Source organism: Schistocerca piceifrons, chromosome 1, assembly GCF_021461385.2.
Source record: "Schistocerca piceifrons isolate TAMUIC-IGC-003096 chromosome 1, iqSchPice1.1, whole genome shotgun sequence".
Taxonomy (NCBI): domain Eukaryota; kingdom Metazoa; phylum Arthropoda; class Insecta; order Orthoptera; family Acrididae; genus Schistocerca; species Schistocerca piceifrons.
The window spans coordinates 637,013,050-637,255,713 of record NC_060138.1 but is presented as its reverse complement, the minus strand read 5'-3'; the positions used below and the strand labels follow the sequence as shown (position 1 = coordinate 637,255,713).

Here is a 242,664-nt window from a genome sequence, read left to right as displayed (position 1 = left end):
TGTTTATGCTGTTTTGTGGCTAAATAAAGGCAACCTTGCAAAATTTCCGTTTGCTGCTTTAATGTTGGACACCAGCGTACTTTAGAGAAGTGTTGCATATCCTTACGTCATCTTACCAACGTATGATACTCGCAACCAAATGTTATTTATGTGCATGTGCAGATATTTTTCGTTGATTTTATTTTTTATGTGGTGAGCTATATCGAAGGACGACTTGAGTCTTCAGTAGGGGACGCCAATCACGGAAATTTTGAGAGAGAAAATACCAACTCGAAGCGTGATTAAGCATTTCATGAATCACCTACCTTCCCTGGAGATGCGCAGATTTCCAAAGAACAATTATATTAACAACAGTCACATGTTGTAAGAGTTGAAAAAAGAAGTTTGAGAAGATTACTCTCTCTTCTATAAGAACAACTGAAGGTGGTGGTTTAATGTGCTTAATTTATCTAAAAATGAAGAGTACATATGGTTTGTTAACTCAAAAGAAATATGAATAATTATTTGTAAAAATGTGGTGTTGCAAAGATATCAGTTCTGAATATTAAAGTATTAGGTTGATGCATAATTTCGAGTGTCTTCATTTTGCATGTCGGTATCCTGTAGCTAGGATTTATTTATCGATTGTCATTTTATTTGTAGTTCAATGTTGCTATTTGACTTTACATATTGTCATTTTGTCATTTGGAGATAGTGAGTGGTGCCGTGAATGCTAGAAAATGAAGTACCAAGTGGAAAAATCGGAACATTTCCGACATGCTCTTTTGTTTGAGTTCAATAGAGGGGTAATAGCAGTGGAGGCAACCAGCATCTGGTCCGTGTATGTGGATAATGCCACTGGAGAGAGCACGACAAGAAAACAAATTTCTCGTTTTTAGGAGGATTGTTACATTAGTGACTCACCACATTCAGGAAGACCTTTGAGGTTTGCTAAACATCATTTAAACACATTAATCCAAAATGATACTTGCCAATGTACTCAAGAACTGGCAAATGTAATGAACTGTTATCGTTCCACCATCGTGTCACATTTGCAAGCAATGGAGAACGTTCAAAAATCGGGTCTATGCTCTAACCCATAATCACAAAAATCAGTGGATCGATGTATGTGCATCTCTGCTCGCTCATGATCAATTGACTCGTGAACGACACCGCCAGTGTCTATCCTGTATCGTACCTGATGGCGATCAATTGTCTATTTATTCGAACATGAGGAAGAAAAGGAATGGTTGAGCCCAAACAAAGCAGCAACTCCCTTTATAAACACCTATGTGTAGCCACAAAAGATAATTTTATGCGTCTAGTGGCTCAAATGGCTCTGAGCACTATGGGACTTGACTTCTAAGGTCATCAGTCCCCTAGAACTTAGAACCACTTAAACCTAACTGACCTAAGGACATCACACACATCCATGCCCGAGGCAGGATACGAACCTGCGACCTTAGCGGTCGCACGGTTCCAGACTGTAGCGCCTAGAACCTCTCGTATGCGGCAAGTGGAACAGCGACGGTGTGGTGTACTAAGAATTGCTTCCTCAAGGTTAACCATCGCTGCTGACTTTTGTTGTCAACAACTGAGTCACCTTTCACACGCAATCAAAGAACAACGACCAGGAAGACAACATGAAGTGATGCTCCTCCATCATAGCTCCATGTCAGTCTAAATATTTTTCTGTCTAATATTCTGATAGACTGACAAAAAACACTAGCCAGAAGTTGGGTTGGGAATTCAATGTGCACCCACGTTATTACCTGATCTTGTGGCTTCCGATTTTCACCTTTTCCACACTCAATCGCACAATCTTCAGGGAACTTCCTCTTGGAATGAAAATGCGCTCTGAACATGACTCGACGATTTTTTAGCCTCAAAAACACATTATTTCTGCAGTTGCGGAATCGAAAAGTTACCCTAGCGTTGGCAGATTGTTGAAAATAGTGAAGGAGGACATATTACTGCAGACTAAAGTCTCTGTTACATGTACCTGTTGTGTTTATTAAACTTATGGAAAAACGCAACAACTTAATAATTATGACAGACGAAATATTGATTAGGTGAACATTTTCAACTGAGGAACATGTTTTTAGAATAAAAAAGTGTTTCAGTTGTTAGTAAGTTTGTTAATTTATTTCACGACCAGTTTCGAAGCTTAAAGCTTCTTCTTCAGGTGCTACTATCTGTGATCAAGAAGAGCCACCATTCTAGAAAGTGGTGTACTCACATAATTATGTAAACATGAATGCATGGCGCCCAAGCCAGCCACTCATTGGGGATCAAAACAAACACATGGCAGTGGAACAAAAGCGCTAACTTTGAGGAGGGTCCCAGATAGGAATGAACTCAATAATGTTGTAAATAAATAAGTAATTGAATTCCCACATAGGACCAGCAACCACAGAGCCTACCTAGACAGCCCAAAATGGAAGTGTCTAGTGCACACGGCCCAAAAGCCAGATGATCATGGAGACGAAAGCGACTGCCATAGGAACCAATCAAGTGGGGAACCGAACTAAATAGCTGCAAAAGAGGAGGAAACTGGGGTTGACTGATTTGTACATTTACATAAGTGTGATTCACAACATCAGTACAAACTAGGATTACAAATATAAGAATATTAAAATAATATACTAATGTGGGGAATCGTCAAAAATGCCTGAAAGCCAACTAAGACAGTGGATACAGATGGTATGTGAAAAAATATCTGGAAATTGATCAATAAGACAACGAGAGGTTAGGTGTGTTAGGAGAGTGACGTAAATCGTTAGGATCATTACCCATGTATAGACTCGTCCTTACACAGCAAAAATGTGTTTTTTCTCTGTAAGGATGAGTGTAAATACTGAACTATAAAAATAATAGAAAGTACACCAGTGGTCAGATTTTGAAGATAGTAGCAGTTGAAGTCCATCTTTTAGATATTTATACGTTCAAATAAATAAAAGTTTGTTTTAATTTAATAGACCTGGTTCATATGTATTGGAGTTCCTCAGATTGTAGCTGCGGTTGGTCTGGCACATGTTCCAGGATTGTGAAGAATTGGACGAATTTATTGTATTGCTTCATCTTCAGTCATGATGAGATGAATGAATGAAATTTGTGGATGATTATTGTATAGGGCAACTTTAATCAAAATGAAAATCTGATGACTTGATTTCTGTCGATGATTACAACCTGCAACTCTATCACTTCTTCCTCCATTTTTTTAAAGTTATAGCTTACCTGTAAAAACTGCACGTATTCTTGACGATTCAAAGCTATAGTTTGCAGTACAGCAGGTGTTTCAGTAGCGGCTATTCTGAGTTTCTTGGGGGCAGGTGGAAGAGCTCCAGACGATTTATAGAGGTGATCAAATTGAATTCAGAATCCGTACATCGACCTCAATGGAAAACAGTGAGGCAGCCATCAGAATACGGGAACAACCATGAATTCACGATTCCGGGCTACCACTGGCACAAACAAGCTATCTACCAGGAAAACAATGCGTAAAAAGAATAGATCAAACCGACTAGAAAATAATGGGAGTTCAATGATATAGGCAAATGATCATATTGCTTACCGCAAATGCATCGATGAACTGATGTTTGACTGCTTGCAGAACCAGACTCCAGCTAATTTGTTGGTACAGCGATCGCCAAAATAGAGCACATCTTCTAACTGCTTGCAGTAAAAGAGACAAGTGCATGTTATTACAGCGATCACCAAAATAGCGCGCATCTAGCAGAGATGCAAACGAATTCGTATCTTCAGTACAAGGTAATGAGTTCTGCACATGTTGGAACTGAATGGCAGTAGACAAGCTTCCCAAGCTGCACAATGTAAACGTACGCCACTCACAGATTAGGACTTAGGCCTGTTTCGATTGGCTAACTGCTACATACAAAGCAGTAAAAGGAGCGTTCCATGATAGTGGAACAAAGATCAGCATGTCAACCACCAGTCCCTCCAGCCATTATTGCAAGCAGATGACTCTTGATTGTCTATTGAAGCAGCTCGTCATTTGACGACCAAGGTTGTCTGAATACCTTTCCAGACCTCCCTACCTCAGAAAAATCTGAGGAAGTACTGGGAATCTAACCTTGGTTCTTCTGCGCCAAAGGCATAGAGACAAAGGTCAACCAAATAGATGATGAATATAAATTTTGTGAAGATGGGGCAGGTCAATGCCTAATCCTTGTATGTAAGGTGAAGCTGACACTTATAAGAAAACCACAATATTATCAAGATCTGGTTTAATATTGCTGCAGCTTTTCCAGACAGCACTTCATTACAGATGCCTGCATCATTTTCAAAATACTTGAACTTATCACTGAGCGAAACCAGACATCAGAACCCCAAGTCCAGCAAAACCCACAGCTAATGACAGATTTTAATCTGACAGAGAAGGAAGTTAAACAGAAATCTGTCTATTTGGCTGAATGCTAAGGCACATCATTCGACAATTGTATTGTACCAAGCAAAAGTAGTTCATGATCACACAGGAAAGAAGAATTTCTCCTGAAATCACACAGGGTCAGTTAGACGACTGTCTAATCTGGTTGGATTGAAAAGAGAATCAAAGGCCTGGGCATCATGACAGTCTCCTTATTACAAAATGAAAGACAGTCTTACACAATCGAACACTTAGTTTCAATCTTCTTGGTACAGGTAGGAGACATGTCTAAGCTAATAGGAATTGTGCCTTCTGAGTGCTACAGTATTCCAATGCTGAGGCTTGAAGCTAAAAAGATAAAAACAATTTAGAAGTGAGTGGCGGTTGTATATTTGCAACCTGTGTCTGTATTTTGATGATTCTTCTGCTGATAGACTAGTCTTCGCCGTGTGCAGATAGGGACAGTGAAACGAAATGTAAAAGAATGTTGTCTGTTTTGCACGCTCTGAAGCCAATTGTTAGTTAATGAGCAAAAAGTTGTCCCCAACATTCTCTATGCCGTGAGGAAATGGCTAGGCACTTCCCAGCACCCCTCTATGTGGATGCGGTGCCAGCCCAGCATTGTCAAAACGGTCCCTGCTGTAAACTAATTACTCTGAACCTGTAAGACCAGCGCCTGTGCTCGGTCAGTCCTTTGTGAAGATTGTATGCCTTGTCCTTTACTGCTCAGCTCTTACAAGAGCCTCCTACACTTATAAGCTAACCCCAAGTACACTGTGATGGCAATTGTATACAAATTAAAAAAGAAGTTACATATATAAAGAAGGAAATACATGCACACCCATTGTTTATACATTATTGAGTCATTGCAGATCTGTATATCACATCATTTATGTGATCTAACGAGCTATAAAAAAGGGAATTAAAAATGAATTAAACATGAGAAACGTCACTTTAAATCCATGACCTTTTTCAATAATATGGAGCTTAATTGCCAACAGACTTTGTCTATACATTTTCTCTGTTGTCCATTTTGTTTCCAAAAAATTGCAGAGTTAACATCATCTACTCTTGTTTCATCGATGAATATGCCTATGTGATCTTCTTTTTCTCTATTCATGAACAACATGAATACTATCGTATTCAGATTTATAATTAAATCATTCTGCTTGAGTCACAGTACTGTGTTACTTGTCAACATAAATGTACTTCTCTCCAGTGTTTCCATATTTTCTTTTACACTCACTAATGCCATGTTATCAACATACAGTATTTTTTGATCCTTCTCACTATTTCAATATTTTTACGAAGAGTTTGATGAGAAGGGGGTCAAGTGCAGATCCTTGAGATACACCTTAATGAATATCTCAGATTTCAGATCTGCATCCAGATACTGTTGTCACCTTGTGTCTTCTGTTATTTGCATATGATTTTATCTATTGCACTGTCTGTCCACATATGCCATTGTTTTCAAGTTTTTCAATTAGTGCTGTATGAGTTATTATTCAAAACCTTAAGACAAATCCAGAAATATAGAGGATACAGAGTTTCTTTTGTACAATAATGTACAACATTTTCTGTTACGATTGAGATAACAGTTTCTTTAGGTTTCCCTATTTGGAAGCCGTATTGTGCCGGGTTCAAAATCCTATGTTTCACTAGGAATGTGGTCACTCTGCTATTCTAGAGATTAAAGATTCTAGTCTGCAGTTACTCTGGTCATCTGTGTTATCTTTCTTATATATTGGCACTACTTTGTTTATTTATAATTTTTCTGGAAATACTCCTTCCATGTATGAGTTGTTTGCTATACCCAAAAGATATTCAGTTATTTCTTCATTCGCACGGTTTATTAGGTACTCTGATATTTCATTATCTCCTACAGACATCTTGGATTTCAATTTCCCAATTACTTTTATGAGTTCTGTTTTTGTTACTGGAGCCAGGAACATTGAATGGGATGGTTGCCCAACTGTTCTAGGATGCTTTAACCTATGATGACTTTCCCCCCTTTATATTTTGCATAACATCTATAAAACTTGTTAAGTATATTAGCAATTTTTGTTCCAGGTGTTACTAAATTGCTCTCAATTTTCATTTACTTAATCAAATTTCTGTTATTTACTCTGTTTTGACTACATCTTTCATGGTTGATTACGCTGCATGGTGTTTCACTTTTATGATTTGAATTTGAAATGGCTCTGTTAGTTTGAACTGGCTTTTTCTTCTCTTACTGGCTCCCTGTATTCCTTTTGATACTGTTTTATATGGTTCCATGCTTCCTGTTTGTCTAAATTCCTTAACTCTAGTTCTGAAGTCAAAATGGTTCAAATGGCTCTGAGCACTATGGGACTTAATATCTATGGTCATCAGTCCCCTAGAACTTAGAACTACTTAAACCTAACTAACCTAAGGACATCACACAACCACCAGTCATCACGAGGCAGGGAAAATCCCTGACCCCGCCGGGAATCGAACCCGGGAACCCAGGCGTGGGAATCGAGAACGCTACCGCACGACCACGAGCTGCGGACTTCTGAAGTCAATTATGTCTTTGGTGATCGATTTGCTACTGTGACCATGCTTTTCTGACTGATCCTTTTTGCGGAAGACTGCATGAAAATGTTGCATTAGTATGTTTCGAACTGTATCATACTTCTCATTTTTGCTTTGTGTCGAAGACAATGATGGACAGCATTCCACAAGAATCTATGATCACTTTAAAGGCACATCTGCAGGAAGAGCATATACAAAATATTTGACACATAATAAGTAAATAAAGTATCAACTACGAATTAAGTACTATGAAAGGTTGTATCGACTATAGGATACAACTGCAGAAACAAATGTAGAATTACGTCGCTTAGTTGTTTTCATGAAGGGGAGGGCACATTTTTCTTTTGTAAGTGAGCCAAGACGAACGCTTTTCTATGATTACAGGTGATTATATTTTGCAGATTCGCAATGATACTACACACACATACACACACACACACACACACACACACACACACACACACACACACATACTGTTGCATACAGCAACTAAATTAATTCATTCTCAGCTAGACCGTGTCTTCACAAGATGAAAGGCACTGTGTGCATTAAATATACATTAACAGTCCAGTGAAAACCAATTCTTCAGTGAATAAATGTTTTTGAAGTCTGATAAAAGAGGTTTTCATTTGAAAATATCCACAGTCAAGTAAAAGAATCGGAACGACCTTACACACAAAGCCATCATAAAGATTAAATAAATGAACTAATTATTATAATAAGTGTAGCTCACTTCCTAGCATTTATCCATGCACAAACCTGTCAGATTTAAGAATAAAAATAAAATTTAAACTAGCGACTTTAAGTCTGAACCAATTATTGTATACACAATATAGTATATACAATAATTGGTTCATCAACAATGCCAACAAGCATGAGGAGCCATTACCGTTGAAAAAATTGTTTCTATCAAATTGGAGAGAAATTTAATGGAAATTATGATGAAACATGGAATCTGCATTGAAAAATAGGATCCAAGTAAGATACCAAATTTACAGTTTAGCGCACTAGTTCCAGCACATTCCATGTTTGTAGTTTGCTTCATAGATTTCATAAAAAATTTTCGAAATTGTAGCCATCACTATTGCTCAAAATCGTGAATTTCAATTTATTTTACCAAACAGTCGACTACAACAATATAGACCACATTATTTCGTCTTGTACAATGCAAAATGGCGAGTAGCCACTACAACAAAATATTTTGCGATCGACTGCTATTCTTGGTCAGTAAAACCATAATTGTTGCTATACTTATTTTGACAAGATTAACTCTCACAGATTTAATTTCTCACAAGCTTAAAGATTTTATTCTTTCCACAACATATTATGTAAAGCATGCCAAAAAATGCAAACACTTTACAAAAATAGAGCATGATAGAAAGAAAACACAAAAAGATTCTGACATGGACACTGATCGAATATTGCCAACAGCTCTAATGTTGGAACAAACGTTAATGATCAATCAATAGTTGAAATTCCTAATGACGTTAATTCTGTTGACATGCTGACCACTAGTCCACTATTTAAAGCCAGCTGTGAACCAACTCTTGACTGTGACATCTTGTGAAAAGGAGTGGCGGTGGCAGAGCAGTACCAGTCGGCAAATATTGCTAATACGCTTAATATTATAATACAGCAAATGACCGGTAATAAAAAAAACAGTGACACTCATTTGACATCAATGCAAAATCATATGACCATAAATATATAAAATCATATGACCAAGAATACAAGTGACACTGATGTGCGTGTTGATATACAATTAGTACAATACAAAAGGATATGACAGCGCTAAAAACGGGACATGACGAGATTAAGACCGATTTGTTAACATTAAAAACCAGTAACGACATTTTATGTGAAAGATTAGATGAAATAAATGCAAGTCTGAGCAGAAAGGTGCCTGAACTTGATAAAAAAATTTCCGAACTAAATTTACAACAGGAAAAAATCTATCTCGGACGTTGGAAACATTCAGAGTGAAGTCAAACAGTTAAATACCATTTGCGATGTTGTTGTGACTCAAGTGAAGTGTTGCCTGTCAGTACATGAATTAATAACTAAGCTGGTTACACAAACTGAAGACAAGGTAAACACGTTGACCAATAATTAACAAACATGCTTCATATAGACACAGACAACCATTTCACAAATATAAATGAAGAATTTCAGCAGTTGATTGATGGGAAGAACAAATATTTGGATCAATGCAATGGTAAAAAATTACCGACAGTTGTGCATGACACGGTGACTGAATTTGTTAAAGATAATAAACACATCATAGCTTGTGGAGCACAAAGTAGTGCAGCACATAAAAAGCAATTTAATGACTATATGCAGCTAGACTGTACTGTCAGTTAGAGTCAGAATGTTCAATATGAAAATGGAAATCGATACTGGTAAGACATTTATCCCATGTACACCACACTACATTGTCAACACACAAGTATACAAATCAGCAAATCACAATCGTGATATCAATGAACAATATGTTCCCTTTCATTCAGCAGGTGAGCACAACAATAATTACAGTGAAGGAAACAGGCATTACAGTTCTAAAGATGAAGAAAGCCTAATCAAACATCGACAATTTTAACTGTTTATTCCTGAAAAACGTTGTGTACACCCTGTGATTTTTCTCAAAGAAGAAACCGTTCCCCAGATCATGGAGTGGGTTTGGGTTGGGTTATTTGGGGTAGGAGACCAGACAGCGAGGTCATCGGTCTCATCGGATTAGGGAAGGATGGGAAAGGAAGTCGGCCATGCCCTTTCAAAGGAACCATCCCAGCATTTACCTGGAGCGATTTAGGGAAATCATGGGAAACCTAAATCAGGATGGCCGGACGCAGGATTGAACTGTCGTCCTCCCGAATGCGAGTCCAGTGTGCTAGCCACTGCGCCACCTTGCTCGGTCATGGAGTGGCCAGAACGGAATTTCATATTTGGGAGGTTACATCCAGGGAGACGCAGCTGTTCGAGCATACAATGAAGACAACAGGTGTGCAACATACAAACCATTCGAAAGAGCATTCTTGGCCAAAATTTGGTCTCAAATTGTTCAAGAGCGTCACACACAATAGATCACAGAAACAGAATGTTTCAATGCCAGATGTAGTAAATTTCGAAGGTAGTTTGAAAATATCTAAATATGACACTATCTGTAGACAAACCCATTGCTATCCGTGATATGCTCGATGCACCAAAACCTACACTATGATTCTATATCAAAGAGAAGCTACCGCACATTCCCAACAACGATGAGGAATATTTTGTCAATGCTGAATTCAGTTGATTTTCTGTTTGAAGGTGAACAGCGTGAAGGGACAAAACAGTAACCACAATGTTTACATGAATTGTATGTAGGGCACGCAGGTTAGTCAACATGTTCCTGGCGCGCCAGCTGCGTTGGGTTACACAGCGCAGCAGAATCCTTTGCCTGCTTCTGCAAACCAGTTTACTTACCAAAATCAGCAGATACGTTCTAACATGAATGGTAATCGTAATATCACATACACAACAGGTGGTAACCCAAACAAGAGATACTGGTAACAATAGGGAACAGAAACAACTGGAACTGGAATATGAACAAAAACAACTATCAGCCAAGACACAGTTAACAGCAAAACTGGAACACTAATTATGGGAATGTGTACTAAAACACTGCTCCACCACCACTATACAACAATGCATGTCTGTGAGAAGTGCCATCACAATCAATGCAGACCTCAGCATGACTTTGCTTATTAATGAGCAAGTAAGTCACTATGTTCCACCACAAAAACAGGATCAGATTGGAGAGTGGAATCGGCAGAAGCCGAACGTGAATACAATTGAAGTATCAGGTGAAGCTCCATCTTCACCTGCACCGAATACGACGTCGACAAAATAATGACAGTTCCCCAGGTCGTAGCTGATGAAGTTTGGGGGCCGACTTCGGTATTGAATCATTCTTTAATACACCCACAAAAGAACAACACTATGACGACATTGTAAATAATTTTAATTAACAACTACTATTGTTGATACGCTATAATCACAATGAGAGTTTATCGAATGAACTATAGGAGGAAAACACACAAAGCCATTTGCTGGCCAATGAAATAGTTTTAGCTGCAGCTACTGTATAGCAGGAGGTATTCCAAACAGTATTGCCTTAGATACAGGAGCTGGTATGAGTGTTTTATTGTACAAATTTGATAAGAAAATGATAGAATTTGGAGCAGTGCCTGAGTACCCTGAACAAAAATGTAAGGTTTTGACTGCCATAGGAAGTAAGTCAAGTAAGTTACAAAACAAATTTTTGTGACCATTAAGGTAAGCTATGGAACAGTAGTCCAAAATCTAGTTATTAATTGTATACTAGGTTTAGATATGCTATGTGAGAAGGAGAGTATCATGGACTTGTCGAAATGTGTTTCATTATACATGGGGGCAGTGAAATCACTATTAATATAGATACCAGGACGCTAAAACACGACAAGTATTGCACTGACTACAAAACCCAATTAATAAAATAAGGCTACAAAACAAACACGCAGACATTTGTATCAGATGAAGAGTGTCATGATTTAAGAAGATTGATTAATCATAAGTTGGAAGAAACAACTGTTCTTACTTGCTGTAACGAAACCTAACGGAAACATGAGACTGGTGCTAGATGCTCGACCTGTAAATGAGATCATATTACCAGTGTGCAAAAAGCCTGAGAACTTAGAAGAACGAAAGCAAAAATTTTTAGATGCTAAATATTTTCCTTCATTGGGATTACAAACTAGCTTTGGCAAGTGGCAATTACTCCTCATTCCAGGAAATGTATTGCTTTTATATTTGGGGAGTGAACATATCAATTCTTCATCCTATGTTTCAGACTGAATGTCAGTTCTGTAAGGAACTGCTTTGGATACAGTGCTTGGAGACGAATTAGTACAAAAGTGTAACATATTACGTAGATGGCATTCTGATCATCACAAAGACGTGGAAAGAACATCATAAAATACTTGAAAAGATTCTCTACAAATCTGTACAAGCTGGTGTAACAGCAAGCGTTAAGAAATCTAAGTTCGCATGTAGTGAGATAAGAAATCTAGGGCACATAATAAATGCACAAGGTACACACCTGATCTGCATAAGTTAGATGGTATTAAAATTTTCCTAGTCCATACACTAAAAAGCAATTGCAATCGTTTCTAGGACTCTGTTCTTTCTTCCCACATTTCCTGTTACAATAACTATTAAACAATAAACACCTTTTACTGTTCCTTAAGAAAACTCATGCATGGATCAAAACATAAAACATGTATTAGTCAATTGAAACATTTTAAACCACCCAGATTTTGTCTAGATTTTTGTATGTCACATGACGCATCATGCAGTTGCTTAGGATCATGCCTATTTCAGGTGGTTAAGAACGGAGAACAGAAACAGGTTAGGATCACTGGATTTGTAAGCTGAACCTGAAGCAATTGTGAATAAACATATTCAACAACTGAATTAGAAACTCTTTCGATTGACAAGGCTTTTAAAAAGTTTAATTATTAAGTGTATGCCAAACATGCTAAAATCTACTTGATCATCAAGCTCTCAGATTTTTATTTACCTGTAAGTTAGTTTATTCCAGATTATCATGTTGGGCTTTGTCATTGCAGAATTACTCATTTGAGATTGTTTGTATTTAGAGAAAGGACACTACCATTGCTGACACTTTGTATCACCACCATTGCTGACACTTTGTATCGTCTTCCACGAGGTCTGAATGATAGTAACACTCATCTAGAAAATGAGAACGACTATAGAATACTCTAAATGCAGGATAAACAATAATACCAGTACTACACTGGTTTATGTAAGAACACAGCAGATTTACAAAAGTCAGATCTGCACTGGAACAAGATGAGGACCTTACTGAATAATCAACCTAACCATCCTCTGTCTAGCAATTATAGTATACATCAATATGTGTTATTCTATCAACATCATCTAGACGGTTCTAACTGAAATGTATGTATTACCAAAAGCTCAAAACACAACTTAATTAGACACACACACTTAGTTTGGGGACATTGTGAGACGAAGAAGTTCTAGCTAAACTCAGCGCATATTGTTATTCTGCCAACATGAGGAGAAAGGTTCACAACATGCTCAAAACTTCTATATGTTGTTAGAAAGATAAACCACAGACTTCATCATCGAATGCTACCTAGTGAACCTATGGAAATCATTATTACAGACATAAGTGGACCCCATCCTGTAAGTAGCAGTGGTGTAAAATATGTATTAGCCTTTTTATGAGATACGTCATAAAATATGCAACAGCATACACTATCATAAGACAACTTGCGTCTGATTACTTTCCCCACATGGGAAAACCAAAGACAATTTTATCTGACAATGCCACATATTATGCTGGTTACAAATGGCGCAAATTCTTAATAGATAATGACATTAAGAGCATTTTTATATCGAAACGTAGTACTCAGTCTAATCCCACACAACGGATTTTCAGGGAACTGAACAGGTTCATGAAGAAATACATACCTACACAGCATTCTAATTGGGCAAACTAATTAACTCTTTTTGAAGGTGTGCATAATAATCTCAACATATGTGATACTAAGTATACTCCTAATGAACTAATGTATGACTGCAAGGAATCTGTTGAATAGTGCAATCTGTTGCCGAAATTTCCAAATGAACTGGTGTCATGTAATGAAAAGATTAAAGAAGTTCTAATGAGGCTGAGACAGAATGCTGATGACAGAGATTTTACGCTAATTCAATAAAGAGAAGGCAAGAATTCAGAGTTGGCATGCAGGTATTATTGCATACTCACCACAGATTTCTGCACTGAAGCAGCACAATGCAAAGTGGCGCCTGCTGTACTTAGGCCCGTGTGTAATCGTTAATATACCGCATCCTGGAGTATACCTATTACAAAACCAGAAAACAAGCAAAATTATTGGACTTCACACCCAGAGAGATTTGAGAGTATTTCATTCCAAGCGATAAGCGTATGTTTATCTGTAATGGGCAAGTAAACAGAATACCAGCGAGTTATAGGTACTGCACACCTCTTCAATAAGAAATATAGATAGTGTAAGAAATTTTATTTTCAGCAGATCCAGCCTGCAGCAGCTAGAGGAAAAAGTAGGAAAGAAGGGAGTTGAACTTCGCCTTATATATATGTACATGACTATTATCAGAATGGAATATTAGCAAAAATGTTATAACGATATTTATGCATAAGTAAAGCAAAAAATGAGAAAGTGAAATTGACAAACTATACCGTTGATCTATACCAGTCCATGACTGATAGACATGTACATTAAACGAGATGACAACCAACACTTCAACTTGAAGCAGATTAGGTACACGCCATGTAGAATAAATTATGATCATGTGAAGCCAAGGTCATATACATGAACTGCACTTAACCGAAACGCCGGCCGGAATGGCCGTGCGGTTCTATGCGCTACAGTCTGAAACTGCGAGACTGCTATGGTCGCAGGTTCGAATCCTGCCTCAGGCATGGATGTGTGTGATATCCTTAGGTTAGTTAGGTTTAAGTAGTTCTAAGCTCTAGGGGACTGATGACCTCAGTAGTTAAGTCCCATAGTGCTCAGAGCCATTACCCGAAACGCTAAATATGTTTAGTTTTGAACTAAAATTTGTTTCGTAAGATATTTGTCTATTAATATGTGTGCGATTGAGCTTGTTTGCTCATCTTAAGAAAATAATGTGTCTAATCTTTCTTGCTTCAGATGACATCATTTGCTAATACAAAGCTTGGTTGAGAAAACTATAAAATCTGTAAAATTTGTAAATATTTGTAAATGTATGTAAAGTAAAATGTAATATTATTACATGTAACACATCAAAAATCAGAATTTGTAATATGTAACAAATGTGGGAAAGCACAAGATTAGCGTAAAAAGGTGGGTGAAGGAACATTATTGTACATGGCAATGAGTGTAATCGCTATGAAACATTTATGTGAAACTGCTAAAAACAGTTCTTTGTACATCGCAAAGCAGACTGTAATCACAATGGAATAGTATGTGTGAAAGTTAAATGACATTTTTCGTGCATTGCCTACCACGATGGAACAGTACGCAAATTATAAACGCCTAAACTACTCAACATATGGTGGCAACGCATAAGCACTGCAGACAGCTCTTCGTGTGGAAGTCTTTTGGATGAGATTTCAGGGAATAAAACGTTCTCGGAATGCGACGGCCTCTCACCTGGATTAAGCGGGGATCCATGCCAGAATACTGCCATCTGAAGTCCTTTATCCATGCCTTCATGGAACAGGATACTGTGGAATGGTTATGCACTGGTCCTCATCCACGCGATACGTGACCTAGGAAAGCAGTGAAGATAAAAGTAAATAAACAGTGCAAAGTGTGAACAAAGTCACGTATCTGATATCAAACAGTGAACAATAACGTCGATGTGCAACAATGATCACATAATAAAAAATTCTAGAAACAATGCTTACCTCTGTATTATTATTGTATATATTGTTTGTATGAACACTGAACGACGACTCGTCCTACAAAGATTGGAAACCTGTAATCAAAAGACATTCTAAAAGCAATAAACTTTGTTCAATGAGACAATCAATAAATAAGAACTTTATTTTTTAAACAAATGTAATCACTTTAAGATTATTTTACCTATTATAGATGTAAGTGCATATTTTCTTCTGAATACTCCATGTAGTGTTCTGTCGCGCTGACGATTTACGGACATGCACAAACAAAACTGCTTATAAACTGTCAACATCGTGTTGGAGATGGACTAGTAGCGTAGTGGCTCTTAGCCAAACTTGCATTGTACACGAACATGACTTGTAAATATAGAAGAAGACGTGGTTTAGGGTGAATTGCTCGTTTGCAGGTGTGTCCTTTGTCCTGTCCATTTATAACACCAGCTTCATTATACGTCACTCTTCCCTTAACTACCAAACATTTAGTCCTGTCACCGGAAAAGCAACATATAACACTAGCCTACCGTGACATAAGCTAAATGTTCGGTAGTTAAGGGAAGAGTGACGTATAACAAAGCTAGTGTTATACATAGCGACCGTGACAAGCCTTAATGTTCGATAGTTAGGGAAGAGTAATGTATAATGACAAGCAAGTGCTATACGTGGCTCTGCATGATAGGACATTCGTAAGTTTTATTCATAAAAATACGGTTCAGAACCTAAATATTGGGCATAAAACAGTTGTAAGACGAGTATTGAATTTCCAGCGGCGAGAACTTTCAATAGATCAGGCAAAATAAGGTCCTAAAAAGATAAAACATAAAGTATCAACAAAATTTAGAATGGATACAAAGGCGATAGTAGGTCAGGACGAGTGGGACAAAAGAGTACCTAGTGTACTAGGTGGCAGTAGTTCACTATATAGGAACACAGATGACGCCACATAACAGCAATAGGCTGACATGGAGTACCATATGCACGTCAACGATAAATTGCAAATGATGAGCTCCACACATACAATACAAGGCAGGAAAAGCGACGCCACCGAAGACAGTGGTTATGTTAACGACCTGATGGATATATTCAATTCATCAAAAGTCGAAAGTGAACAGAGCGAAACACGAGAAGAATATGAGGGCACATTAGAACAAGAAAGTGAAAAACCACTGAGCATGAACGATTTGTTAAAAATGTTATCTGCATAAATTGTAGCACAAGGTAGCAATATCAACAACCAAATTAAAACACAAATTGTAGCACAAGGTAGTTATATTAACAACCAGCTTAAAACACTTGAGGTCATCAAATTGAATTGCAAGGTGTTAAAATCAGTAAACAGATCGAAGAAGTAGACTCAAAAGTAAGTGTCGTGAAGAATGAAATTGAGGACTTAAAAATTGACATAAATACTATCAATAACACTGTTGCTACTATGCAAGGACAGATTAATGAGATTAACAATAGGTTCGATACTGAAATAATGAAAATCCGGGACACTGTAGAACCTTTGGTGATAACAAAAGTTGATGAAAAACTTTTCGGCTTCAAAACCGAATTAATAAACAAATGTAACACCACAGTTTCTCAGTTGAGACAAATGAAGAATGATTCTGATAAAGAACTGAGCAAACAAGTGGCAACTTCCGAAAAGATGCGTGAACAGAACATTTCCCAGATTCAAAGTAAAGTGAGCGACCTTGAACGAAAATAAGGGAAAACCCGAATTATGTTACTGATAAAATAATTTGTAGCAAATTTCTGGAGGGCGAAGAGTGATTTGATCTGGCAAAACGACATAATGGATGGCACCCCATAGATTTTTTCAAAAACTGTGGAAGGAATTTGACTGATTATTTAACAGATCAGGAAAAGATCAATGTAGTCATTAGCACCTTGGCAGGTATGCGAAAAGATAGGTATTAAATTTGGATATGTAATAAATCTCATTCAACGGATTTAAAAAAAAATTGTAGAGGAATACTGGTCAGAGCAAAAAGAGGATTGTCTATGGCGGGAATTTATCATGGCCACATAGTATGACAACAGGAGCAATGAAAGAATTTTGCGAAATGTGGTATCTAAAATTGACACACTTGAGAAACAGACGAACAGAATCCGAAGTAGTGCAGGAACTACAGAAAAAGCTCCCAGAGGATTCGAAACGTTACGTGGGAAGCAATCACAAAAGCTTCTCGTCGTTTTTGGACAGAGTTTCTGTGGGGAATATCACCGAAATGAAAAGAGAATCGGACACGTCGTTGAATAAAAGCGAAAACACAGAACATTTATTCAAAATGGAGTCTTTAGGGATCACAGAAGGGCGTGACGATTTGTTTTAGAGTATAAAGCAATATTAGCGAGAAAACTTTAAAAAGGATTATATGACCAGAGATCTAACAAAAGGGGAACGGCAGTAAGAGGGCATTGTCCGAAAATGAAAGGGAGGTAGAAGTAGTTAACGCCGCGCAAAATGCGTGAGCAGCAATTTTAGAGGAAGAGGTTGGTAAGAGAAAGGAAAGTGCCACGCAAAGCATGCTAGCTGCCGATGTTAGTGAAATTGGTGCTAAAAATATAAAAATGGTTGATATAAATAGGGTGCAGGAGGAAGATGAAATACCCAGTAGTGTGGATGCGGCGATACTGGCTGACGATAAACTCGTTCAAGCAAAGATTGTTGATGGTCATGAAAATATAGATTTAGATGAATATATGCAAACCACTGAAATCCAAGACGGTTATACGAAATATGAAGTTAAAGTTGGGCATCATCCAAAGTGATACTGAAGAAACGCCTGTGACTGAAAATTAGATACAAATATTAGGAAAGGGTCGGAAAATTGAAAATAATGAAAGTAATGAAAGATCAAATGAAGAGCTGGCTCGTTGTCTTAGAGTAGCGTTCATGCCAGAATCTGACAGTGAATGCGAAATAAGTGATAGTTCAGGTGAAGAAAATGTAGAAATAGGGGAAAGAGAACCAGTCATAACGGAAAATATATCTGAAAAGCAAAATGAGGTCTTTTCTAAACAAAAACCGGCGGTAGATACCGAGCCGAAAAAGAAAGAGCCACCAGACGATACTATGCGATAGCAAGAGTTAACAAGGATTGTGAAAGACATAGATAACAGGAAACTGAAGAAGCCACCAGACATAGGTGATTGGCCAGTAAATAACAACTTACTGCCACCACAATTATAAGACATGGGGCAGGTTTATGCAGGCTTTAAAATTGTAATGAATACCTTCCACCATGAAACTACAGGATTTACACCTAAGGAAAATCTACATAATTGTAAGAGCAAAAGTATAACTGAAGAAACTTTACATTTTCCACCCTACATAGAACTAGATGTGAAGGAGAAAAAAGACTTAGTAAGGAAAGAAAAAGCGGAAGCCACATGTAAAAGCCACGATAAGGACCTTAAAGTGACCAATTTCAAAACTGGTGATTTTGTTCTCGTAAAGACTCACGAGAAATCTAGTGAAACAGACCAGGAGATCTCTAAGTTCAAATATATTTATAATGGTCCCTTTGAGGTGCAAGGAACTCCGCACACTTATGCCTATTATCCTGTTTATCGTAGTCAAAGACGCCATTGGGTGTTCTTAACATTGTAGATTTAAAACCTTACATCCACAGAAATGAGTAATAAGGGACAAATTGAAAAAGTGTATATTTTTTTAATCAAATAGTATTTTACTCCATATGTTCTTGTTCTTGATGTTGTATTGCTAAGTTTTGCCATGTTGGAAATTTTTTTGTTATCAGAATACCGATGCATGTCTATAAGTTTCAGATTCGATATAACATAATTGGATATACAAATCACATGTAAACTCCTGGCTGTGAATTATAGGAGGACTGCATTGGACGAATATAGCAGCATGATCAGAAGGAACGCCAAAAGTGTTGATGATGAAAATAACAAAAGACTGTCATACCTCAGTAAAAGCAGTGATCGATACTGAAGTCCTTTTGAGTGTTTAATGTGTTTTAATTTGTCAGAAATGAACTGCCATAAAATTCAAAGTGGGCAGTGAAATGTCTAATGTATAATGAATATACATTGTTTAAATATGTGCAAACATGGATTGCTAAATGCTATTGCAGGCAGCAAAATCTTTTGGTTATTATCTTGATTAATGTTGTATGCATTTTGCTATGGTTTTCAAAAATGGACTGTCTGTTTCAAGTAAGGACAGTATGAAAATAATACTAGGTTCAATTTAAATATGTTTATATGTCTATGTAAATATGAAAGAATGGGCTGCTATTATTAGAAGCAGCATCGAAATTTTCTCACTTAATGATTTAAAAATTATAATACAGTATGTATAACATGTACAGTGTTAAAGTTTCGTGTGATATTGTTGGGTGTATACTTGTATATGTATACCTAGAATTTTGAATGTTTCCAACGTACTACTCAACATTTTTTTTATTTCTACTTAACTTATTGTTTCACAAAATGAGAATCAATTACGATAGGTGTAGATAGTTGAATATTGATGCTAAGTCTTGTTTTGCTAAGGATGTATATAAAGTATATTCTGCTTTAGTGTATTTTGCGACATTCTTTTTCATTCCCAACTGTGGGGAGATCGATTTTACTTTTTTAAATGCTCAACTCTGTTTAGGTGTTATTGATGTTTCATTGATGTGTCCCTGACAGGAAACCTCAATGAAACATGCTGCATGTGTAACACTTATATCGGTTAGTGGCAGGTTTATGTAATTATGAAGTGCGTGTTCTTTGTTATTTAAGGTCATTGATTTGTAAGAGGAAATATAGAGTTCTGTGATATATATAGGGGAGAAGCTAAATGATGTTTAAAATAATGAAATTTTATAATAGCTTTGTATATTGGGAACTGGTTCATGCTAAGGACACTTGTATTGTAAAATGTAAAAGACGTAGGGAAGTCTCTCCACAACAGAAGTGGGTCATCGCGATGTAAAAGGTGGTTTTGGTGGTCGAACTGGGTGGCTACTAGGTGGTAACGGTACGCAGAGTCAGTGGCTGACCATTGCATGGAATACATCGGCGGTGCCAAGGGAGGCAATTGGAAGCTGCTTTGCCCCAGATGTGGATTGGGTTGTTGCATGGTACTCTCAGCAATAAGGAATGGCTCTAACACATTAAAAATGTATACAAGAAGAAATTGTATAGAATATTCAAACATCAAGAGCCATGAGTACAGTTAGCTGCCACGTCACTTGCCACCACTACTTCGCCACTGCTGCACCAACTTCATGCACACTGATATGTATCAGAGCATGGACCAGTTAATTTATGTGAGTGATTTAATATTAATCCAAGTGCTGTAAACCTGTGTTTAGAAGCATATCTTTTCTCCTAATCATGAACCTATGCAAAATCATCTCCTAAAAGTTCAGAAAACCGAATATCCTATTTCAAATGAACAAGTGATTTATTTATGTTGTTAAATTTGTGAGGATTAGCAAGAGTTGAAGTTAGTTAAAATGTTGCTAAAGTGATCTCAGTTTATTGCAAAGTATCGTTTCGCAAAAATGCAGTGCCAGACTATGTAAATGTTACTGTCTAAAATACCTGCTTCATAGGTAATGAAAAAGGCACATAAGTTAAATTTATTTGAAACATAATTGAACCTTGATTACGATTTTTTGAAGTTAATTGAGCTCAGTGTTGAATAATTTGCCTTGAAAAAATAAAAACATAAATTATTCCAAGTGAAACTAAGAATTAAATTTAGTTGAACTGAATTTTGCAGCTGAAATAATCATAGAGTTTGACTAGTGATACAATATTAGTTTATGGGTCCCCACCTATTCTTCTCATATTAGAAAAGTAATTGGAATATTGTTGCTACTAAGGGAATCTGATACATTTCTATAAATGGGAGCATAGACAATGTAATTGTGGTATTATTTAATTTTATTTGTGATTGTTAGACTTCACTTGAGTTAGAAGCTCCTCCATGTCCAACTTTAATTCGGTACTTCCTGCAGTAACATCTCAGTACTGAGTCATGTAATGATCATGAATGTAGCTGTTATTATTATGAGTTGGGTAGAATTCTGCTTTCTGATTACTGGTTTGTGCAATATTGGTAACTACTGCTACCAACAGCTTATATTGCCCTGTGCCCATTTGTATCCTGTGTGCTATTCAAAGGGAATCTTAATGAAAGTCACTTCAACATCTAACATTCAATTTTCATAAACATATATTTTCAAATTAATGTGCCTAATTGGCCTGGCGACTGCTCCATTTTTCATTCATATATGAATTTTATTACTTTTATTCCCCCAAAGTTAAAACTTGTTTAGCTTTTCTATTATTTGCACTGTATTCAAAATTACAGTCTGATACTTTCATTCAATAGGCAAACATGCGGTCAAAATTTCCCAAATCCTCTCAGAGAGTAACATTAGCTTTTGTCATGGCTTTTCCCACGATAGGACTTAATTTTCAGTAGTTAGGGAAGCATGACATATAACGACAAGCAATTGTTATAAATTCAGGGGGCAATTTAAAGGCACATTTGCGGGAAGATCGAATTTTACATACAAAATATTTGAAACATAATAAATAACTAAATAAATAAGGTATCAATTAAAAATTAAGTACTATGAACGGGTTGTATCGATTGTAGGATACAATTGTAGAAACAAATGTAGAATTGTGTCCCTCAGTTGTTTTCGTGAAGGGAATGGCACATTTCATTTAGAAGCGAGCCAAGATGGACGCTCTTCTGTGATTACAACAGATTTATATGGCACAACACCATTATAAAAAAAAAGTAATGTGACTGGGGCCTCCCGTCGGGTAGACTATTCGCCTGGTGCAAGTCTTTCGATTTGACACCACTTTGGCGACTTGCGCGTCGATGGGGATGAAATGATGATGATTAGGACAAGACAACACCCAGTCCCTGAGCGGAGAAAATCTCCGACCCAGCCGGGAATCTAACCCAGGCCCTTAGAATTGACATTCTGTCGGGGTGACCACTCAGCTACCGAGAGCGAACACCACCATTATCGATTATATTTTGCAGAGGCGTAATCATACTAGGCGCACATGCATGTTGCTGCGTACAGAAACTGTAGTAATTCATCCTCAGCTCCACTGTGTCTTGACGTTCCATGAATATTAAATGCAAGTAAACATACCAGTATAAACCAATTCTTCGATGAGTAAATGTTTTCAAAGTCCTATTAAAAAAGTTTTCATTTGAAGAGATATCCACAGTCGAGTAAAAGAATCAGAACGGACCTTACACACTAAGCCATTGTCAGGAGTAAATTATTTACAAACATTATTTATTTACTAAATTACTTAATTGTTTTAATACATATGGCTCCCTCCCTATCATTTATCCACACACGAACCTGTCAGAATTAATAATTAAAAAAATTAATTCATGCATGAAAATTTTTTCCTTGGACAAAAATAAAATTGTCTGTTTTATTTATGAAAATACGTAGAAATTTCTTCTGTAATAGTGCAAGAAACGTCCAGGTCGGCTACTGGCTATACTGATTTCACTTATGTTCAAAGTGCAGTTGCTGAGGACGATACTTAGATTTTTGTACTGCACTTAAAATAAACCAAAAATTTTCTACATTATGAAGGGCTTTCAGTAGGTAATGCAATATATATATATATACTTTTTTTTGGCCAGTTTCGATTGAAAAAATACGGAATTCGCTGTCGGACATTGTGGAATATTCCCGCTTCAGCCACTATAGTTTCGTGAAATTTTATAGTTGCCAGCACGAAAATAGGGCTTCAATGTTACCTCACCGTCTTACAGCATTTCCAGTTTCTTTATAGTGGTAATTTCAAATGTTCATAAAAAATTAAATGTGTGTGAAATCTTATGGGACTTAACTGCTAAGGTCATCAGTCCCTAAACTTACACACTACTTAACCTAAATTATCCTAGGGACAAACACATACATCCATGCCCGAGGGAGGACTCGAACCTCCACCAGGACCTATTCATAAAAATTAAAAAAAATAGTGGGCAACTTTATTTTTAGTATAGAATATGATGGAGTACTTTACGAAAGAAAATTCTCACCAGCTGCTAGGAAAAAAAATGAAAATTAACGTTACAAGAAATTTTGGAGGAAAATAATTTTCTAATTCAACTTGTGGTAGTAACAGAATCACTAATGTAATTTGACTGAAAAAAATATGAACATCCTCAAAGTTTACAGATGCATATGGTGCGTCTTTCATTTCGAAAACATAAAATTATTCTGAGATAAAAAATAAAATATTATAAGAGGTGTGAAACTGTTCCGACTGTGTAGCTTAAAATGTAGTCGCTGATGAATTTTCGTTCTGTAGGACTGTGAAGAAACTTCCAGCGAGAGAGTTGTTAAGAAAACTACAAGATTATTTTTGGTAACATTTCAGACATCATTATTTTATCGTATCACGTACAGAGGCAAATTACTCGTACTTTGCGATATTCCGCACGCAGCAGCGCGCGAGTTGTTGTAGGTCGTCGCCAAGAGTTTTGTTCGGATGGCTCGCTTTAATATGAGCGAGAATATTCTCTACTTCCCTAAAATATTTTACTGGCTGCTAATATATATCCTTCGTCATTGCATCCATCTCTCAAAACGCCAATATACTATAAGCAAAAGTAATTGTAGTTATTTTGAAGCCAGTATTTTCACTGATGTTGAGCAAAATACTTGTTCGTAATGTTTAGTGTAAACCAAGTTCTATCTAAATTTGCTGTATGCTTATTACTCTCAGCACGCAATACGTGCTTGGTACACAAAAACCTCGTTCTTACTACTGCAATGTCCCTGTCTTGCGTTACAAATTTCGTCTATCATTACAGTTTCTGAATTAAAAACCAAGTAGGCGGAGAAGACAGTGCACTGAAGTGATTGGCCAGAATAATCAATTTTATCACAGACTTTACCCTGTATTTCTCTAGCCATGAGATACTATCCTCTGTCATACTAAAGTAATACAATTCTACGTTCTAGCTTTTTGTAAAAGTCGTCAAGTATCATAGATTTCTAGGCTCTTCTCGGAGAATCAGAATAGGTGCTGGGACTGTTCAGATGTTATTGCACTGTTTATATGTACAGTCGGTATAGAAGCATCACAACGTTTTGTCATTTTATGTACTGCATTTCCCTTACTATGAAACAGTCAGTAAATCCTTATATTAAAAAAAAAAGAAGTTAAATTTCGAATGTAAAAGTAAACCAAAAGTAGTAAGATTATATCCGAATGTAAAGACATTCGATATTGTTTCTAGGAAAAACTGTTGTTAATTACTGCAGAATTGAAAATCTTATTTTAATTGACAGTTGCTGTCGAGTAACCTAATCGCCACCACTTGTGATAAATTTATCAGATGTCTACTGTAATAAAAAAAACATTCGCAGTATGTCCTCTATAAATGAAAAGAATAGACAAACATTTAAATCAAGTCAGCTTTTTACATAGACAGCACTTACCTAAATTGGAGGCTCCATGTCTTCAGATTCACTGTCGCTTGTTTCAGCCAGGTGTATCATCAAAGATTGCATTATGGTGTCTCTTAAAAATGGTTCAAGAAATCAGTTTCTTGCAATGCTTCTGTGTGTTTTATGCACCTCTCCCGGTCCTACTGAGTAACATTGTCAAGAGCTTCGTGTGTTAGCTTCTCGACATCATCAAGTTAGAAAGTAATATTTCTTTTCGCTACTTCTCCCTTTACTTGGGCTCATATCAGTTCAATGGGATTACACTGATACGGTGGTAGACGCACCATTTCGTGTCTCATTTCGTTTGCCAGTTGATCTTATTCTTAAGTCTTTTTGGCACCTACGATTTCTTCGTTAGACAGAAGTTGAGCCTTCGTTTCATCGACCGAAAATGAAACATTCTTTCTCTTTAACCACTCCATAATATCTGCCTTGCGCCAATTTGAACGTGGCAGGTTTTCTATCTGAGTGCAGTGGTAGCTGGCGTTATCCATCATGATAATTGACTCTTCTTTCAGCCTAAACAACAACAGTTGAATAAACTGATTCTTAAAAACTTCTCCATTCACGCATTAGCGCAAAATTTAAGTTATTCCTCGCTTCTTCATTGTCGGCCAGATCAGTAAAAAACTGGAGTACATTCGATATGATAACTTTCGATTGTTTACAAATGTCTTTCCGCCCTTCATACACACCGACCGGAGGAGTATTACAAGTAGGCCGTTGCTCCTGCATTGTTGTTCACCACCGAACACACGTCAAAGCACCTTTCTAAAGATAGTAAGACACTGAGATCAGAAATGAACACTCGATATAGCACGGTAACATTGAGCTTTCAGCTACTCTGACTTACTGCATCGCTAACGGTACCAACATGGCAACAAAGACGAGAGGCGGGCGAATCACAGCCAGCAGTCCCTGCTGGCGGCAGGCAGCGGCCGTCACCTTGAGGACTACCTTCGTGGTGGCCACTATTGTAGGTCATGGGACTGTATTTAGAGTTCATAATGGCTTCTGTAACAGAGAAATGTTCCGTTTCGCAGAAACACACATATTCATAGGCGCTTGAAGAAGTCTATTGAGACCTGGCAGTCAACGAAAGCACATTGGCGAGCTGTCCATAGTTATCACAATAATATCTCGCAAACCTGTCAGATCTCCCATATGCTGGCGGGCCACAAACAGCTGTGACTCTTGCGATGGTACAACATGTGGACACACTGAATTGAGGTGATCGACAGATCATAATCGAATACCTCTCTGTACAACAGGCCTCACACAAGTCTGCGCATCTGATAGGAGCTCACAACACTTCATTGCACTTCCTTATCCACCCTACAGCCCTGATCTATCTCCTTTCGATTTCCATCTATTTGACTCTTTGAGGACGCAGTATGTTGGTAATGGGGAGGTAAATGTTGCAGCAAGATGTTGGGTCTCACCAATAGAGTGGTACCATGTGATCATACAGGTCCACTCAGTAAGGTGACCTAAGGCTGTCACATTGAACAGAGATTACTCTGAAAAATAGCGTGGTGTAGCCAATAGAATGGGGAATGAAATGGTCTATTGGAATACCGAATAAAACCAACCTGTTTTCAGAATAAAAATTGTTTTTTGCTTATGGAACACCCCTTATATTTATTAGAATATGTCAACATTTGTTATGTAGCACACACCGCTGTACTGGTCTAACTTAGAGGTAAAGTGCATTAGTCTATGAGGATAGTTCGGTTTTTGCCCCACAACTTAGAGAAATCAAAAACTGCCTGTATTATTTGTCAAAATACGTAAAAATTTGTTCTATAACAGTTCAAACAAGTTGCTCACTTTTTGGCACCACTGATCTAACTTGGAAGTATATGTACATTTGGCGAGGATTGACTTATGCTCTCACAGACTGAATACTACATTACACATAAAAGAACTGGCAAACTGAACAGTAATTTCAACATCTGAATGTAATACACATTCATATAGGTAAAAAACAAGGTTTGTTTTCAACAACCTACTTTCATGTACTTTTAGAAGTCACCCAACCTTATAGCGACTCCATGATATTATATGGTTGCCATGCTTTCAACTACCCATTTGAAGCCAATTTTCAAAGGCAGCCAAATATTTTAACGACGCTGGACGTTTCGTTGTTACTCTGATGAATATAATTCCCTGGCTGAGCCAGATTAATTGGGAGCTGAAGTTTGTGAAGCATAGAATGGAGTAGTTTCTCCATAAATGAACCTGGCTCACAGCTAACGAAAAAAAACCAGACATTAGGTGTTGGGTTTCCTGTTCTGTCTGCAACTCATAAAGTACTTCATCGTTACAATTTCCTGCTAGAGATATCAGTGTTCTTTTATTTGCTCTCTTAGATGCAAACTATTTGAGAATGAAAGTGGCTTGTAAAGGAACTAGAACGGACTTGGCAAATCAAGGGCTCAACAATCAGTCTTCTTCTTCAACATATATTTATCAGAACTAAAAACGAATGTTTTTTATTTTACTTAGGTTTTTCTGTGTTGATTTTATGCCGTTAGGAATTCTACACAGTTAATTAGTTTCATTCTACCAAAGCACTAACGTGAAAGCAAATTTGAAAAATTGAATCTTTTATCAAATAAATGCTCTAAGACAAAGCCCCAAACAGAGAGAGTGGCAGACAGGCACACGGCTGTTATACATGTCAACTACCTGAGATGGGGACACTTGTGTGGCAATGCTCGCAAGCCCATTGTGGCGGTTTTTGTATATCATCAACATGGACAAGTGCAATGAATATGGATGATACGATACTCTATGGTATTCTGCAGTTTGAATTCACTCTTTTTATTTTTTTTTAGCAGTTGCATTGATTTGATTTTGTAAATGATACTGACAATATTATACACATGAAAAATGCATTATTCAAACTACAACTTCTCGCGGATAATCATTTTGTTCAAATTGCACAAGAATTCCACCTGACATAGTGTAATAATGTTGACTGTAAGCTGTGTTCATATTACTAAAATTACAGATCGTACATCAGAGCTTTTATAATTTTTTGTCTTTGATGGTTTTAATTATTCTTAGCAAATCGACCATGAAAAGGACCCACAGAATACCACCCGCAGACAACATTGACGTGTCATTATCATCATCATCATCATCATCATCATTTAAGACTGATTATGCCTTTCAGCGTTCAGTTTGGAGCATAGCCCCCCTTATAAAATTCCTCCATGATCCCCTCTTCAGTGCTAACATTGGTGCCTCTTCTGATGTTAAACCTATTACTTCAAAATCATTCTTAACCGAATCCAGGTACCTTCTCCTTGGTCTGCCCCGACTCCTCCTACCCTCTACTGCTGAACCCATGAGTCTCTTGGGTAACCTTGCTTCTCCCATGCGTGTAACATGACCCCACCATCTAAGCCTGTTCGCCCTGACTGCTACATCTATAGAGTTCATTCCCAGTTTTTCTTTGATTTCCTCAATGTGGACACCCTCCTGCCATTGTTCCCACCTACTAGTACCTGCAATCATCCTAGCTACTTTCAAATCTGTAACCTCAACCTTGTTGATAAGGTAACCTGAGTCCACCCAGCTTTCGCTCACATACAACGAAGTTGGTCGAAAGATTGAACGACGCACAGATAACTTAGTTTTGGTACTGACTTCGTTCTTGCAGAAGAGAGTAGATCGTAGCTGAGCACTCACTGCATTAGCTTTGCTACACCTCGCTTCCAGTTCTTTCACTATGTTGCCATCCTGTGAGAATATGCATCCTAAGTACTTGAAACTGTCCACCTGTTCGAACTTTGTTCCTCCTATTTGGCACTCAATCCGTTTATATTTCTTTCCCAATGACATTACTTTCGTTTTGGAGATGCTAATCTTCATACCATAGTCCTTACATTTCTGATCTAGCTCTGAAATATTACTTTGCAAACTTTCAATCGAATCTGCCATCACAACTAAGTCATCTGAATATGCAAAACTGCTTATTTTGTGTTCACATATCTTAATCTCACTCAGCCAGTCTATTGTTTTCAACATATGATCCATAGATAATATGAACAACAGTGGAGACAGGTTGCAGCCTTGTCTTACCCCTGAAACTACTCTGAACCATGAACTCAATTTACCGTCAACTCTAACTGCTGCCTGACTATCCATGTAAAGACCTTTAATTGCTTGCAAAAGTTTGCCTCCTATTCCATAATCTCGTAGAACAGACAATAACTTCCTCCTAGGAACCCGGTCATATGCCTTTTTTAGATCTATAAAGCGTAGATACAATTCCCTGTTCCACTCATAACACTTCTCCATTATTTGCCGTAAGCTAAAGATCTGGTCCTGACAACCTCTAAGAGGCCTAAACCCACAGTGATTTTCATCCAATTGGTCCTCAACTAATACTCGCACTTTCCTTTCAACAATACCTGAGAAGATTTTACCCACAACGCTGATTAAAGAGATACCTCTGTAGTTGTTTCAATCTTTTCTGTTTCCATGTTTAAAGATTGGTGTGATTACTGCTTTTGTCCAGTCTGATGGAACCTGTCCCGACTCCCAGGCCATTTCAATTATCCTGTGTAGCCATTTAAGACCTGCCATTCCACTGTATTTGATGAGTTCCGACTTAATTTCATCCACCCCAGCTGCTTTATTGCACTGTAATCTATTGACCATTTTCCCCACTTCCTCAAATGTGGTCCTATTTCCATCATCATTCCTATCCCATTCTACCTCGAAATCTGAAACATTACTGATCGTATTTTCACCTACATTGAGCAACTCTTCAAAAAAGATTGGTGTGATTACTGCTTTTGTCCAGTCTGATGGAACCTGTCCCGACTCCCAGGCCATTTCAATTATCCTGTGTAGCCATTTAAGACCTGCCATTTCACTGTATTTGATGAGTTCCGACTTAATTTCATCCACCCCAGCTGCTTTATTGCACTGTAATCTATTGACCATTTTCTCCACTTCCTCAAATGTGATCCTATTTCCATCATCATTTCTATCCCATTCTACCTCGAAATCTGAAACATTACTGATCGTATTTTCACCTACATTGAGCAACTCTTCAAAATATACCCTCTATCTGCCCAAGGCATCCACAGGATTCACCAGCAGTTTTCCTGACCTGTCCAAAATACTTGTCATTTCCTTCTTACCTCCTTTTCGAAGACTGCTAAATACACTCCAGATTGGTTTTCCAGCAGCTTGACCCATAGTCTCCAACCTGTTTCCAAAGTCTTCCCAAGATTTCTTCTTGGATGCTGCAATTATCTGTTTATCTTTGTTTCTTTCTTCAACATAACTTTCTCTGTCTACCTGAGTTCTAGTATGTAGCCGTTTTTGATACGCCTTCTTTTTCCTTTTTCAGGCTGCCTTGACTGTGTCATTCTACCAAGCTGTTTGCTTCATCCTGCTTTTACACACTACTGTTCCAAGACATTCTTTAGCCACTTCTAGTACTGTGTCCCTGTACCTAGTCCATTCCTTTTCCAATGACTGTAATTGACTACATTCAACTAACTGGTACCTTTCTGAGATCGCTGTTATGTACTTGTGCCTGATTTCCGTATCCTGAAGTTTCTCCACTCTTATTCTCCTACATATGGACATGACCTCCTGCACTTTCGGCCTCACAATCCCAATTTCACTGCAGATTAAATAATGATCAGTGTCATCAAAGAATCCCCTGAATACACGTGTGTCCCTCACAGCCTTCCTGAATTCCTGATCTGTTATTATATAGTCAATGACAGATCTGGTTCCCCTGCCTTCGCAAGTATACTGGTGAATGTTCTTATGTTTAAAAAATGAGTTTGTGATTACTAAGCCCATACTGGCACAGAAATCCAAGAGTTGTTTCCCATTCCTGTTGGCCTCCATATCCTCTCCAAATCCTTACTTGGCCACTCATACGTTGCCCATGGTTCATGAACTAGGACATGACTACAGGAACCCACACCATGAACCACACACTGATGTATGCCAGCAAAAAATATTTTTCTCCATGATTCGTCCGTAGTAATTTTGGCCTCATACATCAGCAATGAAATCTTGTTCAACAATAAATACCATCAGCACTATTCTTAGAAAATGCAGTCTGATTCGATTAATAGAGTTCAGTACCACCGGTGCACATTTATTTCTTACACATCGGAGTATTGTTTGCAGTTTCAAGTAATTTAAATTTGTCATTGTAATAAAAGTTAAGATGGGGTCCAACAAAAGCTAGAGGATTTCTTTTTTAATCAAGATTTTCCTTTTCCCAATAAATAGTTAATCATTTAAATTGATGCCACCAATAAAAAAATTATTAAATTGTTTTGCAAATTAGTTTAACACAAACCCATGCTATTTTCAACTAGAAGTACAGATGAAGTTGCTATATAATCGCAACTAACAATGGCTGCACTTCTTGCAGCTATGATAAAATAATTAATACAAAATTATAATTAAAAGAGGAAGTGAATTTTCAATAATTAATCATAAATAGTTTTAACGCATTTGGCTCTATTTGTTTTTACCAGCAAATGAACATAAAAGTACAATAATTTTATATTAAATGTTTTTCATTTAACAGACCTCAAATCGATTCGCGTCTTGCATCGGTGATGTACATCAGAAGAAGACGACAAAAGGGTACAAAACAAAAGAAAAGAATGACATAGATTAACAAAAAATGTGAGACAAATATTGTCTCTGTTTTACATAATTATCATCTGTTTAAGAAATAATTACATAATTGAATGACTATTATCCACACGTTCATATCCCACTTGTAATATATATATATATATATATATATATATATATATATATATATATATATATTGTGGATATTATCCCATGCACACGAATCTGAAGCATGTGTGACTTTGGACCAGCGTGTGTGCCTTATTGATCTTCAAGCAAAGGTTGCATGCACCTAGTGCCTAAGAAAGTTGTACAGGTGTACATGAACCTTTAACCTGCTAAGAATAACCAACCCAAAAATATCCAGGAAGAGACAATGTATCACTGAGCCTTTTACATCTAGTTATGGGACCAATGTGGTGCATTACTTTACTTATGCAAGTAATTCTCTTCTCTTGTAAGTGTCAAATTGTAATAACATATTTTAATACAAGTTCCCAACTTCATTATATGGCATTGGAAAAAGCATTTGAAGAGGACTTCAGTGGTATAAAATTTGTGGTACTTTATCAAACAGTGAAATATAATAGTGTCACAAACCACAGTCCTGCTGTTAGGAGGAAATGTGAGCCGCTGTACCAGACATAAGTAAATACATGAGTCATATACTCATTTTAATGGTATAAGCCTCTACACCATTTTCATCACATTAATCATTATTTGATCTTCATAACTAGTTTCATTTATCGACTTTATATATAATACTAACTTTGTTTTACAATATTTGCTCAAAATGATACAAAGTTTATCACTGCTAGAAAACGAAAGTTACCATGGACTTTTAAAATAAGTTTTATCATTACTAGCCAATGATCTCTATTCAGATAAGATTGCTGTTGCTAGTACGGAGTCATGCACAACAAATTTTACGCAAGCCACAGTCATGACAAGTGGCAACGCTGTGAAAATGGCCTACAACCAATACAGAACTGAATGCATAATTAGTGATTATTTTGACTTCAGTTGTTGTAAGGTCTACAGGTCTGGTAAAATGTTTTCTATAGATGTTCAAAGACCACTGACGTGTCAACAAAAAGAACTTTCTTACAAATTTTTAATTATAGAAATGATATTAAAAGATACTGTGAGATTGTGAAGGCACATATTGAACTGCACGGATGTAACATGTTTGTAAAGAGTTGTTTGTCGCAAGTAGTAAATGTGTCTTATTATTAGTTAAACATTTTCGAAAGTTATACAAATACTTTGTCCCGGATGTGCAAACAGTTCTCACAGTGACGATAAGAGCTATGCCGTGATATCCTTTTTCTCAACAGATGAGGACTTGCACAGAACTCAGAGGAAAACCCACATAACAATTTCCAAAAAAACTGTGGCCTCTGCGAAACATCTCGAAGAAGAGTTTAATAACAATGAATACTTTTCAAGATTTGCAAGTAAATGAGCAGAAGTACCCAAGAAGTCGATGATAATTACATGAAGGTGCTATTCCAAAAATTTCCCCAATCTACAACGTTATTTAAGTAAACCACCTTACATCTGAGTTTGGGATATTTATATTTATTCATTTATTTAAATTCTGCTGGAAGAAGACTGAAGCAAGAGCATCATAAGAGAAAGGAAGATAAACTTGTAGAAAATGTGATTAAAAGTTTCACCGACGTACATGAAAACGAACATAATACTGTAAAAAATGACAAGTTGTACCATTTGTAATAAATGAGTCATTGTGCTTCTACAGGTAACCATTAGAGGACATTTAAAAAATTCAAACTACTGTAAAGATTAACAGTTGTCAAATTACTGCTTACAGAGTTCACTGAAAAATATGTCAACCTATATTCAAGTAATCTCAAACCTTGTTCTCATATACATAATTTTAATTTGTACTTGTTGTGTTTTCTGATTAAGAAACTGTGACGATAAAACAACCTAAAGTGAAGTATATGCTAACTTCATCTAACACCACACAAAACCTCATCCTATCACAGAATGTTGAAAACAATTACTTTAGTGGAAGTTATATTTATGTTCACTGGAATGACTCTAAGGAAATTGTTGGAACTGTGTGAACAATATATTTCATGTGAGATGGCGACAAAGTACATCATGTGAAATACAATAAACTTCACTGGTGCTATTGTACACTCTGAGTTTTATGTGTGTAGTATAATGTACCTTGTTCGTCATGTTCGATGTATTTTACCTGGAAGTGCAAATGTAGTTACTGACGCTACATGTCTTTTACTCACTACTAATTATTTAATTGTGTCGACTCTAACAGGTTATGGGCCCAGCGATGCATTTGGAATGAGTATATCCATAATATAGTAGAGATGCATGAAGTACGAGTTATCCGTACAAGACGAACCCAACTCTTTTGTATTATTCTTCAGTATTATTCTTTACGTCAAGACAAATCAAAATTACCGTAAAAATGAGTGTGGCACAAATTCCATAGACTGAAAGACTTATGGGTCGCGTAAAACAGATCAGAATTATTCAAGTAAGGATAGGAAAGCAAAATCAGAGTTGATATTACTGGCTGATTCAGTGAATTATGTTCACGTTGAAAAAGCTGCAACAGTGAAAGAAGTCTAGGACAAATTACGAAGTGCATTTCAGAATGGAAGTTTTACAAGGAAAGTAGGGTTATTATGTGAGTTAATTACCACTGAGCTGGACAAATGCAAGAGTGTAGACAAATACACCAACAAAATATCGTCGAACTGACTGGGAAACAATGGGTTTGAGATCGCTGACCAGTGGATAGGGACACTATTGTTGTCAGGACTGCCCGAAAGGTATGCTCCTATGATTATGGGGCTGGAAAGCTCAGGTATACCGATCATGGGCGACAGTGTTAAAGTGAAAATCCTACATTATGTAAAGAGTACTTCAAGCTGTCATGTACTGGAGAAGGAAAATTTATTCAAAAAACAAAAGGAAGAAATCAGTGAGGTGCTATAGACGTCGGAAGAAGGGGCATATTGGTTCTCAGTGCAGAGAAAAAGTGAACCCAAGGTCAGATATGCAGCAAAGGAGGTATGTTGCTGATACCCCAGAGAGAGGAACCAATACTAAAGGTAAGGCACTCTCATGTTTTTATTCTTTTGGACATGCAGTAACTGTCAGCTGGAATGGATTTTAGACTCAGGTGCATCTGGGCATATTGTTAAAGACGAATCTCTTCTTTATGATATTAAAGATAAGACTCAGATGGGAATATCAACTGTTAATGGCAGCAAGCATTTTTGACATGCATAGAGCAAGAGTAATGAACGAAGATGGTGACATTGTAACTACAGGAAGTAACGAAAGGGGTATTTTTAAGCTGGATACCATTGACAGTAAACATAGAAATGTTAGTCATTCAGTGTACTCAGCAGACAGATTTTATGGCATCACAGATTTGGGACACCTAAATAGGAAGAGTATGTCTTTAATAAGGGATATAGTAAAGGGAATGCAGAATTATAGTGTATACAAGGACCCTTGTGAGGTATGTAGAAAAGGAAAACAAGCGAAGCTACCTTTTAAGACTAGTAAAAGCAAGTCTACAGAGGTCTAACAGTTAATCCATACAGATGTATGTGGCCCAATGGAGAGCAAATCCATAGGTTGGACTTATTATTTACTTACGTTTATTGATGATTATTCGCGATATGCTCATGCTTATTTCTAAGATTTCAAAGACCAAGTGAGTGATACTTTTGAGGAATATCGTAATATGGTCGAAAGGTGGACGGGAAAGAAGATTAAGATTTTCAGGTCTGTTAATGGGAGAGAAATTGAAGACACTACTGGCAAAAATGGGAATCAGGCATCAAACTATCATAATGTACAGCCCATCTCATAATAGAGTTGCTGAGGGGGCTAATAGGACCATTGTCAAAAGAGCAAGGAGCATGATAACTGATGCTGGATTATCAAAAGGATTTTGGGCAGAGGGGGTGTAAATGGCTGTATATTTGAACAATAGATCACCTACAAAAGCATTAAGGAATAGAAGCCCCTACGAGATATGAGTAGGAAGGAAGCCTGACATAAGCAATATAAGGTTTTTTGGGTGTGGTGCATTGGTGCACACTCCAAAACAACTGAGACGAAAATGGGACCCAAAAGCTAAAAAGTATATTTTTGTAGGCTATTGTGATAATTCAAAGGGCTACTGATTAATGGATCCATTGGATAGAAGGATAGTTACAAGCAGAGATGTAGTATTCTTTGTAAATAGAAAGGGGTCTGAAGAGGGCAACACCACTAAGTTAACAGCACCTAGTACTGAGAATGAAATCTTATGTGAAGAAGGAGAAATTGAAGAACAGGAAGAGAAAAGTCAAAGGCAAATGGAGACTATTTATAATGACATTGAGTTTGAGGATGAACAAAATGAAAAGAACAATGTAAGCCATTCTTCTCGCATACCAAAACCGAAAGAATATCGCGATTTTGAGATGTATGCAGCCCAATCTTTTAATGATGAGACAGCAACAGCAGAAGAAGCAAAGAACGGCCCAAACTCTCAAGAATGGAAAGAAGGAGTGAAGAGAGTATTGGCATCTTTATCTCAGAATGAAAGCCCTGAATGGGTAAATATGCCAGCAGATAAGAAACCATTACAGGAAATATGGGTATTCACTTTGAGGAGTCCGAAAAATAAGGTATTAAGCACGACTTGTAATAAAAGGATATTCGCAAAAAAGGGGTAGATTACGAAGAAACTTTTCCATCTGTTGTCAAGTATGCCTCATTGAGATATCTTTTACCCTTGGCAGCAAAACGAAATTTAACAATTCATGGATTAGATTTAAGAACAGCATACTTAAATGGGAAATTGGAATGGGAGATGTCATTCCACCAAGAGAAGTCATAAAACCAGATCGGAAAGGGAAAAGATTTGGCATTTGCGAAAAAGTATTTATGGATGTAAACAGAGTGGACATTGCTGGAATCGAAGTCTATATAAAACTCCAATAAATATGAATATGAAGCAATCTAAGACAGATTCTAGTAGAGAAGGGATAGTAATAATGGCAATATCGGTGGACGACTTCTTTATCCTGACTGAAAACAAAAGCAAAATGAGAATTTTTAAGAAACAGTTGCAAACCAAGTTTAAGGAGCTTGATTTGGCAGAAGTTAAACGTTATTTAGGTATGCAAATCACTAAGGATGAAAACAGACAAGAATTGAGCATAAATCAGTCATCAAGTACAGAAAAAATCTCAAAGAAATTTTGCATAACTGCTCCAGTGGAAGTAGGAGTGAAGTTAGATATAAATAAGACATGTGGAATGTGATAAGAATAATCCATATTTAGGAGCATTAGGGAGCCTGTTATGTTTGTATAAAACCTCATTGCTTTTGCTACCAACACAGTGAGCAGATACTGCAGAGACCCAAAGGAAAAGCACTGGAAAACTGTGGAAAGGATAGTCCGATATCTAAGAGGAACTTCAAACCACAAATTAAGATACCATAGAGAAGATAATGAAAAACTAGAAGGCTACAGTGATGAGGACTGGGAGAGTGAATTGGGTGAGAGGCACTCCACTACTGGCTGCTGCTTTAAATTAATGGGAGCCTCATTTCATGGTCCTGTCAAAAGCAAAAAACATGACTTGAGTACCGTAGAGGCGGAGTATATGGCGCTATCTTACATCACACAGGAAGCATTGTGGCTAAGAGCATTAATATGTGTAATAGAACCCAATTTAATCCCGGAACCTATAACGATCTTGTGTGATAGTAAAGGAGCCATTAACCTAGCTAAAAATGACGCCACTAGTGATAGGACACAACATATTGATATAAGGCACCATTTCATTCAGGACCACATAGAGCGACAGAACATTGCCACAGGCTACCTGCACACAGAAGACATGTTGGCTGACCTTCTGCCACAACCCTTGAACAAAGAGAAGTTTGAAAAGATTGGGGGGCTATTTGGTTCATCTTGTGAAGGCAAACCACAAAATATATGTTCAAAGTGGGGTTTTGGAATTGTGTGTCACAATATATTTCGTGTGAGACGGCGGCAGGATGCATCATGTGAAATACACTCCTGGAAATTGAAATAAGAACACCGTGAATTCATTGTCCCAGGAAGGGGAAACTTTATTGACACATTCCTGGGGTCAGATACATCACATGATCACACTGACAGAACCACAGGCACATAGACACAGGCAACAGAGCATGTACAATGTCGGCACTAGTACAGTGTATATCCACCTTTCGCAGCAATGCAGGCTGCTATTCTCCCATGGAGACGATCGTAGAGATGCTGGATGTAGTCCTGTGGAATGGCTTGCCATGCCATTTCCACCTGGTGCCTCAGTTGGACCAGCGTTCGTGCTGGACGTGCAGACCGCGTGAGACGACGCTTCATCCAGTCCCAAACATGCTCAATGGGGGACAGATCCGGAGATCTTGCTGGCCAGGGTAGTTGATTTACACCTTCTAGAGCACGTTGGGTGGCACGGGATACATGCGGACGTGCATTGTCCTGTTGGAACAGCAAGTTCCCTTGCCGGTCTAGGAATGGTAGAACGATGGGTTCGATGACGGTTTGGATGTACCGTGCACTATTCAGTGTCCCCTCGACGATCACCAGTGGTGTACGGCCAGTGTAGGAGATCGCTCCCCACACCATGATGCCGGGTGTTGGCCCTGTGTGCCTCGGTCGTATGCAGTCCTGATTGTGGCGCTCACCTGCACGGCGCCAAACATGCATACGACCATCATTGGCACCAAGGCAGAAGCGACTCTCATCGCTGAAGACGACACGTCTCCATTCGTCCCTCCATTCACGCCTGTCGCGACACCACTGGAGGTGGGCTGCACGATGTTGGGGCGTGAGCGGAAGACGGCCTAACGGTGTGCGGGACCGTAGCCCAGCTTCATGGAGACGGTTGCGAATGGTCCTCGTCGATACCCCAGGAGCAACAGTGTCCCTAATTTGCTGGGAAGTGGCGGTGCGGTCCCCTACGGCACTGCGTAGGATCCTACGGTCTTGGCGTGCATCCGTGCGTCGCTGCGGTCCGGTCCCAGGTCGACGGGCACGTGCACCTTCCGCCGACCACTGGCGACAACATCGATGTACTGTGGAGACCTCACGCCCCACGTGTTGAGCAATTCAGCGGTACGTCCACCCGGCCTCCCACATGCCCACTATATGCCCTCGCTCAAAGTCCGTCAACTGCACATACGGTTCATGTCCACGCTGTCGCGGCATGCTACCAGTGTTAAAGACTGCGATGGAGCTCCGTATGCCACGGCAAACTGGCTGACACTGACGGCGGCGGTGCACAAATGCTGCGCAGCTAGCGCCATTCGACGGCCAACACCGCGGTTCCTGGTGTGTCCGCTGTGCCGTGCGTGTGATCATTGCTTGTACAGCCCTCTCACAGTGTCCGGAGCAAGTATGGAGGGTCTGACACACTGGTGTCAATGTGTTCTTTTTTCCATTTCCAGGAGTGTATAATAGACATCTCTAGTGCTATTGTACACTCTGAGTTTTATGTGTGTAATATATTGTTCCTTGGTTGTTGTGTTTGATGTATTTTACCTGGAAGTGTAAATCTAGTTACTGGCACTAAATGTCTTTTACTCACCATTACTTATTCAACTGTGTCGACTCGAATAGAAATAGCTCACCAGAAGAGTCTTGTTTGTCAAACCAAACATCTTGCTATGCGTTACTGTACGAGGAAACACGTAATAAAATTCCTTTGAATTAAACAGTTGTATAACAACATTACAAGTCACTTTTTGCTTCATGCGTCTTGCACTTAATATGTGATGGAAATTTGTCATTTTGTACACTTTTTTTGAAAAATTGTTTTGTTAGTGGCATTCTTACATTCCACAGTATACTTGACAGCTGCACTATGTTTAGTTTCATTGCATTACAACTCTGCTCATTTGTTAAAATTCCATTCCTGCCCATTTAACTGGAATAGTATTACTCATTTGTGCCTGTGCATATGTCTTAATCGTAGCACTGTGTTTGAGTACATGACACTTCCTGTCAAATGTGGTACTTTATTTCTGCATTGTGCACAATGTTGGCTTTTCGTGTTTCATAATTTTTGACTGTCATAAAAATTAATTTTGTGCACATTTAAATTGATCAATAAAAATAGTTTTTTGGAAAGGATGTATTAAACGCACAAATGGATGTATTAGAGAGTAAAATATATTTGATTTTAATGTAGAAGGATACATCAAATCTCTGTGTCTGGTCATCTGTTTGACAGCTGGATGGTGTTGTCCTATTGAAAACTCCAGTTCGTGTAGAGTAGGCTGTTCTCCATGTTTGGAGGTTAGAAAAGACAGAGTGTGTTACACATAGACCGCTACCAGATTGTTAGTCTTCTCTTCTCACGACTTCTCCCAGCACTGAAAAAACTTCCAGCTGGTCTTGATTGAGTTTATATGTCAAACAGAAAGTCATTCCTGTTGCAGATCTGCTTGTAATAGCACGATACACCAGTTCTTGTTGTTGAGTACCCCAGAAACGTTCCCCCAGAAGATTCTTTTTAATGTTTAGATTAGGTTAGATTAATACTAGTTCCATGGATGATGAATACGATATTTCGTAATGATGTGGAACGAGTCAAATTTTCCAATACATGATATAATTAAGTTAATTTAACAACATAATTAAGTTAATATACCAACTTTTTTATTTTTAGTTTTTTAAAAATTTTTTTCTTAATTTATATCTAAAAATTCCTCTATGGAGTAGAAGGAGTTGTCATTCAGAAATTCTTTTAATTTCTTCTTAAATACTTGTTGGTTATCTGTCAGACTTTTGATACTATTTGGTAAGTGACCAAAGACTTTAGTGGCAGTATAAGTCACCCCTTTCTGTGCCAAAGTTAGATTTAATCTTGAATAGTGAAGATCATCCTTTCTCCTAGTATTGTAGTTATGCACACTGCTATTACTTTTGAATTGGGTTTCGTTGTTAATAACAAATTTCATAAGAGAGTATATATACTGAGAAGCTACTGTGAATATCCCTAGATCCTTAAATAAATGTCTGCAGGATGATCTTGGGTGGACTCCAGCTATTATTCTGATTACACGCTTTTGTGCAATAAATACTTTATTTCGCAGTAACGAATTACCCCAAAATATGATGCCATATGCAAGCAATGAGTGAAAATAGGCGTAGTAAGCTAATTTACTAAGATGTTTATCACCAAAATTTGCAATGACCGTTATAGCATAAGTAGCTGAACTGAAACGTTTCAGCAGATCATCATTGTGTTTCTTCCAATTTAATCTCTCATCAATGGACACACGTAAATATTTTGAATATTGTACCTTAGCCGTATGCTTCTGATTAAGGTTGCATGGGGGCTTAATTAAATACGATTGAAAATATTTTTAGTTTTAGTAGCTGTCTGTCCGATTACGCTATGTCTCGTAATCGGTTGGCCCTGACTAGTATTATTACGCTATCTGACTGCAAAGAACAACAACAAAGAATGAAATGAAGATTTTCGTTAACACAATTAATTAATTAAGTCCCCAGCAACTATAAAACCTACAAAACCAATAAGCACAAGAGTAACTGTTCTGTGTGTGGGAGTGTGACTCAACGTACACATCTGGCACGGTTCTTCTTCAACAAGACAAGAAATTTTAAATACCATTTATACTGAAGTAACTAAGGGAAATAAAAATACCATAATTACTCAAGAAAACCAGAATTACACTCTAATACAAGAACACAAGCCAGATGCTTTGTTGACTGAACCTGTAATGACGCATTATTTAAAACATGGAAATAATGAAAAAACACGCAATATTTTACCTTCATATATATTGACGAAAAGCACTCTAATCGTTACAGTATTTCCATTCGAACCATCTGCTGTCTATCCCATCAAACAACTGCATAAAACATGGAACAAGCACTCCTTACTACAACATCTCGACAAGCCTTGCCCACCAGCACATCTCAACACGAACTGACTACTACGAGTCCTCGACAAGCACTGACTTCTACGAGTTCTTAACAGGCACTGACTTCCACGAGCTCTCGACAAGCACTGTGGAGGCGGCTTAATAATACTCTTTGGCGCAATCTCTGGCGCAGTGGCTCAGTGTAGCCACCTTTCATATGCCCCTCCTCCACAGGCCAGAATTTGATGGTATTTTTGCCAGCATTGGTGGTGAAAATACCACCAAATTCGTCCAGAAAAATACAGACAAAAATAAAAGATAATATTAATACCTAAATATCACATAATTAGTTAAAATTTTGGCTTTGCACTGACATTTCAATAACCTAATATATAAAATACAGTAGGCAATACAAATTCTTTTCATACATGTGACTTTACATAAGAGTTCACCCAATACACAAAAAATCAGTTTATACAAATGTTCACATAAAATGCTTTCAATGATTTGTTTATACGAAAAAAAGACACCAACATGTGACATCTTCTCAGTAGAAGCAGTCCATCAGTGGCACCCAGTAAAGTTTAGCAGGTACACCCAGCAACAAGTCACATTAGTTCAGTAGAAGCAATCCATCAGAGGCACCCAGCAATGTTGAGTAGGTGCAGACAGCAACAAGTGACATCATTTCAGTAGAAGCAGTTCCATTAGTTGCACCCAGCAATGTTGAGTAGGTGCAGACACCAACAAGTGACATCATTTCAGTAGAAGTAGTCCATCAGTTGCACCCAGCAATGTTGAGAGCAGGTGCAGACACCAACAAGTGACATCATTTCAGTAGAAGCAGTTCCATCAGTTGCACCCAGCAATGTTGAGCAGGTGCAGACACCAACAAGTGACATCATTTCAGTAGAAGCGGTCCATCTGTGGCACCCAGTAAAGTTGAAGAGGTACACACAGCAACAAGTGACTTCATTTCAGTAGAACAGTTCCAACAGTGGCACCCAGCAATGTTGAGTAGGTGCAGACAGCAAGAAGTAACAGTTCATAATATTCACTATCACTAATCACACTGTTCATCAGCAGAAATTAAACATGTCCTAGTGGCACCAGTCATGTAGAAAAGGTACAAGTAACAGTCCATAATATTCACTATCACTGATCACACAGTTCATCAGCAGAAATTAATCATTCCTAAGTGTCACACATTACGTTGAAAAGTGCAGGTAACAGTCCATAATATTCACCATCACTAATCAGACAGTTCAAGCATGAACAATAGTTTGAATACACATACAAATGCTTTTACAATGCTCTTACACTAAACATACAAATTCTAATAAACACACAAATGATGTCAGATAATTGTCATATTAAATATTACAAATACTCAAATATCAGTAAGCCTATAATATTTATGGGTGTCAGTGCAAGCCACTACAAACAAATAAAATAATATTTGCGAGATAGGTGGGTAGGATTAGGAAAGGAAAACACACAAAACACACTCATTCATCTTTCATCCACATTAAGTACTACTGTGTACCTGAATAGTGTTAACTGTGTAAATGCAATTCTGTCATAATTTGATGTTCATCATGTGTATCAAATAGTAGTGGCAGCAATGTATAACAGTCAATAATAGTTAAGTCAACGTCATAGTCATCATGTCAAGACCAATGTTTGCCAAGCCAGATCAAATGTACTGTTGTTGAACAACTGTCAGTGAACCAAGATATGCAAATACTTCCTCTCTTCAAAAAAAAGTATATACTGCTTAGTGATTTAACAAAGTGTGTATAGACTATCTTCCTTCTACTTTAGTGTTCTAGTCTGCTATCTTCATCCTTCTTGTTCCATAAGACCAACAAAAGAAATATGCATCTCACTTACTTTACCTCTTATCCACCAAAACTCCAATAATCATCAACTTCACACAATCTCAATAATACCTCAATAATACCTCTTCAATACGTCGATACATATAAACCTTATTGCCAATATATGCTCCTCACTTACTTTACCTCTTATCCACCAAAACTCCAATAATCATCAACTTCACACAATCTCAATAATACCTCAATAATACCTCTTCAATGTGTCGATACAAATTTAACATATTCACAAGTACCTTTACCTTTAATCCATATAAAAACAGTTTCATTAACAGATATCTTACGTCTATTACGTGTATACAAGGAAAAGGGTGAGGGTGACATATATGTAGATTTTCCAAAATCTTTATTTGCATTTTCAGTAACATGATATGTTCGATAGGCTATGATGTCCCGATCAACGAAGCTTTCGAGTCCGGATACATTGGGTACTCCTGTTCCTCCACGTACAACAGCGACTGTTAGCCATCCATTCCCGTGGGTAAAGGAATCATTGATGTCAATGCTGAAGTTCAGTCTGCATCCACAAAAGACTGCAGGTCCATCCAGTAGAGAGTGTGCAGAAACAGATTTGATTGTATTCTTTTTCTTGTCGGCGGAAGATGTGGTCATTTCAACGTCTTCAATTGTTTTATATATACACTCCTGGAAATTGAAATAAGAACACCGTGAATTCATTGTCCCAGGAAGGGGAAACTTTATTGACACATTCCTGGGGTCAGATACATCACATGATCACACTGACAGAACCGCAGGCACATAGACACAGGCAACAGAGCATGCACAATGTCGGCACTAGTACAGTGTATATCCACCTTTCGCAGCAATGCAGGCTGCTATTCTCCCATGGAGACGATCGTAGAGATGCTGGATGTAGTCCTGTGGAACGGCTTGCCATGCCATTTCCACCTGGAGCCTCAGTTGGACCAGCGTTCGTGCTGGACGTGCAGACCACGTGAGACGACGCTTCATCCAGTCCCAAACATGCTCAATGGGGGACAGATCCGGAGATCTTGCTGGCCAGGGTAGTTGACTTACACCTTCTAGAGCACGTTGGGTGGCACGGGATGCATGCGGACGTGCATTGTCCTGTTGGAACAGCAAGTTCCCTTGCATGTCTAGGAATGGTAGAACGATGGGTTCGATGACGGTTTGGATGTACCGTGCACTATTCAGTGTCCCCTCGACGATCACCAGTGGTTTACGGCCAGTGTAGGAGATCGCTCCCCACACCATGATGCCGGGTGTTGGCCCTGTGTGCCTCGGTCGTATGCAGTCCTGATTGTGGCGCTCACCTGCACGGCGCCAAACACGCATACAACCATCATTGGCACCAAGGCAGAAGCGACTCTCATCGCTGAAGACGACACGTCTCCATTCGTCCCTCCATTCACGCCTGTCGCGACACCACTGGAGGCGGGCTGCACGATGTTGGGGCGTGAGCCGAAGACGGCCTAACGGTGTGCGGGACCGTAGCCCAGCTTCATGGAGACGGTTGCGAATGGTCCTCGCCGATACCCCAGGAGCAACAGTGTCCCTAATTTGCTGGGAAGTGGCGGTGCGGTCCCCTACGGCACTGCGTAGGATCCTACGGTCTTGGCGTGCATCCGTGCGTCGCTGCGGTCCGGTCCCAGGTCGACGGGCACGTGCACCTTCCGCCGACCACTGGCGACAACATCGATGTACTGTGGAGACCTAACGCCCCACGTGTTGAGCAATTCGGCGGTACGTCCACCCGGCCTCCCGCATGCCCAATATATGCCCTCGCTCAAGTCCGTCAACTGCACATACGGTTCACGTCCACGCTGTCGCGTCATGCTACCAGTGTTAAAGACTGCGATGGAGCTCCGTATGCCACGGCAAACTGGCTGACACTGACGGCGGCGGTGCACAAATGCTGCGCAGCTAGCGCCATTCGACGGCCAACACCGCGGTTCCTGGTGTGTCCGCTGTGCCGTGCGTGTGATCATTGCTTGTACAGCCCTCTCGCAGTGTCCGGAGCAAGTATGGTGGGTCTGACACACCGGTGTCAATGTGTTCTTTTTTCCATTTCCAGGAGTGTAGTCTGTCTTGCACGACGACGGCGACTGTATCTTCTGTATGGCGTATACACGTAATAGACGTAAGATATCTGTTAATGAAACTGTTTTTATATGGATTAAAGGTAAAGCTTTCGAGTCCGGATACATTGGGTACTCCTGTTCCTCCACGTACAACAGCGACTGTTAGCCATCCATTCCCGTGGGTAAAGGAATCATTGATGTCAATGCTGAAGTTCAGTCTGCATCCACAAAAGACTGCAGGTCCATCCAGTAGAGAGTGTGCAGAAACAGATTTGATTGTATTCTTTTTCTTGTCGGCGGAAGATGTGGTCATTTCAACGTCTTCAATTGTTTTATATATAGTCTGTCTTGCACGACGACGGCACCTAGTCGCCGTCGTCGTGCAAGACAGACTATATATAAAACAATTGAAGACGTTGAAATGACCACATCTTCCGCCGACAAGAAAAAGAATACAATCAAATCTGTTTCTGCACACTCTCTACTGGATGGACCTGCAGTCTTTTGTGGATGCAGACTGAACTTCAGCATTGACATCAATGATTCCTTTACCCACGGGAATGGATGGCTAACAGTCGCTGTTGTACGTGGAGGAACAGGAGTACCCAATGTATCCGGACTCGAAAGCTTCGTACAATCTGAATTGTAGCGTAGCCCTGAATTCTGTAGCGTAGCTGAAAACCTGTAAGCGTACATCTAGGATCTGTAGGCCATAGAGTATGCAACAGCATGTTACGTCAGCTCTCTGAGCGCGTGACCTTTGACCCCGCCGATAAGGCGGTTGAAGTTCATCTTGGCAGCGCGCCAGCCGCCGAAGACTGACAAACAGCAGACGCGGGCACCTAGTGCACATCATGATTACTGGATGGACCTGCAGTCTTTTGTGGATGCAGACTGAACTTCAGCATTGACATCAATGATTCCTTTACCCACGGGAATGGATGGCTAACAGTCGCTGTTGTACGTGGAGGAACAGGAGCACCCAATGTATCCGGACTCGAAAGCTTCGTTCATCGGGACATCATAGCCTATCGAACATATCATGTACATTGTATTTTCACAAATAAATTGAATTGTAGCGTAGCCCTGAATTCTGTAGCGTAGCTGAAAACCTGTAAGCGTACATCTAGGATCTGTAGGCCATAGAGTATGCAACAGCATGTTACGTCAGCTCTCTGAGCGCGTGACCTTTGACCCCGCCGATAAGGCGGTTGAAGTTCATCTTGGCAGCGCGCCAGCCGCCGAAGACTGACAAACAGCGGACGCGGGCACCTAGTAAGACTAGTGCCCGCGTCCGGGATAACGCTCTGCTGGCTCTGTGAAATATTCTAAGTCCCTTATCTGTGACGCGCAACTGCGCGGCTACAAATGCGAGCGCTGACCGCGGAGCGGATCATTCGCGCTGCTGCTGCTGCACAGGCAACTGCATTGAACGCTGCCAAGATGCCATACAGAAGATACAGTCGCCGTCGTCGTGCGAGGTACAGATATCTTACGTCTATTACGTGTATACAAGGAAAAGGGTGAGGGTGACATATATGTAGATTTTCCAAAATCTTTATTTGCATTTTCAGTAACATGATATGTTCGATAGGCTATGATGTCCCGATCAACGAAGCTTTCGAGTCCGGATACATTGGGTACTCCTGTTCCTCCACGTACAACAGCGACTGTTAGCCATCCATTCCCGTGGGTAAAGGAATCATTGATGTCAATGCTGAAGTTCAGTCTGCATCCACAAAAGACTGCAGGTCCATCCAGTAGAGAGTGTGCAGAAACAGATTTGATTGTATTCTTTTTCTTGTCGGCGGAAGATGTGGTCATTTCAACGTCTTCAATTGTTTTATATATAGTCTGTCTTGCACGACGACGGCGACTGTATGTTCTGTATGGCATCTTGGCAGCGTTCAATGCAGTTGCCTGTGCAGCAGCAGCAGCGCGAATGATCCGCTCCGCGGTCAGCGCTCGCATTTGTAGCCGCGCAGTTGCGCGTCACAGATAAGGGACTTAGAATATTTCACAGAGCCAGCAGAGCGTTATCCCGGACGCGGGCACTAGTCTTACTAGGTGCCCGCGTCCGCTGTTTGTCAGTCTTCGGCGGCTGGCGCGCTGCCAAGATCTGTTAATGAAACTGTTTTTATATGGATTAAAGGTAAAGGTACCTGTGAATATGTTAAATTTGTAGGAGATTGTACATTGTATTTTCACAAATAAATTGAATTGTAGCGTAGCCCTGAATTCTGTAGCGTAGCTGAAAACCTGTAAGCGTACATCTAGGATCTGTAGGCCATAGAGTATGCAACAGCATGTTACGTCAGCTCTCTGAGCGCGTGACCTTTGACCCCGCCGATAAGGCGGTTGAAGTTCATCTTGGCAGCGTGCCAGCCGCCGAAGACTGACAAACAGCGGACGCGGGCACCTAGTAAGACTAGTGCCCGCGTCCGGGATAACGCTCTGCTGGCTCTGTGAAATATTCTAAGTCCCTTATCTGTGACGCGCAACTGCGCGGCTACAAATGCGAGCGCTGACCGCGGAGCGGATCATTCGCGCTGCTGCTGCTGCACAGGCAACTGCATTGAACGCTGCCAAGATGCCATACAGAAGATACAGTCGCCGTCGTCGTGCAAGACAGACTATATATAAAACAATTGAAGACGTTGAAATGACCACATCTGTTACTGAAAATGCAAATAAAGATTTTGGAAAATCTACATATATGTCACCCTCACCCTTTTCCTTGTATACACGTAATAGACGTAAGATATCTGTTAATGAAACTGTTTCTGCACACTCTCTACTGGATGGACCTGCAGTCTTTTGTGGATGCAGACTGAACTTCAGCATTGACATCAATGATTCCTTTACCCACGGGAATGGATGGCTAACAGTCGCTGTTGTACGTGGAGGAACAGGAGTACCCAATGTATCCGGACTCGAAAGCTTCGTTGATCGGGACATCATAGCCTATCGAACATATCATGTTACTGAAAATGCAAATAAAGATTTTGGAAAATCTACATATATGTCACCCTCACCCTTTTCCTTGTATACACGTAATAGACGTAAGATATCTGTTAATGAAACTGTTTTTATATGGATTAAAGGTAAAGGTACTTGTGAATATGTTAAATTTGTGGGAGATTGTACATTGTATTTTCACAAATAATACCTCTTCAATGCGTCGATACATATAAACCTTATTACCAATATCATTTCACTTCCATAACAACTCTTTCCTCTAGTCAGTCTCCTCGAACAAGTACAGATAAAATCCTAGTGCAAACTTCAGTTCATCATCCCATACAATCTGGAGACACATTGTCAACACACAACCTCTGTGTAATCCGTCTGACCCAAATCTTCTACTCATTATGAATTATAAACAAAAGAAATGCATACATGACCTCTAACAGACTTAGTTCGAATAATTCTCAGTGATTAAGTACGATTACGGAATGTGAATGATCATAATATTTCACAGTGTGTACACCACTTCAAGAATTATGGCAGACAGAAGCAAACATGTGGAGTATTTCTTGTGTCAAGTGTCACTTCCTATTTCAATTGCTCACGAAAAATGCAGTGTAATAACTGTCAATGGTCTAAACCTAGTTTCGGTATGTCATGTCGTTAGCTTCCTTCCTATTAGCATACATTTATACAGCTTCCATAAAACCTCAGCTCATGTGACTTCTATGAAGTTTCTTGTACCAATGTCGTTCGTCGAATTATAGCAGTTCATTTTCTTATCTTAAAAGTATAAGGCACTGAGCGTAAGCAAAACAAGCAATAGCGAGTAAATATACCAGTAGAGAACAGAATGACAACAAGTGGATGCAGCACAATTCTTACAACGAGGCTCTGCCAAGCAAACAATCTACAATTAACACCATACTGTAACCTAAACTCTATGTTCGTACACTGTACATCAGCATTGCTATATACCAAATTAAAGAGTAGTTGTGACAACAACAGAAATGTATAAATATGCAATCCATACGCATAGCAGCAAACAGGTCATTAGCATCATATCAGCATAAGCAAATAAATGTTCATATGTCCTCTTAATAAGTAAACATGAAGGCGCAAGCAGATAAATCACAAAGTATAACTTACATACCTAACCACATCAGCACAATTAATCAGGTTACAATTATAATTTAAATAAATAAGCACAGCAGACACACAATAAAAAAATATGACATCAGTGAAAAAGCAGTGCAGCCAAGCGATGCATAATATACACAAATAACAATCCTGTTCATTAATAAAACATTGACAAAAATCAGCAAATGTACGCAAGCACGTCGCTTCACACGTAAATTCATAGAACATGAAATTAGCACAAAGTATGAATCACATAATCGCGAGCAGCAAATTATGTCCAAAGTACGTACCTAAGTGGAAATATGTTACCTGAAAAATGAACTCAATTAATAGCTACCTTTTTTTTTAGTTTATTAGTTTCTTCTAGGAAATTACATTCTTTCTTAAATTTTCTCGATAGCACGTCCTCTTAACGTCGGAGACACACAGAATTTACCTGAAGTTCTTAAATATTTTACACAACCGTATCCTGAAAAATACTGAACGTTAATAACATAATTCATCAACTCACTATAGCTTTATACTGAATTTAATCTGAGAAATTAAACTGTGTATTTGTTTACGGCTGTCAGTGCATTCGCACTGAGCGCTCGATCAGCTGTAGGCGCGTGACGTAGGAAGCAATTGTTCGCGGTCAACGACTGCCTTGTGCGGCGCGCAGACTTGACTGTTGCTTTGAGTATGTGCCGCCGCCAGAACACAGCGCGGTATCCTTGTACTCTCTGCGTGTTTACATGTAGCTGTTGGTTTCTCAAAAGTATGTCATTCCACAAAAATTTTTACGTTAGATATATGATGTATTCCCTTAGAGCGTCGAGATTTAAGAGTTTCTACTTCGACAGTGTTATCATGAATAATTTTACGAATTCTATATGGACCGTTATAAAGCAGAAAAAATTTGCGACACAAGCCTTTTCCTTTGTGAGATAAACGATGAGACTTAATTAACACTTTTTGACCAACTGACAAGATTTTTGAACGACCAGGACGTTTAGCTGATTTCTCTCTTCTAGCAGCCGCAGATGCAATATTTTGCAGAGCCAGGTTGACAACTTCAGAATGCCGCAGTTTCCGTGAAGGCGCAAAAGGAACGATTTCAGATATGCGATTTGTCGGTGCTTTGCTTTTTAATGTCAGTATAGGCGGTAAAGAAGTTGAGTCCTTAGGAAGTTCATTCAGAATGTTTTGAAAAATATGAAGATACTGATCCCACGTTCTGTGATTCTGATGACAATAAAGACGACACAATTTATTGATTTCCTTCATCCATCTCTCTGAAGCGTTAGATTGAGGGTGAAAAAGTGAAATGAAAATTGGTTTAATTTTACGACGCTGTAGAGTACGAAGCCAAATTTTGGAACGAAACTGTGATTCATTATCTGATATAACCTTATCAACATGACCAACTTCTTTAAGAAAATGTTTGATGAAAGCGTTAGATACTGAACGAGCTGTTGCTTTGCGTAAAGGTGTAAAACACACATATTTTGATGTCAACTCCACTGCTACGAAAATGTACGCAAAACCATTAGTAGAACGAACCACTGGACCGAACAAATCAACTGCAGCCATCTCCTTTAATTTCGCTGGAATGATAGGAAACAACGGTGCTCTGTGAGAAACTGTTGGCGGCTTAGCCTTTTGACATAATTTGCATTTGGCAAGAACAGATCGAATACGTTTTTCCATATTACTGAAGTAGCAATTTTCTCGTAATTTATGAAAGCATTTTCTGGGACCAAAGTGTGCGTAACTGAAATGCGTATATTAAATCAATTTATTGAGCCACTCATCAGGAATACAAACTAACCAAACGGAGTTGTCGACCGATTTTCGTTTAAAAAGAACTTTCCAGATAGATCGCAAAAACGAGGTGTGGCCAAATCGTCCAATCTAACAAAGCGTCTAAGAAAATTACAGACACCAAGGAAACTACGAACATCACGTTTTGTAGTAGGAACAGCATAATTACGAATAGCGTCTAATTTTTCTGGATCAGGAAGAATACCTTCTGTAGAAATAATGTGACCGAGAAATTTCACCTGAGAACGACCAAATTCAGATTTTTCCAAGTTCACTGTAATGCCAACTCGTGCAAAGATACGTAATAATGAATCCAAAATTTTGTTGTGCTCACTCCAATAATGTTTAGCAATAAGAATATCGTCAACATATGAAATAATTTTGTCACGAAGATAAACGGGTAACATTTCGTTTAGACGACGAATGAATGCTGCAGAAGATACAGTAAGCCCAAACGGTAATTTCCGAAGTCACTTTTGGGTAACATAGTCATATCCGGTTAATGTTTACTTACTCACTAGATAGATTGATAGTCGAAGAGTTGGTTGACAGATGCAAAGAATAGTAAAAGAGTAGGCAGCGGTACAGAAAACTAAAAGGGAAATAGCACCACTACAGCTCAGGGCCCTATACTCGCTACGGCACATATTCACTTAGAGTAGTGAATCCCCTGAGGACTAATATCCGGTTACTGTTTATCTACTGTCTAGATAGATTGATAGTCGAAGAGTTGTTTTGACAGATGCAAAGAATAGTAAAAGAGTAGACAGCGGTACAGAAAACTAAAAGAGAAATAGCACCACTACAGCTCGGGGCCTTATGCTCGCTATGGCACATATTCACTTAGAGTAGTGAATCCCCTGAGGACCTTAATAGCTGCACATAATTTCCAGTTTGTGTCTTAGTGGCCAATTCGGTGGGAGTGCGTACGTAAATTGATCTAACCATGCACATGGATGTATGTCATTCTTAGAATTGCGGAAGATCTTAAATTTCCGAACAGTCAAAAAGTGTTTATAGTCAAAGTTTTCGCCTCGTGGCGACAAAGACCTACCGCGTCTGTCCTAGTCCCAATGACGATTATTGTCAAGTTCGCGCGCCTGGCGCTCTCTTGTCGCATCCCGTAAATGAAACAAATTATTTTCTTCAAACCCCTCTGATATCTGTGATTCCAAATTTCTTTTGCTGTCTTTTCCTACAATTTCGCCTTCGATCTGTTTGACTTGCTTTCGTAATGCCTCAACTTCCCTTTTAACGCGTTCATTAAATTTTCCCTGATTTTCAACATGTTTATTTATGTTCTGGTACTTTTCGGTTTCTGTGAATGGTAATGGAGCTGTATCATCCGAATCTCTGCCCCCATGTAAACTAAGATTTGTCAATTTATCCGAAATTTCCTCAACTCTTTCCGATAAGTCACCTAATTGTTCTTTCTGTTTATTTACGTCTTCCGTAAGTGTCGCGACTCGGGTTTCAGTATTAACACATTTGGTAGTTAACTGTTCATATTGTTGTGTTCATTTGGTACGGATTCCTCGATTTTCTCAAATATTTCTTCCTTATCGTGTGCGTGTTGTAAATTTAACTCTGAAAATTTCTGTACTATCACGCGATCTCTTTCCCCCTGTTCTCTATCCTGTTCCTTTTGTCTGATTTCTACTGCAATTAATCTATTATTGTGAGCATTCAAAATCGGTTGTACTTCTTCTCTGATTTCTTTCTTTAATTCATCTTTCATATTTTTGAAACACGTTCCTATTCGTGAATCTAACCGTGTTTCCATTGTTCCCATGTCAGTTTTTAATTCAGATCCCAAAGTTCTCATCCGTGTTTCCATTCATGTTTCCATTGTTCCCATGTCATTTTTTAATTCAGATCCCAAAGTTCCCATCCGTGTTTCCATTCGTGTTTCCATTGTTCCCATGTCATTTTTTAATTCAGATCCCAAAGTTTCCATTCGTGTTTCCATTGTTCCTATTCGTGAGTCTAACCGTGTTTCCATACGTGCTCCCAAATTTAATATAGCACTCATCAGCTGCTCCATATTAAATAGTTCAGAATTCTTTTCGCCCCCAACATTTCCCGCAAAACTAACTTCCTTCTGCATAGCCATAAGGCTATCTGTGTTTGATACTATTCCAGAATCTTCTGTCGTTAATCTCGGATTCTGTGAATTTTCTGATTGAGAAAAATTTTGAAATGGTTCCGGACTATTTTCCCGACTTATTACATTGTTTTCCACTTCATTATCCATCATACTGTTTTCCTCTGTTGGCGTGTTCACCATGTTAACAATTTCGTCATTCTCACTATCCATCATTTTTGCCTTTTTCATCGATCGCGTAATCATTTACAAAATATACAAAACTCGTCACTCTATGAAAATTGCACACAATGACACTTTATCTCCAACAATACCATTCACACGAAATGTTTCCTTCAAACACGATTAATCGAACAATTGAAATAATTGCACTAAATTGTCAAACGCGTATACAAGACAACAAATCAAATTCTGAGAAAAAAAAATACCATTAGAAGAATGACAATTACCAAATCTACACATGCAAAATAGACTACAATTACTAAACTACAAATTACTACAACAATACTACTATCTACTATTTTTACAATCAGAAGATTCCAAGGGACGATCCTGGCAGGGTCGCCACGTGCATGGGGGCTTAATTCAATACGATTGAAAATATTTTTAGTTTTAGTAGCTGTCTGTCCGATTACGCTATGTCTCGTAATCGGTTGGCCCTGACTAGTATTATTACGCTATCTGACTGCAAAGAACAACAACAAAGAATGAAATGAAAATTTTCGTTAACACAATTAATTAATTAAGTCCCCAGCAACTATAAAACCTACGAAACCAATAAGCACAAGAGTAACTGTTCTGTGTGTGGGAGTGTGACTCAACGTACACATCTGGCACGGTTCTTCTTCAACAAGACAAGAAATTTTAAATACCATTTATACTGAAGTAACTAAAGGAAATAAAAATACCATAATTACTCAAGAAAACCAGAATTACACTCTAATACAAGAACACAAGCCAGATGCTTTGTTGACTGAACCTGTAATGACGCATTATTTAAAACATGGAAATAATGAAAAAACACGCAATATTTTACCTTCATATATATTGACGAAAAGCACTCTAATCGTTACAGTATTTCCATTCGAACCATCTGCTGTCTATCCCATCAAACAACTGCATAAAACATGGATCAAGCACTCCTTACTACAACATCTCGACAAGCCTTGCCCACCAGCACATCTCAACACGAACTGACTACTACGAGTCCTCGACAAGCACTGACTTCTACGAGTTCTTAACAGGCACTGACTTCCACGAGCTCTCGACAAGCACTGTGGAGGCGGCTTAATAATACTCTTTGGCGCAATCTCTGGCGCAGTGGCTCAGTGTAGCCACCTTTCAAGGTCTATATTTATTAATGGTGTCATACCATTTACTGTACAGAACTGTATGTACTGTCTCTTATCAAAATTCAGTGGGAGTCCATTTACAAGGAACCACTTAGTTATTTTCTGAAAGACATTATTGACAATTTCATCAGTTAATTCTCGTTTGTCAGGTGTGATTACTATACTTGTATCCTCAGCAAAGAGAACTAAATTTGCCTCTTGATGAATATAGAATGGCAAGTCATTAATATATATTAAGAACAACAAAGGACCCAAGACCGACCCTTGTGGAACCCCATTCTTGATAGTTCCCCAGTTTGAGGAATGTGCTGATCTTTGCATATTATGAAAACTGTTTATTTCAACTTTCTGCACTCATCCAGTTAGGTACAAATTAAACCATTTGTTCACTGTCTCACTCATGCCGCAATACTTGAGCTTGTCTATCAGAATTTCATGATTTACAAAATCAAAAGCCTTTGAGAGATCACAAAAAATCCCAATTGGTGGTGTTCGGTTATTCAGATCATTCAAAATTTGATTGGTAAAAGCATATATGGCATTTTCTGTTGAAAACCAACTGGAAACCAAACTGACATTTTGTTAGTACTTCATTTTTTCAGATATGTGAAGCTACTCTTGAATACATTACTTTCTCAAAAATTTTGGATAAAGCTGTTAGAAGGGAGATTGGACGGTAATTGTTGACATCAGATCTACCCCACTTTTTATGCAAAGGTATAACAATAGCATATTTCAGCCTATCAGCGAAAATGCTCTGTTCCAGAGAGCTATTACATGGGTGGCTGAGAATCTTACTTATCTGTTGAGAACAAGCTTTTAGTATTTTGCTAGAAATGCCATCAATTCCATGTGAGTTTTTGCTTTTAAGCAAGTTTATTATTTTCCTAATTTCAGAGGGAGAAGTGGGTGAGATTTCAATTGTATCAAATTGCATAGGTATGGCCTCTTCCATTAACAGCCTAGCATTTTCTAATGAACGCCTGGATCCTACTATATCCACAACATTTAGAAAATGATTATTAAAAATATTTTCAACTTCTGACTTTTTGTTCATAAAGTTTTCATTCAATTTGACGGTAATACTGTCTTCCTGTGCTCTTGGTTGACCTGTTTCTCTTTTAATAATATTCCAAATTGTTTTAATTTTATTATTGGAGTTGCTGCTTTCAGACATGATACACATACTTCTGGATTTTTTAATAACTTTTCTTAATATAGTACAGTAGTTTTTACGATGTTTGATAGTTTCTGGGTCACTACTCTTTCTTGCTGTCAGATACATTTCCCTTTTCCGGTTACAAGATATTTTTATACCCTTAGTAAGCCATGGTTTGTTACATTGTTTCTTACGAATATATTTAACTATTTTCTTGGGGAAGCAGTTTTCAAATGCGTTTACAAAAATGTCATGAAATAAATTATATTTTAAATTGGCATCAGGTTCACAGTACACCTCATCTCAGTCTAACTGCTGTGGGCTTTCCCTGAAATTTGCAATTGTTAAATTGTTGACTGAATGTACTACTTTGGAGAGCTGTTTAGTACTGCTGAATGGAGCTATGTCATATATTGTAACTAGCTGTGCACCATGATCAGAAAGACCATTCTCAACAGGCAGAGCATTTATCTGGTTAAACTTATCTTGGTCTGTAAAGAAGTTATCTATCAGTGAGCTGCTATCCTTTAGCACCCGAGTAGGAATATCAATAACGGGTGTCAAATTGAAAGAACCAAGTAATACTTCAAGGTCATTTTTCCTATTACCCTCTTTCAGAGAATCTACATTGAAGTCCCCACAAATAATAATTTGCTTCCCCCTGTCTGACAGATAGCACAACAAGGAGTCCAAACTTTTCAGAAATAGATGAAAATTTCCCGATAGGGACCTATATACAGTTACAATTATAAATGTGCCTTTATTTAATTTAAGCTCACAGGCACATGCTTGTATATGTTTCTCTACACAAAACTTTTTTGTTTCTATACTTTTTGCACAATGATAACTTTTGACATATATGGCAACTCCTCCTTTCTCCATATTTTCTCTCATTACATGTGCAGAGAGCTTATATCCACTTACATTTACCTTATCCATATCAGTAACAATGTGATGCTCAGACAGGCATAGTATATCTGTTTCATCCTCAGCTTCTAAATCTTCTTAACAAACCAGAAGCTCATCTATTTTATTCTTTAAACTCCCAATATTTTGATGAAATATACTTACATTATTCTTAATTATACTTTTATGAGAACCTTTCCTTATTCTAACATTTGCAGTACTCTCCTGTCTGAGTTTCTCATTGTGCTTAGGCCTAGTTCCTATACCAGTGGTCACATGGTGTTCAGAGAGGCAGATTATGTCAACTGGGTTGGGTGACTTCAATTCATCAATGCAATTACCTAGGACTGAGATACAACTTGGTGGAGATAAAATTTCTGGTGATTGGTGAAAATTTATAATTGACAGCTGTGATTGGTGATCCAATGTGCTAGAATTGTGCTGTTTAATTTCTTTCCTAAACTGAAGATTTGTTTCAATCCTGGCCTCTCGTAGAGCTTGAGATCTTTCTGTCTTACCTATTCTAAAAAAGGTGCTGCTCCAACACGTGTAACCACTGGTATTTTACAATTCATGGCAGTGCCTCCCCCGATTAAATTTCCTGCTATTCATCTAGACATTTTATCTTTCCCTTCCCTGTTGAGATGTAGGCCGTGCCTGGTATAGTCCCACCTACTGAGAGAATCAACAGGAACCACACCAATATGAGCCCCCGCACCCGACCCAAGCAGCTGTTCCATCTCCAAATTAACTCTGCAAACAGAAGAGTTCAAATGAGGCCGGTCATGGCGTCTCAGGACAGATACAAATTCAACATTGGTGTGTCTCGATGCCGACGCAATCTTTACCAGGTCACACTCTATACTGTACCCAGGATCTCTGTCGATACTGTTCCCTGGCCCTCCCACAATAACCACGGTGTCTTCCCTGGTAGTTTCTTTACAGAGTGAACCTAAATCCTCTGTCACCTGATCTGGACTAGCACTTGGTTTAAAAAAATTTGTGACCTGGTATTCTGGTCCTAATTCCTCCTGCAAATGTTGGCCTACACCTCTGTCATGAGAACTGCCTAACAACAAAACTTTCTTCCTTTTCGATGACTTTCCTACATTCTTTTTGAATTTCCTATTGAAAATTTGTTGTGTCCTGTCTACACCTACCTCTGCTTGAGGCTCATCAGTTTCTAACTGAAGCAACAGGTCAAACTTATTTTTGACATTCACCACAAAACTGTCAGACTTAGTCCTAGGCCTGTTCCTTCTGTTACCTGTTGCCACTTCCCACCTCTCTTTGCCCTTCTCCCTCCATAACCTGTCCAGATCTTCGCAGCCAATCTTTTACATCAGTCCCAGTGTGATTGTAGGTGGCAAAAGTCGTGAAATATAAACGCCCTATTTTGTTTAAAAATGGGACATTATGAATATCAATTGATTTCATTTAAACAGTAATAAAATGTTTCATGTATATTCTCGAGAAATCATCAGAAAACTGGTACTGCCTGCCAAACTGATATTTTGTCCTCTGTTCCTTTGGATGTGATGAACTAAAAGATTTTCAGAAAAAAAAGAGTTATTCACTGTGGATCTGTATATGTAGATATCTGTGTAAATGTCTGTGCATGCAGTAATTCACTGCAAATGTGGGGTGTTCAGATTCATATGACACAAACTCCAATCTAATGCTCACTGACTATTTTCTCAAAAGCCCAAAGTTCATTTCATTTGTTCAGAAATTCGTAAAGCCGGAAATTTTTTATGGTCTGTGTTCACAACTTGTGTTGCAAAAACAAAAAAAAAATTGCAAGAAACAGAAAGACCAGCAGAGTGGTTTAGACCATTGTATCATAAGTAGTGGCAACTTTCAAACAAAAATTTACTTCATGACTATTGCCGACTATCGTAATTATTTGTCGATCGCTTTGTTACATATAATTATTTTTGACAATCATGACTTCTTGTATAATAGGAAAATACCTGTATGAGGAGAGCAGCAGCCGATGATGATATTATAGCTGGCTTCAAACATGCAACTAATGTAATGTCCAGTAGTGGCACTGTGAGCTATTGTTCACACAGGACGCCAAAAATTCTATGTAGTTGCGCAACTCTCAATTTGGCAGCAACTAAAAACAAATGGGTGGGTATTATGTTGTAGTACAGGTTATTGCATTAGAGCTGTGACATTGAGTTCAGTACAAGGAATATTGTGGCCAACATGTAATTAGAAACAAGACAATGTACACATTTCATAAAATGGTGATTAGATATATTTTAATTAGCACATATCTTATGAGTTTTAATTTAAAATATATTGGTATTCCAAACTGGAAGAACAAAAGAAGACAGACGTAAGATTTGATCCAGCGATCCATAGACATTAAGATACGATTCTCCAATGCTACTGATTAACTGAAATGTCTTTACTTCATTTTTCAAGTTTGCAAAAAACTTGTAAGGCGATTTTTTCTGTAAAATTATGAAAAAGATTGTGAACAATTTGTTTCTCGTCATTTTTGAAGGCGGTTCACGCACTTTTTCGCTATGGAGCAGGAAGCAGCTTCAACCATTTCCACACTACATATTAATAGAGCGACAGTCAGAGCACAACAGTACGAAGATTCGACTGTACACGATTTTTGTAAGGAACACGACATACCTAAAATATGATTAAGGAGAATGTTGATGGCTGTTAACACGTTAGAATATCTTAAAGTTTCCATTACTATAACATAGTAACAAGCTATCTAATACAAAATTAGGGTCTACTTTCAAAAGTGTAATAAAATTAATGTATGTGTGGTATGTCTGCAGACCGATCATAGTGTTTGTGTATTTTTGCATCTGGTTTATTTTTATCAAGAACAAAGTATAGTGTAGAATTGTATGCTCCTAACTTTGCATATTGCTGCAACGAATCGAATGACAATAAAAATCTATTATTATTTATATAACTTTCTACATCTACATCTACATCCATACTCCGCAAGCCACCTGACGGTGTGTGGCGGAGGGTACCTTGAGTACCTCTATCGGTTCTCCCTTCTATTCCAGTCTCGTATTGTTCATGGAAAGAAGGATTGTCGGTATGTCTCTGTGTGGCTCTAATCTCTCTGATTTTGTCCTCATGGTCTCTTCGCGAGATATACGTAGAAGGGAGTAATATACTGCTTCACTCTTCAGTGAAAGTATGTTCTCGAAACTTTAACAAAAGCCCGTACCGAGCTACTGAGCGTCTCTCCTGCAGAGTCTTCCACTGGAGTTTATCTATCATCTCCGTAACGCTTTCGCGATTACTAAATGATCCTGTAACGAAGCGCGCTGCTCTCCATTGGATCTTCTCTATCTCTTCTATCAACCCTATCTGGTACGGATCCCACACTGCTGAGCAGTATTCAAGCAGTGAGCGAACAAGTGTTCATGTTATTTCTGTTCCAGAAGCTTCAAAGTTTTCCTGCCAACCACTGTTTTGACTTTTTCAGTAATAAATGAAGAAACACTGAAATCGACTGGAGCACAGCAGAAATTACTCCATGATACCTGCATCAGAATGCTCGGTTTATTATTTTTTTTTAATACGGTCACCATGGAACATTGCTGGAAGGAAAATGATAAAACAAAATAGGATCAAGTGGAACTTACTGTGGCATGCCAAAAATAGGCATCTCTTAAGCTGCGTCACTGAAAAGTGCGAGTTCACCCATGTACCATCACCGCATTGCAACAGCATTATGCCACAAGAGGTGCCGACACTTTTTCTGTGTGTGTGAATCTGGCTTAAAGTACAAGACTTCCGAAAGCAAAACATGGGAGGTGACATAGTTAATAAAAGTCAGCACATCCAGTTGAAGGAGTTGTGAGTATTGTGTCGGAAGGCAAAATTTTTGACAGGTACCAAAGTCTGTGTCTGTTATTGTTTATAACTAGATTCCAGCGTGCTACGCCGAACTGTTTAGTAACTCAGCAAAAAGAAACTGAGTATTATGATTTCTTAGGAGACGAAAATCTATGTTTGTGACCGTTTCCGTCAAGGTTTCAGCGTGCTGTGCCGAACTGTAGTAGTAACTCAGCAAAAATGTACCAAGTTATTCTGATTTCTAAGTGACGAAAATCGGAGCTCCAAATCGTTGCAAAAATATTGGAGATTGAAACAGAAATGCACCTTGGCAACAGGAAGAAGCTATAACAAGCTAGGACTCTCTTGCAATTTCGAAACAACTATTGAGTAAAATCATACCCAACAAATATAAAGCTAATTTTGCTGACATTGAGGAAGATTTCGCGAAGGCAAATAAAGTTTTATGTTTGTATCTTGGATTAGATTTATTTATTATGCATATTTAAGCATTAAAATGCAATCAATGTCGTCTTTGAATATGTTTACATATTCATTTGCACTTACATGAATAATTATGTGGTGTAACTACATCAGTGCTTATGGTCATCTATAGGGTACGTTTTGAACTCTTCTATTGTATAACATGCTTTTTCTCTAAGCGATTTCTGTGTGAACTTTTAAAAATACTCATTGCCACATTGTGTGCATGTACTGGCAACATGTTAAATAGTTTTACCCCTTGTACCTGTAACTATGTCTTGATTGTTCTTAAGTCTAGCAACTTTGATGTAAATATTTTGTTTTAAATATGTGTTACATTGATGAAAAGATTTGTCATAGTTTGTGACTGTTCTTTTGTATATATTAGAAGATACATGTACAGAGGGATGTAACTGTGGGTATTTTCAGATTTTTGAAACATGATGGACAGGACTCATTTTGGACTCCACACAGGCATGTGATTGCCTACTTTTGCCAAATGAGCACTTTTTGCCTTAGGGAATTCCCCATAATAAAATGACATGTGTCAAGTTTATGTGGAAAAAGGTATAGTATATATTGAGCAATAACTTATTACTAATGGAAGACGTTAGTTGACCTAACAGATATGTCACACATTCTAACTTAGTACAAATATAATCGATATGACTCTTCCATGTTAATTTTGAGTTAAGATGGAGCCCAAGTAATTTAGCTGAAGCAAAGTCATTACTGTCTTCTTCAGTATGTGAGCTAAAGATGTTGTTCACAGTTTTTTCATGATTAATATGCAATTCATTAATTTGGAACCACTTAATGGCTGCTCTTAATGATCCATACACTCCTGCTTTAATGTTCCTACTCTTTCCCAACTGTAACAGAAGTGATTTCAGCTGCATAGACCTTGGAGGTTTGCTCCTTAATTTGGTCCTACGCCACTTGACGTGTAAATAAATTAAAAAAGGAATAAAGTGTGGATTTACACAACATAGTGCTGCACAAGTCAAGTATAAATATTATGAAGAGTAAAGCTCCAAACACAGAATTTTGTTTGCACACTTTGGGTGACATTCAAGACATTTGACTTCATATTTTTGACTATCCAATTTGTTTTCTGTCACTCAGGTAGGATCTGATAAGAGACAGTTCTGGGCCTTTACAACTGTAGCAGTAGATTTTCCTAGAAGTGTTCTGTGGCTGACTTGCTGAGATCCTCAAAGATAGCATTGAAGAATAATACTGAATCAAATGAAGATAGTATAAATGGAACAATATGATCAACTGCTTTTACTGTTAACAAGCTGGACCTGAAGCCTTACTGAGAGTGATTGAGAATATTATTCACCCAGAGATGTTGACTGATTTGGAGCAGTATTCTGTATTCCACTATTTTTGGGGTGATGGGTACAAGAGCAATTCAGTGGTAATCATTAGGACAAGATTTGTCACCTTTTTTGTGCAGAGGGGTAACAACTATCATTTTTAAGGTTCAAGGGAAAGAGCCACTGCCAAACATCAGGTTTATGAGAGACTATGTGCTGTTACATCCACAATTTTTTGAGTGTAGAACTGGAGAAATCATAAGAAGAAGGAATAAATCTAAGTGTATAAAATCAAATTTTTGAAGAAGAGAATAGAAGAGAAGATCCAAAAGAAAAAAGAATCTGAATAAAGAAGAGTGGAACCAGAAGAAGAAAGAAGAGACGAAAAAAGAAAGAAAGAAGCTAAATTCCAGAAGAAGATAAAAATATAACAGAAATTAAGACCTCAAATTCATTTGGCAAATACATATTATGATTATATCATGTTCACATACAAGGAATGTATTGAAGGTGAAGACAGGGAAAATTGAACAAATGCTATAAATTAAGAGAAAGACTCATTGAAGGAAAATGAAACATGGGCTCTCCTGGCTAAAGAAGATTCCCATGGGAAAAAAAATAATTTTGTAGGAAAATGGATTTTCAATGAAGAGGATAATGGAAAGTACATAGCTAGCCTTGTGGCAAGAATATGTCAACAGGATCAAGCAAAACTGGATTTTAAACATATTTTTGGTTGTGTTGTACAAATTAATTCCGTGAGATCCTTATTTGCACTTGCTGCACAAGAAGATTTGATATTATGACAGTTGATGTCAAAACAGCCTTTCTCAATGGTGATCTAAAAGAAGAAGTTCCCATGAAAGTTCCAGTGAGATACAAAGCACCTGGGAAAATATGCCTGCTCCAAAAGGTGCACATGGTTTGAAACAACCTCCTACATCCATATCTGTACGGATATTCTGCAATTCACACTGAAGTGCCTGGTAGAGAGTTCATCACATCACCTTCACAATAATTCTCTATTATTCTGATCTTGAACAGTGCGTGGAAAAAACGAACACCTATATGTTTCCGTGTGAACTCTGTTTTCCCTTATTTTATGATGACGATCGTTTCTCTCCATGTAGATCGACGTCAACGAAATAATTTTTCATTCAGAGGAGGATGTTGCTGATTGAAATTTCATGAGAAGATATCGCCACAACGAAAAAAGCCTTTGTTTAAATAATGCCCACTCCAAATCCTTTATCATGTCAGTGACACTCTCTCCCCTATTTCCGGATAATGTAAAACGTGCTGCTCATCTTTAAACTTTGTTGATGTACTTTGTTAATCCTACCTGGTAAGGATCGCACATGATGCAGCAGTACTACAAAAGAGAACGGACAAGTATAGTTTAGGCAGTCTCTTTAGTAGATCTGTTGCACCTTCCAACTATTCTACCAATAAAACGCAGTCTTTGGTTCGCCTTCCCTACAACAGATTCTGTATGTTCTTTTCACTTTAAGTTGTCCGTAACTGTGGTTCCTAGGTATTTAGTTGAATTTAAGGCCTTTAGATTTGACTGATTTATTGTGTAACCGAAGTTTAACGAATTCCTTTTAGCACTCTTGTGGATAACCTCACGCTTTTCAATATTTAGGGTGAATTGCCATTTTTGCACAGTACAGATATCTTTTCTAAATCGTTTTGCAATTTGTTTTGATCTTCTGATGACTTTATTCGATGATAAACTGCAGTGTCATCTGCATACATCCTTAGATGGGTGTTCAGATCGCAACTGAATAAGAAACTGAATGGGTTTCTTGAGAGTGAAAAATCTGACCTATTTGTTTACAAATCATCTAGAGTAGAAAATGTATCTCGATGTAGGCGTTGATGATGGGATTCTATTTTCAGAAGATACCTGTCAAATGAAAAATCTTCTGCAAAAACTGAAGAAAAATTTTGAAGTTACAGTTGATGAAGAACGAACATTGTATTTTAGACTTGTAATCAAAATAACAAAGGAAGATATTCATGTTCACCAAAAAATATGCCAAATAAGATGCTGAAAAGGTACTGGATGGAAATATGAAAAACTATAACAATTCCAATTTCACCACAAAGGGAAACTGAAGGAATCAAAGCAGCAAAGTCAAACTTTTCATATAGTAATGAGATAGGTAGTTTGTTGTATTTAACATGTAATACTTGATTGGACTTGGCATATGCAGTGAACTATGAAAGAAGATCAATGAATAATCGAAATCATTCAGATGTCTAAGCTCTGAAGAGAACCTTAAGACACCTGAATTCAAGGACAACAAGTCGAATATTATACTCATCAGAAGAACTAGATAAGGAACAGTGGCTTACTGTGACACATAATCTGCAGGCGACAGGAAAGATAGAAAAATTAAATCAGGTTACATATTTCTGTAAAATGAAGCTCCAATCACTTGGTGCCACAAGAAGCAGTGTATTTGTTGCACTACCTACTACTGAAGCAGAGTACATATTTGTAGCTCAATGTTGTCAAGAGATGGAAGTTTTGAGGAGTTTCATAGAAGAATTGCTGAATAAAAACGTGAAAACTACACTTTGTGAGGACAACCAAAGTGGGGTAGCAGTGATCAAATCTGGTTAAATGTCAAGAATAAGGAAGCACATTGATGTGAAGTATTATTTCAACAGTGGTGGATTAAATCATGGCTAGTTCAACATATGATTCTATCAAACTCAAGAACAACTTACTGACATTCTACCTAAAGCTCTCCAAAGTGTTGTTTTTAGAAGGCTGAAAGAAAAGTTGACATGTCATCGAAATTAAAATCTTTTGTTTGCTTTTATTCGTTCAGAGACTGTGATCAAAACTGTTTTGTGAAATATCATATTGTTTTGTTTAATGGAGTGTGTTGAAATGTACATAGGTCATAATAAGCAAAATAACTTGTATGCATGAATGTAAGATCTCTTTTGGTTGCTGTTTATAATAACAGATGAAGATTCTCGTTCTTTTTTAGTCTTGTGGGTTTGTGTGCTCTCTTAAAATACAAATAAAGAACAATCTTCAGAATTTTCCGAGTTATCTAGACAGATAGTTCATAAAAAATTTAGCTTTGCTACTATTCCACACACAAGCCTTAACAATGCTTTTATTTTTAATGAACATGTTTACATCTGCCACAAATGTTTCTGCTCTCTTTCTAATAATATGGTCTTCTTCAATCTCTTTGTGTGCAATTACCATAGTAATATGCATGCACAAAATATTATGTTCTACTTTGAAGCCACTGATAGAACGCAAAGATGCATTAAAATTGTCCAGTGCAACTGCCCTAGAAGCTACCGGAGCCCACATTTGAATATGCCAGTAGTGGACTACTGATTCATAGTCTTTGGCTTTGTCAAACTAAGCCATTATTTTACAGCCATCAGTTTTGATGTTTTATTTTCCTTGAGGTGGCCTGGGTCTTATGTTTTATATGTCACATAATCTAAAATTATCTTGTAGTTGGATTTCAAATGGATGCAGCTATAACAGTTCATAAGTTTTCTGTAAGAATAGTAACCATGGTTAAAATAATCCTCATAAATATTGTCCTATGTTTGACTACCAATCGTTATTGCACACTAGGTGATAATGTTTTTGGGTGTGATGGTGCATATTCACTGTGTCTTGCAGATACTTCATTTGCTGGCAAGGATGCTTCAGAACTTTTGTAACTCTCATACCCATGTAGAGTTTCTTCTCTACTGTCAACCTCACAATCACTATCCATATTCAGAGTGTATGTATATATTTCTGTTAAGTCCCCATAGTATTCTTGCATTATGATGCCGCAACATGCATGCAAATGGCTCATTCTCCACTCCAAATATATCCTCATTATATGGTATGGACATTCGATGAATTCTTATGCATAGCAGCTACACAACATTTACAGGATTAATTGACTTCAGCCTTGCTTATGTTTTACTTGCACTTCACCGTCATACACTACGAAAGTCACGTTTGTACTGTCTGCACAGCTACAGTGCTATGTGGGGTAGTATGCTGACGTTCAGGTGGCGTTAGAAGCTGCAGACGTAGTTTTACAAATGAGTGACGTTGACAGCTATTCTAGCATGTACAACATTGTACAGGATGTATCAAAAAGAATCATCCGATTTCAAAAAAATCATGACTATTATGTTATTTGAGATATGTGTGTGAGCAACATACAGTTGCAAAGTGCAAACTCTCGAGTTTTACATGGTTCCTGCTAGGTGGCAGCAGCGTGCACCCACTTCAGTTCTAGTAAAAATGATGTTAGGACAACAGAAAGTGTTTAGTGTTCTACGTTTTGTGCCGTGCTGGTCAGTAATAACTGTTCCGTGTCACTTTCGTACTAGGTATGGTGTGGATCCTACTACAATACAGATCGTTGGACGATTGCATGAATAATTCCCAGAAACAAGTTGTTTGTGTAAATTCATATCGTTTGGCTGTCCCCAAGTGTCTGATACAGACATCGAACGCGTCCGCCATAGTTTCACAAGGTGTCTGCAGAAATCCGTTCGTCACGCAGATCGACAGCACAACATGCCCCTGATGTCCATCTGGGGTGTGTTGCGTCTACGTTTACATATGAAACGATACAAAATTCGGCTGCTAAAGCTCTTCATGAAAGTGACAAACAACAAAGTATAGAGTTCTGTAATTTCGCCCATGGCAAGATGGGTGATGAGAAACTTCTTCCACACTTAGTGTTTAGTGATGAGGCAACATTCTATTTAAATGGAAAGGTGAATTGTCATAATGTGAGAATATGGGGCATGGATCAACCACATGAAGTTGTACAACATGAAAGGGACTTGCAAAATTTAAAGTGTTTTGTGCAGTTTCACGGGAATAGGTGTATGGTCAATTTGTGTTTGCCGAGAACACTGTTACAGGAAGCACATATCTCGATATGCTTAAGAACTTTCTTTCCCCACAGTTGGAGACTGATTCGAATGACTTAATTTATCAACAGGATGGGGCACTGCCACACTGGCACCTGGAAGTGCAGGAATTTTTAAATAAAAGGATTACAAAACGATGGGTCATTTGCAATGGACAAAATGATTCAGCCTTACATTTTTCTGGCTTCCAAGGTAACTGGACCTGGAAGTATGTGATTATTCCTTGTGGGGTGTTATAAAAGACTCTGTTTATGTGCCTACATTACCAACAACAATCAATGAACTGAGATATCGAATAACAGCAGCTGTGGAAGCTGTAACTCAAAACATGCTCGCTGCAGTGTGGGAACAACTTGATTACTGCATTGACATATGCCTTGCTTCTCAAGTTGGGCATAGTGAACATTTATGAAAAGATATGAAGAAAAACGTTTTGAGTTTCCCATTCATTAAAACATAATATTCATTGTAAATGTTTATTAGTTTTAGAAATATAGATGTGCCAAATTCGATGATTGTTTTTGATACATCCTGTATTTTAAACGCATTTTCAGCCTTTCGAGCTGGGATACTTCTCTTGTAAGTGCAAAGCAAGCAGAACTGAGAAATTTGGTCAAGTTATCCACATACTATAGCCTCATCAGTTCGATGAAATGATTTCTTTCTGTAGGCTTAGCATCTAAAAGGTTAAATAGCTATAAACTTCTGTGTTCATATCTGCAGCCATCTCCCTCAGTTGTCACTTGTATGTCTTTTGTCTCATAGATAAGTGAATAGGGCTGCAAAACACGTATAATAGTTACTGTTATCTACGAGATAAGCCTTAAAGATTGTTTCATGTGATCTATCTTCGTTGGAATCACCCAAAAATTCCACTAAATTGACTTCTAAATTTCATTGTCGCCAGAGCCAGATAGAACAAATTTCGTTACTTTGCTTAGATCTTTCTGGTAAAAAGTCTACGATGACATTTTTACTACCAGTTCTCTATTTGCTCGTTAAAGAAATGTAAGAAGTTACCTGCTTACCCCAATCGCTATATTCCTTGCTCTTGATTTTCCATAAACGTGTGTGATCCTTATAGATTACAATGAGTTAAGCAATGAACTCTCTAAAACACTAATGTATATCTGCCATTTTAAAATTCAATGTACATGCACAGACGAGACGCTAGGATGAACAAACTGCTGACTCATATATATTTTGCACGCTGTATTTGCGGCGATCTTACATTCACAGTCTTCGATTTGTATGTATAAGTGTGGTGGGTACCTATAAATTTGACAAGTTTTGCGCAAACCTCCAATTTCTACTTCCAGATTTGTACACATCTTATATCTGAGCAACTATTCTGTTCACATACAACATTCCATCTCCATAGGAGTGATGTGTGCATACTTTAGTGCAGACAGGAGTTTCGTGTGGATATGCCTTAATTCTTCTACTTGTAAACAAACTATCAAAAGGCTGTGTTTCACCTGGTCATGTGTAAAAATGATAACTATGACATTAATATTAGCAACTTTGTAGAAATTAGATTAACTGTACTAATACATTTTAACAGCAGCATGACAAGTCTTTTTATTGTGAAAGGGACATGTATGTGAATAAATGTAAAAAAAATTCTTTTTTTAAAATTTTGCCTTAAAAACTTCTCTGTAGTTTTCTGAATGAGAAAAAGGTTACCTCCAGGAAAATGGACCACAGAAAATACCAAAAATAGAGGAATTTAAAAGTGGCTGCATGCACCATGACACCTCCATAGCAAACAATAAGCTCTATTAAAAATAAAGTTTTGCTCTCATTTATTTCATTTTTATGACGTTTTAGTCCATTAACTTGGCTAAGCTATGAAAGCTTCACAGTTGCTTAGCTTTGTTTATACAGAATGTTTAGTCATTGTTTACTTTCGTTTTGGCACGAATATTTTGTTTACACTGAAGTAACTGTATGTGTGAATTTCTTATTCCACTTGAAAAAAATGGGAAGAATTAAGAAGTTCAGTGTCAAACAAAGTAAATTTTATGGAAATCGGTTCACCAAAGTGATTAACTCTGCTGATACTGAAATACAATGTGATATAACTCTTGAATCAGCTTCAACTACTCTAAGTGCTCCAAAGATAAAATTGAAATATTTTGACAATGGGCTTGTTAGTATTAGTGCTGATAATATAGAGAGGCCAATTATTGATTCAGTTTGTGTTATTGTTGTACTCTCTGCTCGGTCTGAAGTAATAAATAAAGCTTTGCAGTGTAAGAAATGTGACAATAGTGGTGTGAAGGTAGTTGAGGAGGTATATGCTAGAAGAGGTTTCGTATCAAAATTAAGAATTGTTTATATCTTGTGATATAAGCAAATGTGGCTATATTTGTGGCGCAACTAAACAGAGAGTGTATAACACAAATATTAAACTTTCTTATGCTATGAGGTGTATAGGCAAAGGGTACAGAAGTGCTCAAATTTTCTGTGTTCATATTTACTTACTTCCCCCTACAAGGTTTGACAGGTAAGAAGAAGTAGCAAATGATAGTATGAGTAATGCTGTTAAGGAAAGTGTAGACATGAATGACAGCAATACATGTTTGTCTGAAGCCCTGGATACATCCTTGCAACGAAGACGCCATAGTTCCCTGAATGTTGGGATGACAGCTACCTCCTTGGACAATGGTACACTCATTGATGTGGAATATATTACCAAGTACTGCCACAGCTGTACTAGTGGAACTGAAAATCGTAAATGTTTAATTAATTTTAGTGGTTATAGTGGAGGGATGGAATCTGAAGGTGACGTGAAAATATTTCACAGGTCAGTGGAGATATGGTGTGATGTATACATCTTACCTTGGAGATGGAGACTCAAAAGGGTACCAAAAAGTTAGTGAATCCAAACCTTATGCTGATATAAAAATTGAAAAAATGGAATATGTTGGACATGCCCAGAAAAGGGTAGGCACAAGACTGAGGAACTTGAAGAGAAATTTGAAGGAAAGAAATTAGCTGATGTTAAGTTCATTAGTGGATGTGAACTGCTTACAGACAAAGAAATAGCAGGTTGCAGTATTGTTATGGACAAACCACAAGACAAAATAAATATGACAATGAGGTAATGGAAAAGGCAGTGTGGGCTACCTTCTTTCATAAATCCTCCACAGATTACATCCCATGTCATGCACTCTGCCCATCTGGCAGTGATTCATGGTGTAGCTACCAGAGGGTTGTTACACAAGGTGAGACCTACAACGACAAACATTGTTTGCCATTTGCTATATGGAAGTTATAAATCTGTATACGGGGATCTTAGTGACACACGACTATTAGAGAAATCTTTACATGGCAGGACTCAAAATCCAAATGAAAGTTTTAACAACTCTATTTCGGAACAGATACCAAAAACTGTTCCAGTAGGACTAAATGCTAAGAAAATAGGTGTGCTAGATGCTGTCCTATGTTTCAATGATGGTGCAGTGTCATGGATTAATGTTATGGAACTGACAGGAATGCCTTGTGGACTAAATATGCGTAGAGCTCTAACAGTCATTGACCAAAGGAGACTCTTCAAAGCAGAAAAATCAGTGTTGGAATCCACCAAAGAAGCAAGAATAAGAAGAAGTGTGTGAAAAAGAGAAGGGAGGAAGAACAATACAGGAAAGAAGATGAATATGGATCTGAGATGCATTAGTGCCATGCAAGTTTAATAGAAAAAGCAAGTTGTAACTTTAACCTGAATTTCCCAAAAGTTAAATTATTTCGTGTTCTGGTTCACTTTGGCAAAAAACTATTACAAATAGTGTGTTAAAATTTTGTATACTGCCTTAAAACGTGCTTAACTAAAAAGTAAGCTACTCTTCTGACTTAACTTTCAAAATAAAATGCTTTTTGAAGAAAAACCATGAATTCATTTCCAAAATTTTTGATAGTCACAATTACAATTTTTTCGCACAACAGTTTAAGACAGTACCATCTTTTCAATAGCCTGCTTTAAAGATAATAATGTAAAGAACTTACAGGAAAAAATAAATCTTCTACTTTGTTTGTATTTTGAGTAATGTGTACCTATGATGTACATAAACAATTAACATGGTTTGTTTTGCTTGCAACAAAAAATATAATTTAAAAAAGTACGAGAGCTAAAGCTGTGGTTCATGAATGAAAATGTTCCTAATAGATGTCTTAAAAACTGTAAGCATTATATGGGTTTACACATTTTTTTTTAGTTACACTGTTTAGAAAACTGACAATTTTTTCAAGGTTTCCCCTCGTACCTTATGGACCAGAGCCCTTAAAGTCAATGCTTAATTTCAGCTATAAATGAGAATAATTGTCTATCTGTGAACTGGGTGCTGAGAACCAAGCAGGAGTGCCTCGTGCCAGTAAAACATCTGTCTGCATTGACATTTTGCATCACGTGCCTAGCTGCTGTACACACCTGGCTGCAATGACAGGTGAAGAGCTGATGCAGAACCCTATGATCAAGTGAAATATGATTTTACATTCATAGCTATAAAATTAGTGTGCTTTTACTCATTTTGATCCCTCCATTATCTGTATACACAAAACAAATTAACAATTATACAAAAATGGCTAACTTTTATTAAAGGGAAAAATATGGTACTAATTACGTTTCAGTTGGTCTTAAGAACTTTCGCCTGACAGAAACAAACCATATGATTGCTATTTTTGTAACACATGTGTTTGACTCCATTGTATAATTAGAGTGAGAATTATACAGTAGTCAGCATTTTTGTAATATACTTCATCAAGTTAATTATCACTGTGCATTAAATATTCAGAAATGTAATACAGTACTGAAGCTTTTCTCATATTCGGAGTACAAGGTCACACCATTCACTGGCTTATTGGGGATTAAATACACTTATACAAATTTTTAAATGTAATTGTTATTTTATAGCCATTAATGTTGTATAATTGGTTGCCTAAGCCAAGCAAACAGCCTTCAGATTTCATAAACACTTCTGTTAACCCTTGGAGTATGACATGAAACTCTCATATTTTTCTAGGCATCTGTATCACTGATAGAGATAGTTCATTGACATCTTCATCCGAGCAAAGGTAAAACTATTAAGACTGATTCAGTCTAAAAGTGAGGTCTAGGTTACTACATATGTAGGGTCATCTTTGTGTAGTTGGAGACCTAGAGAAAGCTTTTGACAATGTTCAATGGAACACACTCTTTCAAGTTCTGAATGTATCAAGGGTAAAACACAAGGAGCCAAAGGCTATGAACGAGTGGTTAAGGAAATGAAAGAAAAATTCTGAAAAGGAACTGAAATTCAGGCACAAGAAATAAAAACTTTGAAGTTTGCCAATGACACTGTAATACTGTCAGAGACAACAAATGACTTGGAAGAGCAACTGGACAGAATGGACAGTGTCTTGAAAAGTGGGTATAAGATGAACATCAACAAAAGCAAAACAAGGGTAACGAAATGTAATCGAAGTAAATCAACTGAAGCTGAGAGAGAATTAGAGTAGAAAACGAGACACTTTCAGTAGTAGATGAGTTTCGTTATTTGAGCAGCAAAATAACTGATGATGGCTGAAGTAGAGAGGTTATAAAATGTAGACTGACAATGGCATGAAAATCGTTTATGAAGAAAGGAAATTTGTTAACGTCGTTTATAGAGTTAGTGCCAGGAAGTCTTTTCTGAAAGTATTTGTGTGGAAGTGGAAAATGGACGATAAACAGTTTAACAAGAAAAGAACAGAAGCTTTTGAAATGTGGTACTACAGAATAATGTTGAAGATTAGATGGATAGTGCATGTAACTAACAATGAAGTAGTAAGCAGAATTGGGGAGGACAGAAATTTGTGGCAAAACCTGACTAGAAGAAGGGACACATTCTGAGAGATCAAAGGATCACCAGTTTAGTAAAAATAGTTCAAGGAGACCAAGAGATGAATACAGTAAGCAGATTGATATGGTTGTAAGTTGCCATAGTTATTAGGAGATGAAGAGGCTTTACACAGATAGAGTAGCATGGAAAGGTGCATCAAACCAGACTTCAGGCCAAAGACCACAACAGCAACAATGGGAGTAGGCAAATGTAACGCATATCTTATTACGTATGTTCAGAATGGTGGAACACGCACAGCCAGTTGTTCTCTGAAGCCGGGTGGCTAGAGTCACATGACTTCAAATTTTGGTCCGAAAAGTCAACCCAGCCAGACGTTTTACCACAGCGTAATAAATATAGTTGCGACGCTCTCTGGTGGGAAAGTGTTACTGTTTAACAGTGGGAGCAACAACAGTGTTCCAAGAGAAAGCAGACAGTGACATGTGTCGAAAGATAATCTATGTTTTATTTATTTTCCTGATTAAGTAACGAAATAAATGTTATATTTTTGCGTTCCCTACTTTACTAAATAACCAAGGGAAGTGAATTATCGTGAAATAAATGAAAAAACAGCCGAATTTCAGTCATTCAGTGAGGTAAGCTACAACTTGAAGAAATACTTTTGAATTTGTGAATAATTGCAGCTTACTTCACTGACAATAAGAGAATATAAATATATATTTCATGCCAAACAAGCATATATTTCTGTTACTGTCTGATCTTATTGCAATAGGCACTCTCCTTGACACATAAAAATTCTTTATGGAAACTACTGATTCGTTCATTCTTAGACTTTATTCAACTTTCTGATACACCAATATTTTTGTCAATATAATTACTTCTGCTTATTTGGTACATTAAATAATGCAAGTATTGCCTTTCATACCCATTTACTACATTCCACATTCGCTGATTTGGCTGGGTGTGTAGTGAACAAAATTTCATGTTTTTGGGGAAACCTATGAAGTCTTTCTGTAAAAGGTCAGATCTTCTGGTGTTTACTGGAAAGTTTTTTTTATTAAAGGAGACTGACATTCTTTCATAAATATCCGTACGTTACAAGAGAATTGTAAGGAAACAGTCTTCTAAAGTATAGTTTCATACCTCTCAGGGTCCTTAAGTAACTGAAGAATGACAGATGTACTGTCACTTATTGGTAATTGTCGATTTTTATAGCACTAAATACGTTCTCTACTGAAAAAACTATGCTAAGCCGCGTCCTATGTGAGTGACAGAGGCGACCGACAGCAAGCGACTTCTGGATATGCGACACTCCAGCGACAGGCAGCAGCATCAGGCGAAAAGCTCAGATGTCCTGCGTGCAAGAGCCAATCAGCTGTTTCAATAAAACGGCGTCCCTAAACTGCAGAACACTGTAGCTGGAGAGTAAGGCTACAAAATTGGGTTTACTTAAGAAAATAAAGTGAAAAGGAATGCTGTGCACGAAATTTACAAAAGGAGGGATCTCCATGGAGAATTTCATAAATATCATCATCTACGAAGATTACCAGACAAATTCTTCGAATACACAAGAATGAGCAGAAGATCATTAGACTGTCTTATCAATAAACTAAATACGAATGTTTTTTACATGGTCAAGAACTTTTGACAGCCAATAAATGCGGAAAAATGACTGACTACCTGACTAACTCGCCTAAATGCAGACGTAAATACACAGATTGATAATTGTAAATGATAGCTAGATGGTTTTTTTATTTACATGTCAAGTTCTGTAGGACCAAATTGAGGAGAAAATCTCCAAGGCCATGTAACGTGTCAGTACATGAAATCACAACATAAAAGTAATATCAGATAAAAATAAAATGTTTATGAACCCAAAAAAAGACAGTACATAAGTTTAAGTAAACACAATTAACAATGCAACAAGAATCAGCTCAATTTTTCAAGAAGCTCCTCGACAGAATAGAAGGAGTGAGCCATGAGAAACTCCTCAGTTTAGATTCGAAAGGGCGTGGATTACTGCTAAGATTTTTGAATTCGAGTGGTAGCTTACTGAAAATTTATGCAGCAGTATACTGCACATCATTCTGCACAAGAGTTAAGGAAGTCCAATCCAAATGAGGTTTGATTTCTGCCAAGTATTAACTGAGTGAAAGTTGCTTATTCTTAGGAATAAGCTAATATGATTAACAAGAAGTGACAGTAAGAAATATATATATTGAGAGGCCAATGTCAAAATACACAGACTTGTGAATGGGGGTCAACAAGAGATTTGTGAACTTACACCACTTATTGCCCGAAGAGCCCATTTGTGAGCCAAAAATATCCTTTTAGAATGGAAAGAGCTACCCCAAAATATAATACCATACAACATAAGCGAATGAAAATAAGCAAAGTAGACTAAGTTTCGTGTCGAACGATCACTTACTTCAGATTCCATTCGAATAGTAAAAATGACAGCAGTAAGTCTTTGAACAAAATCCTGAATGTGGGCTTTCCATGACAGTTTACTATCCATTTGAACACCTAGAAATTTGAACTATTCAGTTTCACTGATAATATGCCCATTCTGTGAGATAAAATGTCAGGTTTTGTTGAATTGTGTGTTGTAAATTATAAAAACTGAGTCTTACTCTGATTTAGCGTAAGTTTATTTTCTACAAGCCATGAATTTAGATCATGAACTGCACTATTTGAAACTGAGCCAATGCTGCACAGTGAAATTTATAAATAGTGAATTGTGAATAGTGAATTGTTTATAAACAATAGAATCATACCTTACATATGTCTGATTGGCAATGCATATATTCCTTCCTGTTAGTTAAACTGTACAGACAAAGAGGAGTTTTAGGGTATTATTATTCGTTTTAAGACAATTTTAGTACTGTTTTATACCTATATTATTATCTCTAAGTGTAATAGCATGTCACCTAGACTTATATATACCCCCATTTCTGTTCTAATGTCTGGTATTGAAGTATAACTGATATAAATATTTATTATTTATAGAACTAACAATAGTGGTCTGGAAATTCTCTGTCTACTAAGAAAGCAACTACTTGCATTAATACTACTACACCACAGCTAATACCAATACCAGTGAAACATCACAAAATTATTAGCTAAAACCAAAAATTCAAGTGGCCACTGGAACACTCAACAAAGTTAAAACACCGAATGAAAATTTTACTGAAATATTTCACTAGAAACAATAAGAAACATCAGGTGAAAAGTGAAGCATGAAATTTACTAAACAACCTCAACACACAGAAAACTCTAAAAAACACAGCGAGCGAACGTGTCCAAAAGTTTATTAAATCGTTAAATGTAGCGGTAGCGTTACAGTTGGTGGTTAAGACCTTCGAAAAGGTCGTTTCCTTAATTTTAACTGACTCAGTTACAATTATGTATACAAAGTTTTATGTATACTGTTTACACTTATCGCAAAGTATATTTTTGAGGTCTTGCCAAAAAACTTGATGTTTAAGTGTATACACACCTATCCCAGCATATCATACACATTAAATTCCTAATAAATTACAATGAACCATGAAATTTTACAGATATTTGATGTGAATGTAGTTCATCAGCAGTTAGTGTTAAGGACAAGCGTTTCAATTAATCTAAATAGTCTATAAAAGTAAAGCATACAAAATTTTTGAAAAGAAAGTCAAACTTTTTGTGTGACAATTTGTCTAAAAGTATGAAATAAAAAATATTAGAGAAACATTTGGTGTACCTCATTTTCTGTTCATGATTTTGAGTGTCATTCAGAGCCACACAGAATGCTTCACTGATCTTTTTATTTCTTTTACACAAATCATTTCGTAAAATATTTTACGGATTTCTTTCATTTTTTATTTTTAAGTTTTATTCAGAAAGCATGATCTTACTGACTCATAGTTTGCCTTCCTAACGTACTTGATTCAAAGGAAGCCTTTCTGACATTTAAATGCCGCACCAACATATCTTATTATGTGCAAAAAGCTAGGCCTTCAACAGATGAAACTTTTGACACTTCATATATGTAGCTTGGTAGCAGCTTTTCCTGAAACATTTCAAAGTTTTCTGAATTCATTAATAAAGGTTTCGTTAATTATCCTGATTACTTTCAAGCAGTTAAATATTTTCTTGCAAAACTAGACCGCACGCTGGTCAGTTTGGTACCCCATTTACCTGTTCCTCTCTCTTTGTTTGGCTATGAAAATTCGGACAAAACTCACAGTGTAATTTATAGGGAGTCTTGTTTTCGCTCTGCTCACGCGTATCGAGTGATACTCATACGATAAAATAGTCCTTTCTGCGTGCTGTAATTTCCAAAAATCGTCGTTTCGATATCTTCAACCGTTTATGAGATACGACGGTTTTTACGACCACTTGATTCCCGAAACACAGAAAAGGTACGGACGCGCCGCGAACGGCCCGTCCGCGGAGTTTGTGTAATATCAGAAGAAACACGTGCTTCTGAAAAATGATTCTAAAATAAGTGCAACTAGATTAGATTAGATTAGATTAATACTAGTCCCATGGAAATATGATATTTCGTAATGATGTGGAACGAGTCAAATTTTCCAATACATGACATAATTAAGTTAATTTAACAACATACTTAAGTTAATATAACAACTTTTATTATTTTTAAAATATTTTTTTTTTCCTAATTTATATCTAAAAATTCCTCCATGGGGTAGAAGGAGATGTCAATTAGAAATTCTTTTAATTTCTTCTTAAATACTTGTTGGTTATCTGCCAGACTTTTGATACTATTTGGTAAGTGACCAAAGACTTTAGTGGCAGTATAATTCACCCCTTTCTGTGCCAAAGTTAGATTTAATCTTGAATATTGAAGATCAACCTTTCTCCTAGTATTGTAGTTATGCACACTGCTATTACTTTTGAATTGGGTTTCGTTGTTAATAACAAATTTCATAAGAGAGTATATATACTGAGAAGCTACTGTGAATATCCCTAGATCCTTAAATAAATGTCTGCAGGATGATTTTGGGTGGACTCCAGCTATTATTCTGATTACACGCTTTTGTGCAATAAATACTTTATTCTTCAGTAACGAATTACCCCAAAATATGATGCCATATGAAAGCAATGAGTGAGTAGGCGTAGTAAGCTAATTTACTAAGATGTTTATTACCAAAATTTGCAATGACCCTTGTTGCATATGTAGCTGAACTCAAACGTTTCAGCAGATCATCATTGTGTTTCTTCCAATTTAATCTCTCAGCAATGGACACACCTAAAAATTTGGAATATTCTACCTTAACTATATGCTTCTGATTAAGGTCTATATTTATAAATGGTGTCATACCATTTACTGTACAGAACTGTATGTACTGTGTCTTTTCAAAATTCAGTGAGAGTCCGTTTACAAGGAACACTTAGTAATTTTATGAAAGACATTATAGACAATTTCATCAGTTAATTCTTGTTTGTCAGGTGTGATTACTATACTTGTATCATCAGCAAAGAGAACTAACTTTGCCTCTTGATGAATATAGAATGGCAAGTCATTAATATATATTAAGAACAACAAAGGACCCAAGACTGACCCTTGTGGAACCCCATTCTTGATAGTTCCCCAGTTTGAGGAATGTGCTGATCTTTGCATATTATGAGAATTGCTTATTTCAACTTTCTGCGCTCGTCCAGTTAGGTACGAATTGAACCATTTGTGCACTGTCCCACTCATGCCACAATATTTGAGATTGTCTAGCAGAATTTCATGATTTACAAAATCAAAAGCCTTTGAGAGATCACAAAAAATCCAAATGGGTGGTGCTCGGTTATTCAGATCATTCAAAATTTGATTGGTGAAAGCATATATGGCATTGTCTGTTGAAAAACCTTCCTGGAAACCAAACTGACATTTTGTTAGTACTTCATTTTTACATATATGTGAAGCTACTCTTGAATACATTACTTTCTCAAAAATTTTGGATGAAGCTGTTAGAAGGGAGATTGGACGGTAATTGTTGACATCAGATCTATCCCCCTTTTTATGCAAAGGTATAACAATAGCATATTTCAGTCTATCAGGGAAAATGCCCTGTTCCAGAGAGCTATTACACAGGTGGCTGAGAATCTTACTTATCTGTTGAGAACAAGCTTTTAGTATTTTGCTGGAAATGCCATCAATTCCATGTGAGTTTTTGCTTTTAAGCAAGTTTATTATTTTCCTAATTTCAGAGGGAGAAGTGGGTGAGATTTCAATTGTATCAAATTGCATAGGTATGGCCTCTTCCATTAACAGCCTAGCATCTTCTAATGAACACCTGGATCCTACTATATCCACAACATTTAGAAAATGATTATTAAAAATATTTTCAACTTCTGACTTTTTGTTCATAAAGTTTTCATTCAATTTGACAGTAATACTGTCTTCCTGTGCTCTTGGTTGACCTGTTTCTCTTTTAATAATATTCCAAATTGTTTTAATTTTATTATTGGAGTTGCTGCTTTCAGACATGATACACATACTTCTGGATTTTTTAATAACTTTTCTTAATATAGTACAGTAGTTTCTACAATGTTTGATAGTTTCTGGGTCACTACTCTATCTTGCTGTCAGATACATTTCCCTTTTCCGGTTACAAGATATTTTTATTCCCTTAGTAAGCCATGATTTGTTACATTGTTTCTTACGAGTATATTTAACTGTTTTCTTGGGGAAGCAGTTTACAAATGCATTTACAAAAATGTCATGAAATAAATTATATTTTAAATTGGCATCATGTTCACGGTACACCTCATCTCAGTCTAACTGCTGTGGGCTTTCCCTGAAATTTGCAATTGTTAAATCATTGACTGAACGTACTACTTTTGAAGACTGTTTAGTATTGCTGAATGGAGCTATGTCATATTTTGTAACTAGCTGTGCACCATGATCAGAAAGACCATTCTCAACAGGCTGAGCATTTATCTGGTTAAACTTATCTTGGTCTATAAAGAAGTTATCTATCTACATCTACATCTACACTGATACTCCGCAAGCCACCCAACGGTGTGTGGCGGAGGGCACTTTACGTGCCACTGTCATTACCTCCCTTTCCTGTTCCAGTCGCGTATGGTTCGCGGGAAGAACGACTGTATGAAAGCCTCCGTGCGCGCTCTAATCTCTCTAATTTTACATTCGTGATCTCCTCGGGAGGTATAAGTAGGGGGAAGCAATATATTCGATACCTCATCCAGAAACGGACCCTCTCGAAACCTGGCGAGCAAGCTACACCGCGATGCAGAACGCCTCTCTTGCAGAGTCTGCCACTTGAGTTTGTTAAACATCTCCGTAACGCTATCACGGTTACCAAATAACCCTGTGACGAAACGCGCCGCTCTTCTTTGGATCTTCTCTATCTCCTCCGTCAGACCGTTCTGGTACGGATCCCACACTGATGAGCAATACTCAAGTATAGGTCGAACGAGTGTTTTGTAAGCCACCACCTTTGTTGATGGACTACATTTTCTAAGCACTCTCCCAATGAATCTCAACCTGGTACCCGCCTTACCAACAATTAATTTTATATGATCATTCCACTTCAAATCGTTCCGCACACATACTCCCAGATATTTTACAGAAGTAACTGCTACCAGTGTATGTTCCGCTATCATATAATCATACAATAAAGGATCCTTCTTTCTATGTATTCCCAATACATTACATTTGTCTATGTTAAGGGTCAGTTGCCACTCCCTGCACCAAGTGCCTATCCGCTGCAGATCTTCCTGCATCTCGCTGCAATTTTCTAATGCTGCAACTTCTCTGTATACTACAGCATCATCCGCGAAAAGCTGCATGGAACTTCCGACACTATCTGTTTAGCATTAACACGTCTTCTATTCCTTGTATACAATGAAAAAGGTTTATCACTATGAACAACATCTGTTCCATAATTCCGATCACCTTGAACACCAATTGCAAAGATGCGATAAGAAATAATGTCTCTGTCGTAGTAGGCCTCCAATCCTTCTAATGGCTTATCACTACCTCGTACAACAGCAAGTGTTAACCATGAATTGCCTGGAACAGTTTCTGTAGTTGTAGATGAAAAGTTAGTCTTGCACCCAACAAAAGTGATGGGTCCAGTAAGTAGCTCCTCTTGAGATACATTGTTAGGAACGAAACTGAAGCTGTCAACTGTCTTGTAGACTGGTAATCTGCTCCTTCTTCTATATCCTCTCCTGCGGTACGGCATGGCTGTGTGCTCGGTGCGGCTGCCTCGAGTCGAATGAGCCTGCAGCTGCCTCGGGAGCGGAAGCGCTGATAAGACGTCACGCGCGCCTTATCGTGACGTCACTTCCGCTGATAAGTTTGATTTTCAAGCAACACGGCCCTAGTAAAACTAGGGGCCATGTTCCGTGTGCCTCGCTTGGCGCACTGGTCAGCCCTGCCGTAGCGGCCACTGTACAGCCCTGGTCACGTGACTTCAGCATGGCGCAGCAGGCTAAGTCACACACTATGAACAACAGCTGTTCCATAATTCCGATCACCTTGAACACCAATTACAAAGGTGCGATAAGAAATAATGTCTCTGTCGTAGTAGGCCTCCAATCCTTCTAATGGCTTATCACTACCTCATACAACAGCAAGTGTTAACCATGAATTGCCTGGAACAGTTTCTGTAGTTGTACATGAAAAGTTAATCTTGCATCCAACAAAAGTGATGGGTCCAGTAAGTAGCTCCTCTTGAGATACATTGTTAGGAACGAAACTGAAGCTGTCAACTAGTTTTACTAGGGCCGTGTTGCTTGAAAATCAAACTTATCAGCGGAAGTGACGTCACGATAAGGCGCGCGTGACGTCTTATCAGCGCTTCCGCTCCCAAGGCAGCTGCAGGCTCATTCGACTCGAGGCAGCCGCACCGAGCACACAGCTGCTATCCTTTACCACCCGAGTAGGAATATCAATAATGGGTGTCAAATTGAAAGAACCGAGTAATACTTCAAGGTCATTTTTCCTATTACCCTCTTTCAGAGAATCTACATTGAAGTGCCCACAAATAATACTTTGCTTTCCCCTGTCTGACAGATAGCACAACAAGGAGTCCAAATGTGCCTTTATTTAATTTAAGCTCACAGGCACATGCTTGTATATGTTTCTCTACACAAAACTTTTTTGTTTCTATACTTTTTGCACAATGATAACTTTTGACATATATGGCAACTCCTCCTTTCTCCATATTTTCTCTCATTACATGTGCAGAGAGCTTATATCCACTTACATTTACCTTATGCATATCAGTAACAATATGATGCTCAGACAGGCATAGTATATCTATTTCATCCTCAGCTTCTAAATCTTCTTAACAAACCAGAAGCTCATCTATTTTATTCTTTAAACTCCCAATATTTTGATGAAATATACTTACATTATTCTTAATTATACTTTTATGAGAACCTTTCCTTATTCTAACATTTGCAGTACTCTCCTGTCTGAGTTTCTCATTGTGCTTAGGCCTAGTTCCTATACCAGTGGTCACATGATGTTCAGAGAGGCAGATTATGTCAACTGGATTGGGTGACTTTAATTCATCAATGCAATTACCTAGGACTGAGATACAACTTGGTGGAGATAAAATTTCTGGTGATTGGTGAAAATTTATAATTGACAGCTGTGATTGGTGATCCAATCTGCTAGAATTGTGCTGTTTAATTTCTTTCCTAAACTGAAGATTTGTTTCAATCCTGACCTCTCGTAGAACTTGACATCTTTTTGTCTTACCTATCCTAAAAAAGGTCCTGCTCCAACACCTGTAACAACTGGTATTTTACCATTCATGGCAGTGCCTCCCCCCCTTAAATTTCCTGCTATTCCCCCAGACAGTTTACCCTTCCCTTTCCTGTTGAGATGTAGGCCATGCCTGGTATAGTCCCACCTACTGAGAGAATCAACAGGAACCAAACCAATATGAGCCCCCGCACCCAACCCAAGCAGCCGTTCCAACTCCAAATTAACTCTCCCAACAGCAGATTTCAAATGCGGCTGGTCATGGCGTCTCAGGACAGATACAAATTCAACATTGGCGTGTCTCGATGCAGACGCAATCTTTACCAGGTCACACTCTATACTGTACCCAGGATCTCTGTCGATACTGTTCCCTGGCCTTCCCACAATAACCACGGTGTCATCCCTGGTAAATCCTTTACAGAGTGAACCTAAATCCTCTGTCACCTGATCCTGACTAGCACTTGGTTTGAAAAAATTTGTGACCTGGTATTCTGGTCCTAATTCCTCCTGCAGAAGTTGGCCTACACCTCTGGCATGAGAGCTGCCTAACAACAAAACTTTCTTCCTTTTCGATGACTTTCCTACATTCTTTTTCAGTTTCCTATTGAAAGTTTGTTGTGTCCTATCTAAACCTACCTCTGCTAGGGATACAAATCATGAATGCAGTGGCAAGCTACGACACATTCGTTAAGAAACACTTGTGAAGTTGGCTAGAACTGCAGCTTACCATGTTGATATAAAAAAAATTTAAATGCACAGATGAAGTACAGTCACATACCTCTACTTGCAAAAGGGATCGATGCCCCATTTATTGTTCTGTAGGCCTACTGTGTTTTCGTCATTGTCACTTGTTGCCACATTATATAATTATAATTAGGAAAACCAACTGTCAAATAGTGGGAGAAATATGCTTGTAAACCCCAATTCCTTAAAGCCAACAACACTGTCAGAAGTGCTGTCATAAGTTAAATTTGCAATTAGAGACATTTTATCTAATGACATATTCACTGGTTTATCTATATCAGAGAAATGCTGTACCGTCTGCTTTAAAAGATGGAATATATTATGACTTACCACACATTTTATTGGCATGTCTTGCATATACCTCTGTAATGTATGCAGTGGTGGAAGCATAAAACGTTTTGACAAAACGTGTATGCCTGAGTGCTGTAATATAATAAATTTAGAGCAAACGCCTTATTTTCGTCTTTCCACCTTGCAGCACTTTTCTGATTCAGTGGCATCCTAATCCAGCTTAACAACAAGTCAAGGGTATCTTCTTTTAAATATTGGGATCGTATAGTCTTCAAAATTTGTTTGTCCTTCTTCAGTTGATCCTTCTGGTACAGTTTCTGTTGCTGTCTGTATTTGAAATGATAGGCACTTTCCTTGTACTGCAATAGTTCTGCACAAAGTCTAGGGATATGCCCATTATGACACTTCACACGCTTTTGCAGACATGAATAACTGCACTTAATTTAACCACTTCATCGTCAAAGGAGATCTGTGTTGACGATTCATATGAATCTGGCACTGATATACTGAGAGTTGAAGCGGCTGCTTCTGTGCCATACGACTGTCTTACAGATTTAGACGGATTGTCGAACCTTTGTGGCAGTTTCTCTTCATCGTCAGTTGAGGTGACTTATTTGGGGTGTCAAACAGTGACGGTACTGCATTCCACACGATTTATTTGTTGTCTGCATTCATGATCTGGTTTGGTTCTAAGTATATCGAACAAAACTTAATATTATTGTAAAGATAAATAGAGACTTATTTCATAAGATCTTCTTGTCTGCTAATCACTAGCCATTTTCTGCTCCTAAACCGAAACATTAAGAATTAATGTACATGTTATTTGCAAGCTAATCCTGATGATATAGTTTAGTTACATGGTAGTATATACTTCGCAGGGTCCTTGGGAAACCTAAAAAAGACAGATGTGGTGTCTTCTTACTGTTGTTGCTGCAGTTTATTGCACTACAGATACTCCCGTTTGTAAAAACCAGTGTACACACCAAAATAAAATACTACTATTCGCTTTCGATTTCACGAGCGCGCCAAACTCAACAGTTTTACAAGCTGCGGTATAGTCGCGAATTGAACAGTGAGCCGAAAATAGAATAAATTTGCTTTACTTCACATCTGTGGTCACAAATTCTTATGTCATCAGACTACCAATTTCACTCTATAATGACTTCTTCAGACCTGCAGCAAAATATGGGAAAAACACAAATACAATTAAAATATTGTCGATAGCTTAAAACAATAAAATAGATCATGAAGAAAAATATTACTGACATCCATGTCCTTTTGTGTTCTTAAAATATGACGAGGCATACCTGCTTTATAAAAACATTCTAAACACACAATCAACTCTTGTATCATCAAACATAACAAGAGTCATCTTGTCCGCTGCACTACTGTTCAAAACAAACTGCAGTACAGTAGTACAGCTGCAAAATGTTTGAATTGCAAGTTCATCAGATGTCATTACTGATTACTGTAGGTGTACACATAGTCTTCAATGATAATTATATGATTACATTACATTTATCGTTTTCCATGGATCCCTTGCAGAGAGTCTCTGGGATGTGGAAAGGATCGAAGTTTTTTTTTTTACTCAGATACATGGATAGTGTACAACTTTAATACAGACAGAGTTATGAGCTATAATCCTTGTGAAGATATTCATTGATGGAGTAGAAGGAGTTGGCCAACTGGGGGTTCTTTAATTCACTCTGAAACCGATCTTTATCACTTACAAGACCTTTGATACACCTTTGATACACTCTCGTAAGTTATTGAATATATGAGTACCCACGTATTTGACTCCCTTTTGTACTAATGTTAAGCTTTTATACTCCTTATACAGATAGTTTTTGGTTCTGGTATCGTAATCATGTTTTGCACTATTTTGTGTAAAAAGAGACATGTTGGAAATGACAAAGGACATCAATGAGTATATGTACTGAGAAGTAGTAGATAGAATACAAAGTTTCTTAAAGAGGTTTCTGCGTGATGATCTAGGACTGACACCAGATATAATTCTAATGACTTGTTTCTGTAGTTTCAAAATGTTCTCTTTGTGAGAGGAATTTCCGCAAAAGATGATTCCATAACTCATTAGTGAATAGAAGTAGACCAAATAAACTAACTTCTTCATTTTTAAATCACCTATTTCCGCTATCATGCGTACTGCAAATGTAACTGTACTAAGGCGTTTCATTAAGTCTAGAGTGTGAGTTTTCCAATTTAGGTTGTTGTCAATTTGTAGCCCTAACAATTTTACCTTGTCCACAGCTTTAATTTCATTGTTTGAATACATTATACTTATAGGGTCAGGTATTCTTTGTGAGGTACTAAACTGTATGTACTGGGTCTTGTCAAAATTCAGTGACGACTCATTTGGTGTGATCCACTCATTCCCATTGGTACTAACAAATATTTCATTAGCTGATTGCTCAGTGAGATCATGGGTACTGTTTTGTATACCAATACTTGTATCATCTGCAAATACGACAAAATTAGCATATTGTGACACTGCATATGGAAGGTCATTAATATATAATAGGAACAATAAGGGACCTATAATGGAGCCCTGGGGCAACCCTTGTCTGTGGTTTCGTATTTTGAATGACTATTGTTATGTGGTGAGCCTGATACAGACACACACGGTTTTCTATTAAAAAGATAGGATGAGAATCATGAGCCTGCTACTCCTGTTGTCCCATAATACTGTAACTTTCGTATAAGGATATCACTCTTAACACAATCAAAAGCTTTAGGCAGATCACACAATATTCCAAGTGGTAATAACTTTTGATATATTGATTCTAATATATCATCTATAAAAGTGAATATAGCTTGATCAGTTGACAATTATTTCCGAAATCCAATCAGATTGTGAATGAGAATATTTTTCTGCACTAATTGTTTATGAAGTCTATTGTACATAACCCTTTCAAACACTTTTGAAAATATTGCCAATAATGAAATGGGACAGAAGTTTTCCACTGATGATTTGTCCCCTTTTTTGTGTAATGTTTTGACAATAGCATATTTAAGCCCATCTGGAAAAGTACCACTGTGGAGGGATTCATTACAAAAGTAACCCAGTATGTCACAAAGTTCTGAGGAGCAACATTTAATTGTGGTAGTGTTTATTTCATCATATCCACTGGAACATTTGATTTTAAGAGAGCTAATAACATTAGAAATCTCTTCCAGTGAGGTAGGATGTAGTTGAATTTTGTCAAACTTCTCCAGAAATGCATTTTTTAAATATTTTAAGCTGTCTTCTGAGGAACTATGCAAACCTAAGTTGTCTGCTAGTGAAAGGAAAAAGATGTTGAAAGTGTCTGCAATTTTGGAGGTATCTCTAATCAAGTCAATGTTTACATTTAACATAATTTCCTCATTTGTCTGATTAGTTTTTCCTGTTTCACTTTTTCTATGTTCCATATATTTTTATCTTGTTATTAGAGACATTTATTTTTTCTTGAAAATACATACATTTTGAGGTTCTGATTACTTTGTTTAGAATTTTACAATATAATTTGTAATGTGATTTAGCTCTGTAGGTATCGTTTTCCCTTGACCTTAAGTACAGTCTTCTTTTTGTTTTGCAAGATACTTTTATTCCATTTGTAATCGAAGGTTTTGAAACATTTTATCTATTTGCTTTGATTACTTTCATTGGGCAGAAAATTTCAATGTGACCTATGACCGTATTAGACAAACAGTTATATTTTTCATTTATCCTGGGTCTGTATTCCTCAAACAGTTTTTTATACCTTCAATTCCTGTTTCATTTATTATTTGTATAGTTTTCCATTTCCTGTTATTAGTCGAATCAGACCAAACTATATTAAATGTAAGCAACTGGGCATCATGACCTGAAAGGCCAGTAAATATTGGATTTGTACTATGATTTGCTAGTTTGGTAGTATCCACGAAAATGTTATCAATAGCAGTGCTGCTGGTACCCATAATCCTGGTTGGAAACTGTACTTAGGAATGAGATTATAAGAAGTGGAAGGGACTCTAGTATGGATCTTGAGTGACTATCTTCCAGAAAATTTAAATTAAAATCTCCACTTAGTATGAGTTCATTATTTTTAGAAGTTAAGAAATTTAATACTGCATAAAGCTGTTTAATGAATAGCTGGAAAATACCAGTTGGAGCCAGGTATATTGTGACTATAATTATTTTTCTTTTGTGTGTTTCTACTTGTGTGGCACATGCTTCGAAATGCTGATCACTACAGCATGTCAATGTTTTTATAATTATAAGTGACAACTCCTTTCTCCATCTCTTTTCTACAATACTTTGAAGCTAAGGTATACCCTTTCATATTAAGTATTTCAATTTTATACTTAAATGATGTTCAGAAATATAAATAATATCAACAGGATTTGTAGACTGCAGCTCATCTAAACAGATGTGAAATACACTCCTGGAAATTGAAATAAGAACACCGTGAATTCATTGTCCCAGGAAGGGGAAACTTTATTGACACATTCCTGGGGTCAGATACATCACATGATCACACTGACAGAACCATAGGCACATAGACACAGGCAACAGAGCATGCACAATGTCGGCACTAGTACAGTGTATATCCACCTTTCACAGCAATGCAGGCTGCTATTCTCCCATGGAGACGATCGTAGAGATGCTGGATGTAGTCCTGTGGAATGGCTTGCCATGCCATTTCCACCTGGCGCCTCAGTTGGACCAGCGTTCGTGCTGGACGTGCAGACCGCGTGAGACGACGCTTCATCCAGTCCCAAACATGCTCAATGGGGGACAGATCCGGAGATCTTGCTGGCCAGGGTAGTTGACTTACACCTTCTAGAGCACGTTGGGTGGCACGGGATACATGCGGACGTGCATTGTCCTGTTGGAACAGCAAGTTCCCTTGCCGGTCTAGGAATGGTAGAACGATGGGTTCGATGACGGTTTGGATGTACCGTGCACTATTCAGTGTCCCCTCGACGATCACCAGTGGTGTACGGCCAGTGTAGGAGATCGCTCCCCACACCATGATGCCGGGTGTTGGCCCTGTGTGCCTCGGTCGTATGCAGTCCTGATTGCGGCGCTCACCTGCACGGCGCCAAACATGCATACGACCATCATTGGCACCAAGGCAGAAGCGACTCTCATCGCTGAAGACGACACGTCTCCATTCGTCCCTCCATTCACGCCTGTCGCGACACCACTGGAAGCGGGCTGCACGATGTTGGGGCGTGAGCGGAAGACGGCCTAACGGTGTGCGGGACCGTAGCCCAGCTTCATGGAGACGGTTGCGAATGGTCCTCGCCGATACCCCAGGAGCAACAGTGTCCCTAATTTGCTGGGAAGTGGCGGTGCGGTCCCCTACGGCACTGCGTAGGATCCTACGGTCTTGGCGTGCATCCGTGCGTCGCTGCGGTCCGGTCCCAGGTCGACGGGCACGTGCACCTTCCGCCGACCACTGGCGACAACATCGATGTACTGTGGAGACCTCACGCCCCACGTGTTGAGCAATTCGGCGGTACGTCCACCCGGCCTCCCGCATGCCCACTATACACCCTCGCTCAAAGTCCGTCAACTGCACATACGGTTCACGTCCACGCTGTCGCGGCATGCTACCAGTGTTAAAGACTGCGATGGAGCTCCGTATGCCACGGCAAACTGGCTGACACTGACGGCGGCGGTGCACAAATGCTGCGCAGCTAGCGCCATTCGACGGCCAACACCGCGGTTCCTGGTGTGTCCGCTGTGCCGTGCGTGTGATCATTGCTTGTACAGCCCTCTCGCAGTGTCCGGAGCAAGTATGGTGGGTCTGACACACCGGTGTCAATGTGTTCTTTTTTCCATTTCCAGGAGTGTACATTAATTTTTTTTAAACCTCTTATATTTTGATATAGTAAATTTACTGTTACTTTTTTTGTCTTCACAAGTATTATGCTTAACATTTTCAGATACATATTGTTTCAATATTGAATGTGTAGAGCTTGGTTCATAGCTAAACTTTGATAGCTTAGCATCTCCCCATAAACTCGGACTGTTTGGTAAATTATTACACCTCGGATTATCACCAGTCTTAACCATTGAGGTAGATCATGATGATGCAGGATGTTGAGAACAACAACATTAATATGAGTTAAGTGACTCAAACATTCCTTTACTTCCTGACAGACGTTTGATGTTTCCTTATTAAAGATATCGTTCGCTCCTCTAATTAGCACAACGTAATCATTTGTGGATAACTTACCGACTTCTACCGAGTTTTGCATGTTTCCTCAATTCAGTTAAACCTGCACCTGGTTTCATGAATCCTGTAGCAGCAATCCTTGTAGATGCCTCATTTAGTATATGAGAGGCTATTCCGCGCCAATGGCTGTCGGCAATAAGCATCAGTTTTCTTCTTGATTTATCTTCCTTGGAGCTTTGAGATTGTGGCTGATGGTGTTGGGAAGTAGCAGCATGTTGATCGGACTGATTATCTTCAGAGCTGTTATTTACCTTAGCACGGGTTTCGTCACTGTAATCTTTAGAACTATTTTTCACTTGTGTGACTGGCGAGCACGTATTTGCGATGTTTATATCAGAAGACTCTGAGACATCTGGACTGTTGTTCTTATTGAGTAGCATAATTCCCACTTCCACACTTGTACGTAAAGTACATTATTTTTTAGTGAGGGGTCTAATTTGGCACATCGATAATGAAATGTACTTTTGCAGCACACGCATACAACACCATTCTTTGTCATTTTGGAACACTTTTTGCAAAGATTTGCACAAACATTTTCGTTTTCATCCGATGTTCTTTGAGTTTTACCGTTATTGAGTTCTTCGAATGCACTAAATGCAGTATTACTTTTTGTTTTAAGTGAGACATTTCCCGAAGTAGCACTGAAATAATTTCGGTAGTGGATCTGTATTCACTTGGCTTTAGACCTAATTCTTTGCTTTCACATTTCGAGCAGAAACAGATTTTCTGACTTAGATAGCTTTGACATTCTGATATGATACATAGTCTTACAGTATAACACATCATACCTTTGTTTGTTCTCTTTTCGCAGGAGCATTGTTCCGAGTTGTACTCATGTGAAGATGTGCTTGGATCACACGAGTGATTCGCTTTGCTGTTTCGTTCTTCCTCAATATTTTCAGTAACTTTTGATACAATGAAGCATGAAATACACTTATCATCACAATATATAGCAAAATTAACGCATTTTGCACACTTTATTTTTCGATTTACTTTCAGTGGTACATAGTTCACTACCTACACACGGCTCCATATTTATTTAAAATAAATGAGGGGACAATCAGTGAAGTCTTTAGTTGCCTTATAAGGTGTAAGAGGCACTGCAGTTATAAAAGGAAGTGAAATAGAACACGACAAAAGTTTCATTGTTACAAAGGAAAAAGTGAAGAGAGAGTAATTGATTTGCGCTCAAGTGGCGATATTATAGTCTGATGACATAAAAATTTGTGACCATAGATGTGAAGTAAAGGAAATTGTTTGAGTAGTTTTACTTACTGACCGGTTGACGCGATGCCGGCGCAGTAGGCAACAAATTGAGATGATGTGTCGTGACTGTGATGTTAAGCCCAGTCCGCACACAACGATCTGTCTGCGCAGACATCGGCGCAGATTTCTGTACATGCAAAAGATCGCTGCAAATGTGGTGTGTTCACACGACACAAAACCCCAATCTACTACTCGCCCGCCATCTGTCGGTGTAGAAAAGAAATATCAGTGGCAAGCGACTACGCTCTTCGTAAACGTCAAAAATTTAATTCAGTTATTTTGAAATATAGAAATGGAGGAAGTTTTGTTGTGGTCTGTGTTCGCAACTTGTGTTGCAAAAAACATTCAGACCAACCGCAGGAAACAGAGAAAGCGGTAAAAAAGGTATAGACAGTGGCTGCTAAAGCGAAAGCAGTTTTCTCACGTAAATTTACTGCGAGAGTTGCAGGGCGAACCTAACGACTGTCGAAATTATTTGCGGATGGATGTCGAAACTTATAATTATCTCATAAAGCTTGTAACCCCTCATATTACGAGAAAAAATACTTCATGAGAATGGCAATTTCTCCTCATGAACGGCTGGCAGTAACGTTAAGATTTCTAACAACAGGAAGGAGCTACAAGGATTTGGAATTTTCAACTGCAATATCGAAACAAGCGTTGAGTGAAATAATACCCAACAAATGTGAAGCTATTTACGCTGTCCCGTAGGATGAGTTCATGAAGGCAAGTCAAGTAAATTAAGTCTGCCAAGTTACAGATAATATTTTTGATGTTGTAGACGTGTTTGAAACACAGTAGGCCTATATTATTAGAGATTATATATCTACATGACCAATGAGCTATGGTTTACTTTGTTTCTGAGTAGGCATTTTCAATTCGCTACTGTGTAGAAGCAACCTGTTACAAACTTTTGTTACGGGATGCAAAACTCCACTCTGAATTCTAGACAGAGTTCGCAACGAATTTTTTTATTTTTTTATTACTGTTTCTCTGTTTGCCGAGGCGTCAACTGCCGGCAATTTTTCAATTACAGCATTGTATGCTGCTGTCTTTTTGTCTCCGTCACTATATTCTTTACTTTTAATCTTCCACAAACATGGGTGGTTTATATATATTTCAATGAATTCACTTACAAACTCTCGAGAACACCGACGAGTATCAGCCATTTTAATGCCCTGTGCGCACAAATACAAACACTAGACTGAGCAAACAGCTGTTTCGCAGCAGATTTGCGGCGATTTGCTGTCCACACGCTCCAACTTGTCTGCGCAGATGTGGTTTGAACCCACAGATTTGAGAGGTTTCGCTCAAACCTCCAACTCCAACTTCGAGGTTTGCACACACCTCAGGTTGGTGCAAAACTCTTGTCCACACGCAACGATCTGTCTGCGCAGATGTGATGTGCGCAGACATTCGCGCAGACAGATCGTTGCGTGTGGACCTTCGACCATAGATACTAATAGACTGGGCAAGCAGTGCAGCGGCTATACGTCTGGCGTGGCTGCAACATAGAATCACGTGACTGTTGGCAGAACGTCGGCGGGAGTTCAAGGCAGCATTCTGATTCCTGATTTCACTTCCAGTACTTCTCAGCGGATTTCCTCCTAACTTCACCACGTTAAATGTAGCTTATGTAAACACAGCTAGAAGTGATAGATTATTGCGTAACCACTGTACAAATTTAGTTTTACAGCCATTACTTCACAATGAACTTTGTGAACTGCTGAAACACTTTCGATGTTCGGCAATATATTCGCCGCGAATATTTCAGTGTTACCAATTATGAGATGCATTCTCTACTCTCAATACGCGTTATACACTGCATAAAATGTATATATTGCGTGTGTGTCTTTTAGTGCCTTGGTTGTAGAAAGTGTTATAGACTTCATAAATCGGCATAAACAACAAAACCTGTAACGTAAACACACGTGTTCACATCTAATGTAACGAACTCAATTGTGTCGTTCACCCACAAAACGTAAAGCAGTTTCATTTGAAAGCTCTTTTTTGGTTTAAACAGTTTGTTTCGAAGATGTATCAAATAAGATATCTACAAAATCAGTACCTACTTACATGACTACTTGTTCCACAGATCATGAATACGATACTTCACAATGATGTGTCAGTTTAATGAAAGGTAGGCCTATCATTACATGACAATTCTTCCAATCACTTATTTATACCTAAAAAATCGTCTACTGAATAGGAGCTGTCATTCATAGATTCTTTTAGTTTGATTTTAAATGCTGGTTGGCTATCTGTCAGGCTTTTAATGCTTTTTGGTAAATGACCGAAGATTTTTGTAGCAGCATATCATTTATCCCACACATTACAGCTTATTATCTGGAAACTAACATAGGCCATACAACTACCTATTTGCAAATGGTATTCAGTATTTGTTTCTGATATTTGTATGTTTTGTAACTGGGAAGTACAAAATAAAACTAAAGCCTGATGAGAAATCAAACCCCTAACTTGTTTTTGCAAATTGTTCTCTAAAATAATACCACCATAATTCACCCCTTTTTGTACCAAAGTCAGATTTAATCCAGGATAGTAAAAATCATCCTTTCTTCTTATGTAGTAACAATGCACATTGCCATTGCTTTTGGAGTGGGAAGGGTTATTGGTAATAAATCTCTCTCTCTCTCTCTCTCTCTCACACACACACACACACAATATATAAATATATATTCTTCAAAGTGCTTCGAACAGATGCGTGTGTGCGCAGTAGGCTTGAAATCTTTTCGTTTCACTGTCTGTATCCACATCTGCCTGCGCCCTTCATCCTTTGGAAACCTATACGAAAGAGAAAAAGCAGCTTTGTAGCTTACCATTTCAAGAAATATATACGATTGCAATGTGCGCCTGGAAACACACACAGCACTTCAAACCGCCAATTTACGTAACTGTGGCGTTCTGGGTAAGGATATGATACACACAATAGTTTATCAGTATTCAAGAAATACCGCTAAATTATACTAATAATACTTACATGTGAAATTTAATGTTACTTCCCTTCACAAAACGCTCGGTACAACCGTAAGCACAACAGGATACCACCATTGTTTTGCCAATAGTCACGTGGTATAGCAGTAGAGATGTTGGTGCCACGAAATATACGTCATGACCAGTCTACCAATATCTATGGTCGAAGGTGTGGACGGGCCTTTAGACTGTGGATTTACTGGCGAGAGACAGTCCAAGAACCAAGGATGTTACGAAAGATATAGCACAGCCAAAAACGTTGCTAATTACTTTGACATACAGTGTTTATACTTCGTGTTTACAGTTGTGTTTGCTTTGCGCGTGTGTGTTGTGGGGTTGTTTTTTTTTGTGTATCGCATAGTAGAAAATGGTACAGGGCTCTAAAGTTAGACAGAAAGTGTTTCTACGAAAAACTAAAGCTGGAAATATTGTTAAGGTGCTAAATGTATATGAAAATTATAATTTCCGTTCTGAATACAATTACTTTAAAGTTTATTTAGTCATTTAACTGATGTTCGTAAGACCTTTTTAGTTGTTCACTTGTATTATCGTGGCACCAGGTGTTCAGATTATTTCTCTCAGATACCTGTTTCGCAAAATGTCAAAAATGATAGCTGGCTTTATAACTTAGTTTTGCTTGAAATGCAAGAGAAAACATCCTCGAAGTTCTCGTGTTAACACATCATTTAAGTGTCGTTAGCTCAATTAAGAAACTTACACAGAATCATATTATGAATAATTGTATGTGAAAAAATTTCAGGTTGTTAGAGAACATTATCTTCGAAATGATATAGGTTGTGGGTCAGAAGTGTGCAGTACTTGTTACCAGTCACAAGATGAGAAAAGACTGAGTTCAAGTCCCGTATCTAAATCGTCAAGATTCCAATACCCACATTACCTTGTGCTTGACACATGTGTCATATTAAACCAGGTAAATTGTTCATATGCATTTATCATGTACATTAAATATGTTTCGTTAGTTACATACACATTAAATAGAAACATAAAGATGTAACACACACATGATGCTGAAGTACTGGACGTGTCATCTTTAGATGAAGATTGAGTGGTTCGTCTTCTAGGATGCCTATTTGAATGTGATTAGAGAAGCACAACTCTTATATCATGTAGAGCAACAACTTACCGTCGTTAATTGTGTAGCAGTATAATGGTTTCCTACATGTTACTACAGTTTGGCAAATGCCTGAATTTTTTTTAAAATGTCATTACCTATGTCTTGTGAAAGAAGTTGCCGTCATTTGTTGAATGATGTAGTGTGAGCAGTGACAACCATTCACCATCTTCCACTTCCCAGTTGTAAGACAAAAAGCTGCAGGCATACAACAAAGGGGGTTAGATGTATTTTGGGGGATTTGGGACATTCAACAGCAAGGTGATTAGTGCCATTGCACCTCATGGTGCTTTGCAGAGTGTAGATGTAAAAGTAGAAATTGTAGCTTGATAATAAGTCTGTCTATACTTAACTTATTTAAATATGGAATAGCTTACAGCTTAATGGCAGGTGACTGTAATGCACACACAGAGACTAAAATAAAAGCAAAAGGCGTCTGAGAATGTAAATTAACATAAGCCAAAAGAAGATACCTTAAAACAGAATTGTCATTGTACCACCAACACCTTCCCTTGACAGTAATTATTGGTGTTACAAAAACTAAATTACCTGATATAAATATGTCCTAGCAAGCCTCAAAATTTTTCAGATTTTATTTTCCTAGTGGTTTCATCACAACATCAACATGTTTTTAATTTGTGCGTGAACAATACTTTCTTAGCAAAACTTTCTCCCTAAAAAATAAAATTTTGACATTTACGCACTTAAGTTCATGAGGGAACTACGTGTTCTTGCAAAGGCTTGTTACTAGCATATCATCTTCATAAGTACAGAAGCTCTTTGACTGCCAAAAACACTGTAGTATAAATTGCTGAGCCTACAAGCTTCATGTTTGGCACACTGTAGTCTACAAATTCTGATTCTGTTGATGACAGAGACACTTTAAAACGTTGAAAAGATAACCACCTGTGGAATATCTATCTACTCTGTCACTAGCCCAATCAGAGTGGTACAATTTTCATCCGTAGCATATAACAGATTCAGTTTTAGGGTTCCCCTAATATAATGCAATACACATTTTAAAGTATTCCATAAGTCCAAACTTGCACATGACTGTTACCTACTTAGAATATTTACTGCCACACAAATGCGTAGTCTGGAACCTAATGTAGCATACAAGAGTGACCCTGTTAATTTTCCACATTGTTTCTCAGTGTCTTCATTTTTAGATTTTTCTCTTTTTAACGCATCAAAATCAAAATTATCCTCCAAGCAAATTGAAACAGAATTACATTCAAACATATCAAAAACTTTTGATACGAGGTGGCTATAATTAAACTTTCTGTATTTAACACGTTATAACATGGAAACTAATTACCTCACGAGTACCAAACTTGGTAACATTAATGTCCAGAGTATGGGTTGCATGATTTCCATGTGTTACAGTGCCACCATCCAGTTCCAACAATGGCCACCAGGTACTGTTGTCAGTCCTTGTTATTCATAGTCTCACATACGTGACCAGCCGCAGCGCATTTGTTGATGTGTCAACTTGAGCTTTGACAAAAGGAACAGCGCATTATTGGTGAAGCCCTATTATCAAAACAACAATAATCCTGCAGCTGCTCTTCGGGAATGTCACTGGCTGACAGGATTACGGAAGGGTCTTGTTTGTCCATGTGCTGTGTGAAGTGTGATGAAGAATTCTGAATCAACTGGAGAACTGGATGTTGCTGATGAAATCACTATTGCTATGGCAGACAACACTGCACGCAATTCCTGATTGTCAGGCAGTGCGTGTGCAGTGTGACGACAGTTGAACATCCTGTGGTCCACCATACAGAAGATGCTGCAAACCATTCTCAAATGTTATCCATACAAAACCCATATCGTACAGCAGCTTGCAACTCAGGATGTACAATATGTTGATTTCGCTCCCCACTTTAACGCAAGGATTGAAATTGACAAGGGCTGGTCCTGGGTCAATCTATGGACGGATGAGGCTCATTTTTCTCTAATGGGTGAGATGAACACAGAATTGCTGAGTGTGGGGATCTTCACCTCAGTCACTGTGCATGAAGTTCTTCTGTATGATGAATGTGTCACTGTATAGTGTGACTTCATGGTTACATTTCATCGTTGAGACATTCTTTTTTGAGCAAGTTAGTGCTCAAGGACAAAAGATGTGCAGTGTAATTGGCCAGCGTTACTGCAATATGCTTCACCAGCATGTCATTCCCAACCTACAGGAGAGAGATGCATTGAATTCAACAGTTTTCATGAAAGGTGAAGCTCCACTATTCATCGCTCATGAAACTCACCTGCTTCTCTGAAACACATTTAGAAACAATCTAACTATCAGCCAATTGTTTCTAAATGCTTGGCCAGAATGATCACCTGATCTCACTCTGTGTGATTTCTGGTTGTGGGGCTTCCTGAAGGATATGATTTACCAGGGGAACATTCACGCATGTGCTGATCTGAAGTGCAGAGAGGTAGCCAGCATACCTATGGACATACTTTGTTCTGCTGTGCAAAATCCAATCCTGCACTGTCAGACTCTTCTGAACACTGATGGGCACCATAGGGAGCCCCCTTTGTAGCTGTAATTGTACCGGTATGTAATGGTATGATATACTGTACTAGCACATTAAAATTGTTTGAATTGAATTGATACTGCATTATTTTTCTTCCCCATGCCCTTGACATTAATGATACCAAGTTTGGTAGTCATATAGTTATTAGTTTCTGAGTTATAATGTGTTAAATAGGGACAGTTTAATTATAATTACCCAGTACTTTGTGGACTGGCTGCAGTATCTGCCATCCGACTGTTTTGGTTGCACATGTTGAGATCTAGCCTGGCTGGCATATGAAATATAAACTATTGTACAGGAACAAACCAATACTTTATTGCTTGACACGGGAAAGACATTTATTGGGAGTCAACAGCTTTGAAGAAGTTCTGCATATAAGTAGAATTTTCCTTCAAGAAACATGAATAACCCTCTATTAACACTGTAACCAAGAAATATACTCTCTGAAAAACAATAATTTAGTTAACAAGTCTAAGTGCATCCCTAATAAGAGTGAAACAGTGACTCTGGTGGCTGCTGTGAAAAATGTTTTGATAGCCACAAAAAACATACATATGCACATGGATGAAATGACGCTGCACAATGAGGACCATAATATCGACCACTATATCAGGCCCTCGGGAGAAGGGGAGTGCCATCCAGAAAACCTGCTGGGAAATCCATGAGTTGCCCTGACTGTGTTGTACTCTCTGGAAGAGGGTTTGCGATGGGTGGTGTAGAGCTGGTGAAGCTCCTTCAAGCTGTAGTACAACAGTCAGTAGTACTTCCTGGAAAACATATGTAGATTTGACACAGTTGATAGAGACAGTAGAGGTCTTGCCATTTACTAATATGTACAGACCACATACTCTTTGTTGCAGGACTCAGTGTGGCCATGTGTACAGTGGTTGAAGTGAGGGTTTGACGCCATATGTATGAAGTATGTTGTGTGTTGTGTGTTTTAAAGTCATGATGTATACAGCTGGGAGGTGTGCTGTTTTGCACATCACTTGTCGAGTGCAAATTGTTAAATTTGTTCCCTCAGCTGACAAATGAAATTGCAATATTTGTGGTCAGAAAGCTGGGAGAACTGTGTTTTTATAAACTCTGCTGTAAGCCACAACACTTTGCTGTAAACTAATTCTGCTGGCGAGGAATCTTAAGTCTGCCTTGTAAGTACACTTAAGACCAAATAAAACCATTCATAGAGCTGTGGTCCAATTTGTTTTTTATGACACGTGAGTACTCTCTTTAGAGAATGATGCCAGCATTCTACCATACCATCACTCGCCAGATGGTAGCTTGTAGCCTTGTAGGAAACAGTGCTGCAAAAGTCTAAGGTTTCTGCAGAGGTACTATCAACTAGCACTGCGTACGGCCAGTGAGTGAAACAGTTGGTTATAATGAGAATATAACACTCTCCATTCAGTGGAGATAATGGGCCTACAACATTGATATTCATATGTATGAATTGTGTAGGTGTGTCTGGAAGGTCCCCCACTGGCATGTGCACATGGCGGGAAGCTTTGCTTCATTAACACTTAACACATGTACCAGTCCATTCGTGGCATTCTGTTTGGATTCCAGGCCAAACAAATGGCTGAGACTTGGTGAAATGTTGATCTAACACCAGGATGATGTTATGCAAGCAATTGAAGGTGCATCTGCAGACTTTAGGAGGCAAGAATGGACTAAGTTTACCGGTTGAGAGGCCACAGTACAGTTTGACATCTGCACCAGGAGCATTGACTAATCCCAGCTCCATGGTTGACAATGTGTCCTTGAGAAGGTTCTGGAGTTCCTGGTCAGTCTCTTATGCATTGGGGAGTCAAGGAAAACTGATGGCACTTGAGATACTGTAGACACAGGAAAGACAATTGTTGATTCGGGAAAGACAATTGTCGATTCCCGAAATGCGTCTGATGTCCGTGGTGAACTCAGCGATGAATACCACATGGTTATGTTGGCAAGGTGAGCAGTTGTTACTGTTTTGTCAGAACACATAACTGAACAGTTTATGATCTGTGAAAATATTAAACTCTAGCTTTCATTTGTAAGCGAAAGTACTTGTTCGCCTCACAAATAATGTAGAGTTCTCTGTCACATGCCCTTCATTTTGGCTATGTTGGAGACAGCTTGTGTCAGTAAAAGGCTGCTGGCTGCCATGTGCCCTCGTGTAGCTGTTCTGAAGCTGCACTGGTGGCTATTTTGCTGCATATACAACTAGCAAGAGGAGTGCATCCACTTCAGGGTGTGTGACAACTGCTGCATCTGATATGCTCTGTTTTGTCACTTTGAACACAGAGCTTATGACATCCATCCATTGTATCACTGAGTTGCCCCTGATTTTTGGACTGCTGAATGCCATGCCAACAGATCTTGTAGCTTGGCCGAATGAGGCAGATGTTGACGGTAGGTGTTGAGCATGCCTAGGAAGTGATGTAATTCTCTAACCATATTTGACTGAGTAATTTGTAAAATGGTTTCCACTTTTTCAGGTAAAAGTAGTGAGCCCCTAGATGAAATCTGATGTCTGTGGAAGTTAATTTTCACTGACCAAATATGCACTTAGCAGTGTTCAGAACCACCCCATAATGTTCTAATCGCTTGAAGACTTCAATTAAGTGCTGTTTATGCTGCTCCGCAGTAGACAAAAAGACAAGAATGTCATCCAGGAGGCAAAACAGACAGGAAGATCTTCCAGTACTAAGTTGATGAATCTTTGCCATGATTGTGCAGCATTCCATAGGCTGAATGTCATAAAAAGGCTCTCAAATAACCCAAATGGGGTGATGATGGCAGTCTTTGTGATATCCTCTTCTGCTACTGGGATCTGAATAAACACTGAATAAGGTTGCACCACATAATGCATAATTATAATTCTGTAGCAAAGGCACTGCGTACCATTTGGCACTCTTCGGGCATTGAATGCACAATAATCTCCACATGGGCACCACACACCACACTTCTTTGGCACAAGGTGCAAAGGAGATGACCGTGGGCTACTGTACGGACAAATAATACCCACCTTCAGCATGTTGTCAAATTCTGCCTTTGTAACGGCTAAGCTGTCGGAAGTCACGTCTGGGTCTACACGAGACAGGTGGACTGTCAGTGGTGTTAGTATGGTGTACTGTGTTGTGACGTACTTCTTTATCCATCCCTGGTGGTACCTTCAAGACTGGAAATTTCTGCAGTAAGCACATGTACTTGCCACTGGCCATTTGCACAATCTTGACCGTGTGCACTGCTGTGCTATGTCAGAAACCTGAAGCTGTCAAGCCATTGTGCTATCAGCAATTTGTGCTTTCGCTGCACCTGGTAGCAGGTGATAGTATGCTTGGAAATCAGCTGCAATGATGAGCTCCATCACACTCACAATTGTGAAGTCGCGAATCTAATTCCATTGGTTGCTTACTGTACTTTGGATAGAATAGTTGTTCATCATGGACAGGCAGAACAAGGTTGGTTGTTGACTGCCGTGTAGTAGTTTTTGAGGAAACATACATAAATCCAACTCTTTGTCCACTGAATATTGCGGCTTGACCTCCTGTCAGTTACAAATAGGCGCTGTGACTGTGCTTGGCAATCACATGATGTGTCTATGTTTGATTGCCACTGGCATTTGGAAAGGTGCAAGGTGTGGTGCATTTGCATGCCTGATCCCCAAATCTATGATGATACCAATAGATGGAGTGCTGATCAGCCCCAAAAGTCGAAGATGTTGCAGATGAGCAACTTCTTGGCTTTATATGGGAGCAGTTCCTGTTGCTACTATTATTATGCCAAGATAACAGTTCACTGATCTGTTTGGTGAGCACATTAACCTTAGTTGCAAGATTCTCATAGTCAGCATATGTTACCATTGTTGTTATATACTTCTACATGATGCTGTCTTTGCACTTATTGGGGCAGGATTCGTCGCAACCATTATATTGTCAGCCAACTTGGCCACTGCATTCAATGGCATCTCGGTCTGTGATGTTAGCCTTTACTTGTGGTGGTAGGCGACCTCTCCGTGACATGCGCAACCAGTTGTGGAGTATGGTGCCAGTGTCAACCTTGCTCCACGGGTGTCTGAGGTACTGCAATGGCTTCCGGTCACCGATATGTTCCTGAGTCGAAAGTTGCATGGTGCACTGTTCTTGAGATACAGAGATTCTGTGAAGCAGTTCCGCCTTCAATTTCTCGTAGGAGTTTGTTGTAAGTGACGCAGTTATCACGTATCTTAAATCTTTGCAATGTACCCATGGTCTAGTTGACTAACCACTATTGCAAACTTTGTAGTATATATTGTGATTCTCACATGATGGAAACTGGCCTCTACTTGTATAAACCACAGTGCGGGCTTATGTGGCCAGAAAGTTGGTAAACACACGGCAGGTCTGGACAACTTGTTGCCCTAGCGCTGACCTCTCGTGGCGATACTGAGAAATTTTCAAACCACCCTTGTAGTTCGGTTGGTAGAGCACTTGCTTGTAAAAGGCAAAGATCCCATGTTTGAGGTCTGGCAGAGTACACTGTTTGAATCTGCCAAAAGTTTCAATGTCATTATTGGTCTTTGGACCAGTGGATAAAGGTTTCATGTGCTAATGAGACACAGAGCATTATGCAGTTAGATGGGAGCAGCTGATCCTGGTAATGGTATACAACTAAGTATGATTTTTTGACAGTACATGAAGGCAGGTCATGATGTAATGTGGCAGAGAGGGATGACACTTACAGTACTAAGCAACACAAACTCAACTCTAGATTACAACACCCAAGTCAACCCCAGTATACAATACCAATGTCACATAAAGTAATTACGTGTTGTGTAAATGAATTAATTTTGTTTCTTCATATGTTTATCATCATTTAAACTCTCCTTATTTCAAATATAGGTAATTCTCCAATGCAGACTCATTATCATTAAGAAACTTTGTTTCATTACAGAATGTTATTGCTACTGTCAATGTGTCTACATTTCTGGTATCTGTTTCTAATGCTCTTCTACCCGAAAAATCATTTATTCTGCAAAACACAATTTTTACTGATATAAAATTCATGTTAGCATTAAATTGTCAGTTGTAATTTAACAGACACTTCAGTATTAACGGGAAGCATTATTGGCAGGAGAACTCAATGTAATTTCCCATGAACCATTTAGTACATTTCACAATATTGTTGTCTGATGAAATAGTTTGCAATATACTGTAATTTATGTCATATGTAATTTCCACAAATCTTTAACATTTTAATTGTAAGTTTGGAAAAATCATGTTTGTAATACTGCAAAGAAGGACAAAGCATTAATGTAATCCTATTTAAGAGGCATGGCAGTGACCATATGAGAGTCAGTTCTGCTGCAACTTTCCTATTGCTCACTCTGTACCAGTTTATTGTAAAATTTGTGTTTTGTGAGTACACTGCAAAGCTTAAGAACAAAATGTGTCAACTACTTTATTTCATAGTTAGAATGTCAGACTTGTCCACAATGTGAAAATGAGCTGCAGGTAGTGACATCCAAGAATATTAGCCTGCTGTAAAGTCAGAGCAACACCCACCATTACAAAGATAATATATCTAAGCTGTCGGGGAGTTTAGAATGCCCTAGGGGCTTTCCTGCAGGTTTTAGTTTGGATGTTAATTTTAGCTATCACTAAAGGGATCCAAAATAAAACAATGGAACATCAAGGCTGGAATAATGACAATATTATGAAAAGGATAGTTGCTATTCACCATATAGTGGAGATGCTGAGTCACAAATAGGCATAACAAAAAGGCTATCACACAAAGCTTTTGGCCAAACAAGCCTCATCAGCATCAGATAAAACACACACACGCACACACACACACACACACACACACACACACACACACAAAAGCAAATGCAACTCACACACACCTGAACAGTCTCTGACAGCCAGACAGTGGCCTTTCTCCAAGCTTTCAACTGGCTGACTCAGTCAAATACAGATGGGTGTACAGTTTAATGTGGACCTCAAAACATGGCATACCCTGGCATGCTTCAAATAAGCAAATGACTGACTGAGATGAAGTAATCTATGATCGACAGAAAAAATCCTAGAACCAACCAGATTGTAAATGAACTGCATTAGTGAATTACCTATAGACGTGAAAGAATTACCTCAAGTCTGTACTAACCATGAACCATGCAGACAAATATCTCCAATACACCTGGGACTCCCTTCTCTTTCTGCAAAGGCTCTGGTAGGAAGTAGGAGAGATTCTGGTACCACTCACCAGCTTTGACCCGTGACACCAGCAAGACGACAGACACCCCCATTTCTAGCTCACACAATATGGTGAAGATGATGTCACACTTTATACATGCAAACTGACACAAATAATACGAAAAATATTTAATTGCTGAACTAGCATGAAGTTAATGAGAACTGTGTGAATTATGGGTTTTTGGGTAAGGACAACCTAAATATACAACAATCCTAATAATGAAGACACACCAAAACAAATACTTGCACAACAAAAAAGCAAACAAAAACCTGAAAACAACTGGTATTGGAAATTTCACTTGATCTACATAGATTAAATGAAATCAATGACAACACAAAACCACATGATGGACAGCTCAGCAATTCCAGTACTGAACTCCAGTAAACTACAGTACTGAACAGGTCACTTGACCTATATAGCTAAAATGAAGTCCATGGTAACGACAACACCAAAACCCACTCATATACCTAATGTTGAAAACCTAACCTCACCATTGTAGGTGAAACAGACTCCACAATATCTGCTAATCACAATCCAGCAACCTGTTCTGTAACTTCATTATGAGATCCATAACCAACAAAAATGAAACATTAAATTTAATCTCCAATCATAAACAACACAATGCATTAAAAACTCCAAACTCAAAAATGAATCTATTGCCAAAAATGCCCAATATCAAACTAACAAACTGTCATAAACAGTTCAAATATTATTCTTACATACAGCACTAAAGCAGTCCAATCATTCACTAACAAAACATTCAAACAATTTAAAAACACACTGCCGAGTGCCACCGCACACTCCTACAAACCCTCTGCAAATATGACCCATTTCAAATACACTGCACCAACATAACATCACAACACAGTAACATCACGGGTCAAAGCAGATGGATGATATTGCAAATTTAGGTTGCCCTAATGTTATCTGTTGGGTACGAGGGCAGATGGCAATTCAGGGAAATGAATTTGTGGATACAGCAATTGAGAAAGCATTACATAACCAGTAGCTTCATCCTTTCCACAGTGCATAGCAGCACTAAGCACCTGAAGATTTTCTCCAGTGCATGCAGATTGCATAATGGTTTTTACAAGACTTCCCTGCACTCATTATTTGCGGCTTTGTTCACTTGTGAAGACTGTTTCAATATCCACAATTAACATGTTTGGGCACATGTGCATCCTCGAGGTAGTTGACCTCATGCTCATTGACAGTGATTCAGTGTTAATATGTGGGTCAGCATTCTCAGTGACAGGTTGATTGAGCCAAACAGTCCTCCATTCTGATTCAGTGGATGGAAATATTGCATCTTTGTGGAACATATATTGACAGAACTACTTATGAATGTACCTCTGAATGATAGACAAAAGATGCACCTCTAACACTATGGGGTGCCACCCCATTTTAGTATTGCTGCGAGGCATCATCTGAGAGCCACCTTTGAGAATTGATGGTTCAGCTGAGGTGATTCTGTGGCCATCTGACCTCATATGTTTGGATCTCTTCCTCTGGGGGCATTTGAAGCAGTTGGTGTATGAAATGTTGTGGAAACAGAAGAAGACCTCGTTGCTTGAATTGCCACTGCTGCTGGTATTATTGTGGGTATGCCAGGATTGTTTGAACATTCACACATTCAAGCAGTTCCTGTGAATGGCCAAACAAAAGGGCTGGCAGGTTGATAGACACACAAACAAACACAAACATACACACAAAATTCAAGCTTTCACTTTGTTTCATCAGGAAAGAGGGAAGGAGAGGGAAAGACGAAAGGATGTGGGTTTTAAGGGAGATGGTAAGGAGTCATTCCAATCCCGGGAGCGGAAAGACTTACCTTAGGGGGAAAAAAGGACAGGTATACACGCGCGCGCGCGCGCCCACACACACACACACACACACACACACACACACACACACACACACACACACACACACACATATATCCATCCGCACATACACAGACACCATGTATATGTCTGTCGAAACATCTGATAAACTGCTGCTAGACCAGGAGCAAGTACTTTTGCTTAATCCTGATAGAATCTAACAGGTACCTCATGTGACCATGATGCTTTTCCATTGTTGCACAATTTTAGTTTATTTTCCATTCCCTGATCATTTTGATACTTAACTCAATATCTGAAATTTAGGCATTCGTACATATATCAAATGAAGGAACCATATTATGATCTTCTTTGGTGAAAAAAATCTTGGAAGACCGTATTTGGTATTTTGGTCCTCCCTCTGTCACCTTTCACTTTGTGCTAGTGTAGTCACTGAGTGACTGAATAGATGACCTTAGTCTGTTTACTGGTTTATTTATGTATGACCAAAATTTCTGAGGATTTTTTGTCAACTCATATGGCAGACTTTATCCTTTGGATGATTGAATGCTTCTTGAATTTCTCTCATTATGCTTATTTTGCCTTCGTACAGATTCTGTTTGTCAAATAAACTTTGTATACATTACAATCTGTTAAACTTTGTTAGTTTTTGTAAGCAACTTTGTTATATGGATATTGAAGCAAAACAATTCTTCTGATCTGTCACAACCTTCTGTGGTTTATCGTACAATGCTTTTGTATTTTATCCATTCATACTCCACATTTCTGTCCTCAGAGCTGAATATTTGATGTTTGCTTCTCAGAGTCGCTGCAATTTGTTCCCTATTACGATAGCTAGGCAAAAATATTTTCCTACCTCCCTTAATGTTCGTTATAACTGGTTCAGTAAGGAAACTTAATCATTGGTATTTATTTTGGGCTAATTTTCAAAATGTAAATGTCGTGTCCTTGCAGGCAGAGATGTAATACATTTAACTTATCAGAGATATTGGATAAATGTGCTATTTTTACAAAAAAAAATAATTGTGTCTCATGGTGTTTGTTATATTTGGTTTTTTTTATTCTTCAAGTGTGGTGTATTTATTTATTTTTTACCCATCTAGTTCTGTAGGACCAAATTGAGGAGCAAATCTCCAAGTTTGTGGAACATGTCATTACATGAAATTGCAACATAAAAAGTAATAAGACATAAAACAAAATGTTGACGAACCCAAAAAAAGACAATCCAGAAGTTTATGTAAACGCAATCAACAATATAAACAGGAATCAGCTTAATGTTTCAAGGAAATCCTTGACAGAATAGAAGGAGGAAACTTTTCATTTTTGATTTGAAAGCATATGGCTTACTGCTAAGTTCTTTGAATTTTTGTGGTAGCTTATTGAAAATGGATGCAGCAGTATACTGCACACCTTTCTGCACAGGAGTCAAGGAAGTGTAATTCAAGTGCAGATTGGGTTTCTGCCTATTAATGACTGCCAATTCTTGTGAATAAGCTGATATTGTTAACGAGAATATATATAGATACACACAGACTAATGAACAGGGGTTGGCAAGAGATTCGCAAACGTCCGCCACTTATTGCCCCAACTGCCCGTTTCTGAGTGAAAATATCCTTTGAGAATGGGAAGAGTTACCCCAAAATGTTTCTTTAGGTAATAGGAATGTATGAGAGAATTCATTGCCACAAGGGAATCACCACAACTGACCAAATTACAACACAAACATGTATTTGCCTCCTGCACTACCACAGCATGAAAGACATTGCTTTCATTATCTGAGTTCTTATATTGTTTACTATATTCATCACACATCTATGACTAAATTCAGTGGATGACTCAAATACTTTGATTCAAGAGGTTGTCAGTGAATGTTGCAATGAGTCTACACTGAATCTGTAGCTTTGTTTCAAATGATTCCTGCAATCCTCGATAACAGGTACGTCAAGTGACCAGCATCACTATAAATACGAACACAGTTTGTCCATTGCATATTTATAATGTGTGTTCAGTATCTTGAACAAAAGAGAAGGCCCCCACAATACAATTATAATATAATAACCATATTTTTTAAAGAATAAAGTGTACATCATTATTATTGTCTTTGGTCTCATTGATCTGTAATCCAAATTAATTTCCTTTTAATTTTTTGTTCAATTGTGTGTTGGTATTCTCTACCATGTGCTAAGTTCCGGGACAGATGGAATTGTTATACAAATTCACATTTGAAAGGAGTTTCCCCTCAAACTTGCCAATCTTAAACTTTGCCAAATCTACAGCAGCTGGTAAATTAGTTGTGTTGTGGTATGGGGCTACTTATTCTCAGCAAGTCTATATGCAATATTACGTAATGATAATAAATCTTTATTTGCTGTTGACAAATGCTTGAGGAAGGTACATTTTTGATGGTTTAATTAATTTAATTTCCTGGCAAAGAAGTTATGAGGTTTATCAACAAAGCTTTTAATGACTGGTGTTTAGAGGTCTCGCCTTGGTGCCATGAACAAAGGATTATGCTCACATCGCTTTTGACAGTATGTTTGACAATTTGTACATCATATCCTTCAACCAAAAAGGCTATTGCACTAGCAAAGCTTATTCAGGAATGTGACTTGCATTTCCATTACAGGCTTATTTGTTGTCATTTTGATCAGAACTGCTTGGCATTTACCTTAAATCTGATCACACACACAAGGCACTGCATTTTCATTTGTCCCTTATGTATCTGTACTGGTCCAGAATGTGTAATATTAGACCGTGTAGTGCAGCCACAGTGGCCAGGGCTGCTGCTATCCACAGCTTAGGGACTGCTGATAAGGACTATGCATTCCTGCCTAGGGTTGAGAATGGAGTTTTATATTTTGCTGCAGAAGTTTTTGAAAGGCTGCCAGTAGACATCAGGCAGGAAATAAGTAATTCCAGATATTGAAATATAAAGTGGAAGAGTTCATTATCAACAATTTTTAAAATTAATATGAATGTAAATAACAGTTAACGCTAATGTTCATAGTATATCAATTTCAACTTCTCCAGCTGACATTGTCCCCTAAAGTAAAGTTATAAAAGTAGTTAATATGAACTACTGGATAAAAACAGTATTTGAATAGCTGCTTTTTTGTAATATATTTATCTTCAAATAATCCTATAATTACTGGTGTGATTACATTAGCTCTAGTGATTATTAGTTGTTAGGCGTCTTGAAAGAAGTAGCCTGAAATATCTGGTTTCACCTGTTAATGTATATCTTGACTTGTTCCACATTCCTGAAGGCTATACAACATCATGGGGTTAATGGAAGATGATGTGAGAATAATTTGAAGAATTTCAAATATATTTTAATTGACTGTGGTATTGCAAATTAATAACAAATGATGCATCGGACTTTGATGGATACAGCTATGGAGATGAAAATAATATATGGAGGCATGACAGGCAATAGCATGGAGAAAAGGAGTAGAATATCGAATATCTCGCACTGAGTCCCTGTGGTTCTTTTGCAGATAAATAGACAGACAGACAGGGGGAGAGAGAGAGAGAGAGAGAGAGAGAGAGAGAGAGAGAGAGAGAGAGAGAGAGAGAGAGGTGGGGGGAAGTTTTAGAAAGACAGAAAAATATTCAAGACAAGAATGATAATTAGAGGGTCTTAGAGACACATGCAAGATAACTGTTAAAAGAAACAGATTGATCAGTTTTTACTCTATTTTTTTTTTCCAGTACACTTGCAATCGTACATGATATACACAGACTGACTGTACTTTCAATAACTGTACCAACCATGGAAATCTGATGAGATATATAATGTCTTGTATGTTCCTTGGAAATTACAATTCTATTGGAATTTTTTCTTTGCTTTGCCTTTCAGATCGATGTTGTGGAGGCAGACACTCTTTGTGATGTTATTATACCACAAACTGTCCTCGAGGAAACAAAGAATCGGAGCCCTGCTATATATAAAAGACTCAGAGCAGTTATCAGCAATACTTCTAGAAATTTCTTTGTCTTTCAGAATGAGTTTCATGAGTGAGTAAACATTTTTTTTTATTTTTTATGAATGAATGTACACATTGAAATCCACCCAAGACAGGCAGACAAACAAAAGCTGTTTGTTTTTTAATTACGCCCTCCACATGAATGTTTGACGTTTTATCAGAAATTGAAGTTGTCTTGGATCTATTGAGAACAGATACAGAGCTAGCTTTTCTCTACACACTCCTGTCAGTTAATTCTGCTTTTTTAAGATTGCTGTGTGTAGAACAATACACATATTGCAAACCTTTTTTATTGTCCTATCTCATGTATATTGTTGGTGAAAACGCATCAAGTAAATAGACTGTAAACGCCGTCCCACACATAAAGGCATGTCATTTACTCTCTGTTTACTACATCTGCAGATGCTTTTCACTTTTGATGATCTTTGTCTGTGGCCCTCAGTTTCACATGTATAGTGTCTTGCTTGGAAGACATTACATATTCTGCCTTAATGGCTATAGTGAAACTAATCGAGGCTTTGAAATCGCCAAACCCAGCCATTTTAGGTATTTCATATTTGTGAATGCCCAGTGATGAAAATGTGAGATAGAGTAAAACCTTTGACCACTCATTGTAACTTGAACATATTTATTGCCTGTTTGTTAACAGTGATAAGTGAATTTAAAGTAGAAAGTGTTAAGCAGTGACTGGCTGTTATTCTAAACTGGTTCATGCAACATCTCACACATTCTGAGTCAAAGGTAATCACTCACGGAATGAACCTCTATATCACTCGGTTACTGCAAGAAAGATTTCCTATTCACACTGTTTGGCTTCACTAACTCACAAGCTAATTGTCATCCTCCAACCCAACCTAGACCTCAGGTACAACACAGATTAGTCTTTCACTGCAAATAAGATGAAATCATTAATAACTATTTAAACATGGAAAAGTATGACATATAGGTTGATAACAAGAATGTCAATATGAAGAAAGCGAAGGAAAGTCTCTTCATAACATGCTACCAATTTGTATTTGTGGCCATCATTCCAAGAGAATCCTAGAAAACAGAAGTGATGACCATGACTTTTCTTGTAGGTTTTTAGTTTTTAAAACAATACATTTTCATCAATCCTTTTTTTTCTGATACTTAATGGTGGACCTGTGTTTCATGTACTGTTGTGTACCTTGTAAAGGCATGCAAGGGCCTCCAGACTCTCAGTTGTTAAATTAATTTGAGATGTATAAACTACTTTCATTCTCTTCTTGTTTATGGCACTCTGTGACCCAATAAATTGCATTTTACAGTTGTGTGTTTCCTTGTGTTTCTGGTTAGAACACAAGTGGCAACGTCAAGGGTTGAATTTTCATGTGTTTTGGAGTATGTGGTTTTTCTGCCATTCGGCTCTTTCATGGAGGCTTTGCTCTAGTCACTTTCGGAACAACAGCAGGCTTTATGACCATGCTGGAAGAATTATTGGCAGTGCTGATCCCGGCTCAGCTGCTGGTTGTTCAACAGTTGCTCCCCCTCTCTCCTCTCTCCTCCCTCCCCCCCCCCCCTTATGATGAATTTGAGACTGAAACACTTACAAGATGTGTCTTCACCAACATTTCATGGCATTCCATGGCATATCTGTAAGGTTTTCTTCTTATCGTGGGTACCCACTCATGTGTACCACTGACTGTGTCAGTTATCTTTTGCATCACTTTCTTTTGACGATATGTGTCATTTGCTGTCCTATCACCACAAGTGTATGCAGGTGGTCGCTGCATGCATTAAATTCTACCAGTGTTGCAGGCAACCACAGCAGTCATATCAAGCTTAGGTGACTGAGCTTCGTGGCCTCTGTTGTAAGTGATGGCCACTCTGTGGGTTGAGCAGGCCTAGTCATCTCTAGCTACCCCATGGTTGGGGCTTTGTCAGGAGCAATGGCGGCTTTTCTTCCTGTGGCAAGTGCCAGCCCCTCCCACTGCTTTGAATAGGCCCTGCCATCAGTGGGGTCAGAAGCCGGCTATCCATTACCAAAGCCTCTCCTCTCCAGCCTACCATCATCACTGCCCATATGGTGACTTTCATTGTGGACTCCAGTGTCCAGATGGCTCCCATCTCCCTCCGACTGGTCCTGTCCAACATTCCCCTGGTTCACATGCAGTGGGGATGTCCTTGTCCCACTCATTGTCATCTGTATCTGCTGGTCCAAGGGGAGCAGGAACTTCTTGCGTCTTTGGCTGCTGCCTGCAGCACCGTTATGGATGCCAAAACTGTTGCTTCAGTCACAACACCGTGGACATGACACCTGGTCTTTCCCCCACAAGGAAGGAGGTGTGTAGTAACCTGCCAGTTACTACACATCCCACAACAAAAATATGCTGGGCCACTACAACAAGTGTAGTGCATGCCAATGTTCAAACAGTGAACCTGGAACTGCCTGAGGTGGCTGCCAGGGACAATCCGACCACTGACCAGGTCCGCCGTATGTGCACAGCATTACATCAGTGACACCTGACATAGATAGCACCTTTATAAGGCCCTCAGGTGTTAAATGAGTTTGAGGCATATAAACTACTTTAATTGTATTCTTATTGATGTCACTCCATGACCCAGTTGTTTGTATCTCTTTTTATGGCCGTATGTTTCCTTGTATTCCTTGTTAGAATGCTGACATACTATTAAAAAGAAAAACAGAATATTTTGTTGGAATGAGAAAGCATAGAGGAATGGTGCTTAAAGCTGAAACACATCTTGAGTTGTGCTGTAGGCAAATATGTAGCAAGTAAAGTTACAAAAGATAGCAAAAACCTGCCATGGTTTAAAGATACAGGTGGCTTGAAATGTGTATGAATGCAAGATAGCCCATAACAAAGATAAAAAAAGATAATACCCAAATACTAGGTTGGAGGTAAACCTCTGGAGCCAGCCAAAAGAAAGTCTGTATTTTGGGATAATACTTCAGAGTTGTATGAAATGACTGAACATGTAAAATTAGTAGCAGAGAAAAAAAAGGAAGAAGATTTTCTGGGAGGCTTCTGGAAAAATGCAGTACATCTGTAAAGGACTCTCTATACAAGACACTAGTGTAAGTCTTTATTACTACTCAGATCAAGTAGGCATGACAGCAGAACTCAAATATATTCAGTGATGTGCTTGTAGTATAATAACAAGTCAGTATATTCTTTACAAAAGTGTATTGAAGGTGCTCTGTGAAAACATGTAGAAGGGAGACAGTTTAATCTTTTCTTTTTCTAACTGTTGAGTATGTTAAGAGCACCAACATGTAAGGCAAATTGTGCTACAATTTTCCTTCACGTATCTTGCTTAGTGATCATGAGAGAGGATTAGTGTGTACAAATCATATTTTTCTTTTCACCCCTGTACAAATGGAATAAGATAGATAATCACTTAATATTGATATGTAGTAACCCTTCACTATGCATTTTACTTTGTCATGTGGAGTATTTATGCATAAGAGGAATTCAGTAGAACCATGAAGTTGAAACTCTTTTGAGCATTATCCTTTAAAACTCATTTTTGTTCAGTGTCTAACAGAATTCTCTCCTACAAAGGAGAGAGCTTTGTCATACTGAAAACTTTGTTTAAAATATGGTTTGCATCACCTCAAGGTGTTTACAATGTCTACAGAATTCTATCCCTACAATATGTAATTATTTAGTGTAACATCATGAAGTTTTGCAACAATCTCATCAGTTATCCGTCCTACATGGTTTCAGATAGCTGGAGTATGCATTGTCATCAGTGGACACACAGCAGTGCTTAAATCCAACAAGCCACTTCTGAGGTGTTGCCTGTTGAAATCAAAGCAAGAGCCTTTAATATCAAATGTAACCTCACTTTTAACTCTAACTTGGTTAAATTCCTTAAAATGATGTACTTTATTACAGCTCGCAGTTGTATTGTGGTCATTTTTACTTGTTTGTTCACACAATCACAACAAACTTAAAACTAAATGTATGTCTGATACTACACAGCATGTCATCTAAATGTTTATATTTTCTGAAGAGTGTAGTATTTTTTTCCATTTTCATGCCATTTCTGTGGTGCTTAGAACTTGTACACATTGTCTCTCAAATGAGGCAACCACATTGGCACAATTATCATTCTGACATGCAGTTGAAATAGATGTTTAGTTTTTTTTATAGGATCCATTCTCTTTACTGAAATTTATTTATTTCTTGATAGTTGTGTTTTTATTCTCCTCGTGGTATTACTTTTCTTAAAACTTGAAACATTTTGTAGTCCCCTTGGAGAGGATATGGTGTTGCACGAGATCCCATTCACGGCTTTGGCCAGAATCCACACACTCATGATATGAGAGTCACAGTACACATTGTATATCTCTGAAGATTAACTAGTAAATATTTATTGGCGGACTTGGATCAATTTATTGCTCTGCTACGCTTACTAAATAGTTGTAATAAGGTTTGCCAACCTCTCTTTGACCCTCAAGACAATGAGTTAGCCTTTTGATTGCTCCAAAACCAACATACAATGCCCTGTAGCCATCTAACTGCACTTGGAAAGATTCTGAGATCCGATCACTACTCACAGTTTCTGTTAACAGCCATGTTCAAGATGGTGTTCTTGTATAAAATAATTCTGTTTGCTTCACTTTAATATTCTAAAATAAAATCCTCACCAATTACATCCCTTTCTTTCTAGGGACACACATGTTTTGCAGCAGTCTGATGAGACTTCGAATGACAGAAATGATCGTGCTATTCGGAGAACAGTTGAGTGGTATCAGAAACATTTGGATCACAATCAAAAACTCCATTCCGACAATCACATTAAAGTTCTTCTTGTAACTGATGACAATGAAAACAAGCGGAGAGCAGAAGCAGAAAATGTGCTTGTTGCAACAAGTAAGTTTTTTCCATGTTTATATTTTTAAAGCAGTTATTTGTTCCCAGTGGAAAAAAAGTATGACCTTATAAGGTTAAATACACACATCTACTGTCCTGAATACTTCTGGTTGTTGACCAATATACTTTAATATTCATCTTGTGTTGATAAAAATGTGTTAATTCAAAGTAAATGATCAACATAGCACTTGGTGGCAGCTACATGTGGAGAGTCAGACTGGGGTTGCATGCCGTGATACAGATATGTTTTTTTTTTTTTTTTGGGGGGGGGGGGGACGGGACACACTCACTGGGTAATATAGTGACAACAGCAGTGCTGCTTTCATGGTTATGGTGCACTCTGGATATTGCCCATTAACATACGCTCTGATGTGTGGCTGGGACTCCAGAAGTCTTCTATATTTAGCTGTGATCTTCATAACTGAATTGAAACACCAATGGACCTGATGGTAGAGTCCGTACATGATTTGTTCTGTAAAACATCAATCTCTTTAACTTCAGGGAAGCAATGAAGGCAATAGCATTAAATTCCAAGAAGCATTTGGCATGTGTCCACTATTATAATTTCTTACATAAAATGCTATTAATTAATAAGAATATCCTGAAATATAGAATGCATGGCCTTTGATACCATACATCACTAGTAAGCATACTGTATCTGAATCAGAGATTCGTTTAGGTACACAGAAATAAAGATACTAAAACATAAATATGTGTAGGAGGTGGGGGGGGGGGGGGGGGGGGGGGGGGGGGAGGGGGAGCACGTAAAGTAAAGCTGCTATCAACACAGAGGTTTGGTTTTGGATAACACAGTGCTTTACTGGATATGGTGGTATGCCATTGCCTTCCTCCAATCTTTGAACCATCCTACCCTACCAGTTGTAGGGGGACCTGTAGGTTAACGTGTATTCTGAACTGTGGTGCTGTTTGACATACTACACATTAGCAAACATTGCCAGAGGTGAAAGAAGTGATAGATGACAGCTAAAAAACCTAGGACTGGCCAGGCATCAAACCTGAAACCTTTGGATCTGTAACTGGCATTTGCCTACTATGGACTTTCCAATACAAAAAGATGTGTGTGGCCCTCAACTATGTATCCTCTGACTCAGAGTTGAAATATTGAAAGATATGGCTGTTTTCATTATCTGGGGGCTGGGATACGTAGTCGCTGCATTACAATCCAAATACTGCTGAGTCTACAGTGTACAATATGAATATACACATGAATTAAATGGTCGAAGGTTCCTATCACTCGGCAATTGAAAATTTTGAATGTGACATAGAAATTTATAAATGAAAGATTGCAATTAAATAAAACCTGCAGGTACTATTTTTAACAACTTTAAATGATGAGTATGATAGCAGAAGTACCTTTAAGAATGCCATTTATTACTTCAAAACAATTATTGGTGTCGATGGTCCAGCAATTAAATAAAATATGAGTTGAATAACAGGGAAACAGTAGATTCCTACTTCACGTAATCAGTTATGAGCAACAGCATAGCTCGTGAGATATTCACTTCTAGACGCATACTACGTCTTCACTGCAGAAGCTACGGAAATCTCACAAGTGCACAAGTTGGCACTATGAAATATTTCTATCTCCCACTTCCACACACAAACTGCTCCACTCTCCAAGTAGTTCCCACGACCGGCCGTCATGCCTCCATGTCCAGCACTCCCCCGTGTCCTGTGCCACCCAATGCTCCTCCCCACTTCCATACAGTCTCCCCATTAATGAGCGCTGTCATTGGCTAGAGAGCTCCTGCCATTTCTCCAAGCCAACGCACACTCACAAATATATTGAAATACTGGATTTACATTTAAATAATTTGAAATTAAATAAATATTCCTTTGGCTGGACCATAAACATGCTCTAACACACATTATTAAATACATAATCAAATCAAATAAACACGTATCAAAGGAATAGAACAAAAGTAGGCCAGTAGCCTAATGTCTCTGTGTTTTCTAAAACACAGTAAATATTTGACCAATTTCTTCATGAATAGTATATATCAGATATAAACAAAGACATAGATGAATAAATATATTTATAAGCATGCTGCTACCATTTTTTCATGTAACTGTGGAGTACTTATGACCCGACGCGGTTTATATTAATCGACCACTTTGACCTCCAATAACTCATGTACTATTCAAGTTACATGCCTGTAATTCATACCAATTTAGCTTTACACTAATAGCTTTCTAAAGACACATTGATCAACAAAATCGGATGAACCGTTTAGATTTTGGAAATTTGTTGCTGGGTGTTACTTGTATAATTTACAGTCAGATACTAAACTTAAAACTAATAAAGATATTGGAAATATTACACCGTCAGAATCATCATGCAAATAATGGTAATGTACATGGTTCTTTCTGAGGTATCATGATTCCTCTGGTTATTATTAATTCCTACATGAACTATGAAATGTCTGCCATTAAGGTTTCACAAAGTCCACCATCTTTGGTACTCCCAGCATACAAATCTCCTTCATCGACACAAAGCACAGTCCTTGTCATAGCGTCAACATGGATTCCCAGCCATGTGGTCGACCTGGAACATGTGCTGGGGCTACGCCTCTTGCTCCAGCCGATGCTCGGCACCACATGGCCGCTGATGAGCCGCAGCCCACCGAGAAGCCCCCACACATCCAGGCCAACTCTGAACTTAAGAGTATTTTCGGAGCACCACGACTCACCTGTTACCTCACATTACTGAGTCATTGCACTGCACTGCACTGTTCTAAAACTGATTCTCTCTCTCTCTCACTCACTCACTCTCTCAAACATAATCTTTGTTTTCTTCCATATCAGCATTTGTGTGGTGCAGTACCAGTTTTATTTCTAATGAATGCTTCTATGTCTTATTAAAATGTGTGTGTTTCTACTATGAGAGTAAAATTCTTTGTGTTCATCTTGTACTAATAATCATGCTTTTTGCCATGTGATTATTTCCACTAATCATGCATACTATTACACTGCTTTATCTAATTATGTACTTTATGCTCTGCCAACAGAACTTTTGCTGTAATGTTATGGTGTCTTATGTTGTCGACTTGAGAATATTTCATTGTCTTTTACTCAGAATATTGGCTCTTCATTTGGTCATTCAATCTAAATGCTTCCCACAAACTTCATCCAACACCTAATTTATCTTCCAAGATTCTCAGCATCGCCAAACTTTTGAGTCTAGCAGAGCCTTCTTTTTAAATTTCCTATAGTAATTTTTGAAAACCAGAAGTAAAATATCCAGATAATTGGTTGTTTGTTAGATGTAATGGAGGTGTTACTGTGTGATGTATGTGCTCAGTTATTGTATTGGGTGTCCAGTTTCACCAAGCATAAGCTTTGTTTTTTGAAAATCCTTGTTAAATTCTGTTTAGTATTTAGCTTCTTAGTCAGTGCCCAAGGAGTTTACCTTCCTCTCATAATCTGCTCTGTCAACATCTATCTTCACTACATATAAAAATATTTTATTTAAACATTCTGATAGTTTAGCTAGCTGTACAGTTACATAGTTTAATCATACATATTTCAGGGCTGTGAATTATAATTTCTAATTATGACGTAACAGTACTTCACACTTTGTTAACCCTTTCCACTCCCTATTTTTTGCCACTTTTGTTCGCCACTGCTGATGTTTATTTTGAATGGAAATTAGGATGAGTGGACATAAAAAATCAGAGATGAGGTAAAATAAACTGAAAGAATGAGGTTTGGTCTAGCCGGTCCTCATTAAAATAGTCACCTAATTCTATCTTTGAAATTAATGCCATATTCAGGATTACAGTAACAAATGGTTTCATTTCTTGTAATGAACTAACTACCCATCTGTGCTGCAGTGAATACTTTATTAGTGAGTTATCTTCTGTATTTTCTCTGCTGCTTATATGTTTGTTGTGGTCACAATTTCACATAATTATAGTCATTTATACATCTTATGCCATCCATCTTCATACAAGCAAAAACTGTGCAAAAAGGACACAATTCTAGAATGAAATTTTCACTCTACAGTGGAGTGTGTGCTGATATGAAACTTCCTGGCAGATTAAAACTGTGCCAGACCGAGATGAACTCGGGACCTTTGCCTTTTGCGGGCAAGTGCTCTATCAACCTATACCTATACCAGCCTTGCAGTTGGCAAAACATAAGGTACCAAAGGGAGAGGCACCTGTGAGATGACACATGTCGTATACCAGCTATTATGTAAACACTGTTCCAGTCTTTTACATTGGCATGACTACCACTACGTTATCAGTTAGGATGAAAGGGCATAGGCAGAAAGTGCATACAGGCAACACACAATATCCTGTTGCAGAGAGTGCTCTACAACATGATAGTCATGACTTTGGAGCTTGTTTCACCACACATGCCAGCTGAATTCTTCCCCCAGACACCAGTTTCTCAGAGCTCCGCAGGTGGGAACTAGCACTACAACATGTGCTTCGTTCTTACCACCCACCTGGCCTTAATTTATGTTAATTTCTTTTGTTTCAGCATTTATTCACAGTAACTACTCCTTGTTTCACTCCATTTTATTTTTTTTACATCATTCATTTTCTGACCTATCTATTTTTCGCCATCCTCCTCCTACCTCTATTACATACAATGCAGCTAACTGTTCACTCTTATTAACTCATATATGAGGTTTTAGCAGTAATCTCTGTCTTGCTTATTACCCTGTCTTCCACCTTCAAATCTCGTCTGGTGCACCCCAACAATCAGTCTTTCCTTTTCATCTTGTCCGGTAAGTCTCCCCTGACCCAGGGTTCTGGGTGACTTTTCCAAACTCTATCAATTTTCCTAAACCTCTCCAGTTCATTTTTTCACCCCTCTTTCTTCCTCTTCAGTACTTCTGCTGAAAGAAGGAGCCAATGGCTCCAAAATCTTGCATGAATAGCACCTTTTCTTATACGTGTGTTCTCCTGCCGCCACTTGGTGCAAAGATTTTTTACATATCCAATTAAATTATACTGTCAAAAATGGTATAACTTTGAACTCATAGAGGCCTTCAGGAGTTAGGAAGCCAATCTTTTCCCACTCAGCCATGTCAGCCTTGATTTGCCAGTAATCCTTCTGCATGCCCGTAGTTGGGACATATTTTACTCCTTTCAAGCGGTCTTGGGGTGTCGTCAATGTCCGGCAGTGGCGTACGTGTCAGGATGATATCAAAAGCCCAGGTGGGGATCCAGGGTGTTTTTCCTGCATGTTAAATGAGAAACGCCAGATTCTGGGCAAAATTGGTTTCATTCCCAAGAACTACCACTAATAAGAACAATATTCATGAAAACTGGCTATGACCATGGAGCAAACCGCACATAGTACTGGAAAGAGCATTTCGCCCTCAATTGGAAGGGCTGATGGACACATCCAGAGAGTAAGGGAGCTGACAGACAAGAGTGCAACCCACTGTTGCAGCCGCTACCTCACCAACCCTCTTGCGTACCTCATGTGACAGCACCCAGTCCTCCCATCGGCAGGTTTGTGGCAGAAAGTTGGTGTCTCTCACTCAGCAGTACCGTAGTGGCATCCCTAGCTGAGCATAATAATGTGGAAGCTGACCTAGCATAATGCGGAGTAGTTTTTTTACATAACTACTTGTGCCACTTCCTGAGGCTAAGTTAAAACGATGCATGCAGAATAAAAAATTTTACTGTTATTACCCGTTATCAAGTACAATTCCTTCCCTTTCCATGAGAGCCAGTTACAGGTTTGTGATAGTTGCAGTGGTTGAGATTAAGCCCTCTTAACGACCAATTCAGAACACGAAAAGTTTTTGTTTTGACGTACATGCAAGACAACTGATATTTAGTGTTTCTTATTTAAAAGAGAGGTCTTAAAACTAAGAGCGATTGACTTCTCATTTTAAGAAATTGATTATGAAATATGCACTAGGGGCAGGGGGTACAAAATTTGTATTTTTACCTTACAATATCATTATCCATTGGTGTCACTTGAGTTGTTCATAATTGGAAGTTTCTGTAAATTTAATGTCCTTTTCTACACATTTTGTGAAGCCTTCAGAGTTGGTGCAGTGGCTGGTAGTCGATTGCATGTGTGGAGCCAAGGCAGTGACCAGCTGAGCTGAAGTGCACTGTCACCTGGGTGTTGTAATACAGACCCTGGGTCTGGCTGAATGAGAGCATGTTGAGTACCAGAGATGGCAACATTCGCAGGCGGGAATCGTGCCAATGGGGGCTGAAGTGACTCACAATAAACAAGGGGTGAACTAACAATAAGTGATAGGTACGAACACAGAATGAGCCTGTAAGAGGCATAACTGGCAGTTGAAGAAAGTAGGCATTAAATGTCTTCCTTACAAATAGTTATTTTGTTTTTACTCCTGGCATCTGAAAATTATTTTCCCATAAAATTGTTTTTAACAAATTTGCATAAAACTGTAGTACACAGTTACGCAAAACTCTGTAGCTTAACCTATTGGGAGGCCATGCCTGTGAAGTAGGGTAACTCATTAGACGTTACCCACACTATTCACCATCTGGCTGGGAAAATGGTACAAGCTGCGGTAGTGGCTCATGAGATTTGCAGTAGCCATATTTACACGAAATCCATGCAGAAAAGCCAGTGACCAATAGAACTACAGGCACAGACGTAACACTTGAAATGACCACTCAGTTGGAATAATTTTGAGTGTGCCATTCAGCAGTTTTTATGGTAGCAAATGGAATGATGAAGGAACCCAGTTTCGTGACAACCGACAAGTAGCAAAGTTACGAGTGCTATTCAGAAAGTAGGGAACGTTTTAGTATTAAAAAAAAAACTAAGTGCAAGAAATACATTTTATTATATACATCTGAAAGAATGACTGACATACTACGTTTCCACATAGATACCAAACACATTGAAGCACTTTTCAAAGAGGTGGAAAAGATTTGAAATACCTTTGTCGTAAAATTCTGCCGCCTGAGACTTCAGCCAGTGAGTCACGCCCACCTGGAGTTCCGCATTGCCATCAAAGCGCAGCATTGCGAGCCAGTTCTTCATCTTGGGAAACAAGTGGAAGTCGCTTGGTGTAAGATCAGGGCTGTAGGGCGGATGAGGGAAAATTCCCCATTTGAATGAATGAAGGAGTTCTTTAGTGCGGTTTGCCACGTGAGGTCGGTGATTGTCATGCAATAACAAAATTTTGGACGTCAGCTTTCCTCGGTGTTTGTTTTGGACTGATCTTCTAAGGCTGTGCAAAGTTTGACAGTACTGGGCAGAATTTATGGCTGCTCCACATTCGAGAAAATCAATAAGAAGCACACCTTGCCTACCCAAGACACTGTCACCATCAACTTCCTTGCTGACAAGGTTTGGAAACATTTTCTTGGTTTTTGGGGGGACGTTGTGTGCCCCCACTCCATGGACTGTAGTTTTGTCTTGCAATTGACGTGTTTCTTGCAAGTCTCATCACCAGTTACAATTTGATCCAGTAATGAATCACCATGTATGTGGTAGGCTTCAAGAAATGTCAACGTTGCCCTCATTTGCTGTTCTTTATGGTGCTCTGTAAGCATTTTGGGCACCCATTGTGCACAAAATTTGTGGTAGCCTAGCTTTTGAGTGACAGTTTCAAACAACAAAGTATGTGAAACTTGTGGAAAAGAAATCGAAAGCTCCATTATTGTGAAGCGACAGTTTTCACGAATCGTTTCGTCAACTTTAGCGACAAGATCGTCAGTGACAATGCTCAGGCGTCCACTCTTCTCTTCATCATGAATGTTGGTTCGGCCATTTATAAACCAATGCACCATTTCCGGATGGAACATTCACTCATTACATTGTTTCCATACACTTCGCACAGTTCACGATAAACTTCTTTAGGTTTTAGGTTTTTTGCCAACAAAAACCGTATCACAGACTGCACCTCACAACTGACGGGATTTTGGATTGCAGTGTGCATTTCAAATTCGAATATTGAAAAAACCAGACACGGAGAGACATTCCTGCTGTCACAGATAGATGCCAACTGAGCTGCCGAGCATGCACATACTAATATATACATTATCAGTGCGCGCCTAGCGAATATATACATGATCAGTGCGCACCTAGCGGTGTCAAGACAGAAACTTTCCCTACTTTCTGAATAGCCCTTGTGAATTTCTATCCCTTAAGGTTAGGCATGCTTTACCAAAGTGCGAAGTGTTTGACATCTGCCTGAGGCTTTTTTTTTTTTTTGACACTGTTGATGCCATTCAGCAAGACCTGAGTAAGTCAGACGAATCACTGCCACAAGAGAGGAGTGATACCTCGATACAGTGTGGCTGGAAAAGAATGTGATAGTTTTTGTATTATTGGAGGGCCTAGTTTCATTTAATCCAGCTAGCTCCTCATCAACAGAAGAAGAAATACAGAACAGAGCTGACAACATGGCAGTAGGATAAGCGATAAAAGTGGGAGGGTCAAAAATTAACTGCAGCAGCATGCGGTCATGGGCACCAACTGGCAATTCCAGGAGAACGGACACACATGCACCGTGCCCTATCAGTAGTGTAAATAATTGTGTTGTCAGAATTGATCCAAGTTTACTCAATCTACCATAGAAATCAATAGTTATCTGTTGTGTCAATCAATGGATTACGCCTTTCGGCGCTTCCATTTTCCTAAGGGTGTAAAAGCATGGCCACTACATGAATTCTTTGCTAGTCGGTGTGCCTTGGTTTGACATACGCGATAGAGCTTGTGGCACTACTGTTAGTGAAAATGATTCTGAATGTAGTTTAGTGCAGGTAACTACTACCATTTCCATAGCCTAATCATTTCACATTTCCGATTCTACTGGGAACTGTTACTGTACCTAAACTATAGAAGTAACATGCGTCATGGCGTGCACTGTGTTTGAATTCAGCACGAAAGGTATTTATTGTGTAAAATGCATTGCGTGCACATCTCCCAGTGAGAGCAAATAATTATTTACAATAATTAGATAAGGAGGTATGTCCTAATATTTGTGATGCTTCCCTAAATTGCTGTTTTCAAATGCACAGAGTTACAATCATATAAAATATCTATATTTGCTATTTCCTCACAGCTCAGTTTGAGAGTCCTCAAATTTCACTGAACATTTTTATACATTACATAGTAAAATAAAAATACACCTCAAAGTGGGGAGGCAAACTCAGAGAGAGGGTAGACTGCCAAATAAAATACATAAATACATAATGAAATGCAAAGAAATTCAGGTGGAGCTCCAAAATATTATGCTAAACACAGTAAACATTTTCAAATATATTTTTTAGTAGTTGCTAGAGCAGGGGCTGCTGCAATAACTTTTCTCTTGTTGTCTTTGCAGTCATTTACTTCCGCTTATAGGTTCATATATTTCACGTAAAAGTATTGAGCAATGTCCACCTAACAGTTCTTCCTGTACCTTAAAGTACGCCATGAATTCTGATATTACTTCTACTTGTTACTGAGACACGATCTTCTTAACAATTTTTTGCTCTCTCTAATGCTTTAATACTGGGGTGATAAATTCATTGATGATCTTGTATCATTACGTGTTTTGTTTCTTTATGCCTCTGCTCTTTATTAACTCATTGATGACCTTTACAGTGATTTATTCAACCTACCTGCAATATCCTATGAATTGTTGCACTGCATCTGAGATTCTTGCAGATGGCAGCAGTTGATTTTCCAGCAATGAACTTACCTTGAAGTCTGGAAACCACAAGTTGGCTTGGCAAATCATAGAAAGTAGCTCAAAGTGTGTTTCTTTTTTTATATCTATTTTGTAAGGACACAAATAACTGTGCTTGGTGAAAACAGGACACTTTTTTTGATGTGCAGAGTGGAGATTGTGACTGTATTCCAAAATTTTCTAACTGTGTTACGTTAAAGTGGTGTATGCTGTAGCTAAGCGAGACTCAGCACAGTTGCTGTGGCCTGATACCAGTACTATGTGCTATAGTCAGCAGGATCCTATGTTGCATCGGTAGCGAGCATATGTCTGGAGCGCGAGCTAGAGCAATAGTCATGTGGCTGAGAAACGTTGGAAAATGTATCTGGCTCGTTGGTATGGTGGTAGAATCAATAATGATTTGTAATCCTCAATAGTTTTCTGTTATCGTTACATATGTAAAGCATGTAGTTTATTTCAAGTACATTTAGTGAAGCAAGGATTCGACTGGAAATACTGCACATTGATAAGCAGGTTATGCATAATCATTTTTAGATGCTCAAGTCCCCATACTATGATTGCAGCTACAAAATAAATGGCAGTTCTCGCCCTAATTTGAGTGAAGCATTAATGAACATGACTGATGATTGGTATTACTTACATGGTTTCCTGAGTAGAACTTCATGGTATTTGTATCTTGGTGTTTGATTTCGCTTAGTTTGAAATCTCTATTATGAGTATGTTTACTCAGGCAGGATTTGACTATACTGGTGTGTTATATATGCCTGTCACTCATGTAGCAAAGATTTCCACGAAAATGCATATTGTAGCAGGCTCTTGCTAAAATCACTCCTGTTGCAGTGACAGGTAGGAGGGCCAAAACTGCTGGGAAGACTTAGCTGAAATTCCTAATGGTACTGGTATTCTTGTGTTCACCCAAAACTACGTCCATTATGGTTCTGCTTCTTCATTCACACAAAGGACTCAGATTGCATGAGAAACTAGAAATATTTTCCTTTATCTACTGAAAGCTATTAGCATTAGCTTGCATACCATGATTGATGTGGTAGATTGTGCAGGATGGTTTCAGGTAAGCTCTGAGCAGTCTAACCTTGGACTTTATTTAAGCCATTAGGCAAGTGCGTAACCATTCATTCAACAATGGATGTAATGTTTTAACTTTACGTTTTAGTAATTCTTTGCTGAGTTAGGATGCAGTGGGTGTTTTATGAAGGGAAATAATCTTCTGGTAGGCTCCAGTTAGTACTGAAACACCTGTGTACAGATCATAAACAACAAGAGGGCACCTAACTGGACAGCTGAGCATCATACCATCTCAGGTCAATGGCTGCCACTTGCCACTAAAAGTGGTCCGGGAGCTGGTGCGCATTCGAACCTCAGCATATGGGCAACAATGTGGTGTTGCTTGTCATAGTGGCTAAGCTTTTCCTTTTATAACTTCATTAGTATTTCCTATCAGAAGGATGGAAAGACTAGGCAGTCAGTAAATGACCCCATGGTGTAGAAATCTTTAGTGACACACTTTTGGCCCTGTTACCTCCAAGCTCACGAGAGTTAGCTTATCTTTATTAATTTCTTGTTTTATAATAAATTTTCCTTACTACCAGATAATAATCAACAATCTTGAACCTAAATGGGATTGGATTGCTGCCTCAGCATGCGAAATCTGTAATTCTTTGTTTAAAAATACAGCTCTAATTCAATTTGTGTAACTTTTAAGTGTTGCATAGAAGCTAGCTTTGTTAGTGAACCATTTTATCTTCATGTAAATAACATTGAGTGACTCCAAAAATAATGGCAGTGGGTAACATGTTACGTTTGTATTACATTCTGTGTAGACATATATGGCAATTTGCTCGTGGCAGTATAAATAATTAACTGGCAAAAGTCTCATAATACTTGTTGAGAGATAGAACTGCGCTATGTGTGAAACATTGTGGGAAGAAATGAAACAACTATGTACTGGTAACAGTTGTTACTTGCAAGAGCAAGATTTTGTGTCTCAAGCTACCTAACGGCAGTAGAAACATTAAGTGAGTAGGCAATTGACTTACTCTTCATTTTCTAGGTGTTCAGATTATGGCTCAAGAAGTAGTTTCTGTCTGACTCTTGAGTGGAAATAACTTCTGTTCTTCATGTGTATCTAACACGTTGTATTGACTTGTGACCACATGTGTTTCTGAGAAATGGATTACTGTTGAGCATTTGAGAGGCCTTTTCATACATTTAGCATCTATTTCAATTTTAGTGACATTATGCAAACTGACTCGGTTTCCTGTATACCTCATGGGGGTCTTTTGTCTTCCTGGGTCTGCGTTAATTAAAGTTAACCAGTGTGTTACTGTGGATTCATAATAACTTATTCTCTTTAGCTTTTCTGTTCATGTCCAAATGTAAGTGATAGGCAATATCTAACATTGTAACTTGTGATTGCAGTATAACAAACTTACTCACACTTTCACATTTTCCTGTAACAGGCAGAAATTTGCTGCAACTCAAAAAGCATTAACTGATTAGCTCGCGTATCAGCTAGTTCTCATGACTTAAATCTTATCATTTTCCTCTGCTGTGGCTTCTGATCTTAACATTACGACTTATAACGTGACACAAATAGAGGCATAAAAGAGCATAAGCTATCCTTACAATTTTTTTGGTTTTAGCGGAACAGCATGCATCTCTGTTGCACTCAGTTCTGTCCTGCTATTGCTGTACTTTTATAGATACAGGCAAATAAGTAAATGATTCTTCTCTTTCTTATCCTGTTGTGACAGTCGCATCACTATATCTTTCTTGTTTAGTCCCTGGACCTCAGGGTGTAAGGATGCTTGTTTCTTAAAGCATAGCAAGGATGTGCTGGTAACACCCTATCGTTCTTCTTTTTGTGCTTTGTTGCAGTGACACCTTTATCTGTGGGAGCGACTTTAGGGTAGAAGTAGGCAGTACTGCTTGAGATGGCACAGAAGGACCGTGATACGGCTTTAGCTGATCAAAGTGTAATATTGTAGTACGATCAGGTAACTGAATTTTGGCATTCACCGGTAATGCACAGTAGAGGGAAGGGGCCCTCATGCTGAGAAGTGAACTTCTTAGTTTGTTGCTTTTTTACCATAGGATTTTGGAGCAATACCAAATCACTGGGTTTATATTGAGGGAGGTTAGACCATTTGTTGCTGAGTTCTAGCTGTTTTAGTGTGGCTTTGAAATTATTGCATTTAACTTGGTTCCATATGACTTTGAGATGGTGGGCTAGCCTTTTCACTTCATGTATGTTGTCATCAGGGAGCAATTTGTCAATCTCAAAGGGTGAGTTCACGGGTCTCCCATAGATTGCTTCATATTGAGAGCATCCCATTGCCTCACAGACACAACTATTGTACTCTTAGGTGGCAAATCCTACATATCCATCCCAATCTAACAGCGTCTTCCCTGCATAATACGATAGCATTTGCACAGAAATTTTGTGCACTCGCTCTAGGTGACTGTTGGCTGTAGGGTAAAAGTGTATAGTTTGCCATTTTTTGATTTGTAACATTTTTCAAACTTGTGCAAACAGTGCCGACATAAAATTTGAGCCTTGGTCAGTGAGTATTGCGTCGGGACTTCTGAAAGGCAGTACCAAGTGATTGACACAGGCGCAAGTAACAGTTTCAGTGGTCATAAGCGCAAGTGGTATCAAAATTCAGTACCTTGAAAAGTGACCAATAATTGATAATATATATTTATTATTCTTGGTGCTTTGTGGAAACAGGCTGCAAATATCCAGGGCCACAATCTGAAATGGTTTCGATGCTCCAGGTAATGTTTGTAAAAGAACTGTAGTCCTTCATGGAGGTGCTCTGTGCATGCAAGGCAGACAATTTTTTATATACTTCATAATGTTGGTTTGTCGATCTCTCCACCAGTAATTTGCGGCTATTCTTGCATTCATGGCTTGTCATTCAATGTGGCGGGCCTGTAAACTGTCATAACACTGTGCTATTATTTGTTGTTGCAGTTCTTTGGGTATTACCACTCTGGTAGCCAATGGGGTCTTGTGATATTGTGTACCATCTTCTGTAATAAAATCAGAAAGTGATGCATGGAGGTGGCATTCTACATCTGTTTCTTGTGATTCTTTCAATTCTTCTATGGAGACGTCATCTGTTTGTGCAACTCTAACCTTTCTGCGTAGGCTGTTGGCACTGTTGTGCAGGCAGCAGGCTTATGCTGAACAGTGTAATCATATTCTGACAATTTTAATACCCATCTGGTCATGCGACTACTGGGATATTTTAAACTTAACATCCATACTAAAGCAGTGTGGTCTGTGATCACAGTGAAATGACATTCATACAAGTAACACTTTAAAGAATTTGTTCCAAACATGAGAGGTAGCAACTCTTTCTTGGTATTCCTCTAATTAATTTCTGCTAAATTCATTTGTCCGGAGGCATAACCAATTGGTCTTTCCTCACCATTATATTCCTGACTTAAAACAGCCCCAACAGTGTAATCTGAGGCATCCATTGAAAGAATAAAAAGTTTTTTCAAAATCTGGATCTATTAGTGAAGGAGTGCTAGTCAAAATTTCTTTAATTTTTCTCATTGCTGCTTTGCACTCATCTGTACATTCAAATACTGCATCTTACTTTAGTAATTTTGTTTATGGCTGTGCTATTGTAGCATAATCCTGCTCAAAATGCCTATAATAGTTGACTAAACCTAGGAAACATTGTAATTCTTTGACATTTCTTGGGCTTGGAAAATTATCCACTGCTTCAGTTAACCTAGGATCTGGGTTAACTGCATCTGAACTAAGCATATGCCCCAGGTACTGAACCCGTGACTGTGCAAAAGAAAATTTTCTGGTTTTAAACTCAAGTGTGCACTTTTCAATCTAGACAATACATTTCTTACTCTTTCGGCATGCTCTTCCACTGTTTTTGCAAAAATTATGATGTCATCGAGAGCACAAGCCACATAGTTGGCTTTAAACCTCTCAATAACAAATCGACAAATGTTTGAAAAGTGGCAGACCAAAAGGCATGCGTAAGAATTCATACAGATGGGACCACAAAAGCAGCTTTAGGTCTATGTTGTGGTGCAATCAGAATCTGATGATATCCAGAATGCATGCCCAGGGTGTTAAAGTATTTGGAATTTCCCAACCTGTCTAAGGTCTCATCGATACGTGTTAAAGGGTAGGTGTTGGTGTGGTAACCTTGTTTACCGTTTTCATATTGACACATGGACGATAGTTTTTCTGCCCAGTGATCGATCTCTCTCCCCCCCCCCCCCCCATCCCACACACACACACACACACACACACACACACACACACACACACACACACACACACACACAATTACACTTGGACAGGCACAAGGGCTTGCAAAGGGTTGAATTATCCATGCAGCCAATTGCTGTTGAATTGTCTCCTCAACAGCAGGTTGTAATTGATGGGGTAAATGATATGGCTTCTGCACTATTGGTCTAGCATGTCCCGTGGGCATTTCGTGTTGTATGAGGTCACTTGTTGACAAGTATTGCCTTTAATCGAATAACTATGCATATTCCTCTAAAACTGGATACAAAAGATAAGATTTTGCTCTGACTCCGGCAAATGTGCCAACTTCTCCTTCAACTGATTTCTTATCGAAGGTGCTAATGTGCAAACCTTCCTCACAAGTAACTGCTTACGTCTTTTCTCCTGACACTGTTTTTGATTCGAAACTTCTTTTTGCATAACTTCTTCACCACTGGCTGGTATTGTGCCATGTGGGATGTCAACATCCCATTGACCAAAATTGTCAACACACACACAGATATTTGAAACCCGTTACTTTTTACTTTGGGTCTACTTAGACCTCTCTTAACGTGGATTTGCAGCCTGTCAAGAAAGTCAATCTGGGAGAGCAGGTTAACCAGAAAGTCTGATCTTGGTGGTACCCAATATTTCACTTCAACCCAGAGAACTTTTCCCGTTCTACTGCTAATTGTTAGAGGTGTGATAGTTTTCAACACCCATTTATGCGGTTCAGTTGGAACTTGTGAGGTAGGCCTCCCTTCACAGGTTTCTCGTGAATGAAACATATGCTCACTGTCCGGACATTGGTGTGTACAATTGAACTGAACAGTCCACATCCTGTAATCTATCACAGCCTGATAGCATGTTAGGATATCGTACCCCAGGATGATGTCAAAATCCCATCTGTGCTTCCTCACTACTTCCATATCAAAGACATACTTTTTCCCTTCAGTGTGCAGGTCTGTTATACAAGTGCCTGCAGGAATGATCATCTCGTCTCCAAGTCCACTTATATTGTAGTGTGGCAGTTTTAGCACTCACTTGTTATTATTAGAAACAAAAGGAGCACTAAACTGAGCTCTGATACCCACAAGAATTTCGACAGTCTTCCTTCTGAGCTTCCCCTCTAAAAATAAACTTACCACCTCAGTGGGCTCTCCCCTTTTTATAGGGTTCATATCCTGTGGAGTAGTACTCCTGTTTGACTGATTATTTCTTTTGTTGCTGCTGGAATGTTCCTCTTGGGGGAATTTGGCCACCTACTTTGCAGACAGTGATCCTGTTCGTGTCCGACGGTATGGCATTTCTTACAACAGGAAGCCCAGCAGAGTTTGGCCACACTGTTAGGCTTTCCTCATCTCTGGCAATTCGTGTCGTTCATAAACACACGTCGCGCTTCGCTGACATGTGCGGAGGTTTGATACAAGTCTTCCCATTTTCTCGTGTTAAAGAGCAAGTCTGAGCACTTCATGTGAGGGAGTGGGGGAGGCTACCATTACCTCACTCCCAACATGTGAATTGATTCCACATATGAATACATCATTTGCTCTCGCTTCAGTTTCTTTGATTAACACTCATTACATGTATTATCCCTTCCTATGGTGTATGTGCAACAAGATACTGCCCTAATTCTGTCTGCAAATATTTTGAAGTCCTCCCTGCTTTTATGTGTAAGGGTGGACAACCAATCGCAGTAATAGTTAACCCCATGCTTGTCAGAGTAGTGCTGTGCTAACCCCTTTTCCAAGAATTCGAAAATGAGTGCTTCTCACAATGCATCTACTAATTCAACATAAGTTCGCGCATCGCCTGAAAGTTTCAGCTTGGTGACATTTAACCAAAAAATGGTCTGGCCATGCGCATATATGTCCCATGTCCCTGATGTTTTGCCAAAACATTGTTACATTTTTGCTTGGGCTTTCTAGAAGTTACAAAAGTTACGTCTGGAAGTGTATTGGCTATAACTGGTACTAATTTTTCTGTTTCAACTTTAGAGGCTCTTGAATTGACCACAGTTGCCGCATTATCAGCAACTCTGGCTTCATGTTCACAAGTTATCTCATGAAGGTGTTCTTGTAGCTCTATTTTTTCATGTGACAGGGTTCTTACCGGCTGTTGCAGTAAAGTAATGCGATCAGGCTTGTTTGGGGCCACAGTTGCAGCATCGAGAGCCGATTCAGTCCTCTCCACTGGTGGGCAAGGACGTAAATCAAGCATGGTTACAAAACTGGAATTGAGACCAAACATATGTATTCTAGGCGATGGAAAGATCCTTCAGCAGAAGTTTGCCGGAGTTGTTAACTGGCAGAATGCATGACAGTGACACATCACTCGAGATGGCAGCAGCGGCGGCATTTGTGTTGGGGGTGGCAAAGGCGGAAACGGCATCAGTGGCGGCGAAGGAGGTGGTGGCATTGGAGCGGCTGTGAGAAAGGGTTTTATTCCCAAGAACTACCACTAATGGTTACAGTATTAATGAAAACTGGCTACAGTCATGGAACGAACCTCACATGCTGTGGAAAGGACATTTTGCCCTCAATAGGAAGGACTGGTGGACACGTCAAGAGGGTAAGGAAGCTGGCAGGCAAGAGCGTGACCCACTGTTGCGGCTGCTACCTCACTGACCCCTTATGTACCCCACATGATGGAACCTGGTCCTCCCATTGGCAGGTTTCTGGCAGAATGTTGGCATCTCTCACTCAGCAATACCATAGTGGCATCCCTAGCTCAGCATAATAGTGTAGGAGCCAACCACACGTACTGCGGAGTAGTTTACATAAATGCCTGAGGCTAAGTTAAAATGGTGGAAGCAGAATACTATAAAAATATTTACTGTTATTATCCTTTACTATACAGTGGATAGACATCTTTTTTGTGTGGTATTGTTCAGTTGTTGGTAGTTGATGCAGGAATACTATGTGCCATCCTCCTCCTTCATGAGGACCACAGGAGGGGACAGAAGACTCTCTGAAAGTCCAGTGATGTCATCTTACAACATCTTTTCCACTTCCTCCTGGATTTTCCACTGTTCAGCAGGCTTTACTTTGTATGAAAACTGGCTAATTCTAGGTGTCCTGCATATTGATATGATGCTTTACTGTGGGCTACTTGGTCTTTCTGTTCTCCCTCCAGATTTGAAAGCATCCAAAAATTGGTGCAGAACGGCGGTCATTTGTTGACGTTGTTTGTCAGTCAGGCCAGATTCTATTGGCAGTTCAATAGTAGCTTCCTCCCCAGCATTGTCTGTAGTGCCAACAGCGCATTATTCTTCATTGATGACACTAAACTGCTCATCTTGGATTGATTCGGGCCTCCCCATAGAAAATACACGCATGCGTGCGCCCCCCCCCCCCCCCCCCCCCCCACACACACACACCTTTAGGGATGAGTTGTGGCTGCGTGTACCAATTTTTGATCCCAAGTTCTCCTTTACCACCTGCAGTGCATACTGTTTTGTGCACCTGAGTAGCTTTTTGCAATCAAAAAAAGCGTGACTGTTTATTGAGTATGTAGCCTGCCGACTGGAACATGTCTTGTTGATGATGGCAGGATAACAAAGTCTTCAGCGGCAAACAACTGTCCCTGAGCAATCTTTGTTACGTGTGCTTGTTAGAGTAGCTTAACCAGTCTGATCTCCCACAGTCTGTGACTGCTTGTGATACCTGAAAGAAGTTCCATCCAAGAAAAACTTAATGACTACATTCTGTTAAAACGACAAACTGAAAGGACTGTGTTCTGTCATTGATAGTCATTCTTGCAATACATGATCCTACTGGCTAGGCATAGTTCCCATTTGTGACTTTCAGCACAATTGCTTTCTATCACAGAACATAATCTCCTTTACCTGATGATGATAAACATATGATATTGTAGAAAATGAAGCCCCTAAGTTGACTAATAGCTTGGCCATCGATGATTATGCCTATGAGATTTTCTAATGTTTGGTGATGGCTATGCTTGAACGATTTTCGTCTGTGGTGGCCTCACCTCCATAGATAGTTGCCTCATTTAGTTATCCTGATACACTAGGCAAGGTTCTGGGGAACAGCTGCAGCATGTTGGTGGACAGTAATCATCTGTAATTGACTGGTGTGAGTAGATCTGTTGTGATGGTTGCTGTCTGGCCACCTGGTAGTCATTGAAAACTCCTCTCCTTTCTCTACAGTAGTAGACAACGTGCCCAAGGTCTCTACATTGAAAGTATACCGTTGTGTTGTCCTCTCTCCTTCAAATTTTTGTTCTCCTGTGGGTTGTTATACCTGGCTGAGGATACCAGCATTGGGTGTTGGGTTATCATTTGATGGCTGTGGCGTAAGTCAGCATTGCCAAGTCCATTATTTTTGGCGCATTTGACTTGTGAGAGAGGTTGGCGCTAAAGACTGATACATCTCTTCTTCAACATTTCCATTGTCTCCTGATGTATGATGTTGACATTCATGGCTATTATCTCTTGCTTAATCAGTCTGACAATTCTGGCTGCCGTAAGATGCTGTATCTCTTCTCTTAATACCTGACATATGAGAAAGGTGAGGAACAAAGTAGGAAGTGATCATGATGAGAGTCTGTAAGTTCTGTTTTTGAACAGCTCTCTCTCTTTCCCTCCCTCCCTCCCTCCCTCCCTCCCTCCCTCCCTCCCTCCCTCCCTTCCTCTCCTCTTTCCCTCATCCCCCCTCCCTCCATCCCTCCCTCACCCTCCACCCCCATACACAGAGTTAGCGACTGCAATGAAAGCACTGAAAAAAATCAAAACTTCAATGTAAAATAATAAAGCAGTGCCAATAATATAACAACAAAAAAAAAATCAATGAAAGCACAGAACATCTGGTCACAGCACTGTAAGCAAACTGTAGTTATTAAAGTGACACATCTCTCAAATGTTGCAGTACGAGTGGTAATAAGAAAAATTTATTTTGAAAATAATCAAACTACATTCATAAAATTTGATGATGATGTTAGTCCTCCTGTACATATTCACTCGTCAATGTGACACATTTTTCCCAATGATATATGTGCTGGTGGAGATTCTGATTGCTGAAATTTATATTTTGGCTATTCAGGAAATGTCACGCCTCAAAAATCGAGACTTTGCCCTTTTGGAAATGGCTGTCACATAGTTGTTTCTTTGCTGAGGGAAAGAGTAAGAAGTCCTGGGGCCCGTGTCAGGAGAATTTTTTTTTTTTGGGGGGGGGGGGGGAGGGGGAGAGAAATTTGACTCTTTAAAGAAGTAATATGTATGATTTTGTCCTGTGCAGAGTGAACTGTGGTGTTGTCATGGAGCAAAAGCGTCTCCTTGGCTGCTTCGTCTCAAAAGCCTCCTGTAAACTAGTGGAGATTTTGATAGTATGCTCCTATGACAATTTGTCCATTATGAATGTAACATGTTAGCACCATGTTTTAGATTACACGATTCTCTGTCCATTCCAGATAATGATAGTTGTAGGAAACCGAGAAGTACAAGTGTAAGATCGAAAGGAATGCCTCTTGCGGATGAGAGTATTAAAATCCTAGTGGTCAACTGCCTAAGCATTCTCAACAAAGTTCCAGAGTTTGAAGTGGTCCTGAAAAGCAGTGAAGTTCACACAATCCAAGGTACAGAAAACTGATTGAAATCTGAAATGGTAACAGTGAGATTTTTGGTGAAAATTTAAGTGTTTATCAAAAAGATGATCTAATGGCAAATGGAAGTGGTGTATTTGTTGCAGTAGACAAGAAACCTAAATACAGCGAGATAGAAACTAAAGCTGCATGTGAGATTGTTTGCACAAGACTCAGTGTTGGGTGACAAACTGGTATCAGTGACCATGACACAGTTGTGGCAACAATGATTACTAAAGTAGAAAGGGAAACTAAAACAAGCAAAAAGATATACAGAGAGCGTTCCATAAGTAATGCGACAAATTTTTTTCTGACGCAACGATACACCACAGCATGTTGTAACTGGCTGGGCTAAGTGGAGGGGGGTGTTAGCTTCAAAATGCTCCTTGTCTCATTCAGCTGTGAGCTGCTGGAGAGTCAGGACATGCGTTTACGTCAACCCTGTTTTGAGTTTATGTAACACGGCACAGTAGATCATTCTGTAGAGCAATGGTATGCTATCAAATTTTGCATTAAACTTGGGAAGTCCGCCACCGAAACGTTTCCATTACTTCAGCATGCCTTTGGGACTGATTGCTTTTCCAAATCACAAGTTTTCCAATGGCACAAGTCGTTCATGGAGGGCCGAGAGGAGATCACCGATGAGCCTTGCAGTGGACGGCCATTAACCGCACAAGTTTACAAAAATGTGACACGTGTGCGCAATTGTTTGAACTCTGACAGACAGCTGAGCCTTCAATTGATACTACAAACTCGAAACACATCAAAAACAACCATTTTCCGCATTGTGACTAAAGATTTGAACATGAGAAAGGTGTGTGCCAAACTTGTCCTAAAAGTGTTGACCAACGAACACAAGCACATATGAGTGCTTCGGTGCCAAGAACTGTTGGAACGGTGTGAAAATGATCCTCATTTTTTAAACTCAGTTATCACTGGTGATGATTCGTGGATTTTTGAGTACGACCCTGAGACAAAAAGGCAGAGTTCAGAGTGGCACACCCCATCGTCGCCCCATCCCAAGAAGGTATGCATAAGCAAGTCCAGGATCAAAACCATGCTCATTGTCTTCTTTGACGTCAGAGGCATTGCCCCTACTGGGACTACAGTGACTCAGCTTTCTACTTGGAAGTGCTCAAAAGACTGAAAAGGAGGTTCTCACGCTGCCGAAGCTACATCAAGGACACCTGGAAAGTTCACCACGACAACGCGCCGAGTCACAGTGCTTTCATTGTCAATGACTTCCTGGCCAGGACCAAGATCCCATTAGTTCCCCAGCCTCCCTACAGTTCTGACCTGGCTCCCACAGACTTTTTTTTTGTTTCCTCGGTTAAAAGGAGTCATGAATGGAAAACATTGGGACACGATTGAAAGCATCCAGGCACATGTTACATCAGCTGTAAAGGACATTCCGGAAAAGGCATTCCAGGATGCCTTCCAGGTATGGAAAAACTGCCTCCAGAAGTGTATCGACGCAAGAGGGTGCTATTTTGAAAATTTTTGGTTATTTGTACGAATATATTCAATAAATGATCTTTTATGAATTTGGTCGCATTACTTAGGGGACGCACCTTGTATATGTTCAGTAAACTAGATAAAAAATCGGTAATGTCATATCTCAGTGAGAAACTTCAAACTTTCAGCATGGGGAAGGAGCATGTAGAGGAACTACATCCAAGGTTTAAAAGAATAGTTGACTAAACACTGGATAGGTATGTACCCAGTAGAACAGTTCATAACAGGAGGGACTCTCCATGGTATACAGTCACTGTAAAGAAAATTCTAAAGAAACAGAGACTACTGCATAACGGATGTCAAACAAAGCATATGACTATAGATAGAATGAAACATGTTTGGCTGTCAAGAGAGCGATGCGCAAAGCTTTCAGTGACTACTGTAGCAGAATATTGTCAAATGGTCTTTCACAAATCACAAAGAAATTCTGGTCATATGTAATGGTTGTTGGTGGCACCAAAGTTAATGCCCTAACACTATTGAATGAAACAGTAACTGAAATTGATGGTAGCAAAACAAAAACTGTAATTCTTGACTCTGTTTTCAAATGTTCCTTTGCAAAGGAAAACACAAAACTGCCCCAGTTTAATCCTAGTACCACTGGAAAGATGAGTGAAATCAGTTTTACTTTCAGTGGTGCTGAGAAACAGCTAAAATCATTAAAATTTAACAATACTTCAGGTGCTGATGAAATCCCTACCAGATTCTATATTGAATTTATAGCTGTGTTAGCCCATTGTTTAAATATAATCTGTCGTAGATCTCTTGAACAAAAAACCACACACAGAAAGCACAGGTAACACTCGTCTACAAGAATGGCAGGAGAAGTGATCCCCAAAATTACTGTCCAATATCTTTGACACCAGTTTGTTGTAAAACCTTAGCACATATATATGCGTTCAAACATAATTAGGTATCTTGAACATAATAGCCTCCTTAATGCCAGCAAGCATAGATTCCAAAAACATCAGTCACGTGAAAGCCAACTTGCACTTTTTGCACAAAACGTACTGAAAATTTTGGATCAAGACAGTCAGGTAGATGCAATATTTCTTGAATTCCAAAAAGCATTTGACTCAGCACCACACTTACACTAATTGTCAAAAGTTCAGTCATGTGAGTTATCAAGTGAAATTTGTGACTGGCCTGAGGACTTTTTGATAGGGAGGACATAGCATGTTATCTTGAATAGAGAGTCTTGTCAGTTGTAGAAGTAACTTCAGATGTGCCCCAGGAATGTGTGTTGGGACCCTTGCTGTTTATGTTGTGTGTTAATGACCCTGCAGACAATATTAATAGTAACCTCAGACTTTTTCCAGATGATGCAGTTATCTATAATGAAGTAGAGTCTGAAAGAAGCTGCTTAAATATTCAGTCAGTTCTTGATAAGTTTTCAGAGTAGTGCAAAGATTGCTGTATCTTGGTTTAACTGTTCAGAAATGTAAAATTGTGCACTTCACTAACCAAAAAATATGCTATCGTAGGACTATAATATCAATGAGTCACAGTTGGAATTGACCAACTCATACAAATACCTGGGTGTAATACTCTGTCAGCATATGAAATGAAATGATGGTATAGGCTTGCTCAGTTACAGGTAAAGCAACTGACAGACTTTGCTAAAATTCAAAGAAATACATACTTTGGTTTATTGGTAGTGTACTCAGTCTACAAAGAAGAATGCTTACAAATCCCTCATGTTACCCATTCTAGAACATTGCTCAAATATTAGGGACCCATAGTGAAACATCTGCAGCATTTATGTTGTTTCTTCGGTTCAACAGGTTTTTTGAATAAGTATGAGCATTTGCAGAACCACGTGGGCAGAAACCTTTCTTATGTTGACAATATTGCGCAAGGTTTTGAAAATTGATCCATGACTGAATTTCACTTGGTCCACTGTAATCTTAGTTGTCATATGCCAGTCTTTGATCACTAGCTCTTCTATTTTTCTTGCGATTACCTGTTCTTCACAGAAAGATGGTCTGCCATTTCATTCTGTATCATTCAGCATTTGCTGACAACACTAATGTGATGTGATGGTGCATTTTACACTATATCAGCTCAGCGTGGATTGTAGCTGCAGAAAACGAACTACTGCATGATACTTCACCTTATCAGTTCACAGCACCACTTTGTTCTGGCTACTCTAGTGGCATGCTACGGTAGTAACGGATGGGGATTTCACTATGTACCAGCAAACAGTAAATTTAATAAATTTAATTACATAACTTTTATTTTTTGAGATGATAATTAAAACTTTATGACAACTTCTTGTAAATGTCTTTGTTTTGAGTTTGTCCAACATACCTGAATATCTAATATGTTTTCAGAATGATGCCATTTGTTATTGCTTCCTCCACTGATTTTTTTGGCTGAGAACATGTCATTTTCTGACTGAGGTATTACTTCTTCATGCCAACATAAGCTTATCTCCAACTACTTTTCATTCACAGAACATTAGTGCTTTGGGTGCACACTACTGCAAACAAAAATAGCCTTCAAGATCAGCCAAAACTTATTCAGGCAGGTTTGAAGGAGAGTGGAAACTCCAAGCATCAGATTCGGAGCTCACTAAAAAGTAACTTATATTCAAAATATACATTCAAGAAAAACAGCAGGAGAGTTTCAAATATACATGTTTTCCTACGTATGTTAGGAATATTTTATTAAAATTTGACTGACTCCTCAAGAAATGCCACTTAAGAATAATCTTCCATATTACACCAAAAATTATTGCTCTCTAGGTTCAATGATGAAGAAATTGAAGAAATGTATGATGAAATAAAAGAAATTATTCAGATTGTGAAGGGAGACGAAAATTTAATAGTCATGCGTGACTGGAATTCGAGTGTAGGGAAAGGGAGAAAACGAAACATAGTAGGTGAATATGGATTGGGGCTAAGAAATGAAAGAGGAAGCCGCCTGGTAGAATTTTGCACAGAGCACAACATAATCATAGCTAACACTTGGTTTAAGAATCATGAAAGAAGGTTGTATACATGGAAGAACCCTGGAGATACTGAAAGGTATCAGATAGATTATATAATGGTAAGCAGAGATTTAGGAACCAGGTTTTAAATTGTAAGACATTTCCAGAGGCAGATGTGGACTCTGACCACAATCTATTGGTTATGACCTGTAGATTAAAACTGAAGAAACTGCAAAAAGGTGGGAATTTAAGGAGATGGGACCTGAATAAACTGAAAGAACCAGAAGTTGTACAGAGTTTCAGGGAGAGCATAAGGGAACAATTGACAGGAATGGGGGAAAGAAATACAGTAGAAGAAGAATGGGTAGCTTTGAGGGATGAAGTAGCGAAGGCAGCAGAGGATCAAGTAGGTAAAAAGACGAGGGCTAGTAGAAATCCTTGGGTAACAGAAGAAATATTGAATTTAATTGATGAAAGGAGAAAATATAAAAATGCAGTAAATGAAGCAGGCAAAAAGGAAATCAAACGTCTCAAAAATGAGATCGACAGGAAGTGCAAAATGGCTAAGCAGGGATGGCTAGAGGACAAATGTAAGGATGTAGAGGCCTATCTCACTAGGGGTAAGATAGATACTGCCTACAGGAAAATTAAAGAGACCTTTGGAGATAAGAGAACAACTTGTATGAATATCAAGAGCTCAGATGGAAACCCAGTTCTAAGCAAAGAAGGGAAAGCAGAAAGGTGGAAGGAGTATATAGAGGGTCTATACAAGGGCGATGTACTTGAGGACAATATTATGGAAATGGAAGAGGATGTAGATGAAGATGAAATGGGAGATACGATACTGCGTGAAGAGTTTGACAGAGCACTGAAAGACCTGAGTCGAAACAAGGCCCCCGGAGTAGACAACATTCCATTGGAACTACTGACAGCCCTGGGAGAGCCAGTCCTCACAAAACTCTACCATCTGGTGAGCAAGATGTATGAAACGGGCGAAATACCCTCAGACTTCAAGAAGAATATAATAATTCCAATCCCAAAGAAAGCAAGTGTTGACAGATGTGAAAATTACCGAACTATCAGTTTAATAAGTCACAGCTGTAAAATACTAACACGAATTCTTTACAGACAAATGGAAAAACTAGTAGAAGCCGACCTCGGGGAAGATCAGTTTGGATTCCGTAGAAATGTTGGAACACGTGAGGCAATACTGACACTACGACTTATCTTAGAAGAAAGATTAAGGAAAGGCAAACCTACGTTTCTAGCATTTGTAGGCTTTTGGCAGGGGTAAAATACAGGGAGCAAAAGGCTATTTACAATTTGTACAGAAACCAGATGGCAGTTATAAGAGTCGAGGGACATGAAAGGGAAGCAGTGGTTGGGAAGGGAGTAAGACAGGGTTGTAGCCTCTCCCCGATGTTGTTCAATCTGTATATTGAGCAAGCAGTAAAGGAAACAAAAGAAAAATTCGGAGTAGGTATTGAAATTCATGGAGAAGAAATAAAAACATTGAGGTTCGCCGATGACATTGTAATTCTGTCAGAGACAGCAAAGGACTTGGAAGAGCAGTTGAATGGAATGGACAGTGTTTTGAAAGGAGGATATAAGATGAACATCAACAAAAGCAAAACAAGGATAATGGAATGTAGTCTAATTAAGTCGGGTGATGCTGAGGGAATTAGATTAGGAAATGAGACACTTAAAGTAGTAAAGGAGTTTTGCTATTTGGGGAGCAAAATAACTGATGATGGTCGAAGTAGAGAGGATGTAAAATGTAGACTGGCAATGGCAAGGAAAGCGTTTCTGAAGAAGAGAAATTTGTTAACATCGAGTATAGATATAAGTGTCAGGAAGTCATTTCTGAAAGTATTTGTATGGAGTGTAGCCATGTATGGAAGTGAAACATGGACGATAAATAGTTTGGACAAGAAGAGAATAGAAGCTTTCGAAATGTGGTGCTACAGAAGAATGCTGAAGATTAGATGGGTAGATCACGTAACTAATGAGGACGTATTGAATAGGATTGGGGAGAGGAGAAGTTTGTGGCACAACTTGACCAGAAGAAGGGATCGGTTGGTAGGACATGTTCTAAGGCATCAAGGGATCACCAATTTAGTATTGGAGGGCAGCGTGGAGGGTAAAAATCGTAGAGGGAGACCAAGAGATGAATACACTAAGCAGATTCAGAAGGATGTAGGTTGTAGTAGGTACTGGGAGATGAAAAAGCTTGCACAGGATAGAGTAGCATGGAGAGCTGCATCAAACCAGTCTCAGGACTGAAGACCACAACAACAACAACAGGTTCAAAAATGATCTTTGAAAGGCAGGCATCAACAATATGGAGTTGTTATGGTATGACCTGTATCAGACAAGCAATGCACACAATCTGAGACCAGTATACTGAACATTACCATTGTGTCTGTCATTATTGGCCTAAACATTTACGATAGATAGACACCATATCTCCATAGCCATCCCACAGTTTATTTGAGAGGAAAATCACAGTCACAGAAATATACTGCTGGGATTTGATGGTAAAATTACATCTGTCTTATGATTTAATTAAATATGATGATGGTGTTTGTCAGAATAAAACCTAGAGCTTACCCTTTTTAATTCATTCACAAAAAAACATGATTCTAAAAGACATCAGCTATCAAATCAACCAAAAGCCCAACAGGCAACTATTTTCTGGGATACAGAAATTATCACAACAGTATGGGTGCTCAATGGAACAACATTTGTGCAAAACACCAACTTCTATAACTAATATGCATCTAGACCATGTGAAAATCCCTTGGAAAATTACTTTAATGTCCCAGCCAAAATGACAGTGAAAGAAGCAGCTCCATTCCCAAAAGTAATACATATACTGATTATCCAGATCATTATGACCACTTACCTAGTGGCTGGTATGTCCACCTTTGGCATGGATAGCGGTGGCAATGAGTCTTGGCATGGAAGCAGTGAGGCCTTGGCAGTTCGCTGGGGACAGTTGGTACCATATCTGCACACACAAGTCACCTAATTCCCATAAATTCCGGAGGGGGAGGTGATGAGCTTTGATGCGTTGTTCAATCACATCCCAGATGCGTTCGATCAGGATTAGATCTGGCAAATTGGGGGACCAGCACATTAATTAGAGCTCACCACTTGTTTTCCTTGAGCTACTCCATCACACTCCTGGCCTGGTGACATGGTGTATTATCATGTTGAAAAATACCACTGCCGCTGGAAACATGATTGTCATGAAGGGGTGTACGTGGTCTGCAACCAGTGTATGATACTTGTTGACCATCACGGTGCCTTGCACGAGCTCCACTGGACCCATGGATGCCCACGGGGATGTTCCCTAGAGCATAATGGAGCCACCACCACCTTGTAACCATCCCACAGTACAGTCAAAGGGCTCTTCCCTTGGAAGATGATGGATTCACACCCTCCCTCAGCATGATGAAGAAGGAATTGGGATTCGTCAGACCATGAAATGCTGTGCTACTGCACCAATGTCCAGTGGCAATGGTCACATGTCTATTTCAGTAGTAGTTGCCGATGTCACGGTGTTAACATTAGCATATGCATGGTTCATTGACTACGGGGGCTCATCGTTAGGAGTGTTTGGTTCCCTGTGTGTTCAGACACACTTGTACTCTGCTCAGCATTAAAGTCTGATGTTAGTTCCACCACAGTTCACCACCTGTCCTGTTAACCAGTCTACCCAGCCTATGATGTCCGACATCTATAGTGAAGGGTGGCCACCCAACACCACGACATCTAGATATATTTTCACCACACATTAGAGGCGCTCACCACAGCACTACTTGAACATTCGACAAGTCGTGCAGTTTCCCATATGCTCATGCCGAGCTTCTGGGCCGTCAGAATCTGCCCGTGGTCAAACTCAGATAGATTGCACACCTTCCCCAGTCCACACGCGGACAGTATGCTCACTGATACTACATGCACTGTGCATGTGTCTGACTAGCGGTCACTCCTTGCCAGGTGATGCTGCTATCAACTGGATGAGTGTGTATCAATAGTAGGTTTGTGGTCATAATGTTTTGGCTGATCAGTGTATCTTTGCTGGAATTTGTAGAGTAACTGCCTTATTTGTTACAGTCTTATACCTTAGGACTGATGGCAGGTATATTATGGTGGGCTACTTCATCCAGACTGACTGCTGAGGTTTTTGTTATTTTAAATAACAGGAATGTATGGCTTGAAAATATTTTACATTTGAATATTGCAAAGCAATAATTTTACACTTAAGTGATATAAATGATTGAAGAATGAAAAAGATACAAAATATAATGCAACATGCTAAAAGTCTGTCTTGTTAATTTAGTGTGTTAATTGATGAAATATTGGACTAAGTAAAGTAAATGATTGTAGTGGAGAAAATGAAAACTGTCAAAAATTGGATGACACAGTGACATATGATTAAATTGTATAATATCCTGTAAACTTACCTGCTCTGATGTCTGTGATTTATCCTAGAGCTAATGAGGACAATGTTGTGTCTACAGAATGGAGAGCATCCATTCTGGCAGGTTGCATTTGCTAGCTGGAAACATAACGACATATATTCAATAAATTATGTTCCAGCATTGATACCTATGTGTTCATTGTGTCTGCATTGTATTGCACTACTCAACATGTGAAGTGCATTTAGGCTGTGCTCATAAACGAAGTGGCCCAGAGGACTGTAGTCATGATGGACAAAACCTTCTCAATCATGGAACTTGGTGCAACAGTTACACATTCATTCTCTGTCAAACTGAGCGTGTGGACCGTGCACACAACTTCACATAACACCACACAGTATTTTATGTCAGCCCTCGGTCACACTGCCCCTGTGCTATAATATTTTCAATATCACCTCAAAATGCAGCATTCTTGTTGCTACTTTCAGTTTGTTCAATTGCTGTTTTTTAAGTTACTTTGTTCTATTACGACAATAATACAAATGTTTGTATATGAACTTCTTTTCCCAGTCAGACAATATGTCGGTAGCCTGGTTGATTGCCCTGAGCTCCAAGACAAGATGGTGAGCTTGGATCAAATGCGGTCTTTTGATGATAAAGGAAAGGCATTGTTTCCAAAACATCTAAGTTTGGCTGAAATTCAAAGAGGGATTAAAGCTGGAAAGTATCATTCGGGTACTTTTTATGCATCTCGTGAAAACTGTTTGGAAGGAAGTGTAAATGTAGAAAGCTATGAAAAGTCGGTAAGATACTAAGTGTAATTGTGTGTGTGTGTGTGTGTGTGTGTGTGTGTGTGTGTGTGTGTGTGTGTGTGTGTGTGCGCGCACGCGTGTGCACACGTGTGTGTGTGCGTGCTTACTTTTTATTTTATTTTTAGTGTTAGGTTGCAATTAGATTTACATTACGATTAGAGTATATCTACTAAGCTCATTCATAGACAAGAGTGTTGTAATGCATCTTACTATAACTTTCCTAAGTTTTTGTGTATTACCATGTAAGCTGCTATAATTTTTCTGTTTTTACTTTGCATACAAGCAACACTGTATCAGTGAATTGAAACTGAAATTTAACAGTAATGGAAACACAGAAAATAAATCATATTGATTGACTGTTCTTTGATATTGTGGCTCTTTTATACCAAAAGCCTGTGTTTTACAAATGCTTTAGATAATAGACCTGATCAATATGTGACTTTTTGTCACGTTATGCAACACAGAGTTTTTCTCAGAAATTAAGTATTTCTCTACAACTTGTAATAGAAACTAAGTATTAAAATTAAGAAATAATGTAATTACACTTTCACAATTCTCTATGTCTCTTTTTAAAATTCACAATATAGGAAGAGATTGATTGCTATTCATCATAAAGGAGACATGTAATGTTGCTAGCAGGCACAATTAAAAGACACTTATACAAAGTTTTTGGCCTTCATCAGCAAAAGAGAAACAAAGGAACAAATACCATTTGTACACACAAGCAACCACTCCTCACACACATGTGACTGCCAATTCCGACAGCTTGGGTCAGAAATTATTATTGTACTGTAGAAGGTTGTGTAATACGATGTTGGAAACACATAAAAACTGTTACTAGTGTAGTTACTTAGCAAACTGCAAACTTGCTTTTGAATGTACCACAGTTTCCCAGAGTAAACTCAGCAAAAGTAATGTGCATTTTGAAACTCTGAAAGAAACATAGAAATGTTGATTTACTTACAGAGTAACAAAACAAAATGCTTCTATTAGTTATATATTTGAAGACTGCAGAGAAGAAATTTGCATTGTGTTTCATTATCTGGACATGTTGTCTGCATGTCAGTGTGTCCTATCAAAGCAGAAATGTGAAGTATGATATTGTTACGGAGTTTTAATGAGAGCATATGACCATATTAGGTAAATGTGGTTTGCTGTGTCATGAAATCGCAGTCCATATTGCTCCTCATGATACTAACTTGTTGCATGTGTGTGTGGAAGGAGCTGCTACCATTACTGAAATTTATTTATTTATTTATCTATCTGTGACAGTATAAATTGTATGGGTAAATGTTCATAATACAGACACATAAATACATAAAGTTAGATAAGCACAGGCACATTAATAAATACATACATTATTTACTTTACTATATCATATATTTGTACAGAGTATTTCACTATTCTTGTGAATGTATTGTAAAACATCTCTTAATCATATCAGTTAAGTAATAATTGGCAGAATAGTTTACATTTCAGGTAATCCTTGATAATGTGAAAACAGGTAATTTTTTAGGATGTTCCTGAAGGCGTACATTTCGCTTTCGTCTTTGATCAGCTCTCTTTTGTCTTTTGATCACTTGTGGAAGATTGTTGTATGATTTAATTCCATTATATCTCATACTATTTTTGATTATTGTTTTGTTTTTCATACTGAGACGTGGGAGGTAGCTGGATATGGTTCCATGTTCATGCAGAGACCTGTTTGTTGTGTACTGGTTGATGACTTTCTTTACATGGATCACTGTCTGCAGAATGTATTATTCATGCAGACAAAGTTGACACTCGGTGCACTGGTTGATGGAAGCGACTGTAAATGGGAAATGCCTTTATGGTTGTTCCCATCAGCCACCGCGCCCAGTGTCAACTTTGTTTGCGCGCATAGTATCCACAGGAAACAGTCAAATTTCCCCCACATTTAAACAACCCAATGCAGTGAGTCCTCTTGCTACTTTTTGTTATAACTCCTACAGCCCCTTTTTAGCCTAAAGAGTGTTTGTGTACTCATTTGTTCCCTGTAGGATATGTCATAATTAATTTCAGAATGGACAGGTACAAAAGATGTTGTTCTGGTACATGAGGTTGTACACACTGAATTTATTATTAAAAGTGCCCAGCGTGCTGAAGCTGGTCGCTTCCTGAGGACGGTAATATGCTGAGTCCACTTTAGCTGTGAGTTGACATGCACCCTAGAAATTTTGTTCTTGATATAAATTCTGTGTTTTTGATACAAATTCTCTGAGCTCATCTTTCACTTTTGGAGTGTTACTGTTGGATATTCTGCTTTCTTGGAAATTAATACTGTTGGTAGATGCTTTTTTTAAAAAATACTGTGGATTGTTTTTCTTTCCCTGTTGGGTTAATTTGCTGTCTGGTATCTACTTGCATATCTGGTGTACAAGTATGAAATGCTGATTTGTTGTCCAAAAAAACATGTTAAATTCAGAATAATGATAAATAGTGCTTTGCCAAAAGTATGCTCCATCGTTTGTTATACATTTTTCCCATCTTTCAGGCAATTTGTAACTACCACACCAGTAACAATTTTCCCCTTTTGCTGTGAACCATTCATCGAGCCCTTTTTTTTTTTTTTTTTTTTTTTTTTTTTTTTTTTTTTTTTTTTTTTTTTTTTTTTTTTTTTTTTTCTTCTTCATAACAGCTAAAGCATTGCTCAGCAAGTGCATGATGCATCAATACAAAAAAATAGTAATCGGAAGGAGCCAAATCTGGTGAGTAGGCAGCATGGGGTAGAAGTTCCTAGTCGAGTCCTTCCAATGTGTCGTGAATCAGTTTTTCTATATGTGAAGGAGCATTGTCATGAAGAAAAATGACTGTCTTGCCTCTTTTGGTATTGTGGCCTTTTTTCAAGCGGTGTTGTTGGTAACATTAGTATTAACCATTTACACAGGGTTTAACTGCTCATAATAGACCATGCCCCTCTGATCCAATCAAACACAGAGCATTGACTTTTTGCCAAAGTGATTTGGTCTTGCAGTCAATGTGGATGGTGTGCCTGGGTGTACCTATGATTTTTTGCACTTGGGATTCTCAAGGTAAATCCACTTTTCATCCTCTGTAACTATTTGATGTAAAAATGACTTCCTTTCATACTGAGTGAGTAAAATATCACATGTTTTTTCGCACTTTTCCATTTTCCTGTTATTCAACTTGTGTGGTACCCATCTACCAGTTTTCTGAATCTTTCCCCACTCTTGTAGTCTACTGGAAACAGATTGTTAACTAATACCCAATTGCTCTGCGACTTGTTTTTGTGTTAGCAAATCATCTTCGTTCAACAGAGCTTCAAATTCCACATCTTCATATTTTTTTGGTGGTTTCCCACATTCCTGGTTTGCAACCTCGAAGTCACCATTTTTGAAATGCTGAAACCATCGTTCAAACATATCTTGTGATGAAGCATGGTCACCACTAGCTTCTCAGAGAAATCAGTATGATCGAGCAACAGTTTTCTTCAAATGAAAACAAAAAATTAATGCTGTCCATGAATGCTCTTGTTCAGTATAAATTTCGACATATTGAATACAACACAACACTAAGCAAGCACTTTTCCAATTTATCATTGGTGCACATCTGTCACTTGTTGATGGCACAACAAAATTGTGCAGTGTCAAATCTTTATAGCACAAACTGCACTGATGTGACATCTGTTGTCTGAAATCCACATTTTGTACTTGTACACCTGCCAGATGCATGAGTGTTTCTTCAGCTTTGTCCCTTTGTGCAGTTGGTGGCTTATCGCGAATTCGAATGTTACTGTCATCACAAAACAATGCTAAGTTTGACACTGGCATTAATAATTTTTATATATCAAGAAGAGTATTGAGCTCATCACACCTCCTTGAGGGTTTCCAGTAGAGATGTATTCTGGGTTGTAAAGGTGTGTTATGGTGGTATTGGATTTTGTTTGAGAGTTCTCCACCCATTGCATAATCTTTTTCAGATATAAATGAAGTCATTTTTTTTCTACACTCCTTATTTCTAGTGTGCCAGTTTTATGTAGCAGCATTTTGTAGTCTGCTGTACCAAAGGCAGCACAGGGAACAAAGAAACTACAGTTTCAGTAGTTTCAACCTACACCAAAGGCCATCTTCAAAGGAAGTCAAAACAATTCATCTAAACATTTGTTGTAAAATCAATTTGTTGTGATATGGAATTAAATGTGTGTGTGTAGATGATATGCTACACAAATACTGTTTTTTCTAGCCATAGTTTCGTTTCAAATTGTGAAACTTATCTTTTTATTTCAACCGTTTCTCATTTCAGCAAATTGTTTTTTTTTTCTCTTGGATCTTAGCATTCATCTTTGCTGCCCTTTCCTCTTCCTTTTTCAGTCATTTGATTTCCTTTGTTGGCCTTTCGTGCCCATTTCTCCTCTGTGTTGCGTACTCTTTTGCAACTACTGTTTGAAAATTTATTTTTATTAACAGTTGATAGTGAAGCAGAAATGAAATCTGCAGACACCCTTTTTTATTTGGGCATTACAAGGGTATTCAGTAAATAATGCAATCCGTATAATCTGAAATCAGGTTTGTTTTAATTGGGGATTCCAATACACCTCACTAATTTTGTTTTTTGTGGCTAGAAAACCATATTTTTCAACATAATCTCCATTCAGTGTGACGGCCTCACCACCTTACTACCTCATTGGGAGGGCATGTATGCCCGCATGATATCACTCTCCTGGTCGGCGTCAGAGCCAACATCTTGCTGCATCAAAATCCTCTCCATTATCTACATATTGCTTCCCGCAGAGTGCGTCCTTCATTGGACCAAATAGATGGAAGGAAGGTGCAAGATCTGGGCTGTAGTGTGGTTGAGGAAGAACAGTCCAGTGAATTTTTGTGGGCTCCTCTTGGGTGTGCAGATCTGTGTGAGTTGTTGTGTCGTAATGGAGAAGGAGAAGTTTGCTTGCATTTTTGTGGCAGTGAAGATGCTGAAGTCATTTCTTCAGTTTCTGGTGTGTACTACAATACACTTTAGAGTTGATCGTTGCACCGTGAGGGAGGACATCAGAGTTCCAGAAGTCCATCACCATGACTTTACTGACTGAGGGTGTGTTTCTCAGCATTTTCTTTGGAGGAGAGCTTGCATGGCACTAGTCGATTATTGCTGTTTTGTTTCTGGTTCAAAGTGTTGAACCCATGTTTCATTGCCTGTGCCTATGTTCAACAAAAAATTGTCATGCCCAGCCTCATAATGCACAAGCAATTCCACACACATGGTCCTTTATTGCTCTTTGTTGCCTTTTGTTAGGTGACAGGGAACCCAGAGGGCGCACACTTTTGAGTACCCCGATTGGCGGATGAGAGTGTCAAGCACTGCCAACAGAGACATCCAGTTGAGCTGTGAGGAATTTGATTGCCATCCTTCTATCACCTTAAACAAGTGTGTTTGTGTGTTGCAACACTGCAGGAGTCACAGCTGTGTGCGGCCGGCCGACACGTGATGATCAGACAGGTTTACGTGACTTTGTTGCGATGATGACAGACGCCTCGCCCAATGCCAGGTCTCTGTAGACATCCAACAAGTGCCTATGTGTATCTGCAATGCTCTGATTTTCACCAAAAGAAACTAAATGACAGCAGTCTGCTTGAAATGCATCTTCATTAGAGATGCCATTTTGAAGGCCACGTATAATGCTGCCACCTATCGGTGTTTCATAAAAGTGTAGGGACTGAAGCGGGAGTATTCCGTGGTGTCCCACAACAAATTCTGCAATTTTTTCAACTGAAACTGAGAGGAAAAAAAGTGTTGAATTATTTATTTGATGCCACTCATATTTTACCATTGCTAGGCTTTTTCTCAACATATTCATCTTCAGATAACTTGTACATGTGACTATTTTTGTGATTTCTCTCATTTCTTAAGCTTGATACTGAGCGACAATGTTTATTTTACATTGTGAGTAATGTCAATTGCAACACTACAGCATCTTAACCGAAGAAAAACTGTTTATATCAATAGGTATCTGGCCATCTTCGGATCGGAAGGGGGGGGTTGTTAAAATTTCTTAGGAAGTGACTAAGATGCTTTAATACAAGCAACTGGTAACCAGAACTCTTCTTCAGCTTACTTCTGTTGGTTTATATGTTGACTTTTAACTCTCTTGTGCTAATTTTTTTCACCAACTATTGTTGTGCTAATTTTTTTTCACCAGCTACTGTTGTTGCTTTTTGTTTTTTGATTTTCCTTTGCTACTAACTGGTATTGTAAATTGTGGATTTCATCTATTTTTATTTGGCTTGTGTAGTTTGTCTGAAGCTCATTTTCAGTGAGCCAAGTTGAGTTCTGCATCAATTAAAATATTGTGATATAATCTGTCCTGGTTTTATTCGGCATAATAAAAGTGTATTTGGCATGTTATAGATTATTTGAATCTCGAAATATTTCACCATATTACTATTCACTTGTGGTTAATTATAGCTAGTTTGTTTTCCTTTTGTTTCCTCTGTTATTTTTCACTATGTTTTCTTTCTGCTCCCATGACCCCTTCCCCCACACCCTGCATGGCCCCCCTCCCACCTTCTTCTCTGATATTTGTGACCACCTTCTTTTCTGATATTTGTGAGCATACTCTCTTTCAGATTCAGCCACCTGTTCAGTAAATTCGTACATTATTGCATTGTTTATTTCCATCCATGTTTTTTGTTTCAGATTGTTAATTTTTTCCTTCTATTCTTGTCCTGTTGCCTGTCCTCCCTCCCCCCCTCCCCCCCCCCCCCCCCCCCCTCTAGAAAGGTGTTTGCACAATCCCAAAGTTAAGGTTTCACGCTATTTGCTTCTATTATTTTCTGTATATGTTAGTGTTACACTTGTTTTCTTGTTTCAGCTATTGGTAGATATTAAGTTCTGTGCCATTCCTCAAAGTGTAGCAGAAACTTTAAATATTTTACTCATAATCCATTAATCAACAAAAATGTTCATAATCAAATTTTAAAATGTTCATTTCCATTTTAGGTTCTCATACAGGGGCGTGTTAATCTGAACAGGGCCATTGATGGGGATATTGTAGCTATTAAAATTTTACCACAAGATCAGTGGAGAAGCTCCAGTGATATTGTTCTTGAGGATGATGATGAAGGTGAAGGTATGAGAATGAAACTACAAATGTTTTTGATGTTTACTTTTTTAATAATTTAGGGATCTTCCTGGAACAAAGTAATTGTAGAATGTCTTTCAGATACCCTAACAACAGTGGGGAATGCTTTTCGCAGAGGTCAAACACCTTTTGCTAATGTCTGTTAAATATGTATTCTGAAGTAAAGTAATATACCTGTGCTAATGGAATGCCTTCCCAACTGAAGAATTAACCTTATCAGGGGGCAAGCTCAAAATTAAAGTGTCATCTTTTTAAGTATCATGTATTACTCTCCATCTGCTCATGTTGTCCCTTTAACAATTTTCAGTACATTAAGGGTAACACCTGGTAGAGAGACATTTACTGGCGTCATTTTACAACTACCTTAGCTGTTTCTCCATTTACGACTTAATGCGTATAAGATGATATAGGACTCGTATTTTTCATCTGCCCCAGGTATCAAGTTGTTGATAATATTAAGTTGTCAGAGAAGTTATACTTTTTGAAAATGGGTGGCTACATGCACTTGAATGCTGAAACAATGTTACTCTCTGTGACTAATGTCTTATTCTTCTCACCTGCTCTTGTGTGCACTGCTCAGAAAACACTGTTTCACAACTTATGCTCATGTAATCACTTTCTCCTGATGATCCACATATCATATAGACCAGTTAATGGAAGGATTTAGTTGATTAATTGATATTATATTCCTAAGCACCTTGGTAGATTATATTTTGCATATTGGTTTCAAATATCTCCAGAATACTCCTTCACTATTATTGCTTAACTGCTGTAGTAAGGACTTGCAAGAGGTTTCCATCCTGATTGATTTTCAGTGGCTGTAGTAGCTGCCTCCAATTCTCGCAGTTGAGTGCAGCAACGCTGTTTTAAGATCATCTTCTGCCAGGTTCTAAGCTTCAGCAATGCCTTACATACTGCAACAATAATGTACTGCTCCACAGTTAGTCCATTCTGCATTATTGGCATGAGCCACAATGAACTAAAAAAGTTCAATTTAATATAAAATCCATAATTTTGATGAATAGTGTTTAGCAAGGGCCTTATTTTTGACTCACACTGTAGATGCTACTGTCGACCAGTTTGGTACAATAAAATGTCACATTGTTTGCGTAGAGAGTCATGACAGTGTGCTCTATTTGAGTGAATAACTACCTTGCAGACAGATTACAATAAGTTAACATTTTATTTCTTTTTAGGTAATTTGAATGAAGAAGCTCTAGAAACACAGCAGCAAGCTAAGGATGTTCAGCCAACAGGTGTTGTTGTTGGAATAATACAAAGAAAGTGGAGGCAGTACTGTGGTATCCTACAAGTCTGCGCTTTAGAAGATGTAAGTGAATTCTGTTTCAAAAGTGTTGTATGTGATGATTTAATACAATCATAAAACTTTGAAATCCTGTTTCAATACCTACACTATGTGATCAAAAATATCTGGACACCTGGCTGAAAATGACTTACAAGTTTGTGGCACCCTCCATCAGTAATGCTGGAATTCAGTATGGTGTTGGCCCACCCTTAGCCTTGATGACAGCTTCCACTCCCACGGGCATACATTCAGTCAGGTGCTGGATGGTTTCTTGGGGAATGGCAGCCCATTCTTCATGGAATGCTACACTGGGGAGAGGTATCTATGTCAGTTGGTGAGGCCTGGCATGAAGTCGGTGTTCCAAAACATCCCAAAGCTGTTCTATAGGATTCAGGTCAGGACTCTGTGCAGGCCAGTCCATTGCAGGGATGTTATTGTCACGTAACCACTCTGCCACAGGCCATGCATTATGAACAGGTGCTCAATCATGTTGAAAGATGCAGTTGCTCATCAACAGTGGGAAGCAAGAAGGTGCTTAAAACATCACTGTAGGCCTGTGCTGTGATAGTGTCGCACAAAACAACAAGGGTTTCAAGTCCCCATCATGAAAAACAGACCACACCATAACACCACCGCCTTCAAATTGTAATGTTGGCACTACACATACTGGCAGATGATGTTCACCGGGCATTCACCATGCCCACACCCTGCCATTGGATCACCACATTGTGTACCGTGATTCATCACTCCATACATTTTTTGACAATTCAATCATCCAGTGTTTATGCTCCTTACAGTAAGTGAGGCATCATTTGGCATTTACCGGCATTATGTGTGGCTTATGAGCAGCTGCTCGTCCATGAAATCCAAGTTTTCTCACCTCCCACCTAACTGTCATAGTACTTGCAGTTGATCCTGATGCAGTTTGGAATTCCTGTGTGATGGTCTGGATAGATGTCTGCCTATTACACGTTACAACCATCTTCAACTGTCAGCGGTCTCTTTCAGTCCACAGACAAGGTCGGCCTGTACGCTCTTGTGGTGTTCATGTCTCCTCATGTTTCCACTTCACTATCACATCGGAAACAGTGGACCTAGGGATTTTTAGGAGTGTGGAAATCTTGCATACAGACACATGACCCAAGTGACACCCAATCACCTTACCACATTTGAAGTCCATGAGTTCCGTAGAGCACCCCATTCTGCTCTTTCACGATGTCTAATGACTAGTGAGGTCACTGATATGGAGTACCTGGCAATAGGTGGCAGCACAATGCACCTAATATGAAAAATGTATGTTTTCTGGGTTGTCCAGACCCTTTTGATCACACAGTGTATGTTCAACAGATACTTTGTAAAACATGGGAAAAGCTCACTCTTTCAGCAGTAGGCGTGATTGGGGTACAGGATTTTGGCTTTGACGTGTGTTTAGACAGCTTAAAGATATAAAGCAGACATATAGGTAAAACAAATAAACACAATAACCCACTCTGTATTTTCCCAGAGAAAACACACAAACTAATTATCAATAAGACCAGAGCCTAGACCATCAGTTGTCATTCCTCCACAATCTAAACACTTATCCATCTATACATTTCACTTGGTTGATCCGAATCAGTGAAGTACGTCTCTGAACATTTACCATAAAATCTCCATAACAACTGTAATACCTTCATGTTCATCAGCCACTAACAATAGCTGCACTTTATTAGCTGTCACCTGTTACACACTTCATTAGTTGCTGGCCTCACCCATCTAGCCCATTCCCTGCTCCCATTCCAGCACTACACAGCCGTCATTCCACCACCACACACAGTCTTTTCATTTTTATTCACTTATGTATCCTGGGAGCAGTGTTGGCTCACATGAATTATTCAAGCAACCCACTAAAAATATTTTAGAAAGGAACTACTATAGAATGTGGCGTTGTCACATACTCCTTCTGCTCTCCCCAAATCTCTCCCCATCGCTCCATATTAAAACTGGTTTTCATACTGCCCAGGTGGCCAGATTAGGCAATATTTTACCATTTGGGCTGATAATGATGGAATTCTGACCAAATTTTTATAAGAAATGCAACCATCACCGTTTAGGCGTCATTTTTGTGGAGCAATGCAATTTTTGAGCAACACAGGCAAATCAAAGAGCATTTTTGTGCACTGATTTTAAGTTAATGTTATTTGTAATGATGTTTACTGCTCTGCTGCCTTTTGAAGTATTGGAATATTGCAACCCCAAAGTTCTGCCAGTCTCCAAATAATGATTTCCATCCTAACATTAAACTGTTATGGATTGTCAGTTTGTTACAAACTTATTCCAAATTAGAAACTATTGCACCACATAACACAGAAACACAAAAACAGTAAATGGCAGCATTATGTTACATTCAGCTGCAAGTAAGAACTGATCTGATTAACAAAACAACAACTAAACTCAAGTAAGTCCAACAATGTACAATAGTTGGACTTCATTAATGTACAGTAGTTGGTCAGAAAAAATAGAGATAGGTAATAGCCAGTAGTACTGTCGATAGTTTAAATCTGTCATTGGCTTGTTCACTATCAATAGTATGAATCATTTTTTGTCACATGATTGAAATCAAAATATGAGGGTAATCAAAAAGTTCCCACTCGAGGGCCAAACAGTCCGGAATTGGTATGCCGCTCAGCTAAAATCACTGTAGGCTGTGAGGCAGTCATTCCACACACTCATCAGGTTGAAGAAATTCATTTGGTAAAACATGATGTTCTACTCTGAGAAGAAATCCGTAACTGCCTGGTGCATATCCCTGTCCAACAGAGTTAGCCGACCCTTCAGGGCCTTTTTTTTTTTAAGGGTCTGGAGGCATGATAACCACATCAGGAGAGATAGGTACTGTAGGGCAGTTGCTAGAGTGTCTTCCACATGTGTTGGCATAACTTTTACATTAGGACATTTGCAGTATGGGGACGTGCGCTACCAAGAAGCAGCATCAAACTTGGTGCACCATTCACAGTGGTGGTTTTCGACAGCAGTGCTGCGCCATACACACTCTTCGTTCTCCAATACATGTCTCTATCGTTTATTGTCCTTTGGCTGCCAAGAAAAGAATAACAGCACATTGATCCTGTTTTTATGCATTTGGTTATAATATCACCATAGTTCATGTTTCAGCATTTACCGGACGCACATCAGAAAGGCACAAATGCCACACTAATCTCTTGCCCACATGTCAGTGCTTGTACACCCACATGGAAGTCATATTGCATTGCATACATGCTCCAGCAATGCCTTCAAATGGAAGCTCACAACCACAACTACAACTACACATACAAAGACTCATGCTATAAATTTTTTGGTTTGAAAACAGTTGGCAAAGGAGATCTTCAGGGGTCTAGCACTCTTTGATCAGTAATGCAGTCTGTCTCCCACTTTAACTATTTGATCGGAACTTGTCCCTGCCCATAAACAATAAATAGTACTAAATAAAACTAAAAATTAAGTATTTGTGTGGTATGAAATTCTGTCCCACTGTAGTTGCCAACAGTTGAACAAGACTTAGAAACTGGAGATTGTGGTAAGGTGAATTGCTGATTTGTTAAATTTATTTTAGGGTCAGGCAACAAACACGCAAAAAATACCAACTTGAAATTGTACAGCTAGTTGGCTAAAAAGATGTTAAAATTTAAAGTTAACTCTGAAACATATGCATAAAGTTTTTACTGTATAATGATATCTCAAAACAGCAGGTGTTAACACTTTGAGATATTTCCTAGTATTTCTGTGTGTGTGTGTGTGTGTGTGTGTGTGTGTGTGTGTGTGTGTTTTAGCTCTTTTATAATTTGACAGATCTATTAAAATGTTTGTAAATTAAATTTTTATCATTGCAGGCAACACATCATATTTTTATACCATCAGATAGGAAAATTCCAAAGGTCCGAATTGAAACTAGGCAGTACAAAACTCTAAAAGACCAAAGAATAGTTGTTTCTATTGATTCTTGGCCTTACTTTTCACGATATCCACAGGTAAGAAGTACATTTTTTTTCATTTGGATTTAATTTATGGTATTTATAATGCTGCATTTAACTATTTTCTTTGTAATACAGGGGCACTACATCCGAGCACTTGGCAAGATTGGTGATAAGAATACTGAAAATGAAGTCCTGCTTCTTGAGCATGATGTCCCTCACAACACATTTTCCCAGGCTGTTCTCAGTTGCCTGCCAACACTGCCTTGGCTGATAACAGATGAAGTAAGTGACACATTATGTAGTGTAAAATGTATATCATATCAAAGAATTCTTTATTTGATCCTGTACGTTTAATCATTTGTAATTTCCTCAGCGGAGATAAAAATAAACTGAAACACGTTTTCTTTTATTCTAATAGAAGGCTGGCTGGAATCCAGGCCATGCCTAAGATCTTGATCAAGTATGGCAGCTAGATTGTAGGAAAGGAGTTCACAATGTGTTTTTTACTTTAAAAAGTTCAAAATGTTAGTTCTTTTAGAAGATGACAGATGGTATGTAGATTGAAGGCATGATGGAAGTCCCTTCACCATCTCCTGCTGCATTTAACCATGTCAGTAGTCTTTCAAACTGCTGTGCCAAATGAACTCAGAACAAACACGAAACAAAATTGAGAGTAAATGTATATGTAAATAATGGCACTTTGATGTGGCTATTAAAGAAATCAGTCAATTTTTCTTGGTTGAAGGACTCTTTCAACAGACCATTGCAGTGTAAATCAATCAGCTCAATTTGTAGACTTTCTGGCATACATTATGCATTTAAAGTAAGTCAGTTTGAAGATAGTTTTAAATTTTGTGAACTCTGTGACACACCACAAAAGTTCATCTTGCAGATAACTTTGCTTTTTTGCTGTACTTTAAAGCATCATAAACACCAACTGTCATTTGAGTTTGGTGTGGAAAAATGGGCATTTACTTTGCTTCAGATATTTTCAAAATAGATCAAGATTCATTTCCAAGGTGAAATGTAATTCATGTATAAGAATATTTTTGCATTACATGAGGAAATTCAGCTAATTCAGACAGCAAAATCCACTTGCCAAAATTCAAAGAATACATTTGTCTTTCCATTCGTTCCTAAAAATAGAAATATTTCCCTTCACAATTCCTACATTTGCTTACAAACTTCTCTGAAGCTGAGCCACCATATATTTATGTGGTACAAGTCACCCTTACACGTCAGCCTTACTGTTCTCCAAAAATGAGATAAACTAGTTGTGCATCAGCTTTCTTGCTCTAATAATCTTCACAATTTTTATTACAATATTTGCAGCACAGTTTCTGTACAATGCATACTTGCACAGAGCTTCCTAGCACATAATACAGTGAATAAATGTGACTTTCTGGCCTGGGCGTGTTTCATCAACAATTTTCATCAGAAGGCTAACATTCCTGGGTGTTACATTTGGAAATCTTTCTGTAGCAACGATTCTGTTTCCCAATGCACCCTTCAATATTTATAAATAAAGTTTCTCCTGTTATGCTGCCTTTCAGCGACTCCATCACAAGCAGTTCCTGTCCTTCACACTGAGCAAAGAGGCCCAGTGTAGGGGATAAATTTCCTTTGAAGAGGAACTGGCTGATTTTGTACACCAGTGTATGATCGTACTCTGTCCCTAATGACCTCATCATCAGTGAGATGTTAAGCATTAATTCACTGCCCTTTTTTATGGATTACACAAAAGTGGTCATTAACACCATAGACAAAAAAAATAGTTTGTGGAGTATCAATAAGGTCTGCACTTCTGTGCGTTTTGAGAAAATATCAGTCACATTGCTTGTACTCGGGCATCAACTGTACAAACTCATTTTGTTTTATGATCTGTATTCTGAATGTCATTATTCATGTAAATAAACTGATACTTTAAAAAATTTGTTTGTTGTCTAGACAAAGGATTTTGCCCATATAAAGTGTTGTAGTTGTTGAAGACTTCATGCCCACACAAGCGCCCCCCCCCCCCCCCCCTCCCACCACCACAAAAAAAAAAAAGAAAAAAACCTGTTGCCTTTGTAACATTGTATGTCACAACAAAACTAGCTTTTGTCATTTTCTGGTAATTTTTGCTGTCTTTAGTGAAAATATTTTGTTGCTTCTCCAACATAATCATTATTTGACAAGACTTTTGCATCCTTGCATTTTCTAAAAGTTCTCTGCAATACACAGGCTGTTTCATATTAAAGTTGTCCTTGAAATTATACTTTTTGGAAACTACATCTTCATTTCAGATTAAACACATAGTATAATCACTACTACCTGCAAAAACATACTGCAGTGTCCACTCTTTGTTGAATTTTCAACACTTCCTATCCACTTCCCTCAGTCTGCTGTCAACTATTACATTTTAAAGGTAGTGTAACATTTTGCTGCCAGGGAAAAGTGGCTTTCCAAATAAGCAGGCACTAAATAAATGAACTGCTAAAACATCCTTGGTGCCAAACTTTGAAGGCAACTCCAACCATTAGCTGCATAATTGATTTCCATTTAATTCATTTTTTTACATTCTGTGAACTAACAGCCACACAACTGCTGACAGATGAAGACAAAAACATTCATTTATTTAATGAAAACCAATTTTATACATAAGAAACTCTTATTTTTAGACGATATTTCTGCACAATTTGTCAGGAGACTGACACAATTTTTGCATGGCCATTGTTCTTTATTTTACATTTTCAGTATAGTTGTGAATTGCCTGCTGTGCTACAGTTATCCCCCCTTTTTTGTTTTATGAGATTTCCTTCTGGCAGTGTGAGGTTAGACTTGTTTTGGTTTTTATGCAAATATTTAATTTTCATTACTCCGGTGAGTAACTATTGACCCTGAATATCTGTATTTGTAGAGTTATTGGTCACACTTATGTAAGCTGTTAACATTTTTTGGTTAAGGGAGACTACTCACCAAAAGCAGAAGCTTTGAGTTGTCAGTAGGCACACACAAAACGGAAGAAAACATGCTAGGTTTGGGAACTAAAGTAGCCTCCCCCCCCCCCCCCCCCCATACACACACACACAGAAAGGAAACATGCTAGCCTTGGGGAACTAGAGTAAAACACACACACACACACACACACACACACACACACACACACACACACACACACACCTTTGTCCCCTACAGGCTGCCAGCTGGACTAACAACACCATTGCTGCATTTTGGCAGGTGAACTAGTTGTGATGGGCCTGTGTTGGGTGGGGTGGCTGGAGGGAGAGGGAGATGGGAGGCTGAAAGAGGGATTGGGAATTACTGGCTAGCAGGTTGGAGGGAGGCAGCTGGTTTGATGGCTAGGAATGTGGGAAGGATGGGAAGTCAGGTGTACTGGCTGGGCATGTGATGCATTGTAGTAAGAGCCGATGGATAGCAGCACTCACTAAAACTGATATGGGGACGTGAACTGGGAGGTGGTGACGCAGTGGGGGAAGGGTGAAAAGTGTGGAAACAAGGGTACCTGTGATTGAGGTGAGTGGGGGAGTGGAGGATGTGTTGTAAAGATAACTCCCATCTGCTTAGTTCAGAGAAGCTGGTGGTTGAGGGAGGGATCTAGATGGGCTGTGTTGTGAAGCAGCCCCTGAAATTGTGTATATTGTGCTCAGCTGCATGTTGTGCTACCAGATTGTCAACATTATTCTTGGCAACAGTTTGGTGGTTGCCATTCATCCTGATGTTCAGCTGGTTGGTAGTCATACTGACATTAAAAGCTGTGCAATGTTTGTAAAATTTGAATAGCTAGCACTTCCTGCAACTCTCTCAAGCACAGTTTTTAATGAGATTTTTGCTTCCTCATTAGCCTCTTCTGACATAAATTTAATTGCGTTACATATAGTTACAGGTGTGTGTGATGAAGGACGGTATATGACATGGCTTTTTTCACAGGTGGTGCGAACTCTTATGGGTTAGGATAAGCCTGCAATGCACTTCTCTGTTTTTCATATTTATCGCATCTCTGTCTCCAGAAATAACCTGTGATGTAAAACGCAATGTTATGGTAAAATATGCAGATGACAGTAAACTACAGATTTTGTTTGAAAAATCGCCTGTAAAAACACAACTTTTTGTTTGCCCAAGTCATACAAAATCCATTAAATACATGCACAAGTCCCTTCATTGGCTGCATGACTTTGGTCTCTTCATATGAGATAAGCATCAGAAACAAAATACACACAAAGAACATTTGTCACCATTATATTTATTTAAAGTAAAATGGCTACACAAGATCTGCAACGTTCTGCACCTTACACTTTTATAAAGAATTGATCAAGTAGCTAAAATTTATTCTGGCTTCAAATTTTATAGTTAATATCAGAATGCAAGGTGTTCAGTAGTGTTCTACATGCTTTCCAGGATTTTCAACTTTTTGTTTCTTCCTTCTGTTTTATTTTGTTTCAGAGTTTTATGTGTAGTATTGGAACTGAGACATGGAGATTTTTGATTTAAGACTTTTAACTAGGGACATGCATATTTGTGTTTTGCAACAAATATAAATGTAAACAACTGCTATAATTATTTGTAAACCATGATGTTACTTTTATAATCTTTTAATGTGATTTTCCTCAGGATGTTGCCAGAAGGGTAGATCTCCGTCATGTCGACATCTGTTCTGTTGATCCTCCTGGTTGCACTGATATTGATGATGCACTTCACTGTATGGCCATTGGAAATGGAAATTATGAGGTAGAATAATATTTTTTTAACTATTGCAGAAACAACTGGAAAAATAATTGAGTAATTGGTTGGAAACAAAATTTAAAGTGGTTATCAAAATTAGAATAATTAAAGCATGCTTTGCAGCAACAAGAATCATCAGGCAATCTACTGTCGAGAGGTGAAGGAAACTGAAAAAAATTTTTTTTTGGGTTCTGGGCTATCCTTCTGTGTTGCCGCTTTTACTTTCTTCATTTCCACCTTTTGCTTGCCTATTCCCTTATTGCAACAACAAAAAATTTTTTGTGAAAAATTCAAGTTAATATCTGTTTATTTCGCCAAAACCGTATGCCAGTCTAGTGATGCTATTGATATCTGTATCAGTGTATTTTGAAGGCTTAAGGTTTATTTCTTCTTCTCCAGGTTGGTGTCCATATAGCTGATGTTTCTCATTTCATACGTCCTGGCACTGCTATTGATAAGGAAGCAGCCCATAGAGCTACTACAGTTTATCTTGTTGACAAAAGGATTGATATGGTTCCAGGTATACCTCTTGAAATCATTGTAATAGTCAGTTGGCTATTATAAGTGAAAGTAGACTTGTCTGGTGTGTACTGCTGATGACATCTTCTTGGGCTTCCATCTAGATGGGTGCATTGAATTTGCGTGACTTTTCATTGAGTCTTACTCTCATCATCTTGTAGTGAACTCTTTGTCAGAAGATGATGAGTGTGGCACTCAGCAAAATGTGTTATTTCAATACAGCCACCCAGATGGAAGCCCAAGATGATTGCTTCAGCATCTGGCTAGTGTCCAATGATATAATAACAATTGTTAAAAGTTGTTAGTTTTGTGTTGGTTGGATCTTAATGTTGGTAATTTTCCACTGTGAAATCTAAAACATACTGAAGTCAGTGATTGGGACTGGGCAGGCAATAACTACACACATACATATGTCAGGCAAATTTTACGCTACATTATATAAAGAGCAAACTTCAATGTAATATAATGCTTCTTTGTTGTGGGAGAACTGTGAGCAGTTCTTGTAATAGAAGAGGACAAGTTGTCAGTGCAAATGTTCTACATTAACATAAAAGTTATGAGTATCAGTATCAGTAATTTTTTCCCCAAATTAATAAGCCAAACTTTCAAATGTAATATGAAGTCTATTCAAAAAATTCTGGAACATTCATAATTTAGTGCTAGTGGTGTGCTAGAGTGAAATACGCTTGGCATCCCTTTACACATCTTTGGAATATGTAACTACCAGAAGTTTGATTGTTGTATGTCTGTTAGATATTGTTCAGTGCTGTATTGAGTAGAATGTTTTGTCACACAGTTTGTGAATTCTGAGATGGCAGAATTAAAGGAACAATCTGTCTGCTTAAATTCTGCATGAAACTCAAGAAATCCTTTACAGAGACACACCAAATGATGCAGGAAGCCTACAGTGATGAGTGCTTAAGCCGTACTCAGTGTTACGAATGGTTCATACAGTTTGAAAAAGGCCAGACAGAAGTTAAAGATGAACTTCATTCAGGATGCCCTTCAACATCTACCGACAATCCTCACGTCAGGAACATCAATGTAATTGTGCATGTCAGTGAAGACTTACTGTCTGAGAGATTGCAGACGAATATAACATTCCAGTTGGATCGTGTCATGAAATCCTGACACAGCATCTTGGAGTGCATCATGTTGTCACCAAGTTTGTCCCCCAGGTCATGAGTCAAGATCAGAAACACCTTCGTCTTGCGATCTGTGAAAAACTTTTGGATTGTGCAAATGAGAACAGGATGTAACTCTTGATGAGATGTGGATCTGTGGTTAAGCTGTTGGACCAAGGTTCAGACTTCACAATGGGTTGGGAAAGGTTCAGCAAGACCAAAAAAAGCTGGTCAGAGCAGGTCAAACGTCAAAGCCACGCTGATAGTTTTCTTTGACTTGAAAGGATTAGGTACCATTAATTCATGCCACTGGTACAAACTGTTAATTGATCACACTATTGGGGCATGTTGTGATGCCTGTGAGAAAATGTGAGAAGGAAACGGCCTGAACTGTGGCGAGACAATCCGTGGCTCTTGCATCACAATAATGCACCCTCACATTCATCCCTGTTGGTACATGACTGTTGCACAAAACATGAAATCACTTTGCTGAATCATTCTCTGTACTCTCCAGACATGCCCCCCTGTGGACTTTTTTATTTCCAAAGATAACAATCCCATAGAAAGGACAAAGATTTGCAACGATAGATAAGATAATAGAAAATTTGCTGATGGCACTTCATGCAATTCAGTAAGAGGTGTACCAAGACTGCTTCTGGAAGTGGAAATGGCATTGGGAGTGATGTATCAATTATGGAGAAGAGTATTTCAAAGGAGACCATGCAAAATAAGTAAAAGGTAAGCTTAGAAAAAATTTGTTGACAAAGTTCTGCAATTTTTTGAACAGACCTCATATAGCCACACAAACCTAATTACTAGTGTAGTATAATGTTGATGAATTTTCAGAATGAAAAGTGAAATTCAGTGTGTATAAGAGAAAATACCATTAATCCAGTGCACTTTATTGTTCTGTAGAATTATGTAGATAAATCACTGGAAGAATGAAAATACATCAGTTCTTCATAACTCATACTTCTCTTCTGTTTATGAATTTTTTTTTTTTTGGGATCTCTTCAATTGATATGTGGTGTTGGTTTTTCGAGATTGTCATTTGTTCTGTTTTCTAGCAAAACTACCATGTACTTAGTGTGTAAGAGCACTTATGAAGAGCATTATTGTGGATCTTACCTAATAACACAATCCGTGAGAAGAAAACCTAGAGAAGGATGGACTTAAAAATACTTGGTTCCTTTTTATAAAGGCAATATTGCCAAAAGAAAATCTTCACTGGTTATTCCCTCTGTGTCAAATTGCATAATATTGGCGTAGTGTAGACTATCATTATTGACAAACTGAAGTGTTTAACGCGTACGTGCTAGCACTGAGAATTGTATTTTTTGCTGTGGGGCGCTGCACATATTCAAACCTCCCTTCATCTAGCAATGCTGCTTTTCCTGTTTCTCTCTATGGGGCAACGGTCATACTCAGATGCTCTAAGCTACTGTTTTAGTATGGTGACCTTTTAGTTTGAAAAAAGAGAGATCACATAAAATAATTTTATACTAGATTAATCACAAATTATGTGATATCTCATTTGTTCAGGAAGCTGTTTGTTGCACCTGGCTGAAATGTAGTACATCATATGTCAGTGTCTTGCTTGTAGCATAATTTGTAGAGTCAAACATGAGCCACCAGTGATATGCAATGCCCAACGGAAGGATCTAGTGTGAGCCACCAATGGTACACGCCGGCATGCACACATTAATTATGCTACAGTGAGGCAGATGTAATCTCTGTACAGAATTGTTCACATTGAAATCTTATCTTCAGCTGCTGTTGAGTGGATTTAATTCCTGAAAATCACCAATGGAACCTTAGATTTTACATCCGTTAGCAATCTACAAGTTTAATTTCATTGAACATGCAGCTGGTATCTTTTGACAGACCTACCCTGTTCTCATTTTCTTGTAATCACCTGACGACTGCAGTTCTTCCCCACTATAAACTTGAATGGCGGCACTGAGTTTCTCGTCCTGTTGTGGTTATCCTCAGATCTCTTATTACGTCTCCGTTGCTTGTGCATTGGCCTGTTTATGCTTATGTTTCTTTTTGGGCCTCATGGTTGTGCCTCAGTTTTTCTAGGAACAATGTATATGATGAACATCTTGCTCTTGTCCCTGTCCTCACTATAAGTGCATCCCTCTCAACATGGTATCTGAATGATGTATCCCTCATTACCAGCCTTTCCCACTTTTTTCTCTGATGAACAAAGTATTAGTTTTAAAAGTCTGATATTGTATTTGAAACTTGTAAATCTGTGTAGCAGTAGTATTTGAAATTTTACCTCCTGCCATTCTAATTTAATGTTCTGTGCTTTCAAAAAAATTTGCTTCATTTAATTACTGGCCCACTTTCTCTGAAGTGTTTGCTGTTGGTGTAATGTGTCCTAATCCCAATTCCACACTTTGTTACAGAACTCCTAAGTTCCAATCTTTGCTCACTCAGAGGAAATGAAGAAAGATTTGCATTTTCCTGCATTTGGGAGTTGTCACCTAACGCTGAAATAATTAATACTAGATTTTGTAAAAGTATTATTAGATCACGAAGAGCTATGACGTATGAAGAAGCACAAATCAAAATTGACGACAAAACTCAGACTGATAATCTAGCAGTGTCATTAAGACACCTGAACAGTTTGGCAAAAATACTGAAGAAGAGACGCTTGGACAATGGGTTTGTATACTTTGTTTGTATGTATTCAGGTCACATTGCAGGTTCAGATTAAATGTTATGATGAGGACGATGATGTTTGGTTTGTGGGGCACTCAACTGCGCAGATATCAGTACCTGTACAAATTCCCAACCTTTGCTCAGTCCAATCTCGCCACTTTCATGAATGATGATGAAATGATGAAGACAACACAAACACCCAGTCATCTCGAGGCAGGTGAAAATCCCTGACCCCGCCAGGAATCGAACCTGGGACCCTGTGCTCGGGAAGCAAGAACATGACCGCAAGACCATGAGCTGTGGACATGGATTAAATGTGAGACGAATCCTTAAAGTAAAGCACATTCAGTCATCCAGGTCTTTTTGAGTGCAATATTGACACCTGTTCTGTAGATAGCAGAAACCCACACACCTGTGACATGATATATCATCACTTGTTCATAATTATTTTTTATACACTCTAAGACAGAAAAAAAAACCACACACACACACATACACCACAAAGGAATTATACAAATGATACAGAAGTTAGTAGATGTGATGTACATGCACAGACAAACAAATGATTACAGTGTCAGAAAAACTGGATGATTTATTCAAGAGAAATAACATTACAAACTGAGCAACTCAGTAATGTGTTGGTCCACATCTAGCCAAAATACAAGCAGTTATTCAGCTTGGCATTGATTGACGAAGCTGTTGGATGTCCTCCTGAGGGATATCGTGTCAAATTCTGTCCAATTGGCACGTTAGATTGTCTGAATCCCAAGGTTTTTGGAGGGCCCTGCTTGTAATGCTCCAGACATTTTTCAATTGGGGAGAGATCCGGTAACCTTGCTGGCCAAGATAAGATTTGGCAAGCACGAAGACAAGCAGTAGAAACTCTCTCCATGCATGGGCGGGCAGTGCAAGTCCAGGAAGGGCAACAAAACGGGGTATAGAATATCGTCGACATACCACTGTACTGTAAGTGTGTTGCAGATGACAACGAAAGGGGTCGTGCTATGAAGAGAAATGGCACCCCAGATCATCATCACTCCTTGTTGGTTGACAAACGTACCACTGTGCTGTAAGGTTGTTGCAGATGACAACCAAAGGGGTCTTGCTATGAAGAGAAATGGCACCCCAGCTCATCATCACTCCTTATTGGTCAACATGGTATGGCAAACAACCGTCAGATTGATATCTCCCCATTATCTGGGCCATCTCCAGACAATTCTTCATTGGTCTTCGGGCCTCAGTTTGAATCAGGACTCATCACTGAAGTCAATATACTGTAGTTGATGAGATTCCAGGCCAAACAAGTGTCTGGAGACATCACGGATAGCTTTGGGATACCAACCTGACCGTCACCCACCATATGGCCCGACAACTAGTAATGATGGTCTGGGGTGACATTTTTTTCGTAGCAGGAGCCCTTTGGTTGTCATCCACTGTACCCTTATAGCACAATGATATGTTGACAATATTCTATGCCCATTTTGTTGCCCTTCTTGGCAAGCTGTCCTGGGCTCACACTTCATTGATATAATGCCTTCCCACACACAGAGAGTGTTTCTACTGCTTATCTTCATGCTTGCCAAACCCTACCTTGACCACCAAGATCACTGCATCTCTTTCTAGTTGTAATGTATGGAGAATTATGTACGGTGTCCTCCAACACTCTCAGGATTTTGACAATCTAACACATCAGTTGGACAGAATTTGGCACGATGCCCTCAGTAGGACATCCAACAACTCTTATCAATCAACGCCAAGCCAAATAACTGCTTGCATAAGGGCCAGAGGTGGACCAACTTATTACTGAATTGCTCAGTATGTGAAGATCTTACTGTTGAATAAATTAGCCAATTTTTCTGAAAATGTTACCATTTGTTTGTCTGTATATGTACATCACATCTACGGATTTCAGTCCCATTCCAATGATTCCTTTGTGTGGTGTGTCTTTTTTTCTTAGACTGTCTTAAGTTTATAGCAGTTTGTTTGTAAGCTTGGGTTTTAAACATGAAGCTCACCAAAGCATTTCAGCCATGTAAAGATACATGGACAGAATAGACTGCACAATTCTTGCAGTACCTCCAATTGTCTTACAGCCCACCCAAATGTAAAACTGTTGAGTATGACAAACTCTGAATTCTGTGAATCAAAGGTTCCTGTATTATGAATTAAAGGTAAGATGAAAGATGACTGATAATCATAGCATAGTTGGTGAAGACTGTCAGAGATAACTAATACACAAAACCACAACACTGTGGAAAGGATAGGACGCTACTCTTCAATATAGAGGAGACATTGAGTTGCAGACAGGCACAATAGAAAAGACTGCTAAAATAGCCTTCTTTCAAAATAAGAACACCCACACATTCACACAAGCACAACCCTAACACTCACATGGCCAGTCTCTTGGCACAGTCTGTGAGAAGAGCTCACAGAAAAGGCTGGCAGTCAGGTGCCAGCATCCGGAGACAACAGCCATGGGTTTGTGAATTGTTCTTTTGTGAATGTGTGTGTTTTTCCTATTTCGGAAAAAGGATGATCATGTTTTAGCAATGTTTTTCGTTGTACAAAATTGTTAAAGCTTTCGTGGTCACTTGTTGACAAACTGCCTATTGGCTTCTGTCTCGGGTTCTGTGGCCGATGTTCATCTAATGATTTTACTGAAGTTTCTCCAGCTCAAGTGGCTGGCATTGTCAAAGCTTCACCCTCCATTGCCAGTGGTGAACTGGAGCCGAGCTCACAGCCACAGACTATATGTGCCTGGCCCGCCAACATCCGAGGGCTTCTCTGCGGTCATTTTCGGTGTGGTTCTCCTCTTGCTACCTGTGACGGTCGTTTGCTGCAGTACGGGAAACGAGGATCCGCTTACCTTAAGGCTTTCCTCTTTCTTGTTGAAACTGTTCACGTGCTTTTGTATTTCTACAACTCCTCTCTTTTCTCTACAGCTTCTCTCTTTTCGTTGTGCCTATCTGTGTCAGCAGCTCCTATATGTGATGAGTAGCAGTCTATCCTTCCCATATTGTTGTTATTCCATCCAAGACTTTCCAGTGTTTGACCAAAAAAACACAATTGTCATTGTATGTTTCAATATAGTTGCTGTGACTCAAATTCAAAGAAAAACACATAAATAACATCAATGAGAATAATTAAAAAAATTATCATTTTTATATCTCTTATGCCAAACCTTAGTCATGAGATGGAAAATTTGTTCTTAGAGTGTAAATCATGCCTTTGCAACAAAATGCAAGGTTTGTTGTGTGGTTGCCAGACGCATTTCACTTTATTAATCTGAAGAATCTTCAGTGGTCTATAATGTATATTTTATTTCTTACGACATTTATATTATTGTATGCTGTACATCATCAGCTGCAGTGTAGTAATTATAGTCGATAGCTGCTAACATGCTGGTTATTGGTTCAAACCCCACATCCTGCAGTTACTTATGATTTGATATTTCTGGTTTCTGGGAGGCTCTGGGATGTATTTATTTCAATTTGCTAGAACATACCTTGTATATACAAATAAGAGTACTCATTGATGAAGTGGGCAATTATTATCTGCATTTACTTCATCTTTGCTCGGTAAATGTGCTTTCAGTATGAACTGTTAGTTTTGTTGGTGCCTTCCTCTCGTAACTGTTACTTGATTCTGGATTCTGGTGACACAGTTTAGTGGAGACACTGGGTATCACAGACATCGATATTGCCATGACTCCAATAAACTATGCAAAAGCCATCACCTTTCTTGTGTGGGCTCCAAATACAAACGGTACAGTACTCCAATGGTCTGCAATGTCAAGGTAGCAATAAGTACTAAGCATTGGTGAGTAAGAACACACACCAGGCATCCTGCAGTGTGTTTGGGAAAAGCTGGTTGGGATTTAACTGAGTGGTAAAGGCATTTGACTGCATCATTAAATACAACATGTGGGAAGGCGTGACCTGTCTTGTCAACATTATTCTTACTTGGACAGTATAGCTCAGTGAGAGTTCAAAAATAATGAGGAAAATCTCAAGAGTTGGAACACATTGAAGTTAAGAAGACATTTGATGACAACCAGCAGCCAGTCTGCATAGCCAAAGAACAACTAAAGAATATAGCCCAACACTAGCAGGAAGTAGCAGTGTTTTGGGGCTGTGTCACACAGTGAACCCGAACTGACAAAGGTGCACACCTAATGAAGGGCAGAGCAGATAACACCCATCAAGCACTTCTTTTGAAGGATGTCACCACAACAGAAGGACTTTGTGAACTGATGCCATCACACCTAGACAATGCACCAGAAAAGAATACAGCGAAATATGATTGACAGGCCTGTGATTGTCATACTGGTGGCAGCCATAGAAACCATCAAGACTTTGCTATATCAAAAGCAGGTTTGTCAGTCACTGGCATATATCTCTGAAAAGCATGCCTCAGTAGTCAAAGACTGCAGTAATTTGTATGTGGGTTGCTTTGTGTGTGTGTGTGTGTGTGTGTGTGTGTGTGTGTGTGTGTGTGTGTGTCCAATGAAGGCCTTGTTGGCTGAAAGCTCATTTTGTGACAGTATTTTTGTTGTGCCTATCTGTGAGTCAGCATCTCTGCTAGAGAATTCCTGGACTTCCATACATCAGGTAGGAAAGCTTAGAGTTTGCTCACAAAGTTAGTAGTGGCACCCCATGAGATCATAGATATGATGCTATTGTCCCCAGCCACATTGCAGACAACATTGTGCCCACTTCCAGAACTCCTCAAGTCTGGGCACATACTGTTGCAGCTGAGAAGAAATTATAAGGGCTCTCGGAACAGCTTGCAAAGATGAAATGAATATTTTCTACCACACAGCATTGAAGAAGTAATTACTGCCATAAAAGAAACGAAACCAGGGAAAGCCCCGGGCTTTGGTGGGACATACGTTGAATTTATTTTGCACTGTGGCCTTATGTGGGGGGGGGGGGGGGGGGGGGGGGAGGGGGGTGGCTGGCTGGCTGAGTTCTTCACAAACATTCTGCTGATGAGCAACATGCCACATGAAATAAAACAAGCAGGGGTAGTAGCCTTACTGAAACCAGATAAACCAAACGATAAACCAGAAAGTTACAAACCCACAGTCTTACTTAGAGTGCTATGTAAGCCACTGGAAAGAGTAGCGTACAATAGAATAAGTCACAAGATTTTTGAAAAATGCCATTTGAACAGGCAGGATTCAAACCTAACTGCAGCTGCACAGATCTAAGCCCTCTTCATAATAACTTTAATGGAAGCTGGCTTCTAAAATCAAAAGAGGTCATCAGTTGTAATCATTGATCTGACAGCTGCAGATGATACTGTCTGGAGCCAAGGTGTCGTACTGAAACTTTTGCAAATCATTCCAAGGCTAAAAACTGAAATGCTCGATAACCAAAGTTTACAAGACTGCTGAGCAACAAGGTGTGTTCACACATGAAGCTAAACAATGGAGTGTGATAAAGATCTGTCATGGCACCTCACCTAGTCTGTTTTTTACATATCAGGTATGCCTCAAACCACATAAAAATGTCTGGATATGCTGATGCTGAGCACTTGCAGTGGTGCATAGAGATCTCAAAGTTACTGAGTCAGTATTGACCAATAGTTTATCATTTACTGGTGAATGTTTCTGCTAATGAGGAATGCAGTCAAGTGTTGCTTGGACAGAAATGTCAATACTTCATCTAAGCAACAAGTTGGCCAGCAAAGACCTCACCTCCCTGCCGCCGTTGGATAAGCAGCTGCCAGCAGCAAGTCGTATACTCTTAGCTCACTTATTTGTTACATAGTTTAATTCTTAATTTCTTTGCATGTTTTTGGGTACTTGCATTGTTTAATTCACAAATTTCGGGCATATTATAGTATTTGAGAGTTGTAGCATCGCGTTTTAGTACCTGAATAGTGTAAAATCGCGTAGTCTCCTTCTGCCGCCGAGCAGTGTGTCAGCAGTGCGCAAGTAGCAGCATTACTGCACTTACTAGGCAATCTTGTATTTTAATAACCATTTAAATTTTGTTGGTTGGTTGGTTGGTTGGTTGGTTGTTTCGGGGAAGGAGACCAGACAGCGAGGTCATCGGTCTCATCGGATTAGGGAAGGACAGAGAAGGAAGTCGGCCGTGCCCTTTGAAAGGAACCATCCCGGCATTTGCCTGGAGCGATTTAGGGAAATCACGGAAAACCTAAATCAGGATGGCCGGACGCGGGATTGAATCGTCGTCCTCCCGAATGTGAGTCCAGTGTCTAACCACTGCGCCACCTCGCTCAGTTTAAATTTTGTGTCGAATTGTTTGTGCTCTCTGTAGATTAATTCAGACATTCTTTGCACAACAGTATTTAGCATGGATAGGGACTGCAATTGCTGTGTTCGGATGCAGGCTGAGTTGACATCCCTTTGCTCCCAGCTTCAGGCAGTGTTGGCTTCGGTCACACAGCTTGAGGCTGTTGCCAGTGGGCATCACTGTGGGGGTCCGGATGGGGGTTTGTCAGGGATGGCCAGCTCGTCTCACGCATCTCCTGATCGGACTATGGCTGTGGCTGCCCGGGATACTGCCCACATAGAGGCTGACCCCTCACCTGTGGTAGAGTGGGAGGTCGTCTCGAGGTGTGGCAGGGGGCGAAAGACATTCCGGAGGGCTGAACGGAAATCCTCTCCAGTTTGTATGATGAACCAGTTTCAGGCTCTGTCTCCAGCTGATACTGATCTTCGGCTGGACATGGCTGCTTGTCCTGTTCCAGAGGTTGCCCCTCAGGCGGCTGCAGAGGCTGGGCTTACTGGTAGTTGGGAGCCCCAACGTCAGGTGTGTAATGGGGCACCTTAGGGATATGGCTGCAAGGGAGGGGAAGAAAACCAATGTACACTCCGTGTGCATACCGGGGGGAGTGATTCCAGATGTGGAAAGGGTCCTTCCAGATGCTGTGAAGGGTACAGGGTGGACCCATCTGCAGGTGGTCACTCATGTCGGCACCAATGATGTGTGTCACTATGGATCTGAGGAAATCCTCTCTGACTTCTGGCGGCTATCTGATTTGGTGAAGACTGCCAGTCTCGCTAGCGGGATGAAAGCAGAGCTCACCATCTGCAGCATCGTCAACAGGACTGACTGTGGACCTTTAGTACAGAGCCGAGTGGAGGGTCTGAATCAGAGGCTGAGACGGTTCTGCGACCGTGTAGGCTGCAGATTCCCGACTTGCGCCATAGGGTGGTGGGGTTTCGGGGTCCCGCTGGATATGTCAAGATTCCACTACACACAGCAGGCGGCTACACAGGTAGCAGGGGTTGTGTGGCGTGGACTGGGCGGTTTTTTAGGTTGGATGGCCTCGGGCAAGTAAAGAAAGGGCAACAGCCTCAAAGGGTACGGGCCAAAATCAGGACATGTGGGGACCAAGCAGCAATCGGTATTGTAATTCTAAAGTGTCGAAGCTGCATTGGGAAAGTACCAGAACTTCAAGCGCTGATAGAAAACACCAAAGCTGAAATAGCTGAAATAGGTACGGAAAGCTGGCTGAAGCCAGAGATAAATTCTGCCGAAATTTTTACAGAGGCACAGATGGTGTTTAGAAAGGATAGATTGCAGGCAACCTGTGGTGATGTGTTTGTTGCTGTTAATAGTAGTTTATCCTGTAGTGAAATAGAAGTGGATAGTTCCTGTGAATTATTATGGGTGGAGGTTATACTCAACAACCGAGCTAGGTTAATAATTGGCTCCTTTTACCGACCTCCCGACTCAGCAGCATTAGTGGCAGAACAACTGAGAGAAAATCTAGAATACATTTCACATAAATTTCCTGAGCTTGTTATAGTCTTAGGTGGAGATTTCAATTTATCGGATATAGACTGGGACACTCAGATGTTTAGGACGGGTGGTAGGGACAGAGCATCAAGTGACATTATACTGAGTGCACTAACTGAAAATTACCTCGAGCAATTAAACAGAGAACCAACTTGTGGAGATAACATCTTGGACCTACTGATAACAAACAGATCTGAACTTTTTGACTCTGTAAGTGCAGAACAGGGAATCAGTGATCATAAGGCTGTTGCAGCATCCCTGAATATGGAAGTAAATAGGAATATAAAAAAGGGAGGAAGGTTTTCAGACTGCCTAACAGATCAAAACAAAAATTTCTGTTCCGACACTGACAATGTTGAGTGTTTATGGAAAAAGTACAAGGCTATTGCAAAATGCGTTTTAGACAGGTACGTGCTGAGTAAAACTGTGAGGGATGGGTAAAATCCACCGTGGTTCAACAACAAAGTTAGGAAACTACTGCAAAAGCAAACAGAGCTTAACTGCAAGTTTAAATGCAGCCAAAACCTCCCAGAGAAACATAAGCTAAACGATGTTAAAGTTAGCGTAAGGAGGGCTATGCGTGAAGCGTTCAGTGAATTCAAAAGTAAAATTCTTTGTACCGACTTGACAGAAAATCCTAGGAAGTTCTGGTCTTATGTTAAATCAGTAAGTGGATCGAAACAGCATATCCAGACACTCCGGGATGATGATGGCATTGAAACAGAGGATGACATGTGTAAAGCTGAAATACTAAACACCTTTTTTCCAAAGCTGTTTCACAGAGGAAGACCGCACTGCAGTTCCTTCTCTAAATACTCACACAGACGAAAAAATGGCTGACATCGAAATAAGTGTCCAAGGAATAGAAAAGCAACTGAAATCACTCAACAGAGGAAAGTCCACTGGACCTGACGGGATACCAATTCAATTCTACACAGAGTATGCGAAAGAACTTGCACCCTTCTAACAGTAATGCAAGTCTCTAGAGGAACAGAAGGTTCCAAATGATTGGAAGGGAGCACAGGGAGTCCCAGTTTTCAAGAAGGGTCGTCAAGCAGATGTGCAAAACTATAGGCCTATATCTCTGACATCGATGTGTTGTAGAATTTTAGAACATGTTTTTTGCTCGTGTATCATGTCATTTCTGGAAACCCAGAATCTACTCTGTAGGAATCAACATGGATTCCGGAAACAGCAATCGTGTGAGACCCAACTCGCTTTATTTGTTCATGAGACCCAGAAAATATTATATACAGGCTCCCAGGTAGATGCCATTTTCCTTGACTTCCAGAAGGCGTTCAGTACAGTTCCGCACTGTCTTTTCATAAACAAAGTAAGAGTCTATGGAATATCAGACCAGCTGTGTGGCTGGATTGAAGAGTTTTTAGCAAACAGAACACAGGATGTTGTTCTCAATAGAGAGACATCTACAGACGTTAAAGTAACCTCTGGCGTGCCACAGGGGAGTGTTATGGGACCATTGCTTTTCACAGTATATATAAATGACCTAGCAGATAGTGTCGGAAGTTCCATGCGGCTTTTCGTGGATGATGCTGTAGTATACAGAGAAGTTGCAGCATTAGAAAATTGCAGCAAAATGTAGGAAGATCTGCAGCAGATAGGCACTTTGTGCATGGAGTGGCAACTGACCCTTAACATAGACAAATGTAATGTATTGCGAATACATAGAAAGAAGGATTCTTCATTGTATGATTATATGATAGCGGAACACTGGTAGCAGTTACTTCTGTAAAATATCTGGGAGTATGCGTGCGGAACGATTTGAAGTGGAATGATCATATAAAATTACTTGTTGGTAAGGCGGGTGCCAGGTTGAGATTCATTGGGTGAGTCCTTAGAAAATGTAGTCCATCAACAAAGGAGGCAGCTTACAAAACACTCGTTCGACCTATACTTGAGTATTGTTCATCAGTGTGGGATCCGTACCAGATCGGATTGACAGAGGAGATAGAGAAGATCCAAAGAAGAATGGCGCGTTTCGTCACAGGGTTATTTGGTAAGCGTGATAGCGTTACGGAGATGTTTAGCAACTCAAGTGGCAGACTCTGCAAGAGAGGCGCTCTGCATCGCGGTGTAGCTAGCTGTCCAGGTTTCGAGAGGGTGCGTTTCTGGATGAGGTACCGAATATATTGCTTCCCCCTACTTATACCTCCCGAGCCGATCACGAATGTAAAATTAGAGAGATTCGAGCGTGCACAGAGGCTTTCTGGCAGTCATTCTTCCCACGAACTATACACAACTGGAACAGGAAAGGGAGGTAATGACAATGGCACATAAAGTGCCCTCCGCCACATCGTTAGGTGGCTTGCGGAGTATAAATGTAGGTGTAGATGTAGATGTACTTTGAAAGGAGGCCACTCCAACATAACAGAAATCCAAAATATCTTGGGGTCATGCTGGATAGAATGATCAGTTTCAGCGTATATTAAGAGCAGCTGCCAAAATTAAACCTTGAGATAACGTTCTACGGAAACTCTGTGGTACATCATGGGATCATTAGCAAGGATACTCCATACTTTGGCTCTGGGATTGATTTGCCCTTTCACAGACTGTCCCTCCTAGACTTATCGAACACATCTCAACCATACCATGTGTCTTATAAGTTGTACAATCAGATGTACATCTGCTCTCTGGTTACCCCTACTTAGCTAGATACCACCTCCTTCTCTGCCATGGGAAAGTGCACTTATTGGAGTACAAAAAACTGCAGAAAAATCTTCACCTCCCTGTTCACACAGATAATCCAACCATCAGTATAGGAAGGCTTTGCTCTTGTCATCCACTCCTGGAAACTGCAATGATGTTAGTTGGCAACGGATTTAATACTAGTGATTGCTGGAAATACGCATGGCAGATTAATTCTAAGATGTAGCAACTTAAAACGTCATGCATATCGACCCAGCCATCTGGCTTTGATGTGCCACACAAGATCCGGTTGGTTCTTAGCTGAATAAGAATGAACTCTGGCAAGTGTGCTGATTTTGTGCATAAGTGGAAGAAAATAACTTCTCTGAGTTGTGACTGTGGTGCTGAGAAGCAGACTGTTCACCATGTAGTTCAAAAATATCCTCTGAGAGCTTTCAGTGGTCATGTAGCCATAAGCTAAATAAATGCACTGGGAATCCCCCGTCAGCTAGCATTCATGTAGGACATCTCCCGCTAAACAATGGATAATCCAAAAGCAAGAAGATTCTGCAAAGCATCATTCAGCGATCAGAACTCCTTGGCGCTCCCCTGTAAGTCTCGTGAAGGAGAAACATGGCACATGCAATTTCTGCATAAATAGGGGTAGATGAACTAAATCACCAAAGATAATCCATACCCATTGCCTATAGTTGATGAGACTTTGGACTCTCTGAAAGAAGCAAAGTATTTCTCTGCTACGAATATCAGTAGAATACTATTCAAGCCTGATAAGAATTACTGTAGAAGTGAGAAATTATGTTTAGCATTCTCTGCCTCGTGATGACTGGGTGTTGTGTGATGTCCTTAGGTTAGTTAGGTTTAAGTAGTTCTAAGTTCTAGGGGACTGATGACCATCCGTCAGGGTGACTGGCACGTTGGACGCTGGAGCTTTAGGAGTACAGTGCCATAGTAGTACACAAAAAGGAATGCATGCAACATAATCCACACAATGCTAACTGGCTACATACCACAGAAAATTGGTCTCGCAGAATGCTTACTAAAGATTTTGGGCTGATTTGCTCTCAACATACATTGAGGTTGGACCAAGAGACTGAGATATGATACTTCTTGTGCATTTTTTATATACAACACAACAGAAGGATGCAGCAGTTTTCATGCTGATTTCCCTGTTCAGTGTTTGAGAAACTGAAACAATAATGGATACTTTGTTTCTGTTTCAACATGACAATTTTCGAGATGATTACATCAAGCAGCTCATCACCAGAGTTGAAGCAAGGCATCTGGCACTGGTATGGACTTAGGAGGCCCAGTATAAGGACCATGAACATTATAACATTAAATATCATTGTAACCTACAACCCAGGTTAGTATGGACCATTATATCTTTGCAGAAGGCCAAGATACATACAGAATGGCAAGCTATAAAGTGCTCCTTTATCCATGGAAGTAATGTTGCTTTTTCGGTGCCTCCTATGAAGCTGAAGATGCTGATTCTTTATTGAGTAGACAGAAATGCAGATACATCTTACATGTCTTCTGCATAAAGTCTTACCATAGTATTGAGGTGCATATTGACAACAATGGTTTCTGATACAAGGAACTTGAAGACCTGCCGAACAATCGCTTTGTGTCAAAGGAAGTAACTCCATTTGATTATAGCAGCGATAATGAAGACATGACCATAATACGAGGATCACCAGAGCTGCCACATGAAGGACAGTTGACTACGTTCAGATCCAAGAAACTAGTCCAGTTCAAAACAGGCCATTGCAGTTTTGACAGTAGGGGAAGAATGTTGCATGTTATGTATTGTCCTTTGAGGAGTAGTGATTTTTGTCAATGGACTGGCCGTGGTGGCCGAGCGGTTCTAGGCGCTACAGTCTGGAACCACGCAACCGCTACGGTTGCAGGTTTGAATCCTACCTCGGGCATGGATGTGTGTGATGTCCTTAGGTTAGTTAGGTTTAAGTAGTTATAAGTTCTAGGGGACTGATGACCTCAGCAGTTGAGTCCCATAGTGCTGAGAGCCTTTTTTTTTTTTGTCAATGGCTGGTGATGTGCATGTCATCGGTGCAATTCCTGCTTACTCTATTTTGGTTTTGACATTTCTGATTTTTTGTAAGTTTCAAGGTCTTATTTATGTTTAGAATGTTGTAATTTGCCAGAACATTTCATATAGGAATCAATAGGGGCACTTTGTGCTGCGAGAGGAATCTTCTGCTCTGTATTTGCTTTTGTGCACTAAACCTGCTTTCAGAGTAAAGTGTTAGTTCTTGTTAACTACCATGCTCTTGTAATAGGTACCCGACTCTGGATTCCATGTGACAATACACTAGCTGATCACAAGTATCCATACACCTATTAGTGGAAATAGGTTGTGTCTACCTTCACTTTTATGATGGCTAGAACTCTGCTGGGGAGACTTTCACTGAGATGTCTGAATGTCTGTGGAGGAATGTTAGCCCATGCTTCCTCAAGAGCCATTACCTAAGAAGGTGATAATGGTGGACACTGGGATCTGAAGTGAAGCCAATGTTCTAACTCATCCTAGAGATGTTTCATTTGGCTCAGGCCAGGTCTCTGGGTAGACCAGTCCATTCCAGGAATCTTATTGTCCACAAACAACTATGTTATGGTAGCTGCTTTATGACAGGGTACTTTGTGAAGCTGATACAGTCAGTTATCTCCAGACTATTCCTATACCATACGCAGTACACAATGCTGTAAAATGTATTCATATCCTTTCACATTTAGTGTTTTCTTAAGCACAATAAGGTGACTATACCGTGACCACACCCCCATATCGTAAAACCATATCCTAATTGCCATATGGTATAACATGATACATCAATCCAAATCACTCATTTCCAGTCATGCACTGTCCACCTCATTGTTCTGAAGTCCATACACACAGTCATTGTGCTAGCTAAACTTCTGGTAGCACTTTGGAACATATGAGTGATTCCTTCCACTGATTTCATGTGATTTTTTACAACTACCCTCCACAGTGCTCGATGGTCCTGGCTGTCAGTGCATAGAGTCTGCCTGGCCTTGGTTTAGTTTTCCGCTTCACAGTGACATCATCAGCAGTCAACTTGGGCAGTTATAGTAGGGTTGACATGTCGCTAATGGATTTGTTATTCAAGTCACAGCCAATGACTAGTCCATCTTTGAAGTCACTGAGCTCTCCTAACAGACCCATTCACTGTTATGGCATCCTTGTTGACAGCACAATACTTCCTGCTTCCTTTTACATTGGCGAGTCTGCTGCTTGTGACATCTAGTGGTCAATTCCACATTATATCACAATGTTTGGATACTTTTGATCAGGTAGTGTATGCTAGATTTGTGATGAAATAATACTGAACTCAACAATACAACTTTTTGATTTTTTGCAGTTAAGAAGAACTTTCTAGGGTACAAGTTACTCAAAATTGTTAACATTTGTACTCTATTTGCAGTTGTATGTTGTCCTTTCCACCTATGTGCCATAATGGAGCTGTGTTTGGTTGTTCTATGCCTCTAGGATATCCTTTTCTTAACACTTATGTGTGTGTTTCGTAGTTGTACATTGCATTTTTACCAATGTGTGTTAAAGCCATGTATTTATCGTGTGTGTTTATTACTTGTAGATTTACAATTTTCTGTGGTGTTTTTCTCTGCCATCTTTTGTTTATATTGTGGTGACTGTATTCATTTGTTTTTTATTTGGCTGTTGTTCAATTCATGATGAAGCTTTTTTAAATGTTCACCAAATATATGTTCATTGTACTGTGTTTTGGCATTTCTGCCCATCAACCCCAGGTACAATTATTACCAGTTTTGATACAGTAACTGGTATATAGCTGCTCTGTGGTATTTTTTCTGTTAGTGTGTGGAAGAATGATTGGAGTGTCCTTCTTGTTCTGTATGTTATGTGTAAGCCTGATTTCCTCAGTAAATTTGCTGTCCTGTGTGTATATTATTGTGTACCATTTCATTTTGATACTCTTGTCACCATTGTTTATGTTCTCTGAGATTGTATGGACTGTAGTGCCAGTGTTGATTGTGTAACCCTGTGTTTTTTTACCTTCTGTTTGTTTTCTTTCTTGAATCTTGATTATATAGTTACTGTATGGGTGCTATTTCCATTGTTTTTGGTTCTGTGTAATATTCGTGCTACGTGTTTTTCATAGTGTTGCTTATTAAGTAGGATTTTATTCAGGTGGCAGATTATTTGTTGGAGAACTGCTGGCCTAACCAGAGCAACAATGAGAGAGAATTCACACGGATTTTTGCGATGTGTTGTTAAGGAGCAAAATGATTGATCATGGTCGACATATATCTAATTTTCTGTATGTGGCACACATGTGGGGCATGTTCAGTAACAGCCATAATCCAGGCTTCGGCACCAATTTTCTTTAAATAGAGGGTGTTCCTTACATGAATTGTGTCCAGCTATGGCTCCCAATTTACACCTTCCACTTTTAAACAGGTGTGCCAGCACAGTGACAGAGCATCTGAAGACTTTCACATTTCCAGAGTGTCAGTTCTGAGGTAGAGTGGACTGTCAGAGCATTTAAACGATCCCATTAGAGGAAGCTCTCACCAGCTTCCTCAGTCCTCGTCAAGAGAAGTAGCCCGGCCAAAATTCTGTACAGTTATATTATTTGATCTTCTGTGCTCAATACAAAGAACACAGAATTGCCATCTACATGTAGCGTATTAACCAAATTATCACACAGGCACCCAAATCTGGGTTTGCACCTGTGGGCTGAGACCCAAGCTAGATTCAGGGCATTGTGGTGTCACAGGGAGCACCATCTTATTGCTGGACTCCTACATAAACAGTGAGTTTATAGCACTGAGATGAAGATTAATTCATGATTAAAAAAAGAAAAAAATGGGTTTGGTTGACAATAGTATGGTTTCTTACATAATCAAAACATAAGCCCAATTTAGTACTGGAGGGCAGCGTAGAGAGTAAAAATCGTAGAGGGAGACCAAGAGATGAATACACTAAGCAGATTCAGAAGGATGTAGGATGCAGTAGGTACTGGGAGGTGAAGAGGCTTGCACAGGATAGAGTAGCATGGAGAGCTGCATCAAACCAGTCTCAGGACTGAAGACCACAACAACAACAACAGCCCAATAAATGATCATAAAAAATATTCCAAATTATGCAAATAAAATGAGTGTGATTCTTACAGAACTGTGGAGTTGAGAAGGATGTATCAGATTTTGTGAATACACACTGAACAACTTTTGCAAATAGATAATTACACACTGAAAATTCCATAAAGTAAAATCAAGCTGTCCTCAATCCACAGTTCTTTAGTAGGTGTTGCCCTGTTGGAGCCTGGATACTCTTGTCTTCATCCATCCTTCCAACTGACTGGGTAAGCCTGCTATAAGAGGACCTGCAGTTTAGTGTGGACTCCGTAGTTTACTTTCACATTTTCATGCACAAGAGAGATGCGCTAAGTGACAGAAAAAATTCTACAACCAGCTGGGGATTGAATCCTGAACTTTTGGTTATATAGCTGATCACTTACTCACTGAGCTGCACGAAAAGTCTGTATCATTGTATTATTTCTTGGTCATCAAAGTGTGTTGTTGTAATTGATGCTTTGAGAATTATTGTTATGGCTTACAACACTGTAAACTGATGCATTCTCAATTAACTTATTACCAAGGAATATAATACAAAAGTTTTGTAAACCAATATGTTTTGATATTCAGTACCTTTGTACTAATTTTTGTGATACTTTTGTTTGTTGTTATTGCACGAAGTTCTTTATAATGTTGCAAGAGTTCTGATATAATGCAGTCTGATACCACAATTGAAAAGGCCTCAGTTCAGACATTATTTATAAGCTGAGATTTGTAAAACGTGTGCAGGTATACAATTATAATTTAAGCACCTAGTAATAATGATAAATTCATTACAAAATGTATTTTTATTATATAAAGTTAAAAAATACAGTGTATGTGTTCTTATAATTTTACTTATTAGATATTGTAAGAAACATTGTTTAAGAACTCAGCTAAATGAAAGCAGCATTACATACTAGCCTACTTTTTTTTCCACAGCGCACTCGTCCTTGCTTCTCCTGAAATACGCTTCAATATCGATAGTGAGACTCATGATCCAATAGATGTGAAAGCCAAACAACTGCTTGAAACAAATTCAATGGTGGAGGAATTCATGTTGTTGGCTAACATATCAGTAGCAGAAAAGATCCTGGAAGAGTTCCCTGAGTGTGCAATGTTGCGGCGTCATCCTGAGCCTGCTCCTGCAAATTTTGAGCCTCTTGTGAAAGCAGGAAGTGTTCTAGTAAGTACATTTTAATGACAGTAACTGTGCTGTTAAGGCTATTATGGAGTAGTTATGTATAGTGTTAGAACACTAGCCTCATAATCAGGAGAAGCTGGTTTCAAATGTAGATCTAACTTACTTTGTTATGGTTTCCCATCGTTTCAATACACCGTTTCAGCTGAATACTTGCCTGGTTCCTCCAAGAGTATGTAATTACTGTCTAATTCTGCTAGTGATCCAGTTCCAGTGGTATTGTTCTTCATGGAGTTTTTCATTAATTTATTTATTGAATTTTTGTTTTATCCTTTGACTAGTTAATATAAATGTATAGGACTTGTCAGATGCATTACAGGAATATCTACAGGATTTTTCAGCGTCTTTGCAACAAATGTCTAGGGGTGATAGATCATGTCATGAAGAACAAATTCTGTTAGAGACAAAATTTTTACTGCCACTTCCGCTACTAACCAGCTGTACAGCATGCTACCTACCTTTGTAAATTGATAAAGAGTGATTTTCAAGAGGAAAACCATAAGAATGAGTGTTTTTAAGTGGAGAAAGATATTTTAGAAGCAAATCAGGATCCTCATTTGTGTACTGTACCTACTGCTGTTAACACTGAGCAAACGACTGGATGATAGCCAACACATATTGCATATGAACACCGAAGAGTGCATACAATCTGCCATCTGTCAGGCCATAACCAGTCTTAAACTGTACCTGGCATTGTTGGGAAACATCAATGAACATTTTGTCTCTAACAAGAGTTGTCCCCTATTATGTGATCTATCACCCCTAGACATTTGTCACAAATACTTTGATGAAGTATCCTGTATGACATAAATACTTTGATGAAACACCCTGTACATACATCACAGAAATAGTTCCACTTATAGACAAAACTGGGTTGGATAGAACGAAGACGGTTTGAATTCTACTGCCGCCAGCATACATTGTACGTAAGAACCACAACGAGAAGGTACAAGACATTATGGCTCATACAGAGGCATGTAGACAGTGGTTTTTTCCCTCACTCTACTTGCGAGTGGAATAAGAAAGGAAATGACTAGTAGTGGTACACGGTACCCTCTGCCACGCGCTGTACAGTGGCTTGCAGAGTGTCTGTATATTTAGCTGTTGCATGTTCAGCTGTACCCGGAACAGAGAAAACAGAAGACCAGGAGTAGGACCATTGTCATGTAAAACACACACATAGCAAAGACAGTACCATACTCAGCAGTTTCCAGAATGGCTAGTACTTTTGTAAGCTAAAAATCATAAAAACATGTATTACGTAGAAATGTTTTTAACACTGCTCTAAAATCCATTTCCCTTTTAACCCTTTGATAGAAGTGAGAAAGTTAGAGCAAGATATTGAAAGCTGGAACTCTCAGCTGTACCGTAAGACTTATCTAGATACCTCAGTTGGCAATAGCAGTTCCCTCAGAAGACAGAGTTTAAGTTCCATTTTAGCCTTCAGTTGCACTGAGCCAGAAAGTTTCACAATAGCATACACAGCACTGAACAGTTAAGTCTTGAAACAACCCGTACTACATTATTTTCTGTGTCCAAATGAGAATATCTAAATTCTCGTCTTCCAAAACTCTGCAGCTTCAGTGGCCTTATTATTGCACAAAAACAGATCTTCCTCTGTGCAAACAAACTCCACCCATGAGCACATGAGTAAATGTTCAATCATTGCGTGTTTCTCCCCATGCACACTGGTCATTATCAGAGTAGCTCCACTTAATAGTGTTTACTTTGCATTTTATCATCATGTACTATGCTGTTGTTGCTGCCTGCGTAACTTCCTCTTTGGGGCACAGGTTTATATTTTTTGCAGAAAGTACAACCATGTAGATTGGTGGGAGGTCTCAGGTAAGCCTTCTAGCATTACTGTCTGTTGGATAAAACTCGTCCTTGACTTACAACAAGTTGGAACCGTTTGGTGCTGTGGTTGAATTTTCTGATTTTTTCTCTGTTTCACTGGCTACTTTGGTGTGATATTTGGTAGCGCTGTAGCCACAAGTGGGTAAATTGTGAGGACAGCTGTAGGCCTCAGGCATCTGATAACGTCTCTGACAATCTCATTTAAAGCACTGTCTACTTCTTGGGAGTGGCTAGACACCTCCCATACTACTTCCACAAATTCTCTAGCTGCAAAACAGCCGTAGACCATGGCATATCATTTCTTGGCATACTTTCTTCCAGAAGTGTTATCCAGCAAAGTAGTGAGAAGAGCTTCTTTAATGTTTGAATAGTAGGAGATAATAATTCGGAACAAACTGGAAAGCTGTTTAAAAGCCCCATTCCCTTAGTGCTTTTGTGGAAACTTCATAGAGTGGTATACATTATAATAATTGCAGTAATTGATTTTAAAGAAGTCCCATTTATTTAGTTTTATGTACAACCCCCCCCCCCCCCTTCCCCTTCCGTGTGTGTAAGAGTGATGAATTCTCACAATGTTATTAACCTTTTTTTAAGGGATTTGAGTTAAAGACATCGTGTGGAAAAGAGCTGGCAACATCTCTGGATACAGCAGTAAATCCTGCCAACCCTTATTTGAATACAATGCTGCGTATTCTGGCTACCCGTTGCATGAATCAAGCTGTCTACTTTCCAAGTGGAATGCAGCAGAGGGAGGATTTTTTCCATTATGGTTTGGCTGTACCGGTCTACACTCACTTCACTTCCCCCATAAGAAGGTACAGAAACAAGCTTGAAATTTGGGTGTGTGTTTCTGTGTTTTTTATTGTGTCTATCAACATACCAGCGCTTTCTCATTTGGTAAATTACAGCATCTTTGTTTTTTATATATATTTTTCCCATGTGGAATGTTTCCCTGTGTGTGTGTGTGTGTGTGTGTGTGTGTGTATAGAAAGCACAGTTTAGTTGAAAACTAAGTACATGGTTTTTAGGTTTGTACTGTGCCATACATTTTAAGATTTGCAAGATTTGCAAAAGATTCAGATTACTCTTGTTAACCATCAGTTTAGCAGCTTACTTGTACAGTGTCTGCAGCTTACACTTGTACTGTGTCGACTAAAGGAAAGATCATACCAGAATTTTGAAGATGTCATTAATTTATCTTTCTCTCATTTGAGTTTTGTTATTCTGTTGCCTGACTTGAGACGATGTCACATCTACACGAGATTTCACTGTAATTGATCACTGTCAGATCATTGGGGTCTTAAGCAACAAGCACCTATATATGTTAAGTTATATAGGCACTACAATTATAATGACCACTGCTGGTAGGGTAAATTGCTCTGATAAACAATATGTAAATGGAAGAAATTGCTGTTGGTTGAGTTAGACAGACCACAATGCAGAATTTGTCAGTTCTGAGCAACAAACAATAGCATTCAGAATGATTGCCTAACTTAAAGGTATAGAAGCTTCCATGTGATGTGAGTATCCCTGCTAGTCATTTGACATTTAGTACTGACATTAGTAGAACACTTGTCACTGTTCATTGGCATTTCGTGGGTTCTGTTTCACCATCAAAATGTTCTGGAGAAGGAGAGAGAGAGAGAGAGAGAGAGAGAGAGAGAGAGAGAGAGAGAGAGTGCTAACTTCTGTGGTTGTTTTCACTTTGGCATGATCCTTGAAAGTTTTATTTCAAGGAAATCCAAAACTTCCATGCCCTCTCAGGATATTGTAGTTCTACAGTTCCTTCTTTGAACTGATGTCTGTGGGTTACCCTATTAGAAGCTATTAGGTGTAATGTACAACCCTTGTACCACTATAAAACAGTTCTCCGAATTTTTCTTGCTGTCTCTTGTAATATTTTACTGCTGTCTCATGTCATTGTTGTGGTCTTCAGTGCAGAGACTGGTTTGATGCAGCTCTCCATGCTACTCTATCATGTGCAAGCTTCTTCATCTCCAAGTAACTACTGCACCCTTCATCCTTCTGAACCCGCTCAGTGTATTCATCTCTTGGTCTCCCTCTACAATTTTTACCCCCCATGCTGCCCTTTGGTACTAACTTCGTGATCCCTTGATGTCCTACCAACTGATCCCTCCTTCTAGTCAAGTTGTGCCAAAAATTCCTCTTCTTCCCAGTTCTATTCAGTACCTCCTCATTAGTTACGTGATCTACCCATCTAATCTTCAGCTCCTTCTGTAACACCACATTTCGAAAGCTTCTATTCTCTTCTTCTCTAAACTAGTTATCGTCCATGTTTTACATCCATACGTGGATACACTCCATACAAATACTTTTAGAAAAGACTTCGTGACACTTTTTTTAAAATCTGTACTCGATGTTAATAAATTTCTCTTTTTCAGAAATGATTTTCTTGCCATTGCCAGCCTACGTTTTATATGCTCTCTACTTCGACCATCAAAAGTTATTTGCTCCCTAAATAGCAAAACTCATCTACTACGTTAGATGTCTCATTTTCTAATGTAATTCCCTCAGTATCACCTGATTTAATTAGACTACATTCCATTATCATTGTTTTGCTTTTGTTGATGTTCCTCTTATGTCCTCCTTTGAAAACACTGTCCAATCTGTTCAACTGCTTTTCCAGGTCCTTTGCTGTCTCTGACAGAATTACAATGTCATTGGCAAACCTCAAAATTTTTATTTCTTCTCAATGGATTTTAACTCTTACTCCAAATATTTCTTTTGTTTCCTTTACTGTTTGCTCAGTATATAGATTGAATAACATCGGGGATAGACTACAACCCTGTCTCACTTCCTTCTTAACCACTGCTTCCCTTTCATGCCCCTCTACTATTATAACTGCCATCTGGTTTCTGTGCAAATTGTAAATGGCCTTTCGCTCCCTGTATTTTACCCCTGCCATCTTCAGAATTTGAAAGAGAGAGTTTCAGTCAACATTGTCAAAAGCTTTCTCCAAGACTACAAATGCTAGAAACTTAGGTTTGCCTTTCCTTAATCTATCTTCTAAGATAAGGTGTAGGGTCAGTATTGCCTCACGTGTTTCATCATTTTTATGGAATCCAAACTGATCTTTCCCAAGGTCGACATGTACTAGCTTTTTCCATTTGTCTGTTAAGAATTCGTGTTAGTATTTTGCAGCTGTGACTTATTAAAATGATAGTTCAGTAATTTTCACACCTGTCAACACCTGCTTTCTTTGGGATTGGAATTATTATATTCTTCTTGAAGTCTGAGGGCATTTTACCTGTCTTACACATCTTGCTCAGCAAATGGTAGAGTTTTGTCAGGGCTGGCTCTCCCAAGGCTATCAGTAGCTGTAACAGAATGTTGTCACCTTGTCTCGACTTAGGTCTTTCAGTGGTCTGTCAAATTCTTCACCCAGTAACATATCTCCCATTTCATCTTCACCTACGTCCTCTTCCATGTCCATAATATTGCCCTCGAGCATCCTTCCACCTTTCTGCTTTCCCTTCTTTGCTTGGAACTGGTATTCTGTCTGAGCTCTTGATATTCATACAAGTGGTTCTCTTTTCTCCAAAGGTCTCTTTAATTTTCCTGTAGGCAGTATCTATCTTACCCCTAGTGAGATAAGCCTCTACACTTTTACATTCGTCCTCTAGCCATCCCTGCTTAGCCGTTTTGCATTCAATGTCGATGTCATTTTTTAGATGTGTGTATAGCTTTTTGCCTGCTTTGTTTACTGGATTTTATATTTTCTCCTTTCATCAATTAAATTCGATATTTCTTCTGTCTTTTTAGCTACTTGGTCCTCTGCTGCCTTCACTATTTCATCTCTCAAAGCTAACCATTCTTTTTCTACTGTATTTCTTTCCCCTGTTCATGTCAATTGTTCCCTAATGCTCTCTCTGAAACTGTCTACAACCTCTGGTCCTTTCAGTTTATCCATATCTCATCTCCTTAAATTCCCACCTTTCTGCTGTTTCTTCAGTCTTAATCTACAGTTCATAACCAATAGATTGTGGTCAGAGTCTACATTTGCCCTTGGAAATGTCTTTGAATTTAAAATCTGGTTCCCAAACCTCTGTCTAACCATTATATAATCAATCTGAAACTTTCAGGTGTCTACAGGTCTCTTCCACATTTACAGCTTTCTTTCATGATTCTGAAACCAAGTGTTAGCTGTGATTAAGTCATGCTTTGCATGAAATTCTACCAGGCAGCTTCCTCTTTCATTCCTTACCCCCACTCCATATTCACCTACTACTTTTCCTTCTCTTCCTTTTCCTAATATCAAATTCCAGTCCCCCATGACTATTAAATTTTCGTCTCCTTTCACTATCTGAATGACTTCTTTTATCTCATCATATATTTCTTCAATTTCTTTGTCATCTGCAGAGCTAGTCGGTATATAAACTTGTACTACTGTGGTAGGCGTGGGCTTTGTGTCTATCTTGGCTACAATAATGCATTCACTGTGCTGTTCCTAGTAGCTTACCAGTGCTCCTATTTTTTTTAATCATTATTAAACCTACTCCTGCATTACTCCTATTTGATTTTGTATTTATAACCCTATATTCACCTCACCAAAAGTCTTGCTCCTCATGCTACCGAACTTCACCAATTCCCACTATATCTAGCTTTAACCTATCCATTTCCCTTTTTAAATTTTCTGACCTACCTGCCTGATTAAGGGATCTGACATTCCATGCTCCAACCCGTAGAATGCCAGTTTTGTTTCTCCTGATCACGACGTCCTCCTGAGCAGTCCCCGCCTGGTGATCCAAATGGGGGACTATTTTACCTCCAGAATATTTTATCCAAGAGGACGCCGTCTTCATTTAACCATACAGTAAAGCTGCGAAAAATTACGATTCTCATACAAAATAAGAATACCCTAACCATCACGTTCTTTGGCTTATAACTCATTTCAGCTGACTTTGATATCATTCTTGTAGCTCTTATTTCAACTCTAAGATGACTGCTAACTGATCCAGCCACAATAAGTGAAAATACTTTCAACACTTTTCCTTGAAATTAATGATAGTGCAGCTCATTTTAGATTATCAACGTTTGCATGTACACTTTTAAACTTCAGGTGCTTACCATTGTAGCCAAGCAGATGCATCATTTCTGCAATCTAAGCATCTATCCATTGGCAAGCTTGTGTAGAGTAGTGATTTGAGACCCACCTTGTACGACAGTGAGGTGAGCCAGTTCTGTATCTTGTTTATGTTCCTTGACTCTTATGGACTGAAACGCCGGCCAGCCCAAATGCGGTTTTAAGCACTATCCCACTGCCATATAAGTGACTGGAGGGCTGATTCCACATTGCTGTCTCAGGAACACTGCAAAATATAAAAAATTCACAAATCAGTGAGTTCTGCAACTTTCCTTTCACTCCATTAAATGTTTTTTTTCCCCCCACTTTACTGTTAGAAGAAACACATGTTCCTTGTGATATATATGTGTTCTTCAGGGTTTGGTTATTTTGAGCCAATATGAAGAACATTGTTGTACATGATTCTGTTTCAGTACATGTACTGCTGCAGTTGAAACTCATGATGAAAATAAACATTCGTGTGTTTGCTCTGTGGTTACTTATGGTTTTTTTTTCTGCTTGCCATTTTATGAACGCTTTTCCACCAGCTTTGAGATAAAATCATAATTGTAGTTCTTGTAGTGTATATGGTTCTTGTGTTACAGCACTTCTATTTATCTTAAGTTTTCCTTGTGGCTTCCTGTTGTACAACATATTTAATCAGTACCAACTTAATGAAATTGTAGTCATCTCAATTGGCATCCTGAGTTTGAGTCTAGCATGCATCTGTGATTAATAGGAAGGACACAGCGTGTTATCTTGGATGGAGAGTCACCATCAGATGTAGAGGTACCTTTAGGTGTATCCCAGGTAAGTGTGTTGGGACCCTTGCTGTTCATGTTGTATATTAACAACCTTGCTGAAAATGTTAATAGTAACGTCAGGCTTTTTGCAGATCATGCAGTTATCTATAATTAAGTACTGTCTGAAATAAACTGCATAAATATTCAGTCAGATCTTGATAAGATTTTAAAGTGGCACAAAGATTGGCAACTTGCTTTAAATGCTCAGAAATGCAAAATTGTATACTTCACAAAATGAAAAAAACATAGTATTTTATGACTGTAATAGCAATGAGTCACTGTTGGAATTTGGACAACTCATTTAAATACCTGGATGTAACACTCTGTAGGGATATGAAATGGAATGATCACATAGGCTCAGTCTTGGGTAAAGCAGATGGTAGACTTTAGTTTATTGGTAAAATACTGGGGAAGTGCAATCCATGTGCAAAATAGATTGCTTACAAATCACTCGTGCAAACGGTTCTATAATATTGCTCAAGTGAGTGGGGCCCATACTGGGTAGGACTAACGGGATATTGAACATATACAGAGAAGACCAGCATGAACAGTCACAGGTCTGTTTAATCCACGGGAGAGTGTCACAGAAGGAACTGAACTGTAAGACTCTTCAAGATAGATGTAAACTATCCCAAGAAAGTCTATTAACAGAGTTTCAAGAAACAGCTTTAAATCGTGACTCTGTGAATATACGACAATCCCCTATATATTGCTCACATAGGGACCATGAAAATAAGATTAGAACAATTACTGCATGCTCAGAGGCAGTCAAAGAATCATTCTTCCTGTGTTCCATACAGGAATGGAACAGAGAGAAACCCTAATTAACTGGTACAAAGGGACCTACCCTCTGGCATGCACCTCATGGTGGATGTAGAATCCAGATCTCCAGTTCATCCAATTCATTGTTTTTCTCTTCCTATGTTTTCATGGTAAGTGTATTTGATGCTCTGGAATTAATGGTGCCAACAATTATGGACAACAATAACGTAATTCATATTCAGCGAATTGCCGTACATGGAGCCTGGCACATTGTCAGTTAAAAAGTTAACATTTATTTACACAGTACTGTGTTGCCCCCCCCCTCCCCCCCACCCGATTGTTGCAAATGTAAAATTATATCGAAAAGAAAGATGGTGTTAGTGTCTATTGACAAAATGTTAGATGTGCTGTATAGGATGCCTGCAGAAGTATTGTTGAAAACATTTTTGAAGAATTTGGTGATGTAACTTCGACATCAGGTTGTGAGAAATTGAAGACTTTTCATTCAAAATTATGTCAGTGACAGTTTAGAGACACTTGGGATGACAAAAAAATGCAAAAAATTATTTACTATATGACAATATTTTCATATGGTTTGATGCAAAGAAGGAGAGTGGTGTTCTGATTTCGTGCCCAGCATTGTAGAAAAAAATTTAAACAAGAATCTTTCTAAAAGTGATCCTAACTTCACAGTCAGCCAGGGTTGGTTACAAAAGTGGAAAGACAGACACTGAACACACCAGTTGTCAGTGACTAGTGAAAGCAGTTCAGGGGATACAGTAACTGGTAAACAGTTCAAAATTTGACTCCAATGAAGTTTACAACACTGACGAATCTCAATATTTTTATCAGATGTTACCCAATGAAGTTCCAGATCAGATGACTCTGCAAAAGTGTATAAAAGAGAAGAACATAATTACAATAATAGCTTATAGTAATGTCTTATGGAACATAAAATCCCTCTTTTATGGAACATAAAATTCCTCCTCTGTTAATAAAAAATCAAAATAATCTCCGTACATAAAAACGTGTGAATCCTTGGCAGTTCTTGTAAGTCACAAAAGTATTTGGGGATAGTCAGCTTAGTTTTTAAAAACTGGTTCTTCGAAGATTTTGTGTCAAGTGTAACAAAATTTCCAAAAGAAGACTGTCAGCCTCTAATTGCCATATTGTTAACCTATAATGATTTGTCACATCAGGGTGTAGAACAGCAGGTCAGTGGCGGCTTCAAAGTCAGATTTCGATCGTGTAACACAATGGCACTGTTGCATGCAGTGAGTTCAGAAAAATATTAAGCATATGTATAAAAGTCACCTACTTCGTAAGCTTGCTGAAAAAGAGGGGGGAATAGTGTGATAACTCTTTGCAATCTATAAATGTCAAAGACATCATTTATAGGACTGCAACTGCTTTTGATTATTTTGCCGAGTGAACAATCACGAACTACTGGAAAATCTATGGCCATCCGTTTGTGTGTTCACTGCCACAGTTTGCACATTGAGTGAAGAAACTGGTGACAATGTTGCCTCATCAGAGTTTGTTGAAGCATTTACAGCCATTTCAGGGTGCTCCGTTGTAGATGTTAATGATGTAAAAGGCTGGCTGCAAAATGACAATGATTCTTACTGTCATATGATTTCAGATGACAAAATTGTCACTATTTTTTTGTCTTGGATAACGATGATAGTGGTGTGTAATTAAATGACAAAGTTGACATTCAATCTGAAGACATTACGATAGATTCAGAGGCAACAATGCACCTGGCCAAAATTATGGTTTATTTGGAATGCTGGACAGAAACAACTTTGACTGAATAAATACTAGTGAAATGCCTGCATGATCATGCTGCATAAATGATATACAAATCTGGCTTAAAGGAAACTGGCTGATTTTTCAGTGTACAAAACACTGGCCAAAATGTATGTGAAAATAATATTAAATTTGTTTTTACATGAAAATAAGTATAAATTATGTGTTTATGGCATTTAACCCCTGCCATTTTTATTTTTTTTTATTTTCTCCGAATTTTCCAGATTATCCGGGTTTTATATAATCCAGATGACCTACAGCCCCACTTTGTATGTGTAAACATGTTCCACTGTATTGTATGCAATTGATAATTGTGTGTGGTGGTTATCAAGAAAACACGATGAAAAATTTTGTAATCCAGAAGGCCATTCCTTCTTGAACTTCACCTAAAAATCGTATGAATATCTGCACCAATCAAATAGATTTTACAAAATATATATCGTGTTTCTGGAAACCAAATGTATTTTGTATTGAAGAAATGCCAGTTGGGAAGCCTGATTTATTTCACATCCAGAAATCTTTTCTTGTATGTCAGTATGTCTTACGTAATTGTTGGATTGTTACAGTCTTTCTTATGTAAAAGTATGATAATTATTTACGTAAAAAATAAGGCAGTTTTCTATAATATTCATTTCTAGCACTGTATGATGTAATGCTGTATTATTCAATAAATTTTATAAAGCTTAAAGTATATTCATTAGAAAATAGTGCAATTTCCTGTAAGCGTTGCTGTCCAGCCCATTGCAAAATAATAATGCGTCAAAGAATAATCTGTATAAAATTCACAGATTACACCAGATTACACTATGTATTTCCTTTTCATTCATGTGTAGTTTACTTTACTCTGTAGAGGTGAACCATTTTATTCACAACCATTTCATTCTTCAAATTTTCAAAGCATTTAGTATTGAAATGGTTCACTCAAAAGTAAGGGAACACAAGTAAAACTTAGGGTCAACTGACATAACGGGTGATTTCCAAACACATATGATTTAGGACTTGTTAAATAATCAGTTCTATATTTTATAAACTACACAAGGACTGCCAAATCATATGCTATTGATAGGTACACTTTTGCTCAAACTTATATTTCACAGCCCATCTAAGGGCATCAGGCTGCCTGCACTTCTCACCTACTTCCCAAACTCCTCAGAAGCCTTGCTCTATACGTTGCTGATCTAGTACTTCTGGAAGAGAGGGTATAGTGGAGAAATGGATTACACACTCTGCAATGCTGTGCATGTTATTTTGAAACATTCTCACACAATAAAACTGAAATTGGACCAAACCTAAAATCCAAACTGTTAGTTTTTGTGGAGACTGCTCTTATCAACTTTATTGTACCAGCATGCTTCATGGCACACTAGACAACTTCAGTTTACCTATATCTTGCTCTGACTGTTTAACTCCTCAGTTAGGAATGTAGGAGAGAGGTACTGGTAGAGAATGAAAGCTATCAGTGACATTATGTGTCTGGCAGTTTCAGCAGTTTTACATAACACTGAGTAATAGAACAGATGCCCTATTGATTACATTCTTGGGATAATTTTGCCATTTCTTGACAACTTTCTTTTACATTTGCATAGCCACTTTCTTTCAATCTGTATTCAGAAACATACACAAATCCTTATTTGATGTAGTTTGAGTTCCTGCATTCACTAATTTGTTGTTCAACAATCCCTGGAGTAGGCTTTTCTGAATTTTAGAGATGGGAACTCTTGCTATAACATATCCTTTTTTCTCATAACCCCCCTGGCCACAACCTTTGTTAGTCTACATCCTTCACTTACCTATCCCCTTCCCTGCTCCCACTCCCTTACTACACACATTTTCTATCCCACTAACTCACCTACATAGCCTACTTCTCTCCTCTCCCACTCCCTTCCCCCCACCCACCACAGCCTCGCGACACTGCGCTAGCAGCTCTGTCCTGTCCCCACCATCCTTGCAGGCTCCCATAGGCAGTACTAGCAGCTTCCCTCACCCCTATCGTGCTATCCCCATCCCAAGCCCCTTCCTCACCCCCACTACCCACCCCAGCTTAATTACTGCTCTTGTCACACACAGTCACAGTCGAGACTCAGTGCCTGTGTGAGTTGTGCTTGTTTGTTTTTGCTTCACAAGGACTTTGTCTGGAAGCTCAAATAGTTTACCATTCTTTTTCATTGTACGTATCTGTGACTCAAGTACCTCATCTATGTCGTGACTAGCAGTCTGTTCTTTCCTTGTTGTTGTTTTTCTTCACATATAATAAGATAATTAAGACTTATTACAAAACTGACTAATATTAATTCTGACTTTATTGAAAACATATATAAATTATAAATTTCATACTATATATTCATTTTACACATAATTTTGTACACAAACTTCATCAGCTTTTCAATGCTGCTTGTACTTTTTGTGTAGCTTTAATTGTTTTCTCACAAATACATGCTTTGTCCATATGGGTGCTAATTTGCATTGTTAAATCAATAATAAATATTAAATAATTGAACTAATTAAAGTCATACATCTCTAATTACCTGTATTTACTAATGTTGTCACTACTTTTATTATGTTTTATTTACTAGAAAATTCACTTTTTCTTACTCAGAATATACATTCCAGCCTGTAATTTGAAATAAGTAGTATTTACAGAAAATCTATTAGATCAGTTCAATAGTGCTCAATGAGTCCTATCCATTGACACTACATTTGCCTGAATCACTTAAGGTGTTAGTGAGTTATTAATTTTCATAGCTCATTTTATATCTGAAATATTTAATGTTTAAAAACTTGTAAACTAATCATGTAGTGAGAATATGTCTTTACTCACATATTTGTCTAATTTTTATATTTAAAACCATGTGACTGGTTTCTCTGTCACTGGTTTGGTTTACTTTTTGCCCTATTTCATATTTGCTTTATTCATGTAGGTCGACCTTGCCGACTGCCTTCCCTGATCAACTCGAATAATGGTTTTTCTCACCACGTAGTCTGTGTTTCTGGCTAGCTGAACTGCACTCAGGATTTCTCATACTTTGCACTTCAAAGCTGCTACCCACTACTGCCGCAAACCTCATCTGGCTCGATGTCCCCCACAACTGTCAAATGAGACTCACCTGGTAGTCACAACATCGACTGACTCTGCTGCTAGTGTTATGACAGGACGTGCACATAGCCGCATGTGTTGTTAAAGGTTTTCATAGGCATTTCCAGTGTGTACTGTCTCACCCTGAATGCTTCAAAATCTCAGAGCCTGCTGTGTGCTGATCAGTTCCAGTAGAGCTCTAAAGTCAGTATTCTCATGTAGCATTCAGTCTTTGTGTGACTAGATAACCACATTTAGTCCAGATAACTGCAGACATTGCCTCACCACTCCCCTCAAGTTCTTAGTAGAGTAATCTTTTGCGTCATGGTGTGGTACGCTCTGTGAGTTATTACCTTATACATTTTTAATTGTGTTTTAATTTTAGATATTGAGTGTCAGCCTAAAATAAATGTATGTCTATGTAGAATAATTTGATTTTTTGATTTATTCTGTACCATGATTTTGTATGTATGTGTTTACTTTCTTTAGATATGCAGATATAATTGTGCACCGACTTCTGGCTGTTTGCATTGGAGCAGATTCAACTTATCCAGATCTCCTTGATAAAAAGAAATCTCAGGAACTTTGTAACAATTTGAATTATCGAAACCGTATGGCACAATATGCTGGGAGAGCATCAGTTGCACTCCATACACATGTAAGGCTGTTATTTGTTATGGTTATGAGAGTAATGTTTATTTAAACAATAATCCAGAAGTTATTTTATTTATTGATGTATATGAAGAGCTTATCGATAAAAATAGTCAACTGCAGGTAGCTTATTTTGTATTTCTTTTTTCCATAGCATAATTTCTTTAAATTTATTTGTAGACGGTGGTTGATAGTAGTAGCTTTTCACTTATTAGCCTGTGAAAAATATGACATTTACGTAATGTGTGCTCCTATCACTTAGTTTTTGTAGATAAGTGAAGATTAAAATTTGAAAGAGTGCTTAGTATGTTGTGTCACTGTTGAATGTTGTAACTCAGGGATGATGCTAAAAATTATAACAGAGTGATGTGTTGCAGTTTTGAAGGTCCTTCATTTATGTGTGGGAGGAGCAGACTTCCCGCCATTCATATTTAGGTTTTCCTTGGTTTCAGCTAATAACTTAAGGTGAATGCCAAGCTGTTTTCTTTGAAATCATCATGGCCAATCTCGTGTGCTGTTCTTGCCCATTTTTCCTTGTGCTCTGTCTCTAATGACCTCACCACCTTAACAATTTACTTTCTTTCTGAAAATTTCACAACTATTGTTACATCAGGGTGAAAAAGTGCTATTAAAAAGGTTAAAAGTATAGTTGTGGAAATGTTAAATAAAGTTCTTATTGGGAAACTCGATAATAAATACATCTACTGTCTTCTCAATAGTGTTTTTTATTTCAGAAATGTACATTTGAAAGTCACAGATTCTTCACCAATGTTTCAGTTGAAGCTGTAACTGTGGAACATGCAGTAAAAGCACTACTTAAATGATAGTAGAAGGGTTTTATTACTAAGTTTCCCACTGATTTCACTTATCAATATTCCCAAGAATAGTCACTATGGCTGCCATGAATATTTTAATTGTTTGCTATCATAGTTTCAGCTTATTAGGGCATCATACGTTGACTCTAAATTCAGGGGATATCAGTTAGAGAAATTTTTTCAGAGTACAGAAAAAAACAAAAAGTGTAGATATACCAAAAAATTTAGGAAAACAAAAAGTGTAGATATACCAAAAAATTTAGGAAAGAGGATAGTTATTGTTTGTTTTTCATCTATAATGAATAATTGTGATTAAAAAGATCCCAAAACAATTTTTAGGAGGGCAAATATTGTACTGAATGTTGACATTATTGTAACTATGAAATGTACGTACAACAACAATGAAAAGCAGAAGTTACAAAATGTGGATAACATACGGGAGGCATTCAGTAAGTAATGCAAAGCGAGTTGGTTTTATTTAGGATTCCAATAGATCATGTTATTCCTCACTATTTTGGCTACAAAACTCTGTTTTTCATAGTAATCTCCATTCAATGTGTCAGTCTTGCGCCACCTTACTGGGAGGTGCTGCTTGCCGGCATGGTACCGTTCTGTTGGTCAACGTTGGAGCCAGTGTCTTGCTGAATCATCCACATATTGCTTCCCATGGAGTACATCCTTCATGGGCCAAACAGATGGAAGCCAGAAGTTGGGTGATCTTGTCTGTAGGGTGGATGAAAAACAGTCCAATGAAGTTTTGTGAGCTCCTCTTGGATGCATAGACCTGTGTGAGGCCTTACATTGTCATGGAGAAGGAGAAGTTCAGTTGCATTTTTGTGGTAATGAACACGCTGAAGTTGTTTCTTCAATTTCTGAGGGTAGCACAGCACACTTCAGAGTTGATCATTGCACCATGAACAAAGACACCAAACAGAATAACCCCTTCAAAGTCCCAAAAGACAGTCACCATGACTTTACTGACTGAGGTTGCGGCTTTAAATTTTTTTCTCTGGAGGAGAGGTGGTGGTGTTGCACCAGTCCATGGATTGACATTTTGTTCCTGGTTTGAAGTGATGAACCCATATTTCATCACCTGTGATGATGTTCGACATAAAATGAAGTGTAACGTCCGAGCAACTCTGCACAGATGTTCCTTGCTTGCTCTTTATTGTCTTCTACTAGGTGGCAATGAACCCAGTGGGCACACACCTTTGAGTGCCTCAACTATGGATGTGTGTGTCAGCAATACCAACAGAGACATCCAGTTATTCAGCAAGGTGTTTGACTGCGACCCATTGTTCACCTCAAATGAGAGTGTCCACAAGTTTCAACATTGTAATAGTCACAGCTGTGTGTGGCGGTCCAGTACATGAGCGATGGGACAGATATGCATGACCTTGTTGTGATGATTACAGATGTCTCACCCAAAGATTCAGTGTGATCTTGTTCACTGACAGGTCTCTGTAGAAATCTTGCAAGTGCTTACGAATATGTGTGATGCTCTGGTTTTCTGCCAAAAGAAACTCAATGACAGGTTTCTGTTTGGAATGCACTCCCATCACAAATGCCGTTTTGAAGGCTATGTATTGGGCAACTACCTATCAGAACTTCGTGAAACTCTTAAGGTTGAAGCAGGAATATTTATTGATGTCCCAAAAGAAATTCCACATTTTTGCAACTGAAAGTGGCCAAGAAAAAAAAGTGTTGCATTACTTCTTGACATCCCTTTTCTAAGTAGGATAGAAGTCAGGCAAAGGATGAAAAAGGACTTAATGCATTGAACTTGCATTCCATTGTAAACATCTGTTAGTTCAATAATTGTAAGCATTTCTTAGTACAGCTGTGTTCCTGGAATAAAATCTTTCTGTCCACGAGACACAGATGCAATCACAGAGTCAGTTATTCTTATTGCCTGTATTATCTTTGCATGTTTTTCCCTAAATGCACTGGGTACAACAATCATTCTTTAATTCTGCTCAATAATAAGTGAATCATGCGATTCTGATGAAAAGCATTAATTTGAAACGTTTTAGTACCAAATACTTTGATTTTGTAAATTTTTGTGCATGTATGAATTTATTTACTACAGAGTGATAGCCAAGTGATATCAACAACTTATTTAGATTAGTATTATGATGACTATACATTGAAACGTTTTAGTACCAAATATTGTGATTTTGTAAATTTTTGTGCATGTGCAAAATTACTTACTACAGAGTGATAGCCAAGTGATATCAACAATTTATTTAGATTAGTATTGTGATGACTATTCATTGAGATACAGGTTGCACAAAGAATCAGTACACATACAATCGCATGTGCTGTGTAGTATGTTTCAGAATGCCTCACATGAAAATTGGATTCTTTCGGGGCTCATACCTCAGGTTCTGTTGGTGATAGAGAGGTACGGTTGAGTGTTTTGTATACCTAACAAGGTTAGTGTTAGTGTCACTATCCTGCAGTATAGGCCAAAGCATGAATATTACACACTTCCTTCTGCTTAGGCAAATGCAGTAGATTGGTTGGTTATTTTTGCATTTGACGTGGTATGTAGTGGGGCTTAAGGGGCTTATGAGAGCACCATTATTTCATGGGTGATTCCTTAGAAAAACCGCAAAATAGGAAATTTTTTTTTACCATTTTCTCATATCAAAACCAAGCCACACTTGCCAAGATGGCTATGCAGAGTAAATGGCTGAAATTTTTGAAATACACTCCTGGAAATTGAAATAAGAACACCGTGAATTCATTGTCCCAGGAAGGGGAAACTTTATTGACACATTCCTGGGGTCAGATACATCACATGATCACACTGACAGAACCACAGGCACATAGACACAGGCAACAGAGCATGCACAATGTCGGCACTAGTACAGTGTATATCCACCTTTCGCAGCAATGCAGGCTGCTATTCTCCCATGGAGACGATCGTAGAGATGCTGGATGTAGTCCTGTGGAACGGCTTGCCATGCCATTTCCATCTGGCGCCTCAGTTGGACCAGCGTTCGTGCTGGACGTGCAGACCGCGTGAGACGACGCTTCATCCAGTCCCAAACATGCTCAATGGGGGACAGATCTGGAGATCTTGCTGACCAGGGTAGTTGACTTACACCTTCTAGAGCACGTTGGGTGGCACGGGATACATGCGGACGTGCATTGTCCTGTTGGAACAGCAAGTTCCCTTGCCGGTCTAGGAATGGTAGAACGATGGGTTCGATGACGGTTTTGATGTACCGTGCACTATTCAGTGTCCCCTCGACGATCACCAGTGGTGTATGGCCAGTGTAGGAGATCACTCCCCACACCATGATGCCGGGTGTTGGCCCTGTGTGCCTCGGTCGTATGCAGTCCTGATTGTGGCGCTCACCTGCACGGCGCCAAACACGCATACGACCATCATTGGCACCAAGGCTGAAGCGACTCTCATCGCTGAAGACGACACGTCTCCATTCATCCCTCCATTCACGCCTGTCGCGACACCACTTGAGGCGGGCTGCACGATGGTGGGGCGTGAGCGGAAGACGGCCTAACGGTGTGCGGGACCGTAGCCCAGCTTCATGGAGACGGTTGCGAATGGTCCTCGCCGATACCCCAGGAGCAACAGTGTCCCTAATTTGCTGGGAAGTGGCGGTGCGGTCCCCTACGGCACTGCGTAGGATCCTACGGTCTTGGCGCGCATCCGTGCGTCGCTGCGGTCCGGTCCCAGGTCGACGGGCACGTGCACCTTCCGCCGACCACTGGCGACAACATCGATTTACTGTGGAGACCTCACGCCCCACGTGTTGAGCAATTCGGCGGTACGTCCACCCGGCCTCCCGCATGCCCACTATACGCCCTCGCTCAAAGTCCGTCAACTGCACATACGGTTCACGTCTACGCTGTCGCGGCATACTACCAGTGTTAAAGACTGCGATGGAGCTCCGTATGCCACGGCAAACTGGCTGACACTGTCGGCGGCGGTGCACAAATGCTGCGCAGCTAGCGCCATTCGACGGCCAACACCGCGGTTCCTGGTGTGTCCGCTGTGCCGTGCGTGTGATCATTGCTTGTACAGCCCTCTCGCAGTGTCCGGAGCAAGTATGGTGGGTCTGACACACCGGTGTCAATGTGTTCTTTTTTCCATTTCCAGGAGTGTATGTTCCTAAGATCCAGATCTTGGACAACCTATGCAGTTCCAAAATACAGACGTTGAAATTTACCGTACATGTGTACTAAAACCCAGCGTGAGGTGAAATTTAAATAAAAATAAATCACAGCAAATTGCTCAGATTTTAATGTTATGTGCTCTAGAAGTCTGATCTTCCCATTTTCAAAAATCTTCATCCATTATCGAGAAATGCTCCAAAAACATGGTTTTTGAGTACCGAAACTGAGCCACAGATTCCAAGGTGGCTATGCACCATGGGTGGAATTTTTACAATGTCTTCGTAAGATCCCAATCTCAAACAATTTTTAAAAAATTTCTTCTTATATCCACTCATTTCCAAGATACAGAGCTTCAGCATTACTCTACCTGTACACATAAATGCACATAAAATCCAGTGTGGTGTGAAAATGTAATTTAAAAGTGGCGTAACATGGAGCAGTGTGCTGTAAAGTGAAGGAGACAATGACAGTGTGAGAGGAAGAGAGGGACACAGTGGCAGCGGAAGGAGACAGAGAGGAGAAAGAGTAAAGGAGGGAACACCAGTCAAACAGGCATAAAGAGATGTAGAAAGTGGAAGTGGTTGGGAGCTAGTGAAATGAGGGATGAGAGCGAGAAGAGACAGCAGCAGTAGGAATGAATGAATGAGACTGTAGCAGTAAGAGAGAGCGAGGAGGAGACAGTGACTATGAGAGGTGGCAGTAATACAAGGATGGAACGAAGAAGGAAGTGGTGTGAGATAGGAGACAGTTACAGTGAGAGAGATGCAAAGAGAGAATGACTTGGACTGAGTTAATGAGTGAGAATGAGCATGTGGAAGTGGATGGGTGTGAGTGACAGAGTGCTGAACTAGTGGATGAGAGCTAGTTATAGTTAGGGGGCTTGTGGGAGTGAGTGGTGAGTTGCTTGTTAAAAAGAGTATGAATATGTTTATGTACCAGATTTTTTTGGGAAAATTTTTAAAGGTGCTAAGGAAGGTAGGATGAGGCAGCTGGTACCCCACTTTCCAATCAGTCTTTTAAACAGGAGTGTATTTACTTTTTTTGTGCCGCAATAGGAGTATTTTTCCACTGGCTATTAACGTACTCATATACTGTTGTATTAATGAAGATGGAGAAACGGAAGAAAATTCAGAGCCCATCATCTCATTACTTTAGGCACATGTCATTTTTAGCAACAAAGAGAAAATCCAATGTGCAACTGTCTAATGAGTGCGTTTAATTTCCAGAATTTGAAAAAGTGTTGTATTTTTGCAACCAATGGGCTTTGAGGTGTATACATTGGTCAACTTGAAACCTTTGACAAAGAACTTCAGATTCTTCATTTTCTAAAAACTTCGCCTCCCAAGAGTACATGTTAATGTTGTCTATAGTTCATGTGCCAAATCAGATTACTGGAGACTCAAATACATGTCTCCTAGAAAATGTTAAGGTGTACATCACAGACAGGTGTAACTAGTAGTGATCTCAAAATAATCTCGGCAGATAATTTCTGTTTTATTTAGAAGAGGAAATTGTGTGGTACCCTTATGAGATTTAAGATAATTACAGTATCAAGATACCTGAATTTTGAACTTTTCAAGACATGCTTGTATTTTGGTATTTATACGAGCTGTGGAACAAGATCCCATGCAAGCCCGTTTTTGGCTACCTTTCCTGAATTTCTTTAGGTTACGAAAGCAGACAGCAGCATTTAATGTTTATTTTTATTTAACAAATATCTCCAGAAAACTTCATGTAAAATGAGTCCTCAGCCTTTATGAATTGTTGAAAGAATATCATATTCCACTTATGGTTGTAGAGGTTTTTATTTTGCCATAGCAATTTCAGCATTAAACCATTGTCAGTCATATATAATTGATGCCATACCATTACTTACACGTCTGCCACAACATAGTTACTTGACAGTAACATAAACCTGAAATTGTAGTAGCAAAATTAAAACTTCTGCAGCCACAAGTGGAATATGATATCCTTCCAAGAAGTATCAGAAAAGATCCAAAAAACATGACTACTGCTCTGTGCCTGGAATAGGCTGGTATACTATAAGAAGGATAAATTGCTACTCATCATATAGTGGAGATTTTGAGTCACAGATAGGTACAACAAAAAGACATGTAAGCTTTCAGCCAGAAGGCCTTCTAATGAAATAGAAACACACACACACACACACACACACACACACACACACACACACACACACACACAGAGCTTTCACACACATGACCACTGTCTCTGGGTGCTGAAGCCAGACTGCAAGGAATTGTGTGTAATGGGAGAAGTAGACTTGGTGGTGGGGATAAGGAGTAGGCTTGGACGGGGAGGGGGAGGAAGAACAGTATACGGGTGAGAGATGGTAAAGTGCTGTTTGAGGAAGCATACAGGGACAGGGTTGAGAGAGGGTAGGGCAGCTAGTTGCAGTCTGGAGTGCTATATCCGCAAGTAGCTGAGTACCAGAGTGCACATCAGAAAAACAGAGAGAAATGACGACACAAGGCAAGAAGACCAACTGCGGATGGGACTCAAACCCATGCCAGAGTCAAGCAAAATGGCTGGCCAAATGGTGGACCGAACACAACAAGAGCGATCAGTAGCAACCTGTGCAATAATGAACTTCCAATGCAGTGCTATCAAGAGGTCAAGTATGAGCCACAATCCAAATCAGGACCAAAGAGGAAAACCAATGCCAAAGCGAAACCGGCAGTGAGTAATCAGTAGTACGGTGGAGATAGTAATGGACACTATCAGATGAAGTACACGATGGACTGAGTGGTCAAAGTGTGGCGGTGCTTATGCTGGCCATGAGGGGCAATTTTGGCCAATGTATTCATGTGGCAAAATGGTGGGGCACTCACTAGGCAACTGCAACTCTGCAGCAACACTGCTCTTTAATCCATCAAGGTCCATTTTCTCTGGCAGGGATTCAACTTCCATGCAGCCCAATCCCAGAGGGAGGTTAGACGGAGGGCAGGAAGGATGGGAGGGAGAGGGGAGTAGAAAAGGAGGGAAGTAAAAACACTATGGGTGCACTTGGGGAATAGAAGGCTGTGTAGTACTGGAATGAGAATAAGGAAGGGGACGAGTGGGTGAAGAACAATGACTAACATAGGTTGAGGCTTGGATGGTTATGGGGATGTGGGATATATTGCAAGGAGAGATCCCACCTGTGCAATTGTTTCCTACCAACATCAGATTTTCTCAATTGTAGAAATGAGAACTCTTTCTCCAATGTATCCCTCGTTCCTGTAAACCTCCGGACATCAACCTACATTAGTCATTGTCCTTCACCCATCTGTCCCTTTCCTTGTTCCCACTCCAACACTGTACAGCTTTCTACTCCACAAGTACACCCACAATCTTTTTACTTCTCCCACTTTCCGTTTCACTCCCGCCCTCCATCTAACATCCCGACTTCACCTAGCTGCCCTACCGTCTCTCCACCTCATCACTGTATGCTTCCTCAAACAGCAATTTACTGTTCTCTACTCGTACTCTCTCTGCCTACCCCTTCCTGCCCCCCAGCCTCCTCCTTACCCACTCCATCCAGATTGCTTCTCCCATCATGCACAGTTGCTTGCAGTCTGGCCTCGGCAGCCAGAGACGGTGGTCATGTGTGTGTGTGTGTGTGTGTGTGTGTGTGTGTGTGTGGGCTGCATGAATGTGTGTGTGTGTATGATGTCTGTTTCAGAAGAAACCCTTCATCGTGAGTGGCACTCTATCCTTTCCCTAATTTGTCATTATTCCATCCTGGATTTTCTGTTGTTTGATAAAATGATATACCATATTTCACCACCAGCTAAAATGTTGAATATAAAATTTTATATGTCAAAATTAAACCTGTATTGCAAATCATAACAGAGATCCAGCTGCCAAGCCCCCGGATACCGAGTTAGATAACTGGCGTGGACCAATTTCCAACCTTTTACTTAGTTACATGTTCCAAGGATCATTTTACATGACAAATCCTAATGATGTGGAATGAGTCGTTTCTGATATCAAGACTCTTGCATGAAATCTTCAGTGATAGCTCCCACTTTTATCCCAAGAGTTATCTGAATTTGCTGTTATGTGCAAGTGCTCTTCTTGTAAATCATTCTCTGCAAGCATAGTGTGCTTAGTTTGAAATCAACAGTTAGGTACTTCTCATCTGCTAGAGGAGGTGTCATCCCATCTTTTTTATATGAACTGGAAGAGATTATTTTCCAAATACTATACAAAGTCACTCAGAGTGCTGAGTTTCATTTAAACACTCATTTATTCTGAAGAAATATAAATAATAGCTAAATAAATCATTATATGGAAGTGTTCCCTTTTCAACCCGATGACTGACTGTGACTGAATACCTTGTGCAGCACAACAGTAAAGACACTTCAGCCAATCCTACATGTACATGAAGGTAACCAGCACTTTATTGCTTCATGGTAATGTATAACATATGTGGTAGAAAACATATCACAGAGGTGTCTCCTTGTGTGGTGGTGCATGCATGGAGAGGAGTGGACAACCTTTAAATTTAAGAAGCTTCTTCTAAAAGAAACTTATCACTGCTGTTGAAAATTAAGCATGACGGGGTTAAAGTGACATTGACTATATGCCTCAGGTGATAGGTGATTAATAGCCACATAAAGAAGACTGAAAATGTTGCGAAGCTTTCGGACAGTGGCCAGGACAGTTCAGCTGTGTACTAGTTAGCTCTGAAGGACATTATCCAAAAACATAACAATATTTTCAGTTTAGTTTACGTGCCTTTTGGTTGCTCAACACCCCAGCATTTATATTGTACCCAGGACTTCCTGTTGTCATATTTATTGAAAAATAACTTTTGTGCTCATATTACCAGCTCATAATACTGCCTGTTCACTAAGATATAAGTAAAGGTAAAAAGCACACTTTGGGATGTAAATAACATGTTCTCAGGAATCCAGTTAAGTTACCTTTATGGGGACATACGAGTTCACTAAAGGTGAAGTCACAACAAAAAAATCATGGGGCTATACTCACTAAGCTGATGATGGATGAAGTCATATATATCACCAGACACACTCTTGGAAACAAAAACATATTAATCTTGTAAATTAGTTTTGGTTCAGTCAAACCTCTTTCCTGGTAACTGGTCCCTTTACTGTTTTTGGCAATAGGTGGCTCATTACTCTTTATGAACACTGCAGTTTTGATTGAATGGTGGATAGTAGCAGGCAAAAACTCTCAAAAAATGTTCATACATCTATTTTGGTTTTAGAAGTGTCTTGAAATCACATTTTCAGTACAATAATACATGATTCACAAAATACCATGGCGTCTCATATTTCATGGTACAAAAGTAAAAACTTATGCTGCCACAGACAGGGGGCTTCAAGATAAAAGTGTTGATTAGCCTTACAGTCTTGTGTTTTACCTTCAGTACATTCATTTGCTTATCAGTTCTCGCACAAAATATTACAATAAATTACGAAAATACAGATAAAACACTCAGAAGTTTTCCTCATTGTTCTTGTCAGTGGCCATTTCCATTTGTTGAGAAAAATTGAAGCAAACAAAAGTGATTTTGGCACTCAGTTTGAATTACATTTTGTACACTCTTTATAGCTATGAAAGCAGATGTACACAAGAGATTCAGCACCCTAGTTTGTAAGCTAAAAGTTGTTGCAACAAGTGACCGACTGCAGAGTTGGCTACAACTTCTCAGGTTAAATAAATATCCACCACTACTACTGATTGTGATTCCTATGGACAGTCATTATAACGAATTTATGATGTCTGTACATTATTGAAAGAATAAAATAGTACAGAAAGTAAACAGTGTATTGTTTTCAGGAAGCAAGGACTGTTTAGATGTCATCTCTCATATCTCATTGTGTTACTGATGCGCTAATCAGTGCCAGTTCTCAGGTTTTCAGTGTTGTACTTTACTTCACATCAGATTAATCACCTCTGCATATTACAGTTGATACTTGACAGTATTATGAAAAGGATAGTTGCACTCACCATGTACTGCAGATGCTGAGTCACAGATAGGCACAAAAAAAGACTATCAAAGCTTTCGCCCAAACTGGCCTTCATTGGAAAGAGACAAAAAAATGCGCACGCGCACACACACACACACACACACACACACACACACACGCACACGCACACACACACACACGCACATGAGCAAAATCTGTGGCTGCCAAGGCCAGGTAATTTGGCCTTCACAGCCAGAGACTGTGTGTGTGTGTGTGTGTGTGTGTGTGTGTGTGTGTGTGTGTGTGTGTGGGAGCACGCACACGTGCACATGTTTTTAATTCTGATGAAGGTCTGTTTGTCTGAAAGATATTGCGCCCCCCCCCCCCCCCCCTCCTTCTCCTCCAGTTTTTAACATCTACTCTTTTTCAAAGACATTCATAGGTAATTACACCATTCATTCAAGTTTGCGGTTACTTTTTGCATAATAATATAGAAATTTCAAACAATGGAAAATCCAGGATGGAATGTAACAATACGAGAGAAGGAAAGTTGCTACTCACCATATAGCGGAGACGCTGAGCCACAATAGGCGCAATAAAAAGATGCACACAATCATAGCTTTCGGCCATTAAGGCCTTTGTCAGCAGTAGACACACATCCACACACACACACACACACACACACACACACACAAACACACACACACACACACTCACGCAAGCGCAACTTGCACACATATCTGCAGTGTCAGAGAGCTGATGATTCATTGATGACATCTTTGCTATCTGGATTGAAGGTGAGGACACCTTATTCACATTCCTCCAGAACCTCAACAACTTCTCGCCCATTTGCTTCACCTGGTCCTACTCAACCCAACAAGCCACCTTCCTAGATGTTGACCTTCACCTCAGTGATGGCTACATCAGTACCTCCGTCCATATCAAACCTACTAATCACCAGTAATACCTCCACTTCGACAGCTGCCACCCATTTCATACCAGGAAGTCCCTTCCGTACAGCCTAGCCACCCGTGGTTGTCGCATCTGCAGTGATGAGCAGTCCCTCTCTAAATATACCAAGGGTCTCACTGAAGCCTTCACTGACCGTAATTATCCTCCCATCCTTGTACAAAAACAAATCTCCCGTGCCTTATCTTTCCAGTCTCCCACCACCTCCCAAAGTCCAACAGTCCGGCCACAGAGGAGCATTCCCCTCATAACTCAGTAGCATCCAGGACTGGAGCAACTGAATTACATTCTCCGCCAGGGTTTCGATTACCTCTCGTTGTACCCTGAAATTAGCCCTCCTACCGTGGTATTCTGCCGTCCACCGAACCTACACAATATACTCGTCCATCCTTACACAACCCCTGCTCCCAATCCCTTACCTCATGGCTCATACCCCTGTAATAGACCTAGATCCAAGACCTGTCCCATACATCCTCCTACCACCACGTACTCCAGTCCGGTCAACAACATTACCTATCACATCAAAGGCTGGGCTGCCTGTGAAACCAGTCATGTGATCTACAAGCTAAGCTACAACCACTGAGCTGCATTCTGTGTAGGCATGACAACCAACAAGCTGTCTGTCCCCATGAACGGCCACCGTAAAATTGTGGCCACAAAACAAGTGGACCACCTTGTAGCTGAACACGCTGCCAAACATGATACCCCTCATCTCAATGACTGCTTCACAGCCTGTGCCATATGGATCCTTCCCACCAACACCAGCTTTTCTGAATTGCGCAGGTGGGAACTTTCCCTGCAATACATCCTACGTTCCCGTAACCCACCTGGCCTCAACCTTTGTTAGTCACTGTCCTCACCCACCCGGCCCCCTCCCTGTTCCCATTCCAGCACTACACAGCCTTCATTTCACCACCACACCCAGTCTTTTAATTGCTTTTATTTTTATTTCTCTCCTTTCCGTTACTTACCCCCTTCCCCCTCCGCACCTTCTCTCATACCCTCCATCTAAACTGCAACACTTCACTGTCCGCCACTCCCACCATACTACCCCTCCCCCTCCCCGCCCCAGCCTCCTCCTTACCCCCTCCCAGCCACCACTCCCATTCTGCACTGGTGCTGCCGCTCGCAGTGTAGTTTCAGCTCTCTGAGACTGCAGATGTGTGTGCAAGTTGCGCTTGCGTGAGTGTGTGTGTGTGCGTGTGTTTATGTGTGTCTACTGTTGATAAAGGCCTTAATGGGCGAAAGCTATGATTGTGTGAATCTTTTTATTGTGTCTGTCGCGGCTCAGCATCTCTGCTATATGGTGAGTAGCAACTTTCCTTCTCTCGTATTAATATAGAAATTTACTTGAGTAAATCACACACACACACACACACACACATATATATATATATATATATATATATATATATATATATATATATATATATATATATATATATATATATATATATTGGTGCTTACCCATACTTGGACTTTACAATCTTGGCTTCAACTTTCAGGCAAACCTTGATCTGTCTTTCCTGTAACATCTAATTTTCCATCCTGTACCCCATCTGTCTTCCCCATTGTTTCTGTACTTCCTCATCTGTTATAATGTTTATGGAAAGAAAATCTGTTGTCTCGCTTATTGTCGTACAAGGGTCATTTCAAAAGTCCTCTGAACTGTAAAATAGAAGTGAAGAAAATAATTTATTTTAAAATATACCTTTACAGGTATTTAATATAATCTCCATTCTTGCTTATGACAGCTTCCCAATGTTTCAGCAACTTGTATATTCCAGATAGGGCACCTTCATTGTTGAGCTGTCTGATTACTCGGGTCACCTCACTGAAAGCTTAATCAATTGTAGCCAACTGGGAAACAAATCAAAGTTTAGGGAGCTCATATCAGAACAGTATGGTTGGTGGGGAAGTATTTCCCATATATCTTTGTCGAGTGTTTCTTTCACTGGTAGGGCAGTATGCAGTCTGTCATTATTATGCAAAATGAGGACACCAGCTGCAAGCATGTCATACTTCCTTTGACGAATTTTCAGGCACAAAAGATTTTGCAAAAACAGTTTGTAGTAGGCAGCTGTTATAGACATCCCTTGGGCATGCTGTTTGTAACTATGACTCCATTCATGTCACGCAAAGATAATCATCGGTTTCACTTTCAATTGTTGGAGGATGAAATTTTTTGGGCATGAAGAGTCAGCAACTCTTACATTGTGATGACTGAGACTTCAGTTCTGGATCAAAATCTCATATCGAGGTTTCATCAAGCTTACTAATTCTTTTCAGAAACTGTTCTCCTTCTGTTCGATAACATTGAAGCCATTCTGTGATTCTTTCTGCTCTTTACTCAGATTATGTGGAACTCATCTGGCAGAAACTTTTCCCATCTTTACCTTTTCAGTTATGATTCTTTAAACTGAAGAGACAAACATTCAGGCCACATATGCAATTTTCTCTCATGTTTTTTGTTGATCCTCTCTCAATATGTCATTAAAAATAAACTGAGAGTTGTAGTTTGTTCAGTCGACGGCCTTCTACTTTTTGGGTTGTCCTCAGTGCTGACGCAACCTTTATGGTAATGAGCAGACTACCGTGATACTGTGCTACAATCCATTACACTATTCTCACGCACTTCTCTCAAAGTTTTGTAAATTTCCATTGGGTTCTTTCCGAGTACGGATCCAATTTTTCATGTAAGAACACTAGTAAACACTTGTAAGCTGACCTGCCTCAGTTTCAGCTTCCATTTTAAAATTGAATTACCCACTACATAGTCTTGCAAACCAGACACCACATATACGACTGTCATGCCTAAAGTCTCATTCACGGCTGACAGGAACTCCTATCTTGATTACACTACTGTAATGGTCACACAAGCACAATGTGCAGCACTTTTGAAATGACCTTTGTATTTTATATAAATCACAGGCAAAATTATTCAGATATCATACAGACATCATGAGGATTTTATACATTGGATAAATTTGACAGAAAAAATAAATTCCTCTGACCTATTTTTGTTCCACCAGGCAGAATTGTTTGTCATTAGACTTTATATTTTATATATATTTCTTATGTACTATAGGAATAAGATAATATTGTGAGAAAGACAGAGAGAGTGGTCGTGTGTGCAAGTTGCATTTGTGTGTGTGTGTGTGTGTGTGTGTGTGTGTGTGTGTGTGTGAGAGAGAGAGAGAGAGAGAGAGAGAGAGAGAGAGAGAGAGTGCACGCACTTGTTTGCCTTCATATTTTCTGTAAACAGTGCTGCACAGCTTCCATGTATTTAAAGAATGTGATCATGAAACCATCAGAAGGTGTTGTAATGCCCTTTTACTAAGGGATAATTTATCAAGTGACAATCTTCCAATTGCGGTTTCCATTACAACTACATCTACATCTATGTGATTACTCTGCTATTCTCAATAAAGTGCCTGGCAGAGGGTTCAGTGAAACACCTTCAAGCTGTCTCTCAACTGTTCCACTCTTGAACGACGTGTGGGAAAAACGACCACTTAAATTTTTCTGTGCGAGCCCTGATTTCTCTTATTATATTGTGATGATCATTTCTCCATATTTAGGTCAGTGCCAACATAATGTTTTTGCAATCGGTGGATTGGTGACTGAAATTTCATGAGAAGATCCCATCGCAATGAAAAACGCCTTTGTTTTAATGATTGCCACTCCAGTTCATGTATCATGTCTGTGGCACTATATCCCCTATTTCATAATTAATACAAAACTAGCTGTCCTTATGTGTACTTTTTTGATGTCATCCATCAGTCCCACTTGATGCGGGTCCCACACCACACAGCAATACTCCAAAATAGGGCAGACAAGCATGGTGTAAGCTGCCTCTTTAGTGACATTCTAAGTGTTTTGCCAATGAATCACAGTCTTTGGTTTGCTCTACCCACAACATTATCTATGTGGTCGTTCCAATTTAGGTTGTTTGTAATTGTAATCCCTAAGTATGTAGTTGAATTTACAGACTTCAGATTTGTGTGACTTATTCCATAATCGAAATTTAGTGGATTTATTTTAGTACTCATGTGAATAAATTCACACTTTTATTTAATCAGGGTCAATTGCCACTTTTTGGACCATACACATATCTTATCTAAATCATTTTGCAACTTGTTTTGGTGATCTGATGACTTTACAAGACGGTAAATGACAGCCTTATCTGCAAACAATGTAAGACAGCTATTCAGATTGTCTCCTATGTTGTTAATATAGATCAGGTACAATAGAGGGCCTATAACACTACCTTGAGAAATGCCAGATATTACTTCTGTTTTAAAGGAAGGCTGAGTTGTCAGTTTATGATACAAGTTTGATGAGACAGTGTTCAAAACACTGCAATGCCAGTTTGTGCACTTAATGACTAAGATTTGTGAGTTAATGGATAGACGTATAAGTGACAGATGTTCCAACTATAGTAACTGTGTACTGAACACCAAGGAGCCTTCCTTTAATCTGATGTAATGGTTGGTATCTGTGACTTGAAGGTGTTTGTTTCACTGAAACTGGTTGTCCATAAACAATTGCACATTATGGCCGTATGTAGTATCTTTGTGATGCCTTTCTTCAGAAACAGTTACCTTTCTTATGTTGCTACCAATACAAGAATCAATGTTTGTTAGTCATCAATTTATACAAAAATTGCTGTTTCACTCTCCACATTTCACCTTTTGATTGTATTGGAAGGGAAGTTGTAGGAAGTGGACTCTTCAAAAATGGCTCTGAGCACTATGGGACTTAACATCTTAGGTCATCAGTCCCCTAGAACTTAAAACTACTTAAACCTGACTAACCTAAGGACTTCACACACATCCATGTCCGAGGCAGGATTCGAACCTGCGACCGTAGCAGTCCCACAGTTCCGGACTGCAGCGCCTAGAACCACACGGCAACTGCGGCCGGCGAAGTGGACTCTTTTTGTCACTTGTCCAAACTTGATTTCTAAAGGATATGTGTGTGTTATGCATAATTTTATGTCACCTCCTTTGTGTATGGTACTGTCAAAACTACAAAACAGTGAAAATTATGGTACCTGCCTCTTTGTTTAGAATGTCACGTTTACTACTTTTAATACATTAGTTTATAGCATTACTTGTAGATTTTATTAAGATGCAATTGAACTTTCATTTATTTAATTTTTCATGTATCTATTGCTATTGTGTTACATTGATTTTACTTTCAATGAATGTGATTTTACTACAGATTTTCTTCAGAGAAAGAGTGCAAGATGAACAAGGCTACATCTTGTATGTGAGGAAAAATGCATTGCAAGTATTAATACCCAAATATGGATTTGAAGGAACAGTGTACCTGTTAGACAAAGACATGCCAGTGAAATTTGTCTATGACAGAGAGGTAAGAATAAGTTTTCATGTGTACTTGGGTGTTTCAGTAAATTACATAACATATACTGTATAGGGAAACATATATTTCATACTGGCTACAAGTAATCATGAGTTGAGTAAAATAGACTAATAATAATAATAATAATAATAATTTTATTGTCTTTAAGCCATTACAGCAATAGACAAAGTCATACATAAAATACAATACAGTACAGTACATGCTATAAAAGGACAGAATTGTTAAGAACTTTACAGTTTAATATCACAGGTCATGAAATCCTTTACATTGTAGAATGGGTTTACAACTAACCAGTCATAAAGTGTTTGTTTGTATTGTTGCTCTGGTAAATTTTGTATACCTTGTGGAAGTTTGTTAAATAATTTGTGGCCCATAAGTTCATCACTGTTAACTGATTTTGACAGTCTGTGGTGGGGCGTATAGATAGAGCTGTTTGTCCTAGTGCTGTAACAATGTATATTTGCCCTGCGTTTTACTTTAGGTAAGTTCTTTTTTGTGTAGATTAAAACATAATAAATATATAGGTTTATTACTGTCATGATTTTTTGTTGAGTAAACAGAGGCTTACAATGAGCCTTGTATGGTGAGCCTGTAATTATCCTAATAGCTTTCTTTTGCAGCAATAGTATATCATGCACACAAGTGGAGTTTCCCCATAAAATAATGCCATAGGATATGATGCTTTGGAAAAATGAGTAGTAAGATACTCTAACATAATTTTTAGGTACACAGTGCATTAATCGCCTTAACAAATAGATTACCCTAGACAATTTACCGCTAATATACTTAATATGTGGATTCCAAGAAAGTTTATCATCCAAATATACTCCCAAAAATTTAACACAACTAGGATCATCTGATGGAAACTTGTCTTTTAAACTAAATACCATCTGCTGGGTTTTGCTTTCATTAAGCAAGAACCCATTTGCTTTAAACCAGAGTGAAGCTTGCTCAATTGTCTCTGTAACACATGTTTTAAGGCTATTAAGATCATTACTGCTGTTCAGAAATGTTGTATCATCAGCATAGAGTACTGTTCTGGATTTGATAAATGATGGCAGGTCATTTATCATTATTAGGAAAAGGAAAGGGCCCAGCACGGATCCCTGTGGAACACCTACCTCAACTTGTTCTGTACTGGACATTTCTTTCCCAACACAGACGGCTTGCTTACGGTTTTGTAAATATGATCTTAATAGCTTAAGGCTGTTACCTTTAACACCGTAAAAGTCCATTTTTTCGAGTAGCAGTGTATGTTCTACACAGTCAAAGGCTTTGCTTCAAATACTTGATGGATGTATTTAACAACATTGTCTATGGCATCAATGGTTGACAGGTTTTTCCTAAAGCCATACTGTGATCCACTTATTATTCCTATGTTATCAAAGTAAACAGATAATTGTTGGTACATTATGCATTCTAGAACTTTTGAGAAAACTGGGACTATGGATATTGGCCTGTAACTTGAGACAGAATTTTTATCTCCTATTTTATGTACTGGAACTACCCTAGACAGTTTAAGCTCATCAGGGAAAAAACCCTCCAGTATACACTTGTTTATACAATATGTTAGGGGGTACACTATACAGTCTATTACTTTCTTAAGCATGTTACAAGACAGGTCATATATGTCTACACTGTCTGATGATTTTAACTGCTTCACTATTCTTAACACAAAACCAGGTGAGACCTCAGAAAAATTGAAGGTACTTGTGTTTGTTGATGACCTACCAATATTTTTTGACAGTAACTGTGATGAGCTGATTTCAGGTTTAATTATAGCACTTCCTACTTCCTCAAATGATTTAATAAAAAAGTCATTAAATTCCTGGGGAGAGATACTAATTTTGTCACTTCTTTTATCTTTGGCGACACTATTTATTAGAGTCCATGCTGCTTTGCACTTATTGGTGGATTTCTCAATACTTCTGAGATTGTGTGCTTGTTTGGCTTCCACAATCGCTTTTTTGTACTCATTCCTAGATCTAACATAGGCTAGTTTAGCATGGTTGGTTTTCAGATTTTTATAAATATTGTACAACAACATAACTTGATTTTTCATAGTAGACAGCTGTTTTGTGTACCATGTATTTTGTCTATTTGGAACTTTTGCTTTTAGGACTCTGTCAGTTACTTTGCATTTCTTTATTGGTATGCAGTCATTAAAGTGTCCCAAAAATGCTTTGAGAAGCCTATCAAATAGTACCTTTGCTGGCAGATAATTGCTTAGAGTATAATGTGTCTCATCATAACACAGGCCAAACCAATCTCTGTTAGAAAGGGACGTACGAAACCTGTCAATTTTCTCATCTGTGACTGGTCTAGTGACCACAACTTCTGGGACAAACTTATTTACATAACTCTTATCAAGAGGGAACCTACTTGTATAATTTAAAGATACTGAATCATGATCAGAATACAGAAATACTGTCACAAAACATGATTCTTCTGTTGTTTTAAAATTTACAAAAATATTGTCAAAACATGCGTGTTCTCTTGTAGGTTTGTTATTGACTGAATGTAAGTTGCACTGTCTTAGTAGGTTTTGGAGTTCAGTGACAGTACGTTTTTGTGTTGTGACATCGAATTCAGCATTCACATCTCCACCTATCACAATATCATAATGTATCCATCTAGTATCTGTAAGGACATGTAACAGCAGGTCCAGTTTTTCTAAAAATACATTGGTTATACCCTTAGGTGACCTGCACAGGGAAATTATAACTAACTTAAAACTGTCTATTACTATACCAGCAGCTTCAAAGTTCTGTTCATCACACAGAAAATCTAGATCTAATCTATTGAATGTACCGCTAAATGACTTGTTAACATATATTACCACACCACCTCTTAAATGCAATTTTCTGCAGTAGCTACTGGCTAGAATATAATCATCAAATTTAATAAATGTAAGTTCACTCTCACTAGCCCAGTGTTCACTTAAACAAAAGATATCAAACTTATTTTCTAATCCAAAGTCATTGACAATAAATTCTTTATCCCTTACTCCTTCAATGTTAAGATAACAGATTATAAAATCAAACCTGTCTTTCTTTACAGATGCACTATTTTGCTGAGAGGCTATTAAATCTCTGGCACTATTTATCTTATGGGCTTCTTCCCCTTGCTGCCTTCTACTAAAAAATCATTTAGACGTAATGGAGGTACAGTTTTCCGTTTGGCCGCTACACTTGATACTGCTTCTACTCTTGGAGGTCTCTTCACGTCTTCTTGTCCATGGCATGATCTAAGTGGCTGGGTTCCCACTGTAGGTAGTTCAGATGTTGCTGCAGAATGGACAGCTGGATCACCTGTTGGTACACTTGTTGCTGAATATGCTGCCACTTTTGCTGTTTCTGTTATCTTAGTTCCTGAATGAGGTGTTCTACCTGTTGTAACTGTAGTTACAGCTTCCTCTCTCCCAGGACATTCTTTTGTAATCAGTGATACCTGATGTTGTGTTACTGCTGCAACTGGAGTACATGGTAGGGAAGATACTTTGCAGGCGTCCTTTACCAGTGGTAATGGAATAGGATCACTTTTCTTACATATAGAAGAAACAATATCCACTACCATTTTGATCTTTTGACTGAGCAGCGATTTGCCCCATTTATTTAAATGCATACCATGTGTTGTGAAATGCTGTCTTTCAAGATCGTCAATACTGAGGAAAAAAGCATTTGAAGTGGTCTTGCAGATCCTTTCATACATCCTGTTTGCTTTTTGGATTTCTCTGTTCACACAAGAAGATTCAGTAAGGTCATGTCTGTGTGGAATGCCTACAACAATAACTTTTTGATCCTCTGTTGTACGTAGCACATCTCTTAGCACTCTGTTTGCTACTATTAGTTCATTCTTATATACATTATTTGCACCGCCCAATATTACAATGCATTCACTTTGTGTCACGTGATTATTGTTTTTATAGTTTTTCAAAACTTCTTTTAGGCCTGCTCCAGGTTTCACAACACTTGCCACATTGAGATCCTCCTGGAAACGAAGAATTCCTGCAATTCCTCTTCCGTGGCTGTCAGCAAGCAAAACTGTAGGCCTACTAAAGTTTTTAGGAGTCACTTTCTTTGCAACATCGAGACAGTTACGTTTTACTGACTTATTGGCTTTGTAGATTTCCTGTCCGCCGATTCCGATTCGTTGTCTTGGTGTGAGTTGCTTGTTTCAACATTTTTAAGTTCACAATCTGTAATAAGATGTTGAAATCGATTTTTTAACGGAACTTTTAACACACTGGAAACAAATTTAGGTTTTGTACATTTCTTTGGTTCACTGTACTCTTGAAGTTGACCGAGCTCTTTATGTGATGGGTCAGATAGACTTTTAATAATGTTTTCCAACAACAGAGCATGTTCTCTTGTGGCTTTCAGTTCTTTCTGCAGTGATTCGAGTACTATGATTTCACGATTTGCGCGGCACTGTCAGCTTAACTGTAGTAGTCCCTGCTATAGATGGTAAACACATTTTAAATATTTATATTAAGCATTATTACATTTTCTTTATTTCATTAAAAAAAGTCTTATTTACTCACCTTTAGTTATGAGAAAGAAAAACTTTTTTTCGAGGATTGAAGGAAGACACAGACCATAAGAAACTCTGAAAGATGAGTCATCAGAGTGTGAACCAATGAGAGAGTGAAATGAATTTGGTGGAGAACACCAGACACAATTACAATATGAGAGTGGCAGGAAAACAGTTTGATTGTTTCTGATGTGAAACAGAAGACACAACTGAAGGTGTCCAGATAAAGTCAATAAATGTAAATAAGTTAAAAAGAGGAATAAGGAGAATGAGAACAGTTGTGTTATAAATACAGAAAAGGCAACAAAGAAGTTGTTTACTTATCTGTTTGAAACAACACAGCATTTGTGTCATGTTCTGTTGGCTGCAGTCTTAAAGAAGAACATTTAGAGTGTGAAGAACAACAGAGTTGGTTATTATAAACTGTTTCTATATGTTTTACTAATTATTAGGTACAGTTAATGATAGTTGTAATACTTGTGATATCGACCACTGGTATTTTAGGTAAACTACAGGTGCTTTAGGTTGATCTAAATGAACCTCTCATTCACTAGCCAGAAAATCCGTTGCTTGTAAAAAGCTGATGCTGCTCCAGTTACACTATTTGGTTTTTGTTTACCTACTAGTACACACTTTACATGTAAATAATTGTACTAATAAAAATTTTATTTTTTATTATTCTAAATGATTTAGGAGTGAAGGAGACCACTTACCAAATACAAGAAGCATTGAGTCATTGGCACTGTGTCTAGCCAGCACAATGTGTGGACACAGATGTGTGTGTGTGTGTGTGTGTGTGTGTGTGTGTGTGTGTGTGTGTGTGTGTGTGTGTGTGTGTACGTGCGTGTGTGTGAGCGCGCGTGTGTGCATTCGTGTGTGTTTTCTAGCTCATCAGAGGATTTCTCCTGACAGCTAGCAGATTTTCATTCTCTTTTGTATTTTATATATGCCTGTTGATTACTCAATGCTTCTGCAATTCAGTGAGTGGTCTTCTTACTTACAGTCTGCCAGAACTTTCCTTACCATATTTTTTACTATGGTTTCCATCAAATATCTTTTTTCAGTTGCAGACCCAAACATGGAAACATATCACTTTCAAGATATTTGACCCAGTAACTGTACGACTGAGTCTTGATAGATCAAATGTACAGCATGAAAAACTGGTAATGAAGCTTGTGGAACCTTATGTAAGTAAAGTAACTCAAGGATAATTTTCTCCTAAATCCATCATAATTCATTCATTGGTCCAAAATACTGATGTTATGGGGTATATTTTGCATGATAGCACTTCATATGAATTTTGTCTCTCTCTCTCTCTCTCTCTCGTGTGTGTGTGTGTGTGTGTGTGTGTGTGTGTGTGTGAGAGAGAGAGAGAGAGAGAGAGAGAGAGAGAGAGAGAGAGAGAGAACAATAGCATCAAGACTAATATCAAAAGTCCACAATGTAAGATGAATATAACTGGTCACATGTGTCTGTCATGTGCTCTTTGAAAGTGATGAGTGTGTTCGTGTAGCCGTCAGTTTGCTGTGCAGGTTTATCTGTATGTAAACAAAAATAATGTTTTAATTCAGATGGTAAATTTATTATCAGACCTGCCAGTAACTTCATTCTTAATGTTTTCAGAGGTGTAAATGTGGGCTATTCTGAAATTGAGCCAGTAAAATGTATTATGTTGTAAATAATAAATTTATTCCATTTTATTCCCATTATTATTGTGTTGCAAATGTAAGCATTTTGAAGACTGATACTATAGTTCCCACTTGTGTTTTAAAAGCTAAGTTAAATGTTCTCAATTCAACAATGTTTTGTTTGAGCCATTGCTTGTGTGTGAAGCAATGTTGTAATAGGATGCTACCAGTCTGATCTGGAATGCGAGTTAATAAGCAATATATGCTCTAAATGCATCTAAATTTACTGGTAATTTTTATTAAAAAAGAGAGATTGATAGAAAGAGAAGAATTGGAAGAAGTGTGGACCAGCTACAAATGCAGCAGTCAAGCAACACTGCATTTCCATCTGAGGAGACTCACTTGTATGACACATGACTTTTGCTTCTGCACGTGATTTTGTGTTAGCCAGCATTCCATCTTGAAATCCAATGTCATAACTTAATAACATCAGCTTCATAAGCTTCATTCTGGAATTAGCAGTTTCTTCTCAAATGAACTTTATTTTGCATTGTGGCCAAAGTTTGAATAATGTAGCCACACCCTGAACAACTGTGTGAAAAGTTAACACACACTTTCTTTACATAGTTCCTGCTACCTGTTCAATATCTCCTCAGTTTCAGTAGACTTTGCACCATAGTTTTCTGCACAAAGCAGCGTTAGGTCATCATTACTTATCCTTTGTGATTTGACTCTTGTCTTTCATAATTATCCATATGAAAAAAATTTTTGTAGTCATATGGAATTATTAAATCACTGAATGGATCTTATATAAACCATTCTACCAGCTTTTGAGATATCATAGTTTGTGAAGCATATACTTCTGTCAAGACTGCAAATACCTTTCCTTGCTTCATTTCTTCATCCAAGGCATATATTCAGCCATCTACAAGACTTGTTTTCCATTTGTGTTTTCCTTATGTTTCATTCCTCTTATTGAGTGTTGTTTGTCAGCAGTATGTTCATAATTTGCCCTGTTGGAATAGGTTTATTGTTTTTATTGCTTTGTGTGTATGTGTGGGAGAGGGGGGGTGGGGGGGGGGTGGGGGCAGGCACAGGCTGATGTGCCCGTTGTGTGTGCACACATTTGGTTGTGCTCATATAGGACACAGACTATCTGTTGTGACTTATTTGTTGAAAGACAAGAAGTGTTTCAGAACAAAAATAGTCTCGGTTGCAAAATTATTTTAATGTGAATAATGCCCCAAAAGGGCGAAACAGGATATGGACATAAATAATTTTGCAACTCAGACTTTGTTCAACAACACTTTTAAACAGGTTGCTGTAACAGCTTGCCACAATGGAATGGGAAAATTTTTAAGGCAAAAAGTCATATTTGGCAGAGGAGAACATTTGAGTAAGTGCCATAACTGTACATGGATAATTAACTGGAAGGACCAGTGAAGGGGTTGAAATCTGCAAAATTGCACTATAATTTACCATTTTATATAAACAGACAGTTCTGTTCAGACAAAGAGCAAAAAGGTAAGGGAATACCCAATTATTGTGGAGTTACACAGCACTGTTAACTTCAGTAAGATTGTTATCACATGCAAGGACCTAATAAGGATAGGTACAGTTGAATTATGAAAGAATAGGAAAGTGAAAGAATGAGCACACACAAAATATCATCAAAAATGACAATGGTGAAATTGTCAGGGTGGAGGGGGAGGGGGGAGGGGGGGGGGGGGGGGAGAGGAGAGGAATCATTGGATTTGGCACTGCCTTTAAATCACTGATTATGTCTGAAGTATAAAGTTATCCATCTTGAAGCTGTATCAAGCATTGCTTTCAGCTTGCCTAGCTCAGATGGTAGAGCACTTGCCCGCGAAAGGCAAAGGTCCCGAGTTCGAGTCTCGGTCGGGCACACAGTTTTAATCTGGCAGGAAGTTTCATATCAGTGCACACTCCGCTGTAGAGTGAAAATATCATTCTGGGAACATCCCCCCGGCTGTGGCTAAGCCATGTCTCCGCAGTATCCTTTCTTTCAGGAGTGCTAGTTCTGCAAGGTTCGCAGGAGAGCTTCTGTAAAGTTTGGAAGGTAGGAGACGAGATACTGGCAGAAGTAAAGCTGTGAGTACCGGGCATGAGTCGTGCTTCGGTAGCTCAGATGGTAGAGCACTTGCCCGCGAAAGGCAAAGGTCCCGAGTTCGAGTCTCGGTCGGGCACACAGTTTTAATCTGCCAGGAAGTTTCATATCAGCACACACTCCGCTGCAGAGTGAAAATATCATTCTTATGTATACATTATTTTGGGACACCCTGTATTTGTTCCAGCAAGTTGAATTCTTATTTTAAACTGCATCTGTTGCATGAATTGGCATTAGAATGTATTAACTTTAGATTTCGTCAGCTTTCATCACTAACTTTCGGATATAGAAACATCTTTTTAAATACATGCAACATTTGATTGGGTTGCATTCAGTACTTATTTTATGAATCAAGATGATTTTCACTCAACAAAACAGTAATTATTCAATATAAAGCTCCACACTTGAGTGAGATGGGTTTCATAAAATTAGAAATTTAGCTTTCTTATACTGACTCCCAAATAATGTGTCTGTTGACTGCACAACACAGACAATAAAAATTACTCAAGTCCTTAGTTGCTTCAGTGAGCAGTTAATTAGTCTTTGTTGGTTACGCTGCATAATTTCACTCATTAAATATTTGGCTGCATAGAACAGCTTCTGAATCCTTTGTACAAATCGTCAGCCACCCAACACAAGACGTATTATGGCATCCATTTCACAGCTGCAATACTACCTTTTCTTCTTCTTCGCGGATGGATCACTTAGGACCACGTGTAATCAACATTTGTTGGCCTTCCTTTTTGCCCAGTATTCCTTCATATGCAACGAATGGGCTAGTTTTTGTTGCGCAGACCATGTGTGTCGGTTAGTTTTTCTCCCTTCTTCCACAAAACCCCGTATGTTTGTGATTTTTCTGATTTCATTTCTGTCGTGTAGATTTGGAGACCCTAATTCTCTCAGGTCTTTTTCCATCTGTTTGTACCAATTCAGTCTTGTAGTTTTGTTATTTAAAAATGTATGGATTTTGTGTGTTAACCTGTTTGAGTCCATTCTTTCTAAATGCCCTTTGAATTGGATTCTTCTCATGCGAATTGTGTCTGTTATTTTGGAGATATTTTTATATATTTCTGCATTGGGTTTTGGATAATGCACACCATCTTTAGTTCTTGGTCCTAGGATTTTCCTCATTATTTCACGTTTTCCCACTTCTAATTCCCCTTTTAGTGTTCTGTGTTGAAGATTTAGTGTCACAGATGCGTAGAGAACTTCGGGTTTAATTACTTTTGTGTAGTGTCTTATTTTGCAATTCCACAAGAGACTCTTTTTGTTGTAAACAGTTTTGGTTAGCTGAAATGCTGTCTCCATTTTCTGGACTCTTGATCTGACATATTCCTTTTCGTTACAATTTTCTGCAGTCCATTCACCTAAATATTTAAATTCTTTCACTCGAGAGATGTAGTTATTACCAATTTTGAGATCAGAAGGTGCATCTTTGATGTCAGTCATAAATTTTGTTTTTTCAAATGAAATTTCTAATTCTATTTTTGCTGCCTACTCTTGTAATAATTCTAGCTGTTTCTGTGCATCGGTAATGTCTTGGGCAATCAGTGCCATGTTGTCAGAAAATGCTAAACAATCTAATTCTATTTCCTTACATTTTGGTCCCAATATGTGTGCTGGTGCACCTGCTTTTCTCCATTCTTGAACAACTTTTTCATGATAACTGGGGACAGTCCATCCCCTTGTACTCCTGTGTCTATTTCAAATTCTGTGCTCAATTCTCCCATAAAATTTACTTGGGATTTGGTCTCCACGAGTGTTTCTTTTATGACGTTTGTTGTCTTTTGATCTAGTCCAAATTCTGCTAACACTTCAAAAACGGATTCTCGGTCTATACTGTCATATGCTTTTTTAAAGTCGACAAACATGATGACATAACTTTTGTTTGAAGTACTATGCAGATATTTCATCGCGTTTTTCAAATTAAGGATTTGTTCTATGCATGATCAACCTTTTCTGAATCCACCTTGGTATTCGCGTAATTTTGAATCCAACTGAGGTTCTGCTCAGTTTAGTAGGACTTTAGACAGAATTTTGTATGTTATTGACAATAAGGAGATTCCATGATAGTTGTTGAGGTCTGTTTTACTTCCCTTTTTGTACAGAGGATGTATGATTGCTGTCTTCCAATCTGTGGGGATTTTTTCAGTTTTCCAGATTTCATCTACAATTTCTTTGAGTTTTGCAATATGATTTTCTCCTGCATTTTTCCATAATTCTGCAGTGATTCGGTCTTCTCCTGATGCTTTGTTATTTTTCAGGGACTGAATTATCTCTTTAATCTCCTATAAACTTGGTGGCTTTGAGTCTGGGTTTCGTTGTGTATGACGGAACTCAAATTTTTCTGTAGGCTTTCCACAATTCAGTAATTTAGAAAAGTATTTTGCAAGAATTTCACAGTTTTTGGCGTTGGTATGGGCAATTTCTCCATGTTCATTTTTGAATTTGAGTGATGGAGGAGAGCATTTTGTTAATTTTTGTTTGAATACTCTGTAGAAATTTAGAGAATTTTTTTTTCTTGCAATCAACTTCTATATCTTGCAATTTTTTGTCTTCGTGTTGTTTACAGACTGTTCGTATTGCTTTTGTGACTGTTTTCCTGGTATCTTTGAGATCTTCCAGGGTCTTTTGATTTTTGTTCCACAACCAGTTTTGCCATGCCTGTTGTCTGAGATATATCTGTTGTTCACACTCATCTGTCCACCATGGGTGTTTACGTGTTCTTGTTTGCAGTGCTACAGTTTCAGCTGCTTTTAAAAGTCCTGCTTGCAGTTGTTGCCAGTTTTGTGGTTTTAAATTTTGTTTTTATTTTGTAGATTGTTCACGACCATTTATCTTTTGTACATCATCTTTATGTTGTGGAGATTTCTTAGTGAATTTTCTTTTTTCTGGAATGACATCTAGGGAGAATTTTGTTGGGTAATGGTCTGAATCTAGGTCTAGTCTGTTAAGGACTTTAAGTTTCATGATTTCTACTGTCTTTATGTGGGAGATCATTACATGATCCAACTGATATTCACCTAGTAATGGATTAGGTGAGATCCAACTTTTGGTTTTTGAGGCTCTTTTCTTGAAAAATGTCGATTTGAAAAATGGGCCGTGGCTTTTGCAGATTTCAATGAGTCGTGTGCCATTCCGGTTGGTCTGTGTATGTCCTGACCATTTACGTAGTCAATATTGATATTTCTTTTCTTTACCAATTTGTGCATTGAAATCACCCATAAGCATTTTGACATGGTTATTTGGGATTTTTTGGAGAATATTATCTAATTGGTTCCAGGATTCTTCTACTTTGTTTTTGTTAGTGATGTTAGTTGGTGCATGTCCATTGAGTAGAGTGTATATCTTATTAGCTGATTTTATTTTCATCGTGGAGAGCTGATCCGAGTAAGATTTGAAAGTTGTGACTGAATCAAGTATTGATTTATCTACTATAAATCCAGTTCCAAAGTGTGGACAGTTTGACATGGCTCGTTTTTGTATTTCCTGTATCCTTCTGGATCAAAAAGATTTTCATCTGTATATCGTGATTCCTGAAATGCAATAATTTTGATTTTACGTTCTCTGGATTTGTCCAGGATGTTTTTTAGATTTCTCATTTTTAAGAGAGAATTTACATTAAATGTCATTAGCCAAATTCTTGATTTTGGTTTGATTTTGTTATTATGGGGTTTTGACGCACTCCGATTTACCTCCATGCACATTTCTGTGGTCTCCCCAGAATCCGAATAGACCACTTGCGGTTTTTCAACCGTGGGATTTGACCCACTGGGGTAATTTGTCTTTGAAGGTGCTGTATCCATGTTGATTTATTTGGACTGGGTTTGTGTCTGAAACTGAGATTTCAGTCTGGTTAAGCTCAGAGTTCCACTTCTGAGTTTTATAGATCAGCCGACACTTAACATGTGGAACAGATGCTGTAGGGGTTCCGCCACTAAACTGTGGAACCGTTGTGTCCTTCATTTTTGGAACATTTACCAAGGCTGTCCCATCTGCCAGTTGCGAATATAGCATATATTTTTTTGGAGGAGGCGAGATTAATGTAAAGATAAGTTAACTAATTTTAAGTAGACACCTCATGATATTTTGTATCAGTTTTGCTACTCGTATTCAGAGAATAATTTGTGCTGAAAGCTCCTTTTACTTTACCGAGATCAAGCTTTTTTATTGTTGACGTTAAAGCATAAAAAATATAGGTATTTTTTAAAAAAGCAAATGATGAAAAGATCTCAGTTATTATTGCCTCGCTATGATGGTTGTCCAGTGGTTCACTTTGTTTCCTCTCTGCTTGTATAATTACAAGATGCTGACTAGCGTGACAGTGTCCAATTCAATAATGTACCACACACTGTCATGGTAGTCAACATCTTGTGATTATAACAATGTTGAGGAAACAAAACAAGTCAGTGGAGAACCAACATAGCAAGGCAATAATAATATATTTCAAACATTAGTCAAGATTTCAATAATGTCTCATCTGCAAACACTTATCCAAATTAAAAGAGTGAAAATGTGATTGTGATTATCGTGTTTGGAGTGATTCTAGCTATAGATATTGGTTTGTTCTGTCATGTATGTATAAATTGCCAACAGCCCTCGTTTTTTCTTTTTGTGTATACATGCATATGTGTTTGCCAACAATAATTTAAAAGACTGTTTTGAGTAGGTATTATTTTGGAGAGACCTTACAAGAATGTTTATTAAATTGACTGTTTAACAAACCACAATGCAACAAAATTTGTTTTATTTATTGTTTATCAAACTTACAATTAAAATAATATTTAAAATTAAAAAGGAACTTCACTTTTTATATAGAAGAATGTTTACAAAACAAAGTCCAGGTTTCTTGGTACACTTGCAGACTTATCAAGATCCTCGTCACCACTGACTATAATGTCTCTGTGGATAGAAAGTAAAGCAAACCCGTTAAGCCTGCTTTCAGGTATACTATTCCTTAGGTAAGTCTTCAGTCTGGAGAAAGTTCGCTCTATAGTTGTGACAGAAATGGGAAGAACTGCGAGTAATTTCAGAAGGGTATAAATGTTGGGGAAGAAGTCTTGTCACATTTTTCAAGAGAACTCATAGCTGTTTTCGGAAGATTTGAAGGATTTTCCTGACTCCACTTTTCTTTCCACAACACATACTCACTTTGCACAATCTCTTTATGTGACAAATCTTCTTCATAGAAATTAAAAGCTGCGTCCAATGAACTGAAATCTGTTGTGATACACAACTGTGGAAGGATGTTTTGTAAGGATGCAACTGTTTCCTTGTGAGGTTCAAAACATTCTTTAAGTGAGTTACAAAAATGGTCCAGGTATTGCACATAAATAGCTTGTCGATAGTATTATTCTGTGGTGTAGGGGATGTTGCTACATGCTAATTGAAGGTGGCAAATTGTTGGAATCTCTTCCTTAATGTCAAGTTTGGCAGTGAATGTCTTCAATTCATTATACAAGGGTTTAAATAAGTCATCTGCATTTGCCCTCTCTTTTGACAGAAGGTGTAAGATACTCGTAACATTAGTCAAGGTCTGTGGAAGATCAATACTAAACAAAAAGATTAACAAGAAACACAAATTGACTGATAGCACTACTTGAGTGTGAGCCTTAGATGCCATGTCACGTAATTTCTCTTCTGTATTACAAAGGAAGAGGAAGGTAGGCTCCAAAATGTCTTTAAATAAAAGTACTGAGTTGTGGCTTTCTGCCCATCCAGTTCAAACATTGAAAGAAGTTTCTTTTTCTTTTGTTCTGGACAACATTAAGAAATCATTGATATCAATATTTCTGGTCTTTTGGCTGACAAATGAAAGAATCCACAGACTTCTTTTATGACACCTATACAGTTTCTTATAGAAGGTATTTTAGTCGCATCTGACACACACAAATTTAGAGTGTGTGAAGAACAATGCATATACAGGGCCAACGGTAGCTTTTCTCTGATGGAAGATGTACTCCTCTGAATTGCCCACTCATCGTGGTAGTGTCATCATACTCTTGGCCTCTCATTCTGTTTAGGTCAAGCCCTAATGTTGATAAGGTCTTCAATATTGTGTTAGCCAAACCTGCTCCAGTGACATCATAAACGAGGAAAAATGCCAGAAAATCTTACCTGATTTTGAAAGTTTGCTGCTCCTGTGCATAACGTACACAGAGAGAATATTGTTCAATTTGATGGAAGTCAGAGGCTTCAACTGCTAAAACAGACTTTCTGATGTTTTCTACAATTTTTAATTGTATTAAGTGACAAAATGTGTTAATAAGTTCATTTTGAATGAAAGAACTTGTGTACATCATCTTCCCACCACTAGCCATTAATTGGTGTTTAAGAATATTATCTCCACTGTTGGCTCTATATCTTAACAGTGATCGAAAATTGCTATCATTTTCGTCTGGTTCTTCAACGTTTATTCACCCAGAGTCATGATGACCCTTTCGAGCTATTTGCTGCCTCCCACAAAATTGGATTGTTTGTATTATGAGATTAGCAATTTTCTATTATTCTCACTATCCAGTCTTCTTTGTTATTTACTTGATTGATAATACTTTCAGCTTTTCTGTTAACTATAACTTTTGTGTTTTCAGCAATCAAAACATATTTCTTATGACATGATAAGTTCTCATGTTGCTAAACATTTTCATGGCTTTTTTAAATTGGTAAAAGCCTGAGCAACCAACGCCTCTGCTACTTGTTGATCTCCTTTCCCTACATTTTCAGGATGGGAAAATAACAAGCAATACTTGCAAAAACATCAGAATTTTTCCACTGAATAAGCTAACCACATAAATTCTTGTAGCCACTTCGTTTGAAAAGATCTAGTATGGTTTGGACAAGTAATGGAGGGAAATTTGTACCCGGGCTCAGGTTTACAAATATCTTCTAACAAAAAATTCTTTTTCCGTTTGTGAAAGACTGAATGTAATTGTTTTGACTATAGTTTCCAATATCATAAATATTTTTCCTTACTTGATCAGGCCCACTATCCTCCATAAATGAAACCACAGTAATTGAGCTCGATGTAACGACATCACAAGAAGCAATTCTACTAACTCAGCTGACTTCAATATTGATACCGTCTAGCCCACTTGCTCTTTGTCCTTTCGTAACACTTTTGTTACCGACTTCAGGAGTCTCTCCAACAGGCTTATAGACACATGGTTTTTTCATGAAAAAGGTTTGAATAGAAGCTTGCCTCTGCATTACAATTCTGGTTCACTTACAGCCAACTTCAGTACACTGAAAAGTACGTAAACATTAACACTTAAAACACCACCATACTTCAGTACAAGTACAACGGATGTCAAACAACCAATAACCTACAACAATGAAATATAGATTGTATTGTCGATGTCTGGTTTGGAGAACTTGGCTCCTGCTGCCGTTCGGTAATTGTTGGTAACCGTCAGCATTGAGACAAATGCCAACATATATGCAATGACAATGGATAGTGCTACATAACAAGAGGCCATTATATCATTATGTTTGTTCACACCATGACAATCATTACATTTGAACATGATGTCTTTGTAATGCACCGTTACGAAACATTATTACTTCCATGGCATTCCTACTTGAGCAAATAATCAATATGACATGAGAAGTTCACAAGCATTATGAAGTGCTGCCACCCCGCAACATTCCTTACCTAGTGTGTGCTGTTACAATCCGTTTTCTGTTCCTCTATTAATTTACCTATCGTAAGTTACGTGATATGTTTTATAGTGGCCAGTGTATTGAATACATACTACACATTTATAAATAAACTAAAACCATACACAGCAGAAGTTTGTGTTTGTGTGTGGACATATTTCAGCTAACAGAACTTAATCACAAAACTTTTTGTCTCAATCATAGCTTCAGCTGAGATGAGGCTAAGATAAACGAAATTTGAACAGGACCTCTTAAAACCTCTTTCAGGAATTTCTTGTGGGGAAAGACAAGTAACGTGTTTTAGATTATGTATATTGATAAAAAGTTGTTTTTGAATTGGAGCAAAACTGAATTGACGTGATTTAAGGAGTATTGTGATATGCACTCATGGTATGATACTGTTTTTTAAATTCATTGTACAATCATACTTCGTACAAAAACAGCTGAATGATGAGAAACAGGAATCTGTCACATCAACTTACAGAAGGTTGATTGAAGCTAGCATGAATGCTACACCATTTTCTGAGACAGAACAGACACTGAAAGGAACAGAAAAGAACAGGAGCAGAGACGGATAGTGTGAATTGGTCTGTATTCCGAACATAGTATAATTGCCCGCATATGTTCAGGTGGCTAGATGGGAGCCCAACTCGGACCAAATTAACACAAACTGGCACAAACTTCACACCACTAACACCTTAGTCCCCTCACCAATACCTCACCAATACAGGGAAGTATGACTGTTTACCATGGTGATACCTCCATGCATCATTCATTAACATAATTCAGATACTGCACTTATTTTTTTCTTTATATTTTTTTTTTGGGGGGGGGGGCAGGTGCATTGCCCCCCCCCCTTAAATATGCCCCTGCCATTTGCTCACAAACGGTCATATATAAGCAGCCTTTCACTAGTACCCACAAAGAATGACTAATGAAAAGGTTGGATTGTATTGCATCCTTTGTCCGCAGTTAGTACCCTAACTTACGTAATAGCTATTTCCTTATAGCTGCTACTCACTCTATATACATTTTGACAGTAACATTTAATAATTTGTTTTTCATATGACATAATTTACATAGTAAACATTTTAGATGTTAATGACTATTGTATAAAACATAATAAACAACACATTTGTTTACTCATATTGTTGACACTAGGTAACAGTATCTTGCAGTTCTGCATTAGTGTGTCGTTAATTTGCACCGCTGCCACTGGATGCAGTGAGCATCACATGACTAACAACCATACTGGCCTCTCCTTTGTGGCAGACTGTTAACGTCACTGGTGCATGTTGCAGCTCATAAAAAATGAAAATTGATTTTGACAAATTGGTATCAGTCATAATACATGTATCGTTCAACTCGTATGAGATTTCATTTCAGTCAGTAGGGGCTTGCTGAACTCAGTGTCACACAGCCCACAGCAGTGTTAACCCAAGGCTGGTCACAGTGTTGTAAAAACTCCACAAAACACACATTTTTGTATGTAGTTGCTACTCTTATTTCATCCAGGTCACCCCTAATGCTGTAATTACTGTATGTAGAAAAGATGTTTCCTGCTCCACCTACTAAAATAGCCTGATCCTTTTTGCTAAAATCTTTGTGCAAATTCCTTATGTCCCCTGTCAGCTGGCTAATGTGCTAGCACTTGGCTTCACAATACTTGTGACCTAATAACCTGTTCCTAATATGTCCTGTATCATCTGGCCTATACCACTCCCAAGGCTATTGCCTAACAGCAAGACTTTTTTCCTCCTACTGTATTTTGGTATCGAACTACACTTAGCTTCTTTGCAAGAAGTCTGCTGCACCCTACTGTGACCTACAGTTCGTGAGGTTCTTCCCCTCTTACTTCAGGTAACAAGTCAAATTTATTCAATACTGTAAGCTCAAATGTAGGTGGAGGAGTTGAAGAGTTGTCTCCCTTTCACTTATTGCTTGTTATCTTTACCCATCCCACGATCTTTTTCACCCTTCAACTTATCTAGTTCCAATTTTGCATACTGTAATTCAGCCTGAAAGGCACAAACCTTTGCCTCCTGTTCAACATTTCTCTTGTCTTTTTTTACAGAGCCTACTGTTCTGCGGGAGAGCCACTCTGAGTTTCCCATTCAGTTCCCTCTACAGTCACCGTCAAGAAACTCCAACCCACTATCCACACATACTGCTCCTTCTCTGACTATCCTATGTCAACAGCCACATTTATCACACATTGCAACATAGATTACAAGCTTAAAAATATAATTAAATCACTTAACACACTTTACACTGCACAAATTTTCATTATTTATGACCCACAAAAATTAGGCCTATAGATTAGCTTTTCATATGTATGGTGTAACTTAACAAGATAACTGTTTTTGCTTAGAAGAAGAACTCAGCACTCACTTAATTGCAGTATCTGCTAATTTACTTATTCACAATGGAATGTAACCTTAATGTATGCAAAATACATAAAAACAAACTACCAGTGCAAAAGTTTCTACATCTGACAACTTAAGATTTACACCACTTTACAGGAAGATCTACCTAATAATAAGTGGATATGATCTGCTTAAATTACTGGAAAGAAAAACAGATCAATTAAACTGGATTCTAAATGTTTACTGTGCCAAAATGTAAACAACAATATTACTACAACATGTGGTATTACAAAAAGAAAAGTAAAACCTATTGTAGTAAGCTTAGAAAACATACTGATACTGGTATTTAATGCATAATCTTTACTAAACTAACTGTTATTACAATCTGAATAACTTATCTGTATGAGCGTCCAACAACTTATGTTGATTTCTCCTGTTTCCTAATTCAATGTTATCAGCATCACCTAATTTAAGTTCATTCCATTACCATTGTTTTATTTTGTTAGTGTTCATCTTATAACCTCTTTTCAATACTCTATCCATTTTGTTTAACTCATCCTTCAAGTCGTTTGCCTTCTGTGTCAGAATTACAATGCTCTCAACAAACTGCTGACTGATGGTGTTTATTTCTTCTCCCTGAATTTTAACCCCATTTTCAAATTTCTCCTTAGTGTAAAAATTGAATAACATCAATGATAGGCTACAACTCTGCCACAATTCGTTCTTAACCATTACTTTCCTTTCATGTCCTTTAACACACCAAGTTCAGCCTGTTTCCTGTACAACTGGTAGATAACCACTGTCTATATTTTATCCCTACTGCCTTCAGACTTTCAACCAACCAACCAACTTCCAACCAACACTGCCAAAATCATTCATTAAATCTACAAATGCTGTAAATGTAGGTTTTCCTTTCTGCAGCCTATCTGTCATAGGCAAGGCCAGTCTAAGCTCTGATCAAAAATGGGGAAAAAGGGGGGGGGGGGGGGGGATGCGGTATTTTGTTTGTCAGTATTTCCTCATGTGTTTCTACTTTTCTCTGGAACTGAAATTGATCTTCCCTGAGGTTGGCTTCTACCCATTTTTCCATTCTTATGTAAAACTACTTACCCGTCACTTTATGTAATATGCTCTTGAAGTTCATTTCTCTTGTGCAGACTTTCTATATATTCTTTCCACCCTCCAGCTTTTCCTTCTCTGCCTAGCATGGGTTTGCTATTGAGCTATTAATATTCATACAAGTGGTTTCCTTTCCTCCAAAGGTCTCTATAAGTTTCCTATAGGCGACATCTTTCTTTCTTATAGTCATAAATGGTTTTACAAGCTTGCATTTCTCTTCCAGCCATTCCTGCTTTGCCATTTTGCTCTTCCTGACAATCCCATTTTTAAACATCTGCATTCCCTTTTGCATGCTTCATATTTTGTCCTTTCATTAATTAAATTCAGTATCCAAAGATTTTTACTGTACCTCATCATTTTGCATATTTGATCATCATTTGTTGCATTCCTTTCCCCTGTTCAGTCAATTGCTGCCTAATGTTATTTTTGAAACTCTCAACAGCCTCTGTATCTTCCAATCTATGCAGATCCTATCTTCTTAATTTCTTACCTATGTGTGATTTCTTTAGTTTTGATCTCCTGTTCATAGTCAATAAATTATGTTTAGAGTCCAATTTATCTTTTGAAAGGCTTTGAAGTTTAAAATCATGGTTTCAGAGCCTCTGCCTTACTATTATGTAATATATCTGAAACCTTCTAATGTCTCTAGGTCTTTTCCATTAGCAATAATTCAATTATGCCCTCTGCAAAATTCTGGGGGGCAGCTTCACCTTTTATTCCATACCATTGCTCCATGCTCTCCTACTACTTTTCATTTTCATCCTTTTCCAGCTATTGAATTGCAGTCCCAATTAAGTTTTCAGATATACAGAATAATTAGGCATATAACCGCTGCTTTTCTGTACGAGGAATGGAATTGGAATTATCTGAGACACGACATTCAACACTGGATCACACATCACATATATTTATAACAATGAAAATAATCAATTTTTGACAATATAATGTAATTGGATAAATAAAAAATCTACTCACCAAGTAGAGGCAGGAGAACACACATATGAAAACAAGGTTTTATGTACTATGCAAGCTTGTGGCAGAAGAGTTGAAGGGGAAAGAAGAGGAGTAAAGAAAAAGGACTGGAAAGGTTTAGGAAAAGGGTTAAAGTTCAGAAAAGTCACCCAGAATTCTGGGTCACGAGAGAATAAATCTGTCCGAAAACTTTTTTTTATATGTATGTTCTCCTGCCACTGCTTGGTGAGTAGATTTTTTTATCTGGTCATATATATTAATATATGTTGTGGCATCTAAAACTTGATGCACCTTTTACTGAGATTTAAGTGACCGACAGTATTAAGTTGTGAGTAGAGGCAGTTTTATCCTGCTTTTAAAACTAGGAAATGACCATATATTCCTCTGTAGCCTGCATATTGTCATCACATCAGGAAGTCACAGGAAATCTCTTGATTGTATGTGGTCATCAACTAAGACCTTCTCTGGGTTTTGGAATTCATGCTCAATAACTTGTTGGTAGTGGCTATACTGTAGTATTTTCATGCTGACACCATCTGGTACGCATATTTTTCTACCCCAAAAAAGGCTAAGCCACTACATGGATGCATAATTATTCTGCGGCAACTACTTGAGCAGGTTTTCCATTATTGAATTCCCATTGGTGTTAAGTGTGACTGTCTTTGTTATCAAGTTAATAGCTCAAAGGCCACAGGAAAGAGTAAGTATAATGCTTATTACATGTAGTCAATTTAGCAGTGTTTTGCTCCTCTTTGAGCCTTACTGCTCATCACTCTTTCTTTTGAAATTACAGGGGAATTGGTAGGCCTCATGTTACATTATACATACATCATCACAAAGTATCTGATAATGCTTTTGTTGCAGAAAAATGTTCTCTTTGAAAATATCCTTTATCATCATCTTCAGAAAAGCAACTGAAGGTCAAAGAGATGACAGGAATCCACAGATGAAAATGCCCACTTTGATCAGAGATTTCATTGGTGTCAATGATAATAATTCATCCACATCATTGTTCTCATCATGGTGCATATATTGCTTTCTATCAAGCGTTGCTTCCAAGTATTGCTGAGTTCATAGGTGATATCTGTACTGAAGATGTTACTGCCAATTCTAATTTCCACAGCCTATGATTTGAGTGTGGACAAGAATCCATGTTTGCTCAAACAGGCTCTTGGACTCAGTCACCAACAACTTTTTGTGATTTCTGTACTTAATGTACTGCTGTTGTGCAATGTAGCAGTGTGAAATGGTGTGAATGGGGTTCATTGTATAGCTGTAGCACATCCACGTGGAATATTACTTTTCTTAGAGGTGAGCATATATGCTTTGAATCTCATGTTTGCTAAGACTAATCCTCTGGACACTGGGGCTCCATTACAACATTTACATCAGTGAATCCCATAATCCCTTTGACTGTCATTAGAGGCTATTGTCAAAAGCACCAATTTGATGTGACAAATTCACTGAGAAAATTTTATGTGACGTGTTTTCTTGATCATAACATCTGAGAGAGCTGAAGGCTAGAGTGCTCAATGTTGTATACAGTTTAAATGACTCATTCATGTGCCACAACAACCCCTTTTGCTCTAATTTTACAAAAACTTTGAATGGCTACACCTTGATTTTTGTGAATGGCTCTCTGAGGTCGTCTTATTTTTGGACTTCGGGCTGTGAACATTGTGAAGGGCTCAAATCGGCAGCAATCATCATTTATAGCCCAATGGCCAACCTTTGTGCTAATGTTGGTGGGCTGCAACATACTGTCTCAGAATAAGTCCTCATATTGTAATGCGCATTTAATGTTTTATCTTCGCAGCAGTTTACTGAAGTGCCATACCATTGCTCACCCGCAAATGAAATTAATTTTGAAAACTTATCCATGAGAAGCAAGATCAGTTGGCTTTGGGTGTGAAACAAATTAGTGCCCTTGAGCAAGAGTGGAGTATTTTTCATTGTGGTTGACCAGGCAGCCCGAAGTTGTTATATTTCTGGAGTTCCTGAAATAAGTGTACACAACTCTACTATTTTGAGCTCATGTCTTCCAGTATTTTAGATGAATATTGCACCATGATGTTCACACAGAAGGGATCTAAGCAGAGCTGCCTTGGCTGCTCTGGGGTATTCTTTTGAATGATTCCTCCAGATTAGCTAAGAATATGATACGGAATTATATATTCATTTTAATGCACTTAAATAGATATGTAATGTGTGTGTGTGTGTGTGTGTGTGTGTGTGTGTGTGTTCTTTATCCTGTCAAAGGATTTTTCCAAAAACTAGCAAGTTTTCATTCTTTTTGTGTTCTTGTCTATGAGTCAACACTTCTGCTAGCTAGTGAATGATCTTCTTTATTCATAAATTATTTACATTCTAGCAGAATTTTTCTTACCATATTTAGAAGACAGTGAAATGAATGTGGTATGCAATTAAGGTTTTGTGTTATGCGTAACTCCTTTTCAGTGTTGGTTGCATGTGATGTAAAAATAGATATAAATAATAAAACTGACAGCATTCTTCAACTTTTAACCTCAAAGTAACTACTGTTGTGGATATCTGCAATTACATCCTCTGATATGTGGATTGTGTTGGCTTTTATCTGCACAGTCAGTATTATTTGGAAAGGCCTCTACCTATAAGTATGATTGATACCATTCATTTGCATTCTCTCTACAAATACTTTTCATTCATATTCATAAATCTAATGCCATTCTTCATATTAAAATAATTCTAATTTTATTTTACTTTCAGATACCTGGCTTGAGTATATCAAAAGATGATCTGGATAAGAGGAAAGGTTCAGAAGAAACAGTTAATCCAAAGAAAAAAAGTAAACGTTAGTGCACTTGGCACACAATTTTATACTTGTTTTAAATTGTTACAATTTTTTGTATTTGAGATTAAAAGCCTTTTAAACATAAATCTTTTGTCAGTAATTATTGTACAGTTGTAGTTGCTGAATGTTACAAGAAATGACATATTTTGCATATTTGGGACAAAATATATAAGAACATAATAAACTGTGATAAACAGATGCAATCAACCTGAAGTGTGACACCGCTGTCAGCATGCTGTGTCATTTACATCTTCCTTCTGAAATCATACTTATGCTGCCCCATATTTCTATTTTAAGAAAATTTGAAAACAATACCTTGCATACTGTTTGCTAATTTGCGCTGCTTAGACTCACGCCACAGTATGCGGAAACCATGGGTGGTGTGTGATGTTGGTACAGACAGAAGGGGCTTGAGCACCACCACCATTGGAGTGTTTCTGCATTGTTGGTACAGACAGAAGGAACTTGAGCACCACCACCATAACCAACTCCTGCCACGAACCTCTTCATGGCTCCTCATGTACCCCAACCCCACCTCCTGGTGATCGAGCCCCTTCTGTCTGTGCCAACATCACACACCACCCATGGTGTTCGAGCTCCTTCTGTCTGTACCAACATCACACACCACCCATGGTTTGCGCCTGCTGTGACGGGAGTCCAAGCAGCCTTGCCCCCACATGAGCGGGCCCACACCCCACCTGTGCGTAGGGTCTCCAATCCATTAGGATGGGGGAAGGGGTGCTGGTTGCCTGCAAGGAGCCATCAGCCGTCGGCAATGGGGCAGACTGAGGCCTTGTGCACACCAGAAGGAAGTGGGGGTTGGGGGACATGAGGTGCCACGAAGGGGTACGTGGCAGGATTTGGTTATGGTGGTGGTGCTTGAGCCCCTTCTGTCTGTACCAACAATGCAGAAATACTTCAATAGTGGTGGTGCTCAAGCCACTTCTGCCTGTACCAACATCACACACCATCCATGGTTCGCACGTACTGTGGTGGGAGTCCAAGCAGCCTTGCCCCCACATGAGCGGGCCCATGCGGTCAAGCTCAGGGTGTAGCGTTGAGAGAGTCTGAAGTGGGGCTCAGAAGGCAATGGTGCATAGGGGCCCCTTGTGGCTTATACTTGCACAGTGAATGAAATCAAAAGGTATTCTTAGGAGGAAATTTATCTCTCATGCCAGTGAAGAATGTAGCACAAACGGGCAGTATGAAATGCGCATTAAAAAGAATTCTCTCTAGAGATGATGTATTAATTCCAAACTACAAAAGGAATCTAAAACATGTAGAAAGATTTATATATTGAGTAGGCTAGATAAAGAGGCAGTTATGTCATACCTCTGGGCGGGAGTATTTAGAGGCAGTGTGGTAAAGCTTGTGGGAACAGCTGATCATGCACTGGGATAGATATGTATGTAGCAGAACAATTCATTGTTATAAACACAAGTGACGATGAGCAGTGCACAGCAAAGAATGGAGACACGAAGCCGCCAGGCGGGAAGCCGCTGGAGGTATCGCTAACAATGAACAGACAGGACAGACGAACAAGTAGGGGTTGACAGATGCTATGACCAACCAGCACACAACATGAGGCAAGCAAGCAAGAACTGAGGTGATAAACATGGCAAGACAACAACAATGCAGAAACACTCCAAACAACGACAGTATGTATCTCAACACACAGAACTGAACGCAGTACGGCCGAGATGCACAGGCGAACTATGGCGAGTACCAGACTTCTGGGGTAGCACCACACGGCTGCCTAAATACATGGCCGCAGGAAACGCGATTGGCGGTGGACATCACGTGGTACGAAGAGTGGTGCACTCACAAGCCGAGGCTTGCAGTGCAGGCGTGTGCCGGAGCACAGAAACCCATGGTGGGTATCCACGTCCATACCCTCTGGCACACATTCAACTTCCGCACCTTCCGACACCAGATCCCTCCCCCCAAAAACCTGTGCGTAGGGATGGAAACGCCCCAGCTGGTGTCATGGTGGGCGGAAGGTGGGAATGGAGGGAGACTCTTGTGTTGTTGACTGCCAGTGGTGGGTTGGGAGGGCAGTCCGTGGAATCCATCAAAAGTCACCAGAGGGCAGGGCATCACACAGCGTCTCCGATCCTTGAGGATGGGGGGAGGAGTCCTGGTGTGCCTGCAAGGAGCCATCGGCAATGGGGCAGACTGAGGCCTCGTGCACACCAGAAGGAGGTGGGGGTTGGGGGATGTGAGGTGCCACAAATGGGTACGTGGCAGGAGTTGGTTATGGTGGTGGTGCTCGAGCCCCTTCTGTCTGTACCAACATCACACACCACCCATGGTTCGTGCCTACTGTGGTGGGAGTCCAAGCAGCCTTGCCCTCAAATGAGCAGGCCCACATGACCGAGCCTGGGGTGTAGTATTGAGAGGGTCAGAAGTGGGGCTCAGAAGGCAATGGTATCAGCAGATGGAGCAGGGTCAGTAGTTGCTGCCCATGGAGGAATTCAACCAGAGTATGACCATCAATTGGCGTGGTGTGATAAGGGCTCAGGAATAAGGTGAGGGCTGACATGGAAGCAAAGGATTCGACTGCTTTTGTCAGTTGTTTAAATGTCCTGACCAGTCGTTCTGCGATGCCATTGGAGAATGGATGGAACAGAGGGGTGCAGATGTGTTTGATACCATTGGGCTCACAGGATGCATGGAAGGAGGTTGCCATGAACTGGTGGCAATTATTGGAGAGCAATGTATGGTGCAGGCCTTCTATGGCAAGAACCTGGGCCAAGGCCGTGAGTGTGGCATGTCATGGTGGATGCTGTGCACACCACATACAGGTAGCTGGAGTATGCATCCACAACGAGTAACCACTTCGATCCCAAGAATGAGCCCACAAAATCAAGATGGATGTGGTCCCAGGACTGGCAAGGCTTGGGCCAGGGTGAAAATGATTGCGAAAGGCTGGCCTGGTGACACACGCCATGTAATCACACCACCATTGGTGCCGGGCCAATACACATGCCAGCAAGTCAACACATTCATACAGTGCATCCCCCATTGTCCGCAGTGTAGCAAGCATAGGACGTGGTGGCGCAAATCGGGTGGGATGATCATCCGATGGGCATCAGCCTCCTCGGCCAACAGGACACCCGCCACAACCGAGAGCCTATGTGAGAGGTGCCACTAGGGACTGAATTCAATTTTCAACTGGCGAGTCAGATAGGTGGGCAAACCATGGGTCACGTAGTGGAGAACTTGGTCGGAATGGATCCTGGTGTTGGCAGAGGCAATGTGTGCAGCCTGATGGGAAATCCATCCAGTGTATCTTGGCGGGCTGTATAATGTGAAAGCAGAGGACTTCCTGCTGGTTGAACTCGAGATCAGGGCTCGAGGGGAGATGTGACAAGGCATCTGCATTGGAGTGTTGAGAGGTGGGCTTATATTGGATAACGTAAGTGAAACTGTGTAAGAATGGCACCCATTTGTTGCACAGAGCTGGGCACACCATTCCACAACAGTGGTTTTTGACAGACATGCTGTCCCATACAAATTCTTCACTCTCCAGTGGATGTCTACCAGTGTTTGTCCTTTGGCAGCCAAGAAAAGAATAACAGCAAGCATGCTCCTGTTTGGATGCATTTGGTAGTAACATTGCCATAGCTCACATTTACATTTTTACAGCATACAGGTTGGAAAGAGCCGAATGCCAAATTAGTCCCTTGTATACCCACATCGGAGATACGCTACACGGCATATAAACTGCAGCAACATCCTCAAATGGAAACTTTTTGAATGCCCTTACGTATTATAGTTAAAATGGGAACTACCTAGTTAAAATGGGAACTACCTCAGCTGCAAATTCTGTTTTGATAGGGGTCATGAATCTGGTGTCGGAAGGCATGGAAGTTGAATGTACGCCAGTGGGTATGGACCTGGATACCCACTAGAGGGTCTCTGTAATCTGGCATGTGCCTCACAGGAATGAGGATGGCTCAGTACAGCCCACTGTGTATGCGTCCAAGATGCTATACCCTATAAAGAGGAACTATTCTCAGATTGAGAAAGAGGCTCTGGTGATTGCATTTGCAGTTCAAAAGTTTCACATCTATGTGTTTGGGACAAAGTTCACTCTCCTCATTGATCACAAACCTCTTGTTACACTGGAAAAAAAATGGAAATGATCTATGGCATTGTAGGCCAGGAGGCCCCATTCGGGGGAGTTGGGCCGCCGTATTGCAAGTCCTTTTTAGTTGACGCTACTTCAGCGACTTGCGAGTCAAGGATGATGAAATGATGATGAAGGACACACAACACCCAGTCTCTTGCCGGTAATCGAACCCGGGCCCCCTGCATGTTAGGCGGTGATGCTACCGCTACGCTACGCTATAGAGGCGGACTTTGGTTAGCCTATTCAGCCCACATACACACACATCTCCCAGAGCGGCACCTCCCTTTCAGTCTTTCTGATCATTCCATTCCATACCTCTGTAAACTGTTACTCACAGCTGCCTGTATGAGTTAGCTGATACTAATTGTGATTCATTGATGTTGTAATCATAGGACATTTGTTTTCAGAGTTTTGTGAAGTGTACAATTCAAGATGTGTGAACATTCAGAACAAGTTACCAATCTTTATATCACTTTGAAACCTTATCAACATCTCACAGGATATT

At 38.9% G+C, this 242,664-nt stretch overlaps 1 protein-coding gene across 1 annotated transcript; it reads left to right on the top strand.

Annotated features, from left to right (window-relative positions):
* The first annotated feature begins 94,787 nt into the window (after nt 1–94,787).
* LOC124805024 (exosome complex exonuclease RRP44) lies at nt 94,788–238,108 on the top strand. The gene is made up of 18 exons (XM_047265438.1): nt 94,788–94,946; nt 95,271–95,441; nt 110,096–110,253; nt 114,882–115,084; nt 145,066–145,298; nt 152,286–152,415; nt 153,624–153,757; nt 157,603–157,740; nt 157,822–157,968; nt 162,298–162,414; nt 162,808–162,928; nt 166,466–166,724; nt 183,236–183,479; nt 185,946–186,166; nt 197,371–197,539; nt 214,631–214,783; nt 220,390–220,512; nt 237,940–238,108. The coding sequence occupies exons 1-18, from the start codon at nt 94,878–94,880 to the stop codon at nt 238,027–238,029; spliced, it is 2,880 nt and encodes a 959-aa protein (XP_047121394.1). The 5' UTR covers nt 94,788–94,877; the 3' UTR covers nt 238,030–238,108.
* The last annotated feature ends 4,556 nt before the right edge of the window (nt 238,109–242,664 follow it).

Coding starts and splice junctions, on each gene's coding strand:
- LOC124805024 (XM_047265438.1), top strand. CDS start 94,878: ATGGTACAGGGCTCTAAAGTTAGACAGAAAGTGTTTCTACGAAAAACT. Junction 153,758..157,602: donor AAGTCTGCGCTTTAGAAGAT/GTAAGTGAATTC, acceptor TTATCATTGCAG/GCAACACATCATATTTTTAT. Junction 162,929..166,465: donor AAGGATTGATATGGTTCCAG/GTATACCTCTTG, acceptor ACTTTGTTACAG/AACTCCTAAGTTCCAATCTT.